The 268,831-nt window shown below is 42.3% G+C and overlaps 4 protein-coding genes across 8 annotated transcripts; 3 read left to right on the plus strand and 1 right to left on the minus strand.

Annotated features, from left to right (window-relative positions):
* The first annotated feature begins 74,199 nt into the window (after positions 1–74,199).
* On the plus strand, positions 74,200–123,800 carry BACE2 (beta-secretase 2). The gene is made up of 9 exons (XM_086739905.1): positions 74,200–74,570; positions 95,490–95,578; positions 105,339–105,555; positions 107,130–107,258; positions 108,494–108,628; positions 111,569–111,670; positions 114,998–115,147; positions 116,942–117,110; positions 123,083–123,800. The coding sequence occupies exons 1-9, from the start codon at positions 74,259–74,261 to the stop codon at positions 123,334–123,336; spliced, it is 1,557 nt and encodes a 518-aa protein (XP_086596031.1). The 5' UTR covers positions 74,200–74,258; the 3' UTR covers positions 123,337–123,800.
* Positions 123,801–136,171: 12,371 nt separating this feature from the next.
* On the plus strand, positions 136,172–148,219 carry FAM3B (FAM3 metabolism regulating signaling molecule B). 2 transcript variants are annotated; one of them, XM_086739914.1, is made up of 8 exons: positions 136,172–136,289; positions 139,629–139,772; positions 140,561–140,684; positions 141,368–141,426; positions 143,700–143,750; positions 144,913–145,000; positions 146,532–146,664; positions 147,614–148,219. In XM_086739914.1, the coding sequence occupies exons 1-8, from the start codon at positions 136,271–136,273 to the stop codon at positions 147,701–147,703; spliced, it is 708 nt and encodes a 235-aa protein (XP_086596040.1). In that variant the 5' UTR covers positions 136,172–136,270; the 3' UTR covers positions 147,704–148,219. The 2 variants fall into 2 exon arrangements, with proteins under 2 accessions (XP_086596040.1, XP_086596045.1); XM_086739919.1 differs by lacking the exon at positions 143,700–143,750.
* Positions 148,220–167,531: 19,312 nt separating this feature from the next.
* LOC104485235 (interferon-induced GTP-binding protein Mx) lies at positions 167,532–188,346 on the plus strand. 2 transcript variants are annotated; one of them, XM_086765641.1, is made up of 15 exons: positions 167,532–167,570; positions 168,514–168,579; positions 170,494–170,816; positions 172,331–172,526; positions 173,484–173,621; positions 174,879–175,033; positions 176,651–176,789; positions 177,248–177,446; positions 178,209–178,287; positions 179,261–179,383; positions 180,153–180,294; positions 182,342–182,500; positions 183,381–183,457; positions 184,917–185,162; positions 187,827–188,346. In XM_086765641.1, exons 3-15 carry the CDS (start codon positions 170,550–170,552, stop codon positions 188,058–188,060), a joined length of 2,154 nt encoding a protein of 717 aa, XP_086621767.1. In that variant the 5' UTR covers positions 167,532–167,570; positions 168,514–168,579; positions 170,494–170,549; the 3' UTR covers positions 188,061–188,346. The 2 variants fall into 2 exon arrangements, with proteins under 2 accessions (XP_086621767.1, XP_086621776.1); XM_086765650.1 differs by having other exon boundaries at positions 172,334–172,526.
* A 2,890-nt stretch (positions 188,347–191,236) lies between these two features.
* TMPRSS2 (transmembrane serine protease 2) lies at positions 191,237–213,164 on the minus strand. Of its 3 annotated transcripts, none has more exons than XM_086739950.1 (16): positions 212,838–213,164; positions 208,900–208,939; positions 205,873–206,030; positions 204,566–204,636; positions 203,501–203,699; positions 203,083–203,166; positions 201,495–201,614; positions 200,039–200,168; positions 198,862–198,972; positions 197,985–198,028; positions 197,112–197,286; positions 195,286–195,461; positions 194,144–194,239; positions 193,133–193,275; positions 192,392–192,544; positions 191,237–192,201 (listed from the first exon to the last, which is right to left on the minus strand). In XM_086739950.1, exons 4-16 carry the CDS (start codon positions 204,578–204,580, stop codon positions 192,190–192,192), a joined length of 1,458 nt encoding a protein of 485 aa, XP_086596076.1. In that variant the 5' UTR covers positions 204,581–204,636; positions 205,873–206,030; positions 208,900–208,939; positions 212,838–213,164; the 3' UTR covers positions 191,237–192,189. The 3 variants fall into 3 exon arrangements, with proteins under 3 accessions (XP_086596076.1, XP_086596068.1, XP_086596082.1); XM_086739942.1 differs by lacking the exon at positions 212,838–213,164 and adding an exon at positions 212,415–212,507; XM_086739956.1 differs by lacking the exon at positions 212,838–213,164 and adding an exon at positions 211,568–211,646.
* Positions 213,165–268,831: the final 55,667 nt, after the last annotated feature.

Genomic DNA, 268,831 nt, shown 5'->3' on the forward strand with positions numbered 1-268,831 from the left:
TGAGTTATAAAATTATGTATACATTCCATACAGAGAGATCCCTGATGTGAAATAACCATTTCTGTGTATTGGCACACCTACAAAAAGATTGGCTTTTCTCATGAAATTTGTTGACTCTTTTTAAAGTTAATTTAGTGCTCGTGGAAAGCACAGGCCAATGTGATGGCAGTGACTGAAGCTGTGAATCCATCAACACGAGAGAGCTTTCTCTTCTCATTAGAAAAGGCAGGACTCCTAAAAAAAAGACCAAAAGCCCGAGGGTCACAGACTGAGCAGTAACTGGGTTGTGGGGTCAAGAGAGACCTAAGGGAAGGAGACGCACTACTGAAAACAACCATCAAAGCCCTGGTGAATGACGGCAGGCAGCCAGGGGTACTGCCCGGCAGCCATACAGAAGCTAAAGGCAGCCTCTGGAGTGATTTTGAACCATCAGCTCCAGGCTCGGGCCCTCACATACTCCTTCCTTTTCACCCCACCAAGCCAACACTGCAGCACCGATAGCAGTAGAGAATTATACCTCGCTTCTCGCCCCAGACAGCTCTAGCCCAGGTAGCAGGTTAAGCAGCTCCTCTGCCACACCTGCCAAATGATCTTTCCTCCATCAGCCAAGGAGGAAAGCAAGTGATCTTTCCTCCATCAGCCACTTTCCAAGGCCACCTTCAGTGACAAGCGCAGGGATGGGGCTGCAGTAGGACATACAACCTGGTAGGCATCAGTCGTGTCTTACAGAGTCCCAGCTTGACTGTGACAGGGCTTGGGAAGGTCAGCTCAGGGCTCTACCCTCAACCTCTCTGTTCCTTCTGCATGGCTCAGCTTGACTCATTATGCTGAGGTGAGAAACAGAGCTTTATTTCAGAAATCTCTCACAAATTGAGTTATTTGTATTTATTTACCTTCTGTAAACAATATTCTTTTTTTGGCAGAGAAAGTGTATCCTGAAGATGAGAAGGCATCACCACGAGCTCACTAAACTACTTTTTCTCTTGCTCTCCATGCAACAAAAGAATGCTCTTCATGTGCAACAGAGATATTTTAAGCTCACAACAACCCTGTGAACCACCAGCAAAGCACCAGAGCTGACTCAAACTTTATCTTACTGCAACAACAGACAAATCTCTAGGTTTACACATAGGAACATCAACTCCTTCTGCTCTAGCACTGACAGCCACTTGCCATTACCCCCACCTAGAAAGGCAAGTTATGGACTGACTTGGGCTAGCAGGTGATTCTTGATCTGAGCCAGGACAAGAGTAACAGAGGTATCCTTCCCAAGCAGTGCAGGGAAGGGATCCAAAGCAACGGAAGGTCTTCAGTGGAAACTGTATGAACAGTGAAGTTTTAGGAGAAAGCTTAGGCTGATTTAATATTTAACTGTTTGAGTGATGGGTGAGTGAAACTTCTTTAAATGTTGTAGGCATTTTGTTTGGTTGAATTTGTTTTGTTTTGTGTCCCAATATTTTAAAGAGGGCTGAAAGGGAATAAAAAGTTCATCTCATCTGTTTCCTTGCACCAATACTAGAGCAGCTCAGTCTGAATAATTCTGATTGGCATCAGTTTGACCTTGTATATCTTGGTGTCCCTTCCATGCGAAGGTGATGATTTTCCCTTTCCTCGACCTTTCATTACTTAGCATATAATGTCTCTGAGTTAGAGCTGGCCTCCAACTGCACATTCACATAATGAGCAGTACCCCAGAAGGGTATAGATTTCAACCTCTGGGTGCTACTGAAACAATAAGAGGTAATATTTTAATTACAGTGATTTGCACTACTTCAATAACTCATGATGGTTATAAAATTATCATATGTCATTATCTGCAGACAACAAGACTTTTGCTCCATATTGTGAAAGGCTTTTTAGATCTCCTCATTGCAAGGCTGAATTTTTATTTCCATGCCCATGGATATGGGATGAGGGTCCCAGATGAGGGTGGTCAGGGCCATTCAGGCCTCTCAGTGCCCTCAGGACCCTGATGCCTGCCCTTGAAAGGAGCAGTCAAGTTACATAGCAATAGAATCTGGTTCATATCAAATAGTTGTAGTCCACTTTCTCAGATGTGTTCTTGCAACACAAAGGCTTTCAGACCAGTTATACTCACATTTTATCTACATTATTTCTGGCATAAGAAAAAAAAATTGTATAAAGCAGTACAAACTGGGAAAATGTGAATGTGATCATGCATTGCCCTTCAGATGGGATACGCTCATTATCAAGTAAAACACATTGTAGGCATATCTGATTTAAATTTTTGCAGTGAGTAGAGCTGTTGAGAATGCTACTTCATCTATAATTTGAGGAAAAGAACAGACACGGCAGGCTTCCAATGTTTGAGTTAGTTTTGAACTACTTTGTTCAGTGTACCTCTCTTTAATTTGAAGATAAATGCAAGTGAAGGGAAGATTAAGAAATGGAAAAATAATACTACAAAGTTTAGCAGACAGTTTGATTGGTTCTGTTGTTTTAATTTTGCGGATAGATACACAAGCAGACGAAACTGAGGCCTTAGACACATAAACATAAAGTTTGGACAAGTTTGTTCCATTTTTATGTGTGGGATGCTTACTAGGACTGTATTTGATTAGTACTGAAGTGTATTTAATTAGTACACAAGTTGAACTTACAAGAATTATACGACATGGATTTTTTGGTACAGTAATAAGTGCTGCTAGACATTTGCAAAAAAAAAAAAAAATCTGTATAGTCTATAAGAATTGTCCAGTGGACTCCAGTCCATTAACCAATGTGATTAAAAGTGGCTTAAAATACAATAAAGTGAACTGGATAAAATAAGATATCAATGAAGCTCATTAAAAATGGCTCTTTGAGTCTTTCATCCTGCCAGACCAAACTCAAGATTTCTCTATAATATATGCAACATTTACATTTGCCATCATGAGAGTATGGGACAAATCAACTGTTTTTTTCCATTTCACTTGTGTTGACAAGACTCTGGTTTTGTAATGGTGGCAGAGAAAGATCCAATGGAGTGGAGACATTGAGGGGGAAGAGAGAACTTGGGTGACAGAGGAGAAGAAAGGTGAAAAGGACGCATGGAGAGGGAGCTATCCAGGTTTCCAAGGGCTATGCCTATCATTTTGCATTGTCCTCTTCTCACAAAATTCCTCTGCCTCCCTACAAATACCTCAGAAGCACTTCAGCCCAGAGATGCCCAGCCAGCTTGCACTGTCCACTGTCCACTTGCCATGGCTGAGCTCAGGAGAGACATGAGTGAGAATAGGGAGGAGAGTGGTCCAGATACAGGATCACCTTCGCAGGCTAGTCCTAGCAGTGGACACTAGGCAGAGGTAGCAGGGGACAATGCCCTCCTTGCCCCCTTCTCTTCCCATGCTCTCAGCATTGGCAGGATGAAGTGATGGGAGGACTGAAGAGTAGGGTCAGACACTTACTTCTCCCAGAAATCACATACTCTGCTAATTTGTCAGCACCTAGACCCACCTTCTGCCTCTGGCTTCTGCCCCGCCACGGGAAGAAAAAAAGAAACAACAGCTTTGATATTAGGAATAATATTGTCTCGGACCCTCTGCTTACATAAACCTGTTACTTTCTGTAATAATTTTGGTGTGAAACAAGCACAGGTGGCAAATGGTGATGGAGCCCTATCTCAGGCCCATATGGTGGCCACAGCCTTTGACCTTGACTTTGTTCCTGTCACTGACGAACACTTAAGTCTGTTTCTGAATGAACAAGACTGAGGTAAAATTACTGTCCTCCCTTCCTCGTTCCTCCCTGATATTTTATATATGTGTGTATGTAAACAGTCATATATATTATCTTCTTAGCAAAAGAAAACACAGCAGTGATTGATAAGGTGGGATAAAAGTTATAAGAATTTGATTAATTGTTTGCTTCTCAATTTGCTGAATTCCTATATTCCTCTGAAATACTTTTAATGCTCTTAGTATATATTCAGGTAAATGTTTTAAACTCTGTCTCTCCTAAGAAAGTTAGGAAAATAACTAAAACAAAGCCTGAGGTGCATGAATGGGGATAAGGATGATGGAGTCTTTTTTGTGTTTGTAGAAGTAAACAGTAAATGGAATCCATAGCCACTGGATACATAATAGGAAAATAGTGGAATTGTGAACTATTAGTGGAACTAGAAATTTCTGGTGAGTAGGCACAGCATCTTGAAATGAAGTTCTCTATAAAAACAATTACCAGCTAGAATTTTCAGTGTTCAATACACAGAGTAGCTGTTTTGCAGTCTACTGTGCAAAAAGTGAAAGCTGATGATTCGTACCATCACTGAATTGCAAATAGGAGGGTTGTTAGAAAGACAGAAAATGCTGTCACTTAAAATAATATCTACAGTCTAAGTAGCTTTTTTTTTTTTTTTTACACATACAAAACTGTAAGGAATTCCCAGAGGGATTGGGTAATGGGCAGAAATGTTCACCAAAAAATAGAAAATGTTCGCCATTTTTTATTATTTCAAACTTCTGTATTGCCCAGTAATCCTGAAAATATCAGCCACTTCACTTAACTGTAGTGATTTCATCACTGAATGAATGTATGCAGTTAAATATGCTTAAACTTGAAACTAATGGGAGGAGTTTCAGGATTTAAGTATTGAAAATCCAAGTATTTCATAATAAGGTATGAACAATGTTAAAAATTAAGAAGCAACACAGACATAATCAAGATTTAGGAAGAACTTGTCCCTATATGAAAAAAAAAGACAGAAAACTTGTTCCTTTGGATTTTTAAGGATCCCACGTACTACTGATTAGGAAGAGAAGAATATGGATGGCATAACAATAAAGCAAAGAAGACATCATCTTCACTATCATCAAAATGCAGTCATGATGTTAAATAAGGCTCTTGAACACTGTTTCACAAACATCACTATCCTCAAGACCTGCTGATTGTAGGAAGAAGAATTAATGCACTGGTTTCTCTATGAAAGGTAGTGGCAATCTCAGGAAAACTGTTGATATCTACATCTAAATACAAAAAGTATTTTGATAATTGCAGTCAGCTTCTTAGACACAACTAAATGACTCCATTAATCTTTGTTTAAGCATTTTCAGATTGGTCTGAAATTTAAGTCTAGACAATCTATTGAAACAGCAAAGGGCAGATGCAAAAGAACGAGAGGCTTCATGAGAGTTAGCAAACTGAGTGTGGTATTACACTCACAAATCACATTTGGAACAAAACATGCCATTTTATATTTTACGTATAAATATCCCATAAAGTCAATCATCAACTCTGATGTCAAACAGTCAACTCTGTTCTAAGTTTCACTTAAGGAACCTTCACAGGTATCTTCATCTTCTCTTTTACAGCCTTTGTTTCCCTAGAACTAAGATTTTAGGAAATCATGTCGGACATAGGTTTCTGTAACATATTATCTACACAGTCTTCATGGTACCCCCTAAATCAGACAAATCAGTTTTATTGTGGACCAGATTACCTAGTTCTCACTGAGGAAAAAATCCTTTGGTTTCACCAGCAGTTGCTCCTAAACAGAAATTACAGGATCAAGGCCCAATGCAGCAGCAGTAGTGAAAGACCAAACTCTGCCACCATATGACTTTCTTTTATCAGCTTGCATTTCTTCCTACAGCAGCATGAGGTCACTTCTCAAAATGTGACATGAGGACAGCTTCCCAAGGTGCAGGTATAGCAACTTGAAAGGTATTACACGAGTGCAGTGTTTCCAAATAGACTCCCATGGCTGTTCCTGCTTCAGAATGCGCACTAGCAGGGTTTTGCCAGGCTGTTTGTCACCACATGGATTTGCAGCCCTCTTGGATCTCCTGACATTATCAGAAATTGATCATGAGGCAGTGCTGTGAAAAAACAATCCCTGTTTTCTTCTGTGTTGGACCGCAACATTGCTACCCAGCATTTCTATGTAGAATAAGTGTATACAAAAGAGAGAAGCACGTATTTTACTCCACCCTTACCTATATTTTTAACAATATCTTAAGTACCATACCTTTGTACTCGTTATCTTTGGCATTTATTTTTTCATTTCTATTCACTCAGAAGGCTGAGTCATAGAAAAAAAAAATACATTTCTGTATTCTGATGCTGCTTTTTTTTTTTTGTAAGAGGACTTTGTATAGACACCACAGTGCAGGATATGTACCTCAGAGTATAGTTTTGTAGCCATACACAACTTTCACTCCACAAAACAATAAAGCCAGAATTGACTGTTTACATGAGATACAGAGAAAGAGTTGGGGATAGGAAGGAATTTGGACAGAAACCAAGAGTTTTAAACAGAGAGGAAAGCTTCTAGATGGGTGTGTTTGAGAAAACATTGATCAGCAGAAGAGTGGGAAAGTAGATTTCCAATACTGGAGGAAGACAAGAGAGTGGAGGGGATCACTCACACAGATTGGCTAAAGAAAGAAAAAGAGGGATCAAGAGGAGAGAGGTGCATACTACAATATTGGGGAAAGTTACAGAGCCTTTGGTAAGTGAGCCCCTTAAATTCTTAACAAAAGCTACCTGACTGATCTGTTTATTCATATAGCTCACTTTCTATAATTTCCGTATTCTCACAGGAATCACCAATAATATGGAAACCAGCAGAAATTACTGGCAGCTGACCCAGAAATAAACAACCGGTTTTAGCTTTATTATAAAACAGACTGCATCCAAAACAAAGGCTTCATTTAAAAAGCTGTTTGTTATTTTTTTCTAGAATCACAAAAAGACAAGAATCTCAAAAAATTTTGAAAGAGCTGCTATAAACTGTGTTGAGCCATCACAAGCACTGTAGATTTTCAGACTGCAGAAGGCATTTCAGTTCAATGTAGGAGGGGCTACAGGCACCAAGCACCTCACTCTCAGACATGCCATTAGACATTTTACCAATGCTTTAGTGAAGAAATCTGATCAATAGAGTCAGAACAATGGAGAAGTCACATTTTGCTTGCTAACAGCTTAATTTCCCAGAGCTATTGATAGTACTAACATGCTTTTCAATATGAGAAAATATTCAAAAATAAGGAAATATTTCCTTTTTAATTGTGTCCTTTCCTCTGTTCCTGCCCCACCAAGGAGATGACAAATGCCCCTTGAAAGCTGTGGGTGTTCTAACAAAGGTGCAGGAAGATAATGTATATACATCATGATGTACATGCTTAGGCACAACCTTCTCTTCTGAGCCAATCTATTCAACATCAGCCCATGGGTGTGTAAGTGCACTGTAGGAATAAACTTAATAGGGCAGCAGCGGGTTTCATATCCGAAAGTTTATCTTTCAAGGACCTTCTCTGAGAAAGCACATTGCATATGTACTTTACAGGGATTTCTAGCACAAGTGTTCTTTACTGTAGATATCAAGACAAACCAGACAAACACTACAATACTTTTACAGCCCTCAGTTTCCATATTAATTTTGAGAATGGCTTGAGGTGCAGTTAGTGTCATCTAGGACTGCTCCCCCCTTGCCTGACCTGTCTAGACCAGAGAGTCACTGGATCCTGAAAGCTGCAGCCAGCTTTCTCTGACCTTCTGCAGTGTTTCTGCTATGGAAATTCCTCTTGGTCTCCTCTCACTCTCTAGCATTTTAAACTTTAGCATCACCCTAGTTTCTCTGTTCTTGCTGAGGAAGTACCCCCAAGACAGAGATGTTTGGAAAAGTAGTTTCATATTGGAAGGAGCCTTACATGTGAAATGGAGCCATTTGTTTCCCTGAGGGAGGAGAGATGTGACGCCAGTCCTCACTTCATAAATGTAACATTTTTATTTCTAGTCACAATTTTTTTCAAACTTTCAATATTTGAGTAGCATCAAGGAGAAGGTGGATGTTTTCACTTATGTCTGGTTTTTCATATTGATTTTAATATTTTAGCCTTTAGAAAGGTACTGGCTTTGACTCACTTTTGAGGAAGAAAAAGAAGGATGAGAGAATGGAGGATCGATTTGACCTGACCATTTCATCCAGGACTAATTACAGTCCCTTACAGAAAGCAGTCAGGGGGATGATCATGCAGTGCTAACCTGCAGAAACCTAACTGACATGATACAGCTTGAAGAAACGTTTTGTCAGCTTATGCTCCTTATTGCAGCACGGTGTTCAGCAAAACTGATGGATGAATGTAATAACTACTACTGTTTCTTTTTACTTCCATGTCATTAATGTGTTGCTTCTTTCTGTTAATAAAATATGCACTAAACTTTACAATGTAATACTTCAGCATCGTAAAGGCCCTTTCTGTGTGAGTGGGTACTATAGGTACTTGTAAGTTTGGATGGAAAAAGAAGTTGTAATAAAACACCATGCCAAAAAAAAAGGATACGTGCTGAGAATGAAATGAGTAAAAGTTTCCCAAGAACTGATAAGCCCTGGAGACTAATAGTCCTCTTGAACCTGCAACAACTGATAAATCCAGGACCAAGAGTTTGCTGCATTTGTTCAAGGCCACATCGGGGTCAAACAGTGGGTTGTGTAAGTCAGACAACATCCAAGAGTGTGGCAGTCACTAAATGCAAGACTACAAGATTATGTACATGCCTGTTGAAAGAAAAGACCCTCTGAGCGACTTCCCAAAAAAAAAAAACCTGCCTAGAAGCCATCAGGACATCAGTATGATCCTTCGCTTATGAGTAAATGGCCTCAAAGCTGCTGCCCCAATTGGGAGCTGTGTGATAAGCCTTTGTGTGAGTAAATTGTTAGAGTGAATGTGCTGTGTGAATAGTTATTTCCCATTAATAATAACAGCTTGATTTTATTGCTAATAACAGCTTAATGAATAAAAAGTGTTCTAAGCAATATTGGCTGTGATCTATGTCTCCTCCAACTCACTTTCCTATCTGGAAAAAGGAAATTTACAGCATGAGACTGGTGGACATTTCACTTCAGTTGCTAAATAACTTTGCATAAATGATAACAAGGCAGAAAAAAAAATAAGGGGTTTTTTTGTTGTTGTGCACAAATCTGTTGCTGGAATCAGGGAGCTTTATACAAGGACAGTGTGATAGTTGGAAGTCATTTGAAGATGACAGGAGTGGAAAGGGAAGGGGAAGTGGGAAGGCTGCACTTCCTAAATAAAGGCAGATGGTGCCTGTGGTTTCTGTCGTAGGTGTGTTCTCGCTTCCTTGAGTGCATTTGCAATTGCACGCAGTTTGTTTACCATCTGACAGGTTTAGAAAAAACTTCTTATTGAATTGGTTTCTGTTGGTTTCCCTGAAGACTCCAGAACTACTGGGTAATAAAAGAAATTGAAAAAACAGAGTCCACATCAACAGCATGGCTTACTTCTGCAATGTAACTTTCTGAGATTTAGTAAAGAAATACATCTACTCCAACATTCCCACAGTCCCACCCTATTGTCTCCCATATAGCACTGTGGTGTGTTCCCATTTAGAGCTAAATATACTCTTTTGTTCCATGCAGTAAAGCCCAGAACATGGAAAAGCTGCCTAGCATCACAGTTTACCCCATCTGTAGCAGCTGGAAAACACAAAGGTCTGGAGAAGTGAGCATTAACAAGTAACTAGACAGAATGAGAGACACAGCTATGGTTATCTCTTGAGAGACAAGATACATCAGGTTGTTTTTTTACAGCAGCAAAATGATCAAAAACACATGACAACTTCTGCTTACAGGTATTCTGTGTCATGCCACCCTTCTCTTTGTACGAAGTGCCTTCATTCCCCAAAAATGGTTATGTCTGATAAAGATTAAAAGAGAGAATTTAAGGCTTGGAGTGCGTGCGCATACCATCCTGTCCTGTTCCTCTCTGATCATCCAAAGAGAGAACTCCCAGGCTGCAATCTTTGCAACACTTGCCTCATTCCGCATTGTGCTCTTCAGCCCTTCATTTCCTTTAGTTCTAGTCTGTCGCCGTAAAATGGGAGGACAGTAGACTTGTTTCTTCCCTTTAAAGTTCCCTTTAAAGCTATTTTACCAGGTTGAGAGGAAGGTGATGTCAATTCTTTCAAAATAAACATCTAGCAAATTAATTTTCTCTCTTTCTCTACCCACAACACTGAAAAAGCGTATGGAAGATAAATCCATACATGCTCATTGCTCTGCTCATACTCCAAAGGAATGGCAAAGGTCCTAGGAACGTGGCTAAACAAATCCTTTGTTTTGCAACAGCAATGCATCCAAAACGTCACGTATTCATATTAACTTCCGAGCTGTGAGTCACCACCTTTCTGCAGTGCAAGCCAAGATACCATCAGTTCAGTCTCACATGACTTGCCTGGTCAGCCGGTACAGTCACCCCACAACGGACAGACAGCTTGGTCCAGAACAGCTTATTCTTAATGCAATTTCTGCTGGACAGCTTCAGGACAAGAGAAGGTCTGGAGGTCCTACTCATATTACTTGCATTTGTCCACCAGCTGGGGCAGCCCCACTCATTCAGTACCTCAGATAAGGGAGATTTGTACGTTTCCATAAATGAATGGTAGAGAAAGGCTCGCATTCTCCCAGTTGCCTCTCAGCATCCAGACGACTGACCCAGACGCATTCAGTCACTGCCTCTCATGGAGACTTTCCTATATATATGAAATTTATCACCGCTCCTATCCTCAAACATATTTAGTCCATTTATAAGACTATAATCAAGGCTCTCCTGTAATTGTGTATGCCCAGCAAACCAGACTAGAAATCCAAAGAAAGACTGAAAAATACTATCTAGAAAATAATCAGATCATCTCAGTGGAGGGGTCTTTTTAGGCTTAAATATGAAAAGAAATAAAGTAATGCAGTATCCACTGCATTAAATTCAAATTATTTTACCCTCCTTTATATTGTTAGTGTTCTGCACGCTGCAGAGTTTTGTTCTGAAAATGCAGAACTGCACAGTCAAAGTTGAAAGTGAAGGGGAGAAAATCAGAGCTTTTAGCATCAAAGTGGAGCATATTGGAGGCCCTCGGGAAAGTCCAGGGAAATAATTTAGGATTAAGACATAACTATATTAACTGGACATTTCTGCTAAATTGATTAGCAGTGAAATTAGCCACATTAGCCTTTCCCAACTTTAGGTTTCAAATTAACCCAAAAGATTAATTTGGGCGATTCATACATCTCAGAGCTATTGCTACTGCTGCTGTCTGATTGCTGCCTACAGGAGCTGTCACCACACCGGTCAGATATTGTTCATATTTGGTTTGAGTTTTTTTAAAGCTCTCTGTACAGCCACAGAGGCTAGAAGCACTGCGCTTGATTCAGACTTGCAGATCTAAACAAAGTAGATGGTAAAAATCGCCTCTTGCTTATCTTGGGGGTGGCTGTCTCTGGCAGCGGGGGGAATACTTCATAACTGCACAGGAGGCAGCCACTCCTGACAGCTGTGATTTCCTGCCCTGCCATACATTTCGGCAGTGACTCACTGTGGATTGTGTGCTGCTGAATGCAGCCCCTGAATGATGAAGTAACTCCTTTTCCCTCTCCCAGAAAGGACCATTGTCCAGTATAAAATGTACCCAGCTGCACAGTCAGTGATGGAGCCAATGCAAACATTTTGAATTGCACGTGATCTTCCTTGACACAGTGCTGTCTGCCCATTTGAAGCTCAGATCGTCTAGGCAGCTCATTTCAAAGTTATGACCACTAATTAACAGTAATGACTATTTTTATTTATGATATTAAACACATCCTCACAAAATTGGCGACCATTAGATGTCTGTTCACGGAACATAGCAAGTAAAATGCATGAACTGACATGGATCAATATGAGTTTATCATATCAAACACTAATGCAAAGACACAAAGCTTCACGCAGGCACATCATACATCGGCCAGAGAGAGTTGCCTTGCTTTCCAGAGACCCTTAGTGGCCTGCTAGTGAGAAACTAAACAACTCTTTGGAGCTCCCTTGGGCTGGCAGCCACTGAGAGCTGATGAACCTGGGCAGGAAACCGGAGGTGCAAAGGCACAGAGCCAGCTCACAGTTCTGGGTGGGAACCCAATGTTATATGAACGCTCCATCCTCCACTGCTAACATCTACAGCCACAGTACTCAGTGTACACCCAGAAGAAATCAGTGGAACTTATCTCATAGCTCATGAGATGCCATCATGAATGATCAAGTTGGGAGGTCCTCATGTGAATTCCCAGTGATCCTCACTTCTGACCTCAGAACAGCAATAGCAGCTCATTTTGAATAATGACTCGCTGTACCTGTTCTGAGCAGCACCTTTTGCTGTGACTGATGAAAGTAAGTATCTCTTCTGTGTTCATTTGCATTAAACAAGGTACATAAACATCCCTCAGTATTTACAAGGGCAATGCTGGTACCTCCTTCCTGTAACTCTGTTCTCCGGTGAAAACATCCAAGCCCTAACAATCAGAAGTGTGAGTTTTTCCCACCTCTCCAATCACGATGTGAATGCTCTTATTAAATGTTTACTACAAAATGTTCATTGTCTTTTGAAGAACACTATTGTCCTTTCTGGAGAAAGAAGACTGAGATAACTCCTCAGTTCAGGTATTCCCAATAGCAGCACTTTGCTTACACTGCTAAATCAAAGAGTATTCTAATACAAAACAGCTGTGTCACATATTAGCTTCACAAGAAACATCACATAAGCTTGGAGCTAAGGTCAGTAGTCATGAAGTTTGGATATAAAACGTATTTCACAATATTGTTCAAATACAGTAAATACCTCAGGCAAGTTTTTCAAATCTGTCAACTGGCTGAAAAATGATGTCACATCAGAGGCTGCTGAAAATGTTACCCATCATCATTGCACCTTAGGAATAGTAATTGTTTCTCGAACTCAGAGGCGCAGGAAATGCAGCGACAAGCCATATCTACATTCATCACTATCCTCCTCATATAGGGTAACATCATCCATTCCCCTCCCACCTGGACAATTTTAATGGTGCTCTTCAGGAAATTCTGGGAAATAGAAAGCAATCCCTATCTCTCACACAGGACACAATACCAAAACCCGGAAGCAACAGAGCAAGAAGATTAGTAAAGCTCTATTAAAAGGAAAATTGTGACAAAATCTTAGCTGTGCTGCTACTATTTCTGTTTCATGTAGACATGTGTCCAGTTCAGCTGAAGTAATTTTAAAGAGACATTAGAATACAATACAGTTGTAGAAAATAATTCATTACAATGCGAGTTGTAGAACACTGGAACCGGTTGCCCAGAAAGGTGGTGGAGGCCCCATTCCTGGAAACGTTCAAGGCCAGGCTGGATGAGGCTCTGAGCAACCTGATCTGGTTGGAGATGTCCCTGCTCCTTGCAGGGGGGTTGGACTAGATGACCTTTGAAGGTCCCTTCCAACCCTAACCATTCTATGATTCTATGATTCTAAGATCAAAAAGCTGGTGGTGACAGATAGAGTTCAGATTGAGGCAGGCATGTGTCTCCATCTACTCTATTATCACGCATCAGCACAGCTCCTCTCAGAGTTGCTCAGCACCCGCTGGAATTTGATTCTTCATGTCGGGCTGAATTGTCTGGACGGCTGTTGCTGGGGATAATGGTGCTACTTGTTGGCTACTTTTGAAGTAGTGAATGGAAAAAGCCACCAATAACTGCCACATGATTTATCAGTCTTGTCCCTAAATTGCTCAGCTTAGCTCCCTTGCAAGCACACTGTCTTCAGTGGTACAGATAGGAGAGAAGATTATAATCTGTTATTATGAATTTTAATGTAATGCTTTATATTTATACCCAAGCTATATTCCATAAAATTGAAATGAATTTCTAATGTTGTAAGTATTATTTGCTGTTTTCCATTATGGCTGCCATTTCATTCAGATTTTCTTTAATAATGTATTTTTATAGGCCTGAACCTCTGCAACTTTCCTCTGCCAGCTCAACTCTTCTGCTAACAGTAGCAACGCTTCACAAAGCCCTGTGATTTCAAGTGACCTTGGGACTACTCTTTTCCCTGTTCTCCCCAGGCTGGTAAAAATCATAGCATTAGCTGAAAGCAGCCCTGAATTTCCTAGCTTTTGTTAGCTTATCTAGGATTCTCCTGACATGCATTTTTGATGTTCAATTTCTTTTGAATTTGGCCACCTCTTTAAACTAAAAGGGGAGCAAAGCACTTCTTCCCAAACAACAGCCAGGAGCATCAACAACCACCTGCACACCGATAGAAAGCGTCTGGTTGCTGAACCTCCCAATCAGTGTAACCGTCACCTCATCAGCATGGTCGTCACGTACCTCCCATCTCTGCAACGGTGCACAGATGAGGCTGCTAAAGGTTGCAAAGAGAGGCAGGTTTCTTGAAAGCACCCTGCTGCTGGCTCCCTGCCTCATGACTGGCATGCTGATGATACCGTGTGTCAAGCATCATTTCCTTGGCTCCCTCCCCGGCAGGTACCCTTCCAGCTCATGGAAGAGAGGCTTTCACAAATTAAGAGTAACAGGCCCTCCATGTCGTTGTCTCATCATCTTCCTGGGACCCACCACTTCAATTAAGCCCTGGAATTGTTCTTCCTGTTATTGCCTGGCATCCCTCCTTCTTTGGCGGTGCTCTTCCCCCATCCTTCCCTCCCACTCATCTCCTTCTTCTTCATTTTCCAACAGCAGAACTGCGTGCCAAAGAGGGAAAACTTCTTCCAGCCCCAGGTGCCTCACTCTGCCGACATCCCCGATTAGGAGGCCATGTTCATCTTGTACACTCACAAGGAGTGGAAAATGCTTTCGGCCAGGTGGGCCCTGCAGCTGCTTTGCCATATCAGCTAATACTGTTTAACATCTCCCCTTTGTAGTTGGTTGCTAAGTTAGCTTTTCCAAGCAGCATATGGACAAATGCTTCTTCAGGTTTGTATCACATACCCAGGATAACCAGCCTCTTTCCTTCAAGAGAAATGCACCTAATCTGGCCTGCTGTATCAATGGGGTCTATTCATTTACCAAAGGACTGGAGAAGATGACATCAAAATAAATTACTGAAATATGGTTTGATGTGCTATAAATTAAGGAAGGACCCTGTCTGTTTAGTGGTGACTAAGCAAGCAACCTAACCTTCCTGGCTTGACCTCACACAATTCTGAGCACATATAAGCAGTTTTAAAGCTAAACAAACAGTAAACAAACATACAGAGAACTTTCTGAAGCATTTCTAAAGCAGGCCTCAGGGCTTTGAAAACATCCTTTTCAAGGTATAATTTACCGTCTACTATCACAACAAAACAAATACCACAGATTAAAGTAAAATATGTTTATGAATCTACCAAATATGAAAATAATGCACATGGAAAATGAAAATCTTCCTAACCATCTGGAACCTAAGTATTTGCCATTAATATTAGATCCAGCAGCACTGTAGCTAGTTAGTGTTCTGTCACTGATTTCAATGAGGCCAGGAATCCTAGACAGCCACAAGCGTTTGGAAATGGAAGCACAGTGCTCGATTAACAGAAGAACTCACTTCCAGCAATCGTGAGGTTAGGGGTGTGCAACTGGCTGGGTCATTTTATTCCTTTGCATGCTAGATAGTAGGAGAGGGGAGGGAGAATTTTTTTAAAAAATATTTTTTTCCCTTGTTGTTTCTCTTTAATTTTTTTGGTTAATTCTAAAACTCCTAACAAAAAAAATTGTCATCATATGTTGGGTAGGATATATGCCTAAGCAAGCCAGACCAGGAGCTGAACGTTTGTAACTCACCACTTAAAATATATTATTTTTAACCCTTTCATGCAAAAATCTGCATTTCATGCAAAACACAAAATAAAATGTCTTCATTATGCAACATGCGAGCAGCACAAGCAGGTGCATTGTTCCCTTATGCTGCTCTGCCAGCGGGAATGGCCTGCATTTAACAAAGACTGTGAGTGTTACTGAACTGCAGGCTCGAAACTCATAGACTGTTAAAGTTTTGCTGGGAGGCAGGTGGCTATTTGTCATAGTTCAGCCCCGATCGGACCAGACTACGCAGTCTCTCTCTCACTCCCCCCACCCTCCGAGAGAACAGGGAGAGAAAATATAAGGAAAAACGGCTCGAGGTTTGAGATAAGGACAGGGAGAAATCCTTAAAGTTACCGTCACGGGCAAAACAGACTCAACTTGGGGAAAACTATTCATTTATTACTACAAACAGCAGGATAATGAGACAGAGAACAAGATAACCTCCATCCACCCCTCCCTCTTCCCAAGCTTAACATTATCTCTACTACCTTCCCCCCCTGAGCGGCGCAGGGGGGGAAGAGGGAATGGGGGTTGCAGTCAGTTCATCATACGTTGTTTCAGGCCGCTGATTCATGGTCGGGGGAAGAACTCATCACATTTCTCCCCTGCTCCATCGTGGGGTCCCTCCCACGGGCCACAGTCCTTCGTGGAACTGCTCCAGTGTGGGTCATCTCTTCCACGGGGTGCAGTCCCTCTAGAACAGCTGCCCCAGCGGGCCCTCCATGGGCCACAGCTGCCTTCAGGCATCCACCTCCCCCGGTACGGGGTCCTTCACGGGCTCCAAGTGGATCTCTGCTCCTCCGTGGACCTCCATGGGCTGCAGGGGGACAACCTGCTCCACCATGGTCGTCACCACAGGCTGCAGGGGAATCTTGGCCAGGAGCCGCATTACTCCTCCCCCTCACTCTGAACTGACCTTGGCGTCTGCAGCCGTTCCTCACAACAGGCTGGCAGACGTCTCTCAGGATCTTTTTTTACATCTTATTCACTTCTCATCTCCTCTCCACTTCTTGCAGCCAGGCTGGACTGAGTCGGGCCCAGTCGGCTGCCTGGCGAGAGGCCAGAGGGTGAGGCCTGCAAGGCCCATGAGGCCTGCGCCTCCCCCTCTGCGCCTCTGCCCCCGCTCAGCTTCTTCACATCTTCTCTCCTCTCTTTCCTGTTTTCCCCTACTTAAATACGTTATCGCAGAGGCTTTATCACAGAACATTCTGCTACCAATCGGCTCGGCCTTGGCCAGCAGCAGGTCCGCCCTAGGCCCGGCCGAGTCCACTGAACAAAGGGGAGCGACTTCTAGCAGTTTCCTAGAGAAGCTACCACCTTAGGCCCCCCCTCACTAACAAAACCACGACACTATTCTCCAGAGTTCCTCTAAATTCATCCGAAGTTTCTCAAAACATCTCAGAAGTTCCCTCCTTCTCATTCCCTTGGCTAGTAGACCAGTAGTTGCTCTTCTAAGGCTACATGGATGGTAACTGCAGGCTCTCACTGGTATGGGGAAATAAAGCAGCTGAAAAATCTAAAATAGCACCTTGCAAGTGAGTTTCTTACCAGGTGGGAAGGTGGTAGAGTGGAATGTGGGTATGTTCTCAGTACAGTCTATTTTTGACTCTTACTGCAGGATTCAACAGCAAGAGAGAGTAGAGATCATTCAGTCTCTGTCCCTGCCACTGTCTCAGCAGGAAGCTGCATGCCTCTTCTAGGGCCTGCATCAAATCTACCAGATCCAGGCTGGTGTTTTGGATGCCCTAGAGAGTCTCAGATGGCATTACCTGCCTCTGATTCACTCCTTGACCAGAGATGGCCACAAAGAGAACACAGGATAGTCTTTCCTCCAGGCCCTTTTTGCAAGTTCTCGACCGAAAGGAAATCTACATCACAAAAAAGGAGCACAAAATTTATTTGAAGATTATCTACTGGCCAGACACCAAAAAAACCCCACAACACTAAATTAAATGCTACCATAGATTAGTTTCCACTCTTAAATCACTTCATTAAAAGCAGCCTAAGTGTTTGCAATCAAGGAACACTATAGTGATATGAAGACACTTGAGTACTCAAATATAATCATATAGTCTTTTCAATATTTCTGCATCACACAGTCTTTTCAATACATATTGCAAGTGGTAGATGTGTGGTAGATGGCACACTGGCTCCAAAAATACACTGTGGGATGGGGAGGAGGGCCCCACAGTGGGGTTGCACATGTGCTTCAGGGAATATTTTCATGGTGGAGCTCAATAGCCAGAGAGACTAAAAAGGCATGGGAGAAGAGTCTGTGGGAGGGAGTCAAATACAGAGGGGAGAAACACTAGGCACTCTGAAAGGAGGGATGCGGGCACGTGCAGTGAGCATGACGGTGATGGAGAAAGACACGGTCTCCATGCAGCCTCTCTGCAAGCAGCTGCAGGCAGGCAGACCTAGTGCTCCTGCAAAGTGCTGCTGCAATCCATAAGCTCAGCGCAAATCCTGGGGTCCTCCCACCTGCCGCGAGCAGCCTGCAGCACTCAGGTGATGAGAATGCAAAGGGGGAGTGAGGGAGGGCTTAGGAAATGAAAGGGCAGAGATGGAGACAGGTGGGGTTTCACTAAGACAAGGTGTTTGAAATGGACGCGGCAGGTAGAAAAACATTGCTGGCAGGAATCCTGAAGTGGAGAGATGCAGTCTATGTTTAGGGAGGAGAGAGAGACACCATTTTGCGTTGCATTGCAATGACTCAGAGGGAGGGAAAGAAAGATCGAGGAAGCTGCATCTTGCAGGGGAGAACCAAAACATAGAGTAAGCAGCTAAGAAATAAAGAAAGAGAGGAAGGGTCAAATATTAGACATGGGGGTGACAGGAGAGGAACAGCATGAATTCTTGTAAAGAGTTGTAATAATCTAAATATTGGCAGGGCCTTAACAAGGCAGCCCTGCTGGGTGCCCAGATAATACAGCTGATTTTAATTGCTGATGTGTGCGTTTTATGTCATTTGCCTGATTCACAGCCCTTTTATGACCGTTGTGTTTGACCACAAATCAACAGTCAGTCATAAAGCATCACGCAAATGACCTCCTCCCCAAACAGGCTGTGTTATTTTTATTGATATTCAATATTTAGATTTTAATGGAGATAGATGGACAGGCATAAGGACAGGAGCAAGATGGGGCACAGAGAAACTGATTTGAATTAAACAGGTTGACAAAACATAAAGGCAGAAGGCAAGAGACAGATGAATAGTCAGGGAGGTGCCTGCCACCAAGGTAGGCACATATCATCTGGAGGCAGACTGCTTGGGAAAGGCTGAAAAATGACAAAACTGTCAGGCAACAGAGAAATATGAGTATGAAATGGAAAAAGAAGGACCAAAGAGACCAAAAAGAAAAATAATTTCTTATACAAATACCATTATTTCACATTCCCCCTTCCTTTACCCCACCGCTCTACTCCTTCCTACCTCTCCAAGTCTCCAGGTAGCACGATATAAGAGGTTTGATTTCAGCTAGCATGCCACATATTTTCAGATGTAGCATTGTTAGCTGGAGGTCTACCAGAGGATGCATATTGCTTCTCTCCCACCTGCTGTTCATTTCATAAACTGCAATCAGTGCACAGTCAGTCAACACCTCTCTTGTTTATTATGTGGTACAGCAGGAGATTTCGTTAGACCTTTGAAACACTGGACCAAGCACCGCACATTTCAAATCGTGCCAGTGGGTGAGACAGGAGTCTGTGCAGCACGTGCACCCTGTTTGTCCACAGATGTCACACACTGGTTTCTTTCTCGTGCATATACCTTTGAATTGCATTACTCCGAATTCTCTCACATTGCCTTGAATTTCTGCTCCCATACTCGCTCTTCATTCACTTGTTAGTGTATGCTCATCCAAGAAGTTATTATAGAGACCAAAACTAGCGTCCATTTCTGTAGAACAGGAACAAATGACTACTGCATTGTCAGATATTTATCATACTTATAGCATGACACAGGAAATAGATATTTGCTCTCATCAAGGAGGAGGAATCTCACGCACAGAGTAGACTGCTTTGGATATAGGGCCAAAGCTGAATAGCTGCCTACCACTGATACCAGCTAATGCTTCCAGCCTGGTCTAGAGGCATCTGCACCTTCATTTGCATGTGCACAGCTAAGTTACTTAGACTTCTACTCTTAAAAGCCTGGCAAACATCAGCTTTGTGGACCACAGGCATTTGCTCCACAGATCTTTCAGTATAGTCAACGTAAAGACGGAGGTCTGACAGGATATGGACTAGCTACCTCTCTGCTAGTCTGGGATATCCTGGATAGAGACAGTGTATGTGCATGGCCTAGGCTGTGTCATGCATTCGGCCTCCTGGAAAATCTCACTGTTCGTGCACATGCCTAGAAAAAGACATGGCTATGGTCTCCAGAATTCCCAATGAAGCATACAGGTTACACAGGTGCATCGGGCTTGCAAAGCTGTCTGAAGGCATGGTGAAAGGTTCAACATGTCATGTCATGTCAGCATATAGGACATGAGCAAATACAGTGGCCCCTCTTTGAAGAGGCTATGACTGACTAGAAATTCCAGACAAACACAGGAATTCCTTGTTATTTACTTGTGTATGATTTCCAGTCAAAGGACTAAGACTGTGTCTCAAACCTCATTCTTCATGAGAGGAGTAGGCCAATATAGTCTTTTGCCCATTTTAGAGATAGGATCATTTGCCAGCTGTATATTCCATACATTCCACTCCCTGTAAATGTGAAATTATGACTCCAGCTGTAAGGTGGCAGACTCAGGTCTCCATCAGTGACTCACACTGTCTTTCCACATGAATGTACGAAGTTTATGTTCTTGTCAGTGACATTTCTAAGTGACCACACTTCCCAAAGTCAGAAATAAAGTCTAAGAAATATCCTTCAAACATTTGTAGCTAGCGAATAGTATATCCCCCACTAGCAATGTCTGTGTTCCAGTCTTTTCTCATGGATAACAGACAGGAGAAAAGGCAGTTACTGCTCCCTGGCATTCATGGACTCATGTGGTTGAGACCTGAACTGGGAATCTAAATGAATACTAATACAAAGGACTCAGTAAGGCTTCATGCAATTTGATTTCAGTCTTCCAGGATTTTTTTTAAAGAATCACATTCAAAAAGTTGCATTGCCCAACCAAATACTTAAAAAAAAAAAAGTCAGAACAAAAGGGATCCATTAAATTATAATTCTGTCTAACCCCTTATTCATGCATAGCTTTTATCATGCCATCATATACTCTGATCTACGAGCTTTCTCTGTACATGAAAAGAAGACTAAGCACACACTACGGTGAAAGCAGGTTGCAAGAACTACCTTAAGTCAGACTTTTCCAGTCTTGGTACTCCTTTGACGTAGGATGATGTGCTCATACTGGACTGTGGGCAGGTTTGGAGCTTGCTGATAAAGACCATGCCTGCCTCTATTCCCACAGCATCCTGCATTCGCTTTTCTACTGCAAAGCGTGGCAGTGCGCTAACCTCTCCTGTTATGGGGAAAACAAGAATGAGTAAACATCACTTGGTTAGCATGAAATAGATCATCAGGAGCTGGATCAAACTACCTAGTTAATGCCTTTGCAAAGACAACACAGTATTGCTGACCCAACTTCAGCTTTGCATGGCAGGGAGTTAAATAGAGTGGAACCGAGATACCACGTGTAAGGGTGGTGAGGACTGATATAAGCATGGAAAGAGTAGCACGGACATGAAGAGGAAAATACCACTTACATTTTTTCACATGCAGAAGTTGTTGGTTCAGGCAGGATAGTGGACATTATCAGGGTGTTCATCTGAGGTCATAGGTCTCCATTCCCTTTCCCACTGAGGTGCATAAGTGTGAGGGGAAGGGGCAACAGGAAAATCTATGTACCAAATAAAGAGGCAACTAGAGCCAGACCTAAGTCAGAACAGCTATCCACTACTAGTACAGACCACAAGTAGACCATAACAGACTATACCCCTTCCTTCAGGAGAAAGAGCTGCTACAAAACCTCTTTTCTACAACATGTTTTCAGCTTCCACCAAGTCTAAGCATTTACAGATTTACCCTGAAAAAAGAAACCCATGTTGCTTCTGAAGAGGATCAGATTTGGCCTCATTCTTGTTTGTGAGCAAATAGGACAGTAAGTTGTATCAAATTTGTAAAATGAGATCCAGAAAGTGAACCTGTTTACCTCAAAAAACTATACTTTCACAGACGGCATCTTATTTAGAGGGACTTCCAGAAGACAGTGAAAAGGTCATTTAGAGGATCTTGCTTTCTGTTGGCAAAGCATTCCAGAGAAACCTCTGAGATGGAGATAACAGCTGAGAAAAACACCTGAAGAGTCATACTGAAGTGCTAAAAACTAATTTGTAGTGCCCAGGAGTTTGCAACCTGCTCACCCTGCAACAGCTTGCACTCTCCAAGAGCTTGTGCACAAAAATGGCATCCTGGAGCCTACTCAGCACTGAAGGTCACCTCTGTGGAACAGCAAGCTGTTACCCATGAAGGTACAAAGCAGATCTCCTCAGAATAATAAGCTACTGAAAAAGGGTCAACCTGTCCTACTTGCAAGGCCAGCTACTCTGCTTCCCAGGTGAGCTTGGAAACTGTGTGTGAGGAACTGACCTGCAAGGCTGAAGCCTGGTCTGCAACAAACACCCTGCAAATCCATTTTACAGAAAGGGATGCTGAGCCCACGCTGGGAATATCAATGGATGACTGGTAAGGATCTGAAATAGGAATGTAAAAGCTTCTCCATGGCAGTGAGGATAAATCCAGACAAAGTCAAAAAGCTGGTTCCTTAACTCTTTTCTCGTAGTGTTTTTCAGAAAAAAAAAAAAAAAAAGCCAAATAGAGCCACATCTGCCTGGGTAGAAAGAAGATCAGGAGGGAAAGGAAAGTCTCCTCAGTTTGAGATTTTCCCTCATTTTGTCTATGTTCCAGGGAGCTGGACTCTGAAGAGCCAGCCCCTTGGCTGCTAAAGCTGAAAATAATTTGAGCATGGAGACTTCATAGAAAGGTGCTCACCAAGACAAAAACCTTTCCCTCCATATTCATTCATCCTGGCTCAAAAGACAGTTTTCATTTTTAAAATAAAAGTGTTTCCATTAAATGATGTCAGTTAGCTTTTAAAGGCCAGTCTTCCCTTCATCACTGTGGTACCTATGTCACCACGAGACATGGAGACACCTGGGGTGATCAAAACCAAAAGAAGGACGAGTAGTTCATATTAAAGCTCCCCCTCCCAAAGAGAAATGGACCAGACAACTCCACAAAACCTCCCAGAGCCCAGCATAGTACTCAGCACACATCCCAGCTCTACAGAGCCATTCCAACGTGACGAGACTATAATGACGACCAGCTCCAGGGACAACCTCAGATCCACACACCTGAGCAGTTACTGAAGCAGCTGCGAGGACCACAGCCAGTCCCCTGCTGTCTCCGCCTCTCTGAAGCAGCTTTCAGACCCACTCACCCAAGAGCATATCTCGGGGAGCGGGTCTGTACGAGCCAGGCACAGACGTTACCCACATGAGCTGTGCACTCAGGAACTAGGACAAGCTACAGGATGATCTGTGGCAGGATCCAGCCTTCAGAGGGCCAAAAATGTGAACAATTTCTGGGTCAAACGGATGAAGATCAAACAGCAATCGGTGACAGCTGTATCTCTGCCACACTTCAGGCTAGATAGCAAGGCCCTTTCTTGCTGTGAAATAGTACTTAGTGTATTCAGGAGGAGGGGCTGACAGTGAAGTGGGAAATTCCTACAGCTTCTTGGGTTTTTAATATTACATAAGCATGGCAAGAACCAGTATGTCTTCCACTGACACTAGCCCCAAGGTGCAGGCAGCTCTGAGAGGAAGACTGAGCACACAAAAAAAATTAGGCAGAAATATGTTGTCGGTTACCATCAGGAGTGAGTTACTACTGTGTGCTATTTGCATAACAAACAAGTGCCAGAAGCCCCAGCCAGCACCTACATCTGACTCTACCGATGAATCTATGCTTGTAGTATTGTATGAAATTTATGAAAAAAAAAAATGAAATACAGTTATAGTTACACTCCACAACAGTTTTTAAGTTGTTTTTCCTGAGTCGCAGCACACTCACAGGGGTTGCTATTCAGTTGAGGTCCTCTGCAGCAATCATTTTTGCAAACTCATAATGCCTTCCATGAAAAATCCCAGAGCAGTTTTCTATTTCTGAGAGCTACAGAAGAAGTCTCCAGAAGGTGAGATGCTGAGAGCTGCTAGTCCAGAATCTGGAAGTGCCATCAATAGAAAGAACAGGAGATGGGAATTTAGGAATGACAGGTATTTTCATATCACCCTCTGCAGACAGCTCTAGATTTCCCCCTGAACACAGAAGAAACTGGGTCACCAGGTCAGGGCAATAGTCGAAGGTGCCAGATGTAGGAGACAGAGCTAGAAAGCTTCCCACATGGGTTTCAGCTGCAAAGGAGAGATAGGGCTGCCACATTTCTTTTTGAAAACAGTGTGAGGACAGAGTGAACCACTGTTCCCCTCTAAAAAGGAAGTGTTTAAATCTGCAGATAACTAAATGAAGAAAATGGAGGAAAGGGATAGAAGTTAGGTTTCCCCACCCTCTTTACTCCATAAGGAGACTTTTTTAAACTTTCAAAACGTGAAAGTATGCTATTATATCAGGGGTGTAAAAGGGATGTCAGTTTTCCTCACCTCATTTGCAGTCCCTGGAAGGTTTTGCATACAGACCTAGCTTATTTGCCAAGTGCTCTGGGAGCACATGGCTCCTTGCTTTGTGAGACATTTCAGTATGGAGGAACTTGCTCGTTTCCAAATGATGCACTTGTTGTTTCCCTCACATGCACCAGAAAAGGGAACTTGCAATCCTGCTCATTTCAGTGTCAGGCATAAGTATCCTACATAGCAATGTCCAGGGATATGAGCTGGGAGTGATTAAAGTTCAAATGAAAATCTTTCAGAGATTTTATCAAAGCTGGAATAACAGTGAAGAAAATTCACGGCAGATGGTTAGTATTCTGCTACGCAGTATAATGCTAACCACTGGAAAAAAAAAAGTAAATCAGAACTAAACATACCTTGGACTCCTTGCAGCATGCTTAGAGAAAGTACTGATTTAGACTTACAAAGCCTTTACATGTGCAAACAGTTTGGAGAGAACACATATGGATACACATATGGATGCGTGTGTCCTTTGGGCTGGGGAGAAGAATGAACAATGAAAATTGCATTCTTGATCTTCCCTTCACGTGCAATAGAAAACCCTTATTTTCTGGTCTGTATCTTTGCATCAACAAGAAAACAAAACTGCGCACAATTACTCTGAGAGCCACAGCATCTCTTTCTCCAGAGGGTACATATATCATGAGGGTACCTATGTATCATATTTTTCTCTCACTCTCTCACTTCCCTCACTGAAGTCAATAGCAAATTTACCATCAGGAATTTGCTTCAGCCTTCAGCAGTGCATTGCAAGAAATGCATGTGGATCTGAACCTTTCTTTTTTAAACCAAGCTGCCTACAAAGGCTTCTCATTCCTAGATAACAATATCTGTATAGCTTTCTCCTATCAAAAGGCTGAGACAACTATTGTTGATAGCAGTATATTACACAAAATACAGTAATGATGTGCTAGAAGTGAGGTTTGCTTCCACAATCATTCCAATAATGAGGAAGAATAAAACGTACATTAGGATGGGAACCTTTTTGCAGTCTTCCACTACAACTTTGCTTTCTTTATCTTATTCCCAATTGAAAACCTGGCTCATATAAAGGAGATTTGATATTTATGTCTTGATGTGTCTACCAAGAGATTAAATGCTGATTACACTGTTAAAATTTGAATTTATAATAATAGGAATGTGGGCAAGATTTAAGGGGTTAAAATAACTGCAAGAGGATACCACTTATATTTCCACACTAACAGCAAGAGTCAGCATAAATACGCTCCTAGGCACCCTACAGCAATGAAAATCTAAATTCAGCCAGAACTACTTGTGTTTTTCTAACATGTAGTTTCTAATGGAAGTTCTAATTCACAATATGATCAACTCTATCGAAAACAGGTTAACAAAACACAGGAAAAATAGCTTCATTTTAGGCACTAGGCAAGCACAATAATTCTCCCTTTCCTCTCATGCCTCTAGACTGTATGTCTCCAAACAATACCTACTTTTAGAATTGAAAACATTGCAGAAATATTCTTGAATTGTCAGAATATCGTTCCAAAGAAGTGCTTTCCAGATTGGAAATGATGGTACATTCCACTTACAGTTGTGAGACAAGTTAATTGGACAGATACAATAAACTACATAGTAATTTCGAAGTAACTCCACTGGAAATGATGGTAATTATACAGTCATTGAAGTAAAAATGTTCTAAATAGAAAAACACAACTCAAATGTCTATGTACATGTAGATAGTTTAACCTCAGCTTCTTTTTTTTTCCTCTCTTAACAGTTCAAAATACTGAGCACCCACCTACCCTGTGTGCACGTTTCTTGGCAATTCGTGGCTCGGTTTGAAGTATTGCGTCATTTGGTGAGACCCTCTGAAAGCAGTGAGATGCCTAAGGGCTTTGCTGGACTGGAGCTATAGCATTTGACAGAGTGCATGACTGAGCCCTTGGCCATTTTGCCTCCACTGTAAGATACCACTCCATTAAACCTCCTTTCTGGCTAGAGGACAGAAGCACAGCCAAAAGGGAAAAAAAAGAAAAAAATATTGGAGGCATAGCTCATGAGCAAGGTGCTTTCTTGCTCAGAATGCCACGCCAAGCTTCGAGTATGCCTTGCTGTGGGTCTTGGGCCAAAAAAATTGGCTTCTGGTCTCTATCTTCACTTATGCCAATCTATTAACTTCTGGAGATTGCTACAGCATTTGAGGACAATGGAAAAGCTCCAGGAAGGAGTGGCACGCAGTGTCCCAGATACGTCTTGCAAGGAGGGAACAGTTTGACTCCTCACATGCAGTTAGGTAGAAGCTGGAGGAAAAATAAAGAAATCCTTCAAGTACTCAGACATATATTCATGTATTCCCCCCCTTACCTCCCCATAGAGATTTCATTGTGTGACTCATGAAACATGTCATTTTAAAACCTTAGAGGATAAGTTGTCAGAATATATTGTGCCTTAAATCCTTTCTTTGGTGTCTCATTTAAATCTTTGAAAGACTTTGTAAGTTATTTTTTCACATTCACTTTGGTTTTAATGTTGCAGAAATGAATGTGCCTTCCCTCTTGCGAGTTAAGCGCTTAAAATATTCTAGATAAACAAAATGTGAGAGATGAATTGTGAAAATGACAATTGTTCCTTATGGCCCTATATGCAAAGCAGGTCCAAGTCTCACAGACCCTTCAGACTTCCATCTCTTCCTTTGGTGGTTACAGCTTAACACCACACTGATAATAAAAGGTAAATGAGTTCCCACAGCAGAATAAGTATCAAGTATATGAAGCTTTTGCAAACGTGGATGCTGCTCTTACCATTATGGGCAATTAGAGGGCTTTGAAAGTGTGTTGCCTGACTTTCTGTTGCTTGGTAACTGTGCACCTAATTCTTTTTCCAAGAGGTCACAGAAATGTCAGAAAATCCATTTGGGGGGGGACGAATGCCCCCATCAGAATAGCAGCATATAGATTTGTTAAAAGAACTCCATGTCTTCCATTAGCAGATAGAAAATAGTATTACGATTTGCCTAGCTCTACAGAGCTGTGCAATTTCCAAGTGGTGCCAACTATACAACATGCTTACTGTGCCAAAGAGCTTAGGAACTGCAAACACACTGATGAAATTTGGCGTGATACGGGTCAATATAATTCATGGATACACTGACAAATAGCCATTGTTGGCCTGATGCACAGCCTGGTGGAGTCCATATAAAAATACACTAAAACAGCTATGGTATGGTAAAGTTTTAAGGAGTTTTTGAGATTGGAAGCTTTGAAAACATTGCCTGGCATAGGAAAAAATATGAACTTAGAAGGAAGCTAATGAGACAGGAAATAAAATTCTCCTTTCCAAAGAGATGCAAGTTGCAGTTTCTGCAGCCTCTGAAATACTAAACAGCTTTCACTGAGGGAGAAAAAATTAAGTGATGTCTGTGAGAGAAGAGCTTGGCTATTTTAACCTGCATTTTAAGGAACAGGACTTTGGAAGTATATCTCATCTTCAGCAACTTCTCAGATCTTTCTACTCTCAGAAAGATTTAGTAATACACACTCCATGTTATACACTATTCCCCACAAATGGACACTGTCAAAAAAAAACCCTACTTCCCTTCAACTTGAGCAGCGTGCTCAAGTTTGCAAAATGCAGTTTAGATTAAATTAATGCCCCTGAGATTAAATGAATGCATTACAACAGAGATGCAATATGCAGGTGTTCACCACCGACCATCAATCATTTTCTTGCAGAGCTGGAGGCTTCCCACGGCTGTCACTATAATCGTTCTGTAAGAATTTGCAATCATTTTCTAAAAGCGTGTTTAGGAGGAAAGAAAGGCAGACAATACATTCTGCGCTTAAGAAACTAGGTCCATAACATCACAAAAAATAAAGCACATTTCCCTGTTGAAACAGCCTGCCTCATTTGTGTAATAATAGCACACCTACACAACTTTTAGACCCCTCCACAGGACAGTGTCGTGGTTCTGGGCAGCGTGGAAAGCCAGAACTCTGGATCTCAGTCTAGCTTTGGCTACAAACTCACTGCACAATATTAAATACATTGAACTTAGACTATCACCTAGTCAGGGCAGATATATTGATGAAAAACCAGAATTTCATTTTTAATGTGTTGCCAGGAGACAAACTTGATTTTTCCTTATGATCTTCAACTAGAAGCACTTCTTCAAGTTAGAATTATCAAAAGGATATGAGTAACTATATATCCATTACAGACAGTAAATGATTCTGTAATACAAACCACTATCACTAAAACAAGAAAATCACAAATCACTAAAAGAAGTAAGTCTCTAAAGTAAGTGCAAGAAGAAAATGCAATGAAGCTAAAATACTGCCTATTGTTCTTTAAGTATATATGTGTATTTCAGTCACCACACACAGGCTACTCTAAGAAACACATCTTGGCAAAATCCAGCAAAACTTTGCGAAGATGCTTGTACCATTATTCTGGTCCACAGACTAACATGGATTCTGAAGCACTTTAATGCATAATTAAGTTTTACTATGCTGTTTTTTCTGACATGATTTTACAAGGACATTGTAGGAGATGGAAAAATGTATTATACAACCCCTTAAAAATATATAAACTTACAGGAAAAACTCCTGAAATATTTTTGGGGCAATCAAAGGTATGTGTAATTTAGGTGGTTGGGAGACTTTGGGAAAAAATAGACCCGAGAAAGAAAAAGGAGTCCAAAAATGAATAACCAGAAAAGTATGAAAACAATAATGTTTCAATGAAAGAATCTTTTTTTTTCAGTATTGACTGTGGATGCAAGTTTAACATTGGCTGAGAATGAGCTATGCCAGCCACACAGAGAATCTTGCAGGTAATGAATGTGCTGCCTCTTAAACCTTCCCGTCTCTTCCTGTGGATGGTTTAAAAGCACTGCAAAGTTTATAAATGTAGTGAAATGAAACTAAATGGCCACTGGCATTTAGGCAGCACAAAAACAGCAGACGAACACACAAATCCACACACCCACACATTTTCTGTAAATAATCTGTCATCTTCAAGTTCAATGATTGCACTTTGCTGCTTCATATACCGTCTCACTGGAACCAGCAAAGTGATTCAAGCAAGAATTTCTCCACAGGCACAAGCCCATCTGGCCAGGGCCTCAAGTTCATGTTTTCAAAGAGACTGGTGTTTACCTCGGATGGAGGAAGCAGAACATTCAGCTCCATGAACATGGCTATTTTTCCATTTCAGTTTCTTCAAGCTTTGTAAGCAGACTGCTCAAGGAGAGGCACTGCTGGAGGTGGCTGTGCTGAGGTGAAGACTACATCCATGCCTGGAGAAAGAGGGAAGGGACGAGAAAAGTCTCCATGTGCTGAGCAAGCAGTAGCTCATTGCAACCACAAAAGCTGAGGAAGAAAAAGAGTAAGGTGAAGGTTTTACAACCCGCAAGTCAAGCAATGTGCACAGGCAAGGCCCATGGGAAGTCCTGACATTGTCTTTACCATGAAATTACCCATCACACTGGTTGCAGATGGATGGTCCTTTTACCACTTGCTGACGGCAGCGTGAGCCACTGCAGAGCTGGGAGGTCTCTAAGCAAAGGTGCCAGTCCACCACCCAAGGGTGAGAATGGCAAGCACAGAAAAGGCGCGGACATGGGAGGGCTTACAAAACTGGCAGGGATGGCTGCAGGTCACACCAAAGTCAAGGGGACTCCTTCCATTTGCTTTCAGCAAGACTTGAGTCTGGGCCTAGGTCTCTTCTATCTTTATTTGCTTTTTTCCAGGATTAAAGATATGCTAGGAGAGGGGGTGAAATGCAGTTAGACTGGGCAGAGGAAGCATTAAGGTAGAAACGGACATTATTTGTGATCATCTCTGAATACCCAACATTGTGCACTCCCTCATCCACATCAGTGTTATTAGTTTTACATCAAAAGCAGTTCTGAGGATTTTCAGGGCATAACTGTGTTTGTTTATATTTCAAATTAAACAAGTCAATATACATATGTCATTTTGAAATCCGGTGTCTCAGTAAATTTCTCTCAATAAATCCTTCTGAGTCCCAAAGCCTATTCTTAGGAAAATCAGTGGCATGCAGTTGTAAATTAATTTTCTTCAGAAAAAAAAAATATATATATTTCACAAATACTTGCAGTTTTATCCTAAAGAAAATTAGAGGAGATGAAATCTTCAGCATATAAGCTGTTATAAAAAAAAATTTTAAACTTTTGGAGTTTTAATAAAGACCAGAAGGAGGTACTGGAAAAAGTACAGAAGCTAACAGCACAAATGATTTAGAATGGTTTTGTATATATACTGGGCACATCTCATTGTGCATTGCTATTACTACCAGCAGTAAAATCAGTTTCTCCTCTCACATACAAAATGAGTGAAACAGTTTTCATTGACGTACAAGAACAGTTTTGTCAATCTCATACAACTTTGCACTCGCATCTTTCAAAAACTTCCAGGGGATGGAAAGTTCTTCCAGTTAATGAACAGACATAGTTTCTCATTCAACAGCTGAAGCCACACTCGCACCATCTCACGTGGCTGCCACGGGAAGGACACACACTGGCAGCCTACCCACAGTCAGCCCATGTGGGCAGGCACCCTGCCCAGAAAAATCAAGATGTACAAGTTCCCTAATGGGGGACTCCTTTAACGTGTCTCCACGGCTTCTGAAGTGATGTAAAACCTCCAGCTTCCCTCCTCTGAAGGAGCTGAATATCCTGACAGCATTGCTGTCAGAGCTCCCTCCTGTGTGTGAGCTGTGACAGTATTTTGGTGCACACCCAAATACCCAGAAATCACTCCGAGCACCACTCCACCAAGCTAGCACAGGTGACCTGTCAGCAGCCTCTCCAACAGGACATCCATGGGGCAAACTCCACGAGCGTGCTCCAGTTGTGTCCAACATGCATTTTCTCACTTTGGTGAGAAGTCACTGGAAGAGAAAGCTCCTGAGGCAAACACCACTGTGATCCTTCCCTCTCCCATTTCCTGCTTCTGCAATGTCATCTCTTGCTCCATATAGCACCCAGTTTTCCCTTCCAGTCCCTTCATAAAGCTCAATGTGTCAAATTAGCTCTTACATACACGTTTGTGTAAACACAATTGCAAAGGACATCGGCAACATTGCATTGCAGTAAGACAAAGCATACCGTGCCATCTTTATGCCTGCACAACTGTTGGTCTTCTGCCCTTCCCCTAATGCTTGCCTTCCCCTGTGCTTGCACCACAGTTTCTGCTTCTGGCTCTCCTATAAATGCATCTGAGTAGTCCCACTGGAAACTCTACAGTTCGATCTTGAGAAAAGGGAAAAATGTATCACGCTGTCCTTGCTAGTCTGATGTCCAGCACGTTCCATGGCTCAGGCAGAAAGCTGGAGGAAGGATTATGTTATCCATCTCAACAAGCTGCCACATCAAGCCCACATCAGCTCTGCTGATGCTAGCGGCGTTCTCCCCAAATGGCTGGTTCTCTCTTGGCAAAAATTACTCCCTATAAATATATGTTTTTACACAAGCAAAAGGAATACCACAAGGTACAATATTTTAATTGGGAAAAAAACAGAAATTGAGTCCTTCAGAGCATGCCCTATCACATGGGCCACATGAGGTCTAAGTGAATACACTCCCAGGTCCAAGCACAAGGACTATGGTAATTTCAGATAGAAACCAAACAAAGTCTTATCTATTGAGCAGGGATATGGGGAGAAGCAGATATACTATGAGTTGCTATAAGATTTCTCTAGTGTGTTATTCTTTTTAAGTGGAAACATGTGGTGGAAGATTAAGCGGCATCCTTTTAATCTCTGATTGTCCAGCTCCCCCTGCTGTAATTACATATTGGACACAAATGGCAACAGATGTTCAACGTCTAAGCTAAGAATTATATACTTATTCAATATCCCACTGATTCAAAACACTGATTGGGAGGCCAGAATTTAAATTTACATGGAATAACAAATGAAAGAGTTCCTAGACATGGGTGAGGCACAAAGAATATTAATGCACACTTGAAGATGTACCCTTAATGGAAGGAGACAGACAGACTCTGGATACTAGTTAGAGTGTTTTTAATTACAGTAATTTCTCCATGAATTATTTTAACCCAGCCTGATCCTTATAAAGATGAGCCTCCATTGTTATATTTCACGTAGCTTAATCAAATCTCTGCAACCCTGTGTATAGAGCTAGATAGGAGGTTCTACCTAATCACTTCGTTATACATCCAGTGGGCAGTCTAATTTCCCCGTATTAAACCTAATAAGAACAGATCTACCAATATGTATTTTATCTTGTTTATTTTCCTTGAGATACAGACTCATCCATAATCCAAGTACATAAAAGATTTTTGCCTGATTTGCTGAGAATTTTAAGCAAACAGTTACTACCTCCTTTCACTGGACTTCCTTTTCCTTGGATTATCACAGTACTAGAAAAGAAGATGTTTTAAATTGGAGAGAAGCTTTAGCCAACATAGACGTGAATCAATCTTCCCTAGAATTTAAGGGTATGAAAATCAGAGAGAGAAAGCAGTTCTGGGGGGACTCGGGCATGTCACCTTCCACAGATTGTAACTCAACTGCAATCAGTCTCCAACTTCCTAAAACAGCGGACTTGCTCCATTTTCTCCCAAACATACAACTGCTTCCACCCATACTTTGGATACCAGTTCAAACCCCATAATCTGAATCCTCCCACTGTAGTGGCTCAGGCACAAATGCACATTTGAATGTTCTGAACACTCAGAGAGTGCATACGCACACGAACAACAGTGTCTGTGTGACATAAATTCCTTTACTCATATGCACATCACAGTTGAGAGCAGACACTTGTTTACCAAAATATTTTCCAACAGATAACTGGAAACACTTTTAAGTCCATTAGTTCCACTGAATATTGCTGAAAACATTGTCTTCTTTAAGTGTATTGTATTATATATGATTTAATTTTTCTTGCAAGATCACAGGCTGGGATGCAAACCAATCTACTGTTTGCTGCCAGATGGCACGTTGGAAGGGTAAAAACTTATTTCACACAGAGCGCTATGTGGCATGAAGATGCTGTTCTTACACTTCTGAACAGTCGTGCTTCTTTGAATGGTTTAGATTTACATTATTCTTTCAGTAAGCTCATAAACTCTTCCCATTTTAGCTAAAGCCTTGTGAAGTTACTAGATAAATACCACAGAACCTTTGGTGAAATTGTTATGGACAACCATTACGCGCCCCTTAAATTTACTAGCCATGGAGATCCAAAGTGACAGCAGGGCAGCTGATCCAGGCGCTGGGCTGATGTGCATAGGGCTAAAAAAAAAAACCAAAAAAAAAACCCCCACCATTGCCAGGCATTAAAGTAGTTGAGAAAGTAATTCACAGACTCTAATGCACATATGCTCTGATAAACGAAGTAGCCCTGGTGCTACCCACTGTGCCTCCATCCTGCACCAGGTCCCCGTGAAGCCAGGGACAACCTGAAGCATATGCTCCACAGCCTGTAGCCCTGGTTTGCCATGGGAAAGAGCTGGTAACATCTTCAACAGCATCATGCTCTCCAAATAAGGCCATCTATGTATTTTACCTGAATTATGAGAACAAAGAGGAAATTCTTCAAAATGCTTTGGGAAGCATGCTGATGGGCACACACCATGTGTCAATACATAGCCATCGTGCAGACAGACAAATAGAGTTCAGTTAGCAATGGCAGCCTTTGTGCAGCAACCCTGCATGGCTACCATGTGCATTTCAATTTTCTACAGAATTGCTTTGGAAAAGGAGGTGGAAAACCTCTCTCTTTTCTCTTTCCTTCAGCAAAGCAACGCACAGTGTGCACCCGCTGCTAAAAATTGTATCAGTATCAATCTCCTCAGCATCACAAACACACCCACACGTGTCTGAATCCTGAAATGCTTATTTTGTGAAGAGTGTGCCAAAAGATTTACTTACTCTTTAGAACTGTTTAATGATGTTGTGGGGATCAAAGGAGCAAGCATTTTCATGACAAAAGGAATTTGTACTCCAGGCTCTGCAGCACAGACAGTGATTAGTGAGTCACACATAAGAAGTGTCTGGCTTCTCTCTTTTAAATAGCTGTTGTAGCATTTACCTAAACGTTACAGTGCTGAATCAGTAGTATCGCAAGACTTCTCGGTGATTGCCTGAACTGCTCACCTTTACCTGGTAATATCCTGATGATAGCTCCTCGCCTTTCAGCCCAGTTACTCGGCTGCTGGTGGCCAGGCAGGCATTAAGTATGCATCCAGGATTTCTTGGAGGGATTGGAGAGCGACCATTGTTATCTGAAGGAGATTTTTAAATGTCCATTCTGAAAAGTATTTTTATTCACAAACAAACAAAAAAAAAAGAATTAGAAAGCTTCTTACTGTGGAATTCAGCTAACACAAAGCAATATTTCAATTTAATTACTTAGTCTTAAAAAAAAAAAAATCTATCTCCATTGCGATACAACCCCCATCCTCCTCTTGACTTCTTCAAGTTCAAGCCCCACTGCTCTCTCCTCCCACACCACAGCCTCCACCTTGCTGCTTTTCTTCCTAAACAACTCTATTTCTCACTCCTCAACAGTGGTCAATTATGGGTCTGAGCAACCTGATCTGGTTGGAGATGTCCCTGCTCCTTGCAGGGGGGTTGGACTAGATGGCCTTTAAAGGTCCCTTCCAACCCAAACTGTTCTACGATTCTGTGATAAGAAGCCTTCCCCTGTCCTCGCTGCTCTCCCTGACCCTTTCCCTGGAGAGTGTCCCTGCAGTAGTGTTCCCTCTGCAGCTTCGTCAGATTCATGCTGCTCAGATGGTTTATCCCATGGTGGCACTGGTTTAGCTGTTGGAAACTGGAAGAGGGTAAGAGAGGAGAATGGATTTTCTTTTCTAAGTGCCTGGAATAAATGGTTGTTTTGTGGATGTTGTGGACACAGTTTGACACCTGAAAACTTTTAAGTTAAGGAGTTGGGCTTTTCCTCGTTCTGTATTCTCCCTTGCTAAACAAGGGAAGTTTTCACTGTTGAAAATGGAAAGCTTTGCAGAGAAGACTTTCCTTTAATTGGCGTTCTAGGAAAAGCCTTCAACTTCTTGAAGGAAATTTAAAACTGCATGAAAACAAGCTATTTTCCCCCAAAAAGCACTTATGAAGAAAAATATTAAAACCTTCCAAAATTACTGTCTAAGCTGGGATCACTTCTAATTTTTGATCTGCTAAGATTTCTTTTTCTCTTTTACAAATCCACCACTAAACATTCATTCCTTTATTGGCAATTCCTTTCATTCCCGTCAAGCAGTTCATCAGCAAACTCCCTGCATTTTTGTTGGTTTTCCTCAGTGTGTCTCAACTGGGGGGACCTTCAGGGACCAGATTTGACAATGTAGTGGCAGAGGCCCCAGTCGGTGGCAGACCCCACAGCCTCTGCTGCATCATGTGGCTTAGTTCCCTCATGCATGATAACCCCTGGAATGACCCTACTCTTGTGAGAAAGCAGCCGAGTAAGAGAGTAAGTCTGTCTTCTTTGGTGCTTGTCTTTCTTATAACCTCTGCTCTGTGGAGCAGGAAAACACGTTTCACCCCAGAGCATGGTCCCAGCCCCACCACTGTTCTTGCTTGCCTGCCCACGGTCCTGCCACTGAGCCCAGGTAGCTTCAGCACTGGTGCCACTGCTCACCTGTGTCCCGGGTGCATGGGAGAGCTTGGGGCGTACTTCTGTGAGATACACTATTTTAAGAGCAGACACTCTCTTACCAGGAACTCTGAAAAACATTAGGGTTCCAGATTGCAGGGAAAAAGCACTGTTCCAAAGAAAACGTCACTGGAGTGAATTATGCATGACTCATGGGTGGCACGATACCTGAAATATTTCTGTGGTGCATGTTCCTCAAAGAGCAGTGTTAAGATTTCAAGAGAACATGCCAATGTACCCACAGTACTTCTGTACAGCTCTTTGAGTAGATACTGGTAAATGTACCTGAAGGAAAGATTTTAAAGCTGTACTGAACTCCTGTGTCAAATACAGCCAAAAACTTGCCATTTTTCCTAGCCTGGTTGCTTAGTGCTAGGAGGGAACAAAACACACATTTATTTGTTATTCTGCCATTAAGAAAAATAATTTAATATCTTGACAAAGTACATCTCAGAGATGTTAACTTGGGATCTCTAGCCAAATAATCATTTCCCCAAATTGGGAATATTCAGATGAAAACTCCAGGCTTGGGCAGAGTAGAGAGAAAAGTCTGCAATACCATCAGTCAGATTAGATTGGAAGATTGGCATAGGAAGCAGATTGTTCTGCTGGAACCGGCACTTGGCTTTTTGAGAAAACAGGTCAGTTCTTCTGTCTAACAGGGCTAAAGGTGCACACAGCTAAGGCAATGATGGCTTGCAGGATGCCACGTGCCTAGGGAGATGCCTTCCCTTTAGCTGAGGAACAGAGGGAGATTCTCCCTGGGTTGGGAGGGAGAGATGGCTTTAAGTTGTGAGAAAAAAAACAGGTTGCTATTGATATTCCCTGATTCCAAATGAGAATTTCAGACCCAATCAGTAAAATTCATGTTTCTGGTTTCATGGCTAAGCTCCTTAGCAAGAATTCTCTGAGAGGCATGCAGCACCTGCAGATCTTATTTTCACAAACAGCAGTTGCGGGTATTCTGTGTCTTTGAAATTTCAGGTCATTTTATATAGCCACCTTTTTACAGATCAATGTAATATTTTAATGCCACTTTTTATTATCTTGACTGATATTTGAGAGCTGCAACTTCCTCCTTGATAAGGCAAATTGCGCAGCTCTCACATGGTTCATCACTTCTGCCTTGTCAACATTCTTTTGTCAAAGTGTTGACACCCGAACAGATGGTATTCCCAGAGCGATCTTGCTAATAATCAGAAGTACTGCCCCCTGCCTCCTTTTTTTCATTGCTATTTAGCTATGCCATTGCACTGGAGCTCATGCTTGATTGATTACCTACTATTGCCTCTTCCTCCTTTGCAGATCTACTGCCTCAGGAATGCACTGCCCTGTCTTACAAATGAGACCTCCTTTCTTTGTCCCTGGATGTGTGCCCTGGCATGTCACATCAGTAAAATGCATGTTGTTCAGATGAACCCACCTCCTCAAGAGATCAAGGTGAGTCTGTATCAGTAAGCGCTTCTCTTTCCTGTTTATTTATGTCTATGTCATCACCTGGGAATTATCATGATTAGCTCTGAAAATACTAAGCAGCACTGAACCAAGAACTGATTCCTGGAGAAACCTTATGTTAAAACCCTCATTTACATGCACTACTCCCATGGTCCATGAGCAAGGCTGATTTTAACCCACCTTTGTATTGTCCTAATTTTTTCTTTTATCAAAGGGACAGGTGGAAGCCATTCAGATACCTCTAAGAAATCAGAGTAAATCACATCAACAACGACTTCTTGGTTCATTAAAAACTATGAAGTTGGAGAATACTTATCCTACCTCGAAATAGTGTTGAATGACTTCATTATGCAACCGTATTTTAAATTTTGCCCCACTCAAAGTAAGGCAAAAGTTTTTCCAGGAGTCTTCTTGGAATCAATATCAAATGAATCAGTTTAAAGTTTCTGTGGTTAAACCAATTACTGTTTCTATAAGTTACCATATCATTAGCTTCCTCCAGTGGCATGCAACTTCCTTGCTAAAAGTCAACAGTGAATGTTCATTGAAAGTCTCAGCCAGCTGTTGTTTTGCCAGCAAAGCAGAAAACACTAGCATGCATCATATTTATCAGCTGTCTTCCCTCTTCCTTCATTAATTTTGCCTTTTTTTTCCACATGAGCAGGTTATGAAAAGTTGTCCTCCTTAAATCCCTCCCCCACACCAACCTTTCTTTCCTTCTCTGGCCTCTCCTCTGGTCTAGACTTTTCTATTCCAAGTTTTATTTACTCAAATGCCTTCGGGTTGGGGTCTTTTTTCCCTCTGGTAATTCTTTTACAAGAAAGAACTGCCATACTTTAAGAGATCCAAAGCCCTCCTGTTTCAGCCTCTTGGCTCTGACAATGGCTAACACCAACTGCTTCAGAGGTAGATATTGGCTAGGTTGCTGCCCAAGGAGTCTGTGATTTCTGATGCTTAAGGGTTGTTTTAAACGTCATACTTTCTACTTTCTCCTTTTCCAGAATCATATTTTTAAAGCACACTTCAATACAACTAGAGGCAGGATAATGAGAGTAAAATCCAATCACCTGTTTTTCACGGGGATCAACCATGAATCTTCTGAGCTAAGCCTTTGACAGAGAAACAGGCAGTTTCCATAATGGAACTGTGAATCAAAACATATCCCATTGATGGTGGGAGGGATTATTATTGAGCTACCATCCGATAAACTGGAAATGTATTTTTGAACTATTGCTTTTAGTACATATTACTTCACATTCACTGTACTTAAGCAGATAGTATTCCTTGGTTACAAGAGACAATTCATTATTGCTGTGTGAAATTTCAGTGCTTACTGTTAGTGCAATACTTAACGTATGTGACTTTAAAACTTTTGAAATATGTTATATTAAATGCATACAGTCAAAATGAATAGGATGTATTATATAGATAATGCAATATGCATAATGAATATCACACACGAATGATACACAGCAATAACATTTCATGCTCCTGAAAGCATTCCTGCATATTCATGCCAACCTCTGGCAGATGGAAGGGTTACACATCCTAAATACTGGACATTTTCTAATTAGTACTGACTGAAAATGTGGCATCAAGTTAGTTGTTCTAAATGTAGTAGAAAAACAATAACAGCACATTGTGTGAATGAACAAAAAATGCAAGTTAATTTTTGAGTCTTTTTCTTCATTCAGGAAGGGAATGAAAACCTCAGACCTCAAGAAATTACGGAGAAGACCCAGGAGAAGAACAGGTCATGCAGCTGAAATGGTGCCACTTTGCCCTGGCCATGGGCTGCCCTCCTTGTTAGAAGGCTGTTGAAAACGCCAGAGCTACTGCATAGAGCTGTCACTGACTTTTGGGGCACCCAGCGTCAGCAGTAGCTTTCAGCTTGTCCAGGTTAGCCTTGGTGTTTTCCACCACATCTCAAGTCCTGGGGCAAGCAACTGTATCACTGCCTTAACTTACTTGTGTTTTCAAAATTATTTCTAGCCTTCAAGTTTGCAGAGAAGTGCCTGACAAATGTGCTGTGAATAACTCAGAAGCTAGAAGGCAAATGTGAAAGATTTCAAACTTATTTTCCCAAGTCTTATGCATTACTCTTCGTGCCTATTTTAGCCTGACTCATCTTGACTAAAAGCTTGGCAATAGCAAAGGTTGCCAGTAACTCTAAACAACACTTGAGTGAGAAACTAGAAGGCTGGCAGAGGTAACAGGGTTTGCTGATAAAAAAAAAAAAAAAATCTCCCAGTTTATCTGCAAAGTTATGTACCTAGTAGCCTCACCACTTGAACCCCAGGCACGCTGGATGGCATGAGATGAAGTGGAGCAGCGCAGAGCAGGGTGGAGAAGCTGCTGGAGCAAGCCTATGCATCAGGCACCACGCTGCCGTGACAGCTCACCCAGCACAGCTCCAGGGAGCACACCACTGAAACCTGCAGTTCAGCACGCAAGAAGGGATCAGAGGTACAATTTTTCTTCACTCTGGCCCCAGTTTAGCAAAGCTGCTAAGTGCCTGCCCAATTGTTTGCAGGATCAGAAGCAAAAGTGAAATTACATTTTTCAGTGGCTAATATACTACATGTTAGAGGGAGTAATTTTAAAATTAAAAAAAAGACTCAACATTTTTTTTCTCTTGGTTATCAGAGCCTGTTCTAAAGCATTCCTCTTAAGGCAACATTCATAATATTTGAGTAACTAGTCATCTGTGATATGAATGTATTTTCAGGTTGTATTTTAGGGGCTCTTCACGGACCTGTTAGAGCATGAAAATAGCAAAACACTGGCACTGGACAACCAATGAGCCCAAAGGTGACCTTTTGTTTGCTAGCAGCTGATGAAGTTGCCTACAGGTGAGATAAACAACAGGAGAAACCATTTCTGCACTAACACATCTCTTTAAAGAAAAATATAAACATTACTAATTTCTCAGACAAGAACAAATGTATATTTAATGTCTCCCTAACATCTTCTCCCCACCACACTCCCAAAAACTAGCTTACCTTCCATGACATATTTCATATGCCCAAGTAACAGGTCAGGGCAAGCCTCAGCATTCCCCAGATCCATGCTCAGCCAGCGGCTAGCTCCCAGAGTCAGCACAACTGTGATGCTACAGTGGAAGTAAGCCAGTGCACAGTGATCCCAAAAGGCTGAAAAGTCTTCGAATCGGTGCTAATTCTCATGGCCTTTAAAAGCTGCTAGAAACACGTACCCAGTGCCAGCGAGTGGGACAGGACTGTTTGGCAGCCTGGACTTAGGTTGGCTTGAGTCACTCATGAAACCACTCTCAGAAGTATGAGTCATTCCAGAAGATTTTAGGCAATTATTCCTATTTTCACAGAATCACAGAATCATCTAGGTTGGAAGGGACCTCTTGAGAATATCTAGTCCGATCTCCCTGCACAAGCGTGGTTAGCTAGGCAAGGTTGCCCAGGACTGTGTCCATTCAGTTTTTTAACATCTCCAAGGAACTGCCACAGCTTCTCTGGGCAACAGTGACAGTGTTTGACTCCCCCACAGGAAAAAGTGTTTTATTGTGTCCAGATGGAATTTCATGTGTTTTCATTTGTGTCCATTGCCTCTTATCCTGTCACTGGGCACCACTGAGAAGAATCACAGAATCATGGAATCATAGAATAGTTTGGGTTGCAAGGGACCTTTAAAGGTCATCTAGACCAATCTCCCTGCAAGGAGCAGGGACGTCTTCAACCAGATCAGGTTGCTCAGGGCCCCCTCCAACCTGGCCTTGAATGTTTCCAGGGATGGGGCATCCACCACCTCTCTGGGCAACCTGTTCCAGTGTTCCACTACTCTCATTGTAAAAAATTTCTTCTATCCAATCTAAATCTACCTTCTTCTATTTTGAAATCATTACCCCTTGTTCTTTCACAACAGGCCTCGCTGAAGAGTTTCTCCCTGTCTTTCCTGTAGGCTCCCTTTAGGTATTAGAAGGCCACTATAAGGTCTCCCTAGAGCCTCCTTTTCTCCAGGCTGAACAGCCCCAACTCTCTCAGCCTGTCCTCATAAGAGAGGTGCTCCAGCCTTCTCGTCATCCTCGTGGCCCTCCTCTGGACTCGGTCAAACAATTCCTCACCACATTCTGGCAGGGAGGGCAGTGAAGGGCGAGACACACCCAGCTACTCTAGTAAGAGTAGAAGGTCACATGAGTTGCAGTAGATGAAGAGTACCATTGCACCCAAAATTAAATGGTCCCAGGAAATCCATCCCAATGTCAAAATCTTCTATAGAGAAAAATAAAGACTTAAAGTGTGTGGAACAGTGTGATCAATTAGCATCTTTTTTGCCTTGTGGATTTGTTTTAGTTTTGCATTCGTAATTACTTAAATGCAGTGTTCTTCACAACAGACATCATTCACAGGCCTTTAATGCCGTGCCTTTCAAAACAAACATGAGTCACAGCCCCTAGGTAAACTTCCTGGGCTGGCAGTGAATATCATTATTGTGTGATGGAGTGCAGCAAGCTGTTTGCCAGATTACTCAAGCTCCTAAAGCTAGCAAAATACATTGCCATTTATTTATTATGCTTGTGATAATTACAATTATCATCACCACAGTGCCAATCTGTTTGCTGCAGAATTAAAGCCTCTTCATGATGTCTCCAAGGATTCAATGTTAGGCCTGAGTAGTTAGCCAAATTATGGGGCCTTGCACGATTTTTTTTTTCTGCAAGAATAAGGACTTACTAAGAGGTATCAAGCACCATATTCCTACTCCTTTAACAACAATGTGCAAGAATGCCAGGAAACCCCTGCTGCAAACCTGCCCTTCTGTACAAAGTACTGTTTCGGTCTTTGCTTTGGGCACTAACCATCTTCCAATACAATATCCAAGCACAGGTTCCAGCTCAATATCTCGTGCACTGAACTTAAAAGATAATATATATTTCCATTTCCCCACAGATGTGTCTTTTTGTGTATATACAAGGATCCATAGAAATTACATAATGTCTGAGTATGTGTACAAAGTAAACATGAATCTGCTTCTGCCTTTATTTCTAGCCTGTGCCTCAGAACGTCTTGGCACTAAGAAGGAGGAGTCAGAACATACTGAGACATTAGGCCAGGGAGAGCAGCGAAACCCAGATTGTGAGCAGAGGGGGTGGAAACATAGAGTGTGGGCAGGTGAGAAATGTGAGATCATTTATCCAACCCTGCAGCAGTCTAAAAGAATACTTAGCCTCATATGGTGCTTTAAATCTTCAAAATCCTCAACGAACATTAGTCAAACTAATGAAATTAGTCATCTAAGGTTATATTCTTTTCATATTCATTTTAAAGGAATTTTTCTTGGATGAATTTGATGAGTTGCATTAATTTAAAACTGTACAAATGAGTTCTCTTAACTTGTCTTTCTTTTCCCTTCACATGTCTTCTGGCAGAATACCTCCAGGTTATCCAAGCATTGGTTTCTTGAAGGCTCTTGACATGATCAAACAGCATGTTTCCTGGTAACACATGTCACAATGTTAGGTGACATTTCTCGAGCAAGATATGACTACATCTTTGGGATTCACTTCAGCTAATTGGGTTTATAGAATTGTCTTGTCACTGTACCTTCCCTTTACTGATTTGCAAGTATGTTTAGCACATGAATCTCATGTATTTTCATATACAATGAGATGCTGAATTACAGCACTTAATATAAGCCACTATGATCACCTCAGTGGGAGTTGCAGGTGATCGTCACAGCATAAAACTATTGCAGATCATCTTACCACACTGAACCTTGGCAGTTCAAATATGGATCTAAAACTGACCTACAAACCAAAGTCAGCTCTTGGATTGCATTGGTGTTGTTATTAGTCATTTGCATTGTCTTAATTATGAACCACTGGACAGTAAGATACATGGTATAAATAGTACCTTTGGTCTCTCTTTGAACACAGAGCACTAGCAGGGGTGTATCTCTGCAGAAGAGTAGACTAAACCATAGGTTGCCCTACTTCTGAATGTTATCAAGGAACTTTTTGGTAGGCATCTGTTATTATTCTGCAATGAGAGGGAATGCGAGAGGAGAAGAGTGAGTGCTGAACATTCACCTTGTCAAATCTCCCAAAATGATGAATGATAAAGGTTTTCAGCAACTGACACTTATTGCATGGCAACAATTTAGGCAAAAATTATCAAGAGCTGAAATTGTTTATCCCTCATTTTGCTACCATGCATAATAGACCAATTAAGATATAACACAAGCTGCTCATTGATATCAGACACAAGATAGAGGAGCACAATAGAAGGAAATTAAATCAGATTACCAAGGACAAGTAAAAAAGAATAACATAAGCACACAAGGATAAAGGAGAAAGCAATGAGCAGGATACATAGAGGGTAACAAGAATCACTCCATAAATACATTAATAGTAAGAGAGAGGCCAAGAAACACTTTCCTCACTATAAACAAGAAAAGTGTTACTCTACTGTTTAACGGGAAGGGAAAGTGAATGACAGATGATGCCAAAAAGACCATGATGGTTAATGCCCTTTTTGCATCAAGTCTTCCCTAAAAAAAGTGTACCCTGTAAACTACCCTGCTACCATTAGTAATGAAAGGACATAATAAAAGAGAGAAACAATAATCCTTCCCTTATGAAGAATTGGCTTGGTCTGATGGACTTCATCCTAGGATTTCTACAGAACTGTCACAAGCAACCTCAAAAGAACCAGTGATCATCTTTCAGGACAGGAGGAGGACAGGTGAGGTGGCAGTAGAAATCTGCACAGCTGCAAAACAGTGCACATCATTAGAAAGGGAAAATCAGAAAAAAAAAACAGGGAACTGCAGATTGGTCTTTATAACTGCCACCCCTATAAACATTCTGGAGCAAACTAATATACTTGCAAGCTTCCAAAAGGTTTTTACTTCAAAACAGTTTAATTTTACCTATAATAGGATAAGGGGTCTTCTGAATATAGGAAAAGCAGATGTCCTCTGTTATGACTTTAATAATATTTTCGGTATGGTCTGACATACTATTTACACAAGCAAGTTGTAAAACCCAGTCTAGAAGGAACTGTACACATATGTATACCCTAGATTCAGTCCTGATCAGTGTTTTCATTAATAGCTATTATCATGGAATAAGGCTAGAAGAAACTAGAAGCACATGGGAATAGAATGCAAAATTACATGAGTGAACTAGCAAAATTATATTTGCAAACTAGCAAAATAGGGAAAAAAAATAAAGTTCAACAGATGCAATTGCAATATCCTACACTCAACAGACAGTGCAAATACAGGATGGGGAGAAACAGGTTAGGTAACAGCTCTGCAAAGGATGTAGGTGTTACAGTCAATGACAAACCGAGCATGAGTCAGCAGCATCACATTGTTGTGAAAATGGCAAGTGTCATACTGAGATACAGAAACAGAAATAAGGTTTTTGAGACATGAATTGATCCTTCTATTCTGTTCAGCACTGACAGGAACACAGCTGGGTTTTGGCACCACACTCCAGGAAAGTGTGGACTAGAAGAAAAGAGTCCAGAGGGGAGGAAACACTGAAAGAACTGGGATATTCAGCTGAAAGTAAAGAGTAAAGCGTACAGGGTAGCCATTTTCAAATAAATAGAAAGCTATCACAAAGAGGAAGGGAATAATCTGTTCTTCATTGAAATAGTAGCTGGGAGAGAAGGTTTAATTTGCAGCAAGAAAGATTAATCATTAGGAAAAACATTTCACTGGAAAGCTTAGTGAAGTAGATTTCTTGCTGAGGTTGTCTCTCCATCACTAGTAGTCTAGTAATATGTTAGAGAAACATCTGTCAGAAACCATAGAGGTCTGCTTGATCCTCTTTACAGGAATGTACTGGATGGCTTCTGGAGGTCCCTTAGACTCTATGACTATCCTTCAGTTGACACCTAAGTCATTTACATGACATATAAGCTGACCACAGCAAATGAATCCCAATCTTAACGAGTGAACTTGCTCCTACAATCACACTGCCTATTGTACATCCTTCTGCACCTCACCATCAATGTGTTTTCTGAACATAACCAAATTCTGCAGCACATGTTACAGCTCCCTCTTCTAAATAAGAAATGTTGATTTTTAATTCTGAGACTTTTTTAATCACTTCTCCTTCCATTGTTGGTAAAATCCTATCTTGTGTTTAAACAGTCTTGGATCAGAAAATGTATATGTATTTCTCTCTTAAACAATAAATAATCCTCTTTTTAAAATTAGTTACAAACAGATGTAATATTTTACTAGTACTTTCTGTCTTTTTATGGAACACCACAAAGATTAAAATTTACTACTAAGTAACTTTAATAGCAAAAAAAACAAGCAAGCAAATGCTGTATCATTTCATTCCAAACAAGGATTTATCTGTAAGCAATCTAAATCAATCGAACTAGAAAACCAAGTTACTTTACATCATGTGCAAGTTCTCGTGCAATGCTGACTCTCCTGTTCCTCTGGGAAAACTATGAACTGCGTTCTGCTCCAGATAACATTTACAACACAGCTCCTATAATCAGTACTTGCTTAGCGCCTTTCATTAGGGACCCTCAAACAACTGATCAAAACCTGTTGCTATTCTTGTTTTACCAATGGGAAAATACCAGCAGCTCTACCTTCATCAAAGATTGCAAGTGATTTCTCAAGGTCAAACAGGAAATCAGTGCCAAAGTCAGGAATTTTGTCCTTCAGCCCCTACACTTCTTTATGGGTCTGGCTCTATGTCATGGTTTGAGATGCCATATTTTTCTACACAACGCAGATGCCAAATGCCCACTTTTAGACTGGGTTCCCTTTTGTGCGTAACTACAGAATCACAATGAGCACCCCCATAGCTTTTTTTTTTTTTTCAGAATAAACTGTACAGTGTTAACCAGTGATGTTTTATTGTCATTGATTTAGTAGCTGCCAGAGAGTTACAGCAGGAGATAGATTGCTGTTATTTTAGCCTATAAAAGGTCTTATGCCTCTGTCAGCAAACACTTTGGTTCCTTAAAATAAATAAGCAATCTGAAAGAAAATACACAAGCAGGAGAAATCTTTTAGAAAAAAACATTCTTTTTTCTTTCTTTCTGGCTTTTTTTTTTAAGTGCTGCATTGACTATTTCTTTCTGGATAACAGAGCTGTGTAAAGCTTTCTGTGTTTTATAGGCGCCTGGAGGGCAAGCTAGGACATTCTTCATGCCCCACTGGGAAGACTTGTACTAGGCAGGGTTTGGGTAGCAGAGGACTGCAGGGGTGACTTGTGTGGGAGGAGGCCATGAACCTCCCTGGGCTGATCCCAGTCACATCCAGACAGCTCTGAAATATGAAAACAACCCATACCTCAAAATTTCAACCAAAGGAGCACATGGCTCCTCTGCTCAGATATATTTAAGAAATGGTGGCAAGCGTTGCGGGGAGGAGACACAGGATGACACACCAAAGACTACTCATTAATAGAAAGTAAAGAGATAGATTTGGAGGAATAGAAGGGGAGAGGACACATGGAAGATGCTGCTGAGGACACGGCTGGAGATGCACTCCTGGAAGGAGGCACTCCCTCCCAGAAGTTTCCATCTGACGGACTGCAGCCCATGGGTGACCCACACTGGGGCAGGGACACCTTGGAGAGACTGTGGCTATCGGTGAGCCATGCTGGAGCAGTGACACCTCAAAGAGCCTGTGGCTGTGGGTGACTCACACTACAGTGAGGACATCAAAGGGGGCCTGAGGCTGTGGGTGACCACACCAGGGTAGGGACACCCCTCAAGGCCTGCAGCCCATGGGTAACACACTGTGGCAGGGACAACTCCAATGCATGGCGCCTTGCAGATAATTCATGCCAGAGCAGGGGCATCCCTGAAGGAACGGTGGCTCATGGAAGATCCCAGCCAGAGCAGAGAGAAACAAGAAGCAGTAGAGGAGAAGAGCAAGAAGCAACTATTAGCAGAAAGAAACCATTACATGCTGACCCATTCTCCTGTGCTGCTCATCACCCACCCAAGGGAGTCACTGGGAACTTACTGTAGCACACAGGGACAGGGATGTGAAGACAAGGAAGAAGGGAGGAGAATTGCTGGACTGAAGTTTATCCTGGGGAAGGAGAAGAAAAGTGTTCCCCTAAGTGATTGTTTAATTGTTTGTCTTCCCACTTTTTCTCAATCTCTGAATCAGTAATTGATGGTCTATATTAAATGGCAATAAATTAAGTGAACTTTCTTGAGCAGAGATATTTTGCCTGTGACAATATTTTGTGCTTTCTCGGTATTCTGAAGAACAACTTTCCAGATACAGCCATGTAAGCAAATCTGCCCTCTGTTTCCTACTTTCTAACTCAGGTTTTAAATTCAGCCCTGCTACGGCATAGGCCAGGTCTGGCCTATGAATCCAAATTGGCCACTGACATCAGAAGGACACTCAAGAAAAAAATTCACCCATTCAGAGCACCAGCAAGAAACACTATTGTGTTGCAACTAGTTTTTCCAGCTGTGCTCAGAATGACAACATGCACTTACATACCTGTTCCTGTACCTTCAACAAATAAGAAAACTCACCAGCGGCAGGAATGTCTGCACAGCATAAGCACACGCAGAGTAGGAGAGTGTTATTGGTGCTTTCATGAGGCATCAACTTTGAAGAGATAGCATTTCGCCAAAAGCTAAGGACTTGGCCAACATTCTTCAATTATCTAATTTGTAGGGCTACATTTCATATATGTTTTAGATTGATTTAATTAGTGTTAATTAACATATCTTTATGTATTATGAGAGACAGTAGATACCCATAAAGATTTTTATATTGAGCCATATGACAGCCTGCAATACAGTAACCAAAAAAAAAAGTATAATGAGGTATATAAAAAAGTCTGCTGCGTAACACTCCGTGGTAATTTTGAAAAATGAATGTCAGAGTTTGCACAATACAAGAGATACTGTGTTGTACTTGCCTTACCCAGTCTGGCTATGGGAGATGGATCAAGATCCGGCTAGGGTTATGGAAGATATAGACTCCGTAGTACCAAGGCTGATCTGAAGTCAGTCAGTTCACATCCCTGGATTCTCCTTTTCACCACAAAGGAGAGTAGATGGAAGTGTTTCCTTTAAGGTTAGGTAGGGTTTAGATGGAAGATATGTGCTGAACTCTTCCCTAAGATCAGAAGGATATTGTCAGTTATTTCTGTTGATGTTTTTTGTGGCATCTCAAAATTTTGCATCGTTTGGCATTATCCAGTTGTTTGAGATGGTGGCCTTGAGATCCTGCCCAGTCCTTTCCAATCTCACCTTGCTACAACAGAGATAAATGGAGCTTGATGTGAAGGAGGTGACCAGTCTCCACCTTCATCCATGAGCTATGACCTGTCACAGGACAGTGAGAATCCCAAAGCATGGAGCTGTGGGAAAAGCAAAAGAGGCTGTGGAATGGCAGATACATACTCCCAGACAGCATGAGAAACAAACAAACGGTAAGCAGAGCGAAATGTCACCTTATCTCTCTCAGTAAATGTCTACCTGCCAATCCCAGGCACAGTCACCTCTGGATAGGAATCTTCTCTCATGCAGAAAAAAAAATAGGCCTTTAGTAGCACCTTCTTTTCATTGCATTGCTGTCACTCACACAGGCAGAATTCCGGACTCAATTTGCCAAGAAGGAGACAAGGAAGATGTAAAATAAACAAGCAAGCAAGTGGTTCCACAAGAAGTCCTCTTATTTCTTTCTCCCAGTGTTCAAAGCAGCACAGTTCTTACACAAAATGGGTGGCTTTCACATAGCTATATCTTCATTTTCAAGTTATTCTAAGTCCGATTTCAGAGATGAGGCAGGGGGAAGAGATGTTGGAATAATGTAGGAAAAACTGGAAAATGTGAGCACTGCAACGACAAAAGGTTCTAATTATCTGTCGTTACTGCTCTAGAGATATAAACTTCAAGAGGGTGCTGGAGAGATGAAGAAGAGGGGCTTTTTTCTCATATTTTAGCCCTAGAAATATATCATGACAAACAGTAAAACCGGAAAACTCAAGATACTCACAAACAAATGCAATCTCCTTCCTATCACTTGCCCTAATTACACCCCCACAATCCAGAGTGCCCCGAGTTCAAATCCAGACTCAATCTTGGCATTTTGGCATCCTGGGTGAGTGCCAGCTCCACCAAAGTAAGGGCTGTTCCTTAGGGACTCCATTATCCTGGACCTGAAGAGATGAATGTGCCTTACAAGACTGTCATGACTAATAAACTGTCAGGAAAGCGTTGCAGAGCTGGAATATTTCTTCTTGTGCTCTTTTTATCTATATTATACTGACATCTGGTGGGAACAGGCATGAATTGACCTACATGAGAGGGCTTTGGACTGTTCCTGCTTTAATGTAATGGCAGACAAGAACGCATCCTGAAATGTGAACAAGTTTCGTGAGCAGAAAGTGAAAATTATTCACAATTAGACTTCTTTTTAACAATTCAAAGACTTTTAAATGTCGCTTCTTTAGAGAAATCGATTAAATATATTTATCAGTTTTCTATTTGTATTTTTGGTGATTAAACAGGCACAGCTAAAAATGTAATGCACACAGTTGACACAGGATGTGTGGTTATTACTCAAATACATTTTTTATGATGCTTCATACTTCTTTGTGATGAATCAATGCCAAAATACAAACACTTTTCCACACAGAAGCTGATGCTCCCATCTTTGCAAAACTGAAGATTGGAAATAAGCTTAACAAAAGGTACTCTTACCTTGTTGGTTTGTTCAAATGTGCAAACAGAATTATATTTCTGTACAGATAAACAGAATTTTTGTTTCATATAGTATGCAAAATATAACCACAAAAATGCACAGTGCTTTGAAGTATTCTGTTCCAAAAGAGAAAGCATTCCAGTCACAAGGACAAGATTACACAGTGAGTGTCTGAGGTCTTTATCAGCTGCACCAGTTATCTCATTTATATGTCTCAGGACAATGTTGTTCAACTAGAAAGATAATTAGTGGTCAGAAAGACCAGAACTTGGAGAAGTCAACATTCCCAGGGAGAAGAGAGCTCTTTGCATTTACAGAGTAACTCCTGTATATCTGAATGTAACTAACTCAAGTCAAGATCAGAGGTATACTGTTCTCAATACACAACACTAAGTATTCTGGATTGAAAACTCTTGTATTTAAGGTGTTTGACAGTAGGATGCTGTCCTGGTTTTGGCAGGGATGGAGTTATTTTTTCCTCTCAGTAGCTGGTATGTTTTGGATTTCATGTGTGAAGAATGTTGATAAACACCCTGATGATATGAGTTGTTGTGAATGAGACCAAGGACACCGTCCTGCTTTCCAAGACTCGCTAATTTGCAGATGCTGGAAGCTGGGAGAAAGACAGACAGAATAATTGATCCAAACTGGCCAAAGAGAGTATTCCACGCCGTAAATGTCATGCTCAGTATACAACTGGGGGCAGGCCAGGGTGGGTATCTGCCTTCCTGGCATCTATCTTTCCTGCTTGTTTTGCTGGCATCGTTCCCTCTACCTTGCTGGCACCCTTTTGCTCCTTTGCTTGCCGCTTGGTTTTGTTTCTGTGATCGCTGCTCGGGAAGGGCTGTATCGGTCATTGGGACATTGGGTGGTGAGAAAACATATGTTGTTCACTTTGTATATTTTAATATCCTTATATTCTGTTATTATTGTAGTTTTCCCTTGCTATTTTAGTAAATTGTCTTCATCTCAACCCACGAGTTCTCCTTCCTTCCCAATTCTCTCCCCCATCCCACTGGGGAGGGGGAGGGTGAGCAAGAAACCGTGTGGTAATTCAGGCTAAACCGTCACAGATGCCCACGTTCACCATCTTGACCGAATTCCCAAGAGCAGACCACAAGTACATCAGGTTCCTCACTTGACCTGGTACCAATAACATCTCCAGTTTTCCTGGACCTCTGAGGACTTGAGCCACTGGCGCGAGGCTACCATCTGCGGGCTTATGACTGAACGCCTCTAAGTCAGAATCCCACCTAGACGTAGCGATCACCTGGAGTACTGCGTCCAGTTCTGGAGTCCCCAACACAAGAAGGACATGGACCAGTTGGAAAGGGTCCAGAGGAGGGCCACAAAGATGATCAGAGGGCTGGAGCACCTCTCCTATGAGGACAGGCTGAGAGAGTTGGGGCTGTTCAGCCTGGAGAAGAGGAGGCTCCGGGGAGACCTGATAGCGGTCTTTCAATACCTCAAGGGGGCCTACAGGAAAGATGGGGAGAAGCTGTTCAGTAGGGCCTGTTGTGATAGAACAAGGGGTAATGGGTTTAAATTAGAAGGAGGTAGGTTTAGATTAGATATTAGAAAAAAATTTTTTACAATGAGAGTTGTAGAGCACTGGAACAGGTTGCCCAGAGAGGTGGTGGATGCCCCATCCCTGGAATCGTTCAAGGCCAGGCTGGATGGGGCTCTGAGCAACCTGATCTAGTCAGGGATGTCCCTGCTTCTTGCAGGGGGGTTGGACTAGATGACCGTTGAAGGTCCCTTCCAACTCTAACTATTCTATGATTCTATGATTCTATGATTCTATGATTCTATGACTCACTAGCCTCAAAAGAAAAATGAAAGCTCTTTCCTCTTCAAAAGCAGAGAGTAATGTGAGTTGTTCCATATAGTTGCTCCTAGGTCTAATACTGTTGCTGGTCTGGGAGGTTTATGAGTGACACAATTAACGGTCCAGTCTTCTTGTTCTCTGCTACAACCATATTTTCATGAGGTTCTGTATCAAGACTTGGACATCTCATTGGGCTTAAACAAAATCTTTCTCCACAAATCATAGCATACAGCAAAATACTAACTGGAAAATATTCCAGATAGTACAGAAATGAAATCTTGCTTCACACACATAACACTATCTTCACCAAAGGAAAAGTACCGTTGTAAGTAGTTTCATGACTTGAATGAGAGACTGAGGTGGGTGACTCGATACATCAGCATGGAAGGAGCTTATGTTTCCTACACCATTTTTCACTGAGACCACTTTAAAATGCAAAGTTCTTCGTAACCTTCATCATTAGTCATTCCACTGGCTAGAACAGCTATCTTTCACTTTGTTCTCAGATCTGATTCACCCAGTAATACAAATATCTCTAAACTACGCATCATACATGACTGTTAACCCCTTGAAATTTCATGAGCGTACTTGGCACGAGCATGGACAAGCTGTCAGACTGAGGGACTCTCTCTCATAGATCACAGAGTTACCCCTGCACAAGTTCAAGCCCAGTTCTCAACAGCTTTCAGCTGCCCTAGTTCTACAATTTACAATCATCCTCTCAAAGTAGACCCTCCTCGCTTTAAACGTATTGTGATTCATTAAAGTGGTTAGTGATTTATTAATTTCTTTCCATGATCAAGAACAATGTTGCATATTTTGCAAAACAAAGTTTCGCAATGTTTCAAGCTGTTCTCTAAAAAACGTTGATAAAATTGTTCAAGGCTGAAGCTAGAGAAAACACTACCTTTCATCTAATTTAGTCTTTAACAGTAATGGCTCTGTAAGGTAATGTTATGTCTTTACGTGCTGGCCCCAACTAGGACTCTAAATATCACCCTTTAAGAGAGACCTGGTGACATCTGGCCTGTCACAATGGAGAATTTATAAAGCCAAGCCAGCACATGATCCAGACAGTTATGAACCACAACCACCCGAATGAGTGGTACCCCACACTGGATGTGGGGTACTGACCACCCTGTGGTCAGATGGCTGCACTGCCCCAGGGTGATTAGAGGTTACACCAGGCCTCTTTTCTCATTGCTTCACTTTTACAGCAACTGAACCAAATCAAAGTCCCCCAGCCCATATTTCTTTCCCCGTAACCGTTACTACTGTCCAATCATTGCTAATGTAACCTGTTTGGGCTTTCTGCCTAGTAACCTTTTTTACTTATATAAGAATGTATTTTAAATATGCTAAACATACTTTAGCTTCAGTCTAGCCATTGCAGTCTAACCCCCAAAAAGAAAGTTTTTTACTCATTTGCCTATTTTGTACTCAAATAGAAACAAACACTATCAAACTTTCCCTCCTGTGTATGTAGACATAACATCCTGCCAAGCTTCTAGATATCCAGAAGCCCTTTCTGCCCAGAAAGCTTACGGCTTAGGCCAGCACATGCAAAATGAAATATTATTTATAAAGTAATTTTGGTGTGTTACTGTAGAAATTGTTGGAATGTAAAAAGACTAGAGTCTAATATGCTCTGTCCTTTCCAATTTGACTTACAAGAGCTCAGTAGTTCGCATACAAGGGATCTAGGATATATCTATACAGTGTTAGTCTCAAGAAGTTGCTCAGACTAGGTTTAAATGACTTAAACAATTCTGCTTCATCCCATGACATCTTGCAATGAAAGGTTTCCCTGTTATCTGCCCTAAACCTTCATCTTCATATATCTAATTACACAATAATTCTCTTCCTAGCCTGATATTTAAGTTGTTTAAAAACATGCTAGAAGTGTTTTTAGACAAGATCGATAACCTATTGCAAAGTAATGTTTCTCTGATAAGAGGAGAAAAAATGTTGCATAAAATTTCAGTTCCCATTACTTCAGAGAAGGCTGAATAAAGAAACTCTGCAAGGCTCCCAGCGCAGAGACAAGACTCCAGCTATTATGCTCTTTGGAATTCTGCCCTGCAGCCCAAATAGGAAATGGACATTAACCTCATGCCTTATGCCCTCTGCTTTTCCCCTGCAGACACCTCTTTCAGTACACTGCAATCATAGAAAGATTTGGATTAGATGGGACTTCTGGTCCACACTGCTTCTCGGGGCATGGCCAACTTCACAGTGAGATTAGGTTGCTCCAGGCTCCATCCAAAAGAGTTTGGTAATCTCTGAGGATGGAAACATCACCACCCTCCCCAGACACCAGTTCCAGTACTGAACCACTCTTCTGCATGCGATATTCCTTCCCAATTCCAGTATTTTCTTCTTCGCCAAAGAATCGCGAGATGAGTAATAAGTTGTCTGTATCAAAAAACTACACCGTGCTCCAAGTGTGGCATTCACAGTCCAAACTACCCAGTTTGGCCAGTGGCCAGCTTCAAATTACCTTCTGTTCTTCTCAGTCTCTCCACGGCTGTCTGGTGCAACTTCAGAAATTCCATGTAGACAAACCAAAAATCAGCACATACTTCTTCTCAGCCTTCATTTGGAGTCCCTCAACAGTCAATAGGTGGCAATTTACTCAGAGTCTCCCTGATCCCAGGATCATTCACTCAGACAAACAGTTCCAAGACAGGTTTCATGAAAAGAGAATAAAGAAATAAAGAAAAAAGTTTTGTCTCTTATGAAGGATGGCAGTCATTTTTAATACCTTTACTCCCTTTCCCAGTTGCCTGCAGTTCTGAGCAGTCCCCCCCAGTTGACATAAATATTTTAAGAAAAACAGAAACTTAGAACACTTTGCCATCCCAAATGTTCAGTGTATATATCACCAGAATACTAAATAGTAAGCAGAGAGACAGCATCAACAATTGGCCTAAGGCTGGCACAGCCAAGTGATGTTTAAGAATGTCTCTTTGAATTCTCAAGCACTCTTATGCTCTTTTCTATTCATGTACCCCTGCTTTGAAGTTCATAAACATTCCAGTGAATAGCTTTTTGATTCATGTGAATGCTTGTAAAATATCTATTCGCTGCAAAATGCCTGCACATAATTGAGTTTTTCAATGTAGCAGCACAAATATTTACTATTCTACTGCCTAAAAAGCTGTCCTTCAGTCCAGGAACAACTACGTAGTCATGCAATCAGCCATATATCAGAGGGAACAAATAGTCAAACTAAATAGTTTGCACATGTCAGTTGAAAATTGTTCATCTATATGATCCACTGAACAGATTTGCAGAATCCAGATACAGTTTATAAACAGTTCATGAACAGGGAAAAATATTTCCACAGTAATCAGTATTTTCTGAGTTTGGACCATTATTCTTTATTAGCTTTTGCTTAAAGGTGTGAAAACTACCAGATATGTAATTGTAATTTTTTTTCATGTGCATTGATGACAATGAATAATGAGGGTCTGCTGCATTTCTCACCTGCAGATGAGATCATTTGGTACTGCAAATCCTCACAACATTGGAGCAAATACCCCAGCACATTAATTGCCCCACATAAGACTTGCTGGACATTTACTTAGTCAGGAAAGTTTTAATCATTAAAGTGCTGGAAGTGTTTTGCAATCCTCACACACTAGACTTACACAGACAAAACAAGAATTGTGACACAAGGTCCTGCATTTATGACAACTACTAAGCTTCAGATATTCCCGAGGAAAAAAAAAAAATGAAATCTATAGCATACCCGACTGTACTCCTTGCAAATATTCCTTGTGAGCTTCATTCTGCATGTTAAATTTGTGTCCTGAAATATTAGCTATATTCCCAGCTGTATTTTTACAATGGATACAAACCTTACCGTTTGATGTTGTGGAAGGGCAGAAATAGCACAAGGCAACATGAGGCTTTACACACAAGGCTCATTTTCCACCAGGAAAAGCTAACACAATGGCCTTTTGTTGGTATGTCTCCTGATTCCTGCTAAAGGAGGGTCCATTGAGGTGATGCTGGCACGTGGGACACAAAAGGGAGTAGCGTGGCTTGTAGAACCAGCCTCTTTCTCCTTTACACAGCTAAAAGGGGTCCAGGGACTTACTTAGCAGGTAACTAAAGCTTCCTTGAAACCACTTCAACTTATGCCAGGCATTGCATGGATGTTTGCCAGGCTCTGAGCTCAGAAGGCGCATGGACTGCTGCAGCTTCTCCAACAGTTCTCAGTTTCCACGCTATGAGGAAATAAGCACTTCATCTCTGTTGCCTGCAGCAGGCCTCTATTACACAAAGCACTTGTGGTTTGACTTGTTTGTTATGAATTCACCGCCTTTCATTCTTGTAAGGAAACTTCTTGTCCTTTGAAGTGGGAAAGAGTTTCAGGAGAGAAAAAAAAAAAAAAGGGCTTGTTTCATAATCTTTTAATCTGAACTCTTTACCAAGTTATACAAGCACTCTGTTTAAGGTTCCCATTGTGTGGAAAGCATGCCTTCGTGCTGCAATTCTGGTCCACCTTTCCCAAATGCTTCTGATCTCTCAGATAATTTGATTATCTTTTCTTTCAAATTATAGAAGACTGGCCCAGTAAACTCTTCTTTGGATCATTACCTATCAGTAGAAGTAAAACAAGGGAGGATTTCAGTCTCACATGGTTCCATTGACCTTGCCCAGGTGGGAACACAAATACCCTAAACATAACAGAAGTCCTGAGTATGAAGACTAATCTGTCTCACTCCACATTACTTTTGTCCAGCTCCCTCCAAAGCACTCTGAGGACTACGTCACATTGCAATTTAACAAATTACCATGTACCAGCTGAGCCACGGTCCTTAGATCAGTGTTATGGTGCTCTGAAACCATATAAAACCTCAAGGAAAGCATTTAAACTGCTGCACATTCTTTTGCATTAGATGCAGTTGTAAAGCATGATTGTTTCATCAAAATGAAGACTGCCTGAGACATTTTCAACAGATATTTTCAGACAGAACACGCTACACCTCAGCTAAGACACAGTTTTGGGTACAAAAAAAAACCAGGGCAAATCTGTCACAATGCAAAACCATTGGTTTTTAAATCAGCATTGGTAGTTTAGACTAACTCTCTGAGAACATCCTAACAATATGCGCACAGACAGTGTGTACTTCAGTGCAGGCACAGAGTTGGACAATGCAAAAAGTGACAATATATTCCATGCTTATTTTTTCCCTTAGTCTTCAAAGTTAAAGCCTTGTCCAATTCCTTTGTGCTTACCACAGAGTTTGGGAAGGAGAACAGCCAACAGGGGGAGAGCAACTGGTTGAAGATTATACACAAAAGCTAAACCAGATCCGCAGAATTTACCAAAGAGTGCTGAAAGTGCTGGGTGATGTGATAGCAAGGCCCCTGTCTACCAGCTACACAAAACCATGAAATCGGGGAAGGTGGCTTGACTACCAGGAAAAGAGAAGTAGTTGACATGCTGAATGTCAGTGCTTGAATTCAAAGGAACCTTGTCGAACAGGAGTATTGGGCCAGCAGAAACCTCCTGGGATTCAACAAGGAGAAGCTCAAAGTTTTGTAGCTGAGAGGAAACAACTCCAGGACAGACTGAGAAGCAACTGAAAAGGACTGAAGGATTTGGGGTTATGGTGGACACTAGGCTGAAAAAGAGCTAACAGCATACTTGTCCTGTGCAAAGAGCAAGCTCCACACCAGGCCACATTTGGAGGGCCATGGACAACATATCCAAGGAAGATGCTCTCATTCTCTGGTCAGCACTCTTGAGACCACACCTGGAATAGACTGTGGCCAGCTGTGGGAACCCAGTTCAGCAGGGATCTGGAGAAAGAGAAGAGGAACTGGCAAAGAGCTACCATTTAGGTCAGGATCCATGAACATGGGACCTGAGATGAGAAGCTGAGACAAGCTAGTCTTCAGTTTTGCAGACAAGAGGCTAAGGGGAGATCTCACAGCAGCTTACAACAGCTTGAAAGACAGTTACAAAGATGACACAGCCAAACTTTTCTCTGCAGTGCCAGACAATAACATAAAGGGCAATATCCACGAGTTACATTTTGTGAGGTTCAGGTTGGGTGCTAGGAAATATTTCCTTCACAGGAGAGTGTGGCACAGCACTGATACACTCTGCCCAGAGAGGGTATGAATTCTCCATTCTCAGACGTTTACAGAAGGAATTGGCTGGGCAGAGCCACAGCTCACATAGGGTCAAGGATATTATTATTCTAAGTGGGAGCCTGACATCCATAACTTCCAGAAGTCCTTTCCAACCAGCTTTTTCCATTATTCTATGATATTGAAGTGATTGTGTCTCTATGTATGCAGAGACATCCCTTCAGGTGTATTTCAGGAGAGCAAAATGCCAGAGAAGAGGAGGAGAGAAGACAAATAACGAGGAAAATAAGAATCCCCTGCTGACACAGCAGAATGCCATATTGTGCCTTTTGTCCAAAGAGATGTGCAAGTACCTCAAAACAAATATAACCTTGCTATTGCAGCCAGGTGGGAAGCACATGCAAATCTCTTCCCTCCCATCTTAGTCCCAAACTAGCCCAACTAGACCACCTGCCACTTCCTATAATTTATGGCTAATGCAGCCCAGCTGTGAGTCTGCATTAAACTCTTTCAGGGCATGGAAGAAACTATACTTCAGAGAGGTTTTTCTCCTGGAGAAAAATTCCTTCCAGAGCTATTTTGGGCATCCAGACAATAGAACGCCCTGCAGTGCAGGAGACAGAAAAAGGTCCACATGTTGAGTGCAGCATGCAGACCAGTTTCATCAGTCTACATCTTACAGTTTCAGGTCTGTCTGTCTCTTTCAGGGGACCACAGGATGGATGTTCCCCAGGCCAACAAATCTGTCTGGTTCAGCATAGCAGCACCCACACATACTGGTCGAGCTCCAAAAGCACTGTAGCACTGTAGCAGTGTTCTGCAATCTGACATTCAATCTAAAGAATTCCTCTACATGGGCTGACCCACTTCTGCATCTAGGCGGTCTCCTGAGGTGTTAAGGAAGTGGCAGTAAATTGGCTATCAGTGCCTCTGAACTAAGCCCATTGTTTTAATAACATACTGCAAGAGGCCACAGGCTGGTCTCACCTTCCAGGCTAATGAGCATTGTGACACCCTAGTGAGAAATTGCCCAACTAGCCCTTATTATTTGACTCCCCTATCTGTCCCTTCCTCCCCCGATAAACAGCCCAGGGCAGCTCTATACAATCAAGACCAAGACCCTTCAGGCTTCCCTTACCCAAAGCATATTCTCGCCGCTTCTGAGAAGCACTATCATTCTCCCCTCCTCTTCCTATGCCGGTTCCTACAAAACAGACAGGAAATCACATGCTTGGTCTAACTCCCTGCAGCTGTGCATCACTGAATTGCACAGCGGAGCCAGCCATCCTTCCAGGTCTTTAAAGAGCCTGTGTGCCCTAGTACAGGTCTCCAAGCTTGACACGTCTGAACCAGAGGTGTAAGCCCACTCCAGACTTAGCTACAACTAAGAGCATTTTAAGAGATCTTTATCCTCTCTGGCATGCCTTCACATGAAACAGTTGGTCACAATTCTCCCAGTTTCCTCAGTTTGTACATGACTGGGCCTTTCCCCTAGTAATTGTATAAATCCAGCTCCTTCAGTGATTTTTCCCATGGAAACAGTCCTCTCCCCATTGTCCCTCCTACTACAAAGGCCAATCAAAAGAAGTGATGCTTCTACATCTCCTCACCTCTCATAGGAATGGGAGGTATTAGCATTCAGTATTGTCAAACTCTGAATGGGATGGCAAACGACAAATCACTTCTCCCTCCAATCAAGAAGATTAATTTAAAAATTATAAGAGGACATTTGAAAATATTTTAAAAGCCAAAAATAACTTTGTACAACAACCACATTCTGGTTTATGAACCTTTCAGACATAGTCACATCAAATGTTCTTTCCTCTGGAGGTGCCAAGGATAGAAAAATGGGGGGAGGTAGTGGAAGGTGAGACTTGCACCAAAAGTATCTGCCTGAAAGAACTGAGTGTCACATCAAATGCAGAAAGACTTAAGATTAAATCAGAACCCTAAACAATATGGTGCATCCCTAAACCAGAAGTATTTTACTTGGATTTTCACAGTTAGGTTCTGCCTCCAGACTTCCAGGCACCCATGAAGCACTGTTTTGTAGCCTTTTTCTTGCTCCTTGTGGCTCATTCAGCACTTCTGAAATCTATGACCAGCTGTATTTGGCACATGGGATGAAAATCTACAGGATAAAAAAAGGCCAAGAAATTGTCTTCAGCCCAAGACGTTACATTTAGCTGGGCCTTGAACATTCTCCAAAGTTTTCCTCTTCCACAGTTGGATTGCCCAGTGCAATATTTTTTCAGGTACTAAGAAGACACTTGTGAGTTCTTATATCTTTAATCCCTTTCAAAATTCTTCTTAAATTTTTGTCTTTCTGGGGAATGTAATCTTAAAATTACCCTGGTTCTGAGCAGAAACAGAATAGTGATGAATCTGGAAATAAAAGGCCTATACCCCTTGTAATGGTTTCTAATATGACACTTGGAGGAGGATTATATAAAGAAATAAACAACAATAAAAACATTAAAACATCAGGCAAACTATCTTCCAGGGTAGTATAGCCTAGTAAAAAAAAAAACCAAGAAATGCTGATCCATGAGAAACAATATACTTGGGATTAAGTAATAAAACACAGAAACTCCTTTTAAGAATTGATTTAAACCATGGAAACAAACAAGAAGCAAAAGGAGTTAATGAAAAAATTCCAAAGGACAAGATCAGAAAAGTATGACATAGAAAAAGCAAGGAATGAGAAAAGTTGATAAAATTAAAATTTGGATCGGCAGGTGGTGAGGAAGCTGAGAAGAAAAAACAGAACAGCCAAAATAAGAATAAGGTAAGAATATTAGACTAACAATAGGTAGCCTTCAGAAAAGACGGGGATCACGAGGAACAGAGAAAAGTGAAAAATCACGCTGATTTGCACGAGCTTTAAGAGACTGCAGAGGGCAGGTAGGGAAATGAAGAAATAGACATAGACAACATGGTTGATGTTGAGGCACAAACCAAGAGACACATGGAAGGGCTTATCCACTGAACCAAAGTTAAAAATCACAGTGAACTGTGCTTAAAAATATACATGCTTGTTTTGATAGTGTGGGAGAGAAGGGTCCAGAGCAGAGCACCATTTTTTAAAAGGCATTTTCTTGGCAATAACAACAAAAATGACACAAATGTTGCTAGTGAGAAAAGAAAGATGAATAGTGAGAATCAGAAGGGACGAAAAGAATTTCTGCTTTTGTTAGATTAAAAGCAGTTGTGTCTCTCCAAGAGGGAGATAAGGGAGGTAGAAACGGAATTATTGATGAGTACGTGAGCAGACAAGAAAGAAGGAACATACCTGAGTGCTATGAGCATAGCAATATCACTGGCCAGGAGCAAAAATGCTGCTCATAGGGTAAATATAAAGATAACACAGAGACCAAAACCCTGGGCATGCTGCTAAGAGAAGCTCCTCAAAACTGCTAAAAACTTGAGCAGAGTCAGTCAGTCAGGTTGGAAGAAAGGTGAACTGAAACCCTAGTACCGTGATAATGAAGAAGAAGGAAACAAACTGTGTGTGTCAAACACAGCTCTGGCAATTTGATTCCTGAGCAAAGCAAGGATGTCTGGTAGTAGAATGACACGGAGCAAGAGCATTGAAGGGCGAAGTGCTAGAAAGTGGCTCATCCCTCAATGCTTGATGATTATCATTAAGGTTACATTTTTTTCCTGCGGAATCTCTTTCAGCACGTTCCTAACTTGGTGAATTCTACTGACTTGTGTCTGAGGTTTCTCTTCCCAGAAGGGGCAAAGCAGTCATATAACAGGCCGAAGGAACAAAGTCTGAGGTGCAGGGAAGTATAGCACCACCAGTTTTCTCTGCTACAATAGGTATACCATCACTGCATACTCAAGAAAATGGATATTTTGACCTTACAGACTTTAGCTGTAGCACAAACAGCTCTATAAAAGACTTCAGAAACAAGAAAATGGAAGTGTTGAGTGACTACAGCCAAAATAAGTTACAGGGCAAGGATGAGAACAAGACACAAAGACTCCTCTAGTCTGTTGTCCATAGAACAGAAAGATGCTTTAGAAAGCAATGTTATTCCCTTTCCAAAAAAAAAAAAATGTTGATGCCAGCTCATACAGTAGGAATCCATTTTAAATTTACAAAGAAATACATGGAGAAAGAGGACTCAGAGCTAAGGAAGGGAAAGCACTGATAAACCCTCTATGAGACTAAAGAAAAAACAAAACAATATCACTGAACAAATGAACTTGAAAGAGTTAAAGTAACATTGGTTATGTCCTTGCACGTGTCTTAGAGAAATAATCTCTGTGGATGGAAGAAAAGAATAGGCAAGTACATCATAGATACCTTGATAGTTTCAGTAGCAACATACCTAAATCCATGTTTGCTGCGGTTTTAAATAAATAAAGCATTCTTTATTTGTGCTTTAAGCTGACCTATAGGATCCCTGGACAATGTTCAGCAGTCACTCAGAAGTGGTTGCTCTTTAGTCATTACCGAATTCCAGTACACCAATACTTCCAAGACTCAAAACTACATGGAAGAGACATTCCACTATAATCCCATATTTTCACTGACTCAGACCTCCCTAGGGGGAAAAAACTGGCAGAATCACTTCATGTTCCTAAGTACAAAGGGAGCTTCCCCACCCCCTCCCTCAGCTAAAACTTGAGAATTATGGTTTGGGCTATAGGGATTTGCAAAGAGGGTGTGTGTACATAGATAATCATGGGCATGTATATACTAGCGCTACTTTAAAAGAATATTAAGGATACATAGTCAAGCACTAAGTTAAAGTCAGAATTAAGGTTTTCAGTTGTGGTGGCTGGATGCCAGGTGCCCACCAAGCCACTCTATCACTACCCTCCCCAACAGGACAGGGGAAGGACAGCAAATAAGATGGAAAAAACTAAAGGGTCAAAAAAAAAGGCAGTTCAATAAAGCAAAAGCAAAGGCCACATACAAAAGCAAAGGAAAACAAAAGATTTATTGTCTACTTCCCATCAACAGACTTTGTCCAGCTACTTCCCAGGAAGTAGGGCTTCAGTTCACTTAGCCGTTGCTGCAGAAGACAAATATCGTAACAATAAATGCCCACCCTCCTCTTCCTTTCTCTTAGCTTTTATTGCTGAGCAGACATCATACGGTATGGAATATCCTTTTGGTCAGTTTGGGTCAGCTGTTCTGACTATGTCACCTCCCAAGATCTTGCCCACTCCCAGCCTACTGGTAAGGAGTAAATGTTGGAGAGACAGCGTTGATGCTGTCCAAGCACTGCTCAGCATCATCCAAAACAATGATATGTTATCAACATCTTTCTAGCTAATACAAAGCACAGCACTCTATGAGGGCTGCTATGGGGAAAATCACCCCCACCTCAGCCGGACGCAATACATCAGTATAGCTTTCTCTCAGGCTCCCTCCCTTTTTATTAATTGTCATTTAGCATCACTATCACAGTCTTCTTTCTTCTGCAAGACCTCTTCCTCATTGAGCTCACAAGGTAGGCAGCAATCACTAAATGGACAGCTATTCAAGATTACCTTCTATCCTCACTATTCAGTGGGTGTTCCATGAGTTAATTATCACGTCACCCAAATCCTGCCTTGAGTGTTTCTATCATGCTGTTATTGTAGTTTACTAGTTCTTCACAAACAGTAGAGAATACATTTTTGCCAAGTTCCTCATGTGACTAACAGGTATTATACATTATCACTTGAAAAGCTTAACCACAAAGGCATTTAATACTCTATACCGCTTAATATGTATGCCCATAATATCCTAGGAAATGTCATCCTGAAGGCCGGATTCACTATCCGTCCAGACAGCAAGCCTGTAAGCACAAACCTAGGCATGGCCAGAGGGTATCTCCACATCGCGCAGAAAACCACTGGGGTGTCAGGACTCTCTGAAGCAGACTACTTAAATAGACCTCCAAGGGACTACTGAACAATTTCACCAGAGTTTTTCACAAAAGGGAAAAAAAAGACATATTATAATATTCCAAGGACAAAAAATCAATGATATTTTAGGAGGGGGTGTGTCTCTCTTTCTAATAAGAAAGACCTGCTCTATGAGGCTTCATCTATCTCAAGTTGACGCGAGGACCCTATGGCTTCCTATGAATCACAGCCCTTCCTTCAGACACCACTTCCCTTCGGTATTCACAGAACCACAAAGACCTGGCAACACTGATGTGGAAGTAAGGAGAAAATGGTTTCCATCCATTCTTCTTTCTCTCCACTTCTGTTATGTAGAGGAAACACTGCCTAAATTTTACAGCAGAAGCTGGGAGTCAGAGAACGTATGCAGCAGTGTAGAAGAGCACCACAGTACCACACTAACAGGAATAATAATTTGCACACCCTCAGAATCATGGTAAGGCTGGCATGTGCACATCACCCATTACCACAGCAATGATGACAGCATTGATTTCTGTATCACCATGTAATAGTGTACCAATTTGGTCTACACTTTTTCTGGCACTTATCCTGCAATTCTTTTGGAAGAAGAATAATGCAAGATGAAATGTAACTTTTACATAGTTTTCCTAAAGCCGCTTTACTTCTAACTGGGAAGAAACGGGAGTATGGAGAGAGAAAATATATCAGATTGTCCTTCATTCCACATACATCTACAGCAAGGAGTGGAGAGAATGTTCTTTAAAACAGGTAATGGGATTCTTCAGCAAGCAAAGAACAGCACAAGTCTCCCCTTCTCCACATGCTTCTCTCTTGGAAAAACTGGTATTGTAAGTTTAAAACTCTCCTTTCGGCTTGCGTGAGCTGCATTTCCTCAGCAGATTATCCCTGATCTCACTGCCCTTGGCAGCATTAGAGGGGTCACATTTTTACATGGCTGAACTACTTGAACAATTTCTTCAAAGTATGAAATAAAAACATTCTTTCCTTCAAAGCAGCCATGCATGCTTTCTTCTTTATTCTGTTTGTTCAGTTTTTCTTTTTAAGTCAATAAACTCTTTATACCTTGTATTCATTGCAAGAAAAACAAATTCCATTCTATTACTAGTATCTACATTCTGTTTACAGCATCAGCTGCTGAAAATGAAGTATTTCACATGTATCTTAAATTCCCCTCTAAGATTTAAGTGCAACCCTTTAAACTATTTTCTCCCCAGCAAAAGTTCTAATTGTATTTGGCAGGAATGGAGTGGAGAGTGACATCTCTGATTATCTTCTGCCAAGTCTCAAATAGCTGCTGTGCCCTCTTTCCCAGCTCCCAGGAGAGAACCAGTGCAGTAAACACCATCTTCTCAGGTACTACAAGCAACAGCAGCAGACACATTTGCAAAGGTCACCTAGCAGAAGGCATTCCTGCCAACTTTCTTACAAATCCAAATGGTTATTACAAACTATTTCAAGCAGAGTCTGCTTATACATGGTGGAGTGAACCCAAACTGCACGTTATAGCCCTCTTTTGTTATAAATGGATAAGATTTATCCAGGTGTTAAGAGAGTACAGGAGACGGATAAAGGTATTGCTAATATAAGGTGCCCAAAAACTTACCCAGACCTTTTACACAGTCAAAATATGGCACTCCAACCTATATGAGACCCTAGAAAGATGAAACAGCCATTCTTGAATGCTTTTTCTCTTTGAAACATGTATTCTCATACAAGTCTAATAAAGGAGATTACCTCCAACATTGAGTCAACTTCTATTTCTTATTTTTTTGTTTCCTAGACAGACTAATAGGATTATCAGTACTATATCCTGACATTCATATTCAAAAGCAATAGCAGCTGAACCTTTGCCATGGAGACCAGAGTACCGTGAAGGTTTTTTTGTGTGTGGTTCTTCAGAAGGTATTAAAATGCAGTCAATAAACCCATCCAGCAGAGAGACACTACGAAGGAAAAAGCAATGACACACTGGTAAGAATCCAGAAAGTCTAGTTGTTCTCAAAAAAAAATACAGAACGGATTTCTTTATGGGAATTCTTAATTAGTTAACAAACCACTTCATCTGAGGCTTATTGCACTCATGGTCTCATATCCTCATTTGGTAAGAAGTGTTTTAAAGTTGCTATGGGCTCTTCTGCTCTGTGCCCATAGCCTGTTTCTGTCATTCCAACATATTTACACTTTTTTCCCCTCCAAGTCACGCCACTGTGCAGGTCCATTTCTCTTTGTGCTGTCACAGCTCTTCTGCCCACACCCCTGTGCATGCCAGGCCAAATCCTACTCCCTTTCAGTGCGGAAGCTGTCTTCTCTTCCTGCACTCTCCCAAGAGGTCTATTGTCACTTCCACGGTCTCTGTCCCTGTATCCAGCACTGCAGTGCCCAAGAGCAGCAACTCCAAAGAAACTCTTTACCAAGCCCCACACCAGGACCAAACAGCACTCCCCAGCCTGAATGTGAAGACCAACAAAGAGACGGAATGTGTTCAGTGTAAAAGGGGCCCTTGGAAGAAATTAGCTGCCAGATGGGTTGCACTGAGCACATGTAAACTGATTTTTAATAGGATAATAATTATGACTACGCTCAGATTTGGTTTTATGAAAATAATAGAAGAGATCTATCTCATAGATAGGCAACTTTTCTTTGAGACTTTTTTTTTCTAGTACCCGGAAATTCTAGATCTACTTCTCACATAGAAATACCTCCAAATGGACTGATTTTTTTAAGCTGCAGAACAATATGCTTTTCTCCAGTGTGTTTCTCAGGAACAGAAAGGCCAGGAACAAACTTGCAGAAAATAGGATGAGTCTCTGGCAGACCTGCAGCCCAAAAAACTGCAGCCTCTAGGTTTAGCAAAGTAATAAGCTTCTCTAATTTGAGGTTCTGCACATTACTAACTGGAAGGCATGCAACCAGCTCCAAGTAATGTATTTCTGATGTCCAATATAAGAAGCAGAATAAACTATTAAGAAGGAAAGAAAAATTGAAGTTAAATGGCTAGATCTTGCCCTTACAAGCAGCAAATCAATCTAGCTTACTTCATTGGGCTCTACAATTACAAATGAGGGAAGAATCACCTGAAGTTTTCTAAGCTCTGTGTTCAGACTTCTGCCTGTGTTGGCTGGCTGCCTGAGGGAGTCTGCATCTCTGAAACAGCCTCCCTGATGCATTGTTTCCTGATAACAAAGAATCCCAAAAGGCAAGCGTAATTATTCTCATTGTTGGATACTTGAAACAAATGGCAGGAGACATAAATTATGAGAAGACCTATAAGCCTGTATCTGTTGAGGAATAATGAACTATTGTAAAGACGGAGAAAAATTGAAATGCAAAGGTATGTAACATTTTACACATCAATAATGTAATCAAACGTTCTAAGACCACAGACCTCTCATTTTTTTTAGAAAGGGATCAGAGTGATTTGCCTTAGGACATATTTTATCTAGACCATTTCATCTACTGTCATTGCCAGGCGACTGTAGGATAACAGTCCTTTCACTAATTGACTTATTTAACCTTAAAGCACTTAAATAATTTGTTAGCTCTATCCTGCAGAAAGAGTCCAACATTCACAGTTGAAAACACTTCATTATCAGATTTTTTTTAAGTATGTGTGAGTTTTAAGCAGCATTTGGGCCTTATCATTAGCACAGACACTCAAAAAGATAAATATACCCTGGTACATCATGAACTAGCATTACATTTGCCACTGGAGTTCATTCTGTAAAACATTATTCCATTTCACCTTTCTCTAGCCCCAGTAAGGCATTTCAGAGGTTTCCAGAGGCCCAGAAGGATAGACCTTATTTTACAAAGCTGATAGCTGCAAACCTCTCTTAGATGCACTGGGTTTTCCCCATGGCTTAGATGCCAAGAATATTTCAGTGCTTGTGGACTACTTTGCTAGCAACATATTAATTTCTCAGGCAAATGTTTATCTTCATGTGCATGAACAGAAACACTTCAATCTTTCTAAGAATTTTGGAAGAATAGAGCTCAAGTTTTGGGTTGTTTTTTTATCAGAAAGAAATGGGATACAGAATAGGTTATTTAGATCAAGGTCACTGAGACCAGTGTAATAATTTTGTGGGAAGTGGGAAGAAGACTTGACTCACATCCCTGTTATTCTTTTGGAAAAAAAAAAAAAGGCAAAATCGATAAACAAAGTATTATTTCAAGACTAAAAAGCCAAAAATAAAAAATAAAGAGCTCATTGCCAAACTGCAAGTAATCTTTTATCAAAACAAACAAACAAAAATTTTAAAGATCTTTAATTAATCCTACTAATTGCTTGTATCTAGGTTGTCATTCCAAATTCTCCTTCATCCAAGCGTCACTCAAACGTTTGGTCTGAAGTCTGTGGTTCACGCTCAGCCTTCAGCATTTCAGATTTTATTTACTAAAGTGGCATATTTAAGCTAGAATCCAGTAATTTACTGCTCCAGGAAGAGGGGAGAGGAAGGAAGCTCTATATCCAGCAGGCAGTCGCTGAGTTGAGGAACCCAAATTAAGGAAACTGCAGATCTTTATAGATTATGGTAAAACATACCTGCTGCATCCAGTCTTCAGAGGCTTTGCCATGGTCAGCATCAGGGTAAGAAAGAAAGGTGGACCAAAAAAAAAAAAAGCAGGTTATAAAGACAGACTGCAGGAACTGATTTTGCCATGCGTGAGATCATTTAGTGCTTGAACTTCCCAGACTGCAGTGGTTATGCAGACTGCCACAAAGAAAACTAAGACAGCCAGCAATCTCCCAACTCAAGACTGGCTGTTCAAACAACATGATCCATCACAAAATTCCTCCGTCTCTCCAAGAATGGCCATAAATATAGACCCACAGCTCTATTAAATGAGAAACTTATTTTAAAAACATTCCTTATTGCAGATTTTAAGTGGGATGCAGCCAGGAGCACCCCTGTAATCTCCTCATTAAACATCTGGCACACAGGTGGATTGGAACAAAACCATATCCCACTCATTTACCTCCCCAAAGCAACCAGTGCCCAAACCTCCAGGAGGACACTCTATCCCACGTCCTCCACTTCCCAGTAAACATTGTAGATGTCTAAGCACTTCTGAAAAATCTTGACCAAGCTGACTGGTTTCCTGAACACTCAGTAACAAGCAATTCCTTACTGTTAACAATAAATGGAGGTCTACCAGTGCTGTACCAGCCCCATACGCTTATGGAAATATCTGAGTAATCTCAGCAGTACGTGCCAACTCTCAATGTGCCGTTTTTAAAGTGCTGTTATAGTTCACTGCATGTTTAATTTTTCATAGTTTATAAATTTATAACCGTTGCTGTTTGTGGTGTAGGAAGACCTGGAATCAGAAGGTCGATACTGGATCATTTTAAGGTTTAACCCATAAACTGTTTCTTCTGTGGTGCCAGCTACAGAATAGAGTTGAGGAAGTCTGAAGAGCTTTCTGAGGAAAAACAACACTTCTCTGAGAGTGGCCAATGCATTCATGAAGAATTCTGCAGGCTGCCTCAGATGTGGGACAGAAGCTCAAATGGCCACTCTCCCAGATAGCAATGAGCTACACTAGGCCCACTGCTAGCAAGATTCAAAATAAAGGTGATAAAAATCAGACAAATCAAACAAATACCAAATGTATTGACAGCACTGTACCATCAGGATGTCCATGACCCTAATCTTGACCTCTGCTCTGTGCTGCCCTTTCGCTCTACAGGGCCTGAGCGAGCCTTACTTTGAGCCACTTGGACCAGCAGCTGTGTATCTGCCTCCCCTTCCTTTGCTCCTACTAATTTCCAGAAACAAGGGATGGTGGCTTCCGCACAGCCCCTCTGCTCTAGCGCTGGGATCAGCCAAAAACAAGCTGGTTTTCACATCTTTTCCCTTTGATTGGTGACACATCACTTTGAGATAAAGGGATGAGGTGGGACAGAGGAGAAAGTGCGGTGTATGTGGGCTTGAGAACCCAGGGGAGAAAGATGACATTCTGGGGCATGGAGATTTCTGTGGAGAAAAGACCCTCATGCTCTAAGTTCAGAGAAGCTCACATCCTGTGAAATCCTACTGGGGTGGAGGATCTTGCTCCAGGGAAAAAGATGCAAAATATGGATCTCAGCACCCAACTGGGTGACAGATTCTATCACACAACAAAGTCTTTGAGATCAGCTCAGCCAGGCTCCACCAGTGGTTACATGCCTTCAACAGCAACTAAGGAGGATGCTTTGCTTGTTTTTTAATGGAAGTTTGACAGAAGACAACTGGATCTTCAACATCTCACCTGTTCAACTGTAGCCAAAGGGATATATCACCATTCAGAAAACTAATTGCATAGACAGTGATCAAAGAAGATGCCCCTACTGAGATTCTCTACTCACAGTAAAGACATGAAGGGAGCTAAACATTTCCACCTACACCGCCAACCACGGATTCTCCAGCCACAAGATTCATTTTGGATGGGCTTTATACATGGTGCATACGCTCTGTCCTTAAACAAGCCCCTGAACTGTCTGTGCCCTCACTTTGGCACAAGAGATGTTACTGGACCCCTAGCAGTACCACTGGAATAGCTCTTCTGGGTGGCACGTCTCTCACCCCACAGGGCTCCTGGTTTGCTTGTTGCCTTTAAAGACATACTGCCTTGGCAGACAGAGCCAAATCTTGCAGTCTCTGTTGCTGCTTGACTCTTCACTGCTCTGTCATTTACCAGCAACATTTCACTGGATTAGGCCCAAAACATGAAAAAGCTGATTGCAAGATGATCACAGACAGAGAAGACCATTTCCCAGACAGGTTCAGGAAGCAAAAAATCTCCCCTCTCCTAAGGCTCCCATACTCTGCAAATTAACCCTTTGTACACTGCAGGTCCAGATGGGTTTCCTTCAGTACCAGTGTGCAATTAGTGGTAAAGACCAATCAGTCTTCTAAAAACTGAAATATTGATTAGGCTAAGGGTAGGAACACAGAAAGCAGACAAAGCAATTTTAGAATAGACATCTTTATTTTGTGTTCATCTGCCTTTATCATTGCATAATAATAGCACAGGTCAGCCTGACTTCTTCAGATGCACAGCAGAGAACTGCTTTGGTCTGAGCAGTCACCTAATAGCTTCCTCTTTTGGAAGGCGAGGATCTCTTTTTAGCCATCCAGAGCTCCTCTGCTCTGATCAGCTCCAGCACTTCCTCTGCATCTTCAGCCGCCTTCTCCACTCCAACTTGTTTTCTCCACAGTCCTGATTTAACATCTCCATATAGCAACTGTCCTTCTGACTTAGTTAATACGTACTCTGTCCGTAACACAGAGCAGTTGCATTTTTATGATGCGCTGTATTCTGTAAATACTGGGAGAAGGTTATGCTATAGAGACATATGTTAATTCACTGTCAAGTGGCTCAAGGTTTAAAGCAGCACAATACCATCAAATTAAATTAATGCAGAGTTGGATCAAAGTCAACATATGCCTGCAAATTTATATGTGGACAAACAAATTTTTAAAAATACCTATTCACAAGGGCTGATGATTAAAGATTTTATTATTATTATTTACTTAAATAATACACATTTGGAATAACAAAAATACAGAAAGCAAGATTCTCCAAATATTCCAGAAAACAAGGAGCACAGACACCTAAACTTGTGTCTATTTCTAGCATTTCATTTATTTTCTGTATGTGATACACAAAGAAATAAATGTGCATATTGATGGTAGTGGCATTCATTGCATACAGATGATTTGCCCTCCGAGGAACGTTTTGGATATAGTTATGTTCAGCTCTCTAGGAGGACTTCATAATGTCTTCTTTCAAAAGCAGTTGTTTGCATTGCTCTTTTAAGGCCCATTCCTGCCACTGTTCATAAACGCACCAGGACGACTCACCTGCACACGGCACAGCCTAAGCCTTATCAGATACGTAGGTAAATAAAGGAGCAGACCAGGCAAGGCAGAAACCTCACAACAGGCTACTGCATGAACACGAGCCCTGCTGTGATGATGCGATGGGAGGGCAGAAAGGTTACACATACACCACTTCATACATGGCAGCTGTCTGATATGCATTTACTACAAGACCTATCGAGGTCTGTGGAAAACAGGACAAGAAGAACTTTTAACAAACAGGGTGAAAAAAGACAAGTTTTCTCTTGAAAACTTGAAGGCTATGCTCTATCTTCTATACTTCGAAAACTATACACTCCTTTTGACTGGGATTGCTTTACACAGAAGTATGGTAAGGTATCTTAGCAACAGCAGCAAGGGGAAGACTTACTGTACTGTAAAAGAATTAAAACAAAATGTATATAGCGGCTGACTGTTATAAATACATCTCTACCACTCTGAGGGGGTGTTCAATTATACTCTTGATTACTTTTCACATTTCCTTTTTCAAAGGGGTGGGGGTATTTCTCCAGTTTTCAGCTCACCCATGAAGAGCCCCAAGCATTTCAATTCCCCTTCAGCTTCAGCTCCAAATAGAGAGGCCTTACAGTATAACCTGTCGCTATCCCAGCTACATTAGGAAAAGCCATTACTGTAGCACCCTGGAGATAACCTCTTCATATGAGCCACGCTGCCACTCCCTCAGGTGTTCAGCTGCCATCAGCCTAGAGCAGCATTTTCCATTTCTATCTAGAGCAGGTGAGACTTGACATACTGGGACTGCAATATTTCACATTCCTACCTGTCAGGCAAATAGAAAGCTCCCTGCAGCAGGCAAAGTTTGCACAATTTCACCTTTTACTAGGATATGTAGTTTCCTCGCAAGTAAAATAACCTCCTGAGCGCAAGCTTTGCCTATGCCCTTCACCCAAGTCCTCAGCCAGGCCAAGTCCCTTGCAGGCTTCTCAGCTCCCCAGCTGCGGCAAAGCAAGGTTAAGAGGGCTACAGCCCTTTCCTGCTCCCCGTGCAGAGCTCTGTGGGCAGCAGGGACAGGGACCGCATCCCCCTCCTGCTCCGGATGCCGGAGAAAGTGCTCAACCGCATCAGAGGCGCTAAACTGATACAAGGGAAGAGCTACGAAGTGCGAGCAAGGGCTCCAGATTTTAAGTGGCAGAGAGCCAGAGTACTGAAAAACGTCAGTGCAAAAAGTGAAAACACCTTCTTTTCCTTCAGCAAGGGCAGGTGGGATTTCTTTTTAAGGATTATCCTCTGGAAGCAACTCTGGCAAAGGCTATGGATAACAGCTTCACCTGGAGTAACCTTCCAGCAAATAGTTTGCTCAGCTTTCCTGGGAGTGAACAGTAGTACTGTCCACCTCCTAGGGAAACTTCATTTAATGCCTGTGAAACACTTGGAAATCGTGCACATGATTATCCCCTCTCAAGGAAGGGAGGGAAGGAGCCCTTGCTGTTTACTATGCAGAGGAGGGATCTCAGTTCACACAGCTCGGAGCAGATTTACACACCAGGTCAGACTGGGTGGCTGCCTAGGACAGCAAATTGGTCAGGGGATTCTGAGAGTATGCATGACTTAGACTGGATATTTTTCAACTTCATCTGCTAGAGGATGGGGGGGGGGGGGGTCAGAAACAAACACCAAGTGACTGCTTAGACTTGCCCTGTTATTTTTCAAGGCTTTGGGGCTATTTGCTCCATCCCATGATCTACCTGGCACTGTCGTTACTCCAGAGGTGCGGAGACTAATTCCCTCCTCAGTGTTCCCATCTTGCGAAAGGCCGCCCTTCGCTGCTGTTATTAATTCCGCGCATGATGAAGACATTTAAAAGCCTCACAGGCTTTCTCCCAAGCCTTTCATGCCTCACTCTTATCCATACAGCAGATGAATTTCCACACGCACGTACACACGCCCGCTCCTCGCACCAGCCGCCGCTGCCGTGAAACCCGGCTGCTGTCACCCACGCCGCAGGCACCCGCTTCCACGGACACCCGTGCGGGAGACGCACCCGCATCCCTGAGCGGCCCTGCACTCCCACCTCATCCTCATCATCCATGCCCGGCCACACCCTCACCTCCCGCCCCCCTGCCCTCCCTTTTCGCAAACTTTTTCTCCCCACGCTCCGTTAGCGGGGCTGCGAGCTGGGCTGAGCCGAGCCGAGCTGAGCCGAGCCGGGAAGGGAAGGGAAGGGAAGTTTCTCCCGTGGGCACCAGGCTGGAGCAACTTTTCCCGCACGGCCTCCGGGCAGCCGGAGCGGCCGGGGCCCCGGCCGCCCGGGGGCCGTGCGGGAAAAACGCGAGGAGGAGCTCGGTTCGGGGGAGGGGGGAGATGAAGCCGGGGCGTGGGGAAGCCGCTCCCTTCTTCTTCCTCCTCCTCCTCCTCCTCCCTCCGGCTGCTCCAAGCCTGGCAGCCAGGCGGCCGCTGTCTCTGGCCGGAGCCGCTACAATTGGGAAGAACCCCCCCTCCCTCCACCCCCAGCTGCCGGGATGGGGACGGCGCTGGCGGCTCCCGGCCTCCTGCTCCTCTTGGCCGGTACCGCCGGGATCTGCCGGGCTTTCTTCTCCCTCCCGCTCCGGGTGTCCCACCCGGCCGCCCCCGGTGGGTCGCCCCCCGCCCCGGTGGTGTTGCGGCCGGGGAACGGCAACCGGCAGCCGGATCCCTTGAGCGGCGGGGACGGCTTGGCCTTGGCCTCGGATCCTGGGGGGCCCCTCAACTTTTTAGCCATGGTGGAGAATCTACAAGGCGACTCCGGCCGCGGCTACTACCTGGAGATGCTGATCGGCACCCCCCCGCAGGCGGTAAGAGCGGGCCGGGGGCTGCGGGGGTGGGAAAACTTCTCGTCGGTGGGCAGGAGTCTGCCTCCTTCCCCCCCTCCTCCCCAGCCCAGACGCAACTTTTTCCCGGTGCTCAGTGCTGCCGCCCCCCCACCCCCCTGCACCTCGTGCTTTAGAGTCACAGGGTGCTTTTTTTCTTTTTTTTTCTTTTTCTTTTTAATTTTTTTTTTTTTTTAAGCTGCTTTGCATTGTGATTGGGCGCTTTGGTAGATCCTCCCGGCAGAATCGCTGCAAATCTTCCTGCTAAACTGAGCGGTGGGGAGGCAAAACCAGCTGCTGCTTTGGCCAGTTCGCCTGTTATTCACTAACAACGCGAAGGAGGTGCGCGGTTTGAATATTGTTTCCCAAAACCTCCTCCGCCTGCCTTCCACCGGCACTGCTGAAGTTTTGGGTTGGGTTGGTTTTTTTTTTGGTTTTTTGTTTTTTTTTTGTTTTTTGGTTGTTTTTTTTTTGCGATGCGGCCGCTCTCTCATCTGTGTCATGAGATCCCAGGAGGAGCGGTGCTGGGCTGCTGGTGGGGATGACCGGTCAGCTGAGTGGGGATTAATTTCCTGAAAGTCCTCGGGGCTTTCCCGCAGAACTTGGTCTTTGCTTGGTCTTTTTACACTTGGAATGTAAGAGGACTGGCCACATTGTCGCTTTAATTGAAATGTCGGACGGTAGGATCAATACCTGTATTGAGAAAGGGCAACGTTGTTCTATGATTTTATGATCAATAAATGGCGTTTTAAAAAAAAAAAAAAAAGGCAAGCGAACCAGATCTGACGTATCAAGGGGTGGCCTGATAGCCACAGAGGCTGTGAAATAATTTCTCCTTCGTGTTGTGCGCTGCATATTTGACTAGTTCTATTAGCGTGGCATTGTGCGTGCTTCATTACTCTAGGGAACTTTCAGTATTGGTTTCTGCCAGGATCAAGATACCAGGTTTGATTGGACTAATAATTCAATTCAGTATCTCTTAAATGAAAAAAAAATAATTTTAGGTAGAAAAAGTGGCTATCAAGCGTATAATCTCCCTACGTGTCTAGGGGGATTCTGAAACTGGAAGAAAAGGAGAGGGAAAAATATGACAGGCTTTTGATAATGTGACTGGAAGTCTAAGAGGGAGAAACGTGCTGCACCTGGAGGCTTCAGTTACGATTAAAAGCTAGTATTACTTTTATTACGTGTGACGTGAGGTTTCAGATAAACTTGCCCCAGTGACTTTTTTTTTTTTTCTTCCCCATCTGAAAAAATAAGCTCTGAATCTGGTTGCAAAGCTTTTACTATTTTGAACTAGTTCTGAGTCCTTGCAAAGTTCATTATTTAAAAGACCACCACTGGTGCTTAGAACATGTGCAGTTTTATTCACGAGTAGGCCGCCAAGGTAGTAAGTAAGGTTATAAATGCGCTCGTGTTTCCAAAATCAGATCTCAGTGTAGTGACTCAGTAGAGTGCAGTTACATTTTTTTTTTTCTCTACTTTTGATGGAAGCAAATTTGTTATCTCGATCCCTGCCTGAAACTGGAAGACTTAAAGATCCCAAATGTACTTGTTTTTTTGCTTTGCGATGAATAGTAGAAAGCTGCAAAGCCGCTACAGGCTAGCGCTACTTGAATCCTTCACAGTGCTGATACTAAAAGCAAGTATCTTGATACTGCCGAGCGTTGGGATCATGTTAAACTCCTTGGGCAAGTAGTCGCTGGAGTCAGAGTGGGCCACCAGCAGGTTAGAAAAGGAGAGATGTCTCCTACTGATTTAAATGCTCCTCCCAGCCTGACTTTGCATCATGTTAGAAGCTGCAGTGTGAAGTGATGCTTGAACACCTTTCTTTTCCTCTTGCACCACTCCAGCATGGGCCTTTCCCCCAAGCTCACTCCCTTCTTTGCCCAGGTCTCTCCCAGGACCACTGAGCCCGTGCAGGGGGTAACGCTGCCCTGAGGTTTTGCCAAGAGGGAAGAAGGCAATGAAGAAGAGCTGCAGAGGAGCACGACTTTGCTTCCGTGCTGTCAGAGCAGAAGGGTGGATGGCAGAGCCGCCACTCCAGGCGAGGGGATGGGTAAATGCAAACAAGGCAGTAGCGGACCGAAACCAAGTAGCAGGTTGTGAGAAGAGGCAGAAGATTTAATGTCGCGGTTATGGTAGTGCTGGTGCCTGGTAACTTTGGAAATGTGTGCGTTTACTGTTGAAAGCCTACGACTGTGCCAGGATGGGGAACAGGCATGTGTGAAAGACTTCAGCACTACTGAGCTTGCATTACTGCTCAGTTGCATTTTTAGAAATTTTAATTTCCATTCTTGGAAGGAATCTACTATGAAAGAATTTCATTTTTCAGGTCATTTAAGGTACACTGTTTCAGTTTCGTTCCAATTCTGATTTGTCATATAGCAGATAAACACAGCACAGAACTGAATTTCACAATAGCAGTTCTGAAATACATGTTCTGATGATATAAAAATAGAGCAGCTGTGTGAAGTCAAATTTATTTTATTTTCAAGACAGGAAACTTCAGTGCAGTCAATCCAGTTTTGCAAAGTGCTTGCAGCCAACGTATTGCTGACCATTTCCAGTTTCATAATACAGTATCCTAATCGTATCAGATCTCCAGACCAGCTAGCAGGTTGGTGTCAGCTGTCATTACCCCCATTAGATCTCCTTCATTCACATGCAGCTCTACTTAAGAATTCTGTGAAAGGTGTGAAAAAGAAGGTTTGTTGTATTGAAGAGTGTGATGTATTTGTCTCTTATTTCATGGACGTTTTATTATGTGTCCTACTTCTGATGGATTAGGTGCTTTACACCTGTCTATATAGGTGTGCTTCTTCCAATTCTGGATTTGAATATGAGATGGCAAGAGCCCAATATGAATTGTGTGCATGGTTCTTACCTCTTATTTCTTTAAATAATCTGGTGGAATTCCTTTCCTCTATCTTTTATTATTTTGTCTGCCCTGAGATTATAAGCACTGCGAGGAACTGAATCAAAGATCATTTAGGTTTATCTCGCTATCTTCATTGCAGTTCTGTTCATATTAATTTTGTTTCTCCTGCGAGCTTTTGACCAATAGGATAGTCAAACTTTTAAAGCACTCCATGTTCTTCACAGCTTTCTTGAAGTCCATCTGGACTGCATTAAATGTTTGCAAGGAAAGTACTGTTGCCTCATCATGCCTCTCTTATGCTAGTCTTTGTTGTATGAGGTAGAGGTATAAACACCTTTTGTGTTTATTTTTGAGCTCTTTAATAAGCTGAAAAAAGGAAGGGTTGAGGAGCAAAGATGAGTGCTGTGGTGTATTGGAGTATTTTGAGGTGGCAGCATCAAAATCCCTCCAGATCCCTCTAATGGAAGTACTATTGAAATGTAAAATATTCCTATTGTTAAATGATGAATTGGGTAAATCTTGGTTGTTGTTGTTGGATGTCTGCAAAATAAAAAGGAGAAGGACCCAAAAGTCGTAAGAGGCAGGACTAATATAGAGATGTACTGTGGTGCAGTGGGGTGTAATTTATTTTTGACCAAAGACAAAGCAAACAAACATACCAGGTTTGGGTTGGCAGAAGGGCCTCTGCCTTTACAAATTAGCATTCTGGCACCTCCTTCCATACAAAATTAGCCCTTGCAAAAGGAACTGCATGGAGGTAGTGGAGCCTGTACTGTAAAAATAACCCAAAACACGAGTATTCATTACAACACAGTTGGCCTGAGTAGAGTACAGCACTGTTCGTGTTTGGTAGCAAGGCTTTGCCTTGCTGTGTTCGTAAGCAGGCTGCAATGGCCTGCTGTGTCTCTGCACAGAGTGACACTGCGTGGAAGAGGCTCATCCAGGTCGTTCTTAGGAGGTTCCTCTCTCCCAGGGTAAATCAGTTGGATTAGAGCCCCACTAACTGCTCCCAGGAGTGCTCCTTCAAAGGTGCTTTCTCTCCTTCAGAGAAATGCTGGAAGCTTTATTATCCAGGGTCCCCAATCGTTGCAATCGTGCGTTTAAGATCCTGGTGGGTCGGGGCAGAAGGTCTGTTGGGAGGAACAAGAGTGGTGACAATAGGTGTCAGGTTCACACTTTTTACCGCTCCTTGCATTTCATCCCCTATCAGGGCAAAAGCATGAGTTAAATTTTGAAAGAGTAGAGAGTGAGTAAATAACTATTTTGCCTATTATTAAGGAGTGAATTAGTTGGAGTAGAAATTAGATGAAAATAAACCAGTGGACAAAAGAAAGCCCACGTGGAATTCCTGTATGTTTGGATGTTTGGGATTATTAAGGAAGGAATCTTTTTTTTTTTTTTTTTTTCTTTTTTCCCCCCCTCCTATAACCAGAAAGCAGTGAGCTCTAGGGATAGTGTCTGGCAAGACGGATTTGAAAACTACTACAGCTTGCAAGGGTCTTTATTTTTCTGAAGGGCACTTAGGATTTCAAGTCTGCGAGGACATGTAAGCTATTACATTGCCTCCACATTTTATTATTATCTTTGAAAATTTCTCACTTATTTTAGGTGAAGCGAGTCTGGCCTGAAACATTATCTGGTCATTGTCAAGTATAGCTACGTTGGAAAAAGGAAGCTGATACAATAGCATACCCTTGCACATATGAGTCTCCAGGATGAATTGGACGTACTTCTCTCCCTTTTCTCACTGGCTATGAAGTACAGATTTAATCATAATATGTGCAAATAAGTGAAGGTACTTGTTGCTCCTGTTTCTGCCCAGATTAGGACTTGAGATCAGATCTTCAAAGGAAAGGAGGCAGTGCTCGGCTGTCTCAGAAAAAGGAAGTGTTTTTTCCTGCCTTTGGTGGGGCTGTCATACATCTTGCTGCTTTCCAGCCTGGTTTTGCTACGTAGATCTGAGCTCGTGAAGCACATGCATGCAGTACGTGTTCTACAGGTGCCACACTGCTGTTAAATTTAAGAGTTTTTCATTCAAATTTGTGTCTGTTAGTTCAGTGTCCTTCAAAGCACTTGGAATAGCCCAGGACTAAAATAGATTTTATTTGCAGGTTTTTGCACAGGAGCTCCCTTAGTTTTAGAATAACAAGTTAGCTGTCTGTCTCCTCTTCTCCGTGCGTGCCTACGTCGCAACCACCCATAGCAATTGAATTGCAACATTAAAGAACCAAGCTAGTAGAAACCAGCCGACTCAGGTTGGTAACAGTCTAGTTGCAACAAGGGAGAGCTTCACGTGGGCAATCTCCTGTGCTTTTCCGGGTGGCTCCGCAACACGCTGGCAGCACCTGAAGTAGCTTGAGCACGTCTGCATCTGCGTCAACCATGTGTCTTTGTTTTGCTACAGCAGCGGCTGCATGCTCTGTGCAGCAAAGGCCACAGCAGCCCAGTACAACCCAAGAACTTCACCGAGGACCTTGCTAAACTTCTTCCTCTTGGGGTGAAAGTTTGGCTGCTGAACCTGCTACTGCCCATGCGCCCAGCCCTTTCGGCAGGCTACCTCCAGGCGTGGCTGTCTGATGGACTTTTGGCCACACTTGTGCGAGGGCGGTCACATAGCAAAGTCAGCTCTTGTGCCTTTAGAAAGCCTTGGGCCAGAGTCAACGTTTGCTCCCTCTTTTGCCAAAGGTTGATAAAATACTAGTCTCTTCCCCCCCTTCTCCCTCCTCCAGCAGAATTGTTCCCTCATTCATCCTTTTGCCTGCCTCTCCTTCTTCTGCTCTTGCTGCCTTTTTCTTTCTAAGAGTATTTTACAGGGAGGGCAATGGGGGACAGATGTTCTAGACTTTGGGTTTGGTTTTGTAAGGGTCCTCATCCTCAAATAGATGAAACCTGTGGGGTACGGCAGAATGGAATTTGAGGCAAATAAGCTAGATAGGAAAAAACCTTGCTTGAGTGAAAATTATCATTCATTGAACACAATTAATGTGGCATAATTACAAGACTTTTTTGAAGGGAATCTGTTAAGACAGTAATTGCACTCTACAATAATTTTTTTTCCCTCACCACTGTTTACTGATAATTTGAAATTGTGAAAAGTAAATTACTTGTAGATTTTTGTCGTCTTTGCTCAGCTTGTGAGTACTAAAATTAGGTGATTTTATTTAGTTTTATGGTTGGTTTATTTTTGTACCTACTTACTAGCAAAAACTGCTGTTAAGCTAGACTGCATGTGTTTAGGGAAAATGTTTGTCTCCAAGTCGTTGCTAGTCCCGTTTTATTTTAAAAGAGGAAAAGTATTAACACTGCAGTAACACTTGGTAAGCGTCTCCTCCTTAAAGACACAAATGAATCCTTTCCTGGGGGTCTAAAACTGCTTGATAGCACTACTTTGTCCAATTAAATTTTTTATTTTTTTAAGACAGAAGATGACAACTCAAGAACTGAGAGTCACCTCTCTGCTTGAGGGAGGGAGGGAGTGTAAGCCTTCTAACATTAAAGGCTAGCTCCTGCCATTTGACAAGGAAAAAGTAATCATAGAATCGCTTGGGTTGGAAGGGACCTTTTAAAGGTCATCTAGTCCAACCCCCCTGCAAGGAGCAGAGACATCTCCAAGTAGATCAGGTTGCTTGTCTCTTTTTGGTGGCCATCTCTCAGATAATTCCTTGATACTTGTTTGTGGATCTGCCTGAGACAGCGGTCTGTAGATGAGCACCTCGGAGCCTGCCACGGTGCTCTGGCTTGTGCTCAGGGTCACGTCAAGGCCAGAAGTGAGAATTTTCTCACCCACGCAGGCTCACTCTGTTTCTTACTTTGCTGCCATAGAAAGGTTCATACCAGAGAAGATCAGCCATTTGGAGCTTCTACAGAAACAAAAGGCTTACCTGATAAGGTAAGGTATGGAAGGTCGGGTCCTACGTGTCCCCCCTTGAAAATTTTATTGTGGTACTAGGGAAGAAAAAAATACATCGGATCAGCAGAAGGTAAATTTTGAAGATTGCCTTTGGCAGCAATAGTTTTGGCATAGAAAGTAAGATACTAGGGTGTCAATTTTAACTGCAGACTTCAGATCTATTTTTGAAATTGCGACTTTGCAAAATCTTGAGGGAGGTTTTTTTTCTCTTTTTTTTTTTTTTTTTTTTTTTTTTTTTTTACCTAATTGGAAACTTTACTTCTAAAATTCCATTATGATACCTGTTGATATAGAAACCTTGACTTGTCAGGGTTTGCGCCATAAGAAATTACTAGTTGTAGCGTCTTTTCAAGACAGAGCACGCTGTACTAATTTGGAAGGTCTTCAGGGCAATATGATCATGCCACTTCAGCGTGATATGGAAGGGCCTATGCTTTCATTCACTGTGCTGTCTAGTAGATGTCTGCGATGGGTAAGAGTGAAATGTGAGGCATATCAGAAAATGATTCATCAGTCCCTACTGATGCTTTTCTGTGACTAAAGAGATTTTTCTTTAATTCATTTGGCTTTTTCCTTGGTGACTTTCAGGTTGCAAATCAGACAGAGGAGTCCAAGGGTGGTCACACTTTCAAAAAGTCTGAGAAGTGCTGTAGCAAGATAACATCTGATGCAGTCACAGTGCTTCAGTTTATCTGTCACAGAATAATCTTCTCATTACTTCACGGATGCAAAGTCCTTCAGGGAATAACACAAACATTTCACATGATCCAAAGTGCCAGATTTTTGCATTTGGACTGCTGAAATAAATAATGTATGGGAAGAAAAAAAAAAAGTTCAGAAGAATTCTCAGCGGCTGTAGTTGCGAATGCTGGGGTGTGTTACATTTTCCAGCCAAAGTGAACTTTCATTTGCACTCTGCTGAGCCTTCAGGTTAACCTTTTCTTGGCAAGAGACCAAATACTAGTGATACTATCTGCACATTTTTGTTCAGGTTTGGAAACGATCCACGACAGGTGTGCATGACCATGTTTGCCATTGCTGATGGGTGAACTTCCACAATTCCAGAGGCCTGAGTACCATCAACTCTAGCGTGCAGGCAGCAACGTGGCTGCACTTGAATTGTAGCATGTAAATGTTGGACCCCTGGGCTGCTGTAGGACCTGAGGTACCATCATCACATGATGGGTTATAACCCCTGGCCAAAGTAGGAGATATCTTACTCCTGCATACAGGTTGGTATTTGAAGGAATGGGTAGTGGGAAGCTGTCTTCTGTGTGATGTTGCAGTGTGTAGTAGCAGACTTGGTCAACTTGAGAGCATAAAAAAAGTCTTTTAACTTCCTGCCTTACAAACTCAACCTGGTATCTGGAAATAAAGCTGTGTTCCTGCACGCCTCTGTGTAATAAAGATTTTTATAGTGGAACTTGGTTAACAATTGTGATGATGTATGAGCCACAGGCGAAGCTAGTTCATTTCCCAGAGCTGCTGCCTCTACAGCATTAGCCAGGGTAAAGAGTAAAGTGTGCATGTTTGAGAAGGAGAGAGAGAAATAAATGAGTCCAATAGCAGGGGGAGGAACACTGCTGCTTTAAAAAAAAAAAAAAAAAAAAGAATTTAAAAAAAATGATGTCTTCTTTCACTTGAGAATCAAATCTGCCTTTTAAATTGCCCTGTCAAATTTTTAAGTAAAAATATTAAAATAAATACGAATTTAAAAGATTGTTATTGTGACATTGCTTAACAGCCTTTTTTTTTTTTTTTTTTTTTTTTTTTTAACCTTTTTTCCCCCTGGTCAAGGGGTCCTTCCTGGTATTATGAAGTGGAAAGCTGCTTTCTGTGTGTGCCTTTGAACTCGCCTGTATAATTCCAAGAAATACCCGTGATGACAATCAAATTCTGCTCTGTGGTAATATCCTAAATAGGTCAGGTGGAATGGGGAGCAAAAGCCTTCTGTCTGTTGTATTCCCTTTATTAATTACCTGGGAAATAAAACCACAGGAGTTGCATCACCTTGTTTGTGCTCTGAGACCTGGGGCCGCCCACGTACGTTCCTGTGCTGCTTACGATGGCACGGACCAGCGGGCAGCTGCCTGACCCTGCGCCTTTCCCCAGAGACATGGCACAGCTTTTCTAGCAGGGAACACAATCAGAATAACCAGATTCTAGTCCTTGTACTTGACATAGCTGGACTTGGGTTGTTTGTTTGTTTGTTTGTTTTCCCCTGATCTCTTCCCTCCCTCCCCTTGCCTGCAGCAGCAGATCCAGTCACGTTCCTTTGCCATCCAGCAACCCAGTAGATGTGTGAAAGTACGCAATTGTGGCTGTTTCTGGGCACAAAGGGAGGAACGGAGGTGGGAGCTGCTATGGCAGGTGGAGAAGTAGTTGAAGGGAGTTAGAAGATGGGACCAGTCTTTTCAGCTCCCCAAGCTGAAACAACCCAGTTTGGCAATAGGAGATACTGTAGCAGCTCGCATATGTTAAATAAAATCGGATGGTGCTGCAAGTCCAATCCTGAAGAAAAAGTTGTGGCATTTTTATAGCAGAGGTCATGCCTTGAAGTACACGGAGTTCATAGTTGATTTTCCAAGGTGTGTGCTAATTTATTTACCTCCCTATGTACGACAATCTTGGCTAATCCAGGGATCCAAGTGAGTGATCGTAGGATTGTCAGTAGTTTCCTGGCCTCCAGGAGGGAGAGGCTGCTTTCACAACCATGAACTTGACTTAAGCAGCAGGTTAGGGGTTCCCATGTAATAATACCAATTGGCTTTCATGTTTTGGGAAGGTTGGTCATTTCACAGTTGCGGTGTATGGATGGAGAAAATTCAAGAAAAATTATGCTTATCCACTTTGATTTTGTTATAGTGTTTTAGGGGAACAGCTGGAAAATATCATATAAACATTCAGTGTCCTTCTTGAAGAAAAGCACTAAAAAAACAATAAGCAAGCCCTTTGTGAAAGCAGGCAGTAAGTGTGGCTAAAAGGACATTACAAGGAGCAGTCCCACCGTGTGGGTACAGCAGTGCCGCAGGGAACAGCCCGTTCTGGGGAGAACAGGTAGACCTGATGTGTCAGGAGTGTCCTGCCTTCACCTCTCCTTCTTGCAGCTCTCCAGGTTTTGAAAAACCTTTGCGAACAAACACCTGTCTCCAGAACTAACATCTTGACAGAGGAGGGGAAAAAAGCCTGAAAAGAATCGTGTCGCTACAAGAGCAAGTTGACAGGGGGAGGAGAGGGAAGAGATCAGACCTGGCGCGCAGCCTTCTCAAAACACTGATTTTTCTCACTGCTGTCCTGCAAACGTCTTTTTCTTCCTACCTGTCTCCAAAAATGTAGCCTTTTTCAAAGCTAATTGCTGCCTTCAAAAGCTTCTTAAATATTGCAGGAGCAGCTTTGGCACTTGGTTTAACATCTCCAGTGCAATTTGAAATCCAGGAGTTTATTTAAATTTGAGATTGAAGTTCAGATCTTTGGTGCAAAGGAGAGACCTTTTAATGGAGATAGAAATACAGGAGTGAGACTGAATCTCTCCTGAGAGGCTTCTGCCTGTTGCTGAAGGGCAAAGATACTGTGGTGTCTCTTAAAAAGGGAGATTTTTAAAAAAACAACAGCACTGGTGAGGTTAGAGATACCTCCTCGCCTGCACTCAAGAGTGTTAGGAATGGGCTTCATGGGCTGTGTTGAAGTTTGAAATGTGGCCCTTGATTAATTCTGTTATTTCCAAATGGCACAGCAAACACCAGCAGTGACTCATGGTGTAGAAGCTTGTACAGCACGAGGAAGGTTTAAAGATTAGTCAGTTCAAGCCTTCTTGAGTTTACTTAGTACAGCTTGGCTCTCTGCAAATGTGTAAAACTGTTTCAGTCTTACAGATACTGCATTTGGAGGGTTGTTGCTTTAGTTTCAAAACTAACTTTTGGGTTTTTATAGTGTCAGACTTCTGAAGCTAGGTAGAGAAGAAGAACTAAAAATGCCTTTTTTTTTTTTTTTTTTTTTTTTTTCCCAGACAGCAGTTTCTTGGAGTCTCATGAACAACAGAGGTAAAGAAAAGAGTGACCTGACAAACAAATTGGAAGCTAAGTTTGAAGAGCAAAGGCCTCAGAAAATTGAAATTCTGAATTATATGTAGCTTCTAGCTGTAATCATTCACTGGGTATAATACATTAACATAGGCTTACTAATTTCATTTCCTTAAAAGAGAAAAAAAAAGGCAAAAAGCCCTCCTTGGATATCATATTCTGAAAGGCAGCATATTAGCATGATGAGTCCCTTTCTCCACTTCTTTTTTCTTTTTTTTTTTTCCCCTAAAAATACCTTCTAAAATTGTTTAACATAAGACTATGATTTTTAGAAGAATCATGCCCTAAGTAGTACTGGTAAACAAAACAGACGTAGCAGACATTTAACCTAAGACAGTTGAGGTGGATGGTTTGTTGTTTTTCAGTGAGGTAGTTGTCTTTTTTTTTTACAGAGAAAGTTTAGCTTCAGGTCAACTGAAAAAAATTTGACAGTGGTTTTCTTCAGGAATGAAGCAAGACAGGCTGTGGTTAAGTGCAAGTGTACAAGTGCAGAGAGGCTTGTGGAGGGAGCTGTTGAGGCCCAGCAGACCCCTTTTCCAATGGCTGGTGGTGCATGTGCCCCTGCATTGTGAAATAGAGCTGCGCGGCCCTTCGCCCACCTCCGCTGCCCTCCTCTTTGCTGCGCAGCTAGTAGCTGTCCCTCTCCTCAGGTCCTCCTACAGTGCCCGTAGCTCCATGGACTAGCAGCCATCCGATATGGCTGGCCATGGCTCCAAAGAGTTCAAGATCTTGCTGGGCAGTGCCCAGCAGTGCTGGCTTGGTGGTTTCAAAGCAAGAAAGAGGTTTAGTTTGACAAGGTGACTCTGAAATATGTAACGATATTCACGAGTGTATCTCTGAGAGTCAGGCTGGTGGCTGAGACGGCCTTCAGATTCTTCAGAATCTTTTTAGCTATTGAATTAATAGCTGTCTCTCCAACACCTTTGGCCACCATGTTCTCTGGGGATGGAGAAGTGAGCTCTGGGTGAGATGCTTACTAATTTAGATGCGGCACACAGCGTAGAGGTAGCCCGTCTCTAAACCAAGGCTGTGTGGGTGTGGGGATTCCTTGTGAGTCTTGCAGTTAGACGTGAGCATTGGTCCCAGTGGCATTCGGCTTAGTCTCCCTAGTCTTGTCAGTGCTGTACTGTAATTAGCAGAAAATTGATGGATTTAATTCCTATACACCTACTAACAGGTGGAAACATGCTCTCAGATTTAACAAGAGCTCTGTCTGCACTGAAGTGCAAATAGCTCATGTCTCCTGCATTCATTCTTGAACCTCAGGGTGTGTTTGTGGGGTTTTTTTAATCTTCCATTTATCTAGATACTCATTAATCTTTCAATTCAAGAACATGTTTGGTATAAATATAGAAAATATAGATTTTCCTCACTCAATTTTTGAGCACTTTGGTGCCTTACTGCTTTAGTAAGAACGAACAGTCCACCTGATGTTAATGTGTGTTACTGACTACAGTGGGAAAGGCTGGTAAAAATACTAGTTGGCTCACATGCAATTCTTTTTTCTTCTGGAAGATCTGGCTCCCTGGGAATCTCTGTGGCAACCGCATGTCTTTTAACAGGCTCTCTCAGTTTTCCTCAGTCTTCTCAAACCAGTCCAAGCCTTCCAATGGTTATTTACAGGTGACATTTTTCTAGACCTCTAGATTACTGTTGTTACTTTCTCAAACTAGCCCACATTTTCCTTAAAACCCAATGCCTAGAACAGGGCGTGACTTCAGCTGTAGCTGGTTTAAGTGAACAAGAAGGTTGCTTCACACAACTATGTTCTCTGTCAGCTGTAAGGTGTGATATGGGAGAGTGATTTGTATCTGGGAAAGAAGAAAAAAAAAGAGGAATAAAGGTTAATCTTTTCTGGAAAGGCAATGAGACAAAATTGCTACGATTCACACAGCTCTAAGATAAGCAAGTAATAGCTCATGTTCAACAGCAAAGCATGTTCATATAGCATGAATAGGATGGATGTGTTGTATGATAAATCTAGACACAGCAAATAAATTTCAGCCTGAAAAATAAGATACCACAAGAGACAGCATGTGCAGAACGAATGCTAATGTTTAGGGAACCAACGGCATTGGCAGAAAGGGGAGTGCAGAAATGAATAGATATTTTGTTTTGTTACCAGGATTGATTGGCTGACTATTTTTTTTTGTCTTTAAACCATAATAGCCTTCCCTTATTGTCAAAATGATAATATATATAAAGCACTTCCTGTAATATTTCTCTTCAAAATGACTATTCATCAGTCCCAGAGTCAGATGCTCGTATTTCAATTCACAATTTAGTTTAGCAAGTTTATACTTCAGACCAATCAGTCATTTTAGCATTTGTGTTTTTAATACAAATCTCAACTACAGAAACATGCAGTGCTCTTAAACGCGACTAGATTGGCTAATCCAGATAGTACTTTGTAATCTTCCGGTAAAGGAAGGGATTATTGCTTTTCAGAGAGGAAAAAAAAAAAGTATTCCTCCCAAGTCTAGTAGTGCAGATCATGAAAAGATTCTTTGTCTTCTGCTGGGCCCAGTGAGGGTGTGAGAGTATCTGGGGATCAATGAGTGTTTTAGGTGTCTAGGGAAGAGAGTGAATGTAAAGGTAGTATAGATATGAGGTCAAATCCCAGGTCCTGACAGCAGCTGGGAATGTGGTGCCGGGAATGACAGCAAACACCAACCAGGCTCTGGTGGGCTTGATCTGCCGCAGCTCTGAAGAGCCTCCATTTGCCATTTGTTCTCCTGCTTACTCCACAACCTACAAACACACCATAGTTTCTGTGACAAATTTCTGCCGTTACAAAAGCAAGAATTATCTTTAGCGATATACTTGACTGGTTTGGCCAAGTTTTCATGCTGCAATAAATCACCTTCCTCTGTGTCCCCGGTGTTTACTGCGTTGCAGTGAAATGTAGGCACCACCTGCTGAACAAACGGCATTAGAAAGTCATTAACCTCCACTCCATTTTTCTTTCTCACACCACCTCTCTTATCTTGGCTGCATGGTTAAATTCTTCTTACAGCTACAGGAGGATTTTTTTTTTTTGGAGGTGGTAGCAGATAGGTCTGTTTTTACTGTGATGCACTGAAGGAGGTCACCTTACCAAGGAATACTTCTCCAGGACTCAGCTTAACATGTGGGCTTGACCCCCTCCTCCTCAAAAGTGAAGTTTTCATACAGTCCAAGCTGCAGAGTCGTTTGGCTCTGAGTGGGGTGTTTCTCCATCATCACCAGTGGCCATGCAGCTGCCAGCCAAAAAGCTGAGCTGGTTTCTGGATTCCTCTGTTTGGCGCTGGTGAGGCCACACCTGGAGTGCCGTGTCCAGCTATGGGCTACCCAGCACAAGAGAGACATGGATGTAGTGGAGAGAGTCCAGCAAAGGGCCATGGAGACACTTAAGGGACTGGAGCATCTCTCACATTAAGAAAGGCTGAGAGAGCTGGGACTGCTGAGGCAGGAGAAGAGAAGGCTCAGGGTGGATCTCATCAGTGTATACAAATACCTGAAGGAGAGTGTGAAGAGAACAGAGCCAGGCTCTTTTCAGACGTGCCCAGTGACAGGACCAGAGGCAGTGGGCACAAACTGAAACGCAGGAGGTCCCCTCTAAACATAAGGAAAACCACTTTTTTTTTTTACTGTGAGAGTGACCAAGCACTAGCACAGGTTGCTGAGGGAGGTTGTGGAGTCTCCCATCTTTAGAGATATTCAAAAGCTGTCTGGGTATAATCCTGGGTAGCCTGGTCTAGGTGGCCCTGCTTGAGCAGGGGGTTGGACCAGAAGACCTCCAGAGGTGCCTTCCGACCTCAACCCTTCTGTGAAGTGATGCAGAGCAATGGGGACTGGGCTGCTGCAGGCCAGGGACCACTTATGAGCAATGAAAAACGGGAGACTCTCATCCCTACCCCAGTGTTGAGGGGCAGTGTGCCGGTCTGTTGTACGATCAACAGACTTACCCCTTTTTTGTTTCAGTTTTACCTATTCAGCAAAATATGTATTACCCTGCCAGCATAAGTGTGTCGTTGTGGAGGATTTTTCAGTTTGTGTCTAACTTTTCAGGCCTCTACATCTAGACGTGCATCCAAAGATTCTTCTAACTCATCTTTTAATTAGGTTTTATTTCTGTATCTTAAGAGGAACAGATGAAGAATCTATATTAAAGCCTAATCTGAATTTATTTATTAGAAAGTAGGCTGGAAATGCTAATTCCAAGTAACACAGCAAAAAAGCGTACAGTAACTCTGTGCTTAAAAAGACGCTGTGTATTGTAACATTATTAATTTGTAGAAACAAATTGCTGAAATAACCTGACTGACAGTCTGTGCCAATAATAACACGTAATAACTGTGGGCAAACACAGCATATAGCTGCTAGTGTGTTTTCTTTTTTTGCGTGATGGTTGTAAGCAATTCTTGCCAGATGGGCTGATAATGTAATTAGGAATCGTTGTGTTAAATGAGGCTGTATTTAAATTGGCAACTGATTTTCCTATCCTATTAACCAGCCTGAAGAAGAAGAGCTGTTACCCAAATGATTTCTAGCTGCTAATCCCTAAGAAGAAATGTAGCACTTCTTTGCACCTTTTTTTTAAGCCCTGTCTAGCAAATTATTTTCTCTACGGTTTATTATGTGTGGGACAAAATAAGAAAGAGAAGGGGTTAAGAGATGTTATAAGTTCAGGGGTTGTTAGATGGGGTGGACTTCTGCTAAGCCAGTACATCATGATTTGTGGTAACAGCTCATGAGCCAGTAATGGGATGCTTCCTATTTATAGTCTCTGTATGTGGACAAAAAACATTTTTACTTTGTGATAGTTCACTGTGTGGCATACTCCATCAAGCAGAGTAGGACTATAAGCCCTATTTTAAGTGTGTGCGTGGGAGAACTCATGAAAGCACAGCAGGACAAGATTTTGAACGGCATATGAATGTTACTAGTGTGGAATGGTCGCTGTCTTTATTGGGGATGGGAGAGAAGGGAAAAGAAACTATTTAGTAAGGTCTGTTGTTTTAAAATAGAAGGAAGCAGATTCAGACTTGATATAAGGAAGAAATTTTTTACAATGAGTGTGGTAGAACACTGGCACAGGTTGCCCAGAGAGGTGGTGGATGCCCCATCCCTGGAAACATTCAAGGCCAGGTTGGATGAGGCTCTGAGCAACCTGATCTGGTTGGACATGTCCCTGCTCCTTGCTGAGGGGTTGGACTAGATGACCTTTGAAGGTCCCTTCCAACCCAAACCATTCTATGATTCTATGATTTTTGCAGTCTGTTTTATTCTTTCCAGTGGTGAAACTCTATTACTTGGCATAAAAGGTTCAGACCTGTTAACTTGAAAAAAAAAAACTACACTGGATTTTTCCATGGGCCAGACTTTAATGGGGATGAAGATTGTCACTAGCGCAGTGTGGGCTACCCAGGGAATTACATCAAAAGCAACAGCGCAACAGGGTTGCATGCGAGCCCTAGGATTCCACACCTGGAAAAGGCTGTGTATGCTAAATCATGCAGAGAGCTGCTTCAAATAAATGCATTATGCACTTGTAGCCCGTGGGATTTGTTTTGTATATTTTTCTGAAAGTTACCAAAAACTCCCAACCTCAAACTAAAGCAGGAAAGAGACACCTTATGCGAAGTCTGAGTAGGGTATAGATCAGAACAGAGGCAAGGTCTGTCGCTGCTAGAAGAAGCTAGCAACCCCTATGCACCAGAAATTGAATTATTGCTACAGTTTATCACTTTTCCTTGAAAATGTGAAGTAAGTCACTTTGAATGCAGGGTGGGAGAACTGCAATTTGCTGTTGACCAGGTTGTTAAATGAGGCATAGATAATGCCTGGTGTTGATGACGTCGTGTTGACGCCACTCACTGCAATAGCTAGGGCAGGTGCCTGAACCACAGACAAATGAAGCTCTGGTGAATGGAAAAAAGATGACAGATCAATAGGCATTTTTTTTTTCCCTGATATCAAATTACAACAATATCTAGCAATTGAAAGCTTAAAAATATTAAAGACATAGTGGTAAGTTAAACTATTGAAGCAGGAGAGCATACAGTGAGTGCTATTTGATGTTGGCGCTAATTTGAGCACTGGAAAGTTTGAGGGATCCTTGAAATATTGACAATGTGTTTGTCTTCCAGTTAAAAAAAATCATTACAACTGAGGGTTTTTTTCAGTTTCTCTACCTTTTCAGAGTTGAAAATATATAAAATGCATGGCCTAAGGAGGCTTCTCCTTTCAATGTTCTTGACTTTCAGTAAACAGTTTTGGATTTGTTTCTTTTTCAAGCGCAACTTTACAGCGTATAGATAGGGTGTCAGATTTCCTCTGTAAGTTTGTCGTGGCAGGGGTGGATGTTACTATCTTGCTTACGCTCTAGCTAGGGATCTTTATGAACCTCTTATTAATACTCATGCTATTTCCGTATAGGAAATGCATCCAGCAAAATAATCTCCAGGTGTGGCACTAGGTGCGGATTTTACGTCCCACACGTGTGGTAAAGGTGACCTTCAGGGGAAAAAAAAAAAATTACCCTTTACATTTGCTGTCTGCTTTCTGCTATGTAGGTCTGAAATTGAACTTGGAAGACAAGATTAAAAACAAACAAACAAACAAACAAAAAACCGCAAGGCTTTCCTTTTGTGCCTGCAAAAGTGAATGGAAAGTAGTCTTGCATTGTTTTTAATGCTGGGCACGTGATCCGTCAGCAGCCTTTGGGCAGTTTTTCCTTCATAGCCTCGTTCAGCCGTGTCTCTCTGACCATGGCTTTCGCAAAATCTGTCTTCATCTGACATTTTCTGACAACACAAGGTGATCACTACATAACCAGCTCTCTGTGATAGCAAGTGATTCACTCAAGGTGGCCGTAATAAACCCAAGGAACCTGCTCGACGTGCCCATGAGAGTCCTGGTTCGCCATCTCTGGGGCTTCACAAGGAGGCAGCTGAGAGGATGCTACCACCACTGTTGGCTCTGCCTCACCATCAGGGCCTTCTGTCCCTGTGGCAGAAAGGTAAAGGCACAGAGAGGTATAACCACTCTCCTGCTAACACAGTGAATCAAGCTGAGGTGCTGTCAATTTGAGTTTTCGTTAGTAAGCTGGGCAGTGCAATGCAGTGGCAGGGGAGTGGGCGAAGTGAGGAAGTTTGGCTTCATCTTTTGGGAGAGGGCAGGGCTGACCTCTGGAAATGGAGCAGGGCCGGCAGTCCTGGAGACCATAGCTCACGGGGTTGCCACCCTGTGACTCACCAGAGCTTGCCTGAAGCTCCCCCAGCAGCACCATTAAACCGGCAGCAGGCAGTATGGAATAAAGTAGGCTCCAGTGGTGACAACATGAAAGTGGTTCTTAATGAGATGTGAAGGCACTAAAGAAAATCCAGACCCAAAGGGCAGCCAGGAGAGAAAGAGAACTCAGTAAGTTATACCCACCCCAAAATGAGCTGCTAATCACTGGCGCTATTGTGAGGACTACAATAAATCAGTGTCTGCCCTGGCCGCCTGCATCTCATTACGCACAAACATGCAGATAGAGAATGTCAGCCTCAATAGTGATCTGTCATGTGAACGCTGCTGTGTCCGAGTGGGCTGGCGCTTGCATGGTTAGCCAGCTTTGTATTATTTTTTTTTTTAATTGTGGGCAATTTCTGTTTTCTTTTGGAAATGTTGATTTGCTCTGTGCTCTGTGGGTAGTAAATTTGCCCTTTTCTTCAGTGATTTGTGAATTCTGTGATGATAACATTGTATTTAAGGTGTGGGGGTAAAATATCTTTCATATATGTCATATTTAGTGATTGGGTTTTTGTTTGGGCCTGGTTTTGTTTTTTTTTCCAAATCCTCCACTGTGTATGGTGTCACGCATATTACTGAAGCTAGGGCATCACCTACATGTATTTATGCAGCTGATATATAGTGCCGATTACTCAAACGTCACAGACTGCCTCTGAAAGGCTAATTAATTTAAGCCCTGCAGCACCCCTTTGAGGCAACTTTGTTAGTCCTATAGATGCACACATTGTAGCTGCTCTTTATTATTTATTTTTAATATCATTTTTATCCCAGAGAGTGCGGGAAATGAATAGTTCTTACTTTGTTAGGTAGCTGAAAAAATGTTAGACTTTTGATATTGTCAAATAAAGTATGTAGCAAACTTTGGATTTTATTGCAAGTCATGCCTCAGAGGTTCTTTTTTTTTCTGTTAAAGCCTCAGCTCCTGGAGCCACGTGAACTTGTAGATGTCCTTTTGTTTTTAAATGTCTATGTCTACCTCCTGTGGTTGCAAAATAAATTTTAATGTATTGTCTCAGCTTAATCTAAAATGTGGGATGCAGTGAGGCAGGTAAGTAACTTGACTAAGGCAGTGAGTTTGTTTCTTTTTCATCTTAAAATTTTTGCACGATTAAGACTGGAAATACCAATGACAAAGCATGCATGCAGTTCAAAAGAGAGTCCCATGGATTACTAGTTGGTTTTGTGTCCATATTTTAATTTCAGAGCTCCTCTGTCCCATACTATATTAACAAAACACGGGCAACCACTTCCTCCCTCCCCCTCCATGTGCAAAGCAAAGGTGTTTTTGAACATCGGCTCATACTTCTTTTGTCTATGCTCAGTCTTAAATCTATTAAGGAAGGATTCAGCATATCTTCTCCAAATCTTTATCCTCCTTTGTCTTTACTCTCCTTTCTGAGTTTGGCCCTGTTGCTCCACTTCGTCTGTCAAGACTAAACTCATTTCCCCTGTTGTTCTCTCTTACCCTTCCCACATCCACTTTCGGTGCTAGATCTCTACCTACCTCGCGTCTTAAGGAGTGATGAGGACTACTAAAGTAGCTGGTTCGAGCTAGAGTCAAACCATGGGCAACCCAGTCCTGATGTCTCACTCCTTCCTACAGGAAAATTCTTAATTCCTTAATATTTTTCTGGGGAGTAGGCACCCTCTACTGCCTAGGGCATAATTTCACAATCATTTTAGGCCCATCTGAGACCACACTGTCACCAAAAGCGACCATCATCCTTTTCTAGTATCTGCTCCTACCATCTCTTTTCAAGTAGCTGTCTGAAATTTTTTTGTAACTGTAGACTGTAGGTGAGGAACCTGATCTGATTTGCAGCACAGCCCCATGGGTGCTACCGCTTATGTCAAGAAGCCATGGGAAGCATCCAGCCAAGAGCAGGAAAAAAGCGTAACTGCTGCTTTTGATCGTAGTACAGTCTTTGACTGGCTTAAATCATAATTTAATGACACCTGTAGTTTCAAGGTCTTGCTGAAAGAGGTGAAAGAACATCATCTGGCTGCTTACTCACATGCTGTTACCTTCTGATTTGTGCTAGCACAAGCTGTCATGCAGCTGTGGTGAACCAGCCTGCTAACTTGAGCCAAATGGGGAAAGGAGGTGGTTTGTTTTATCCGTATGTTTTTTTAGGCAATTTTTGGCCTAAATCGTCCTCCCGACTAACCGAGCAAGTGCCCCACTCTTAGGCCACCTTTCAGTCCATGCCTTTCACAGTGTTTATAAAACTACTGTCCTCCTATTTGAAGTCAATGAAAGCTGTGGTAGGTTGCCGCTGCTTGGGACGAACTGGGCGATGTTCCCATGCTCTCTAAGCCACGAGGCAGCTTCATGCTTCTGCTTATTTCTGCTCAGCCTCGTACTCAGCCCCTGCCTAGAAACCTCATAAGCTTTAACGCAAATAGTGCTTTAAACAGTACACAATTCAGCCTGTATCCTGGACGAGCCAGGTTGGGCTGGGCCAAAAAGAAACTTGAGATGGTCGTGAATTCATCTGCTGTGTGAATACAGGCTTGGTGGGTTTTCGCCCTTCCAGGAACACGACTATTTTAAAGCATGTCAGCATGATCAGCTGTTTTGAGGGGGCTGCAGCAGCCTATCTTTCCCAAAAGCGACACTTTGTCTTTATTTTTCAGGGCCACTTTCATCATAATTTTCAAAATGAAGGTAGTTTAGACAAATACTTCAATTGTTTGGTTGGTTTTTTTGTCTGTTTGGTTATGAAAACCACCTCTCCTTTCTTCTGTTTCGGCAGTTAAATATTCTGGTTGACACTGGGAGCAGTAATTTTGCTGTAGCAGGTGTGCCTGATCCTGATGTCACCTCCTACTTCAATACTGAGCTGTAAGTACCTGTTCTACATGCTGTGATGGGTTAGGATGTCTTGTAGATTGTGACTCTTCTTCCATGCAAAAGAGGACGATAAGGCAGTTCATGGGGTTCCTGTGACAGACAACCCATAAGAGTGGGATGTTTGTTGCCTGAATGGGAAGATTGGCCTGATAGCATGAACAGTTCCTCTGAGGCAGCACAACTGAGGTCTGAGCATAGCGCTGATTAGAGCTGGGGAAAAGGGAAGAAGATTACAGGGAAAAAATAATTTCATTTAATTTAATCCAATTTCGTATTTGAATAGTCGTGGAAGAAATTAAAAGTTTAAATAAACTTTCCTTTTGTTTAAAAACAAAAATTAAACCCTAGTAATTGTATCTGTTACTTGACAGTTCATCCAAAACCAAAATTAGTTAGTCAGAAACTAATATGTTGTTTAGTTTGGCCAAGGGCGTTGATCAGTTAGTGATCTAGACCTTGCAGAATCTGGTTGCTTTTAAGATACAACTTCATGGTTTTGGTGTTTGTTATGCACTAAATTTGCTGTGTTTAGCATGACCTGACATCAGTCACAGCGAAGCACAGCTTTGTCTATCTGAATCACCCTTCCTCCCTTCTTCCTTCCTTTCTGCCCTTCTCTAGTTTCAATTATTTCAGGTAAACTTATCCAAAATACAGTGTCTATCTTTAGCTGAAGCATAGGGATACTTAGAGGACTGGAAGGCTGGAGAGTATCACAATTCTCATTACCTCTTTATGTATTTTAACATGGGATTTTGCACTTTTTTTTTCCAATAAGATACACTGGTAATGGAGGTAATTCCATGCTACTTACTAGAATAGCTTTATGTTCTGTCACATATTCAGATGTTAATGGAGATATTTCACATCTCACTCGGACATGACACAGGTCTGTAAAGTCCAGAATTTGCACTTGAAAGCTGTTTCTGAACTACTGCACAGTTTTACATGGTAGCTATCCCTTTCCATAGGTAGTGGCTAGAGGAAACTTAGTTGCAAGGAACTAAAAGCACAAGCATTCCTTCTCCTTTTTCGTTTAAGTGATGTTATTTTGTCTAGAAGGGCAAAGAACCATCTCCTAAGAACCATAAACCATTAGAAACAGCAACAACAGTAGAGGTTGTGTGTTGAGAAAGGCTGTGATATCACTTGGTGGTCTCTTATCAGCGTTCTCAGTGTACACTGTGTTTTGAGAACTTTGATATAAAGCTAATCATAAAGCCTTGAAATTTAGGCCGTGAAGAGTTAAGACTGCTTTGTAAAATGATTCAAACTCAAGTCACTAGAGTCCAGAGCAATTGCAATAGCAATTTCTGGTTTGGGTTGAATTGATGGAGTATTGCAGTATGCTCAGAATAAAGTGCAACCATTAGCATACTTGAAAGAAGCATGGTGTAGCCAGGTTCATTTTAAGTACTTTAAATACATTTAAATGAATATCATCTGGGAGGGATCCTGGCCCCACTGAAGTTAGTTAGATGTTTAAAAAATGCTGTTTGCAAAAAAAACCTCTGTAGGTCACTTAGTACATATCCCAAATGAGGCAGGGTTGTCACCAGATCAGGTCAGCCATGACTGAGGCCAGCCAAGTCCTGTAAACCTTTAAGGACGGAGAATCCATGATCTCGCTGGGTAGTGTCTTCCAGTGCTGTGCCATGCTCTCCCATGGAGAAAATATTTCCTAATGTCCAACTTGAACCTCACAAAATGTAACTTGTGGGGGTTGCCCCTTGTGTTATTACCATAGAACTGTAGAATACTTCAGATTGGAAGGGACCTTCAAAGGTCATCTAGTCCAACCCCCCTGCAAGGGACAGGGACATCTCCAACCAGATCAGATTTCTCAGAGCCCTGCCCAACCTGGCCTGGAATGTTTCCAGGGATGGAGCATCCACCACCTCTCTGGGCAACCTGTTCCAGTGTTCCACCACCCTGATTATAAAAAAATTCTTCCTTATATCTAATCTAAATCTACCTTCTTTTAGTTAAAACCATTAGCCCTCGTCCTATCATAACAGGCCCTGCTGAAGAGTTTCTCCCCGTCTTTGTTATAAGCCTCCTTTAAGTACTGAAAGACCCCCATAAGGTCTCCCTGGACCCTTCTCTTCTCCAGGCTGAACAGCCCCAACTCTCTCAGCCTGTCCTCATAGGAGAGGTGCTCCAGCCCTCTGATCATTTTCATGGCCCTCCTCTGGACCCTCTCCAACTGGTGCATGTCCTTCTTATACTGGGGGCTCCAGAACTGGACACAGTACTCCAGGTAGGGTCTCACAAGAGCAGAGCAGAGGGGCAGAATCTCCTCCCTTGACCTGCTGACCATGCTGCTTTTGATGCAGCCCAGGATGCGGTTGGCTTTCTGGGCTGCAAGCACCCATTGCCGGCTCATGTTGAGCTTCTCATCCACTGGTACCCCCAAGTCCTTCTGCTCAGGGCTGCTCGCAATCCGTTCTCCACCCAGCCTGTATTTGTGCTTGGGATTGCCCCGGCCCATGTGCAGGACCTTATGCTTGTCTTGTTCAACTTCATGAGGTTTGCACAGGCTCATCTCTCCAGCCTGTCAAGGTCCTTCTGGATGGCATCCCTTCCCTCCAGCCTGTTGACTGCACCACACAGCTTGATGTTGTTGGCAAACTTGCTGAGGGTGCACTCTATCCCACTGTCCGTGCCTCCAACAAAGATGTTAAACAGCACCAGTCCCAATACCAACACCTGAGGAATGCCACTTGTCACTGGTCTCAACTTGGACATCAAACCACTGACCATAACTCTTTGAATGCAACCATTCAGCCAGTCCCTTATTCAGTGAGTGGTCCATTCGTCAAATCCATGTCTTTCCAGTTTAGAGAGAAGGATGTCGTGCAGGACAGTCTCAAATACTTTGCACAAGTCCAGTAGATAATGTTTGTTGCTCTTCATCCACCAACACTGTAACCCTGCCGTAGAAGTCCACCAAATTTATCAGACATTATTTGCTCTTAGTGAAGCCATGTTGGCTGTCAACAATCACCTCATTATTTAACATGTGCCTTAGCATGGTTTCCAGGAGAATCTGCTCCATGGTCTTGCCGGGCACAGAGGTGAGACTAACTGGCCTGTAGTTCCCCAGGCCTTCCTTATTTCCCTTTTTAAAAAGGGAGGTTTTGTTTCCTCTTTTCCAGTCAGTGGAAACCTCACCAGACTACCACGACTTCTCAAATATAATGGATAGTGGCCTAGCAACTTCTGCCAGTTCATCTCATCAGGGCCCATGGACTTGTGCACCTTCAGGTTCCTTGATGGTCTTCTCCTACAGTGGGTGGCACCACAGAAAGAAGTTTGTCTGTGTCATCTTTATAATTGTCTTTCAAGTTGTTGTAAAGTACTATGAGATCTCCCCTTAGCCTCTTGTCTGCAAAACTGAAACCTAGCTCGTCTCAGCTTCTCATCTCAGGTCCTATGTTCTTGGCCCTTGACCTATCTGGTAGACCTCTGTCAGTCCCTCTTCTGTTTCTCCAGATCCCTGCTGAACTGGGTTCCCACAGCGGGCCACAGTCTGTTCCAGGTGTGGTCTCACCAGTGCTGACCAGAAGATGAGAGCGTCTTCTGTGGACATGTTGTCCATGGCGCTCCAAATGTGGCCTGGTGTGGAGTTTGCTGTATGTACAGGGCAAGTATGTTGTTGGCTCTTATTCAGCTTTGTGTCCACCATCACCCCAAATCCTATTCAGTCCTTTTCAGTTGCTTCTCAGTCTGTCCTGATGTATGGAGTTGTCTCCTTTCAGCTACAAAACTTTGGGCTTCTCCATGTTGAATGCTGGTTCAATCTTCTAATTTTTCAAGGTTCCTTTGGATTCAGGCTCTGACATTCAGCATGTCAACTACTCCCCTTTATGTAGAGTCCTGTGCAAATCTGCTGAGGGTGCAGTCTGACCATCGTGTAGGTTCTTGATGAAGATGTTGAACAATTTTTCCTCCACTCACAACCCCTGGGGCACTAGTATTTCTTGCAAGTGCAAGCCTGATGTTGAGCCAATGGTCGCTGCCCTTTGGGCCCAGTGGCCTAGCCCATATTCAACCCACACAGTGATCTGTTTGTTCAGCCCCAGGTCCTCAGCTTCCAAATGGGAATGCCGTGGGTGATGGTGTCAAAAGCCTAACTGAAGTCAAGATGTGCTGCAGCCACTGTGCTGTCCTCATCTGCGTAGCCAGTCATCTTGTCATAGAAGGCAGTGAGGCTGGTCAGGAATGATATGCCCATGAAATTCCTCGTTGAGTGTCCATTATTACCTTCTTGGCCTTTGTTTGCTTGGGAATAGATTCCAGGAGGTTATTCTCTGACACTTTTCATGACTTGAGGTGAAACCCAGTAGCCTATAGTTCCTTGGGCACTGCTGCTCGTCACTTTTTGAGACTGGCCTTATGATAGCCTTTTCCCAGTAGTCATGATTTTGCACAGATTGTAGACCGGGTCCTTGATATCACATCAGTCAGATCTGTAAAATTACCTAAGGGTGACCTTTACACGTGAGTCCCATGTGTAAATGAGATAAATGACCTATGGGGCACTTTTCTTCCACACTACATGGAACGCTTCGAAATTAGGTAAAGAGGTTTTCTCTCATCTAGTAATCATTCCTGCAGTTTTTCCCTATATTATCATGAAGTGCTTCCATATCAAAGTCATAAACTGCGAATTGAAGATGAGAGGAAAGAAGGATTAGTAATTTAAGTTAATGGGACTGAGTTATAGATGTGTGCTTATTAGAATATGAATATTGTGTTGGAAAAAGACAGTGATGGGTCTGAATTTCCTGATTGTCATGCTCTTAGTTTAATTTTATTCAAATGATCAAAATCTGAAATTAAATGCATGATTGTTTTTTGACTGAAATTGAGGAGCGTGCATAGGAAAGGCATTATCTTTGTTTCAAAAGACCTGGAGGGTGTGTTGTTCAGGAAGAGCCCTCCATGAGCAATTTCAGAACTAGCTTGTTAAAGAATGTTGTGTGTAATATAATCCATGTTGTGTAATTCTACTGTTTAATTATCTACATCTTTCTGTACAAAACGAATCAAGCTGTGTCATAGTTTAGCCCCACTCAGGACCAAGCTATGCAGTCTCTCCCTCACTCCTCCCCACCCTCCAAGGGAACAGGAGAGAAATAATATAACAAAAAGGCTCGAGGTTTGAGATAAGGACAGGGAGAGATCACTGAAGTTACCATTACAGGTAAAACAGAATCAACTTAAGGAAAACTATTTGTTATTATGAATAAAACCAAAGCAGGATAATGAGAAAGAGAACAAAACAATTTCCCCCCACCCCTCCCTCTTCCCGGGCTTAACTTCATTTCAATTATCTCTACCTTTTTTCCCCCCACCCCAAGCAGCACAGTGGGGAAGAGGGAACAGGGGTTGCGGTCAGTTCATCATGTCACTTTACATCGCTCCTTCCTCCTCGGGGGAAGAACTCCTCACATTCCTCCCCTGCTCCAGCGTGGGGTCCCTCCCATGGGCTGCAGTCCTTCACAAACCGCTCCAGCGCAGGGCCCTTTTCCATGGGGTGCAGTCCCTCAGGAATGGCTGCCCCAGCGTGGACCCTCCATGGGCCACAGCCTCCTTCAGGCATCCGCCTGCCCCGGCGTGGGGTCCTCCCCGGGCTGCAGGTGGATCTCTGCTCCTCCGTGGGCCTCCACGGGCTGCAGGGCGACAGCCTGCTCCACCATGGGCTGCACCACGGGCTGCAGGGGAATTCTGTCAGGAGCAACTTTACTCCTTGTCCTCCTTCTTCACTGACCTTGGTGTCAGCAGTTGTTTCTCTCACAAGAAATTCTTCACAATCGGCTCAGGCAGACGCCTCTCAGGTTCTCTTCACATCTCATCTCTTCATTTCTCTTGGCCGAGTCAGGCTCAGATGGCTGCCCAGCAGGAAGCCAGAGGGTGAGGGCCCAAAGGCCCACAAGACCAGTGCCTGCCCCTCTCTGCAGCGACTTCTGCTTCTTCTCTTCTTTTTTTTTTTTTTTAAAATTATTTTTCCTCTTCTTAAATACATTATCACAGAGGTGTTATCACTGAACATTTCATAACTAGTTGGCTCAGCCCTGGCCAGCAGCAGGTCCGCCGTAGGCCTGCCGAGTCCACTGGATGAAGGAGAGACTTCTAGCAGCTGCTTGCAGAAGCTTCCATTGTAGCCCCCCGCCCCAACTAAACAAAACTAACACAACATGTTATCATGAAGTTTTTCACAACTTGGGGCTTTTGAGTGGCTCTGACAAAACTTTGCTGTGGAAAGGTCTGAGTCTGCTGTGGTGATCATGCTTTATAAGTCACCATGATGTATAAAGTTTTGGGAAATGGCCTAATTTGTCCTGAACTGAAAAGAAATCTCGACGTTTGTTTCTCATGCTGTTCAAAATAACAAGTAGTTTTTGTGAGTATGCCACTTAAGATAAAAGTACTGCTTAAACAGATGTATAAATGGATTTTTTATGCTTGAAACTAAATTATCAGCCCTTTAGTGGTATGTGAAAGTTACATACTCAGGGCTGTCAGTATTCAGCAACAGTATTCAGTTTTACTTCAGTGTGAGTACTACTGCCTCACCATCAATAGTTTCAAGAGCAAACTGCTCAAGAGTTGATCATTCCAAGAGACAGGGAGGTAAGAAAATTATGGGCAATAAATTGAGACAATACAATAAGTGATATACCAACAAGCAAAAGTAAGCTGCTGCTTTGCAGTATGATCCTGCAAGTTTGATTGTGTATACTGCACAGTTTATGGTTTGAGGGAAATTAATAAACTTGTTTCAGAACCTCTGCAAATTAGATGGAATTTCTTGGTTAAAAATCAATAATTGATATTGTGGAATAGCCTTTAGACAACTAGGTTGATTATTAAGGTTTGCTTTGTCTTAAAGTCATTGTCCCTGAATCACTTATCTTGTGCCATCCGTCTTCACTAGAGAAGGCATCAAAACTTCTGTTCTGATTTTTTTTTGTCTATTGCTGTTTTTTTATCCCTTCTTTGCCATTGCTATTCAATGGTTGATCTGGTGCTTAGGAAAAAGTGAATAAGTAAGTGGTAAGTAGGAAAATCTGAAGTCCTGGTTTGTTGCAGAGTGGCAAGTGAGCTGGGAGATCATGAAATTAAGAAGGAATTGCGTGTGTTGGCAAGGCCAGTGTTAAGCAGGGCTTTCTGTCTAGTGGATTTGCTTTTACTATGTTGGGCTTATTTTGTCAATGTTTTGTTCAGTGCTGTAGGCTGATAATGAGGAGTAACTCTGTATGAGAAAATGAACCTGTTGCTAGTTTTCTAAGCTGATGTTTGAGCACCACGTTTCTGTTGGCTGCTTTGGAGAGAAGACACTAACCAGAAAGGAGAGGGAGAAGGGAGTAGTGGCACTACAGCACCATAGTATAGGAGGCTTTTTTTTCTTGTCTCTGGCAAAGATACACTCCATCCTGCCAGAAAAGTTCAATTTCTTACTTTCTCATCGTAGCCACAATGGCTGGCTTGGCATTTTTTTGTACTGTGCGTTTGTTTAAAACACTCAGCTCATTAATTAGAACAAGTGTGTAGTTTTCATCTCTCAAGAAGTTTTCTTCCTTTGGATGAGTGAGGTGGAAAAACACAGGCTGATTACAGCCAAGAAGATGGAGCAGGAAGTGGTTTTGCTGAACAGAATATAATTTACTGCCACAAGAATTATGTGACCTTCTCAGACTAGGTATTTTCCTTCTTGAAGGAAGTGATAAGGCCTCCTCTTCAATACAACATTTGTGCTCTTTACGAATGAAATGAGTATCCTCATACCCATTTCTACAGGTGGAGAAGCTGAGGCACAGAGGGCAAGGAGGTGACCTGTCCTGCCTTTCCACAGGAAAGTTTGCCAGCAGTGCTGGAAAACAAACCCAGTCTTTCTGTGTCCTGGTCCACGGCTCAAGCCATCGGGCTGTTACTGCTTAAGAAAGAAGAGCTATGTGCTGCTGCTGTTGCTAGTCATGCAGAGTCTGTATTTGCAGATTCACTTGGCTTTATTCTCCCAGCGCTCACTTTTCTCTCTGATTTCAGGTGTTTCCTCTTCTGTTGCACAGCCAGATGCTTTTCTATGTGAAAAGCCCTGTATTTTCCCTTCCTTTTCCTGCCCCCCTCCTAGTTTCTCTTATGTTGCTAATTATTCAGACTCTGTTTTGATTTATGAAATATTCTGCCAGTATCACAGTGGTGCTCTGAAGAACTGGCCTGAGCAGAGATATCCCTTTGTCTAAGTGTTACACAAACACAGAATTACACAGAAAGGTAAAAAGACAGTAGCAGTAAACCAGATACAGGTAGTAACATTATCCCTGGAATTTGTTATTTTGAAATATAATCTGTGGGGCCTATTCCCTCATTTATTTCTGCTGTCTTGGATGTTACAAGCTACTGGGCTGTGAAGCCCTGAAGGGTTAGGTGTTGGGAGTACCAAGAACTGCTTAGGGTTAGAGCCTGGCCTCTTATTGCTCCCCACCCTCCCTTAGCTAGGAAGAGGATCAGTTGCATGGTCTATATGGCCAAATTGTCCCTCAGAATAAAGTGTTTGCTGGAATGGGTGGCAGTTGCCTGCATTGCCATCTGAAAGTTGTTCCCCATAATAGGCAAAAAAATCACACTGACTTCATTCTGGTGAGCTCAGGAACAGAGGGCTGTGAAGCCACCTCATGTGGCTGTTTGTCAAAGCTGCTGTTAGATTAAAGCTGGTTTGATAAAACTGACAGCACTTGATAAATCACCTGTACTTTCTATTGTTTTACACACATGTAAAGCTGGTGTTATGACATATCTTACTCTTGTGGGTGTTTTTTTTATTTACTTTTTAAAAAGCTGTCGGATTAAAAGTCTGTTTGGATGAACCAAGCATGGTCATCTGCCTCTTCAGAAGGGGAAGCTGCATGCCAAGGAATGGGACTAAAAAAGATTGTAAGGAATCTAGGAGTTTCGTAGCTTCTCAGTAGTGATGAGGGTGGAAGATGATTATTATGTTTATAGTACAGGATTTTAAAATGAAAAGATCTATTTATTTTTTTCTCACATTTTTGTTAAGCGTTCTAAACAAGATTCTTTTCCTTTATTTGCTTGCCATACTTAACTGCTTATTTGCCTTTGCTGTCCTGGTCTAGAAGGAACTCCTTCCTTTCCTCCCCCAAGTCAGTGAATCATTTGTTAATAATATCCAAATCTACATACTGCAGATTTAGAAAACCTGTGTCTTACTGCTGATACTCACAATAATATTGCAATTTACCCAAAATGGATTTTTAATAGTATTGATAACGTATCAGTCTACAGCTATTCAGGTAGCCTGGCATTTCAATTTTAGATTTGCATTCAGAAGCTTTTTATTTCCTAGCACCACTTAATAACATTCTGTCTCCAGTTAAAGAGAGAGTATTGCTCCTATTGTGGTGGACCAGTCTGAGTCAGGGACATACTGCACTAGATAGCATAATGCCTTAGATTAAAAAAAAAAAAAAGACATCATAAAGATTTGAGTCATTGATGGCTTCAGGATGAAAACAGGACCTTAAGTTGTTTTTTTTTTTATTAATGCCTTTTTTTTCTTTATTTTTTTTAATTTCTTTTGCAATTCATCTCCTTTCTTCTCTGAGTATATGTGATTGACTTTGCAGACTTCACTTTTTTTCCTCTCTGGGAAAAATTAAGATTGTATTCTGTTGTCTTGCATTGTAAATGGACAGCTCATGCGTAAGTGTATCTTTTCCTTTTAAAGGTCAAGTACCTACAAATCTCAAGGGATTGATGTCACAGTTAAGTACAGTCAAGGAAGCTGGACTGGAGTTCTGGGTACAGATGTCATTACTATCCCAAAAGGAATCTATGGCACCTACACCATTAACATTGCTACCATTCTTGAATCAGAGAATTTCTTCTTACCAGGGGTTAAATGGCATGGGATTCTTGGTCTTGCCTACGATGCTTTAGCCAAGGTAAGTCACCCTTTCCCCAGTTATTAAAATAAATAGGGCAGATGATTTGTCAGCGTTAGATTCCTCCCTTTCACCCACTCTTTTCTGTGGATCCTTTGTGTTTGTTAAATTCCAGAAAGAATAAACTGGGTTGTGATGGTACCACAGTCCTGCATGAGGATTTAGGCTATTCTGGTGATGAAGGCTCTGATTTTAGCTCCTCTGGAAAGAATAAGCTTTTACAGAGTTTATAGTATGAGAGGATGGGAGTAAAGGCTTCTGGTATGCGTGTGGAGGGCATTTATGAAGGTTGGATGATCTCCCTCAACACTTCTCAATGGGCTGATGGACTTACTTGGCAAAGCCCTTGGCAGTTCTTTCAAAGACATTCTCTATTCATCAAGTAAAAGTTGAGATGGAGGACATATATGGGTAATTTCAGAACAAATATTAGCTACAGTGGTTTTATGAACATATAACTAAGCCCATCCTGTTCTTATGGAGGTAGGAAATTCAGGTAGAAGTTTAAATTAGAACCTAAACTTTATAGACTGAAATTTTTAACCTTATAATCTAAAACTGAAAACACAATTGGAATACTACATGGTCATAGTTTTCAACCCACACATAACCGCCTAAGAAATGCGCAAACTGAGATGTATACCATTAAAACAAATGATTCAATACTGCCTGCTGAGTCTGGAGTTAAAATGCTTTATTCAAGAGCTGTGGGATTGTTGTACTGACTTCTGCCATACTTGCTGTCATACACTGTCAACAGACAGACAGAGAAGAGCTATTTCTCAAACTCTGGTTTGGGCAAATAGTGTATTCAGGACATTTGTTTTTCCCTTCTTCCAAAGACTTAAGTGTTGCTTTGTGCTTTGTGTAGTAAGAGCACTTGGCATCTTGCAAGGTCTCATGACAGGGTCTCTGCCTGTCATGAGATGTACCTGCACAGAAATTTGAATTACAGTGAAACTGCAGAATTCTAATAACTGCAAAGACGAGCATGATATGCAGTGTAGGAAAGAACCTGTTGACCAGTAATCAGTTGAAGTGAGTGGGCTTGGATATGAAGCTCTTTAAAAGAAAAAGAGGAAGTAAGGGCCATTGAATTCGAAGTTCCTTGAATTCATTAGAATTAAACTATGCTTAAACACAGAAAGTCCTCACTTTAAAATTCTGCCTTTTAACTGTGGAAAGGTGAAAAGAGCAAGTTACATTTGACTGTTCTAATAACCAAAAGCCTTTTCCAAACAGAAAGCATCAGCGAGACTTTCTGCCTGAAACTGAAACTAGTATTTGAGTTTGAAAACTGCAATTGAAAAATACTCTCATGCTTTAGGGATTTCTGTCACAGTGGTCAAGAGTAAAAATGTTTTCAAAAACAACAGAAACAGAAAAATGACAGATGTTGGGTTCTTAATGACTTATTATATCTACAATTTTCATCACCTGGTTGTCAGAAATTGAGTTTACTTGTGAAAAGTGGTCTTGTTTGAATGATTGTCTCATTTCTGCAAAGAAACTTTTTAATGAATATTTCTGCAATTATTTTGGTTTTTTTTGTTTTGTTTTTCAACATCTTCAAGCCTTCAAGTTCTGTGGAGACGTTCTTTGATTCTCTTGTGAGGCAGGCAAAGATCCCCAACATTTTCTCCTTGCAGATGTGTGGTGCTGGACTGCCTGTTTCTGGAAGTGGTACCAACGGAGGTAGTCTTGTGGGTATCTGTCAATCTGAGAGGGATGATGTACCTTTGTTAATCTCTCTCCCTCTTTTCTATGACTATCCTACTTCTAAATTTCGTGTTTAAATATATGAAATGTGGGGGTTTTTTGTTGTTTGGTTTTTTTTTCCAGAAAAGCTAAGCATTTAGGCAAAACTCAAGCTTCTATTTAGTTTTATTCTCCATTCTTTTTTTCTCTCTCAATTTTACTCAAACTTCTGCATTTCAAGTTTAATTTTAATACAGAAAAATGTAAATGTTGTGGTGTTTCCTCAGGACACATTCTGCTACCTTTCTCAAACCAACTAGTTCCTTATTCAGCTGCTAAGCTTGTTCAGTCTCATCAAAATGCTACAGTATTTTTTTTTACATGATGTGAAAAGGGGGAGAGGAATCAAGGCTCTTTTGCCTTTTCGAAGACAAAATATTAAAGGAAAAAGTCCTTTAATATGTTGTCCAGATCTTCGATGTGTTGTTACTCTTTCCATCAGTTTTAGTGGGACCAAGAATTGGCCATTATTTATCTGGAATCAGGGGTTGGACTGACTGTTCCCAAATTATGCTGAAATAAGGATATCAGCACAGCAGTTGCTCACAAATAGTTACTTTACTGTGAATTCACGTACTGTAAATATTAATACACCTGAGATAGATGAAGCCCAAGGGAGAACTTGCTTATGTTAGTTCAGTTCAAAGTCTGGTGGTCTAGTATGCTCCCAGTCAGCTTCAACATAAGTTTTGATGGAATAATGGTGATAGCAATGCTAGGATGGTCATATTCCATTTTGGATGTGTGTAAGAAAAATGAAATATTCTTGAGCAGTATTAAGGCTTTTCTGATCTGATAAAGTGAATTTATGATGTGCAAGTTTAATATTCTTTCCCATTTTTATACATTGCCTAGATTAAACCACTGAAGATACTGTTTTGATTTCAAACAGTGGAGCTTTCTTAAGAGAATCAGTGTGAGCTTGTAGATGAAGATGCTGGCAATTTGGCCTAGTAGGGGAATTCTTGTTGACTGAAGCATGATCTGCTTAACATCTAGATGTTTCATACTGCTTTATTATTGACAGAGAACTTGTCAGTAAAATCCTTACAAGTGGTGCTAAATTAATATTTTGGTGCCCTGTATATCATAATTAAATATTCCTTTTTCCCCTGTACTTGCCCCAGAACTAAACATCTGGGATTTTAAAACATGTGAATTCCTTTCTCTTTTCCCTCAGGTTATGGGTGGAATTGAACCAAGCCTGTACAAGGGTGATATTTGGTACACACCTATCAAAGAGGAGTGGTATTACCAGGTTGAAATACTCAAGCTGGAGGTCGGAGGACAGAACCTTGAACTGGACTGCAGAGAGGTATTTGCGATAATGTGTTTCTGTCTGTATAAAACACAAGTTTGGTTAAGAAAACCCCTCAATTGATCAGTTTTGTCATTACAAGCAGATCTGTATTGTGGTTTCGTTTGAGAAATAAGGCTGCATGGTAACTTTGAAAAGAAATGAACAAGCCATGTGAAGTGTAGCATGTACATCAAGAATGCTAAAATTGCTTCAAAGAGGACTTTAAAGTCGTTGCTAGTATTTTCAATAAATTAGGGACTAAGCTACAATTATTCAGTTATCAGTCCACTGAAAATATGGCTGATGTGGTTTGGAAGGCCTCAACCTCTTGACTAGTTTCAGTTGTAACAAAGGTGTTTAAACACTAAAGATTCAAGGAGACAACAGTCTTTAAACAACTACAGTTTGTAGTTTTCTTTTATACAGTAAAATAAAACCTAAAGATTTTAAGACAATTATGGTCAAAGAAAAGGGAAGACCCCTGTGGAGATGTCTAAGCATATAATTCATTATGACAGTGGGCAGGTGTCATCCTAGGAAGCTTCCCAAAGTAACTCATCCTATTCCTCCTTTTTTTTATTTTTGTAATCCACTTTTGCCTGCTTTGGCCTTGACAGTTATTATTCCTGATGGATATGTTTTCTGTTTTTATTAGGAATAATGTTCTGCTATCTCTGGATCAGTCTAATGAGACCGTGTTGTTGCCATTTTTGTTCCAAAGCTGTTTCATTTTTTTTTCTGGAGTATATGTGTGCATGTGTGTGTTTCGTTTGTTTCTTGCTGTAGCTTGTTGCTATTGATGTTTTGGTTTTAGTTCTATAATTTTCATGTGCTGTTTTTATTAGACATCTTGATTTTATCTTATGCTTCTTCTCATAGTTGGAAATTATTTGGAATGTGATAATTCTAAAGTTTTTATAGTTCATAAAAATTAAGTGAAATTCATGATAAAAATCTTACACATGCATAAATATACATTTCCATACAAAATATGGAAATCATATTGCTATATAAAATATTTAAAATTAGTCATATTGTCTTTCAACTTAATAGGCAAAACAAGGTCTGTTTAAATGCCTCTCTCTATTACATTGTTAGGAAAGCAAAACCTCTCGTCCTCTAACATAACTGTTTGTGTTTGCTTTTCTTTCTTGCCTTAAAAAGCAGTCAACATAGAAGAGCCCTTGTGCTAATGGTTTAATACAAGTTGTTTCCAGAAAATAACTCACTCAAAAATCTAGCGGTGTTACGAAAGTTTCCTGTTATTGTCGCTGTTTTCTGAGCCAGGGTTTGCTTTCACATTGTACATATTAGCATGGTATGCTAGTCATTGTTACAGAAGGCATCATTCCTTTCTTGATCAAAGCTGGTCTTCTCACAGAAATTTAGGGTAAGAACAGTAAATTAGAGCTAGTATGATTAAAGTTTTGCTAGTTAGGGGCTTGCAGAGGATGCATAATTCACTGTATAAGACGATGAACTATCTGCCCTCTCTCCTCTTAGTTGTTTTCTAGGAAATGGAACTTTTTTTTTTAACTTTCACCAGAGCCTACTCCTTTCCTTGCCAGGGAAGAGTGATCCCCTCGCTTCAATGCTGGGAATCCGTCCAATGTTACACTGCAGCTGTGGCCTTGAGCCTGGCAAACCGGGGCTGAGAGAAGTACTGAGCTGCCAGCAGTGCATAGGGTGTAACGTTAAATATTAACTGGGAAGACCAAGAAGGCAAGAAGTTGCTGCCTGCTGCAAGTGCACTGTAAACAGCATGAAAGTCCAGGTGCTTAGTAGCTGGTTGAGCGATTCAGCTACTCCAGGCATTTTGCATGGTTTTGTTAGTGATTGACCCTCTTGGCTGAGCCTCCTACCTACTTTTTTCCAAGGGTGGCTCTTGAGGATGCTGATGATTGTGTATTTGTGGTAGAAATCTGTTAAAATGGACTCCACAATGCCTTGATATTTCTCTCCACTCTTTAGAAGTATTTCTGAGCCCATAATAAATGGTTTCCTGTTTGATTTTCTTTCAGCTCTGCTTGGCAGCCTATAGCATCTCTTATTTCAAACAGAAAATAACTAAGTCAGTTACATTGTTACTTTTTGTTGAGTTTTATTTTGTCACTGCACTAAAGATATTTTGTGTGACTTGATAACATCTAAACCAATGTATTTTAAATTCACTTGCTGTTTGACTTATTCCTAAAAAGCTTATGCTGCATATTACCTTTTGTCTTATGATTATGCTATAAACATAGAATCATAGAATGGTTTGGGTTGGAAGGGACCTTCAAAGGTCATCTAGTCCAACCCCCATAAACATGTCACTGTTCAGTTATATTGATCTTGCTGCATAAGCTGGGAACAAAAGTAGTTAATTTAAACAGCTGCCACAGCTCTTGAGCCAGTACTAAACATATGTAATGAGGCCTAATATTTCCTCACTATTCTTAAATTAGATACACCAGTTATTGAAAGTAGGCTCCTCTATTGTGTTTAAACTAGAGGGAGTTGTCTCCATGATAGCAGAGACCTTGATCCAGAGCTTGGACATATATGTAAGCTACATCAGCGTGCTTAGCATCTGTCTGCACTGACAATGAGAGTGTTTTTGCCCAAAGCACATGGGAGGTAGAGTGGATTAGCTCACACCTCTGAGAGAGGCCAGACTTTACTTCTTTTTACAGTGGCTTGGCCATTTGCAACAGCTGTGATGACATGCAGCAATTTGTTGCGTGTTGCAGAGAAACTCACTCTTGTGTCTAGGCAGTCCATATCTTGCTTTTGCTCTCAGGCTTCATTTGAGTTCAAGTTACCAACAAGAGCGAGCTGCTTGACAGGTATGACATGCAGGTTTGGGAAGACAGCTACCAAAAAGAAACAGCTTTGTTATTGTTATGAAACAGTGAAATCTGCATTATATTAACTACAGTGTGTAACTTCTCTCCTTTCTTCCTCCCTCCTTAGTATAATGCCGATAAAGCAATAGTAGATAGTGGGACCACACTCCTCCGTCTGCCCCAGAAGGTCTTCAGTGCTGTTGTGCAAGCAATAGCTCGCACGTCCCTGGTAAGCTAATGTCATTAACTCTGCTCAAAATATTAAATTCCTATTAAATGATCTCTGTAAGGAGTGTCATCTTTGCTGTCTACCTTGTAAGTCATAGGGTTTTAACCTGAGTGGAGCAGAATCTTTCCTGGTCTACTCCTCTTAATAAGTGAGAAATGACCAATAGTCTTTGATGGAAACGGAAAAGGGGAAGGAACAGGTGAAAAGGGAAAGGGAGGAGGGAAAAGGGGAGGGCAAGTACAGACAATGAGTGCGTGCATGGAAATGTGTCAGAAATAGTGCAGAGACGGAATATTTTGTTCTAAGCATTTCAGAAACATAGACATAATCCCTGTTGCCCTGATTTAAAGTATTAAGAGTGCAAAAATCAGTCCTTTCATTCAAAACTGAGTGTTTATAAAGTAGAAGAACCTGCTACTGCAAGCAGTTCCTTTCCTAAGTATAATGCTTATTGTTGTATAGAATGGATGCCATTCATTAGGATTATTCATATCAATAAAGCTGCTTTTGACCTTCATTATTGAATTATTTATGTTTAAAAGTGTTTTTCTTTGGAAATAGAGTGGGCTTTAGAAGTAGGGCATGGAGATGGTGGATTTCTCTGAGTGTAGAGTAACTGAAGCAGCATTTTCTGTTTGATAAAACCTATTCATAAATTTTGCTTGGATACAATGAACAGCGCCAAGAAGGTTAAAGATGAAGAATAAATCACAGATATTTCAATGTGAACAATTTTAATATTTTTATCATGGATTCACAATCAGACGGCGGTAGTCATTGCAAATCACAGTAACCGGACTATTGGCCAGCCGCCCAAAAGATGGAGTACTTGCCTGTATGCTGATAATTCAAGACTGAGATCCTTTTCCTACCTGATTGAGAGCAGAGATTTGGCATGAAGTGTTCTTTACTACCTGCCAATGTTCAGTATATGAAATAAATGTACCAGTTATCTTGTGTATCTCTATTTCCCTAGTTGCAAAGTTAATTTCTTTGCAAAGCACTTAAGTATTGACTGGAACAATTTCAGTTGATGGGGGGAGAATTGAAAGAAGCCTACCCAAGAGCTCTTGTAATGGCACCTTGTGGACAGGGCATCCTCCTGTGAAGTGGGTCACAGTGGTCCATACTCCTCTCTGATGTTGGTCAGAAGGACATTTGAAATAAGACCTTCCACATGACAAGTAAAAATCAGTCAGCTGATCAATAAGGTATTAGAGGGGAACCACTCCCTCTGGTTAATGGTTTTTGTTCTTCCTATTAAAAATGCATAAACTAACTCTTCTCTTTTAGAGTCTCTTTTAATCTCTTGCTGCTGCACCCCTTTCCCTCCACATACACTAAATTTACTTTCACAGCTCTAAACAAATGAGAGAGTCTGTTAAATAAGAAAGTAGTTACAAGATATAAGGATCAGATTCCAGCTATGTAGGAGCGATGTTAGGAAAATGGGTATTTTCAGCAATTGTACCATGGCATCACAACTGTACACTTAGCACTTTCTGCTTCTGGCAGGCTATATTTCACTGAAACATAAAATCATCTGCTGTAGTCAGACATACTTCTTTGACCACAGGTAGACCACAGGTGACAGGTTAACAGGTTCCAGCTCCTGGCTGCTTGCTGTGAGCTTCCCCGCAAGATGTTATTGCCCCCTCAGGAATACTGGGATAACTCTGTGTGAAGTGTTCCTTTATTTAAGCATTCCTTACTGAGCTGAAGTCAGAACAGCATTTCTACTCACAGCATTAATATAATGCTAAGTTAATAAGTTGGAGAAAGGAAGGCTCAAATAAACCTGAAATCTTTATTTTAATAACCTTTTAGATATCATACAGCCAAATCCACCCCAATGCATTCTTTCAGCATACAGAAGTAAGGCAAGGAAATGCAATGTAATAAGCAGGCTTTCTGGGAAATGAAAGTAGGCACTTAAAATAGAACACTTCATAGACTTCATCTGTCCAGTCTGGGTGCTATCTTGCAGTTTTTCTCAGATCCCAAGTTCCGCTTTCCAAGAGAAAATGGAAAGAAAGGAGAAAGATGGTTTTTAGCATGTGTGACCTGGCACATAGCTGTGAGGGACAGAGCATTCTGTCCTGTGCCAAGAGCTGTACTTAAGTGCGCATTGAGAGTTAAGGGTAAAAGCAGTCTGTTTGTGACGGTAAGTCTCATTGTGCATTTACATAAGTGTACCCTTGTTGACCCAAGAACAGAGATGAGCACCTGGAGGTATTAAGTCTCTAATACTGTACAGCCCTGACAAATATTTAATTGGCAGGTATGTGGGTGTGTCTGAATATTTGTTACCTGTAAAATGCCACATAACTAATATATAAGCTGGTGTTTACAAAATAATTTATATCACAGATAAATACAGTGCAGAGGCTGGATTCCATCTTTCTTCTTCACCCAAATGGGAGGCTTTGGCTGTGCAGTGTCAGAACAAGATATTGCCTTGGATGTTGCTTCACATGGGAATAAGAACCAGTGCAAAGTAATGCACTCAAATAAGGAAGGGCTTTCCTCTGATCTGGCAGCAGATCAGCTTCCTATGTTTCAGGGAGCATGAACATTAGACAAGATGTTTGTCTTAGGCAAAGAAGCTCTGTAGGGGTTTACTTTTTGCTTTGGTAATGCCATGGGTATATTAAAAAGCACTGTTAGTCAAACTTATTTCAAAAGCAGCACATCAAGTTACATTGGTAGTGAGTGACAGGGCAGCAACAGAGATAGGAGGATGTGTTTCTTTTTGTTGACTGTAGCAGACCTTGATTCCCTTAGATGCCGAGGGATTTTGGCTTAACCATTGGCTTCAAAACCCTAGAGTCAAGTAAGAAGCTGTGGGTATGTGAGGAAGAGAGGTAAATCCATCAAATATTCATGTGGTTTGTACGTTGGTTTGTGTTTTTAAAAAATGCCTGCTCCTTCAGAATGTTGATGTTTGGTAGAGCTGTTCAGAAGAGAGGAAGATACACAGTAAAAGCCCGTTGATGCTTTACCTCTTTGCGGTAGTGATTTCCCAGGGAGGTCATACATGTTTTACAGAAGTGGAAGTAGTGAGACACAGGTGGGGAGGGAAAGGAAAATTAACCTTGCTTTTGCCTCTTCCCCCTTCTTCCAAGTCATAATGGGTTATGATGAGCCTCAATTTGTGTGTTGGATTTTTGCTTTGATCCCTAAAGAAGCAGCTCTTTGTCAGACTTGTGTTCGTGCTTTAATTTCTCCATGGGAATGGAAGAGGGATCAAATAGCAGTAGTGATTATTTATAAAAATCTAACAAAATACATGCAATCTATTATAACTTTTTTTTTTTTTTAATATAGATACAAGAATTCTCTTCTGGTTTCTGGACTGGTTCACAGCTTGCGTGCTGGGATAAAACTGAAAGACCCTGGTCCTTATTTCCCAAACTGTCCATTTACCTGAGAGATGAAAACTCCAGTAGGTCATTTCGGATCTCCATCCTACCACAGGTCTCAACTTTCTTTGTTTATTCAGTTATGTGTTTATTCTTACTACTATAAAGCACATGCTTTTAAAAAATAGGAGCTATTTTAGCAGTAGTAGAGAACTGGCTTATTGCATGCAAGGGAAATATTTTTAAATGAAATTTTTAACTCAGTTTTTAAACGGGGAAAATAACAAATTTGTCAAACCTAAAACCAAGAAAGAAAAACACAGTTTCCCTTTAAGTGCAGTCCATATAGTTGGGAATTATTTTTTCAAATTGTCAGGAAAAATAGGCAGGTTTTTGTTTTGTTTTCACGAGCTTTAGCCACATTAGATGTCAATGCAGAATGTCTTCTCATTTTGGCCAGCAAATTCATTTGTTTTTCATGGCATTCTGAGTTGGAGGACTTCTGAATATGACAGTCTTGGCGATGAGCCTATGTGATCTCTTCACCCGTTTCTGTAACTTGGTTGGTTTATTTTTCATTAATATTCCATCCCAGCTTTTGTAATATAGAATCATAGAATGGTTAGGGTTGGAAGGGACCTTCAAAGGTCATCTAGTCCAACCCCCCTGCAAGGAGCAGGGACATCCCCGACTAGATCAGGTTGCTCAGAGCCCTGCCCAACCTGGCCTTGAATGTTTCCAGGGATGGGACATCCACCACCTCTCTGGGCAACCTGTTCCAGTGTTCTAGAACTCTCATTGTAAAAAATTTTTTCCTAATATCCAATCTAAATCTACCTCCCTCTATTTTAAAACCATTACCCCTCATCCTATCACAACAGGCCCTGCTGAAGAGTTTTTCCCCATCTTCCTTATAAGCCCCCTTATGGTACTGCAAGGTGGCAATAAGGTCTCCCTGGAGCCTTCTCTTTTCTCCAGGCTGAACAGCCTCAACTCTCTCAGCCTATCCTCATAGGAGAGGTGCTCCAGCCCTCTGATCATCTTTGTGGCCCTCCTCTGGACCCTCTCCAACTGGTGCATGTCCTTCTTATGTTGGGGTCTCCAGAACTGGACACAGTACTCCAGGTGGGGTCTCACAAGAGCAGAGTAGAGGGGGAGAATCACCTCCCTCGACCTGCTGGCCACGCTCCTCTTGATGCAGCCCAGGATGCGGTTGGCCTTCTGGGCTGCAAGGGAGCTAATCTTTTTTCATCTCTGGCTCCACTCTGCCCCCCCAGTATAGGTTGCAGTACAGGCTAGTATTCTCAGACATTACTAATACAGTCTTTTACCTTAGGGGATGGTCAGGAGCAAAGGGGAGAACGAACCTTTTAAGTATGTTTTAACTTGAAGTGTATAGTAAAGCCTTATGATAAGCTTTTGCTGTATTGATCATGTAGCTTGGCAATCTTTCATCTTCCCTGAGGAGACAAGGGGTACAATGTGACTTGAATTTATGAATCTAGAGCCTTGAAGCTGATGGTGAATACTCTCGGAACAAATTCCATCCTGATAATTTTTTAAATAATAAAATGATTCTCTAATTTGAGTTTATATCCCAAGTTCTTTCTCAGCTATCCTTCCCTTATGGAAAATACAATAAAAAGTGGCTGTCGTGAATTTGGTGTTGACCTTCACATAGTGTTTGACTGTGTTCAAATTTAAGCTTAGAATCCAAGAGCTTTACCTCTTACCTGCATGTAAGCTTTGACGAGTTTTAAATTGTGTACAGAAATCTGTTTGCCCCTATTCACACTCTATTTCCAGTGGAATTTGACTGCCTGAATATAAAAATCAAAAGGTCTGAACTTCTAAGTACTATGTGGTGGTGTTTCTTACACTCTCGCTTTTTTTTTTTTTTTTTTAATAGCTTTATATTCAACCCATCCTTGGAATAGGAGAGAATTTACAATGCTACCGATTTGGTATCTCTTCCTCCACGAACGCTCTAGTTATTGGTGCTACAGTCATGGAAGGCTTCTATGTAATATTTGACAGAGCCCAGAAGAGAGTGGGCTTTGCAGTGAGTCCGTGTGCAGGTAAGAGAAATACTGTCCAGGACTTGGTAAGTGAGGAAACATCTCCTGGTCTCAGAGAAACACCTTTGCCACTTGTCTGATGGAGGAAAAGCATGGTTATTCTGTAAGTTTTAAGGGTATATTTTTGAGCAATACCAAGCTATTCAGATTTCAAGAGGAGGGAAAAAAAAAAAGCTGTATTGCACACAGCAGTCTTCTGGCATGAACTAAATCAGCCTTGGCTCTGGGTATCTTAGCTGCGTTCTTCCCTCTGAGAGAAGATCTTCTTTCTGAGACATCTCTCTCTGTATGCGGTTTCCCAAACAGCTACATGAGACTTGTCCCTGTTTCTATTGCAGCTTCATTTTTGTGTAGTTCCTGTTCTAATTTGGAGATAAATGGATTCTTCACCTAACTTTTGCAATGTGCAGTGAAGTACCTTACTCACACTCTTCTCTTAATGTAAATTTTGCCTTTTCAGCCTCTCAGAAATAGTCAAAGAAAGAGCTAAGATTAAAACGGAACTCAAATTAAGACTTGCAGGTGTTTGTGTTTGTTCTAAACAAATAGGTTTCTCAGTGTAAGTAGAAAACCATTAATTATTTTTAATTAGCTGCTGAGAAAATGTGAAAAAGCTGATAATTTTTTTCTGATTTTACCATGCTGGTTAACTGTCTTGCTTTTTCATTATTTCTTTTCTCTCACCAAGAGTAGCTAAAACCAAGTGTTTTGAGGCTTCCTCCCCTTGTTGATGAGACATTGCTTTGGCACAACAAGAACATACAAGTGGGAGAGGAGGGGAGGAAAGAAAGTGCACCCATATGCAAGTCTCTGTCCCAAACAGAAGTGATCTATGCCCTAAAAAGCATTGTATCATCTGAGATTTGCATGAGAAAAGGACTATGACTGACAGTGCTTCTCTAATCCCCAGTACTTATGTTAGAGAGGGTAAGGGCAGTAATTACTTGAGTGCTTAATGCAACCAGGTAATTGAGGGGAAAAAAGAGAGATACTAGCTAGCCAAGTTGTAGCTCCAGGGCATTTTAAAAGCTTCTTTTTTTTTTTTTTTTTTTATCTCCCCATTGTTAGTGGGTTCAAAATTGCAGTCTTTTGAGCTTACTGTGAAAGAAAATCTGGATATTGATGTGGGTTGCTTAATGAAGACCTCTATTAGGTACCACCCAGTGATGAAAGACACATTTTGAATGCATCTGGAAGGAGAGTGTTACTAGACAAATACTGTAGACCAGGTTTTCCTGCCTTTCATTCTTCCTTGTGCTTCCTGACTGCAATTTTAGCCGGCATAGAGCTGCCTCCTGTCCCTGCCACGCTGCAGCCATTAATGGAGAGAGGAGGGGGCATTTTGACAGAACATATTGACCAACATGGTCAGCAGGGGATGCGAGCCAGCTGGTGTTCATAAGAACTGCTTTGACAGCATGTCTTTGTTGAGAAAAAGTGTCAGGGAACCATAATAACACCTTAATGTTAATATTGCTACATAGAAGCATAGGGTTTGGCCACTTCAAGTAGTTCTGCCCACCTTGTCTAGGGAGGAAGAACTGAGCTTGCTGAATAGAAAAGAAATCTGAATTTATATGAGCTTGGACACATGATGGTAACCGGCTGATACTAGAAGGCGTTTCCTCCTTATTTCTTTGTCTATGTTTCATGCAAATGTCTAATCTAGCATCATGGGAACTTAGCTTTTTGAGAAATCAGATGATACAAGCCACTGACTGAGACAAGATATACTGATTTGTCAGACTCCAGTCACATGGGGCAGATGACATTTTGCTGCATGTGCCAATTATTCTGAATTCACTTCTTCACAGCTTGTGGTTTCCATATTTAACACTACTTTCATCAGAAAACCACAACTGTAAGTGGTTAGCAGTGAGTGCAGTGCGAGGGATTAAGCTGCCTAACTGGCTTCCTATGGAGGCCAGCCATGTCCTCCATAGCAATTATGTTAATATAATTTATTTGGAGCTTTTTAGTCTGTTCGTGGGCATAAATTAAATTGAATTACTGGTAGCACAAATCTTCAGAAATAGAGAAATGTAAAAGACCATTTGGTGTGACTTTGCAATGACCTGTGTTTTCTTGTTTACAATAGAGTGTTAACACTAAATTTAAGGCCATGTTTTTTTAAGATGTTAAACAGTATGTGCTGAATACAATAATGGTGGGAACAGGACTAAAAGTCTTCACTTCATTGAACTCCCAAGTTTCTGTTGAGAAACAGAAGAGATGAGAACTGGCTTATCCCTCAATATTCCTTGCACCATTTTCTTTCTCCAGGATGCACCAAGAGTGTGGAGAGTTAGATAGATGGCTGCAGGAAGCTATTGCTTTGTAGCAGGAGAAGAAATTTTCTTCTTTCTCAATATGTGAAACCATCTAAGACTTATTCCGCCTGTTACTAATTTCAAATTGTTTCAAGTTGCCTGTTGATAATTTCAGGGATAACTTACTGTTTGCAAGATGACTAGGAAAGGTTTTGGATCAGGTCTCTTCTTGAGACGTTCAGATCAGCTAGTTAGTATTAGTGAAGCAACCTGATGGCTCCTCAGCATTGAGCAGAATTATACCTTTAGTATTTCTGTAGTAAGTGAGAAGATCATAGGAGCAAGACCTTGGGTATTTTTTAGGGAAGAAATGCACCAAACACTGTAATCATAAATGACTTCTGCACTAAACTGTGATGAGACAGAATGCACTCAGATTTGTGGGCACTAAACTCAGGAGAATGGATGGCATGATGAATAGCAGAGCTTCAGTCCAGAAGGACCTTGGTAACCTGGAGGACTGGGCAGCAGAAACCTGAAGAGTTTCAATGAAGAGAAGTCCAAAGTTCCACACCTCGAGCAGAAAACCACTGTGCACAGCTACAGTCTGGGAAAGGACTAGCTGAATAGCAGCCTTGCAGAAAAATAACTGGGAATTATGGTGGGCCCCAAGTTGAATGCAAGCCAATGATGAATGCAAGTAAAACTACATAACAAAAGGCAACATCCACCCTTACATTCAGGAAGGTTCAAGTTGGACATGAGGAATTTCTTCTTCACCAGGAGGGTGGTACAGCAGTGAAACAGATTGCCCAGAGAGATAACAGAGTCTCCATCCTCAGGGTTTTACGAGACTTGGCTGGATAAAGCCACAGCTGGCCTGTTCTATTGATGGTGACAGTCCTGCTCTGAGTAGGAGGCTGGACTAGGTGACTTCCAGGGGCCCCTTCCAAGCAGCACTTCACAATTTTATCATAAATTTGATATAACTTCAGGTTTGCCTCCTTTCCAAACCTATGTGAGTGAGAGGTGCCATATTTGTCCTGCAGTCATCAATAATTAAGAAAATCCCATTTATTTAAGGTCAAGAATTTATTGTAGGTAGCTACCACTAGATGTTTTAATAAAAATATGCCAAAATATCCTAATTCAGTTAATGTGTAATATGCTGTGTGCATTACTGTTAGTTTATGTTAATGGCTTGGTTGAACAATTTAGGCAAATTTCTTCTCTTTGGTTTCCTCTAAGTTTCCCTGGGGGTGGAAGAGGCTGAGAGAAAACTCTTCTTTTTGGAGGGAAGAAAGCAGAGGCTGTGCTGCTATCAAGCATTCTCAAAATGTAATTTAAAATGTCAGCCAGTATGGCAACAGTTTTGTGTTGCCTTTTTTAATAGGAGTAATTATTGTACTCAAGCCAAATAATGAGTAATTAGGGACTGTTTATTTTCAAAGCTATCTCCAAGGTGGAAAATTGTGCTCCTTTTTTTTTTTCCCCCCACTTCTTCAAAATAATGAATTCCTAAGTAGTAATACTTACACCTTGCATTTTATATTAGCATTATATGTGGTTTAGTTTGGTTTTGCTACAGGACTTCATAGAGACAGATGAAATGGTGTGAGGGGGTGAGAAGAAGAAGAAACAATTGCATGGTAGACAAAGCGCGATACTCGGACTGGGAACAAAACGGATCTCTGCCACGGGCCTTCTAGGTAGTCTTTTACAAGTCTGTCCGCTACTGCGCAGCTCCCTTACCATATCTATGTCACAGCAGTGGCTTGGCAAAGATATGCTGGCCATACAGGGTGCGTGGGCCAGTTTATTACCATCTGCTGAGTTGAGAGAGTAAGCGTTTGGTATTCACCAGTGTTAGGGTGCTTGTAGGTGCAGCCTCAGGTTTCACCCAGTCCGCTCTAACAGTGTATTGCTGCTGAAGGAGTCTTCCCACACTTGCAGCTGAAGAAGGGGTTGGTTCAGTTGAGCAATCCTACAGAAAATTCCTCATTTGGGCATTCTGTTTGTTACGACAGATTGGTCTTCCATCAGATCAGCAGGTTGCAGCCTACCAGTCACTAGCACCATACAAAAGAGGCAGCGAGGGACAGGAGTGAGGGCGAGCAGGACTGTCTCTTGCAGCAGCAGCCCACGATTAAGTTGAATTAAGTCTAAAGAGACTTAAACCTCAAAATAATATGAGGTGTTGGGAGGCCAGGGACTGAATACCAACTAAAATCTCTCCCAATAAATTGCAGGTAAAGCAGCCCATCTGTCCTGCATTTGTTTCTCCACAAAGCACTTTAAAGGCCGCCTTCTTGCCCCTCCAAAACCCAGGCTCCCTTCTTCCTTCCAAAGAGTATTTTAACATGCTTTCAGGAGTCATGTCTAAGATATGTGTAAATAAGCAATATCATTTTCAGTAGGATCACTTACAATTTGGCAAGAGTGTGTCTGTGTGTAACATGAACAAGAAATAAAGCAAAAGGTTTAAAACTGAGGCCTTTATAAGAAATACACAGATGTGTCTTGAAGTGTCTGACTAGAGAAGTCAATTACAGCAGTTTGGAAGACTTGTTAAAATGCACAGACAGTACTAACTGCAGGCTCTTAGTTGCCCCAAGCAAGCTAAAAGGTATCCATCCTTCCCTGGCTGGACCCGCAGATAGGAAATGCTCTGAATATTTTGTTGCTCTAGGCAACTCACTTGCTCTGCCTTTACAATTCATGTAGCCCTGTCCACAACTCAGGGGAACTTTATTGTGCTTGCCATGGTTACTGTGACAACCACGGGCAGCATAACCCTTTTAAACAAATGCTGGTTTAACAAGTAAGGGTTTGTGATGGTAATGGAACAAGTCACACAGTCTGTGATGTTACCGAGATGGATGGCTGTTCCAAAACAGAGCTGCCGAGGCACCCCTTCATGCTTCTTGCCTTAGCTTTGTCATCTCCATTTTTTGAGCAGCTTGGTTAGCGTCTCCCTCCTTGCCCAACAGCACTGCTCCTTCAGGTTGCAGCTCCTTACTCCTGACATTGACCTTCCTCTCCATCATTCCCCTTTTCTGTACAGCTGTCAACCAGCTCTCCTGCCTCACCTCCTCTTCTTTCTGAATTTTCACCTCCACTCACAAGAGTGTCTGTGCTGCTTTCCGCCCTGCACCTTGTGCTTAGGATACAGTCCTTTAAGGTACCTGTGAAGCTATTGAACTTGCATGCTGCTCCCTAAGACCCTGGAAGATAGCAAACACAGAAGATGTAAGAATTGTCTGAGGTACTCTTCCAGTCATTATGAATGCCAGAAACAAACAAAAATTGCCCAGGCCCTGACCTAATTCCATTGTAGGTGGTGTGGGATTTTTAAGCTTTGTTAAATTGACATTTCTGAAACATTAGTCCGGAGAGAAAAGGTAATGCAGTGGCTTATGCTTTAACTTGGGCTGTGGGAGACCTGATCTAAATTTCTGCTCTCTCGTTGACAGCCTGTGTAGATGTGGGAGTATTGTGGTCTCCTTATGCTTCAGATTCCCATTTTATAAACATGGCATACTACAATTTTTATTGCAATGAGAAATACAATAAAACATGAGTATGCTGAGGTCTATGGTGATGGAAAGAAAGGGATATACAGGTATTTAAGTGAGAACTTTTGTTATTTGCTTTCAAATGGTGTCCATAGACTTAATGTTTTTTCTTTTTGTAATTTCTCAGAAGTTGATGGCTCTCCAGTATCTGAGATTGAAGGCCCTTTCACAACAGCAGATGTTGCAAGCAACTGTGTTTCTAGCGTTTCTTTCCATGAACCAGTCCTGTGGATTGCCTCCTATGCTCTCATGAGCCTCTGTGGAATTATCCTCCTTGTACTGATCATCCTGCTGCTTATTCCACCACGGTGCCAGCATCGCTACACCGACAATGACGTGGTCAATGACGAATCCTCCCTAGTGCGTCATCGATGGAAATGAGAAACTTGATCGTGAAACCTGGGACTTAAACAGAATCAAGAACAAAGTACTTTGCCAAGGGGAAGAAGCCAATGCCTCAGTCCTTTTTACGTTCATTACAAATTGCTGTTGAAATCCCGCCAAATACCCTGCATCGTAACTTTTTAAGCTTTATTTTCTAACTCTGATTCTGAACCAAAGCACTGTTAACCACCTCCTAAGTGCTACGGTACTGGATTTGCTACTACAGTACAATGAGCCTTTATGCTCTCAACAGTACCTGCTTTAAAAAAAAAAAAAAAGGAAAAAAAAGATAAACACACCGTGATGTTCTTCCAGTGTCTGAACAAAATTGTCCATCCTTCTTTCATAAAAAAAGGAGCTGTCAGTATTTTCTAACTAATCGAGCCCTGACTGTAGAAAAAGAGAAAAAATAGTCTTTCTTATTAATTGCATTAAATTAATACTGCTTTCTGTTTACATCATTTCATTTTGAAACTGTGCTTGTGGTGCGGGGGAGGGAGAAAAGCCAGAGTTAAGCAGCAGAGAAAAGAAAATGAGGTCAAGAAGAAATGTTTGTTTGTGTTTTTTTTTTCCCTCAAGATCACTGCTGCCACTTGAGAGGGTCACCCTTCCTGAGTGTCATTACAAAATAGTTTGAGGGGGTGAAAACTGGGAAAGAAACTTGTCCAGCCTTAGTGTAAACCAAGACTACCTCTCTTAATTTACAAGGATGCTACCACTGGTAAGCATGTGGCTTAGAACTGATCTTGAAACACAAGACGCTCCATACAACCAAATGCAACTCCTTGGCTTCTAAATAGTGGATTTTATAAAAATTAATACTTCATGACTTTCCACTTTGGTGCACAAAAAAAGCCTTTCAGTTTCCCCCCTAATGTGGGTTTTGTGAGGCTTGTTGTTTCTTTTGCATTGAGGATGACCGATATTTAGTACAGGCTGGTCTGCATATGTGTGGACAGATGATAAAGCTAAGGTCTGCATTCTGCCATCTCTTTTGGTACCCCTAGTGAGCGTGTAACAAAAAGAACAACAAAATAAAAAAGATAGTCCTTTTTTTTTGGCTGAGCTCAGCAACCTGGAAGTTCAAGGGAAAAGTATCTGTCTTCATGGACAGGCTGTGAAGAGAAAGTCTTAATGCTGGCTTGTTTTTCAACTTTAACAGCAGTTGGAGGTGTTTAGTTTGGCTTTATCAGTGTGTCAATCAAATGAAAAGTGTGTGTACTGACTGGCTGAAAACAAACGTGGTAAGATCAAAAACAATAGTGGGAGAGAACAGGAAAGAATGTATTTGACCAGACCTCCATTGTGCAAGCATAGATCTTAATGCTGAGGTCAGAACATGGTATTTTCTTTACAGATACGACATTTTTTTTTCTTGTATCTAGTCAGTGAGCATTGCAGGAGCTCCATTGCTTTTCTGTAACACTGGCGTCATGGGTTTGAAAGATAAACAACGCAAGGTTGAGGAGTCCTGTCATCACTATTAGTTATCTGTTTTTTAAAGGAAAAAAAAAAAAAAGGAAAAAAAAATCCTTTGCATTTCAATAGCAGAGCTGTTTCCGTATCTGTGTGGGGAAACAAAGAAGAAAAAAAAGGAAGCTCAGCTCTGAATCTCCCAGTCCTTGGCCTAGGAAGTTTTCTGCCTGTATTCCCTTCATTTAGCTTTCTGATTCACACTGCCTCTGCATCCGACTCTGCATGGATTAAGCAAAGATTTATTTTTTTCAGGAATGGTGCTTTTACAGAGGTGCGTGTACTGTGTGTGAAAATAAAGCACTGGTGTGTTTTTTTTTTTAAACTAACTAGTGCATTTCACTTCATAACTGGAAGTGCCTGTGGTTTTCTTTCCTTTTTAATTCTTGCACTTTCAGATTGTTTGGCTGAATAGAGTGAAATAATTGGTGTTGTGATCCAATGTCCGAAAATTATTTCTCTAGGAATTAGGAGTTGGAAACAGGAGGAAATTTTGAGTTTGCCTCCTTCTTCCTCTGCCTCTTAGTTTTTAAGAGGAGAAAAATTATGATTATAAGGAATGTAAGAAACTATAGAGCTTAGGTGTTTTCTCTATTGTTTTCCATATGTCTCTTTCTTAATATCTTAGAATTAGAATTTTTAGTAGAATTTTTAGTACGTGTTATAACAAGAAGTTCCCTTTTCGTAAAGCAAGGCTTTGCTCTGAAAAAGAAAGAGAGTGATGTTTCCAATTCTGTTATTTGGTTCCATATCATCCTCCTGGGTTTGGTGTGACACATAACAAATATTTCCAAGTTGTATTCCTTCTTCTACAGTATGATAATATAAGTAATGCTTCTGTCACCTGTTTCAAAAAGAAACGCATTGTGAATGTTTCTGTTGATACAGTGGTAAACAGTGAGCCCATTTTCAAGTCAGAAAGTAACAACACTTGTATACTCTTAAAATGTTTCTTAGCTGCTTCCCTCTCCCCAGCCCCTCCTATCTCCTTACCACAAAGCGTTTTAGGAAGGAAATTATTGGGAAAGGTTCCTACTATGCTTTCTAATGACAAGCAAGATTTCTTCTGAGCTGCTTAATGAAGTATTTTTAGTGTGCTAGATTTCATATAAAAGCCTTTCAGTTTTACCCTTTCACTTTGAATGTCATTGGTCAAGACATTGTAATAGAAACACTCGAATTAGATGAGCAATAATCAAGTAGCACAAATGAAATAGTAATATATTCTTGAGTTTTCATGGCATCCCTTGCCACTGAAATTGGGCTTATAGTAAAAATGCTGTTAGCGACATCTGCGAGCATCACAAACTTTATCTCAGCTTGTAAATTGATACTTACACTGGCAGATATTCAGGTGAGTATTGCTTTGTTGCTCTGGCAACAAGAAGAGCAATAGAAATCCTTGAGGGTTCATTTTTAGCCTACAGCACATTAAGAAAAATAATACTTTTGAGCATTTTTCTATGAAAGATGAAATACAATGATAGACTACAGTATTACCAAGTGTGTCTTACTAGTGATCTCTTTCCCTGATATATATATTTTTAAAGGAGAGTGCTGTGAGGGATTTTATGCTCCTGTTAACTAACTTCAGAGAAAAGATTAAACGATGTCTAAAAAAAAAAAGGGGGGGGGCAAAAAAACAGAGCTTTGAGTAAAGATAGTGCTGGAAAATATTCTCTATTTATTATGGAAGACAGGATGCTCCAAATCACAGCACTCCAAATCATTCCTTGTACACATATCAATATTTCTTGCAGAACCACCCTTCTCCTAATGTGAATGTAATATCATGTACCATGGAAATGTCAAAAAGCCATGTTTCATTGGATGCAGCCTTTTAGATAACTGATGCTATCAGTTCAATCATTAGGGATTTGAGGATGTGTGATTTGAGTTCAAGCAGTTAAACCTGAGTTCAGGCATGGGAATATGTTAGTTCTATCCCACTGCCTTCACAAGTTTTAGAAATATTACCGTGGGCTTTTTGGCTCAGTTTAAATGCTGAAGAAAATAGATGAAGAATTTTAATAAGCCTTTTTTTCAGGTTCTGTAAAACCAGTTAGGTAGAGGGGATTGTTCTGTTTTTAAGTTGAAAGAGCTTGTATTTAGGATTTGTTAGACCAACCTAAAAGCAATATATTAAGGCAGTGTACCATTTCAGTTCTCAGCTTTGATGCTGTGCAGGTTAACTGTTGGTAATCACAGAGCTATAGGTATCTCTTGTTAACATATCAATTACTTAACAACAGTTAACTCTTTCTCAGCTAAAGTCAACCGAAGAGTATTCTACCCAGTTACTTGCTCTGTGTCAGCCGGCTGTGTTTCACTGAAGGATAAGCCATTTGTATACTAACCTTTTCCTTTTAAATATGAAAAGGCTTATGAGAGTTGCTTAACTCAGCATATTTTCAGAGAGAGAGTGGTCCTTAAGTTTTCTGATAATCCAGAATGATTGTGCTCCTGAAAGCTGCTTTGATTTCTGTAGAGGTTTCCAACAACTAGGCTGGTTGGTTGTCATATCTCAGATGTGGGCTTCATATATATCTAAGTAGTAATATAAGCTGCATGATGAAGGGGGAGGAGGTACAACCACCCATGGAGGTGAAAGTAAGGGAAATTACAGAAAGAAAGAAGTAAGCTACCTTCACTTCATTAAACATTGTAAGAGCATAGCGGATTGATCCTTTTCAGAAAGGTCTGTACAATTTACCAAGACGTTAGTTCCTGTCAAACTTGACTCTCAGGTTGATAAATTGTGCATTTCTGGCTGCTGAAGTTCTTGCTGCTGTTCAGAGAAGTGAAGACAGATTGGTAATTGGGATACAAGCAATCTTCTGAGCCAGTCAGATTTTCTGGCTTCTGGGGGGTAATTGGATGTTAGGCCAGGCTTGTGAGTAATCCACAGTTCTGGTAATGGCTCCTCAGGAATGTTATCTGAAATATAGCTGTTGTCTTCAACCAAACCCCTGGATGAGATGGATCCATACTGCTAAAGCCACTTCTACGACTTACTCTAGCTGACAGAGGGGCTACAGTGAGCTGAAGCTGGCTGGTGGTCTGAAATGTGGAGATGCCAATAGTTTAATCTTCTGCCAGACTTCCAGATCAAGGCTGAGGCACCTTGGTAGAACAGAACGGGAGAGCAACTGCAGTTGCTGACAAGCTGCTGTAAGTTCAATGTCAGTCAGTCACCTGGCTTCTTTGGTAAGGGTTCACTTCTCTGAATATTTGGAAAGCCAGTGTACTCTAAGGTGCCTATTGCTGCTACTGGCAATCATCCACTCACAGGTGAATAGGAGGCACGATCATCGTTAAGCGGAACCATTGGCCAGTTACTGAACACCTCCCCTCCCTGTATAACCAAGTGCATAGTGGTATGTCTCACCTCTAGCAGTAGTCTGTAAGTAACAAAAGAGGTTATTTTAAAACATGTTGACTCAGTGATTGTACAGTAGTAATGTAAGAATATTTTGTGTTTCCTTTTTTTTTTTTCTCCTTTTCACTGTATCTAGGCTTTGGCTGGGTCTTTGTGGTTAGGTAGTTCTTGAAATACTGGGAATTTTAGGTTAGACTATGAAGGGACACGTAAAATTTCTTTTAAGCTAGCCAAAAAGTAAAACACAGAAGGTAATTTTCAGCATTTAAAAGGAAGTAGCCTTCAACAAGTGTTCTCTCCTTTTTTTCAGTAGAGCTGCTGTCCTACTAATTCACTGGCTGTAAATCTTCTGATTTTTCTCATTGTCTTCTGGCTCCCTCATTTCCCTCCACCCCACCCTAACCCCGCCAAAAAAAAAACAAAAAAAAAAAAAAAAACAACTACCTAGAAGCTGAAGACCTCTGTATCCAAAATTCAGCCTTTCAACAAAAGATAGTTTTTCTGTGGCCATTCACAGGCCTGCTTTAAAGTAGTTTGTAAGGCTTTAGAAATTAACTCTAGGTTGAAAATACTTGCATTAGTATTAGGAGGAGAATTAGAGCCAAAAGTTCATCTAAGTGAGTGGTCACTCAATCTGTCTCTATGCAAAGAGCTCCTTTATGCATTTGACTGCATTTCCTAGATGTCTTTCACTTCCCACTTGGAAATACTTAACCGCTTGATCTTCCTCATTGGTTCTGTACATTTTCCTTTTTCTCTGTCCTTATGAAATACAGAGGTGGAGGGGAGGACCACAAGGAGCTGTGAGAGCACCATTCCTTAAGCAGATGATGGCCCCTTCCTGGAAGGCCTTGCCTTTTTTGGTCCTACCACCAACTGTAGTGGACCCTTACTGTCTGTTGACTCTTTTTGCTGTCCAAGACACTTCTGCTTTTTCCAGTTAGGCAACTCAGGCTGCTCAGATTTTACAGCAATGTGTACTTAGGCAAAATACTTGAATAAAGTACATTGTTTGTAACAATCCTCTCATCACCTCTCTCTTTGAAGAGGAAAAGTTTCAAAGAGCCATGTCAAACCTGCAAAGAGTATGTTTATTCCTGTGTTGTTAGAGAGAAATTACATAGTTTAATGTTGAAATGGCTGTATTTGCAACATAGCTGTCCTTTGGAAAATTCGAGGGAAAAAAACGGACTCAAGAAAGTCATGTTGAAGTGGCAGTGAAAAGACAACTCACTTGATAGCATCAAGGCATGGATTATTGCAATATGTCCTAGAAGAATTGCTTTGCTAGCCAATACTTTGTGTGTGCATACAATATACAAGGTTGACTGTTTAAATAACATTTATCTGAAACAGGCAGTTCACATTTTTTATTGAAAATTTTATATGGAGATGAAGAAATCTTTTAAGACTTTTAACACTACGTCAACTGTTATTTTATAGTTCTTTAGGAAGCATGGAAAGGATTTCAACTTTAAGAAAATTATTGTAGAGGCATTTGTTCACCCGATTATTTTTTTTTAATAGAGGAAATGTAACATTGATTGAAAGGAAAAATGGGATCAAAACTTTGAAAAAAGTGGTACAGTCTTTTTAATTCAGTCTTCAGGTGATGCTAGGATGTTTAACTTACTATCCACTTACTATCAAGCCTCATTATTGAATTTTCCAAGAGGTGGTATTTTGTACTTTCAGGTCTTGCCATTTTCAGATAAACACTATGTAAAAACCAAATTTTCTGCTGCTTAAAATAAATGATTAATTCTTTCAACCTATTCAGTGTGTCTCTTTAAATCCTGTTAAGATTAACTTCAAAGCTGATCAATTCTATCCATCCAAATTCTTTCTAGTACTTTGGGACTTCAACAGAACTTTGCAGGGAAGGAGGAGGCAGGCAAGTTTAGCTCCCAGGTGATTTTTCCTGCTTATGCCCAAATAACTGAAACATTCTTGCTTCAACTTTTCATGAGTGCGTTTCAGTATCGGATAGAAATTGGGCAGAGAAAACATTTACTTGAGAAGGCAAAATTTCTGATCATCTGGAATGGATTCAAGTAATATTTTGAACTGTTGCTGCCTACATCCCTAAACTATAAATCAAGGCGGCATATAAATTGAACGTCCCTAAAACAGCCACCCAGGCTGACAGCGCTGGTTTCCTGCGCTCGGGGAGCCCGGCGGAGGGCGGTTGCTGGGCTCTGTGTTCTGTACCCCGGGAGGTGGCGCGCACGCTTTGTTTTTCAGCTGCGAGAGTTTTGAGCCCTTTTCCAGCAAGGGAACAGAATTTGCTGGGAATTCTCTTAAAAGTACTTTCCATTTTTCTCTTTTTAAAATATCCTACCTAAAAAAAAAAAGTCCTTAGCTTGAGGTCTCCTGATCATTTAGTAATATCCCTCTTCCCTCCCCCTAAAAGTTTAAGAAGTTCGTTATTTTTAAGCCCTGAACTTTTATCTTTAAAGGTAGCATGGTACATGCATGGTGACAAATTCAGGGGATTGGTCAAGCAAGATATATTTAGGGCTAACTGTTTAATGTGGTGGGTTTGTTTCACACTTTGGAAAGCTGGCTGGTTTTGCTTATTACTGTCGTGATAGTGAAGCCTATCTATTATTCCACAGCTCTGCTCACAGAGGTTACTGTACAAGTTTTCAAATTTTTTCTTGTGGTTAAACTTCTCCTTTGCTTCTGAAATTGCCATCATCTTCAGAGCCCCCTCTGTGCTTCAGGCTTATTGCATCCTCAACTATAGAACTGCCTGTTGATTCACACTTCTCTTGCTCATCTTTCCCCATTAAAGTTGGCCCATCGACAAAACGCCTTTTAAGTTTGCGTATGAAACACAAAAGTAAGAATTTATTGCAAGAATATAGGTTTTTTGGTAACCACAGTGCAGTACAGACAAATACATGAAAGTTTACAATTCAAGTGCTCAACGTAATTTTTCAGGACAACATGTAATTCTGATGGCCACTTAAACTGTACACATTAACTAGTCTTCTGTTTCTGCACAAAACCAAGCTCTTTTTAAAAATAAATGGTTAGGGTCTTGTTGCGTTTTTTTTTTTTCCTTCTAGAGGCTTACAAGTAGCATCTGCCTATACCTTGACTTATCATTTGTTTTTGCAGGAAATTCAATAGCATTTCCGAAGAAATACATGTTGTTGTAAAGACCACAAGACTCTATGTTGCCAGTGTATACACAAATATTAGCATATTGGATTTTTATATTTGTTACTGAGATAAAACTACTTTTTATGAATAAACAAGGTATTGTGATTCTTCAACGTCTTTCTTTTCATAACCCAGCACTGTTCTGAAGTACTATGCGGAAGAATGCTATTTACTTTTCCTTTGGTTAAGGTTTTTTTTAATTGGAAGTTTAACATCAACTTCAGCTTTTTGTATTCTTACTGTGTAAGGTTTTTTTTATTATTATTATTATTATTATTATTGTGCATCCTGAACATTCTCTAGCCTGGTGTTTTATACTGATTTTTAACTGCTGATGTATTTTTACAGCCTTCTGGTTTGCACCTACATTCCCTTTCATTGGCTGACTTATACCCACTTTTTTCTCACGCTGTCCTGCAATATTGACCCACTGTGACTGCCCACGTCTGTGGCCATCCTGGCTGACAGGTGAGGTGATTACTTTTTTTCTCTCTTCCCCCTTTCTAGAAGACGGGTCTGAAAGAAATCCAGCTCTTTCACTGAGTGTGTGAACTGGGCTTCAAAAGTGGATTTACTGTGGGTTTTCCGCTCCTTTACAACTCCAGCATCACCTTCAGGTGCCCTGAGCCCATCACGGTGGCATCAGCCTGCGTCCCTGTTGAGAAACCTTGTGTTGGCAGAATGGATCAGGAAAGAGCTCCAGGATGTCATCAAGCTACAAGTGCTTTGGGACTGCTGACAGCGGGGACCTTGCCAATTTAGCTCCCTCTGGTAAATCTCTACTTGACTGAGTAGGCTTACAGACCTGTTTACATCCAGTCTTGGCTGGAGACTATGTGGGATTGCACAGGGTCTGTGCTAATAGGGACTTGTAGGCCTAATGACTGTGCTGACAGCAGCACTTCAAGAAAACAAACAACAGAGATCTTGTAGGATTGTGCAAATCCTTATCAAAGTATCCAGCATTTAATAGAAGGGGTTTTCTCTCCCTCTCATTTTGCCCTTCTCCCTACTCTTGCCTTCCTCTTCTAAAAAGTTTGGGCTGCTCTGTATGAAGGCTGACTTGATTTGGGCCCATAATGTATTAAGCTATTGCTGCTAGTGCTGAGGAAACATTGACCGTCAACATCTTCTATCTGGATGAAGTGCAATTGAATGTATTTTCTTTGTGTATCTCTGAATTAACAGAGCATAAGAAAAACACAGAAATATGCCCCACCTTTGAGTTGTTTAACAGACCAGCAACGTCCTGGGACCTAGACCCACTAGCTTTACAGGTTTTCTAGCTTATCAGCTGTAAGTAATCATTGCTTCCTGTTTGCCTTTTGTTATATGATCCATTTTTGCATATCTGGGGGAAGGTGTTAACATTTTAATATATTCACAAAAGAAGTATCTAAAAGCTGTCATTTTGTTCTAAGCATTTACTCTTGGGTTTCATTAAAACATTCAAGGTATAATAGGGAAAAAAAAAGCCATGGTATTAAAATATACATTTAAATCCCTGTTTCTCCACATTACTCTTCATGCTACCACAATTCAAGATGCTGAGGTCCTACCTGAATTATGGGCACAGGCACATGGTGAAGCATGGCTGAGTTACGACATCTTAAAGAACTGCTATTCCACATGGCCACCCCTATTGTCCCTGAGTATGTTCTTATCTGCCCCAAGTCTTGGGTAAAATTAGATGCAAACACCAGTTGCACATTTTATGTAGATAGTCTAGTTTTTCTAGTAGCCCTTGAAGGCCTTGTGACCTCTACAAGCAAAGATTGGGTCAATATCCTTTCTCTGCCTCACAAGCTCTGCCTTTGTTTTAAAACATTAAATTATTTTTATCCTTCTAGGATGAGGTGAAGATACATTGTTGGCCATTTGTGGATGAGCAGAAAACATATAAATTCAATAGCTACAAGGACTGGAATGACGCTTTTGCTAATTTGTTAGCCAAGTGGGGTGGATGCGGAAAATACCTCTGGAGGTACAGCGGTTCAAAGGGCAAGCAGGATCTTGCCCTGTTATAATTTTACAGTGTTAGCAAATGCTCATAAACTCTCTCTAAGGACTGTGGCTATTGTGATGATAAGACAAGACTAGCACGTAAGCACTTGTGCGTACATTCACCTGCTCCATTTAGTGTCTGCAGGAGTCGTTTGTTTCCTGTGCTGTTTATCACCAAAGGGTCTTACAGCCTCACAAGCATCGAGAGTGAAGATTAATGTTTTGAAAGTTTTTCCTCAAAGCTTTCAAATTACACAATAAATGCTTACAGAATGAACAGAAATAATGATACTTCAAAAGTGTTCTGCATCCCACATCTTCGATTAATTACTAAAGAAAGAACATTATTGCATTTCTTTTGCAGACACAAAACTGAGATACCTGAAGTAAAACATTTTAAATTTCCTGGTCCTTTGATATTTAAAGCTCTCTCAGCTAGAGACCACTGGATCCACGGGCTTTGGCAGGCAAGGAAACCAATTACTGCGTTGCCTGGTTTTGTAGCAAATGCCTGGGAGTAGTTCAATGTAGCTTAGGCAGTAATGACAAAAAAAAAAAAAAAAGTAACCTGCTACATTTTTCTTGTGGGTAAAAGCAGGTAAACTGGCAGTTATCCAATAGACACTGATCGCTAATGACGAATTTTTTTTCACAGTAAGGTGTTGAGGTGGTGACAAAGCTCCTAGGGACTTAAAGGTTTTATCAGTGGACTCTGTGACCCACCAATGCTCATACAATAAATTTATTTCAAAATTAAATTATCTTGAGTTCTAGTTAATTTTTCTTGCTTTAGTAAAATCAGCAGAATTTTTCATTTGGCTATCGTGAACTGTAGCATTTCGGGCTTAAAGACACATTATTTTTACTTTAAAGGCTAGAAATGGTTTCAATTATTTATTAGCAGAGACATCATTTTCTGATGTGCCGTCTTGCAGGACAACAGTTCCTGCAAAAAGAACAGAATATTTGGAAAAGTTACCCAGAACAGTGTTGTCCTTAACTTTCTCTTGCCCACTCATTACTCCTTTTCCTTTTTGTCCTACACTTTTCATTTCTTAAGTTTATTTGTCCCATGCTGCCACGTTAATTATTCACATGCCTAGGTTTTATTGGATGGTGCTTTTCATTTGCAAGCTCCAGTACATTTGACAATAACCAGTAGCAATTACTCCCTCAGGTTTTACCTGCAATTTATAGGATACTATAATGTCACATTCACAGACAAGGACAATAAACATCTCGTCTCCAGGGACTGGAAACATCTGTGGCTTTCATGAGTGTCCTGGGAGTAACGTAAAAGCCCTAGTCTGGCTGGTGTCCTGCTATGTACCCTACTGCAGGATTTTATTCATCTATTTGCTGAACTAAACATAATTTCTGTGCATCATTAGAGGCAGAGGGAACTAAGAAGCCTAAGGGAAACGAAATCGGAGAGTTCTAAGAGCAAATACTAATTCACAGTGTAGTTTGAGAAATTTTCAAATAAAATTATTAGCTTCCTTGTTTGCATTTTGCCCAACTTGGAGGTCTTCAGCTCAGTTTCATGAACATGTTTGAGAGGCTATTTCAGTCCTTAGAAGTTGTCTTTGATGTGAGCTGTGATTTCCTCCATTCATGGTCAGAGCTGACTGATGCTGTTAGGACTCAACATCCATGCAGGCCCGCAAACATCCATCAAACACAGCATGTTGGAAACTGGAACTTCTAAAATCAGAAAAGCAACCCCATGATATGAGGCTCCTGATGGGCAATGCCTTTAAGTCACCCCTACAGTGCTATTATCTCATACCCTCACACTGCTACAGACTAGAAAAAGGGCACTGCCAGCTCTTTTTGCAGTTTCGTGCTCCTTACATCTGGCCTGCGAGGCTGGGGAGAGAGAGAGAAGCGGGGGTGCTGCTCCACATTACAAGCGGGGTGCCAGGTTTTCTGGCAGGTTGATGGGACCCAGGGGCTGACCAATCTACCCCAGCAGGAAGGAAACATCTAGGTGAGGGTGCGCTATGCCTTGCTCATAGCACCATCCAGGCCCACAGCAAAAGATGAACCAAGGGCTTGGCCAGGAGAGCTGGCAGGGCTTGTGTCATCCCAGTGCCATGGCAATGGTTGGAGGAAAGAGAAGGGAGCTCCAGTGGGATCCTGCCCCGACCCCGCCCCGGCCTCGACAGCTAAAACACCAGGCAGACGCTGGCCATCACCAGAGAAAAGCCCTTCATTGCTCGCTGCTTGCTTTCTGGGTTGGGTTCCACAGACTTAAAAATAACTGGTTCATTTTGAGATTTTGTGGCAAATAGCTTTTCGAGGGGGCTGCCAGATGGTGTGTGAGCCTTCCTCCTGATCTCACGAGCCAGCTGGTTTCTTTCTGTGGGTAATAAGGTTTAGCACTTCTGTTACGTTTCGAGTTTCCAGGTGGTGCCTACAGTGGTATCTCCTTGGCTCAAAACGGGGCTGGTTTGGCGGATGAATCCCCTGTCCCCTAACTCCGCATGCCCTCTCCTCCTCCAGAGCGGCCGTTACCGGCGCCGGGCCCGTCCTTCAACCGCCTTTGCTGAGGGGGCACCGCGAGGGCTCGACGCCGCCCAGTCCGCACCGACACCACCAAAAGGCCAAACCGCTCGGGAAGGGGAGGGGGGGAGTCGCCAACTCAGCTCCCCCGAGGCTCCCGCGGGCAATGGCGGCGGCAGGGCCCCTTCACGCACTCGGCAGGCAGCGCCTCGCCCGCCGGGGTGGCTGCAGCCGCGGGCGCGGCCTGGTCGCCAGGGGAACTCGCCCAGGGCAGCGGGGCGGTGCGGCGCTGACAACTGACCGCTCCCTTTCCCGCACCGTCCCGCAGGGCGGGTCGGGGGGTGTCGGCCCTAACCGTCCCGAGAGGAGGAGGAGGAAGGGCCGCCCTCATCCTGAATAATGTGGCTGAAACGGCAGAGTGAGTAGCAGTCCCGCGGTGGGGAAGGGGCGGGAGGGTTGTTCGCGGAGGCGTCGGTTGGGAACGGGTGGACACCCAGCTTTTTAGGTTGGAATAATTTCAGTTCGAGTCCTAAATCGATTCTTCCTCTCTGCCCCCTTACGTGTCTGGTAATACCGTGGGTACTGCTGAGCGGCCCCTCGTGGCAGTAACGGAACGGGGGAGGTTTGCTGCGCCCGCCTGACCCCCCTCACCGGCCGGCCGCCCCCCCCCCCCTTCCCCCCCGCCCCGCCATGCCGCTGCCCGAGGCCGAGCCGAGTCGTGAGCTGAGGAGCCGCAACCTCTAAAACCAGCCAAAGCCCAGCCTGGCTTCCGTGAAATGCAGACCAGACTTTACCTCTTATAACTTCTAACTGCTGTGGAGAGCGTGATCTTAAATTCTCTTAAGTTTGTCTGAGCTTACGGCTTGGCCGGTGCTGGGTAGGGTTTTAGGCAGGTGCGCTAGGAAAGGGTGTAAGCGTGTGGGACTGTAACCTCAGCAAATGTAAGAGATGCAGGGGGGCCCAGCAGATCGCTTCAGCGCGGTCCCTCAGGGCCTTCAGAATCCAAGAAGGCGAAACTAGAAGTTGATCAGCAGTGAAAAAACATCCTCTGACTGTTTTGAGAACTACGAACTGTGCAGGAGAGTTGGTAAATGTATTTCTTAAACCTTAAAAGGCATCTTGTAGAATCATTTAAGAAGCCTGCTGTTTAAGTAAAATCTGGAATATAATAACAGAAGTTAGTCATTCTCTACTTTCTCCTCTCCTTAGGTAAAATACGTGCTTAGATGTGGCACTCCAGGACATAGTTTAGTGGACGTGGTGGTGTTGGGTTGACAGGTGGACTTGGTCATCTTGGAGGTCTCTTTAGCCTTAAGATTCTATGACAGCGCTGTGCTGTTGAGCCTGTTTTGAAACAGAGTTGCTCCACAGTTCTGATGAAAACCAGTGCAAAATCATTGTAAAGATAAACCTGCTAAGCCAACAACAGGAAAAGCAAAACAAAACCTGACTGATGGTCTCATAGATCTTTACAATGCACCCTACCCCTCTGAAAAAATAATCACTGAAATCTTTAAATAAACTTGTTGCAGTTTTCGCTTAATTCTTCCTGGATTTTGTCTTTGAAACTTGTGACTTGATCTCTTTTACAAATTAAATATATCCTTTTTTTGTGTGTGTGTTTATAAATCTGGTAATTTCTTTTAATATTCAAAAAGAGAAAAAGTGAGTAAGTTTCATTCTACATAGTTCTTGCAACTTCCTTTTTTGTGTGTGTGAACTTACTCAGTGTTCACATTCACATTCGCTGTATGAATTCAATGTTGGAGTAATTTTCAGTATTATTTCAGGGCAGGTTGGTACCACTACTAGTGGTAGAGTAACACAGTTTTCTCTTAGTCTGAGGTAATAATTGGGAAATTTGTAGTGTCTCTAAAGATTCATTATATTACTTTCTCAATCCTTTGAATATATAGCGTTTCTCACAGTATCTTCCTTACAGTCACAAATACACACACACTTAGGACTCCTAAATAAAATGACTCAGAACATTTTAAGAGGTCAGATCAATATCTTAAAAGGGTTTACTGTCCTCTCTTTCCTCTCTCCCCCTCCCTCTTTTTTTTTTTTTTTTTTTTTTCTTTTTTTTCTGATGCAGGAAATGAGAAACTGGGATTATTTACAGAAGAACCTTCAATGTTCATAAAGATCTGCATTCTTCCTCACTGAGGTTCAAGGGCTGGAGTACAGCTGTGCTTCAGTTGTTGAGGATGACTGTGCTACTTTTGTTGCTATTGTAAAGAAGAGGGAGTTCAGGTGATAGTACTGTTCGGTGTTAGCTTTACCAATCTGTGTTTTCTGCAGTGTTTTGTTAGGCTTTTTCCTTTTAAAGCTAGGTGGAATGCAGGAATAACCATACCCACAGATACAGGATAAGGGAGTAGCTTGAGAGGTAAAATATTTACAGGAATAAAGATCTGGTCTTTATAGTGAATTGTAAACAGAGCCTGAGTCAATAAAGTTTACTTTTAGGGGAAAAAAAAAGTCAAACTTCCTTCTGGTGTGAATAACCAGAAGTAGAACCTCCAGAATATGTGTGTTGGACTAGTGTGTCCATTCTGTGGTAAAAAATGCAGAACAATTGGGCAGAATTCATGGAGAGTGGTAGGACCTGCAAAACAGGACTTGAGGAGAACAAGTGAACAATTTGGCCTTATTCTAGAGAAGGGTAGGGCAAAAATCTTAACATTTATAAAAGGCAGTTCTGAGAAGGACAGGAATGCCTGCTTGAGTGTAAAGTGTTCTAAGGAAGATTTAGGCTAGATAATACGCAATGCTTTCTAGCAGGTTGGCAAAGGGAACATATTTGATATTTTTTGATATGGGTTCTGCTGAACTTGATTTTCAGGACTACAAAACAAAAAAAAAAATTCCTTTTTCACTTTAACGGACCACTGTGTTCAAGGACATGTTTCTTTATAGATGAGGAAGTATCTCGTGGCATCAAAACATCAGTGTTTCACACTTGCGGTGTGGTATTTCCTTGTTCAGCGTCATAAATTAAGTGGTGCATTTCTTGTAGGTCAGGAATGCATATTAGCATTTCTGATGAGGAGGAAAAGGAGATCCAATATGGAATTGATTTATATTTCTTCGTAGTCAGGAAAATTGTCAATCCTGGTGTTTTCATAGTGTGTAGATGCACTGCTAGTACAGTCCGTGGTAACTGTCATATAACTGAGAGAAGGTGAAACAGTCACTCTTTTCATGTTTGAATGCAGTCAGAGCTCATTGTCTGAATGAGATTATTTGGGTCTTCCTCAGTTATTTTTATCCAGCATGTCAAAAGAGTGGATGTAGGGAGTTCCCTGTATGGTCAGTGTTTTAAGCCATTCCTGTAGTGTCTGCCTGTTACAGAAAATCAATAGTAACTGCATGCTACCTGTATAGTCATGTGTGGTATCTAGTATTTACTTTTCGGAGTCAAAATCCTACTAGGATTAAGTTGGACTTCATGCTTCTTTGGGGTATTATGGGTGTGGATTGAGGGGAGTCTTGGGGGGAGTTTTCTGTTTGAAGATCAAGTTTTAGAAATGAAAGGGGTTGTCAGAGATGGGAATGCAACAAATACTTCATTGCTGCATCTCTGAAGATGGTGGTTAACAGAGTATATCAGAAATAAAATAGCCAGTTCATGTAGCAATGCCAGACAAAATATAAGAAGAAAATATAAGATTTTGTGTATTGCTGTGAAAACATCTTTGTCTCTCTGGTTTTCTTTTTTTCGTTTTTTTTTTTTTTTCTTTTCTCTTGGCAGACCTTGTGAAATTAGCAGGGTTCCTGTTAACATCGTTGGCTGCTTGGTACTTGGGATACTTTTTCGCTGCTCTTATTCCCAAAGAGATAATAACAGCTTCTATTGCTGATCTTCAAGACATTGGAAAGAAACCAGTGTTGAGGGGTGTGTAGTTGTATTTTTTTTCCTCATACTACATCTAATATTATGTATTTATATGGTAAATGACAAATGGCTTGTTAGCTAATAAATTATTTGGTATGTGCTATTGTAAGAGTGAAATTGGCAGTGTAAAGTTAATTAATTAGTGCAAGTCTGAACTATTTCTTAGATGTTATCTTTGAAGAAACACATCAGCCTATATTTGCCAGTATGCAAATATAATTAATAGTAATGTAAGAACACCTTATTTGTTTGCTGGTATATAAGCACAAGGCGGCAGGTGCAGCTTTGGTTCTATCACATCTTTTACAGTTATGGCAAACTGTTGAATCACTAACCAAACTCTGTAACTGAATTCTCATTATTTTTTCCCCTCTGTTCTGACTGGGTGGCTTAATGTGTATATTTTTCTCATTCTGTGACTATGCTATCATGTGAAAAAGGCTTAAAATTAGAATGATAACTATTAACTTTACGCTGTTGGTAGGAATCCTTCGTCCTTCTAGCCCTTGTTTCCTCTTATATGAAATAGCACAAAATAATTACTCTAAATTCAAATCCGATCATACCATATGGGGTGTTTTTCCCTGCTCTTGGTCCAAGCAGCTGTTTGAAAGTCAATGATAATTTAAAGCCCAGGCAAATCTGTGATAATGTTGCCATGATACTGGCGGGATTGGGTTCTGTGTATATATGTTTGAGCTTAGCATGTTGACATTAAGTGATTCTCTCCACATAGAAATTGTTTGTGCAGCATCCAAGAAAACATTTTCTCATCTTTGTTCTTGTAGCCCCAGTCCCAAAAAGGCAGAAGTGTGATCACTGGTCTCCCTGCTCACCTGGGAACTATGCCTATCGGATTCTTAGTGGTGGTGGCAGAGCAAAGCTGGCTAAAATTTGCTTTGAGGATGAGCTGTGAGTAGCAGTCTAACTTTAAGTGGGTGCTTTGTAGCGTGAAGATGAATGTTGCACTTTGGTTCAATAGCAGCAAGTAAGCTCCTGCCAGAGGGCTCCTATTCTGGTGATAAACTTCAGAATATATCTGACAGTATTTAAATCTTCCCCCTCCTCCTTTTTTTTTTTTTAAATACGTGATCTCAGGTTATTTTCTTTGTCCCTCTACCTAAGGTGCATTCAACTGTTAGTTTCAGGTATGATTTTTAATCTTTGTGGTTCGGGATAGCCAGTTTACAGTATGTTGGATGGTCAACACCTTCTGAAAGTCATGTTCTTTCATGGCTTTTCAAATTCAACAGGTAGAGTGCTTTCAAAACCTTGCAATGATCTTTTGTGTAGATACAGTCCACACAGAATACTGCCACAAAACCACATTTTATCTTGGTTTTTTTTCTGCTTTATCTTTCTGGCTGCATTTGTGCAAAGCACTTTCTTCATCTGGCTTGTTTTGAAAGACTCACTGTACATCATTGAAGGAAACTGATTTTTAAGCCAGAGCTCTTGTTTACTACAAAGTCTTGAATTAAATAACTGAAGAAAACGTGAATATCAGAAAGTGACTTAGCACTGGTAAATATAACTTTGGATCAGAGCTTCTGGATGGATGCATTCTACTAATACTGTGTTTATTTAAATTCCAGGCTTATAAGCGAAGAGAAGGGTAATGTTGGAAGAGGTATAAACATTGCCATTGTGAACTGTAAGTAAGATAAAAACTGTTAGAGAGAGACGTATCTTTGTACTGCAATAATTTACAAAAGTTATATGTTTTGGCTTATTTTTTAATAGCTAGTATGGAAAGAAAGGGAAAGGGAAAAATTGCAAACTTAAATGCAAGAAAAACAAATCTGTGTTTGAGAGAAGTAGTCTTCTGGATACACAAAATAAATGTGTCCATAATCACTATAAGAAAATAGAAAATGTGTACATAGAAGCAGTATTAGATAAAAGAACTGCTTTTCATGTAACATAGCAAAAATATCCATGATCTCCAGGAATAAGACTCAACTTTCAGTCCTTGATAAAAGATAGCTGCTGCCCCACTGATAAGGGGCAAGCAGAAACTGTGAATTGCAGTTCAAAGCACAAATTCCTTTTCCAGACTTGGTCAGTGGACAGAAAGACAAACTCAAAGCTTGATTAATATTAAACTGACATTGTATGTCTTTTGCTTATAGTAGGAGCTATTGAAAAGCAGAAGGTGCAGTTTATTCCAGAGGTGGAGGTACCATTTTGAATTAGATTAATAGGAATGGTGATGAAGTGCAGTGTATTCGATAATGGATCCTGACAGAAATTAATGCCTAAATGTGGTGGGGAAGGGGAAGAAAGAAAGTTCAGATGCACAGTTATATTGGCTTATGTTCCAGGTTTTTTTTTTGTCTCGGTATTGCTAAGCAAGATCTTGACCTTGTCTAAACTTGCATGATTTTATTGAAGCCACTGGGTTAAATTACCATAGACAAGAATCTGTTCAAAGTTTTTTTTTTCTTGGTTAACTACTGCATTATTTTTTTCCAATAAAGAATCATAAAAACTTTACTGGTTGTAATAGGTAAACAATTAAAAACAATTTTTCAGCATAGAGCAGGAGAGTAAGAAGGCAAATACTCATCCTGAATGCGTAAGATTATAGCATATAGGAGTAGGGGAGCTAGCATTGTCTTTGCATCTGACATTAGTGAGGGAAAAGTGATATATCAGTCTTACACATTTTTAAACAGGCATCTCCTTCATCACACATATAATCATTTTAGCTACACTTTCATCCCCATCTGCAGGTAAATCTGTCCATTAGCTCGAACCAATTTGTAGTGAGGCGTATTTTCTACATGTCCCCTAATTAAATCAGTCAAGCTAATGACTGTACTCAGTAAGTTTCCTATGGGATCATACTTGTATTTTATTCCATAATGGTAACTCTTTCTTCTCTGAATGAATATGGCCTTTTGTAAGAAGGAAAACAGAACTAAATGAATATGGCCTTTCGTAAGAAGGAAAACAGAACTATTAAGCCCAAGCTATCAACACAAGGGGAGAGAGAAAGAATTCTGTGTATTTCTGTGGTCCTCGCTACAGCCTTTTCCTTTTTTTATTTCCTAATCTCTGCTCAGAAGAAGCCCAGTTCTGGAATGCTGTTTTACCACTGACAAATTTTTGCCATCTTTTCCCCTAATCGGCGTGATAAACCTACCATTTAGAATCCTATGTTCAGAAGAATTTACCTTCATAATTGTGCTGTGTGTGGATCAAAGATAAGCCAGAAACAAATCAGGAACTGCTGGATGTTCTAACTAGAAATGAGCTGACACATTCTAAATGGAAAAGGCCCTCTCATGTAGCAGTTATATGGGTCTTGGATAACAAAAATCAATTAACTCAGTTGGCATGGATTTAAAATTTAAAAAGTATTTCCAGTTATACATGTCTTGTTTAAACAAAAATAGATATCTGAACAGCAGCATAATTAAAGTATGGACCAAAATATTTTGGCATGGCTGATTGCATGCCCAGTTTCTGATATGGTAATGATGAGTGTTGAGTTTCTGTCCACTGATACTCAAATGGTATGAAAGCTTGCACATCTGAAACACTGTGCAGAATAGTGTTAAGCTCATTCAAATAGTCTTAGGCTTAACTAATTTTCCTATGTATGGTTGTGACCTAGTGTAGTATATGTATTAACATGGAAGTACACAGTAAACTGAATTCCTTCATTAAAATAAAAAGTAATAAAAAAGTTTTCATCTCATTTGGTGATTCAGAGACTACATGAAACAAAATATTCTCCCAAATCTTAAACTTAGGTTTTTCCATATTCCTTCCAATTTAAAAGCTTAACAAAAGAACACTTAGAAGCACAATGATACACAAAATTAGAGATGCTTAGCTTTAGCTGAAAACACTGTATATGCTGATTGAATTTAAGAAATTTTACTCACATTTACACAACTTTTTTTTTTTTAATTGCAGATAAAACAGGAAAAGTTAAGTCGACAGAATTTTTTGACATGTGGGGTGGAGGTATGGAAAAGAGCATGATACAGCTTTTGTTAGTGTTTCAGTGTTAAGAAAGGACTTCCGCTTATCTACTTATCCTACTCTTTCAAATGACTATGATCGCATTATTGAAGGGGATGAGCTAGAAAAAAGCAACTATTGTCTTCATAAAATATGCTCTCGTCAGATCTGATGACAAATTTTGCCTGAAAAACTGAATTTTTCCTATTGGTTGAGATAATTAATTGTCCTTTTTTTTTTAATTGTCTTTCTTTTTTTTTGTCTTCATTATTTCAGTCTGGTAGGAATAGCACTTAAGCAAGTACCACATCCAGATACTTCACCTATCAAAATTCCTTTTCCTGCCATATTTTGTTTTATTTTACTTGTAAAATCATCATAGGAAATATGCTAGACTGTCTCTTAACATCGCTTCATTTAGCTAGAAAGATGGTCTTCTTTAAGAATAGCTTTTAACACATTTTCCAGACTTTGAGCAACAACGATTTCCTTGCCTATTAGCAAGGAGAAACAGAATGCTATGAAGCACTAGAAGACAATTCTCTGACCACTTAAAAATGCTTGTGACCTTACGTGCCTGAATAGAAATCATATTGGGACTAATCATGGGGCTACAATTTTATATACCATATGTAGACAGTAATGTCTCCATGGCTCCTGTTACATTTTTTTTGGTTATGGAAAACAAGTGTCCTGTGTATCTATAGCAATTGCAAAACCAATAAATAGCTTAATGCTACAGATAGGCTGCCACATAACAAAAGCAGGTGAAAGTGGGGTGTGTAACTCAGCTCTGCAGTTAGCATGGTAGTGGGAATCTCACAGACTAGCTATTCCATGCTTTACTTACATGTATAATATTACGTGAAGTAAACATAGGAAACCATCTATATTCTTACCTTGGGCATAAGTGGCTTCTGTAGAAGTTCAGAAGTATCCTTGTTTACTACTTGGGAAATGCAGATCAATCCATGCTCTCCTAGCCTTCAGTGAGAGCTAGCAGCTTTCTGCATCTTTCAGGATTAGGCTGTCTGCTTGTAAACAGAAAAATTGCCTAAGTAGGTCTCATTTTGAATAGACAAGGCCAAAAAGTGAAAACAAGTTGCAAATAGGTGGAATGTGATATGTGTGTAATGAATAATCAGTTGTGACCTTGATTCAACAGACCACTCAGAAGAGATGATGACTTTCATTCAAAATGCACCAGAAGGGTCTCTCCTTTTGATGGTGACTCATGATGATGGAAGCAGCCGGTGAGTGAGTTATTCATGACAGACTGAGGAACAGAGCAGTGAATAGCTCGAAAATCACTGTTGCATAATGGTGTAAAGGAGTGGTAAATTTCACTCTGTAGTTGGGGTTGTTCTTTCATTTCCTGCCTAAAAGGGTTTGGTTACTTGTCCATTCAGTGGTTCCCCATATCATGTATGTTGGTGCTTCCAAAGATGGATAGAATCATAGAATCTTTAAGGTTGGAAAAGACCTCCAAGATCATCAAGTCCAACTGTCAACCTAACACCACTATGCCTACTAAACCATGTCCTGAAGTGCCACATCTACACATTCTTTGAACACCTCCAGGGATGGTGACTCCTACGCTTCCCTGGGCAGCCTGTTCCAGTGCCTGACCACTCTTTCAGTAAATAAATTTTTCCTAATATCCAATCTAAACCTCCCCTGACACAACTTGAGGCCATTTCCTATCATCCCATCACTAGTTACATGGGAGAGGAGACCAACCCCCACCTCCCTACAACCTCCTTTCAGGGAGCTGTAGAGAGCAATGGGGTCTCCCCTCAGCCTCCTCTTCTCCAGATTAAACAATCGCAGTTCCCTTAGTTGCTCCTTGTAAGACTTGTGCTCCAGACCCTTCAATAGCTTTGTTGCCCTTTTCAGGACACGCTTTGGCAATTCAACATCTTTCTTGTAGTGAGGGGCCCAAAACTGAACACAGTATTCAAGGTACGGCCGCACCAGTGTCAAGTACAGGGGCATGATCACTTCCCTACTCCTGCTGGCCACGCTGTTCTTGATACAAACCAGGATGCATTTGCGTTCTTGGCCACCTGGGCACACTGCTGGCTCATGTTCAGACGGCTGTTGGCCAACACTCCCAGGTCCTTCTCTGCCAGGCAGCTTTCCAGCCACTCTTCCGCAAGCCTGTAACATTGCATGGGGTTGTTGTGACCCAGGTGCAGGACCCAGCACTTGTTAAACCTCATACAGTTGACCTTGATCCATCAATCCAGCCTGTCCAGATCCCTGTGCAGAGCCTTCTTACCGTCAAGCCGATCGACACTCCCACTCAAATTGGTGTCATCTGCAAACTTACTGAGGGAGCACTCAATTCCCTCATCCAGTTCATTGATAAAGATATTAAACAAGACTGGCCCCGAGACTGAGCCCTGGGTAACAACGCTTGTGACCAGTCACCAACTGCATTTACCCCATTCACCACAACTCTCTGGGCTTGGCTATCCAGCCAGTTTTTTACCCAGCGAAGAGTACATCTATCTGAGCCATGAGTCACCAGCTTCTCCAGGAGAATGCTGTGGGAGACAGTGTCAAAGGCTTTGCTAAAGTCCAGGTAAATAACATCCACAGCCTCTCCCTCACCTACTAGGCAGATCACCTGGTCATAGAAGGACATCAGGTTGGTCAAGCAAGACCTGCCTTTCATGAACCCATACTGACTGGGCCTGATCCCATGGAATCAGCTGTATTCTTTTTCAGCATTTTTCACGTCCTGAATTTTTAACACGTTTTTTCACTAAATTTTCCTAGGTTGAAAAACGATGCCAAAAAATTAGTAGAAGAGCTGGGAAGTAAAGAAATATGGAATATGAAGTTCAGGTCAAGCTGGGCTTTTTTGGCTGCCAAAGGCTTCAAGCTGCCGGATAACATCCAAAAAGAAAAGGTCAGGTTCGTTTTATTTTTACTTTATATTTGTCTGTATATCAGATATAACCTTCAAGTGCAGATTTTGTGACTTAGCTATAACTAGTCTGTTCGGTAAGCCTCAGATGTAAAAAGCAAGTTCTCTAATGCATCGTCATTCTTTGCTTTGGATCTGGGCTGTGCACAGTACTGGCTTCCACCACACCAGCACTAAATCATCTGTAGACAGATCTCAGAGGTGACCAGCGATTCTAGAGAGTCACAGTCTTGAAACGTCCAACCTGACATGCTGTACAGAGACTTACATTTTCTTCTAAAAGGATAAAATCTAAGGACTTCATAAAAATAAATACTGTTTTTGTATGAAAATTGGACTGTCTCAAATTGGCCATGCACATACAGCAATGCTTGCATCGCGAAACTTTTGAGTAACTTGCCCTCAGGCTTCAGGAGGACTAAAGATGCCGTTTTTATATCAGATTTCTGTTTGCAGCTGTGACCTTGCTGTATTCGCTTTCTGTGAGCCCCGCAGTGCTCAGCTGTATGACAGAGAGGCAGACAGAAATGAGAAAATCCTGTGCAGAGGTCAGTTCCCTTGATGATACTGACTCCCTCCAAAGGCACATGAAACTTCCATAGGGTTTGTTTTTTGGTTTTTGGTTTGGTTTTTTTTTTTTTCCCAGAATATTGTTGCAATCTTCTTCACATTACAGAGCTTCTACAGGAAAAGGGTATTCAATTTAGTGTATACACTGGCATATTTGTGGGTAATAAATAATCTCTCTATGTAAGAGAGAAACTGGTGGAATCTTCACCCATTAAGTCAAATGTCAAGCAAGATGTGCAACATACTACTTAGCTTCCCAGTCCCACCTCATGGCTGCATTCTGTTGTGTGAGGTTTGACAAACTAGTTTCTAAATGGTGAAACAAATAGTGATTTTAATTTTTTTTTTTTTTTTTTAAAAGATAAACCACTCTGACAAGACGAAAAACAGATACAATGGCTGGCCAGCTGAAATCCAAATAGAAGGCTGTATCCCAAGAGACCTTATCTGAACAAATGCATACCTCATTAATAAAGATAATTCTATATTTTTATATCTAGGACACTAGTAAATTGCCTCCGGAACCCAACAAGCATGTGAACACTAACTGTAAAATCAGTCATATGTACAGTTTTTAATCTTCCTTTCTTCTGTGAGGTTTTACTCTAATCTGAAAACAAATACATATTTTGCTGACAAGTGGAAATAAAATACTCTGATTTGGAATTACAGTGTTCAGTAAGTCAGTCATAAAATACTAGGATTTTTTGAAAGTGATTATACATTGTCATTAGTAGTTTTAGTGATTTGGGGTTGGTTGGTTTTAGTGTGTGTTTTCTTTTGGTTCCCTTTAAAGACTAATATACAAATAGAACTTAGTCTAAGTTGTAATATAAAAACACTATCAATAAAGCAAATTATTTTGAAGTTTATTTATTAGTAACCACTTCTTTTCAGAAAAAGTATGGAAATAGAAGTTACATTTGTTGAGCTGGTTTTGGTGATGTTGACAACATGGAATAGCAATGTTAACATGTAAAGATGAAGTTAGTTAAATTATTTTACCAAATTTAAGCTGCAAATCTACATGGTTTGTTTTAATTATTTTTTTCTTCCTGTAAGTTTAACTTTAAAAAATGTCATGACTTCATGCAAGCTTAAGTGTTAGTCATGCTAAGTGTAAAATCAAACACATGATTGTGTAGAAGCCATTTATTCGGTTTCCGTTCTTCTGAAGCACATCGAGTATGTCTGGACCTTCCTTAACTGGTGCTCGTCCCACCTGTAGTTCAGAAGCCTCCTCCTATATGGCAGATTCCCCAGCTTAAGTTGTTTTCACTGTTATTCATACTGAATTAATGAAAAAGGACCAAGCCAATTATACGGACAGTAACTCATCACCATTCTTTTTATGCCAGTCTATTATGTATCTGAAGACTGTCCTCATCATCTCTGTCATGCCTAGACTGAACCTACCTCGTATATTTTAATCTTTCTTTACATTTTCTTCAATATTAAGATGTTCACTTAGCAGTAATTTTCTTCATGTGTTGTGTTTCAAATGGGTCACAGGACTCTGTACAGCTACTTAGGAGCATCCCGCACTCTGGACTCTGGGCAGGTGTCGTGGTTTTGTTTAGTGAGGGGGGGCCTAAGGTGGTAGCTTCTGTAGGAAACTGCTAGAAGTCGCTCCCCTTTGTTCAGTGGACTCGGCCGGGCCTAGGGCGGACCTGCTGCTGGCCAAGGCGGAGACGATTGGTAGCAGACTGTTCCATGATAACGCCTCTGCGATAACGTATTTAAGAAGGGGAAAACAGAAAAAAAAAAGAGAGAAGAGAAGATGTGAAGAAGCTGAGCGGGGGCAGAGGCGCAGAGGGGGAGGCGCAGGCCTCATGGGCCTTGCAGGCCTCACCCTCTGGCCTCTCGCCAGGCAGCCGACTGGGCCCGACTCGGTCCGGCCTGGCTGCAAGAAGTGGAGAGGAGATGAGAAGTGAATAAGATGTAAAAAAAGATCCTGAGAGGCGTCTGCCAGCCTGTTGTGAGGAACGGCTGCAGACGCCAAGGTCAGTTCAGAAGGAGGGGGAGGAGTAATGCGGCTCCTGGCCAAGATTCCCCTGCAGCCTGTGGTGACGACCATGGTGGAGCAGGTTGTCCCCCTGCAGCCCATGGAGGTCCACGGAGGAGCAGAGATCCACTTGGAGCCCGTGAAGGACCCCATACCGGGGGAGGTGGATGCCTGAAGGCAGCTGTGGCCCGTGGAGGGCCCGCTGGGGCAGCTGTTCTGGAGAGACTGCACCCGTGGAAGAGATGACCCACGCCGGAGCAGTTTCACGAAGGACTGTGGTGTATGGGTGGGCCCCCACAATGGAGCAGGGGAGGAGTGTGAGGAGTTCTTCCCCCGACCACGAAGCAGCGGCGTAAAACAACATGTGATGAACTGACTGCAACCCCCATTCCCTCTTCCCCCCTGTGCCACTCGGGGCGGGGGGAAGGTAGTAGAGATAATGTTAAGCCCGGGAAGAGGGAGGGGTGGGGGGAGGTTATCTTGTTCTCTGTCTCATTCTCCTGCTATTTGTAGTAATAAATGAACAGTTTTCCCCAAGTCGAGTCTGTTTTGCCCGTGACGGTAATTTTAAGGATTTCTCCCTGTCCTTATCTCAGACCTCGAGCCGTTTTTCCTTATATTTTCTCTCCCTGTTTTCTCGGAAGGTGGGGGCAGTGAGAGAGAGACTGCGTAGTCTGGTCCGATCGGGGCTGAACTACAACAGCAGGAGAAAATCAGAAGTGATGACCTGAGAGGGTGGCTGCCAACAGCCAAAGATTCAGTCTGTTCTTACTCTCTGTGCTGCCTGGTTGAATCCCTCTCAGCAGTGCTCCAAATCTCTACCCTTGTCACAGCTGCTGCTACCTACTTGTAGTCACTTCTGGGAGCTTTCTGGTATCACGTCCCCCACCAGTCCCTAGAGCTATGTTTCCTGCTATCAGTTTGTGAACTGCTCCGTAGCCCTGGGACGCTGCCAAAGAAAGCAGTTAAATTAGTTTGTCTCAATTTGACTTTGGCAGACTCACAATGGTTGCTCCTTACCTCTTTGCTACTGATGAGGTGGTTACAAGTTGAGTACTTAAATAGCTGTTTCAATATTTTTTCCAAGTCTAAGTCATTCTTCTTTTGTCCTTTTGGCTTGTTCATCCTACAAGTTGTGTAGGCTGGTATTTTACACATCTAATAGTAAATGCATGTGAACTGTTGTAACACATGCTGAACTTGGCCTCATTCTTGAAACCTAGGGATCTGGATGGAAGACTCGAGGTTTGCTAGCAGTTGCATGCTACTTGGCAGTTAAGAAAACTTCTCTGCATCTGCTGCTGTTCCTTACACACATGTTCTAGTGAGAGAGGAGAGCTATCATAGGCATCTAGAATCCATGTGAGCCTGTGGTGGGATAGAGCTTCTGTGAAGATACTTCAGTGCTTATTCCTTGGGAGCTTTGGAGCAGTGGGTTCCAGGTGCCTTGTGTGTGCTTCCTCGGGATGTTATTGCAGTGAAATCAAACCTCTCCTATGCTTTGGATAAAGTGACCTATCCAACTGTTCGTTAGCGTTCTGGCATCCAGATCAATGCCAAGATGTATGGCTTGTGCATGTTTATTTTCTTAAGTATACAGCTTCTTGTCACCAATAATTTATTCAGGCAGTGTTGATGTTACTAGCAGAACATTTATTTCTTTACATTGTAATCACCCTTTGTTACATGCTGGAATTATAAAAATAGCATAATTACAGTACTAACTGTCAGCAGTCCTCAGAGTGCCAAGCTCTGAGATGGTCCTCAAACTTTGTGCAGTCTGACAGTCATTGCCTTCTACTCCAGGCCACAATTAATCTTACATCAATTACAATTAAATTTTACATCTATTTCTGTTTAGCAATTACCGTGAATCATAGAATGGTTAGGGTTGGAAGGGACCTTTAAAGATCATCTAGTCCAACCCCCCTCCAGGGAGCAGGGACATCTCCAACCAGATCAGGTTGCTCAGAGCCTCATCCCATCTGGCCTTGAATGTTTCCCGGGATGGGGCATCCACCACCTCTCTGGGCAACCTGTTCCAGTGTTCTACCATCCTCATTGTAAAAATTTCTTTTCCTAATATCTAATCTAAATCTACTCCCTCTGTTTTGAAGCCATTACCCCTTGTCCTGTCACAACAGGCCCTACTGAAGAGTTTTTCCCCGTCTTCCCTGTAGGCCTCCTTGAGGTACTCGAAGGCCACTATAAGGTCTCCCCAGAGCCTACTCTTCTCCAGGCTGAACGACCCCAATTCCCTCAGCCTGTGCTCATAGGAGAGGTGCTCCAGCCCTCTGATCATCTTCGTGGCCCTCCTCTGGACCCTCTCCTCTGGTCCATGTCCTTCTTGTGTTGGGGGCTCCAGAACTGGACACAGTACTCCAGGTGGGGTCTCATGAGAGCAGAGTAGAGGGGAAGAATCACCTCCCTCAACCTGCTGGCGACCCTTCTTTTGATGCAGCCCAGGATGCAGTTGGTCTTCTGAGCTGCAACAGCGCATTGCTGGCACACTGTATGAAGTGTACAAGTACTCCATTCTTCACACGTGTTCTATTCTTTACGTTCTTTACATTTACTCCGTTCTTCACACTGTGCAAGTACTCTGTTCTTTACAAATGGTCAACAGTAAAAGGTGCATACTTTCTGAGTCACAGAGCAAACCATTCAGAACCTTCTACAGCACAAGCCCCTGCAAAATGGTCGTGTTTTCGTTTTTTCAGAGATGCAGTTGAGTCATCTAGACGAGAGCGTTAATAGCAGTGCTGAGTAGCTACCATCAGCTTTGTTTTTCTTTGCTCATACCGCAGTGTTTAAATATGATAGGCAGAGAAGCCTCAAGTACTCTGTGATCTCAAGAAATCATGGAAAAGTGGTCACTTGAGAAAAAAAAGGTGCCACTTTTCTAATCACTTTTCAGGTTAGAAGCAATCTTACAGCAGATTGGTTTGAAAGTGGAATTTTTGACTTTGCACACACAACTTGAGCACTTTTAAATGAACTGCCTTCTAAGGAGGAGTGAAAAGCTTTTTCAGGGAACTGTAATTCTGAAAATTAATCTGAGGAAATGTTAAATAGCTTTAGATTTTAAAATAAACAAAAGATCATGAAGTTAAACATTCGATTTTATTTGAGGGTGAGGCCATAGGGTGTAGGATCCCTAATGCAGTTGTCCTTCCTTACCTTCTCTGTCATGCGCTCTAGACCACAGGCAAAACCCAGCGGTGGGGGTCAGTGCTGACAATGCCAGGCAACACTGCCAACTGCAAGCAGCAGGTCGGAAGCGATTTGCTGTGCTCCCCTGGGCTGGGTGGGTGCTGTGGTCTTCACCTCACCTTGTGAAATACTTCTGGATGGTTAGTGCACCATGTGGGATCACCACCACGAAATGGGGCTAACCCCTGCAGAGCAATTCATCTTTTTCTAAACCCTAGTAAGTAAACCCAATGGGAAAACATGAGCTTTAGGCAGTAGCATTACTCAGGGCTTGGGTTTGTGTATTTAAAAGCAGAATGGCACCTCAGGCGTCAGCAGTGTCTTTCCAGAACCTCTGCATCTGTAGAAGTACTCGACCTCTCTGCGCTTACCTGTCCTGGACGGACACTGAAAGCGACAGACACTGGTGGAGGTCACCCTGCCATTCACTCGCAGCTGGGAGGCAAGCCAGCGGCTTTGCCTCTAAGGCACCAGACCTTCCTTTCCTGCGCTTTGCCAGCAGCAGGCTCCCATTTCAAATATCGCCACCAGCACCGGCCTGCTGGTCGGCATTCCTCACAGGAAGGTCCCTTATACCCCCTGACCATTTAGGTAGACATTTTAGATAGAAGCAATTAGCAAAAGTTGCGATCATCCCCACTTTTCCCTCCAGTGTGAACCAGTCCCATAAAGAATGAAGTACCTGGACAGAGGACCTTTTTTATGTCTCAATTTAAGAGAATGAGAAGCATTTCAGGGTCTTGGCATGCCTCTTAAAAATCCCTGGATGCCTCGCAGTCCAATTTGATGGCAGCTGTAGGAAATATTCATCAAATAATAGGTAACATTTTCAGTTTCTCAGTGGTAACTGTTTCTTTAGGTTCTTTGTGTAATGCTATCTACCTCAAAGTGGGAAGTTTCCACTGTATTTAAAAGGAAAATACAAGAAAGGAAAAGTTCTTCAGTGAAAGATGCCCCTTCGCAGGCAGGCTGTGCTTAAAGCAAAACTCCCACTGACTGCAATCCACTCAAAAGAGCAAAGAGAAGCTGATACTTTTACTTAGACAAATGCCTGGTGGGAAGTAATATATGCATGCAATATCTCTGATCTCTTCTTAGCTGCAAGTGAAATGCTGAGCGATGACTGGAATTCAGAGGATTAAGATGGGTGATTTTAATAATGTTTGAGCGACAGCAATTTCTTATTTCCTGGGACTCTGAAGTTTTGATTTCACTTCTCTGCTGCTTTTCTTGCGCTGTTTTTTTTTTCTTTCCAGGGGACGTTTTCAGCAGCATCGAAATTGTAGATTTTCCTCCTTCAAATACAAACTTTACACTAACAGCTCTAACATGACTTTTTCCATCTACGAAAGAGAAGAGCATAGAGATAGATGCTTTAGGCTGGCCCGGTCTCCACTGCAGGTCTCATTAAAAATAAAAAAATTAAAAAAAAAACAAACCCAAACTTTTAAAATGGTTACATTTCATCCAAAAGCAATATGCATTTCAACCTTATACTTCTGATATAAATCTTACATGGTTATGCTTATGCTTTATATAGCTGCTTTCTATCTCCTGGGAATTCCCTACTAGAGTTTTCAGGGATGAGACTGAACTTCTACCTTCTTCCTTAGACCATGAGATCTATGACAACCTAGAGTTGGAAGAGAGGACTGAGGTCTTGAAGTAAGACTTTCCAAAGGGTTATTAGTGCTTTGAGGTCACACTTGACTCTAAATTCCAGGTTTGCTCCTGTCCTGGTTCATTGAATAGCATTGTGCCACCTGATCAGATTTTATTGCCTGCAAGGACTAGAAGTGGAAGAATTAGACCTTGTGTATTTCTGGATTTTGCAGCCAGAATAGAAAACACCATGTACAGCTAGTTTCTGATTTTACTTCTGATAACTCACAAGATAGAACTGCAGCCCAGGAGCAAGTCTCTGCTTGCTGTGAGACTTGTTCCATCATAGTGATCCATATCTGAATGTTAAGTTAATGGCTGAAGTCTCTGCTTGCCACATTGCCAATCTAGGACCAATCAAAAATTTTCAAGTAAAAGGAAGGGCACATATAAGAAAAGTGGTTCTACAGTTCACAAATTAATTTCCACTTAGAAACTTTCCAAGTCATTGAGTGGAGGTATAAAAGCATACTTAACAAAGACAAACTATTGCTGTCCCTTTAGTTTCAGCCCTAAGCTAGCTGATTTGGGTAGGTGGCAGAAACTAGCCATAGCAATATGGAGTTTGGCAGACTAACGTAGGCAGTGCTGAACCTCACACTCCTCCGGCTCAACTGCTGACAAAGTTGGTTTCAAGTCAGCCCCTGGACTTTCTCATCTGCTTGTGGCTTTCTGGCATTGCAGCACAGCAGAGCTCCCAGCAATAGCACTTGCCATGCACCATGCAATTAGCTCTGTGGTTTACTGAAGAACCTGAGCCTTAATCATTCCTGGAGAAGCATGATTATTGAGAACACAAAAAATAACAGGCTTTTCCCTCATTTATTTTACTAGTTCTTGGTAAGCATTGTCCTAGCAGTAAATAATGTCTTCTAGTTGGAAATGTTCATTGATCATAATTTTAGTCATTTCCTCTTGTTGTCTTTTTATGTCTATAATTATGCTTTGTCATTTTAAAAGAAGGAAAAATTGGAAATATACCAACCCTAATATTACTCCCTCTGAAAAAGCGTTAAAGCACAGAGAAGCACTGGTGTCCCAGCTGGTACAAGCATTAGCCATGATTATCATCTGTTGCAGGAAATGGTATAGTGATGTAAAAGATAAGATTTATCTAGATCCTCTGAGATCTGAATTGTGCTATTTTCTAAAGGCTATGGCATTTTATTTTATGTCTTCAGCTTTCCTGCTTTTTCCTACAGCTCTTCATGTGTTTCACTGTGCTCTGATTAACACAGTAATTCATTTTTTCCAGGTTGCTCACAAATAGTAGAGGATTTACCAAAAAGTGCTGAGAATCGCACTGTTTATAACCACTACTACCACTAGCTGTACTCTCTGCTGAGCGTGCCTGGCTCTGTAGCAGAGGCGGCAAACAGGAACATGTTCCCCAGCCAACTCACTAACGGTCAGTTAAAAAAAAAAAAAAAAGAAAAAGAAAAAAAAGCCCAATCTGCAGACCTGGAGCTGGACAGAACAGGTTTTAGGGGCAGCAAAGAGAGCAAAGAAATAGTATCTAACGTATCTAATGTGTAAATGGCACTGTATATAGCAAATGCAGATGTAACCTGGAGCTGCAGACCAATGAAGAAAGAGAAAAGTGTAAATATGTGTTAGCAAACATATATATGTTCCACCCTAAGTGGAAGGAAGAATAAAGGCAAAAAGAGAAGGAAAGAGAAGAGAAGGAGAAGAGAAGAGAAGGAGAAAGAAGAGAAGAGAAGAGAAGAGAAGAGAAGAGAAGAGAAGAGAAGAGAAGAGAAGAGAAGAGAAGAGAAGAGAAGAGAAGAGAAGAGAAGAGAAGAGAAGAGAAGAGAAGAGAGAAAAGAAAAGAAAAGAAGAAAAGAAAAGAAAAGGAAAAGAAAAGAAAAGAAAAGAAAAGAAAAGAAAAGAAAAGAAAAGAAAAGAAAAGAAAAGAAAAGAAAAGAAAAAGAAAAAGAAAATAGAAGAAGAGAAAAGAAAAAAAAAGAAAAGAGGAAGAAAAAAACCATCGACATGAACATCATATTCCTTCCTGTGAAGGACTCCAGGTGCTGACAACTCACTAATATCCCACCATCAGCAGCAGCATGAAACCACTGACCTTAGGACCCAGAGAGGCAGTGGAGTAGTGAGCCAAGTGTCTGTTGCAATTTTAATTGTATTATTGCTTATTATTGTGTCTTCTTCTGTATATAAGCACTCCACCTGCGTTATTGTTCTTTGTTTCTCTGTAATAATTAGATCATGTAATAATGATTCCTGAGTTAGACTGTTAAGATTTCCATTATGCTAACAATAAATCAGTCTATTTTAATATATATATTTGAGTAAACCAAGCCTCTTGCCTATGACAAAATCTTACCTGTTCTCCAGGTAAGCTGTAGGAGCAGAACATGAGGATGTACAAAATCCTTGGAAACATTCAAGGCCAGGTTGGACGAGGCTCTGAGCAACCAGAAGGGACTTTTAAAAGTCATCTAGTCCTACACCTCTGGAAGGAGCAAGGACATCAACCAGATCAAGTTGCTCAGAGCCTCGTCCAACCTGGCCTTGAATGTTTCCAGGGATGGGGCATCCACCACCTCTCTGGGCAACCTGTGCCAGTGTTCTACCACCCTTATTGTAAAAAATTTCTTCCTTATATCAAGTCTAAATCTACCTCCCTCTGTTTTAAAACCATTACCCCTCATCCTATCACAACAGGCCCTGCTAAAGAGTTTTCCCCCATCTTCCTTTTAAGCCCCCTTTAGGTACTGGAAGGTGGCAATAAGGTCTCCCTGGAGCCTTCTCTTCTCCAGGCTGAACAGCCCCAACTCTCTCAGCCTGTCCTCATAGGAAAGGTGCTCCAGCCCTCTGATCATCTTCGTGGCCCTCCTCTGGACCTTCTCCAACTGGTCCATGTCCTTCTCATGTTGGGGGCTCCAGAGCTGGACACAGAACTTTCTTTAAAGTCAGAGCCATTTCAGCTGATTTTTTTACAGGCTCAGAAGTACTCTATCTTATACAGCACATCTATGACTATATAAGTAATTACTCTCAGGATCATTGGTATATGTGCATACCCTAAGCACGCATCTTCTTCATGTCCAGATGGGGACATTACCCACTGGTTTATTTAGAGGCATTACTTGGCAAGTGCCATTGAGAGGCTGTTTGGAAACCCCTTTACTCCTCACTCCCCTCACAACCCTCTCCTTTCCTGGAGGAAAGAATAACAACAAGGCCCTGAGGGTAATTTTGCCAGGCCAGATGCCATCATTCTCAGTTTCCTATCTGTAGTAGTCTAGACTCTTCCTCACTCCTCCCCTAAATGCACGATATGGAGGATGGTCTGTAACTCTGTCCAAGCTCTTTAGTTCTGCAAGGATAACCAGCAAGGCCAGGGGATTTCCAACATTTTTTCAATGTGTGACTCATTTAGGACCAGCAAATAGGTTTACAGAGTCTTGCATGCAACTGAACCTCACTGATCATATTTGCATGGAAGAATGAGCTAATTGCCCTAGGGATTTTCCAAGCAGTGATGTGGAGGCAACGATGGGGAATAAGAACTCTATTGAGCAGGAGACAGAGAAGTGGCAGGAGGAAGAGAGAGCAGACTGCTGCTGACACGGGCAGGCCTTGTGGCTGGGGTCGTGTTTGCCCAGAGCTCGGCTTCGTCGTGAACCACCACTCTCTGTCAGGCAAGCCAGGCTCCCGCTCACTCTGTTGTACCCATGCACACGAATTCAGGACCCTCACAAGCTTTCACCTGACAACGGCAGCATCCCTGGGATACTATAAGCAAGAAAGCAATCTCTCCCGCTCCTTCTTTTGACAGTAAGAGAGGGAAAGGGAGTGAGAAAAGTTTGAGAAGTTAAATGGAGCAGAGAAAGAAAAAGCACAAAGCGAACCTTAAAATAAGAGCTTCCCGGGGCTACAAAGCCCAAGTCCGCTTTCTGATGAAAATCCTTTCACACAATCTTAATCAAAGTCTCCTTGTTCCCAGAATAACAGCCCTGTCTACAGAATTAAGTTGTTTCCCCCCACTCAGAGATGACTGCACACAGCGGTCTTTCTCCGCGCGAACCTCACAGCCCTCATTTTCTCTCTCTCCGCTGTTCTCCAGGGAACAAATTGCCACTTTGCAGGCACTGCCTCCCGTGCAGTGAAAATTTCTTCAAAAACCAGGACACTTCAACTTTTACTCTTATAAATACACCAGCTTCCCAGCTCTCTTTGGGTTCAGCATCTTGCAGTTGATCTCCCATAGCTGATCTCACGGCTCCTGGCATCTGGGAGTCAGAGGATCTGATTTCGGTGGCTATTCATGCTTGGCTAAATACACATTCCACTAACAGCCATTAAATCCAAGTCGAGAGTCAGGAGACCCAATACTCAGTGTATTTACAGGGATATCTATCTGAATAAATAATTCAGACTAGCTAGGAAAAAAAATCAGAATGGAAAATAACCTCTCACTCACTTTGCCGCTGTAGCTGGTGTGTTCAAAGCAAAACTAAAGCAACCTCCTTCCGCAGAAAGAATGAAAAGCAAATGTTCACCTCTCCTTTGGAGGCCATCACTGTGTGACTCTTCACGAGTCTGTCTTTCATAACTAAAGACACCAGCACGTAATTGCTCTGCAGCAGCCCAGAATTAAAGATCAAGGAACATTAATTGTGGTAAGTGCTTTCTCCTGACATGGAGGATTTTATGATCAGGCTTTTAATCTCCTTCACTTGAAACGCACAGTGCTCTTCACCATCATATATGTGCATGTGCAAGTACATTATAGTTAGACCTGTTTTATAAACTGGTAGCTCAGTTTGACAGACGGGGTTGGGGGACAAAGCTACTCATGGGCTGGCACAGCTGAGAACTCCGTCTGGGTTCACCTGTCCCTGGGATCGCAGAGGCTGCCCCGGTTCCCCTCCAGCTTGCTCGGGCCCTGTCTGGCTCCCTCAGCATGAACGAACAGGAGCAGGTCTGTGAGGCAAAATATTCCTTGGCTTCCCTGGACACAGCCCCTAGGAGAGGAGGAGGTGGCTTCAGGCAACCTTTTGTTTGCTCTCAGGGTCTGTACACCTGAGAGTGGCATGAGGTGCACTCCTGGCGCACATCTGCTGGCTTGCTGTTGTCCAAAAGCACTCCAATTTGGATGCACTGAGTCTTCCCGACATGAGGCAAAATGCTGGGGATGATCCTGAGATTTGCTTCAAAAGTGAGACAAAAGTCGTGGAGCTGAAGCAAAATGCACCCTTGGATGAAAAAGTGCTGCCTCTGCATGGCTCAGGACTGCAGGAGACTTGGAGTGGAAAGTTGGTCAAGTGAACCCTTCCTTTAGTCTCTAGGAAAAGCAATATAGACAGGGCTTTTAGGATTGAGCTTTCATCCAACAACCATCTCCAGTCCATGCAATTGCTGGCAAGGCCAGTCCCTCTTCTGCTCTGAGGGCTCTCAAGCTGCTGACGAGTTCAATGCAGGGCTAGGTCTTTTCCTCTCATTCACCGCCGCAGGTAATTTCTGCTTTCTGATATTAAAAAGAAAAATAATCCCTTACTGGTGAAAAACAGGAGCTTAACTGCTGCTTTTTGGTAGCTAGTCTCCCTATGTGCAGGGCTACCACCACCGTACACAATGCTGGCTGAGGAAGAGTTGTTTGGCAAACAACTATTACAGCCCAATACAACATTTGTAATTCTGTAGCAGGACAGCATCACTTGTATGGGGACTTGCTCTCAGGGACGCTCCTGTATAGCATAGAGGAAAAGATCAGGATACTCAATGCGCAGTGCTCAGACATGTGGAAGGAGCAGATGCCTCCAGCTGGGACAGAAAATGGTTAGGTCGCAGGGCTTTCTCTGAGGGCCACTTCTCTAGGCACTGCACACATGTGATCTAAAATTACAGATAATCTATTGACAGCACAGCTGTACTATTCTCTGGTCATCACAAGGGGGTTGCAAAAGCTCAGTTGGGCATGCGTGGTCCTTTCATCGTCTCAAAAGTCCTGTAAACTCAAAGCTTCTTCCACACAGATAAACTAGTGAAGATTTTTTAGAGACACTTGAAGTGTCTGGACCTCAACATTTACCAGGGCTCCACACATCCCTGTTCACTGCAGTGGCTGCAGCACTGGCCTGAGGGTACTTCTGTACACACCCAGCAACTGTTTTAGAGTGATCCCTTCTGCTCTACTGACAGTCTGACCTTCAATGGCTCATATGAACAAACTGTGAAGGCTTTTCATCCCTTTTCTTTAGGGTCCTGGGTTCCTATTTCATGTCATTTCACATAAATGGGCTAGGAGCACAGAAAGTTCGGGTCCTGACGGGCTTCCGTGCTGCAAAACCCATGTCCATGTACAGCTCCAGTTGATGCTGCTGAGAACCATCTCTGGAGGAGGTGCTGAGGGCTGGCAGAATAACCTTGTTCTGGGACACTGTACTTCCCTGAACTCCTGGGGTACTTTGACAAAGAAATGAAGGAAAATTCCCCTGCTGCTGCCCACAGCTCTCCCATTCTGGATCAAAGTGTAACAGTCCCCTGAGATGGGAGCCCAGACCAGCACCACATTGGACACCCTGGTCCTCCCCTCCCTTGGCTAACAACCAGGTTTTATTTTGTTGTTCTCTTAACACTTTCATAGCACTGTACTAAAAACGAGGGCTCAAGGGTTCTCTATGATATAATTTCCCACAGGGCAGGTGTGTGGTTTTGTTTAGTGAGGGGGGGCCTAAGGTGGTAGCTTCTGTAGGAAACTGCTAGAAGTCGCTCCCCTTTGTACAGTGGACTCGGCCAAGCCTAGGGCGGACCCGCTACTGGCCAAGGCCGAGCCAATTGGTAGCAGAATGTTCCATGATAACGCCTCTGTGATAATGTATTTAAGAAGAGGAAAACAGAAAAAAAAAAAAGATAAGAGAAGATGTGAAGAAAGCTGAGCAGAGGCAGAGGTGCAGAGGGGAAGGCGCAGGCCTCATGAGCCTTGCAGGCCTCACCCTCTGGCCTCTCGCCAGGCGGCCGACTGGGCCCGGCTCGGCCCAGCCCAGCTGCAAGAAATGGAGAGGAGATGAGCTGGATGATGTGAAGAGATTCTGAGAGGCGTCTGCCAGCCTGCTGTGAAGAACTTTTCGTGTGAGAGAAACAGTTGCAGGCGCCAAGGTCAGTTCAGAAGGAGGGAGAGGAGCTCCTGGCCAAGATTCCCCTGCAGCCTGTGGTGACGACCATGGTGGAGCAGGTTGTCCCCCTGCAGCCCATGGAGGTCCACGGAGGAGCAGAGATCGACTTGGAGCCCGTGAAGGACCCCACGTTGGGGGAGGTGGATGCCTGAAGGCGGCTGTGGCCTGTGGAGGGCCCGCTGGGACAGCTGTTCTGGAGAGACTGCACCCCGTGGAAGAGATGACCCACGCCGGAGCAGTTTCACGAAGGACTGTGGCGTATGGGTGGGACCCCACAATGGAGCAGGGGAGGAGTGTGAGGAGTTCTTCCCCCGACCACGAAGCAGTGGTGTGAAACAATGTGTGATGAACTGACCACAACCCCTATTCCCTCTTCCCCCCTGTGCTGCTTCTGGGGTGGAAGGTAGTAGAGATAATGTTAAGCTTGGGAAGAGGGAGGGGTGGGGGGAGGTTATCTTGTTCCCTGTCTCATTATCCTGCTGTTTGTAGTAATAAATGAATAGTTTTCCCCAAGTCGAGTCTGTTTTGCCTGTAACAGTAACTTTAAGGATTTTCTCCCTGTCCTTACCTCAAACCTTGAGCCGTTTTTCTTGTATTATTTCCCCCTATTCTCTCGGAGGGTGGGGGGGGGCGAGAGAGAGACTGCGTAGTCTGGTCCCGATCAGGGCTGAACTACGACAGCAGGGCACCTCGGCAGAGATGCAGCACATCCCTTGGCTATCAGGGCTGGCTCTAGCTCTACTAGGGATGCAGCAAAACTAAGGAAAGGGAGACTTCCCCACCCTGCTCAGCAGAGCATGAGAGACTCCTTATCTATGTCTAAATCACTGCAACAGTAATTTTCCATTGCTGGTGAAACTAATGTGTAATATCTCAGCAATTTTCCACAATTAGAATTAGGAATTAGAGGTTTACAAGGTAAGATATTGTTTCACATATATGTAATTTAGCCGCAAAACATCAGTAAAACATATATACGTCAGTCAGGGATCATGTCATTCCTTATAAAAAGGCTGTTTCTGAAGTACTTGAACATTTGCAAGACACAACTGATGCAACTCAAACATGAAACTGGCCTTGCAGATCTCCTTACGCAGTTGTCCCTGCGTTTATTCCCAAGATGTGGTGAAAGCATTCTTCTTCTTTCCCAGTCCCCTGCTTAGTGTTCGCACTTCTGTTTGTTTTGCTGGAATAAAGCTCAAACAGCTTCAGCTACAGACATATTTGGTCTCCATGAGACAGCATCAATTTAGTTCATAACCTGTTTTGCTAGTATGCCATGGAAGGGGAAGTTTAAATTGTAACTGTTCAGCAATGGTCATTTGTGACCAAGGAATGATCTGGCATGGAGGGCAAGAAGGGGTTACCCTGTCTGGAATCAGGGATGCCAGAGACAGGACTGCTCCCTGTAAGGGAGTGAAGGTTCCCTAGGTGATAAGAAATGCCACAGCAGCATTGTCTTGTAGGGATGGTGTGCTGGGAGGGCTCAGGGGCCACCTTTGGGCAGCAGAGCTGGTGCTGGGGGATGGACCATGGGGCTGAGGTGCCCTGTGCCGACGCTCACATGATGGGTACAGGTGCAAGTGCGTGCGAGGAGTTGATCTATGCCACATCTTTACATAGGCCTTGTAGAGCCGCTTATGGCAGTAGGACTCTCCTCAACACATTGTTCATGAAATCTTTCTGTATTTAAGCACAAACATGGGTTTAATTCGCCTCAAGGGGTACAGTAAAAATTCCCCAACACTATTCTGCCAGATCCTCCACTACCATTTAGTTACCTGTTGAAAGTGCTAATTTACATGAATCGAGGAGCTCATCTCAGTAATTTTTGATGTAGTAAGGTTAAAGGAACAGAAGCAGAGTAAGTGCATGCAAAGCTAGTTCCATCTAAACAGTTTGCAACAAGACATATACACTACATGCAGTATTTTACACTTTAGACTGCACCCCCCCACCCCAAATTGTAGCACTAAAGTGCTAAAAAGCTGTGACGAACTGATTTTATTTGCTTCATCTGTAACAGATAATGCTCTTCTATTCCTTTCTCATTGTCAGAAGCTCAGAAAGTAGAAAAAAGATTAGGGAAAAATATCACCACTTATAAATATCCAAATGTCAGGATCCGTTCTCTCCTGGCAACTGTTTAGATGCCATCATCATGATGATCGTCAACAGATTTCAATATCCCTTGAACAAATAGGCTTAATACTCTAGATAACACAGTTTCGATTCTTAGCCACACTGCCTCATATAAATTAAGGATATTTATAAATTTATTCCTCCTCTTCGAAGGCATTTACATAACCTAAAAAAAGTTTCCATATGCTTGATATGAATTACAAAGATTTTGAATGCACATTGTACGATCATTGCTCACCTCACCTCACCCAGTGGGAAATGACAGCACTTTCTACTCTAGTCTGGCACTGCTCAGACGAGGGATTCGTTGGACACCGAACCCCAAAACCAGACTCTTCTCTGGCAGCAGACGTCTGTGCTGTGCTGAGGTCACCCTTGCTGTGGATGCACAGCCAGCTCCGCTGCAGCGGCCAGAACTGCTGCAGCTCTCACAGCAGCGGAAGCACAGGCAGCTACGCAGTTTTTAAGGAGCTACGGGGTGGCTTTGCGGGATGGAAGTGCTTGCTTTCCTACTAGCCGTGTCTCACACTGAATCCACACCCCAGTCAACTTTTCTTTTTCATATAAAAACGCCATTACTACTTGCTTCTCCCAGCATCTGGGTGGTTGGAGCTCAAGAGACAGCAGAAGAGAGACTTGAAATGAGCATCCTTCTCTCGCCAATTTACCTTCAGCTTCCCACATCGAGTGATTTTGAATCAGTTTAAAGGTTTGGTTTTCCTTTTCATTTTACACCAGTTTGTATATTTTTCTTCATTTTCGCCCTTTCCTCTTATTTTTGGTGGCTTCTGTTTGTTGCAGTTATTTCATTTATTTTGGCAGGATCTTTTTTTTGTGGGGTTTTTTTTTGGGGGGGGGGGTGTTTTTCCTAGTAGATGTTTGTAGGATTTGTTTCTTTACTGCTGGCTTTGGTTTTGTTCTAGCTTGTTTGTGGGACTTTTATTTATTTACTTAGGCAGTGGTTGCTTTTGTAGTGATTTTTGGCTTTGTTTTTGGGGTGGTGTTTTTCTTAACAGTTGTCTGAGGATGTTGAATTTGAGGTTTGTTTTTTGTTTTTTTTTTTTTGAAGGTTGTTGTCCACTCAGCAAGGACAGATGGAAAATCCTGCTCCTGGGGCAGAATAAACCCCTGCGGTGCCATGAACTGGGGACTAGCCAACTGGGGAACACCTCTGCTGGAAAGGACCTTGGAGGTCGTGGTGGACCTTAGGCCAAACGTGAGCCCAGTGGCATGTCCTGGCAGCAACGAACACTGGCAGCACTCTACGCAGTGCAGTCAGGAGCAGACAGGAGATGGGGAGATGTGACTGTGTCCACCTTCTTGGCATTTGTTAGACCTCACCTGGATATGCCCTCCTGTTTAGAGGCCCCAGTATGGGAAAGACATGGGCAGAACGGCAAGTTTGAGGGAGGTGAGGGCAGGAGCAGAGGCCCCGGGGCTTGCTCAGCCCAGGGAAGGGGTGGGTGCAGGTGTGGGCTTGTAGGATCCCCCCAGCACCTACATCTGGGAGGATGGAGGGATGAGAGACAGGGGGCATAAACTGCAACAGAGGTGATATATCTGGCGGGTATGAAGAAGAAGAAAAATCACTCCAAGGCTATTTATTAATTTGAATGAATTTTGCGATGAGTCTGTTTAATCTCCATCCTTGGGAGCTTCCAAGACTCAATGGAATAAAGCCCAGGACAACATGGTTTGAATCACTTTGAGTTATAAGGTTTGACTAGAAAATATCTGGTGGTCCCTTCCTGCACAAGTAATTTTATAAATAAGAATTTTGCCTAACGGTTTATGACACATAATAATCCTGCCAACTACTGCATTTACATTGCATTTTTATATTGCATTTTAAAAGTATAATCCAAACTTGCTTTGACAGATGCTTGGTCTTTCATCTTTTGCATTGTGGTCCATTTTTTCTTTAATAATTAATAAATAAGAAACTAATATAAATAATAAATAGTATAAAATATAAAATAAAACCAGAAATAATTAATTAAAATTATTTCAAAATATACTCTGAACTTCTGAGTTTTTTATGAAATTCTGTTTAATCTGCTTTTAAATATCCTATATTGTGTTATCTTAATCTGCAGAACCATATTGCCAGTGAAACATGCTGTTACAAATCATTACGTAAACATGAAACCTGTTGTCAATGCATTCCACTAAAACATTTCCCAGTAACAGGATAAAGAGTTTATTTTGCTGATTCAGGAGAAAATAGGAGAACCAAAGTCTTGACACTGGGAGAAACGAAAACCCCGATTTCTCCCTTCAAAGCAAGGTGATAAGGCCCAGAGCTCCTCCTTTTCTTTGAAACATAGCCTTGTGATTAAGCAAAACCCCCTAACCGAGTCAACCACACAAGAAAGGCACTGTCAAAAATTAATAAGCTAATCAGGAAGGTGACTTAGAAGCCCATTCCCACACGGAGAGGTCTCCTGTATGCTTGAATGTAAGAGGAGGGCTGGTGGAGGGGGCCAGGAGGGCTTGCAGCTGGGGTCCCCTGCCGCAGCCCAGGCCTTGCTGCGGTGCTGCCCCTGCAGCACTGGCTCTGCGTTGTCCCCCGCTGCGTGCGTGCAGCTGGAGCTCAGAAGCGAGCCCTCTGAGTCACTGCTGGATGAGGAAGAAGGGCTGGGTCTAACGAGCTCTGTGACTGCCGTTTGGTCGGACCCACGGGCTAGAGTAAGGCCATTTGAAACCCACCAAAACCATCGGGAATTGAGAGTAGCTGATGGAGGCAGTAGTCAAAAACAGAGGGAGTAAGAAATAAGGGCTGATCCTGCACCGGACTTGTGAAGCCCCTGACTGGACAAAGCAAGTTGATTTTACTTAACAGCTGGCCTGGTTCTGCTTGGGACAGAGTTAATGTTCACAAGAAGCTGGGAGGGTACACAGCCAGGATAGCTGACCCAAACTGGCCAAAAGGATATTCAGTACCATAGGACATCATGCCCAGTACATAAAGTGGGAACCGTGCCAAACCAGGTGTGAGGATGCGGGGGGACGATTGAGTGGTCTGGGCATCAGGTTCCCGGAAGGGAGCAATTGTACGGTGAATCACATGCTTAGTATATACTTTTATTGTTGTTGGGGTTTTTTGCTTATTTTATCTTTCCTCGCTGTCCTCTTAAACCGTATTTATACAAATCCACAAGTTTGCCTTTTTTTTTTTTTCCTGAGTTTCCTCCCCATCCCACTGCATGGGGAGGAGTGAGCGAGCGGCTGCATGATACTTGGTTGCCAACTGGCACTAAACCATGACAACAGCTTGGAGCCTGTAAAAACACTGAAAAATGAGGACAGTAAAGTAAAGACAGCAGAAAAGTGAACATTCTGACCTGGTAACATCCAGAAAACAGTGCAAGGACCTGAGAAACAGCTTGAGACCTCAACTGCACTGGAGCAGCACATAACACTGATAAATCATAATGTGTCACTTTGTTTGCTTGTCGCCCACGTTCAGCAACTTCAGCCATGCCCTGCAGCCTCCAACAGGAAAGGTGCAGCCCGGGTGAGTGGTGGCATGGCTTGTCTCCCAGGCTGGGCTGGAAAGTCTCCCTGTGAGGTGGAAAAAGTACGCTCTCTCCTATGGAGGGGGCCTTCACACACTTGCTTTTTTCTGAAGGTATGAGGAGGCTGAGAGGGTCTCCCAGACAGTGCAAGACCACCATCCCCAGCAGGCAGCCCCGATGGGAATGGGGCAGAGCAGCTTGCCTGGTCTCCTCTCGACCTGGCTGTTTTCACCCCACATGTGAGCGAGCTGATTCAGTGAGCTGACTTTTTAGGGGGAGGAAAGGGAGGTTGTTGCTCGTGGGCAATGTTTCCAGGTACCCCTGCCATTTGCCCCCAGTCGCCCAGCTGCACAGTGCAGTCAAGCGAGGGATTGGCCAGCTGTGCTCCTGAGGAGTTTCGTTTCTGTCCTCTGCTGAACAGCAGGAGACTGGCATATAAGGAAATGAAAGCAAAAGAGCCAATGCACTGCATTATTGTTCCCAGAGCTATCACAAGGCAAGTCTCATTTCATGTCAGAAGTGGTTTCGTTTCTCCTGATTCTTGTCAGAGTGTGTAGGTGGAGCCTGTAAATAAAAAAGCGCCAGAAGAAACTGGAAAAAAAACATTGCTTCTCCTTGCTACAGGACACCACACAGGTAGCAGTTTCTCTTTTCCTTCTTTTAAAAATAGTCATGTAGTTTTTTATTGTTGTCTTCATTCCTTTTAATAGTTGCATGTGAGAAGGCTGCATAAGGGTCTAAAGTAAGTGCAGTTAAACAAGGTTGCCAGGAGTAGGATTTTTTGTTTTCTGGGGTGGGGAAAAATGCAAGGCATTAGTGTTATTTCCTCTTTAAAGGGAAACAACTGGGAGAAGGCTTTTAAATCGGAGCGTATTTTTTAAAGTATGTGTGGGGGCAGTGTTCAGGAACACGGTCTAGCCAGCAGCATGCATGTGCAGCATGCATAATGATGTAGCAGCATCATAAACTTTGCATTGCTTAATTATTTTCTGAGAAGACAGCTAGAATTATTAAATGTACAACCCAGAGACTGTGTCGTTTACCCACATATCCTGAAGTCACGGGACATGTCAAGCAGAAGTTCATGTCCTCCTCTGGCTGGACACACAGTGAATAAATGCAAGACCTGTGTGGGTTCAGCACTGCAACTTTGCACTTTGGGTTTGATAGTGGATTTTGTTATTACCCCTCAAGATGCAAAGCCAGGATCGTTAGAGAAAAACGAGGCAATTCCTCTTCAGGACCCATGAGCAGGCTGGTGCTTCATGGTGGTGTAGTGCAGTGCTTTGTGTTGTGCCAGGGGAGGTTTACAACACACAGGCAGGCAATGCATAAACATATTTCGGTTCAAGGAAACCAATATTGTCCCGATGACGGAGAGAGGGGCAGCTCTGGTGAGGGCGTCAGACTTTCAGTATCAGCACATCATCCAGGTGCCATGTTTCGCATGTGGGTTCTGGCCAGTTTCAGAAAGGCACTTTTTTTCCTCTCCTTTCTTTCTTTCTTTCATTCATGGCTCGGTACCGAAAGCATGTACACGGCACAGTAGAGTTGCACTGACCTGTCTAACCTTTTTCAGGTCCAGGTGGAGAACAGCCAGGTAGCCACAGAAATCCACGTGTGCTGATTTACTCTGCTGCTTACAGTAGGTATCTTTGTTAGCCTGTGTATCTGTGCGCAGTGCTCTGCACTGTAGATCTAGCTAAAATCTTTCTAGGTATGTTGTAAGATATAGCCTTTGCCCTAAAGCGTTTCAAAGTTGTCACTTTTTTTTTTGTCAGACTCTTTAAGTCTCAGTTTCCCAGATGTCACAAGCTTATCTTCCAAGATCTTTCTTTTTCTTTTGTCCTTACTACAGTATTTTTGTATTTCATCCTATTTATTATAAGGATGGCTAAAGCTTGTTGCATAACCTCTTTCTGAAGGAAGTAAATCCGTGTTTAGGAGGTCATATGCTAAAACCAGTACATGAATAACTCTGAACACAGCCCAATGAATATAAATAATAATATAAAAGGGATGGAAATTTGTTCCTTGGCAATATTGTCATTAAATTAAAAATTTATAGGAAGTGTTCATTCCACTAAATTGAAAGGCAGGGAGAGAACGGGAGAGGCAATAAAAGGCATTACTGTTAGAAATATTATTATTCAGTAAATTATTTCCTGTAGCATCAGAAAAATCACATATAAATCTGGTGGCCAGTGAATGAGGAATGTATGTTTGTTGTAGATGAGTCATCATTCAAGGTGAAAAAACCTTATAATTTGTTAATAGAAAGAGAAGAAAGTTCATCCCGAAATACTAAAGAAATGGGACATGGAGAAAGATGAGGAAACTGTAAAATTGATACCTATAAAAAAATTAAGTAGTTCAGTCATCTTTTATTGCTGGTCAAAATTGAGAAGTTTCCCTGTAGTCACTTATTTTTATTTTTATTTAGACAGGTATATATATTTTTTAAAATGTATTGCTTTGTTAAAAAGAAAGACTGAATAGCAAGTGTGCAATGAATCTGTTTTTTTCTAAACTTATTTTACACATGGAAAGTATAACTTAAGTTGTGCCTGACACATCTGTTTTCACATCTGCTCAAATTAGAAAACCTGTAAACTTAATTCAACCAAAGAATTAAAAGAACAGAAGTTATGTCAAGCAAAAATATGTTTCTCCTAATTAATTTTTCCAAATGTTTGAGTTAAGCAGGTGTTGGTTTTGACAGGGGGAGGTTAAAAAAGTCTAGCTTTGAAAAAATATTGTTTATGCTTTTTTCTTTAAATCATTCTCACTTGAAATCAGCTTCCTGGGAAAAGTCATATCAAAAGCCTCCAGCTTCTTCAGTCACTCTTAGAAAATATCTCAACAAAACTTTTACAGAAAGAAAAGCTGAACAAGAGTATAAAAAGTCTCATAGATCTCCCTTCTCTCACATAATTTCAAGCAAAATGCTTTTTTTGAGAGTTTTAAGCTACAGTGGAGAGACTGAGGTACTGTGCTTCTAAAATAGGTGCAAGCCTTGCCTCTGACAAGTGTTTCTACCACACAAGAGGCAAGTTGGCCACACAGCCAACTATGATTTGGTGTGTCCTACTCTTGTTGCTGGTGGCCCATCCTTATATGCCCTTCCTCCTTGTGCAGGCACACAGCCTTCTACTCCTGACTCCAGGTGACTGTAGTTCAGCATTTAAAAATTTTCTCCAACCCTGCCCAGGAGCTACCCTACTGACTAAGCTTCTCAAAACACCTTTCAGCAAAATGTTTCCTTGAGGAAAACTGGCTTGTCGCAAAATCTGGTGTAACATTTTAAATAAAAAAAAAAAAAAAACAACCTTGTTTATCCTGTAGCAACTTCTTTTTTTGAAAACACAAAGAAAGCGTAAGAGAGGTAGGGAGAAGTGTTTCAAGTCTGTCTTCCAGAGAGCAGTTTTAGTGATTTGAAAAGAGCTGTGGCTCTTGCTATCTACTGCGGGTTTGAATCAGTAAATAAAATTGGTGTTTGTTTTTCTCTGTTATGATGACTGTTGCACTATGTCACTCAGTGCCCCATGTTTTATTTCAGGAGCTGTACAAAAGTGTGGTTGGCCCAGACAGTAATCACTATTTAGTGAAGCACTTATGGACAACCTACATGGTAGGCGAAAAAAACAGCAGGCCATGAATAACAACAGTTTAGCGTTCAGACAACTTTCTGAAGGAACCAAACGCCCCCTGAAGAAAGATGTTTTTGCATCACCTTCCTTTCAACCATCTTTAGAAGCTTTTGCGATACCGCTCCCACCTTCCTTAGATGATGACGATCTGATGTCAGAGAATGTGATTGAGGGAAATCCTAACTGTGAGCAGAAGGCGTTGAAGAAACAGTATTATGGAGAACAGGATAAGGTAAGGCAGACACCAGAAGAGGGCATAGATCCTCCTCGCTCTTACTCCTGCGTTTCACTTTGTGCCCCAAAATGAATTCCCTTGTCTCTTTGGGCAATCTGTGCACTTGCTAGGTCTAAGCAGAGGATCAGGGCCAAGCAGTCATTTGTGTAACTAGGAAGATAGGTACCTGCAGTTAATCCGCAAGCATAAAAAATGCAGATGTAAAAAACAGGATGGCAGCAGCCTAGCAGCCAATTTAATGTGCAATGCACAACTGTTTCATTGGAAACAAATAATTAGCAAATGTTGAACAGAAATTCCAAAATCTGAGATATTTTTACTTTATTTCAACAGAAGTATAAGAAAGGTTAATAATAGCCTGCATTGAATATTGTGACACTGAAAACAGATTAGTTTTAAGTCTGTCATAGTTAATGAAATTCCTTGAGAATGGTTATGATTTACTAGCTAGTAAATGTTGTAATGAAGATAGCGAGGAGGAGTTATCAATGAGGTTTTAAAATACCTGCTTCCCGTAATGTGTGCTCTCTTCCTCATCTTGAAAGAAAATCCGTTCTGTTTGATTATGTCTGATTGATAGATATATTTTCAGAGGTGGCTTTCTCAGAAAAAGGTGATAGCGGTAAACTTTATTTTCAAAAAATCAGGTATGAATGTGCCTGGTCTGTTAGGGTCTGTAAAATATTGATGTTCTCAAATTTGCATTTCTAAATGCCGCAGTCAGACTGGAACGTGGAGAGAGGAACTGGGAGAAGAGGTCAAGCTGATCTTTATACACTTTATACACTGGGCTATTTAACAGCAGGTGGACTAGTTTTGTAAAGTGCTGGAAATTAGTCAGTTTGTTTTCATGAAAATGAAGAGCCTGTGTTAATACCTGGCACATGAATCAAAACAAAAAAAATTACAACAATCAGTCATTCGAAACAAACCACTCATATTCATTCCTTACCCCAGCCTAAAATGAGGCAAAGAAAGAAGAGCCATGATGATCTAAAATATTTTATCCACCTGTTAAGGATGCTACAGCAGAATGCTTTTAGTGTCAGCACACTAATCAAAATCTTCAGACTTCAAACCAAAGATTTAGTAAGCTGTTCTGTACTAAATTCTTATTGCTGGGACTCGTCTTCATTTGCGCACACATATTTCAGTACATCTGTAGATGAGTGGAAGAAAATGGCAGCTATTAAAAAAATAATTTAACAAACCACACTTAGTAATGAGGTCTCCTTTTACTCTTTACCTTCTCAGGATAGCTTACAAAGTTTGGTATTTTTATTAAGGATGGTCATTGAGCCAACCTCAATTGATTTTGTCATATTTACAAACACCTGTATATAACATGGAGACGCAAGGATGCACAGTGATATGAAGAACAGCCTGACACCAGTACATAAGGTTTACTAGAGAAGGATGAACTGGAAAAGATGCCTAAAAGGGGTGGGATTTTTTTGTGGAAAAACACTTATTTTAAAATTATGGAAAATTCATTATAAGTTTAACTCTAGCAGGCAGCAGAACATACCTTGAACAACCAATATGAGGAAAAGATCCGACCCTGCATTGATCTCATCGACAGCCTGAGAGCTCTCGGGATAGAAAAAGACCTGGCTCTGCCTGCGATTGCAGTGATTGGAGACCAGAGCTCTGGGAAAAGTTCCGTCCTAGAAGCCCTGTCTGGTGTTGCTCTGCCTAGGGGCAATGGTAAGAATTCACTTTCTCAGGTTTTCACTTGAATTTCACTTTGATGAGGTGGCAGGGCACTTTTTTTTTCTTTTCTTTTTTTTTTTTTTTTCTTTTCTTTTTTTTTGTTTTTGTCTAGGAGTGGATAACTCCATGACTGAGACTATATCTAAATTGTGAAACTCCAGGGGCCTTCTCAGCTCTGGTTTGCAGTAGAAGAAATGGATGTGCAGGTGGGGCACTGCAGGATAACTCCAACAAGGCATATGTTCTTGATGGTCAAGAGGCCAGGAGTAAGAAGGGTGTAGTGTAGTGTAGTGTGCTTGCCCTGAAGTGTGGATAGACTGAAAGGCAGCATCAGCTGAGTCTGCATTTCCCAGCAAAGAGCAGTGGAGCAGAGTATCGGTTTTACCCGGAACACTAGTTTTGAAATTTGCTTTTGGGGGTGGTTTGGGTTTTTTTTAACAAGATTTTCTTATAGATACCTTTTTTTTTTTTTTTTCAAAAACTGTACAAAGATGTTTAAATCAGAGAAGATCATTGTAAGACTTTGCAGCTCAAGAAGATTCACTTTCCAGCTCTGTATGTGTCTGTGTGTGTACACACACGTAAGTTCTTCAAGTTCTGTACGAGCTGACAATACTATCTAGTCTTTCAGGCTGGACTTGAGGAAAAGATTTTTGTAGGATGTAGGTGCAGCACTAGAATAGGTTACCCAGAGAGGTGCAAATGTCCATCCTTGGAGGTTTGCAGGACAAGATGTGGCCGGACAAAGCCATAGCTCACCTCATCTATTGCTGGTGACAGTCCTACTTAGAGCGGCAAGTCGGACGAGACCCCTTTGGCAATGCCTCTTGGAACATTTCTGTGTTTCTGTGCAAACTATTAGGCAACCCTGTGTACACCACACAGTCCATGTCTGTGTACCATGCATAACAACTGCTGAGACAATTACCTCTGTCTTTGGAACTTCTGCAGGTATTGTTACTCGATGTCCCCTGGAACTTAAACTGAAAAGAATACCTGCTACCCAGGCATGGAAAGGGAAAATTTCTTACCGCTGCATCAGCATGGAGCTCCAGAATGCCTCGGAGGTGGAGAGAGCAATAAGAGAAGGTGAGTTGTAACATATTCCCGTTTCATTTGGCTTGCTCACTCTGCCTTGAATCTTTTCTCCCCTTTTCTTAGGCTGAGCAGCAGTACCCAGACTAACACAGTGATTGTAGCCACGAGTAACACCAAGAGCTGAATTCAGGGCAGAGGAAGGTGGAGTAGCATAATATAGCTCTCTCAAAAGAGTTGTACTACTTACTGCTTCTGTGGTGAAAATGATCCATGATGTCCAATAAAAGCTCAGACCATGACCTCATCTGGATGCCACCTGCCCAGTTGAGGAGGTTGTCTGTCAAGTGGTAAACTTGCAAAGCACTAAATGGTGCCTGTCATCAGTTCAAAAGTTCGGGGAATGCTTGAGGTGTCTGTGGCTAGAAATCTTATTATTTTGGAGAAAATTGCAAGAAGGCAGCATGAGGGCATATAGAGTTCCTGCCAGCTAGTGAGACCACAGCCTCAAGCATTATCCTTCCCATGTCACAGCTTTACTTTTAGGGTATTTCATGCAGTGCAAGAAAACATTTTTCTCACTCAAAGGGTAGTAAACACTTGCCATAAATGTGAGAGTTGAATCATCCTTATTTCCTTGACTAGCTCTACAACATTGTTATTCATCCTAATGTTTTTTCATTTGCTTTTCTGTATATTATTTGGATATTTTCAATAGATCCTTCCAAAACTGGCAAGACAAGTGGTAGGAATGGATTCAGCTAATTACAGAGCTGAAAATCTCTCATGAGAATGACTATGGGGTTTCCTTGCTCCTTTGTGCTGTTCACAGCTCTAACATTATTGCCTTCTAAGATCTGGGATGAATTATTTGATCTCTCAACCTCACTATCAAAGTGTGAAGGATACAGAATAACACCTATTTGTCTTTCAAGGTAGACAATTAATACTTTAAAAGTGTCTTGATGTTGAGGAGGCATTTCTGCAACTGACCAGTATCTCATCTGATCACTTTCCTTGCTGTTTATTTACATGCATTTTGTCTGCATATAGGAGAGGTCGTAAATATATGCTCTGTAAAATATTACAGTTCACATTCCAAAAGGACTCCACATATCTACGTATTACATCATCATTTCCTTAGAGTTTCGCATAAATGGATTTACATATGTGGCTGGATCTGAAAAAAAAGTCAGGCCTAAAAGAACCTTAGGTGGTAGTATAGATACCTTTCAAAGTCATTGTGTTCAACTTTGTTTTGATGCATTGTTTGAAACTTGTATTCATTGCCTTGCTCTTTTCTCCTTGCAGCCCAGGATGTTGTGGCTGGTACTAAAGGTGCTATTAGCGGAGAACTAATTTCCCTAGAAATTCAGTCCCCAGATGTCCCAGATCTGACATTAATTGATCTTCCTGGAATTGCCAGAGTAGCTGTGGGAGATCAGCCAAAAGACATCGGGGAACAGGTAAAACTCAGTCTCATATTCCACCCTGTGCACAGGGCCACTTCTGTAATTGACCTCATATGCGAGCCTTTGCTGTAGGACACTGGAATTATTTTGCTGGGCTTCTGAGACAGCAGTAGAGCTACATTAATGAGCAGGCCTATTTTTCAGGCAAGAAATTGCTGATAGGAACAGTGAGGTCCAGGATCTCCTGTCTGCCCTGTCATGCAGGAGGGAACTGCCCATCAAGGAGCCACCTCGATTGCCTCACAGAGCCCACCCACCCCAGCACGGAATAACCTGGCCGTATGGACCCTGAACACAGTGCTGCACCCGTATCCCTTGGCTAGGCAGCAGTCTGGAAGACAGACACATCCCAAAAAGAGTTGTATTTTACCAGCTCTGTGGATGTATTTGGCAGAGGTGAATAGATCTGAGTTCTTGTAAGCTCTTCTGAAGCAAGGCAGCAAATTGACCCTCTTACAGGTTCGATGCTCTCTCATCCCTTACTTACAGAGCATGTCAGAATCGGACCCGTCCTGGTTTTTCTCATCCTTTAAGGGATCCCAGCAGACCCTTTTTGAAGTAAACAGAATATGCATTAAAGCGATGGGGATCTCTACTCTTCCTCTGGCTGCTTTTAGAAGAAATGCTGGGGAATGCAAATAGAACTCTAGCTGGACAAGGCCAGCTGTGAGGGTGATGTGCAGGAGCTGGGTGTACTGTTTCTCCTAAAATACCTTTAAATAGGAATTTGGAATAAGAGTACCACAAACCAAACTAGACATATCAACAAAAATGAGAGAAGATTGGATTGTCTGGGCTTTACTCTCTGGTGGAAGAGTAATTTCATTTCACAATTAGAAAGTAATCTTTCTGTTGTATTCAGAAGAAAGCAGCAGGTTTGACATGATCCACACATTTCCATCATCCCCAGCTGCCTGCATGCTTCAGAGACAGAGGCTATGGTATTTTAGCATGTCAGACATTGGGATGGATGGGAAGTAGAAAAGAAAGACATCTTTACCAAAACCCAGGAAAAAAGAAAACAACTTACTTCTACATAAGCACAGTAGAGCTGTGTGAACCTTTTGCAATACAACATAAACTATGAGAAACTCTTAGTTTGGCATTGAAACATAGAAACAATGCCAACTAGACATCATGCAATATTTCTTTTTTCACAAATCCTCCACTGAAATATAAGCCAAAGATATTTTCTCTCCTTTCAGAGATACAAACTTGAGATTTATCAGCATAATCTAGCTTGCTTTCTTTCTGTGTCTACCTAGGCATCAGAACTTGTTTTTCATACATGTGATTATTTATAAAATATCTTTGATATTTCCACAATGACAGATTATACTCATGAGAAGTTAAATTTTACAGAGCTTTCAGGACAGGCATATCAACAATCTTATCTCATTCACACTAGATGTTTGGATTAATCTTGACAGGAAAAGAGGCTGCATTCTTCTGCTGACCCATTTCAATGCCATCCTTTAGCACGTAATAGTATCCTCAGTACATGTGACATTTCATGTCATCAGACAGCGGCTCGTATTGCTAGAAATGGTGACATCCCACATGCAAGCATCTGCTTTCACTGAACTTCACTACTGCTGTATTGCATTGCAGATCAAAATGCTACTTAGAAAAACTATTGGCTGCAAAGAGACGCTCAATTTGGTAGTGGTGCCTTGTAATGTGGATATTGCAACAACAGAAGCACTGAAAATGGCTCAAGAGGTGGACCCCAGCGGAGAAAGGACACTAGGTGAGACATTTTTTAAGCTACAAGTTGAAATGAAGTGCAAATCTTCTTTTCCATGACGGCCTAATATTCTGTATTCCATGCCAAATCTGTGAAATTGCCTACTAGAAGAAGGGAACAAAAGAAAACGGCCTAAATAAACTATTTACAAAACTTGAGATGATCCGATAGCTTTAAGAATCCTTCAATTTTGAATCTTGTTGGCATTCATGTTATGAATAATTAGAAATTGAAAGGTTTGCAAGGCAAAAAGCATGCTGGGAGGCCAACTGTAAAGCAAGATTTGCAGCACAAAGCCCAGGAGCTGAGAGCTTTCTAGGAGAGAGAAAACTAAACAAAGAGAAGCTGCTTTATAAAACACGGTGCAGCGCATTCCCACTTTGGCAGTGAGGCATCCTACTGCACCTCTCCCACCTTTAACTTCTGCGCTCAACTAACTTGCTCTTTGGATAACTTCACAGGGATCCTCACAAAACCTGACCTGGTGGACAGAGGAACAGAAGAGTCTGTCATCAACATAATACGAAACCAGGTCATTCCCCTCAAAAAAGGTTACATGATCGTGAAGTGTCGCGGGCAGCAGGACATCCATAACAAATTGGCCTTGGCCTCTGCAATCCAGCAGGAGAGAAAATTCTTCGAGACTCACAAACATTTCAGGTACTTCTTGCAGAAAGGATCTAACTGAAAACATGAAAGTCACTTCAAAGCTTCCTGTTGACTTGCTGAGATTTAAATTAGGGTTACAAACAGGCATTTATTATACTCACTATTTCTCATTGCCCATGTAGTGTTTGTAGCATTGCATTCCAGTAAGCCAGAAAAATTTTACATGTCAAATAAACTTTTAAAAAATATTTTGGATGCAAGTTTGATGTATCTCTCCTTAACCCTGGGAGAAGTGCAATGAGCTTCAGAATTTCCAAAGAATTCACATTAAGCATCTAAGCACTTTCAGTCAAGCACTGAATTATTTCTCTTCACTGGAAAACACGGTGAAACTCAGCATGAGAAAGGATACTGCCTGTGTGCTGAGGGCATAGATTTCCCCAGAAGATGATTCAGCAGCAAGTAAATCATAATACAGAGAATGGCGGGTGAAAAGGGTTTTAAATCAGTGTATTTCCTGCTGCAGAACTAGTACAGCAGCACATTGGTCTGCTGTTAAGAGTTTGCTATTTTCAGATTCTTCTGTTTCCCTTTGCTTAGCCAGTAGCAGTAGCTGTCAAACAGCTGTTGCATAAAAGCCATGGTGCCCAGAGAGTCCCAGGCTGCTGCCACATCTGGACTAGCACTCCCCAGAAGGCCCTTTCTTTACGCCAATTTTGTAGTAGAACTAGTGAAAACAGAGCAGAGCATCAGTACAGCCTCCTTGCTCTGTACATGCGGCCTATCCAAAAACCCTTTTCCTCTTTTTTGCAGCATTCTTCTGGAAGAAAGAAGGGCTACTATCCCTCGTCTGGCAGAGAAGCTCACAAATGAACTTGTGAAACATATTATTGTAAGTAGCAGAGGTGCCATACTAAGCTGTTTGTATCAATTACTATCTAAAAATACATTCAGCCCTTCAACCTTGGATTGCAATTGACTGGATTGCATCTTTATATGCATAGACAGTACTTAATTATCCTTCAATCTGGCAATCTGAGAACAAATTGAACTGGAAATTAGAGATAAAGAAACCCGTGCTCTGTCCTCAGATTTGCCTTTAAGCTGAAGATTGACAATAGGCACATCATTTCATCTGCTTGTGACTCGTAACTCCTGCCTTTTCAATGGCAGCCACGTTGTGAAGAGTGTTGATCAGCTGGGTGGCAAGTTACTGCTATGAGCTTACTAAAACCCAATAATTTCTATTTAACTGAAAATGTATTCAAAATCTCAAGGAATATCTAATTTTTATTATATTACTATATTAATATAAAGTGTATTGGGGTTTTAATTTTATATACATATATCTGTAAGTGATGTATCCTATTTCATTAAGGAAAAATGGTAAAATACAGGCAACTGCTAAATTCAGTCCTGAAGGAGAAAAAAATACATGTTTATGTAACCTCACATAAAATAAGCAACTAAACAGCCATGTTCAATCAGATATTTATCTGGAATGGAGGGGTCAATACATTCCCTGCACCACCCCCTCCCTGGTGCAATCTATGAGGACATAGTTTTTGGCTCACTGCAGGTGAAATATTGCCCTAGACTGGAGCTACTCTGCCCACCTCGCAGTGAAGTCCGGCCTGATTTCTCAGGGCAATCCTAGCCCCTTGCCTTGTCTCAATGAAGGCCATATTGGCACTGCTATGCTATCCCGCTAGCACGCATGGGATGCAAGGACAGCAAGCTCTTGGACACCTAAGAGCAGCAAAGATCACGTGCAGGTGTAGGTCACTGTTAGAGGGATTTTGTTTTCCTTACAAAACCAGGCGTGTTCAGCCTACCTAAATGTCCTTCTTTACTCTACCTCCCAGAAAACTTTGCCAGTACTGGAGAACCAAATACGTGAGGTGCTTCAAAAAACGCTACAGGATCTACAAAAGTATAGAAGAGGCACACCCAAAACAGAGTCTGAGAAATTGTTTTTCCTCACAGATGTAAGTATCAATATTGGTTTGGTCATGAAGGAGAGCAAGGAGGTAAATATGGGAGAAAAAGAAATCACCTAAAGTTAGCAAACCATCATCATGGACCACCAGGAAGCTTGTGGCATCTGTCACTGAAGTGTTTTGAGAGTAACATAGGGAAATCTCTGGCAGAAATACCTCATATCTGCAAAAATAATGGACCACGGGAGCTCCTGGCCACTTCTAGCAATTTTTTTCCTGTGATTATGTGACAAGAGAACTGAACAACAACTCGGTTCATTGGTTAAAATAAAGCATCTCAGAGAGGGAAAACTTACACTCTTGCCTGCCTGACATTTTGAAGGGTTTCCGTTGTTTACAGCACTCTTAAGATCAAATGCATTTCTGATATGAAAATATGGTTTGCAAGTCCATCTAAGTGTCTCATCTTGGGGAGCTAATCCCTGACAGGCCAGCAGAGGTGCTTATGAAGGCTCACCAGCCTTTAAAGACTTTGTACAAGTCTGGTCAATTAGAATTTAGTAAATTTGAAAACAAAAGAGTCTCAAGTTTGTTCTCCTCTAGCTGTGCTGGTTTTGGAAAAAAAAAAACAAAACAAAAAAAAAACCCAAAAAACAGAGCTGAGAGCATAAATGATATAAGGAATGGATGTTTTTAATCAACCATGTCCCTTCCCTGCTTTAACATCAAATGACTGCAGATTTACTTAACATATGCAAGTTAGTCAGAAGAAATGAAACTTTACTACACTGCTTGCTTGTTCTTTAATTCATTGCAGTTGATCAAAGTCTTTAATCAAGACATCTCTCAGACAATGCGTGGAGAGGAACAGTTGTTTGGAAATGAAATCAGACTGTTTTCAAAAATCCGCAGAGAGTTTCAAACATGGGAAGCGATTCTCCTAGAGTGTGCTGCAAAGGGTAAGCACAGAAAACCATCACTTGCAGCTGACCTGAGGTTCCATTCCCTTGCTTTTAAATCAGGACACAGCATCATCAGCAGGTTGCTTTCAAGAAAGTAAAAAAGAAGAAGCTAGGAGCATTCATCTGTTGTAGTGTTAGGCAAGTTATGCTTTGGCTCTTGGGAACAAAGAGCCAGCTTACATTAAATGCTGTCATTATGGAGAGATCAGTGGATGTCTCTTTTCTCCCAGCAAAGCAATAAAATTAAGACTGTAGACTTTGGCATAGAATTGGTTGGTGATTCTCTGAACCATTCTTCTAAATAAAAGCAACAAAACCAACACCAACATTAATTAATAACAATAACAACCACAATATATTTAAACTATATAATACATTTTTTTTATAATTCTATTGCTATTGTTGTTACTATTATTATTAGGAATGTTTGGGAATTTTGGTCTTTTTTGTTCTGGTTTAGCTCTAGTTTAAGATGTGGAGAAAGCAGTTCTGAGTCTGAAATAACCACAGTCTTGTAAAGAATACCTTTTTCTATGCATCACTCACCTTGCTAATTGCTTAACTGAACTCAGTTCTAAACTGAGGCCGAGGGGGATACATGCAGACTGAACTCTGCTGTACACTCAACATCTTTTGCGGAACGTTCTTCACATCCTCCAGAGACCCCGTTTTGCTTTTAGAGATGAAAGAGCATCACCTGCCAGTCAGGCCATAGCTCTTGAAACAAGTTCTTTTAGTCTTTGATGCACATCTATATTAGCATCACTGGTGACTCTAAAATAATAGGTACATATAGGCTGCAAAGGTGCCATCAGTCAGAGACAAATATATGTATATATATGCATCTATGTGAAGACAGACAGACAGACATTGGCATATGTCAATGTCTCTTATGTCCCATCCATGAAGTACCAAGCCAATCAACACGATTTTATGGAGAGGAATGAAAGTGTAAGACAATGAAGGAATGAAGAAATAGAAGTGAAAATGGCAGAAAGCACTAGCAGAGGATGCAGCTTCTTCAGAGAACAAAGAGTAACTGAGTTGGAGAAGATATGTGAGGCATCACATGGCAGCTGAACCACAATGGGGAATCCTCTGGACACTTTCGCATTGTCCCCATTGATTTAAACTAATACATCCAATAGGATCAGGGTAGCAGCATACAGCAGCTCTTAGAACAGCACAGCTCTTGCTGACAATATGCTACACCAAAATCATGTGTACATATGCTCAAGTGAACTATTTACATGTGCAGCAGGGTAAGTTCATTTACATAGCTTGAAAAATAGAGGTAACATTAGCAAGCCCTTCCTCAACGAAAAGCATTGCTATCAGCCACCACTATGATTTCTGAAGCTACATTGTTGCATGTCAGATCATTCTGTTTGATTTCAGCTTTCTTCAAAATATTAAAAACAGCAGATACTTTGGATACTTGAAGCCTTGAACTTTCTGTTGCAAAGCTGATAGATGTTCTTGTGGCCAAGGTAACAGCTTTGCAGTACCTTAAATATACAGGTTCGTTGCCAGACTCTGAGCCAGATACTCCACATGTAAACCAATTCAAATGGATATACCTCATTTAAGGTCGCAAATTCATATAATGTCAACAAAAAAAAAAACATTAACTGTGATATCTTAAATAAAAATAGCTAGTCAACAGTAGATTCTCTGGAATTAGACTGTTTAGTGAGTTCGGGTTTTTGTTTTGTTCTGGGTTTTTTAAAACTCAGAAGGGACTGATAATGGCCACTTCTGTGAGGGCAGCAATTCCAAGAAGAACCAGTATTGTTGAGCCCAATCATACTTTCTGGATTGCTTTCTGTGAGTTAGATACTTGATCCAGTGTCAGAGATGGCTCATTCGCTGAGCGGTGATGTGCATTAGCTCAGTTCTGTATTAACAGTACTGCTTGAAAGATTCTCTCAGTAGTTGTTCTTCTCAAGAACATTTCAAAGAGGAGAAATAGACTTCCTTCTTAAATCTGAAATTTATCAATTGAGTGATTTAGTAGTAAAGCAATGTTATTTTAATATTACAGTTAAAAAAAATGTACCCGGTAAAGTGTGGAAATACGAAGACCAGTATCGTGGACGGGAGTTCCCAGGTTTTACCAGTTACAGGACATTTGAGGACATTATAAAAGAGCAAATCATAGAACTGGAGGAGCCAGCCATTCAGATACTGAACAACGTGACTGGTACGTCTCACAGGCCACATGAGGCTGTCGCGTGGGAGACACTCATGTGCCTGACAATTTTTTTTCCAGGATAAGCTGACCTTCTCCCTGCTGGAGCAAGAGCCAGGATACTTCAGAGTGGGGAAGTGAATCTGTTCCAGTCTTGGGGCTTGCTTCTTCTCTAGAGCATCCAATTATTTGTTAATACTTTTCTCAGCAGCTGAAGGGAGTTAGAAAGTAACTACAATAAATAACACAGTAAAGAAGTAATACAGCAGAGGTACCTGGTGCCAGCCAAGCAGCTTGGTATTCCCAAGCCTGGGGAGTGGCATTCACAAACCTGAACTGGGAACTCAGCTTCTTTGCCAATTCTTTGCATGACATTTTATGTCTTATACAGTGACTGCTGGGGCTGGGGGAAAAGTTACATAGCTCATCCAGTAAAAAGGAATAAGTATGTCATGATCCTCTCTCTCCTTAGAAGGCAGCCATGGCATCTGTGCCAGAGTCAGTGCTCTGTACTGTATGCGCTCAGCCCTCCTCCTGGGAAAGCCACCCAGGGGTGAGATGCAGATGTGCTTACAGGACCAAGTGATGGCACATCTGGTCAGACACAGCTGTAAGCACAGAAATTGCTTTATCAGAGAAATCTCAGTGATATTCAATCTCTCAAGTGTTAAGTCATTACAGGAGGTCTTAATGGCTCACACTCTCGGACCTAGAAATCTAAATTCCTACTTGCTTGTATTGCTGATAAAGGCATAGCACATCAGTACAAGCTGCTCAGCTATTTCTGGATGAATAGAGAAAATGAGTAGTTTTCCCAAGTCTCATACTAACAATAGCTTAAAAACCTCACTTGCTTACCTGACTTTATTTTATCTATCTGTTCTTCCCTTAGGACTGGTTGAAGAGAGATTTATGGACCTCACTAAAAGGCATTTTGCCAATTTTCACAATCTAAGCAGAGCTGCTAAGGTAAGACACTACCGGTAACTTGAGGGAAGACAAGAGCAAGACAGAATGGCATTTGTAAATACAGCCATGCTTACGGTACCTATCCCATTGCATTACCCTTATGCAAGTGTGGAATTTCTCACAGGCCTACGATTTTTATAAAATAAGGAAGAGCTTGAAAATAATAGCATGTTTATAATGGCACTAATGAAAGTTCATTTTGCCTTTTGGTACAAATTTGACAAGACTTAAAACATACATTCCTCATTCATTCTGGGTACATTCTTGATGCATACAACGCAATGCAAAGCAAACCTGTTACAGCTGCCCTGAAGAGTTTATAATTAATCTCAAATTTAAGTCCTGCCATGATTTGTAAGCATATGGGTAGCCTCAGAGTACTACACAGTGCTTTTCCCTCTCTGAAAAGCAAGCCAGGGTGTTAGCCAACGCAGGAAACTCATATTTGATAAAATAGAGCAGCAGCAGACAAGCAGACAATCATTCAACTATGAGAGAATTCGGATGGATTGCATGTTTTGGGGTGGAGTTAAATGATATCGCCATCATTGAAGGCTTTTTCTCAGAAAGAGCTTTGAGGAAGAGATGAGAAGCAATGCTGGACAGCCAGGAAGCAGAGGCCACCCACAGGGTACTGCTTCAACAGGAAACTCAAAGGCAAATACGAGTGAAACAGACGGTTTGCTATTTGACTTGCATGGCCAAACCCTACTAAGCTCCCAGCCCAACCAGACAGGGAGCAAATAAGCTACTTCAGCCAAACAGAGAAGTGTTTAGGGAAGGTCTTTAGGCATAACACAGTGAGAGAATAAAAATAAGGGGAAAAAAAATGGGATGCTTTCTTAGGGATGCTAGGAAAGCATTTTAAGAGAATTTGAAGATAACTGAGGGAACTTTGCTACCACCACAGACTTTTAGGTGGCAGTATCAAAAAAGCCAGAAAGCATCAGATTACTGCAATAAAAGCATCAAATAGTGAGGGGTTAGACAGGGTTGGTTTGCTGATAACAGATAGGAGACTGGTTTTTGAGAAGGGCAGGAGAGGCAATGGAATTCATATCAGTGCCTGCTGTCACTGCGTACTGTGAGAGGCAGACGCAAACAAAATGCATCCAAAAACCAGGGACAGGCTGCAGGCTGAACTCATGCCTGACCATTGCTGCTTGTTCCCGTCAACTTTGTGTTTTCCTCTGGGGTCCAAGCACGTGGTTTTGACTGATCCCACTCGTGTTTAAGGAGGGGACAAAGCTGCCATGTTTCCCTACTCTTTCACAAGAGAGCAACCAGAACCTAAAGCATTATTCCATGTTCCGAAGAGCTGGTCTGGGATTAGATGGTGCTGCAGCAAGGCCTGTTGAATACTGTTTCCACCTTGCTGTTCCCTGGGGACACTGCTAAGCACCAGCGCCTTTGCAAAAGAAGCAAATGTCTGAGAACTTGTTCTTCTTTTCTTTCCTAGGTCAGAATTGAAGACATCAGAGAGAAACAAGCAGCAGAGGCTGAAAGACGTATCCGGATCCAGTTTAAAATGGAGAGAATTGTATACTGCCAGGATGACCTTTACATGACTGATTTCAACTCTGTCAAGGCAGAAAACACTAACAAAGTTGCCAATGGGAAAGAGTTGTCGCTGTTTGGATGTGCTTTGACTCAAGAGCCCGCCTTTGTCCAGGAAATGGTTTCTCACACGAAGGCCTACTTCAATGTGAGTTTACAGCCTACGATACAGTATGAACCTGTATGCATCTGAATGCTATAGCATATACTCCCCATCCAGGTCTTGCTGTTGTCGGTACGACTCTTTCATGCAATACTACTACTATGCAGGGAATAGCAGCCAGAGGGTACAAGTGTCTCCTCTCTCACAGCTTCCGTATGAATTCTTTGGAGCTTCTGACCAGTGATGAAAATGCCAGGACAAAGCTGGTCTGACGGGCTGTGTCTGCACAGTCGCTGGGGAGAAGTTGTTGCACACTGCAGGATATGGTGATCAGAAAAGCCTGCAGGTTGTTAAAATGACAGCTGGCTCCTAAACCACTTGTTAGCTCCCCTCCAGCTTGGCACGGCTCCCTGCCGTGGCTGCCTCTCGCTCGGGGAATACGCCATCGGCAAGTGAGTCCTCTTCTCACCCTCCTCCGGCCTTTCACGGAGAAGGGGGTGACTCCCTGCGGCCTACACAGCCCCACACCAGTACAATGCTCTCTTGCTGTCTTTCCTACGGGCACAAGTGTCGGGGGAAGGAAAGGACAGTCACTTGCCAGCATGGAGGAGAGGACAGGATGGGGAAGAGCTCTTGGCCTTGTAATTAGAAGGTCTTGATATTCAGTTGATGGCAGGCCCCTCTCTCCAGCAAAGGAAGCAACAGTCCCAGGATTGCTTTCCCCACTGCAAGTTTATCTCACATTTTTCAGGTAACACTAGTTTACACAAGCTTAACGACGTTATGTACAGCACTGGCATTTGGCACAGCGACTGCAAGCTCAGGTCAGCCTCAAAGGCCCTCTGCATATTCCTGCTGCCAGTGGCTTGCAGTCAGATCCCAAACTAATGTGGCAGGAGGAGTGACAATAAAACCTTAAGTTAAAATGGATTCAACTATCTGTAGAGATCAGAGCGTGTGTGCTGTATTGCAGATAGCTCCACTGAAGTCAAGTCTCTGAAGACAAAAGGGATTTTTTTTAACAAAGGATCATGTTAAAGAAAGATAGCAAAGCGAACACGCAGTATCAGGGTTTGCTTTTGATCTTTGCTTCGTAAAACGCCTTCAGAAAGCCACAAGTTCAATATTAATAATGGAGTAACGTAGGTAGCAGCTCACCTTGCATTTCAATAGCAAAGTTTGACAAATTCTTGCAATTAAATGTTCAGGCTGCTCAGGCTGATGGAGAGAAAACCACCAGCTTTCAGAAAACAAAAGCCAAGGGCAGAACTGCATAAGCTCTTCCCTCTCACCTCGCTATACTTTCTGCTTTAACAACTATCTTAGATGCTAGTTTACATTTTTGTAAATGCCCTAAATGCCATTTTCAGCATTAACAAATGCCAGGGCATCATATCTCCATGGGATTTAAGCAAGGCCAGATATACTTTGAATGAGATAGAAGCTCTTAAGTGTCTTCAGCCTTTGAAAATGGCATGCATGAATCTGTGTCACCTATGGCAGGACTGTCAAGGTCCTGGGTCCAGAAGAACACCCATATTTAAAGCAGCTAGGCTTCCTCCCACCTCAATCAGTAGTGCCTAGAGAATACATAGGCCCAGTAAGTACTTTAGCTGACTCAGCTGAATTGCTTGCTATTGACCAGATCCCCGCAAACCAGAAAGAAAAACTAAACTTCTAGTCTAGGTATTTTTCAGCTTGAGTTCAACCCTATCCTTGTATACGAAAGATTTGCAGCCACTGAGCTCCAGAGGTATCTAAAGCCAGAAACACCTCAGACTTTTCTGGAAACCCTATAGGACCTAGAAATCAAATGTGCCTCTACCTGGTCTTCACACTGCCATTTTCAAGTCAGGTGCCACAAAAAGAAAGGAAGACAGTAGCTCTCTCAATTGCAGCCAGTCGCTCAGGAGTTAAGTGCTCACCTGGCATCAGGAGAGCTGGAGGCAGCTCCCTCCAAGCTTTGAGAGGCTTTGATCCTCCTATTGTCCAAGAGCACCAGCTAAGCCCCCAAACCCTGAGGATGCCTCTAGGGAAGGGGCCCCACAACCTCTTCTAGGTCAATCTGTTCCAATTTGATAAATAACTAGACCAGACAGTTTGTCAGGTTAAGCAGAAAATCATCTCATTGAGATACCAACAGATGTAATGTAGGCACATTATAGTCTCACCACTGCTGAAGGCATTTTTCCTTAAGGCTAAAGCTTACTCCAAAGCTGTCTTACACCTAAATGGACAACCATGTCAAAAATATCATCTAAATATAGGAATTTACCACCTCTGGGGAAAAAAAAACAAAACAAAACACTGTTTGATTCCCTATACCATAACAGATTGTTAGTGTTCAGAGAAGACAGGTTTGGTGCCAGAAATTGTTCACGAGTACTGTTCATGAGGTATGTCCTCATATAACTTACCAACGATAGCTGGCAGAGCTAAGCAGGGAACAGCCAGCCTTGGGTTTAGTTTGCTGAGGGAAAAAAATCAACAGCTGACATTCCCACAACTCTTAATTTTTAGATCTTTAGGCACAAAAGAGACTAATGGCAAACATTTTTTTAGTTCCTAGAAGCACCACTTCTTGAACAGTAACTCAATATATCACTTTTAAAATGTGCTGTCACTTCTTACCAGATTACCTATAGCCCCTTCCTTTTTTAGTTCTTTTTGGGAAACAAGTCTTCTGCCTTTTTTTTCCCCTTCTTCCAGGGAGCAAGTAAACGCCTCTCCAATCAGATACCTCTGATCATCCTGTCTTCTGCCCTTCATGACTTCGGCGACAACTTACAGACCACAATGTTGCATCTTTTACAAGAAAAAGACAAGTTAAACCATCTCCTAGAGGAGGATGGTGAAGCTGCTAAACATAGGAACTACCTCAGTCAACGAGTTGATCGTCTCACCAAAGCATGCCAGCACCTGAGAGACTTCACCTCGCTGTAGATACTTTCATTTTTCAAAGTCTTTTTCTACTCTTGGTTCCTAGCATTATTGAAGAACCTTGCTAAATCCCCTAAAAATGTAATGTTATCACACACTTTTAACACTCATTTCTCATGTTCAGTTCTGCTTTATTTTCCGTAACCTGTTATATGCAAACACCTACCCTTATGTGAAGTGCTCCATTGAGGGAATTCTGATTAAATAAATGTTATCCCATTTTTTAACATTTGCTTTATTAACTCTGTACAATCATGGAAATAATTATTAAAAAGCTAGAGCTCTGAGAGTCATGTTTTGTTGTGGAGTTTTTTTAATGAGGATGAGAGCTTTCAGCTGTGTAACTCACAAACCGTAGAAATCAAATTATCTAACTGTCTCAGATGAAGCTTACTGCACAACCCTAGTGATCTCCTGCTTTCCTTTGTGTTTTTGCCTCCTGTCATCACTTGAAAGAGAAATGTCATCTGCCTGGACCTGTACAAAGCATTTGACATTGTCCCACACGACATCCTTGGCTCTAAACTGGAGAGACATCAATTTGATGGATGTACCAATTGGTGAATAAGGAATTGGTTGGATGGTTGCACTCAAAGGACCTGTGGTCAACGGCTCAGTGTTCAAGCGGAGATCAGTGACAAGTGGCATTCCTCAGGGGTTGCTATTGAGACTGGTGCTGTTTAACATCTTTGTTGGAGGCATGGACAGTGGGATAGAGTGCACCCTCAGCAAGTTTGCCAATGACACCAAGCTGTGTGGTGCAGTCAACTCGCTGGAGGGAAGAGATGCCATCCAGAGGGACCTTGACAGGCTTTGAGAAGTGGACTTGCGTGAACCTCATGAAGTTCAACAAGGCCAAGTGCAAGGTCCTGAAAGTGGGCCAGGACAATCCCAAGCACAAATACAGGCTGAGTGGAAAATAAATTGACAGCCCCGTGAGGAGAAGGACTGGGGTGTGTTGGTCAATGAGAAGCTCAACATGAGCCAGCAATGCATGCTTGCAGCCCAGAAAATCAACTGTATCCTGGGCTGTATCAAAAGCAGCATGGCCAGCAGGTCGAGGGAGGTGATTCTGCCCGTCTACTCTGCTCTTGTGAGACCCCACCTGGAGTACTGCATGCAGTTTTGGAGCCCCCAGCATAAGAAGGACATGGACCTGTTGGAGAGGGCCCAGAGGAGGGCCACAAAGATGATCAGAGGGCTGGAGCACCTCTCCTATGAGGACAGGCTGAGCTGAGGAGAACAGAAGGCTCTGGGGAGACCTTTTAACAGCTTCCCAGGACCTAAAAGGGGCCTACCAGAAAACGGGGAAGGGGCTTTTGACAGCAGCATGTAGTGATAGGACAAAGGATAATGGCTTTAAACTGGAAAAGGGTAGGTTTAGATTAGACATAAGGAAGATACTGTTCACTGCGAGGGTGGTGAGGCACAGGAACAGGTTGCCCGGAGAAGTTGTGGATGCCCCATCCCTGGAAGTGTTCAAGGCCAGGCTGGACAGGGCTCTGAGCAACTCGGTCTAGTGGAAGGTGTCCCTGCCCACGGCAGGGGAGTTGGAACCAGATGATCTTTAACGTCCCTTCCAACCTAAACCATTCTTTGATTCTATGATGATTCTAGGAAAGATGACTCTGCAAGGTGTTGCCACAGTTAAGTCCCAGTCCAGTAGGTAGAGAGGGTGCACACGGTGGGCCTGAAAACAGTTCTAGTCTAGTGGGAAAAGAAAGTTAACTTCATCTGATCAGTACATCCCCAGGATGCCATTGACTCTGTTTCACCTTTTTCAGTTCTCTGAGTTGTAGAGAAAGGCTGAGTCTCTTTCTTTTGGACGCCTGGAGTATTGCCTGAAATTTTGGGACTGATGGGCAAGTCAACAGATCGCAGGATTTGCATGTCCAAAAGGGATTAAACCACCCAGGATGTTAAAACATTAGAGGGGTGTCCCAGCCTGCGGCTTGCTGCCTCTCTCCTTCCTCTCCTCAGGGCAAGGAGAACCTTTCCAAAAGCTCTCTCATTTGATAGAAATCAGTGCAAAATATAACACTGCACACTGTTTCACAACATCTTTCATATAGAGGATTTATTTTAATAGGCAAAGCTGAGCTTTGTGTAGCGAGAGTAATGTCTGCATTCAGCTAAAAAACCCTGTGCTTTTACCAGCATGCCACGTAGTAATTTCAGAGATGCTTACAAGAGGAGCCTTCTTTTCAGGCTAGAAATTATAGAAAGTGTTTGATCCTCTGACACGAAACTGCAGCAGCAGCTGGTCGATTCTGTGGCACAGCAGTCACCCCAGTACAGCACACAGCTTTCTTAACCCCGTCTAGCACTACAGCCAGGCTTCCACATTTCAGTATACTGTTTGACTACTCTTGACGTGCAGTGCTGCAGGTCAGAAGCCATAGAAAAGCCTGATACCATAACCACTTAATTTAATTTCTATATTTAAAGTACTTTAAACTTGTTGACTGCTTCATGGTATCCCCCCAAGGCACACTTGATGCTCACGTGCTATTGAAAACACCCTGCCTCACATCTAGAGAAGAGAAGCAGGTACACATTGCTTCAGGCAGCATGAAACGTAATAATAAAATAGGGTGCGACTCCTTCGACCCACTGCCTTCAGGCTAGACTTCCTTATTCAATTCAATTGCACAGTGATTTCATCAGACCCAGCCATTAAAGACATCCAACACTCCTGGCTATTCAGCTTTCTTTCCCTAGGTTTGTTCAAGAACTTGAAATATTGGAATGAAAATGACCTCTTGGATCACCTTCTTGTGTTGTTTTTCTTTAGCTTTGTGATTGGTTGTTTGGTTTTTTTAAAATCATATTCTCAAAGCACTTCATACACTGAATCCAGCAACTGCTTCCAAAATAATCCAAGCAAACAGATATAAACCACTACTACAGAAAATTATTTGTAAAAAAAAAAAAAACACGTATTTATTTGGTGCAGTGTTTACATGCAAGATAATTGCATTTCAGTACCAAAAGAAAAAACAAGACTAGTAAAGTAATTTCATTCAAAAGATTTATCCTTCTTAATAAAAGTGACTTGGTATGGCTTTTTGATCCTCTGTACTATGATTATAAATTACTTTCAAAATCCTAGTTGAGGTGGCACTCTGATATTAATTACACTTTGCTAAAAACACACATGCAGATACATAAAGGAGAGCTCCAAGGAATTAAAGGCCAAATTTAATAAATGAGGTAGTTCATCTGGTTATGCAGAAACGCAGATTCGTGTTTCTTTGTATAAAACATCCAGCCTCTGTACGCGTGTCTGCAATCAGAGATCTATCACTTGCAACACTGCCTTACTAAGAAACGTTGCCCTTTGCCTTTCACAGCAGGGAGAGTTCAAGAGTCAACCTCGACGTGCGCAGCCAGGGACCTCACCATCGGGACAGTTAACTCACTGCTTCCTGCGCTCCACAGCCTACAGGGAGAGTGATGGCAGGTCCTGCCCTTTCTGGGTTCAGAGCAGCTTAAGGGAGAACAGCACTTTTAATTACTGAGACAGTCAGACTGGTCTCACTTCGAGTAATCCGACGTGGATGACTGCTGTGTCGAGATCCTGAGGATTTTTAACTACCTGAATATACAGTATTTTTTTCTGTGCCTCTGCCATAGTGCATGAAAACTTCCCTTCATATATACCAAAACACATTCATTTCATTTTAAATTGCCAACCAGCAGCACAGAGATTCGACGTTCACATTACTTAAGATTTAATTTAAAACACTACTAAACCAACTGTCTCAGCATTCTGCTATGAAAATCTTAAATTAAATTGTGATTAAAATTGCCATTATAAGCCTGTACCTGATTATCAAGTGAAAGTTACTCAACTAAAGAGAGACATTTCAGCAAGCAGTTGACAGAATGACTTTCTGCCAGGCACCACAAGAAGAAGAAAGGTGCTCATTGTGATAATCCTTCACTGATTAAGATCAGTCACTGCAGCCAGCACAGAACCGAGTGTGCAATCCTTCATGTTATTTTTCAAAAGAAGATTCAAAGGAGGAACAAAAATCATTTGCAAAGCTAATAAATACCCCAGGCACCCATGGTTTCAGTTATTCTTGTTCTCAGAAACATCCATCAGTAAGAAGGACAGACAGCATTGTTATCTGTTTGCCTGTTTAAAAAACAAAACAAAAAACAAAGGTTCAAGTTCTGCTGACAGGCTGACAAACTATCTTATCAATTACTTGGATGCTTCTCAACAGAACAGCTTCATTTGCAGACAACTCACATTTATTTTTTTGTTTTTATAAGATAAAGTTTCATTAAATTAAAATTATTACAAACACTAATCAATATTTTACCTGCATATTTTTATAAATCCAGTCTGTGAACACGGTCATATTCCCGTACACTCCAGGTCTATTTGGACTAGCACAGCCAGTTCCCCAGCTGGTATCTCCAACGAGCCACCACACGGAGTTTTTGTTAGTTACTAGCGGACCTCCACTGTCACCCTGCACAAAATACAAGCATATTATTAGTGACCTGGCCACCAGGAAAGACACAATCCATTTCCCTTCAGGAATACAGGCTAAGTTTCAAAAAAAGCTAACTACTATTTCAAGGAAGTCATTAAAACAAAATGGGATGGCAATTACAGTATTAAGTGATGACTGCTTGCAATAGAGATTAAAATTGTTTGCCCAAAGCACTAAATGAGATAGGCATTGTTGATTTTCTTGTTCACAAGCATAATGCTAGGGTATCATCATGACTGTGAAGAGTATTTGTTCCCTTTCAAGTACCAGATAATAAAACATCCTTGAAGAATAAATAAATTTTTAAAAAAGTAAAATAAAAACCTGCCTCACCTTCTTTAGGTATCTAGTGAGAACTGGCACTGCCAGCCATTCAGAAGATGAAATAAAAAACTCTCCCTTTTAAAGTGATGCACCACAAAAGGAACTAGAAGCACAACCAAATGTTACTTTTTTTTTTTTGCATGTAGGATCTGTTTGTAATTAACAGATGATTTCAAAAAGCCTACTAGTAAGACCACAAAATAATCAGATAGCTATTAGGTGTTACTTAGGAATAATTACCTGACAGGAATCCATTCCTCCTCCTAGATACCCGGCACAGATCATTGTAGGCAAAATCATGCCATTATAGATATAGACAGAATTACACCTAGAACGTTCTATTAAGGGCACCGTAACATAATTCAAGTTATTTGATGTTTTACCTACAAATGAAACGTGCACAAAAATACAAAGGCAAAATTAGAACAAGCATCATATTATGCTGGTATTACAAATCCCAGCAGCTAGTACTGTTCAAGATGAAATAAACTTACTAGAAACACAGGGATGGACACTTAAAATGTACGATCGATCACACAGAGATAACTGTGACATTAGAACTCCCTTTCAAGAGTTGCCCTGCATTACTGTCAGTGTACTGGAAAGCAAGAGAACACGGCACCTATTTGCCTACTGTAGCCCCACATCAACTGTGTTATCTACAGGGCTATTAAAAACATATGAAGTCTGCAAGAGGTGAAGAGGACCTCCCCACAACTGCATGGTCCAGCAGAAGCAGCCAGCAATCCCCATACTCAGCTTCCTCAATATCCCCCTCCCCACCTAGTACCTCCTCATACCGAAATAAACCTTCCCTGCCTTTCCTTCTCACTTCTTACAAATGTACGTGCGTCATGGTATTTTTGTTGGAGGTGGTGGAAAGGACAGGCTCCTGCTCTTTCCCATGCCCACAAAGGACTGGCTTGGCATACAGCTACCCTTGTTACAGGAGAGGGTGTATGGGCACTGAAGTGGCTCTGCTAGCAGGGGCACAGGTTTGTTTCCTGCATGAATATTTCTGGGCCCCAGTACCGATCTGAGGCTAACTTTGCAGTCTGCCGAACACGACAGGTGACAACTTGCTTTGAGACAGAATGTCCTGTGTAAATTTTAGTGGCTGTAAAATGAGTGAAAAAATAGCTTATCAACAAATCTGGCTCAAACTGCCCAATCAGCCCATGCAACGGTTATTCGTAGACTGAAGAAGACTGGTTTATGTAGAAGACCAAAATATTCCAAAGCCACACTTACCTCCTTGGTACTCTGCTCCCCACCCAGATATCCAGCACTGCTGATTAGGCTCGAACATCATTCCTGGATTAGGCAGACAAACTGGCCGTATAGTATCTACAAAACACAGTAACATCTGTAATCCCAGATGTCCAGACATAATTCAAAATAAATGCACATGAAATATCTCAGCATGACCACCACTTAAATGCATACACACCATACATTTTCTCTGTGCTTTAGCTTCCTTGCAGACAAGCAACGTGCTGTGCAATGCAGGCAGCAGCAGAAAGCTTACCAGCTGCCCTTTCCCAGACAGCTACCTGATCTTGACCTCAAAGCGAGCAAGAAGCACAGTTAATGGTTCTAGCTCAATTCTTGAGGCTAACTAGAACAATTAACACCAGCTCTTCTGATCAGCGGAGGACAAAGAAGAAAAACTTCCAACAACTACCCCTCTGCATTCTCTTTGCAAAACCCTGCTGAAAATAATCACAATGCCAGGAGGATTCTATGTCTGTATACAAGAAGTGTGTAACACAAAACCAGCTACTCTCAGCAGCAGAAGAGCCCCTCCAGATTACTTCCAGTAGCTTTAAACTGATGCACTGAAATTTAAAGGACCCGTACAGATAGCATCTGTAGACACAAAGCACTTCAAGTTTAAATAATGCTTTGTCTGCTAGTTTTTACTGCTTGCTTCCAAACAACCTACATCTACTTTTAAGAAATTAACTTCTTGTAATGTTTGGGTTTTGGGTTTGTTGGGTTGCTTGCTTGTTTTTTTCCCCCACCCCCAAACTGCTATTTGACATAACTTGGCTTAGGGTTTAGTCAGCTGCTCCACCACTACATCCTGGCTCTGCACATATACGAGTGCTTATATACATATAAGCATTGTACAGCATTCTGGGGTATATTAATGATATGAACCTGAACTCCCCTACCACCTACTAGATTTAAATAAATCCTACCCAGAAAAATCAGAGGAGGGTGTGCCCTCTTTCTCTGCCTCTACCCTGTCTCTGTCTCTCAGGTGTCACTATCCACATTCTGCATTCTTCCTGTAAGAATCTACAAGAATTTCTTGATGAACTTCAGAAGTTTTAAAAGATGTGCTCATTGCCCTTGGGTTTTTGCCTTAAGAAGAACAGAACACATACCAGTAAAACTCAGCGGTGTCTCTAACTTCATAAGGGCAACATCATTGTCTTTAGAATCTGTATCATAATCTGGATGGGAAATGATCTGTTGCACTCTGTATCCATTTCTGAAAAGCATCTCATTCTGATTCAGAATCCCAGCATAAACCCTCCAGCCGTACGGGTCAGAAAATTGTCTACAGCAAAAACAAAGGTTAGAATGTAATGTGTCACGGATTATGATCTTAAAAAATTCTCTTCAGAAATGGTACTCAAATGTACGTGCAACCAAGAATGTTCAGGCTTTTGACTGCCATTTCTGAAGAATAAGGTAAAGAAATTGCAAGACATCTAACTTTGGGAAAGCTCAACTCCTATTTCATAAATATATCCAAGAAATCTTTGAAACGGGTTAAGTATCACTGTCTGTCCCCTCAGTCACTCAGCACAGCAAATTACAGTCTGAGACTGCAATACTGAAGTCTATTGATTTCCGTGGCTGAGGGATCAAGAAGTTATTTCTGAGGTCTCACATGTCAGCGGGATCACTTGCATGCACTATACAAAGCACGCGCTGGCAGCAAAAGTCAGAATTAGTAAAAACATGATCTAGTGAAGGGCATTTTCACAATAGTGAAATCCAGGGGGGTTTTTTTTGTTCTGTTTTGGATTTTGGTGGGTTTTTTAAAATGTTAAGCACGCTCGCTAGATGTAATTTAAGTAGTCTCTTGTGTTCCAGCACAGTTTACAAATGCTCAATAGAAAACGACCCAAAAGTGTTAAAACTCCCTCCATGAGAAGTGCCAAGGCAGTAGTGCTTGCCAGTCATCCCCTCTCAAAAACAAAACAAAATGAAAAAAAACATACAAAAAAAACACACCACCAAAACCACACCACATCGAGACTCAAAACCAGTTTTGTGCCAGCTATAGCTTGGTTACCTTTCCTAAAGCTTTTGCTCAAATCAGAAAATAAAGGAGGGATAAGATCATCACATAAAAATAAACACTTGCATTCCTTTCTCAAGCTTAGGACAAAGTTATTTTTCCTTGGCTTAGCCTGAAACTGTGATCCAGACAACTAGCCATTAAAATGTTTCTACTTAATGGGTTTTCCCTCCAATAGGAGCGGCCACCTTGTAAACATATTCTGCCACTGTACACAAGGTACCACAACACCCTCAACTCTCCTTTATAGGTTAAAAACGTACAAAGCACCAACTATTTTTTTTGTTAATGTCTATGTAAAGTGCTCCTTAGATAGGTATAAATCTACCCTTAATATTGACTTGGGCTTTACTGCCCTGTGGTATGAAGATCCAAGGAAATAAATGGTACAGGCATCTGTAAATTGATCATATCTACAGTTGTGCAATACTTAAGGGTTTGGATTTTTTTTTCTTTTCTTTGTTTTTCCTTACTGTGTAATTCAACATCTTAATGAAAATACCGTACTGTCTGGCATTAGGTTTGGTGCCTTGAGTTTCTCTCTTCAGTTGGGTGTGTATCTGTGTCCAACACCGTTGTCCAACTTAATTTTGACTTTTAACAAGTAAAATAAGATTATTTTTTTTTTCCCCTGTAGAAAGCAGACAGATGATCTGCACCTGGCTTCCTCCAGAACAAACTTTCCCTTCATATTTTAAAACCAAACTGCTACATACCCAAAATACTGTGCCTAGTACCTGCATTCAAGAGGGTGGAAGGAATAGTATTTCATTCAGTTTCAAAGCAGAAAGTCAGAGACTTCGGTAAATTTGTGCATTTCAACCTGAAGCAACAAAAATCACCATTCAAGAGAGGAATGAGTGAGCCAGTGGCTCCAGTGCCCACATGGGTGAAACTCACCCTTCCACGCAGTGCGCGGCCGTCACTATCCACTGGCGGGTAATGATGGAGCCCCCGCAGACGTGGATGTCCAGCACGTGGAGGCTGACCTGCCATGGCCATTGCCCCAGCACAGCCCCGCTGCCACCCACTATTCTGTTCATCGTGTTCCCCATCTTAGTGGGCAGGCCGCACGCTAAGGAGTCAGTCACACACACAGAGAAGGTTAGTTAAAGAGCAAGCTGATCTGGAAGATGGCTTCTGCAGCTCAGGCTTCGCTAGCAGAGGGGAGAAGAGATCACGTCCAACCTCTGTGCTGCTGCCTTCGACTTGCCACAGCCTGGGCCCCCACCCTGGACACCAAGATCCCGAGTTTCCCACAACCTAGATTCCCTTCACATTGCCAACATCAAGATGAGTATTTGGTAGCTGCTGCCCTTGGTTCAGTACAAACTATAAAGCTTTGAGTGTAGCATTCAAGCACCGCTGGCAAGCCACACAGATACATGCCTTTGGGCTGTGTAAGGAAACAGACAACAGCCAGGAGTCGTCTCACGACAGCCATCACCATCAGGAAGGCACTGCACACCTGATGGCCGCACGTCGGAGAGTGGACATGCCACAGACTTCCCACCATGGCTGCGTGGTGATGGCTATAGAGCTTCACCACAGGCAAGTCATTTAAAGGAATCAGTGGCAGCAAAGACAAATGCAACTAGGGATCCAATATACTCCGTCTCCTCTCCCACCCTGCTCCTTAAATTGCCCCGTTTGAAACTTGGGAACCACAGTTAAATCATGTGCCCATCAAAAGATGGCAATTATTTACACAGATTCAAAAGGGAGTATTTCAAAGCGTGAACAAGCAGAAGTTTGAGAAACACAGTCACTCACCTATGCAGCGCAGAGAAACCACATTTCCTGATGCACAGGAATCACTGCAATAGAAATAAAAAAAACAAACAGGATTTTAGGCAGACAGCAAAGCAAATGTTGGCAAAGTTCACTCTCCAGTTGCTGCCTACCCTTTCCAGCTACGTGCTCCACCTTCACCTTCCTCATCCTGCTGAGGCTTCCCCTCCTTTCTTCACTTCCTCCAGCTACCCTACCAGCACCCATCTGGCCTCCACCACTTCTTGCATTCACCAAAACCGTCATGTGGAATGGAAGACTACAGTCACCAGTACAAAAGGTTTGTAAGCCTACTAAGGAGCAAGATGAAGAACAGCATGGCAAAAAGTTGAGCTGATCTATGAAGCAGTTGTAGAAGAACCTAAACAAGTGAGCTATGGGAACTTTGCAGGTACAGTGGTCTACTCATTTAGAAACTAGACAATTCAGAATTGTTTAATGAGAACAAAAATGACACTTTCCACAGTGAAACATCCATTTTGCATACTGTGTGTTCACGTGACTGAAAAAAAGGACCTGTATCAGTTGCTGCAAATGTGTTGCAGCTGGCAGCTATTATGACCATACAGAAACTCCTGTTGATGGTCAAAGAGCCTTAGAAAAGTATCTTTGATATGGCAACCTTCTAGACAGCATGGAGGGAACAGGATAGGATATCTCTTCTAAAAGAGGAGAGGAAGGATGGAAAAGTGACAATTGTATTTTTAAAACAGAAGGTAGTGCAGTTGCTGCAAGTCTTATTCCCTCTAACAATCCCCATTTAAAGATTTGCTTTCATTATGATATAGGCAGAAGCTACACCTCTTACAACATCTAAAAAGATCCCTGATAAAAGGAAAGACATTTGTATTACAGATACCTGCTATACAGCTTTTTGTACAAGTCTATATTCCCAGCACTTGTATTCAGCTTCATGTAGCTTTTAAAGTTGACTTCAGGTGCTACTCCTCGACTGTAGTAATATGTATCTCTGCAAAACAGAAAGTCTATTATGAAACCCAGCAGTTTCAGTTTTCAAACATGCAACAAACTGTGCCATGTTAGAGCTTCTGACATGAACAACACTAAAAATGAATTTATTTTTATTTTTTTTTAACTAAACGTCAGTGTTGTAGTACGGTGCCAGACTTTGATTCTTTAAACACTTGTCAGGTACCATTTCCCATCAAACAGTTATAGATTAAAGTAATATTTTTATCTAATATGCATACATAGTAGGAATCTTCAACCTCAGGAAATAGTGCATGACAGAGATGGTTTTGCTGGTACATTTACACAGCATAGCAGAGTTCAGGTCCAGTAAGTCGTGACAGTCACACTTCTGTGGGACAACAACAGGGGTAGGATGTGCTGCTGTTCTGCCGGGCTTTCTAGCTGAACAGCTCTGTGTAGTTGCTGCTGGGCTGTCTTACTGGAGCTGGAACTACTGAGATCACCGCTGATTCAGAGACCATAATTCAGAGCACCACGACATGGCGTGGGCACACGCAAGTTCTGCCTGCCTGGGCAACAAATTAACTCCATTACTCTAAGCATACCAGAAGACAGCATTTGCCAGCTGTATCAAAGAGAGGCAACATCAAGTATACGAACTGCAGAAGAATTTAAGCTATGGTGTTACGGGGGAGAACGTGGGCTGTGAATGCTTACGGTGATCTTCCACACAAGTTGGTGTTACTTGTGGCCTCAGAAAAATCAAGGCTTTCCTTGTAATACTGGCGATGACAAGTTAAGTCAGACGGGATGTTACTGAGCAATTATAATGATCTGAAGTGAGCTCTGGAAAAGGGCTGTGAGTGAATGTATTGGATACAAGCAACCCCACTGAGTAACCACTGCACGCATGCCAGACCTCATTACTTGTTGGAGCAATGTTTTGTTTCAATTCTGTAACATCATTAAAATCAGACCCATCTGGGTTCACAAGAACTAGACTGCCAACTGCTGTTTGTTTCAGATACACATCCTTAAAAAAAGCAAGAGGGAAATTTTAACCTGTCTCTGTATGCACAAAAGCTGATGATAGTTACACTTACACATTGTAGCCCATGTCTTTACATGCAATCTTCCCATAATCATCATTCCAGTCATCTTGACAAACAGGATACCAGGATTTGCTCACAGGTGAGTAAACTTCCAGGACAAAGTTTGGTCCAAAAAGTCTAACTGCCAGAAAAGGAAGAAGGAAGGAAAAAAAAAAAAAAGAAGCCAAGAACACCACATGCTATGTTACTGCTCTTTCTCTACTTAAAAGCATTGTTACCCATAATATTTGCTTGTATGTATGAATTCATGATAATTTAATGCTGCCTTCTACTCAAATTCTGAGTAAGTATCAAGTAGCTAGGAATATTGCAGTGACTTAATTGTTTTGTGTAAGGCAATTTAAAAGAACTATCAGTTTAAAAAACGCAAGTGTACAAGACTGTTCATATTTTCATCTCAGCTTTTATGTTCAAAATTCTTCCACATTCTACCACCGAGAAAGACTGCAATAACCAATCTTTTCTTATCTTTTATCTATACAAGCATATATTTAATAATATATCATATATTGTGTATAAATAAAATATAGAGTAAAACATATTACAATAGATTATATCTTAATACATCAAATTTCTTCCGAGAAGCGCTCGTAGAGCAAGAATGTAACAAGGAGCAATTACCTCTGACATTCTACGCCCCATTATGTATTTATTTGCACAAAAATTTAATATAAAATAGTTCAAGCAAAAGAACTGATTGAACAGGCTCCTTCAAAATCCCAGTATTCAACTAAATGGAGAGGAACAGCTTCAGAGCATACGCCAGTAAGTGCTAACCTCGCATGAGGCATGTTCAGAATAAAAGCTCCCAAAGAGAAAGAACACAGCCAGAGTTTTCCAGAGTGGCACTGGCACAACACAGGCGTTAGAAACCAGATGCCACACCTTGGAAATGGAAAAATCTATGATGTCTCCACCTTCATCTCTAAACCAGTTTCCTTTGGCATCTTTTCAGTTGGAAACACCGATCAGACCAGGCTTTCTTACACAAAGGAGTTACGTAGTTGAAGCGTTATTGGGAGAACAAGGAATGCAAAATATGTGGAAAAAGACAAGCCCGACTGAAGACCGCTAGATTTCTACTAGACCTTAAGTTCTACTAAGAAGTCAATGATGACTGATGACTGCTCATTCCAGAAAAACTGTTACGCTCAGCTTTGCACAAACCCAGTTCAAATTAAAAGGTAATATTTTAAAAAATTATTCAAAGCTAAGCCAGCTCAAATCCTTGAGTCAGTCATTTTGTTTCAGCTTTTAAATCAGACTGGAAACAAACTGAATATCCAGATATAGGCTTCAAAGCACTCAAAACATCTTAAACCATTTTAGAGATGTAACTTCAGCTAAAACAGCCCTATTGTAACTTAGGCAAGCTTTGGACAACACAATTTGCTTAAAAACTCTTGCAGTTGTCTGAAGGTCCCACCCCTTAACTGCTGCCACTCACCACACCGGTTTTCATCCTCCCCATTGGGGCAGTCGCTCACTCCATCACACCACTGCGAGGGCGGCATGCACACTCCCGAAGATCCACACTCTATTAAGGAGCCGAGACAACGATTCTCCACTGCAGGGAGAGAGCAACACAGCTGTTAGGCTGAACATTAGCTTAGCCTCCGGCGACTCCTGCCAACTCTCACCCTAAGGAGTATTCCGCTTTGATAGAGCAAAACATCAGAAAGAGCTCTTAAACTCAGAGACGGGAGGAGACCTAGCCTGACACAACCACAGGTGCACTGCTCTGTCTTTTACATCGCTTGTCAGATTAAGATACTGATGTAGCCAATCAGATTTTGTTCGCTCCCTCCCCTGAATAGGCAAGCACCATTAAGTTGTCTAAAAGGAGTCAGCTTTACACTGACAAAACATAACACTTCTAAACAGAAAAGGAGGAAGAAAGTGATTACTCCAATTACACCCGTTTGCTCTCGCTGCCATTTAAAACAAGATTACATCCACCTTGTATAAATCAAAGGAAGTAAAAAAAACACCCTAAGAACACAAAGTGTCATCCTAACAATTTTAAATGAAGTCCCTTCTGTCTTTCTTTCCTTTCTTGCACAGGACAGAAAGGAGAAGCTCCTAGAAAGAGCAAATTGTTTTTTAATTTCCTTTGAAAAGTGGCTTTCATTGAAAGGGAAATTAAAATAGCACAAGACAAACTTCACCTAAGCCAAACAGAATTGCTCTAGCCCAGCTTCAGAGCTCAGTCACTCTAGCTGAGGATGACTTCCAAGGCAAACGTATTGTCTGTGTAACAACTTACAGTGGTGAGACAGGCTGAGCTCACACAACTTTAACACACTTTCAGAGCAAAAGCCTCACAGAAACAAACAAATGGATGTGATTTGCTTCTGCTCCAAGAGAGATCCCATTTTACCAAAATAAAACTTATCTTGACCATTTACACTCTCGCAGTTAAGGCATACAAATTCACTTCCCTTCCTTCCTTCACTTGAAATTAAGTGAAGTTCAAATTTGGAACAGTTCCATTTCAGAGAAGACGCACAGCAGTGACTTCTCTAATGAAATGCACCGCAGAATGTGTTGTCCACACACAGTCACGTGCCAGCTATCCCCCAACGCAAAAACCCTTGCAAGAGGTCAGAATTACTCTTTACTAACAGCAACGGCGCTGTACAGTTGTACTGCACCAGCTTTTGCCAGATTGGAGCTTTCCAGAGAAGGCAGCTGAATAAGCCACTCCAGAAAAGTCAAAAAACTGATGATATCACTTCACATCAAAAACATATTTAGTTGATTAAGGGGAAGGAAAGTGATAGCAGCATTGTTCATTAAAAAGAAAGAAAAAAAAAAAAAAACACCCACAAAAAAAAACCCCCCACAGTACAAAACTGAGCCATTAGGAAGCAATATTAGTTCACCTCTCAGGAGACAGGTAGCAAAGACTTTCCTGTCTTTAATTCAGCCTAAAATGGAAGATAAGAATGCATATAAACTTCAGAAGTTTAACAAATCTTTTCTTTCAGAACCACACAAAAAAAAAAAAAAAAAAAAAAAAAAAAGCTTCTTACCAAAATACCAAATGAAGAAAGCAGCAATTGCACAACAAATTACTAGTAAAATGGATAATATAATGATTATGGCTTTCTTTACACCTGAAATAAAAGCAAGGAGAAAAAGAGAAATTAGGTTCACAAATGAGGTAGCTTCCAGCCACCAGCACTATTTCCTTGACGTTAAAAAAAAAAAAAAAAAAAAAAAAAAAAAGGCATTTTTTGCCAGATAGACTTTTCTCCATTCCACCACCCTTGCTCCAAATTGCCTAGGTTCCTGTCCAGTCACACTGGCATCCCAGTCAGCCATTACCACTTCATCCATGGGGAGGTGGCTCCTTCAAAACAGTTGTTGGAAGGAAAGATCCATTTTACTTGTTATGTTACTTTGGAAGACCTTAAGTCTAAAATTGGAGGAAATCCCGACAAAACTTACCTGATGCACATGTTCTCCCAGACGGACGTGCTACTGGCGTACTCGATTGATAGGTAGTAACCCTTGGGACATAGCTTGGCACTGATGGAGGAGCATTTGTTGAGAAGTACGGTGGATACGGGTTAGCACCTACTGGCTGCCTGGGAGGACAGACGTGTTCTTGCTGAAAGCCATGATTTTCATAGTATGGTGGTGGACTCTAAATGATAATGTTGAGGGGAAGGAAACAGGAGAAAAATGAAAAACAAGACGCAAGACTGCAATTAGGACAAAGCAAGATTCATATGCCATTTACATTCAGTACGCTACTAAGTAATTCTGGCAATGCAGAAATTCACCATGCATGCATGCGTACACATACCGGTGTCTCCAATTTACCAGATAAAGAGATTTATAGTATATGCCTAATACCTCACACTTCAAATAAGAAAAATAACAGAGAGCAAAGCAGGAAGGCGTACAAAGAGATCAGTTTCCTGACCCAAAGTAACTCAACCTAAGAACGAGTCTTGAGCCCAGCCCTCCAGCTGGCCGCATAAACCATTGCACTGTAACATCTGACAGGGCAGAAATAAGCAGCAAGGACAGTTTTAGGCGGTACCATCATCAAAATAAATGCTGACAAGTAACAGCCTTTGTGTACTCAGTTGTTCGAGTCTAGGATAAATGCTTTACTGCTCCATTTGGTCCTCTGGCAACACCAGGTACACCTAAGCTATTTCTGAAACACACTGGTCTACAACAGGTTGTGGAATATCCTGGAAAAGCTTTAAAAACTAGTTAGAAGCCATTCCAGTCTGTCCCTCCAAAATAAGCTTTACAAGCATAAATCTCTCCCAGGAATATCTGAGCACTTGAAATGCCAGTCAATTAAATTCTCTTACACCTGCCTCACAATACATCTTTCCCTTTTTTGCAGAAAAGAAGACACAACAAATACTTATATCCACATTTTAAAATACTTGTTAACCAGTCCATCACTCAATAGGCTGCTATCTGTAAAGAAATAAAACTCCATAAAAAAAAAAGTCTAAGAGGAATATTTTGAATATTTTATTTACTTACTACAGTAGAGGTCATCTTTCCTTTGTCAGCAGTACCAAAACAATTCAAGTGTTTGGAAGGAAAGCACGAACCTATATTAAAATAAATAAATAAATAAATAAACACATAAACAGAAAACAGTCACAACCAGAAGCTTTGTTCACCTTACTTATAGTTTTTTTTTTGTTTGTTTGGAAAAATGCCAAATCTGGAGGGAAAAAAAAAAAATACAGAAGTATTTCAAGAGAGGGTACAAATCAAGGTGCAGCATGAAATTGGATCTCAATAGTCTCTCAATACAACCCTGAGGATTATGCAGTGGCAACTATTCATTAACACGAGCGCCACATAAACCAGGAAGATTAAGTTAGTGCTCACTCTCGCTGACAGAATGAGAGTTAAAAGAATATCCTGGCAACAACCCACACGGTGTCAGTACCAAGTTCAGGTCCTGCTGCCTCTCTCAACACTTACTCATGTATCGCTTTGAGGTTTATGACACAGAAACGAGAACACGAACAAAGCCTCAGGAAACACAAATTCAACTAACTCATTTGATAATGCCATAGCTAGTAGCCTCACAAGCCACATTTTTTTCACTCCTCCATGTTGCAAGCACGTCTTTTCTTAGTTGTGTGTTGTAGCCACCACATCAAAAACAGGGAGAGAAGCACAGCAGGGAAATAATGTGCCACACCAATACGAAAGTTTTTCAAATAGAGTAAAAGAGAGGAGCTACATCCAATGTTTCGAGCATGTAACAGTTTATTTTAAAGTTAAACATTAACATTAAGTAAAACCACAGATTAGCAAAGACACGAGAAACACGAAATGTTTGCTGTCACAGTTCTAACACGGGCAGTTATACACCTTCACAAGCAATCATTTTAATAAATAATTTAATCTCTTGAGTCCTCTCATAATGTTACTCCACATGAAAAAAAGCCTAGGAAATGCCGCAGTCATGCACTGAGAAATACCTTTCTCAAGCTCCCAGAGCACACAGACACATTGGTATGATCCCTGCTGAAAGTCACGACTACGAAGAGCAGCCGCACTAAGACGCAGCATAACTCAGCCTGAAGTATAAGGTTATCTTTTAGAACCTGTACCTAGAAGTTCTCACTGAAAACTGAGCTGCAAATTTTTTTGAAGCAGATTTTGACGGCAGCTTAGCACCTCAAGCGGACCAATACTTCATGACACGTTAGGAAGGTTGATTCTGGTATTTGTGTATCAGGGCTAGCAAAAGAGAGTAAATAATAATGCACTGTTGAACTCTTATTTGCATGTCAGACAGGGGAAAAACAAGTCTTTCTCCTACTTACTGTAAGTCCATCAGATTGGTGACTAAGGCTTCAGGACTTCTATTCTATGTCGCATCCATTCTTACTCAGCTCTTCATAGCAGAGTCAGGAAGCGCAGCTCTGCCCAGACTTAGAGGACAAGTAACAAGTCACGGGAAGGTATTTTTGCCCCTTGTTCTCTGAAAAGGAGGAGTAAAAACAGGATTAGGAAGTTTATTGATAGAAGACAGAAGAATACACTACGTGATTCTGAGGTAAGCCAGCAGGTACTACAACCAAAGAAAAAAAAAAAAGAAAAAAAAAAAAAAGCAGTATTTTTTACATGACAACTTGAAAGGCTTTGCCAATTGGCATATGACAGTCTTCCTCACTCTTTTTTGTTTGCTTTAAATGAATTGAGGAAAAAAAAAGATCCCTGTTGCTTCACTGCCTTTCAACCACCACTCGCAACTTAGGTCTTTTTAATCTATTTTTCATCCAGCTTCTGATTAGTAACAGTTTTTACATTATCACACCACAAAACACAGGGAAGTCATAGGTATTTACAGATTTCCATAGTACTGCACAAACACATTTGCCAGTGTATTAAAAACAGATTAAACCAAAACCACTGGGCTCCTTTTAGTTTGCAAATGTTCAAGGCAAAAATCAATGGGTAGCATCCAGCAATGATACAATCTAGGTTTCTTAAACACGCATCACTGACACACTTCAAAACATTCTACAAAGACATCAAGAGTACGGCAACAACTTCACAGATAAGGAAGCTGGGTCGTGGAGAAACAAACTAACCTGTCAAATACTCTTCATCCCAACAACTATAGTGCCAGAAGAGACTGGTCCATCTTATCACAGTTCAATACTTTGGCCTCTAACTCACCTCACGTATCAGAGAGCTTTAAATAGATCCCACATAAAAGTATCATAAACCCACTCTGATACAGAAGAGTTCAGTGGAACGCACAACCGTCCTTCCCTCCCACCGCCAGTCATTTCTCCTCTGGAGGTCTGTCGAGCTATAACGGCACTTTACTGAGTATATCTGAAGAAACAAATCTCAAAAGTCCTTTAAAGTGAGCTGGTGGAGTTCAAGTGTACAGAAATCCCCAGGCAAGGAAACAGGGATGGAGCTCACCTCCAGAGCGAGCCTGAAGGAACAAGAGACGGGGCCCAGGGAGCCAGAGCCTTGCAGGTCAGCTTGCTAACACCTTCTAGCTTTGGAAAAAGTATACCCAAGTAATGAAAGGAACCCATCACTCATACGCAGTCAAGCCTTTGAATTTCAAAAACTCCAGTTTGCTCCAATATGGAGCAGAATCAGCACATGGACCTTCAGCAACACAGAAGGTCCAAAATCAAGTGTGCTTTTGTTTCACAGCTCTGAAAGTAAAGAAATAACGCTACTGTTTCTAATGGCAGGCAATAATAAGAGTATAAAACATACAGCCATCACTGACATAGTACACTGACAAATTCAGTGACACTTACTGCCTCCCAGCTCACAGCTATTACTTGAAATACCTTAGCTTCTTCGCACATATACCTCAGGAGTGTTATAACTAAAGTTCTGTCGTGGGTCATTAAGATTAAAAAGAAATACATCATTTTTTATGACAAAAGTTGTGAGAATGAAAACAAACAAACAACAATTTTAAAAAAATCAAAATATTACATGCTCCCAAAACAAATTTAATCCAACAGCTTTTTTACTTTTTCTATGGATTTCTGCAAATCAATTATTTAAATTTAAGCAAAAGTTGCAGTAGAGTTGGTGTCTACTTCATTTGACAACATACTACTTAATTTAATATGGACTTCCTAGACTATTAGTCCTCCAAAGGCTTGTCCTCCTCCCTACCCCAGTGACAGCCACTCTCTCCCTTGGACAGGAAAAGCACGGAGCACAAAGTCATGCTGCTCAGCTGTAAGTTGTCCTCACCATCAAGTCCTCCTAAGCCCCTCGCCTTGCTATTGCTGGGCGAAGGTGACCCTCTTCTTTTACTCCTTACAGCAGCATGAGCTCATGGCTCCCTTACACTGCACGTGTCCTTCGCTAGCCAGGAGCCAGCATCTCCAAAAGACAACAGAAAGAACGAAAGATGAAGAAACTCTAAAGATTTAACCACAATTTTGTAAATGAAAACAGACTTAGCTTCTACTCCAGTTCTCCACGCAAGAAATAATAACAGTACTTCCTTATGACACACCATAAAGTAATTATTAATTAAAAGCAGTACTATGCCTTGGAGGCCTGGAGTTCCGCAAGTACCACTAACTATATTAGTTTCCACAAACTTTATATAGAGATGACTACATGTTGTTTCCACGCCTAGACGCCCAAGTCAATAGGATGGAATTACCCTCAGATACTCTAATAACACTGTGAACTCAACTTGGCCAATGAAGCCAGGGTTATATTAGCAACAGTATACTTCCTGCATTTACGTATTACTTCAATACATATTTTGTGTTTCCTGAAACAGAAAAATCATTAGCTGTTTGCTAAACTCTATGATCAACAACTGGAAAAACAACTGCCAAAAAACCCAAACTAGTTCTTCACAATTAGACCTATGTAAAAGCAACCACCTGCAGACAAGAAAGGAGAGGACAGAACAGTAAAAAGCCAAATGCGTGAAGTCTAGTTTAGCTTCTACGAGGAAAAGCATAAAAGCATCCAAACACTCTACACGAACACTTACTAACACAGTGTCACATCCGAAAAATCCGTAGTTCCATTTATCCAGATAAAGAAATACAGCACATGCAAATGAACAAGCTGACAAAACTCATTAAGATAGCAAAGGAGTCATTCCAGTGCAAAGCTCAACCTTAACAAAGAGCAAGCCAACAAATGAGGGCTTTTGCTGATGATGCTAGAGAGGAAGCATGCTTTCGGTTTTTTTTAATCCCAACTGTTTTATGACCACCTAGAAGTTTCGGTAGTGCAACCTTAAACACAATATAACCATGGTATAAAGGTAGGGAGGAAAGGGAGGAGGGGCAATAAAAAAAAAAAAAATCAATAAGGATTCCAGATTCACTTACATGGTCTTTTCACACGCTGGGCAATTCCCACCTCTGCTACCTGGACAAGAGAAAAGACACATGGTCAAGATTCCTGTTTAACAAGCAGCACTAAAAATTATCATGACTTGCAAACGAAGTATAGAAACGTTAAAAAACACCACCCCAGTAATGTATAAAAAAGGAAAGGAACTAAATAAGAATTTTCTCCTCATTTCATTATCAAGATTTCCTTGATACTTCTTCAGCAAGTAGTACTGAATATTTTATTGTGATTATTAAAAAAAGTGAACGTGATTTACTCCATAGGCTAAAATTTATCCTCTGGAAGGCGTCAAAGACAAATTGACAAGTAATTGAATGTCTCAAAGTCATCAAAATCGGTTCCTTCCGATGTCCTGGCCTTTCAGCTAACCTTCTCAACAGGGGTAAGCTCTACTCAGCGTGCCTATGCAGTAACATTAGACATCTTGTAGAGAACTATAAGAGACTATGTAAATATTTATATGAAAGGTTGCCACAAACAGAGCCTCAGCATTCTTAGATCTCCTAAGAAATAGCCTTGAAGTATTCTAGATTAGCCCCTAAAATATCATTAAACTGTAGAACTATTTATCAACAGGTGTCAAAAAACAGTGCCTCTTGATAAGCACTACCAGCAACTCAAATAAAATCCAGAGCAGTATTCCCAAGGCCGGCAAATCAGATGAATACTACTTCCACATGTGAAAAAAAAGGCACTAAAAAGCTCTGAGGGTAGCACTCTCATTTTAAACAGTTGTAGGAAGCTGTATGCATACTATGAAAACCACCTATTTGTCTTCTCTGAAAACAAACGTTACCGTGAAACTCAGCCCATCCCAAGTACATCACATGCCTTTTTTAGGAAAGGTGGGGTGGGAAAGCAAGCTGGAAAGCTGTTGCCTAGCTAAGTCGATGATGAGTGGCAGAAGACTCTACCAAAAAAAAAAAAGTAATTCCTGAAATAGAAAGGGCGAAGAGCCCAGAAGAACCACATTTGCTGGAGTGCTAGGAGATGGACCTATTGGCCAGGCAATAACTGTGGAGGCAGCTATCGCCCACAGCACCCCATGCACACAGATCACTGTGTTGCTAGAGGATGCAGCAACGGCCAGCCTGGCACTTGGATGCTTTCTTCCCCTGCACTACAACCTTGGTTCTGCTTCTGCCCTGCTCCTTCCATGGCAGAAGCAAATAACATCTTCTGGCAGCAAAATTCACGTCTCTGCCTACAGCACTGAGAGCCTCTGGCAGGAAAAAAAGCTCTCAAGAATAGTTGCTTACCATATTCAAGTTGCAAAGGAATATTGTATGAATATGGTACCAGCAGGTACCCACTCCGCAGAAGAATAAAGACTAGCAATGTTAACAAATCAGACTTCTTTAGATATAAAGATATTTCGACCTGTGAACTACACATCCTGAGGAGCTGTAAACCACTTCCAAGGGGTCTCCGGCAGATAAGAGAGAAAAGCAAGCCTGCTGGCAGAAGGTCTGAATTCACTCTACAGGGAGGCTCGTATTGCCAGAGACAGGCTTCGGGGTCCATGCATCAATGACATGGGAGATGCACTGATGCAGCAGCACAGACACAGCTGAGCTACCCTCGCGGCACTGGAACTACTCAGCACGGACCAACCCTTGACTGACACGGACTGCACATACAGAAGGAAGAGCCCATATATCCAGGAGCAGCAGCTCCCAGAGAAATATTTTGAGCAGCATCCTAGAATACTGTTTTGCTTTGTTTTTCCATCAACATCCAGGAGCACAGTTTCAAGTTATTTCCATTTTCAGGCTAGACTGCCATGATAGATTTGCTCTATGTTGACTTTCCTATGTACCCACATAACTGTTAACAGTTTAAGAATGAAAGAAAAACGGAAAAAAGACACTCCCAGCCCTACTTTGACATCAACTTTGTTCTTAGTCCACCTGTCTTTTGACTTTACATTTACGTTGACACCTGTAGGTAGCAGCCACAACCGCAACCATTTCCCAGTTTCATTCATCTATGTCACACACACCATGTCCACCTCTTCCCTCACATTAGTTGATGCAAATCATCCTTTAGAGGTGCAGCCCCTTTCTTTGGCTCTTTCCAAAGCACCGAAGCAGGTTGCCCAGAGAAGTGGTGGATGCCTCATCCATGGAAACATTCAAGGCCAGGTTGGATGGGGCTCTGAGCAACCTGATCCAGTTGGAGAAGTCCCTGCTCCTTACAGGGGTGTTGGACTAGATGACCTTTAAAGGTCCCTTCCAACTCAAACCGTTCTATGATTCTATAAAGGCATTAGTGTCACTTTATTCGGGGCAAACAGAGAAACTTGGGACAAAGGCATGACAGGGCAACAGCCTCTCAGATTTACTGACATCCACCCACCCAGGAACCTGAGGTGAAATTCAAGGTCCAGGTAAGCTATGAAAAACAAGGTAAACTAAAAAAATTTTTTACAATGAGGGTAGTGAAACACTGGCACAGATTGCCCAGAGAGGTGGTGGATGCCCCATCCCTGGAAATATTCAAGGCCAGGTTGGATGAGGCTCTGAGCAACCTGATCTAGTCAGGGATGTCCCTGCTCCTTGCAGGGGGGTTGGACTAGATGACCTTTGAAGGTCCCTTCCAACTCAAACTGTTCTGTGATTCCCTGATCATCTGTAAAGCCACCTGAGGGGAGGCCGGGGGTGGGGTTGATCCCAGCATTCAAAGCTTTTGGCCTGCAAGTTTCAGTGATAAGGCTCCTGCGGGAAGACTCTCTACCAACAAAGTTACTCTTCCAAAATCACTTAACAAAGTTGGGACACCTGTAGCCAAAAAAAAAAAAAAAAAAATCAGCACTTTCACAAGAAACCAAACCAGCAGTGACGTTAACACACAAACGAAGAGGCCCCAGAACTAAAGGCCGCTCTCGCGTATCCGTCCGTGTGAGCAACTACGCGCTCCGTGACCTTGAAGAAAAAAACCGCCCCTGTTCTCCTTTCCCTTCATCACCGGGGCAAGAACCGGACCAACCTCCACCCCGAGAAGCACCGGGCTGGACCGGCGCTGGCGAGCCAGGAGCCCCTCACCTTCCCGCCGGTGACCCCCTCGGACGGCGTTATCCCCCCACCCACAGCACCCACTCACCCCGGGCCCCGCCGGGAAGCGCCACTTTCTCGCCCTGCTCCTACCGGTAGAGAAACCGGCGGCGGAAAAGCGGGCGAGCGGGGGTAACGCGGCTGAGAGGGGCCAGCCCTTGGTTTGATCAGTCGGCGCCTCCGCTCCCGGGAGCCCCCGCCGCTGCCCCCAGCCCCGGGGGATACCCGACCCCCTTACCCCCGCGGAACGGGGATTTTCAGATGCTGCCCGGGTCCCTCTGTACTCCCCAAAAGCCGAAGCTCCTGAACTAAAAGCCTAATGCGGCAGAGAGCAACTCGGAGCGGCCGGGACGGGCCCCCCGCGGCAGCCGCTCTACCGCCTCAGCGAAGCGCCAGGCGGCGTGGGGCGAAGGGGCGGCGGGAAGCGCCGCGCTTACCTGGGGGCTGCTACCACCGGAGCGGAACCGAAGCGGGCCGGGACGCGGCGCACTGAGCCGGGAGCAACCGCTGCCCGCCGGGGAGGAGCCACCGGGCGAGGCGGGGAGCGGCGGGGCAGGGGCAGGGGCAGGTGCCGCCAGGTGGATGCGACGCCCGGCCCCTTCCCGCCGCGGGGGAGGAGGGCGCTGCTCGGCGCCGCGGGTCTGGGCTGGGGGCGGCGCCCACCAACCCTTCCGGGGGGCCGTGTCCCCTGCCGTGCCCTACCGCTGCCGTGCAGTGGAGGGACAGGCAACCCAGGCCCCCGGTTCCCCCAGCGCTCCTCCTCCCACGGACGTTTGCAGAACAAACAAGGCGGAGGGAGTCCCGGGGCGCGCCGGTGGCACTGCCTCCTGGTGTAAGGATCGCCTCCCACCCAGCCCCACCGGGAGGCCGAGGGCCGCGGCTCCTCCGGGCGGCTTGTCCCAGGTTTTGCTCCTGCTGCTCCAGCTCCGTTGTGCTGTGGTGAGGTGAGGGGCCCCTGCCCTTTTGGGGTTTACACCTCAGTCTTCCTTAACCTGCGATTCAGGGTGTTGTACGCAAATAAGAAGTCACAAAGCTTCGCTGAACAGGGCAGGTCAGGAGCTGATAAAGGTTGCTCATAAAATACCCGCCTGGAGAAACTATTTCCTTTTCCTTTTGCCTTGTAGGGCCATTTAATAAAGGGGCACTCTGAAAAATTACTGCAGTCTCAATTGTGATGTTACTTATAATGCTCCAGTAGCTTCTGGTCGCTCTCCTTTGTAAAGCACATCTACAAATGAGCGAGGTTTTTCTCTGCCAAAGCTGAGTGCCACTGCAAAAAAAAATCCACTTATACCCCAGAGCCTCAAGAGTATGACTGGAAAAGTTCATAGGTGTTTGAAGAAATTCCACTCACTTTTAATCACAGCCCAAAATTAGCTACAGTGCTGCTGCCTGCTACGCTTAAGATCTCTGTAGGGAGACTACAGATAAGGCAAAGTACACAGGTTTGGTATGATGAGTGTTTGGGTTTTGTTTATATTTTCAAATGCGTATCAAGAAATTACATCAAGTGCACCAAGAAGCTGGGATCATACTTTCAGTATTTTTCCAGTTGTATGTATTTGTTCAAAGAAAACTATGTATCTTCAGGCCCATTAGTAGAAAAACAGAAGGAGCATTGGCTGAAGCACCGTTAAACTTTAGCTGAGCCTTTCTGTAGGCCTATTTCTGCTCATGTTCTCCCAAAACGAATTGGTGAGGTTCAGTAGTTTTCCAGTGTGGATTCAGTTACAGGAACTGGACCTTGAATTTCACCTGAATTAAGTCAAAAGATTGTCCCAAGTCACACTTACAACCAAAATACACCGCTTTGTCACCTTCTGTGGTTCTCTAAAGTGTCCACCTGTGGGGCATGTCCCTGCCTTTTAATATAGAGTAACTCTGTCAGTGGCCTTCAGACCTTACAGATATTTTAGATTTGAGGCAGGTACCTGGTTGTAAGGTTTCCCCGTTAAGTTTCCTTACTAAGACGGAGAGAAATGGCCCTGAAAATTATCACTTGGCATCATGGCCACACAGAGAGATGGGCACATGACCATCAAGGAGAGATCCCTTAAGATCTATGCTGCTCTGCAGGAACATCTGAACATTTCTCTACTTCAGAAATTCACAACTTTTTTTTTCTTTGAAAGTCATTTGGAGGCTAGGTACTCCTGTACTGATGATGTCCAGGTCCTCCCTCCGGACAGAGCTCACTTAACAATTTATGTTTCTAAAGGTATTTCTTTTGAGCTTAAGAATATCCTGGATCTCACTTTGTATTTGTTCAAATGTCTTTTACAGTGACTACAGATAAGGAGAAAGGGAGATGTAAAATAAACAGCCTGGTTCCCCTATAAGTTGATGTTGTCTAAATGTAGCCACCTCTGAGGTATTACATCAATTCAGGTGTTATAAACAAAACTGGGAAGAAGGACATGCTGTGCTGAAGAGTCATGTGCTCCTCTGCCAGAGAAGCTTAAAACTCTTTCATGAGGACCCACGTTGCTTTGCGCAGTAGGAAACAATGCCAGACTTGCGGTGGCGGGGTTCAGTGCAGCTCCATTAAACTGAACATCCCTCCGCTTAGGTACAGACTGGAAGATCTCGGCATAAGCCAGCAGCTCCTCGATTACCCCTGTTAACACCTTTTCTTCTCAGAGAAAGCTGAGCTGGTCAGTGAACAGGCTGGTATCTGGCTCACTGAAGGGTTGGCCTTTCAGATCCCTAATGTGGTTAAAGCTTGCTTTTTTTTTTTAGACTGGGTTAATATTGCCCAAGGTTAACTCAGCCTGCTGACAAAGGTCAAAGGAACAGGAGAGCTGAAGCAGGGGAGGTGGGGAGGGGGACATTGCTGCCTCTTAGCAGCAGAAGCTGTCAGGTCTGTTCAGCTCCTGTCCCTGCAATCTCTTCCAAAATACTTGTATATATGTATTACTATGTTTTAATTATGCAAGCTGGCTTTTGCAGAGCAGGACGCTGAGTATTCAGGGAGGAGAGATGAGGGCAGGGGTTGGTTTTTCAGAGTGGCTGCACGCTTTGGGGAGGGGGGCAGGTGAGCCCTTTGCTGGAGAGGGAGCCCAGAATTTGCTGCCTGGAATTCCAGGTGTCCGAAAGCCCTAAAACCTGCTTGTCTCAACACTTACTCCAAACACCTTTCCCTCACTTAATAGTTAAATGTTTCGTGAACCACTTCCTCCTCCATAGTGACGCATGCGTGCGGGGCAGGGGGAGGATGTTTGGATATTTTCATTAGTTTTTCCTGGCCTACAAGCTAACGTTTCTATAGACTGGTGCTAAGCACCTGAATTCCAGCATGTAAAATAAACTGACCTTTTAAAGTGTCTGGCATCACCTACCATTGTATATCCTACCACGATACCTTTGGCTTCCTATGACACCTCCTTTACTCTTTAAGAACAGAGCCCACGCATTACTCGTAACTCACTTTGTTTCTGCAGCACTTTGTCGTCGCCATTCATTTCCTACTCTGTTAATACCCAACATGTCGTTGGCACCACTGCCTTTCGTACTTCTGAATTTCTACCCGAGTTTCTAGTGTCTAATCAAAAATCCAGGGGAGTGGGAAATAAGGTCTCTCGAAAGGCAAACGGTAGAGGATTTACTCAGAGCATGTCAGGATGAGCTTGCGCTTGCCACTTTGGAGCTACAGCCCAACACATCCCCACCAATAGAACCGGAATTAGAGGTCTCTCCAGATAAATTTGGTGCTAATGCTCACAATTTAAAAAAAAAAAAAAAAAACAAAACATTCAGATGAGGAACTGGCTCACCCAACTCAACACCTCCTTCGTTTTCACAACCCAGCTTTAAGCACCGGGAATCTTGTTATGCCTTTCTGGGGTGGAGTTCTCTATGCATTTTTTTTTCATCGGTATCACAAGAGCGAGCTCGGTGGTTGATGCTTTACAACAGACGCTAGGGTTATCCACTCACCCATAAAACTAGATAAAACCTGGGAACTTAATTAGTCATTTAATAAGTAAGCTTAAACTAAATGTATGTTGACTTTAGAAGTACATTTGCATCTGCTGGTATTACCAAGAACACACACGCATAAATTTACCTACTGCAGGTATACCTTAAAATCAAAATAAATGGACAGACATCTCCAAAAATAATCATTTTTTCTAACTGTTGAATACCTGTGAAACAGGAGGTAGTCCTTTGTTAGAGCATTAACTAAATATGCTGGAAAACCACAACTCCTTAAACCAATTACGCTCTTATCTGGGAACTAGGCGAGGGTCTCATGCGCCTGCAGATTAGAAAGGTGTGTCCCTGTGAACATTCTCACTTCTTGCCCAGCCTTTCAAAAGCTTTTTTTTTAGGATTTTCAAGCCCTACACAGATGGAAAAACAGAAAAATTGCCCTGGCTTTTCTTGGTTCTTCTTGATTCTCTTTTTTTTTTTTTTTTTTTTTTCACCCGGTTTAGCTTCCTAGTGTAGAGACAAAGAAAGTCTCAGAGTTATGAAATCGTTTCCTCTCTCCCAGAGGGAAGAAATTGTCGGGAATAATAAGTGACCTTAACTTTCCTTTAGGTATATGTTGTTTCAATGGGTTTCTTGTCTGTTACTGTAAAACAAGAGAATAAAAATTCAAACACTGCTCTTTGTTGGACTTTTCTGGCTGTACCATGTAAATACAGCTGCATTTTCCTACATTAGAATAGAGTTTGACCCACAAATTTGACCTGCTATCCACATTAAAATAATGCTACTCTTATGGCACAGAAATTGAATCACAACTTTAATTTACTGTATGATTTTTTCCTGATACTCGGGATTTTATTTTATTTTTTTCACCACTCTGGCAGTTAGCTTTGTCTTGCGTTGTAACAGAAAACAGCCATAAATCCAAACTACTCAGCCAGTTAAACCAGGTTTATAGTTAGTTACTCTTGTGCCAGCAAACAGGCGTGAAGCAACTACAATACGTCAGTGAATACAAGTTTCGATGCACACCAGTCTCACTGTTCTTATAAAAAGAAATTTCACAAATACATTTTGACTTACATTTTTAAATATTTTATTTAATATGAATTTGCAAAAGGAAAATTACTCTTTTTTTTTGCAATTGTCTTTAAACAATTAGTGACAGAGCTATGTTTCAGTAGAAATTACAATAAAATATATTTAGTTTTGCTGATACAGAGAAATACCGATTGGGAAAATTAAAAGAAACAAACCATAATAAATCTTAAATTAAGTTTGGTTTTTTTTTTTTTCAATTAGAAACCAAAAGTGATGTTCTGGATCCAAGTGTAATCTTGGACAAAATTTACACGGATTTAGTGGAGCCAGATCTTCCCAATGAATCATTTAATTATAATTTGTTTTTAAAATGTTGAATGTTACTCATGACATCTTTTATCAACTAATAACTTTTTATAGATCCAGGAAGACCACTGATTTTCATTTCTTTGGTAGTAATTCTATGCAGCAGAAGTAGAAAAAAATGAAAAAGACCTTTTGAACAACTGAATTTTCTGAATACCTGCATGAGATAACCAGAGATAAATTGTATGCAAAAAGAATTGCCTTTTGTTTGTCTGAATAATAGAGTTTGGGTTTTTTTCACTTTCAATCCTAGTTCAGCTCCAGATTTGCTGTGTAACTTCCGCAAACTTCCATCTGCCTCCATTTCCTGCTCTGTAAAAGGGAATTAATAGTATGCATTATCAGGAGAAGTATAGCTATTTTCACATTTAACCAAATATTTGTAAAAGTGCTTGGAGGATTAACCTGTTATAAAAGGGTAACAATAAAGTGTCCTCTTTATATTTACCTGCAGCTAGGCAAGCATTTATGGTCTGTTCCTGCAGCAGGAATAAGTACTTGGTTTTTTATCAACAATTGGGCATTGTTTTAATTCCGTGATAAACTGTGCAGATGAAGTCAGAAAACTGTAAGTCACTGATTGCTCGCAAACAAAATACTGATCCAGTTCACTGCATCAGGCATGCCACAAATTCAGTTTCACCTGTTTATATTCTTCAGCAAGCCAGCAGTTAACTCAGGAAAAAATATATTTCATTTCGATTATGAGAAAGTGCTCTTTGCATATGCAAATACAAGATTTCAGTTTCTGTTGTTGTACTTCTGAACAAATGCTCCTGATGAGGGGATTTCTGCAGATCCTTGACATTCAGGAAGTTGTGCTTTCCGTGGAAGCAGCTAGATGTTGTGTCCACAGCTTTTCCCAGGATAATTTTATGTCTTTTAGTAAGGCAAGATTTTACAGTTTGACTCCAATATGTTCAGTTAATTTTCTTGACTTTTTAAAATTTTTACTTCAGTGGCTCAATGAAGCCCTGTTTGCAATATGAATATATTTTGAAGTGGAGGAAAAAATGGTCATTTCTGAAATTATTACTGAATCACAGTTACCACGATTCCACACCTCCGTATAAAAATTATTAGCCTGTAGCAGAATATCACACACTTGGCTGTCTTACAGCTTGCTACATTTTCCTCGTTAAAGACTAAAATATGTTTACATTTCTTCATCTTACTTCATTGTTCTTAATTTAAGTCGGACTCTCTCCATTGGTTTATTCTGGTTCGGTGGCTACATTCATTCCTTAAGAAAGAACTGTGTTTGCTTACCCGCTGCCTATGTAAAGAAGTCTTGTGTTTGAAGGTGCAAATAAAACAAAGCCAAAATACTTCTTATCTTTAGAGAAGGCGGCAGGAGAAAACAGGTCACTTCTGGTGAATAATGAGCAATGTGGCATTACTATTTCCCTCTAAGAGGTGAAAGATTGACGCTTTAATTCTACCTTTATTTAATTGTCAACACCTCAGCATTAAGCAAGTACATTTTTGACCAGGACATTCTTATGCTGGTTTAACTGCTTGTTTACCAAGCTTTTTCTTGCTAGTTTATAACTCCTTTGGGATCAAATCCCAACCACATTGAAACACACCAAAGCTTCACATGAGGCTAAAAGAAGCTATCTGACAGTATTTGATTTCTCTGGGATTGACTGGACATCAGTCACCAAACTCCTGGACAACCACCCGACGAGTAATTTTCAGAAGGTAATTTAAATTCAACCTGAGAAAGGAGTACAAGCTGGCCAATACGAGTTTCAGCTGGTGATGGACCCGTTTTCCTAAATACTTCTGTGTTAAGAATAGCAACAGTCCTCATAAAACAAATACCAACTAGGGCTGGCATCTTCACTGCACTTTTGCTTAAAACTATTCAAAGTATAGGTACAATGAAAAACATTTAGACAACATTGCATGTACACTGTAGAAAATGGCCTTGGGAAATGAGTATTTCCATAAATATCCAAAGCTGACAAAGCTTATGCTTTAGATATTAGCACTGTGCCACCATTGCTAATTGGCCAAGTGGGGCTTATAGAGTTTCTTTGCAAAATACTTTTGCTGTCTGTCTGCACAGGTTTTGAAGAAAACCACAGAATAGATAGCACAAATGGAAGTCAAGTAACAGAAGTAGATCAACAGATAGTTAATTTTATTGAGATGTTTTGTCTGTATTCAGGGTTTTTTTCCCCACCTTTAGCATCATCAGAGATACATGAATACTAAAAATGAAATAATAACATATAAAAAAATCACAGGAGGTAGATATTATTTTGGAAAGCTATACAAGCTGCAGGAACTGGAAATATTTGAGGTACTTGGAAATCTAACTTTCCTAGCCCGCTTTTTTTTTTTTTAAAGTATTAAGTAAGTATCTTTACAATAAATTACTAATAAAATTCAGGTTGCTTTGGAGTTGTTTGCACACAGTTATAGCTATTTGAAGGTTTAGTCACTTCCCAGCAATCCATATTTTGCTATAACATTTTTGTATTGAAAATTTTCAAAGTAAGCAGTTGTTTTGCTTTATAGTAACTCCTTATGCAGTTTTACTAAACAAGACGTCAGACTGCATATTCTTATATCCACAGGGAAGTTATGGAGGAAAAAGGCATGAAGAACTAGGTTACTCGGACCATTTCCCATGAAAAAAAAAATTCCCATCTGGGACAAACTGCCATGTTCCCAGACCTTTTTCTACCATTTTGCTTATGTGCCTGTTATGCTAGACAAAATTTCCCTTCCTTCCAGTCTTTTTCTATCATTCAAACAAGTATTTTCCACCTTTCTATATTTGCAGGCAGATTCCACTCTTCACATGATTCTGCTCAATTAGTCCTACCGTGTGCAAACCATCCCCTCTCTAATAGTGTTGATCTATTGCTCCAGCCTCCATAAAGCTTGGGTTGCTATTGACTGCAGAGCTGCCCATGCAGAGCTACAGGTACTGCCTGTACCTGGGAACGCACAGAACACTGCAAGAACATTTCCTTGAGGAGTAGGAAGATTGTTTGTGAGACAAGATGCTCCTGTATCTGGACTGGATTAATATTGCCACTTTTTTTTTGCTGTTATGTTGCTACCTAATCTCATAGATAATAAGTATCCGAACCAGCTGGGTTGTAATTGCCTTGGGGGAGTTGTATTTCCATGTCCTGTTTTATTTTTTAAAGTCTACTTCAAGACCATCCTCCCTTATTCAGATTTTGTGGGAGGCACATTGTAAATATCTAATGATAATTTTTTTTAATGTTCATTTATTTTGTCCCTTTATTAATGGCTCTGGTTTGTTTAATTTCTACTTGTGTCCATTTACATGCTGCAACTGTTAAAATATTAACACTACAGTAAGTGAAAACATAACCTTGTTTTATATTCTCTCCTTCTGTTGTTGCATTCTGTGTTTTATTTTCTCTCCTTCTGTTTTGTCAAGACAAAACAATCCCCTGCCCTGTTTCCAGTGAATTTAGTTCTACTGAGCTACCCCAGCCTGATAAAGAGGATTTTCACACCTTTCAACACAGCGGGGAATGCTGCAAGGTGCCTATTGTATGAAAATGGGGAGTTTTCCTAAACTGGCTGTGCTGAAGCGGGAGAGAGTTAGGACTTTAGATTGCTGCTCAGGAGGGAGCGAGTTCTCCAGGAGAGATGCAAGAGCTCGGTGCTTTCATGTCCTGCTGCTTCCTGAGCTCTCCAGGCCCGTTCCCAGGGAGACTGGCTTATCCCCAGAGCGCCAGGCCAGAAGCTGGGGCGGGGGTCAACTGGTAAACACATGAAGGTTCAGATCTTGGAAACTAATTCAGAGGGCAGTGGGTTGGATAGCCTGATAATCTCTCAGAGAGCAGGAGGAACAGCCAAGGTTGTTGTGCATGTCGTAGATGTTGGCAACACTTGGGTGGGCTAGGTAACATATAGAGGTTTTTAATATATTTTTTCCTGTGGCTTATAAATACAAAATAATCCTCTTAAAGTTATATAGTTATTCTGCTCTTCTTTGCGTGTCTTGATAGCAGTCAGAGTTAAAAAAGCCTAATTGAGACACAATCTTTTAACACCGGACTGCACTCAAAACAAGAACTGTGGGATTCCACCCAGAAAACATTATTTTCCTGGTATCCTTGCAGAGATTAGAGTTAAGATTCAGAGAGGAATTTACCTTGTAAGTGTCAGGAACTGTTAGACAACCTTAAGGCAAAGAATCCACAAAATAACCAGACCTTTAGCAGCCCATCGCATGCCCCAGAAGGGCAGGTATGGAGCTAGCGATTCAGGAGAGTACCCTTACTTCAGCAAAACATCACTTCTTTGAGCCCTATCTCCAAAGACTTGGAATTTTTGTCTTAGATATGTTAAAGATGACAAATTAGCCCAGATGCCTGTTTGTCATTCCATTCAGCACAAACTGATTGACCTTCAAATATTCAGTTAGTCATTTACAAAGAGACTTCAAGGAGGCCACAGGTCTCCCGCATCCTGTGCACCCAGAACAGGTCGATACTGTCTATTTTGAATGCAACCCGTCTGCCCTGATCCAGAATTTGTAGCACTATGTAATGGGGCTACAAAAAAAAAAAAACCAAAAAAAAAACCAAAAACCAAACAAACAAAAAACCCCAAACAAACAAAAAACAACCGGTAAGAGCAGGAAACAGTATAAAGACACACCTCCTGTCCCATGAGAGAGGGATAATCATGTCCCAGTAATCTCATGGGCAATAGGGCTCTTTGTCTGGACTGCTACCTAGATGGAATGCCCATCTCCCAGGCTCCAAATGGGGCAAGAACAGCAGGTTTTGTCTGTGGTGAGATTTCACGCATTTGCATGTGAACAGGGAAGCCTAGTGCCAGCGTTTCTGCGCGGAGGCACTTCACCATCACCCTCAAAGGGCTCCCAGAAAGACTAGCAATAATCCTTTAACAGCTTCTTCAGAGGCTCCCTTCTGGAGGAGGAAAATAGGCTAGCAAAAATTATTTCAGTTGGCTGAGGCTGGCCTGCTTGTCTTGTTAAGGAGGGGCAATACCAAGTCCCTTGAGAACATGAGGACACAAATCAGCCTTTACAGCCAGGAGGGACTTGTGGTGCAAGCCCAGTAAGTCAGGACTGTGTATCTGTCCATTTGCATAAGCAGACTACCCTGATAAGCCCAGGTGTAGGTTGTCCAGAGGTAAGTTAGTGGAAGATGTGGCCCATACCCAGAAGGCTGAGGGTGGAGGGCTTAGTCTGCTCCTCCTGGGGCAGAATAGGCCCCATATGGACTATGCTGCTGTGGGATGTAGTACAAGCTGAAATAGGGGTAGGTTAATGGTGCAAGTACTGTAGTGTCTCTTGACAGTGTGCCTCAGACACTGGTGTCTCAGACAGTGTATGTCTCTTGCCCTCAGACATGGTATGCAAGCACACAGTGATCCAGAAAGATTTGGTAATTCAGAGATGAAAACAACCTTGCAAAGCTCTGCAAAGGTCAGATCTCTCCCTCCTAGGAGCAACAGCTGTCTTCAGCTAGGAAAGTTTCATACCCTGTTGTCCTGGGGGCATCCAACGTCCCAGTGCAGAAGGTGAGCAGTCCTGTGAAACACCTCTGAAACTGGGTGTCCATTTTTGTAGATGCCACTGTGCTCATAGCTGTATACTCAAAGCTAAAACCACAAAGTGAAAGGCAGATAGCCTGTCACACCTGTTATGGGGTAACACACGTAACACTGGAATCCTTTTCAGAGTACTGTTGAAACTGAGAGATGCTCCAATTGCTCTCCCATCACCTGAATAAAAGGAAAGCGAGCACAAAGAGAGAAGACTAAAGAGAAAAACTGCGCACCTCTCTCAGAGGTGCTGGAAAGATTGAGTCTTCCTTAATATCAGGAGCCGTAGTGAGTATAAAAAAAACTCTGACAAATGGCTTATATGACCTACTGAAACTTTGCCTGGAAAAACAAAACAGACAAACTATCCAGGTTTATAAAACTATGCCGAATCAAGAAGGAGCTGGTTCTCCTTCCTGGTGCAGACACTGCACTTATGTGAAACCTTTGTCAATGTTTTTGTTACTGCACCCAGAAAACCTTTGAGCTAAGATGAGATGTAGACCGTAAAGCCCCCGAGGCTTTCTGAGAAGTATTTAAAGAAATTAAGAGCTATGTCCAGTCTGAGGACAAGTGAGGAGCTGACATCCCCATCCATCCTTGGGCTTGCTTCTCCATCTTCTTCAGGTATGTCATTACTATGTCTTAGTTTGATATTTACTCAGGCCTGTCTTAAGAAGTTACTAAAATGCCTGGGAAAGGTAAAGTACTCCTAATGAAGAGATTTTGTGAAATTCTTCTCCTCACAGGTGCTATTTGGTGTGTAGAGGTCCATAGCTAAGTCTAAGATCAATGCACCTCACCCTAACACCTTGTTCTTAGTATTCTTCCACTTATTTAAGTGATATGGTCACCTACGTCACTGTGAGTCCTACCTGTAGCTCCTGATGACTGTTCTGCATTCACTGCAAACAAGGGCTTCAGCCTGCTCAAGTGTGCCACTAACCAATGTCCCAGTTCTGCTGAAGGGAACAGTCAAGTACAACCTGGCATTTGTCAAAGTGGTTCCATTGTTTCAAAGCTGAGTTCCTCAGGATAAAGAGGCAGGTATGTTCCTCTTTTTCCTCGTGGGCATTTACAGATGGACCGTCTCATGTTGTGCTGCCTTCCACAGCTGCAGTGACAGACTCCACAAAAGATACCACTAAAAAAAAAAAAAAAGGCTTTCAGGATCTCCAAGGAAAAAATCTGTGCCTCTCCAGAAAATAATAATCCTGATACGAAGCAAAAATGAGTGCTTTGGAAGGAGGAATCTGTTATTCTCTCAGGAGGTGAGTGAGGCAGGCCATCCAGAATAGACCTCACACACATCATAAGGGCTGAATATAGCAATGATGTGCATGGGATTCAGACCTATAAATGGATCTTTAAACATACACAGCTGTATCTGAAGGTGCTATGACTAGGTTGGGAAGTTTCTAAGGCAGTAACCCTTTCTACTGTTGCTGACCTGAGCAGGGAAAGGTCCCTCAAGACACACTGGCTCAGATCTCAGCTAGTGGTAGGCTGTTTGCACCTCTGACAAACACCAGCAGACCACTCCCCTACATCCCACCCTGCAGCAAAGCAGCAGCAGCTTTCAATAAGAAGGGGTCTGAACGGGATTAGAGCAGATCTCTGCACTTCAGAGCTTGAAGGCTGTTCATCTTTCCTGCAATCTCTTTGAACTGCTCCATTAGAACCTCCTCAGGGGACTGATTTTGTCCTGGACTGCTGAATAATTTTTTTTTTTTTTTTTAACAGAAGAGCCCTGCTGACTCTGTGAGACTGCCTACATCAAATGTGTCATCTACTTGGCTTTGTCCCAGACCATCTGGACTCAAAGCAACATACAAGGGTGAAATTAGGGAATAGGGCTCCTGCAGGATGGTTTGAGAGATGGAAGACCAAAAGTTCACTACAAAAAATCTTCTACATTCTCCAGAGACAGACTGATGGACAGATATACTCTTGGGGAGGCAGCCTGGCTTTATCAGCCTGAAAGGGGCAGACAGTTGGAACAGGCTTTTCACACTAGGATTGCACTGACTTCAGAAAAAAAAACAGGATGTAGAAACGACCCTCATCCAAAAAACATCTAATGGAGTATTGCATAAAAGAGTCTGCCACAAGATGACTTGAAAGACTTGTTTCAGTAAAGCTGTCTGGGAAATAAACAGAAAGACAGCTATTTTGTGTCACAGGATAGATGTTTTTCAGCTTTTTTTTCATGTGGGTTAGTGAGTCTAAAGCTAGCATGTGCTCTTTTTTTGCTTCAGAAACTAGTGCAGGTCTTACCTATTCTGCTAAACGTGAGTCTGGGTTGCAACGCACACTTTTGTGTAGTTTTTCCTCAGACACTTTTGTCTGAGGTGTGAGACAACATGTACAACTGGCACCTGCACACATTTTTGTTCTTCAGATTTTTTAGTGTCACAGATCTCTTAGGAGGAACTAGCAGAACCAAGATCTAATCCAGCATTTCACACACCACGGTAGAGCAAATCTTGTTCATCCCCCACCGATGACTGCCTCTGTTACTTGAGTTTAAATAATACATGCATAAATATAGACTTGTTGGAGCGAGTCCAGAGGAGGGCCACAAAGATGATCAGGGGGCTGGAGCACCTCTCCTGTGAGGACAGGCTGAGAGAGCTGGGGCTGTTCAGCCTGAAGAAGAGAAGGCTCCGGGGAGACCTTATAGCAGCCTTCAGTACCTCAAGCGGGCCTGCAGGAAAGACAGGGGGAAACTCTTCAGAAGGGCCTGTTGTGATAGGATAAGAGGTAATGGTTTCAAGATAGAGTGAGGTAGATTCAGACTTGATATAAGGAAACAAAAATTACAGTGAAGGTGGTAGAACACTGGCACAGGTTGCTCAGAAAGGTGGTGGATGCCCCATCCCTGGAAACATTCAAGGCCAGGTTGGACGGGGCCCTGAGCAACCTGATCTGGTTGGAGATGTCCCTGCTCCTTGCAGGGCAAGACTTTTAAAGGTCCCTTCCAACTGTAACCTATGATTCTATGAAATATTTATCCCTAACATATACTGCACTGTAAGTGGTGTTCACTTATATCTAACTTAATTTAAGGAGATATGCCCAGGCTTTCCTGTGGAAGCCCATAGCAGAGGAGCAGACTGCATTGTTGGCTGTTCTCTTTTTGAAGACTGAAGCAGAAGAGGAAAAAGTTTGACCTACTTGTAGGCCTCTAGGCTTGAGAAGTTATGCCCTTGGGAAAAGTACTGATATATTGTAATAGTCCGCGAGTGCAAGGTACAGCTGTTCGTTCACCCAAGGATCTGACTTGGTTTGCTGTTGGAGGCCACCTTCCTGTCCTTCCCTTCCTTCTGTGCCCATCCTGGTTGGTTTCTTTAAAAAAAAAAGAAGCTTCCCTATTCATACCTTCTGTTTGTTAGCTGCTGCTTTCTACCCTCCGTTTTTCTTAACAGAATGTACCATGAGAACTGAGGCTTTGATAGCTTGCTATTTTATTATTTCCCCTCCCCATAAGGGTGAGAGCGAGTTTGTCTTCAAATTACTTGAGGCTTTGCTGAGGTAGATACTGGGAAGGTGCATATATAGAAACATCATGGCTCACCAAAATGTTAATGTCTATAAATTAAAAATAAATAAATAAATAAAGCCCCTGCAATTAAAAAAAAAAAATCCTTAAATAAATTCTGAAAAATTATTTCTGTGAAAGCTACAATAAAACCAGGATTTCACCCCTAATAAAGTGACACAGCCCTATGTGGTTTGCATATCATAAAAGGTACTGCAGCTCACATACTTCTAGCTCTTCTGTTCAGCTCCATGAATGTAAACTACTATTTAATTAATTTTTCTTTCCTTCAGGTTGTTCTTCCCACCCTGCAGGGTGATTGTAGAGGACCTGCTTTTTAACCTCATTTGTGTGAGATGGAGCTTGCTTGACTGAGTATCATTGTTAAGACCCAAGCAGCAAATAAGCACACAGGTGTCACCCCTGGCAGCTCTCTCTTCCTTCCTATACTGTTGAAGTGAGTAGTCCAGGGGCTGTTTCGGTCATATTAACAGAGGTTGAGATGTGCTGGCAGGAGTTATCTAGAGGTGGACACAAGCCATTCGCTGACCTGAACATCTGTCTCATTTTCACATGTGCATGGCTGTGTGATCCACATCCATCTTTTCCAGCAAAGCCAACTTAGATGACCTGTCCAGTTTCCCCCCATTTTGCCCCAGCTTTTTCTCTTCCTGCCATGTTTTCCTCGTCTTAAATTTGCAAGAACATCACATTGCTACTTTCAGGTCCTTCTCAAAATGTACTTCCATAATAAAAACTCACCAGTTAACACAAGAGAAAGGGGAAACGTTCTCTCTGCGTGTGTTGTCAGTTTGAGAGGGTTTCAGAACCCTCTTCACTTGCATTTTATTGTGAACTTCTGCCAAGTCCACTTTTATCACTGTATAAAAACATTTTAATATTTAATCCTAGGTATTATTTATGTGATCAGCTATATAACTCCAATGAGCACTCAGCTTCTCATAGACTGTGCTGAAATGACAAAAATTAATACATTGAAAGTAAACAACAATAGCTAGCTCCTTCAAAATGCAGTTTGTTTCTTCATGATACCCTAAGTAAGGTACCCCATTTTTAAAGGAATACAATGTACCTTCATCCTTATCAACAAAGCCTGACCTTACATAGCTCAATGCGGACAAGCATGCATAGCTTGTAACTCGACTATTTCCTCTTGCAGTTAATCTGGTGGAACATCTTGCTTAAAAGCACAAGTTTAAGATTGCAAAGCCACATTTTTGCCCTTGATTGCAACACAGGTGGCGTACAGTTAATACCTGCAACATGGCCCCGACTATCGGTTTTAAGAACCAAAATTTCTAAGAGCAAACAGAGGCTCCGAGCCGAGGGCCCCTTGCTGGGGGCACTGTCCCTGAGGCGCGCTCCACTTGGACAACCCTCCCTGCAGTGAGAGCTGCTTCTGTGGTGGGTGGGGAATGCAGAGGGGAATAAAGTGAGCCTGTCAAGACCTCTGCTTTCTAACCTCAGGCATTTTTTTTTTCACAGTGTAGATAAGGTCCCAGACATTCCTCTGACTGGAGCTAGGAGATCTTCCGAGCATGGTGGGATCTTACTGGCACTGCTCTGCTCCAGGTTACCTTACGCTTCGGAGAGGTGGTGTACAGAAGATGAGGTGGGCATTGTTTTTCATATCATGAACACGCAAGAATCCACAGGTGCTCAAACCAAAGTCACTGTTGGAAGACACAACGAATGGCTGTTAAAATACTTGATTCAAAGTGGAGCGGGGCATTTAAGGAGTTGGATTAATGATCTAGGGGAGGCAGGCAGCTTAATTAAAGCCATAACAAAAACTTCAGGCTATTTACAAGATTTAAGTATTCTTCAGAAAACAGTTTTGACTCAATTCCCAGAAGGAAGAACAAAATTTGCAAAATTAAGAACCTCAGTTTCACTCACCTTTTCCCACCTCCCATTTGTTTTCTGGCCAAAATCCTTAAGATTCTTTCAGGTCTCAGAAATGTGACTTTCAGGAAGTCAAATCTTCCCCCTTTAATCCAAAACTTAATCAAGTAATTGGGAAATGTAATCTTTTTAACACATTTTAGATAATTCCTAAATACTGAAATGAACATCATGGGATTTCCTCTATTTTTTCTCCCTAAAATTTATTTATTGGTTCATTGACTTATCAGTACCAAGATTAACCTAGGGTGAAAAAGGTTTTAAAAGTGACTAAAAGGGAGTAAAAACTGAAAATCTGTTAAAAAAGAAGTTAAGTGAAGTCAATTGTTTTTGTTGAATATAAAAGAAAATACTGTAGAGAGGACAAAAACTTGCATATTTGACTCCAAAATAGATAGGTACATCCATAAATAGTCACATACACAGATCCATATTTCTGAAGAAAAACGTGTGTTAGTTTAGTGCAAAAAATATTGCTATTCTAGTTGTTCGATACTAGCTAGTGAAAGAGCTTTCCTGCATAAAGGTGAAAAAATTATATATAATTGTACTGTATATCTTGTACTGTATAACTTGCACTGTGTACCTTGATAAAGCTGGTATTCTGCTAAAGAAAATTGAAAGAATGAAAGAATGTGGGTTTGCCTCCACCTAACTTCTGAGAGTAAATAGAAATTAATTATCAAAGTGACAGCAAAAGGTGTGAATTTTCTTATTAATTATTCAGTTTTAATTTCATTGTTATGTACACTATTTACGGTTGTTTGAAAATATAGTTGTATGCATAGAGAACAGTGCATATTACCATTCCTGTTGTTGTAGGTCCTTTGTTTGGCCGTAAGTCCTCAAATTATCAGGGAATAGTTTTTTTAAGATTAGTAGATTAGTACTAAGATTAGTAGATTTACATTTCAATTGCATGCAGGTGTTATTGCATGAGTAAACTGAATGAATCACAAGTATCAGAATAATAACAACTGTTGGTAGTATTGGAAAGCAAGTTTGCTTTGGTTTATGGGTGTGTGAGAGAACAGTGAAGTGGGATTTTGGGAGAAGGAGGTCTGACTTGGTCTTCCTGCTTGCCCCAAAACCTTCATTTGATCATCACCTGTAATGCTACTGGAAACTTTCTAGGATTATAAGGCCAAAATTGCAAACCTTGATATACAAGAGTAACTATGCTGAGTAATCCTGCTGAATTCGTCGGTGCAATTCAATTTTAAATTTGGAGGCAGTGTCAGCACAAATCAGGCTGGAGGTGATACTAGGAGGCTTAGAGAAAATGAAGACATGACTTAAAAATAATAGAACAAAATTAACATGGAAGGTAATCAGAAGTGAAATGGAAAAAAAATCAGAAAACTTTACTTCTAAAGGAGCTTAGGATGAAAAGGGCCTATTCACTGTACGAATTTGCAGTGGCATGCCTGTGTAAGACATTCTAAAGCCCTAAATATTAGTATAGTGGTCCCAATTCAAGGAGACACCAGAAACAAAAAGGGAGTACACAGAAAGAGAAAGCAGGGACGGGCTACCTGGGAGGTGTATAGAGGCATTGCCTGAGCACGCAGGGATGGGGTTAGGAAAACCAAAGCTCAGCTGGAGGTCAATCCAGCAAAGGATCTGAAGGACAACAAGAGAAGTTTCTGTAAGTACATTTGCAGCAAACTTAAGGCTAAGAAAAATGTTTGGTGGGGCTGGGGACTTCTGCCTAAGGATAAAAAAGGCTGAGGTGCTCAATGCCTTTTTTGCCCTATCACTGGTCAGATTTGCCCTCTGATCCCTGAGGTGCAGGGAAAAAATACTCACAGTAGAGACAGACAGAGTTAGAGAGTGCTCAGGTTAATCAGCCATAGACAAGTCCACGGGACCAGATGGGAGGCATCTAGGGAGCTAGGGAAGGTGTCTCATGTCACTGCAAGGCCACTCTCTGTTATTGCTCACAGCTGAGATTCCCAATGACTGGAGAAAGGCAAATGTCACACCCATCCTCAAGAAGGGCAAGAAGGAGGAGCTGGGGAGCTAGAGGCTGGTCAGTCCCAGCTCAGTTGCTGGAGAAGACATACAGCAAATCCTCTTCCAAGGCATCTGAAACTCAGGAAGGACAGGAAGTGGATTTTAACAGCCAACATGGATTTACCAAAGGCAAACAGTGCCCTTCCAGCCTGAATGCTTTCTGTGATGACAGGACTGGCTCTGTGGATGAAGGGAGAGAGAATTCCTAGACTCCAGCAAGGCCTTTGACACTGTTTTCTTCAATATCTTTATTGCCAAACTGGTGAGATATGGACTGGATAAGCAGATGATAAGATGGATAGGAAATTGGCTGGACTGCCGGGCAATGAGGGTTGTTTGTAATTTGTCTGTGGTACAAAGTCCAACTGGTGACCATTTACCAGTAGTGTGCCTCAGGGTTCAATACTAGGACCAGTAGTGTTTTATACCTTTTTTAATGACCTAGGCAATGGAACAGGGGCCACTGCAAGTTTCCACTGTGGGAGTAGTCGATACACTGGAGGGCAGGGCTGCTATTCAGAGGGACCGTGGCAAGGGTGTAGCTAGCAAGTCCAGGGACGTGATCCTTCCCCTCTGCTCTGCACTGGTGATGCCTCATCTTGCTTGCTGTGTTCAGTACTCCATGTGGAGTACCCCACCATGAAGCTGGTCAGACCTTGAAACTAAGGCCCAGAGAGGTTGTGGGATCTCCGTCCCTGGAGATACTGAAAACTCGGTTGCACAAGCCCCGAGCAGCTTCAGCTAACAGGCCCTCCTATGAGCAGCGGGTAACACCCAATGACCTCCCTTCCAACCTCAATTATTCTATGATCCTAATCATTCTTCCTATATTCTGGGATGTCCAAATATTGTCTTAGTTGTAGTCATTAACATAGCCAAGTGAGCATAAATTTGAAACAATTCTAAGACAAGAGAAAAGAGTACCAAAGGATCGGACAGGAGTTATTTGCATACCTTGGTGCAAGGACATATTTGTGGAGTGTAATAAGAGGAGGAAAACCTAACCTGAGTGTCAGGAAGAATATCAGGTCTATTTCTCCATGTTTCCTTTATTTGTCTTTTTTTTTTTTTTTAGGAACCAAACAGATCTTGTTTTAGCATACAGTCTCTCCAGAGCTTTTCTTCCTGTTCAGTTTTCTGTCCAGTTTTCTGTCCAAATTAATTTAACGAAGAAGGCAATTCACCTAAAAGTCTGGGTTTGGCACAAAGTTAAACAAAACCCCTAACTATAATAGAGTTATTTTGCATATTACCTTACACATGCAATACAGTCATTTTGTTTGAAGTTTGATGTTAGAGCATGTAATTTCACCATTAGTCATAAGGAAGGGAATATGTTTTTCACATCTGCCTGGTTACCTGAGGACTTACCATAACATGATAAAGGATATTACAGTTAAACATAAAGCTGAGTTGAAGGTGTCCTTTGGTGCCTCATAATATGAATAAGTCAAAACTTTGAATAGCAACATTTCCGTTGGACTGGTTTGCTACTACAGTGCTATTATTCTATAATCTTATAATTGGTAGTTGCACAACTCTGTTCCTCTCTGGCATCTAGCCAGTTGACTGTGCCTATTACGTGATGGGTTTTGGGACTCTCAGGAGTTCAAGTTACACAGAGCAAATTTAATGTACAACAAGCATTTTAAACAAAGGGCTCATGGAAATAGTTACTAGGAGGAAATAATGTATTCAAACGGACTGTACAAATATAAGTGGAAAACATGAGATTGTATATTTGAAGAAACTTAGAAGCAGGTGTGTGTACCGAGGTACTCCTTCATAGGAGGTGTAAGGTAGGGCCTGAGCTTTCTCTTCTCCTTTCCACTTATCTTTGTTTTCATAGGAAACCAGGAAGAAAGGTAGGTTCAGCTGGAGACTTCTGGACTCTGCAGCAGTCTAAAGGAAAGAAACACTGGGCATGAAAGTAAAGAGGTCCCCGAGGAAGGTCATTAATATGAGGATGGGCACCCTTCATAACTGTGGAGTAATCACCATCCTGGCATAGGGAAGAGCTGCATTCAAGTTATGGCCACAAATCATGTGAGAGAGGGACTGAAGTCTTGCTCCCCATCCATGTTCCATCTAGCGTTTCCCAACCTGTGGCCCACCTCACTGACTGGGGGCACCTGCTTGCTGGATCTGATTATCTGCAAGAGTGCAATCTGGCCCAGGGACCACATGTGCTGGGGTGTGCAAGACCGGCAGGGCACAGCCCCTGGGCACCTCTGCAGTTCGGCATGACCAAGGGCTCCAGGTGATACAGCTAAGAGGTACAGAGGGATAGATGGCAGCTGACAGGGGGCTGAAGGGGCATCAGTGGTATTAAAAAGTTGGATTTGAGTACTTAGCTCTACAACACTTGGCCTCATTTTTTGTTGGCTTCATTCTCTTAGTTGTTAAATGGGAGCAGACAGTAGTTGCCTGCCTGGTTTTGTGAGGATAAATGCAATAAATACAGCATCCAGACACCAAGATGGGGAAGGTAGATTATCTTTTATACAAATAAGAAAAAGGTAGGTCTTCTAGCAGAAAAAAAAAAAAAAAAAAAAAAAAAGGAAAGATAGGGAGTGAAGAAATTTGGCTTCACTTGGCCTGACAATGTACACAGCCAGCACTATCTGCGTGCTACACAAACCTGTGGGGTCTGCATGGCACCAACATGGCCAATCTGTCAACAAGAGTTATTGATCAACAGGACGTGTGGTGGCACCTCTCATCCAGAAATGCTGCACAGGCAGTGCTCTCTTTTAAGAGGATAGCATATCCATCAAGTGTTGCTTTCCCCCTGTGTTTTAATCTAAACTGATGTGTGGGACAATGGGTAAAAAAGCTTAGAGATATCCTGCTACAATTTATCACATGTATTTGTACTGTTGGCATCAGCCTCTTTGCATCTGTTTCATTTTTCTCCCTTCTGCGCTGCTCAATTTTCTGATCACAACTGGGAGAACAAGTAGCACGGTTATTAATGTCTGCAGCATAAGAATGAGCAAAACATGTTATCTTAACCTGCAGGTTAGCTGTAAAAGTAGCTGCAAATGTTATTTAAGAAACAGCTAAAAATTTTTATGTTATTTAAGAAACAGCTAAAAAATTTTCAAAATACCATTTTTTTTCCTCTCAGTTCTGCCCAGCTGTGTGTGAAGCCATACTCATGCACTTTGGAGACATAACTGTGTTGGGGCCCATGTTTTCCCTCTTTCTGTGACTCTGGAGAACTCCTATAGCCAAGGGAGGCACCTGGATTCTCCCCTTAGCTAATGATTAATGGAATTAAATTCTAGCTGAGGTGAAAAATCCTGATTCCTGCTTCAACCCATACAGCTTCTTCCCTCCCCCTTCCCAGTAACACTAATCATAGAAGAGGGTTAACTGGGGATTTACATTTCTCCAGCTTCTCCCCTGCCTTCACACTGCACCCCTTTGCATCTGCATTGAAGATTGCTCCAGATTTGAACAAAAGGAAGGGTCTTCAGGGAGAAGAATGGGGGTGGTATGTATATAAATAAAAGCACATCAGCTCGTGGGGTTTCTGTTGCTGGTTTTGTGCTTTTTTTTCGATCTCAGTGCTGACTTAGTTTGCTGGTATTCTGAGAGAATAGGATTGGATTTTAGGAAAGAATCCCACCCTTCAACTCAGCTGAGATCTTCTGCATGACAAATCAGTTTCATTTCCTTCTGTGACTGGGGAACAAGCTTTGTGGAGAGCAGGTAGACAGACATAGACAGACAGACATAGATAGATGGGTAGGACATGGTTCCAGACACAGATGCCTAAATTTAGGTTCCCAGAGTGTAGATGACTTCATGTGATCTAAGTTTCTACATTAGGATGACATGAATTGCCTCCCCAATACTGCTCGTTCTTTAGTGGAAACCTAGTCAATAATGTGCGCTTAAGACACCTGCATTTCGGGCTGATTCCTCCCTTTTGACATTCTGTCCTAACCCGAGTAAGGCTTTTGAAATCAGTTTTGAATGCTACAATTTTCTTCTTTTCTTGTTTTTTTTAAGGGTAATATCCTGCTTTAGGGTAACAGGCACAGATATAGCATTGGGGTTTTTTTGTGACAATTGTATTTCATTTTTGCGTTATTGTTAACCATTTCTTTGATTACATTTCTGTAGGCAAGTCAGTAAAATATTTTAATCTTGATAAAACTACTGTGGTAGAATGGCAGTGAAAACTGGCTTGGACAGCAATGCCCTAAAAGCAGTTTTCAGTGGTTCACTGTCAAAATGGTGGCATAAAAAGACTTCTAGGGCTAGAGGAGGTCAAAAGCTGAGCATCAGTCAGCAATGTCATGCTTTGGTGAAAAAAAAAAAAAAAACAACACAGTCTGGAAGTATATATGAACGGATTGCCTGCAAATGCGGGAAGGAATCCTTCCTCCCTGCTTTATCTTGATGAGGCTGAAGTTTGGGGTTCGACATCTCTGGAACTGATGTAGCACATTTAAAGAAAGCCCAGAGGAGAGCAACAGGAAAAGGTCAGTAGCAAAACCTCCCTCCCAGGACTTCCAAGGAAATACCATAGTATTGCTTACATTAAAGCAGATGAAGTTGAGAGGGAGTGTAAATTCTGCAAGTGCATAGAAGCTGGAGGGCATGTTCTCCATGCCAATGGATTTACAAGATAGCAGAAGTTTTAGGACAGACATTTCGGGAAATTGTGTTAGAGCAGAATAGGAGTAGATAGTCCAACCTGAGTTTACATACTTCAGTTATGGGAAGCTAATAATCCTCACCAGGCAAACATCTGTCAAGAGTGATTGAAGTACAGCTGATCCTGATTTGGAACAAGAATCGAGATTCTCCAGTACAAAAAGTATTTCACAGGCATCACTGAATTTACATGGGGTACCTTCTGGGGAAGTTACAAATTCTAACAACCACTTCCTGAACTGTATCGATGTATGTAGTTTTAACTAGGTTCATTTTTATTTCCTTGATGTACATACCCCGGAGACAATCTGCAGACCAAACAGCATTCAATCAATAATTGTTCTTCTGAAAGCACACAAGCTGCATAAATGTTTATAAACCCCAAATGATGGTGTAGGTAAATGACAGCAGAACAATGGCGAGGGCTGCACTCCTCTGAGCTCTGGAGTTGTTCCCTAGCAACTGCAGAGGCACTGGGCTGCCTTTGGAGCCATCGCCAGAGCAAACAGGCCACTACCTGCCAAATGGCTGAGAAATGACCTCAATACTGTATTTCACGGAGGAGATATTGTTAATCGATTGCCTATTCATAATTTACAGATACCACTTTCTGCCTTTGGGTAAACTATTAAGTAAAAATTCCTCTGATTAACAATTACATTGTTATTTCATTTCATATTTGTGCTAGTATTAATCATACACATTTTATATGTTAAGGCATTTGAATTCAAGGGGAATAGCATTCAGTAGCTGCTATTGTGTAAGAAAAAGCACGCTGAGATGAAGTTTGACATTAAGATAAACTGATCAAATGACTGATAAAAACTCGAGCACCGATTGCTTCCCTGGCTTGGGACTGACTTTTGAGGCACATGGCTAGGCATAAAGGCAAGAAGGAGAAAGGGGAAGAGTAAGGGCTTTATCTAAGAGGCCCAGCTATTTATTACATCAGCTAATCATGCCATATCAGCCCAATTAATAATTATTGGTGCAAGGAACACCATGGAATAAGCCACACTGATGCTCAGTGCTCCCAACAGGGGATGGAAAGCCGTGCTCTGCCCTTCCCGTGTGTCCGGCTGCAACAGAGAGCAGATCACCTCATTTTCTGCAACGCTGCTCCCCGCTCTGCCACAGAGTTCTGTGAACCTGCATCTGTCTCTTTCCTGTTCTGTAAAACAAAGTTAATAAGAGTTTTCCTGCCCTACCATTAATTACATTGTAGGGGATTGTGAAGTGCTCTGTGGGCATATCTGGAAGTAGAAGGGCAAAATATCTTCAATGTAGTCCCTAAGTTTCAAGACCTGTCTCCATATAGAATTGCCTAAATCATCTGCTTCCTAGAAAACTTGTGACTGTTCAAGATGTTTGGCAGTGATTTCGCTCAGTTACTGAAATGAGCATCAGGCCCTCTGCACTCCTGTGTGTGAAGATTGTGATTAGGGATCCCTCTCCCGCTTCTGGTAAAGCCTGACCTGTATAGGCCTCAGCCTACACACTCCAGATCATCCAAGCGATCCTTCTTCAGCTATGGCCCCTACTAATCCAACTTGTAGTCCAATGCCTGAAATGCTAGATGAATTTGAGCAGTCTCCTTATTCTGTATTCCAGTTACCCATTGTTTTGGCTGGGAGTTCTTAGAATTTTTTAGTTCGTTATCTGTAGAATAATCCACTTGAGAACCAGACTGGCAGAATTAAAGATCCTCAGCCAGAACAAACCAGGGAAAAAAGACTGTTTCCCATGCAATTAGCCGCAACATTTGTATTACCACCAGTGGGAAATTCAGAGCTTCTTCCCAGGGTACTGCACTGAAGATGAACCCTAAGTCATAAATGGACTTTAAAAAAAAAAATGCTCCTGAATATGCACATGACTTTACTTCTACCTTGGCAAAGACTGCTTTCAGTTAGATTTCATGAGGGCACTTTTCATTGACCTACTCCCTCTCCTCCCCAAGCAAGCTCATTAAATATTTTTTACGTTTACCGTATGCTACAGATTGACATTTACCTCTGTACCGAGGCAGGAATTGTCATCTTTGTCGCTTGCCTATTCAAACAAAGAAATTACCACTATATGGTAGGTCCAAGGGCTTGTGGCAACCAATCTGGCAGAAGCAAGGGAAAGGGACTAGAGAGTAAAATAAAAGAGTGATGTACGCACAAAGTAGCTCTAATGTGCAGTAGGGGCCAAATCAATCCAATTTCAAGTTTCAGGATTAAAAAGAAGTGCAGAGATCTTCAGCTGCAGCAACCTGTTGCCTTTGGCAGAGAAGTTCTGCTTGAGAAATTCCTCCTGTCCTTGCCTCACTCCCCTGCCAGAGAATTTGCTGCCTTCTCTGCAGAAATGTCCGTGTGACCCTGCTGTAAACTGAATCTCTGAAATTATTTGGTAAAAAGTCTCTCTTATTATTTTTTTTTTAGCTTATTACTTTTCAGCCTAGATCATTTCAGAACGCCAGCCTGAGACAGAAGTAGTTGTACTGGGAGGACAAGCAGTGAAATGTGGTGGTTGGAACCAACATGTTTTGTAACACTGCCCTCATCTGACTAAAATCTAATTATCTGATGTCTTAAACTGCGGAGTACCCTTCACCTCAGAAGTAACTACCGCCCCATGATGTACTTCAATTTGACAGGTACTGCAGAGAGAGTAGGAGAGGATGGGGATTGGAGACTGAGAGGCTTGAAACAACAGAGATGGTAGAGGGAGGCAGAGGGGTAAGTAGCAAGTTTGAAGGGGAGCAAAGTTGCGTGCGAGGTGGTTGTGTGGAGGGGCAGCACATGAATTGAAAGGGAGATGGTTTAAAGGACACAGAAGCTGGAAAAGGATGCATACACGTAACAGGGTGGCTGTGAAGCAATGCAGAGAAAAAGGAAAGACAGAACAAGAGACTGTAATGGCTCCATCTCGAGCAGGTCTGGAACAGAGGAATTAGGCCATTGTCCACAGCAGGGCTGTAACTTCTCAAGTGAGGGGGCTATTTGACCTATCTGTACTGAAAGGTTATGGACCAAATACTTTGTCAAGCATAATTGACCCCAGTCTTTAGCTAGACAAAAAAAAAAACCCCAAACTTCATTAAGTGACACTTTATGGGCCCTTACAATGCCTGGTTAGTTGCAGTCTGTTTTGAAATCATTACCTTTCACTGTCTCTCTAACTTTAGGCAATGTTTCAGCTCATCTGGAAGAAATCCAGTAGCCCTCCTGCTTTAAAAGATTTGCCTGGAAGCAGCAGAGCAGGTTGTGGTGCCATATCACATCAGTTGCTTGCTACAGAAAATTCCCAGGACCTGCTTTCTCTTTTTGTGCCAGGTAAGTCCCATTAACTGTTGTATCAAAAGAAATCCTGTACTGGAGCAGCATGCGTGGAAGGGATACACGTTGTATCTCCACATGTTGGTTTGGACAACCCTGAAAGCTGTCTTGACTTGTTCCCCTACTGCAAAAGGCCCACCCTGGTCACCGTAGAAGAACAAATTCACTATGCAGCAGCAATCCAGCACTATTCAAGCTTGTGACTTGCCCTAAAACACAGCTGAAAACATTTTCTTCTTCAGAGCCAGACCTTTATAGCTCAATCATGTGAGAAAGTTCCCTGCAGCTGTGATTTTTAAATGCTTCCCAGGTGCTTTGTATCTCCTTTTCAATGCTTGTAGAATACACCTAAAGTGAGAAAGTTTCTAGGAGTTCTTTTGCTGGTGTTTTCGTTTGGGGTTTTTTTGTTTGGTTGGTTGGTTTCATTTGTTTTTGGTGTGGTTTTTTTTTTTTTTTTTTTTTAATTGTGTATGTAGCTGTTTTTCAAAGGGCAATGTGCCTTCTTGGCCAAGAGATGTGATTACTGCAGTTTCCTTCTACCAGGTGAAGCCTCATCTCAGAGGGCTGGTCCCTGAGATAGCAGGTGAGGACGAAAGCATCTTATGGTTATTCTCTTTCTTGTTTGCTTGGTCTTGTTTTTTTTTTTTTTTTTCCTTTTGAACCTGCTTGCTGATGCTCTGCCTTCAAAACAAAAGCGTGGATGATGAGGACTGAGTTTTGCTTTAGTAAAAGAAAATTACATGTTTTCAATAATCTGATTTTGCCTGCCTGTTGGTAGCAGTGGGATGGAGGGAGCTGCAGCTGAAGGAAAGCGTGTGGACTTCAGGCGTTCTGTACGTGCTCTGGTGCAAAGCATTAGTTAACACAATGTGAGAGGCACAGGTGCAGAAGTTAATGAATTCTCTGGCTAGAGTAAATCGAGGGGAAGCACTACACAGAGTGCTTTGTGTGGATAGACCTGAGGGTCAACCTGTGAGCAGCTATTTTGGCGTTACTCCATTCACAAGGTGAGGCTCTGGCGGGGAGCCTGATGGGATTCCCTTAGGCCTGCTCCAAAGTACAGCTGTCCATGCCCCTCTGTGGCCGTGTTAGAAATCTCCATTTTCTTGGAATAACCTTACTCTGAACAGTTAGCGTGGGGCAAAATGGAGAAACCTCGCTTCCTTGTAGCGCCCGGCAAATGCCTTCTGCCTATGTCGATTTTTCAGAGTGGGGAAGATAGGGGTACCCCCACCCCCGGGCACCGCCCTATGAACCATCAGCTGCTCCCCGCCACCCTTCCGGGGCCTCTCTCTCCACCCAACCCGCAGCATGGCCGGCGGCACGGCCCGGGGAAGGCGGGGAGAGAGGGCGGGCGCGGCCGGCAGAGGGCGCCGCCGGCCCGGCCATGGCTCTGCGGCGGGAGCGGGGCTCAGGCCCGGGCCCGGCCCGGTGAGGGTCAGGGTGAGGCGGTTGGGAGGGAAAGCGGAGGTGCCGCTCCCCTCCCTGAGGAAGCGGCCGCTCCGTGAGGGCTTCGGGGCGGGCTGGTGGGCAGGGAAGGGTGAGCTCTGTCCCTTGGTGGGCCCTCCTCCCGAAGGGGTCTGGTCGAGGCAGGGGGACCAGAGAGGACAGGCGGGTGGGCCTTGGGTACCCGCTGCTGCGGGCGCTGCGCTTTCGGCTGCGGCTAGCTCTGCGCAGGCCGTGGGTGCTGTGGAAACCGCGAAACTGCAGGGCCCCCTAATAACCACGACACAAGCGTCGTTGCCTGCCGTTATTCCATATGGAGGAAATTCCTACCTCCTTTGGGGTTTTTTTTTTTTTTTGTTTGTTTTTGGTTTTGTTTTGTTTTTCTTCTTGAGTGGAACACATGAGTTCTTAGTCCGAATCCTGAGCTTCAAGAAAAGTGCCTTTGCTTTTGTGAAGACTTCATGGCTGTGTATGGCCTTTCCAGAGGTCATCCTGCGAGAGTGCGAGGGAGATGTTAGAAAAAGCGCTGGCCTCTGGGCACAGAAACTTTCCCAAAGGCTCCAGTGCTAACGGGTCAGGGTAGCCCCATTTGGGCCACTGGAGCAAACAGTGATCCAGGCTCTGGCTGCAAAGCATTTTTCTTTCACTTTAAAAAAAAAAATTGCAACAGGGATCATGGGAATGCAGATATCGCATGCCTTCCATGTACATTTGTCATTAAGTGTCTGGCATTCACGTATTAGTACGTGACTGCTTAATAGGGAAATAGAATACTGAAAGCACCCCACCCCCAGTAAATACAACACTGAGGTTGTAACTGTACATTATTGAGGGGTTTCTTGGGTGAGAATTCCCTTGACTGAGTCTCATTTTGAGAGCCTGATTCTGATCTGACCAGCTTTGTGTTTGCTTCTTTGGATATTATGCATTGAAATAGCGAATGGCATTGCCACAGAGCTGAAGGGCTTCAGGTCTTGTGGTAGTTTGCAAACGTGCTACTTCGGTGGATCTTATTAAAGAAATCCATAAGTAAATAAAATTCCAACTAACTTAGTGGCCACTATGTCTAGACCAGTGTGTGAACTTACTCTCTCCACCTAGTCCTGTTTGTCCACTTTCTCACCTGGGATATTGTTGCCCAAATTCGAGGCTTCAGGTCCTCTGTGGCAGGGCATGTCTTTGTGGTGCTTGTTTAGATGGTGCCTCATGTAGTGGTGTCCTCCCCTGAAGGTTCATAGTGCTCTTGTAGGGTCACAATAACCTCTTTGAAAGAGGTAACCTGAGCGATGCATTTGTGGGAGAGCTTATATGGCTGTAACAGAGCAAAGACACATGCAAGGAATTGGTGATATTTCAGCATTTTGCTAATGAAGACACTAGCTGTCCTGAACGAACAGGAAAGCCATTGTGGACCTGAATCTGCCTGTCTTCCTCTGGTGCCAGTGCTCCACAAAGCATGGATTTTGTATCTTTAATGCTATTCAGCTTAGCAAAAGGTACAGCCTGGGACCAGTCAGAGAACATAATTAAAGAACGCTCAGCTTCCATTCCTCATATGAGGGTTTTGTATTCATATTTCACTTATTTAAGTCAGCCTCCAGTGTTCATAAAATGTCTGATGTTCTCTTAGTGCTGTGTAAACAATAGCAAAAACAAAGCAGAATTAATTTTCAATTAATCTGAGACATTCATAACAGGGATTAGAACCATAAACAAGTTTCATACTCATCCTTCCTCCTTGCGTATGAGATTATTTGACCTCTTTAGACTAATCAGATTTTATTTGTCAAATTAACTGTAGACAGGCAAAATTTATTCAAGCTTCATCCCATCCTATTCTACTGCATCCAGGTGGGGGGGAAAATATTTAGGAAAAAAAAAAGTTTGGAATATGAACAGTCTTGATTTCATTTTTTTAAAAATGTAGAATAAGAGACAGAAACCTAAACTTTTAACCTTTAGAATTTTTTTTTTCATTTTCAAGCTTTTTTTCTTAGCATTTCTGAGGTCTGGAATATATATCATATATATATATATTTTAATGAAACATGAGATTCCTGCATAATTGCTTGCCTTTGGGAGTTCAAATTTTAATTAAAAAAACAACAACATGGGACAGTTGTGATAAAATCATAAGAACTGGCAACGCATTTTAAATTTTGAAGCCAGGTAGGGAAGCATTGCGAAGGAGAAGAAAACAGCCTGACTGTCAGGAGGCTTTCCTGATGATGAAACCCTGTGGGATTACAGATGGCCAGCCGTGGTGCCTGGAGGGCGCATAGGGAAGATTACAGGTCACCTATACCCATTGCAAGCGCAGGAAAATGTGAATCTTCAACCACCAAAGACTGCCTTGTATTCGTGGTCTTTACTAGGCTAATCTTCCCCCCTCCCCAGCTTATTATCCTTGATAATCTTTACTTATCATGGTACACATTTGGAGTGCGTGCACTTTTCGGGGCAGGGGTAGTCCCGGCACAGGCTCTGCCCTGTGCGCCAAGCCGGTGCTGAGGGAGAATACACAAGGCTCAGGGCAAAAGTTGAGACCGTGACTGTCTGTTTATCAGTTTGTATTGTTTAAATGATGATTCATTACTTGCTCAGAACAAGGAACCGGGCAAGGCTTGCTCCCTTTCCCCGAAAGACCCTAGTGCCTAACACCAAGAGTGGTGGAAAAGTCCTAATCTTCAAAGAGAGAGATAGTAAAAGTTCTTCTGTCAGAGGTGTTTTAGATAGCACTGAACAAAGTCTTGGAGAGCTATTGACTACACTAAACCTGAAAAGGAGATAGCCCAACAGATCTCTGCTTTTGCATTGTGGTATAATTATAGGTGAACTTTACTGTCACACAGCTGACCATGTTCCTGGGAGCTGGGAAGAAAACTGGTGATATGTTGCTGCTGTGACTCTTGTTTCAGCTCAAAAAAAACCCCACACATATCATGAACAGGCATGTCTAGTCAGAGAAACAGCATGATGCTTAGTGTTCATGGTATTCAGTACTGTTGAGAGGTATTAATTCCTGCTCTGATTAGCTTGTCTTGCCTCTGCTTTTCACACTGAAGTTCTGAATTTCATAGCTTGTTATTCTGAATGGATGGCCAGAGAGTGTTGTTCTCCCAGTATGAACTGTGTGCTCGGTTAACGTAGTGTGAATCCGTCAGTAAGAACTGAAGAACTGGGGTAACGATGGAGCCTGTATCCTGCTCTTATCAGTACCTGATAATGGAAGTTCATTCAGTAAGTCAGCACCAAACACAGCGTGGGCAGAAAGGAAATCTTCTGGCTCAGAAAGGCTGACCTAGCACACAAGTGAATGGAAAATGCGTCATCCTTCAACTCCCTAAAGAAGCATTGTCCTTATCTTGCGCTTGCCTTGTAGTCAGGGACATGACCCTGCTTTTTAGCCATAGGGCTTCAGTGTGCAAGCCATCCTGCTGGCTCATCCCATCGCCTCGCTCTCTTCCTCACACTGCTGTGTTCAGTATGTATGTATGCTCTTGTACCCTCCCTACACCCAGCACTTAAAATTAAGGCAATTTGATTTCACACAATAAAAAAAAAGCTAACAGTACTGTCTTGTACCAGTGAACTGTCCTGCACATTGGGGTGAATTCACAGAGAGAGACAGTTCAGTTCAGTTACCAATTTCCCATCGTTTTTCATACTAGGAAGACATCTGAAATTATCCTGGCTTTTCCACTGTGAATTCTGTCATTAGACTATATTAGAGCTGCTTCTCCATTCGTCTTTTCCCACTGGGTGCTCTGACCTGCTTCAGGCTGGTGCTTTCTTCTTTGGGGGGCTTTGTGTTACCAACAGGGAGAAAGGAGGAGCAATGGCCCTCTCCAGTTAATCCATTCCTAAACTAAAGCATGTTTCAGCAGTGTGTTTAGCTTTGACTGGGGAGGGGTGGGAAAAGGTTCTCCTGTCTCTGTTTGCCTCTGTTTTACTTTGAAGCCATCGAATACTTTCATTGCCTGGTTTTGTGTGCCTCTCAAACATGGGAACCAGCGGAGGGAATATGATGAAACAGGTATTTAAGGCAATTAAGGGGCAGGCTGGAGCACAGGCTGAGTTATCAATCATTGCATGATCTACTTGGAGAGGTGAAAGAACATTGTGGGTACTTGGCACACATCCGTCAGGTATTGAAGAGGGGCTGTCAGGTGATTATTTTTTTAATTTTTTTTTTTTTTTTTTTTTTAATCTGAAAGGAAGCAGATAAAGTTGTTAGTTTACCTGCTCATGTCTTATGGTTGCAGATAGTGCTCTAAATCAATACTCTGGAGGAGCTGAGAACAGGAAATGGATTAGCTCCAATCTAATAAAAGCTCAGTTCCAGGACTAAAGCAGAAGATGGACTGAGAATCCCGAAATGACACACAGTATTTAACGTTGGCTGTTTTGTTTTTTTTTTTTTAAAAAAAAACCCCCTCTCACAGAGCTGCAGTAATCCAAAACAAAAGTGCTCAGGTTAGAGAAACCCAAAGGACAGAAGTGCTTTAGCCCACAGAAGAAAAATCTGTCAAGGATGAGATTACATCCTAAAATTTCTTCATCCTGTTATTCCTGCTCAAAAAAAAATAGAAATTGCGAACTGATTTTTACAGTGTCTTCTGTAAAAACTGTCAACTGCATCAATAACCTGTTTGCGCTTAATATGTTAGTGATTCAACAATAAGAGACTTAGGCAAGAATTTATTTGTTTTACTGTTGACAGGATAATACTCCAGTAATTGCAAATGGGTAAAAATGAAAAGTTCTGCCTGCCCCCAGTTTAAATTATTGGTTGCCATCTTGCAGTTTGAAGCTCTGCTGGTAGTTTGAGGGCATGGAGCCCTTCTAACCAGTAATGCTCATCAGCTTGCTAGTGCTGATTGACTTCTCTGGTGGCTTTAGGTCCACAAAATGCTTTCAAATGCAGCAGTGACTTGTCAACCTCGAACAGTGAGAAACACCAGTCTAAGCAATGCATGTGGAAAGGGCAAGAAATTGAAGCAGTGTGTGGTGACATGAGCCTGCTTAAAAAACCTTAGGGAAAATAGACTCTGATTCTTTTTTTTTTTTTTCCCCATAGCATCAGTAACAGAATTAAAAAAAAAAAAAGTGTTGGTTTTTTTTTTTTTAAGATGATTTAATGGTAATAATGGTTTTAAATAAATAATTTTCTGATAGTAGAAACGTTTTGTGGTGTTGATATTTAAGCAAAACCCCACCAGGTGTCCTCAGTGTGTAATTTGACCTGAGAAGTTACAATTTCTCATAGGAGAGTTGAAGTCTGAGGTGTGGGAAACAAAGCCGGAGCAGCCTGTTACGGTTTGGAAGGCTGCGGGCTTCCTCCTCCTCCACATGCCCACAAAACAGCACTGAAAGTTGGTTCTGGTCCTGAGAGCATACCTGTGTCGGTAGCAAAGCACTCACCAGTGTTTCCAGGCTACGGTGAGATGCCTTTAAATGTAAGAAAGTAAACAGGTTCCTCTGAGTATGTCTTGACATGCACTGTAGATATGTTGTCTACTTGCAAGCACATGGATCACTGTGTCCATCTTAAGTACCAGATTAAATAACAGCTTTGAAGAATCTCATGTTCATTCGGAGCATAAGTAGGTCTGTTACAATCTGTGAACTTGAACAGTGAAGGAGCCTCAGGATTTATCAGCATTAGTTTGAAAATATCCAAGTACATGTGCATGCAACAAAAATTTACCTCTACTTGCAAATCTCTCAAGTCAGTGAGATCAGAAGGCTTTCGTCCGAGTCATTTTGGTACATTTTTTGCTGTAGGCTTAGGAATACCCCAAGCACTGCTTTCCTACTAATGTCTTGCGCCTCCCCCTTCTCTTTGCTGGAGATAGTGGTAAGTGTGGAGAACACCTCAGGTGCATCTCTGCTTCACTGAACCCATTTCATCCTGTTCATTGCCTTTTGGGTTGTGTTGATAGCAGAAGTTCAAAATCTCTGTAGAAAGCAAAGCTGTTTGAAGGTTTTCAGGCAGAAAATTAGCATGTTGACAAGGACTGTGGTTCAGAGTGTCTGAAATCCAAATTTAGCCTTACTAAATAAATTTAAAGAAAAAACTAAAAATGCCACTAGCTGTTTTCTGCATAGCTCCAGCAGGCTTGCGCTAGTGTTCCTAATGAGTTTTGTAAACAATCTTTAAAAGTACCTAAAATCTGGATCAAAGCTCTCTGAGGGACACGGTGACCTTATGACAGAGCTTGGAAGCGCACATCTGCGCTCAATGTTGTTTCTGGTCTACTGCATATCAGTGCCAAAGGTTCTTGAATTATAGGTTTGGATGGGGGGAAGGGGCGGTGCCAGGCCAAGAAGGCAAAACTCTTAGAAGGTAATGAAGGCACAAAGCCAGGTGCCTTTAGATATCTATCCCAGTGCTGTCTTTGTTTTTAATATTGAATACTGCTTCTGAAACACAACATCTGAATATTTCAGTAATCTTTTTAGTAAGTCTGAACACTAGTTCTCCATGGGACCTCGCATGTTGCTATTTCAAAATATTGAAACCATTCTGTACTTCTAGAAGAAAATTGTTTTTAATGAACAGAGACTGTGGTTCAAAATATACATTAACAAAAAACAGATTATTAAGCATGTTAAACTCTCATGAGACTTGCAAATTGACAACTTTGGAGGAGGAAGTTCTCCGTATAGCCCTGGGGCAAATAAAGCAAGGGCAGAAGAAATACAGGCCCTGACAAAGCGCTGTAACATTGGCCCCAGGTCGTCCCGTTTCCGGCTTGGTTGAATGCTCGGCCTCTTTTCCCGAAGGCTGAAGCAGTTGCTCTTTCTCCTTGTTTCAAGTCCTTCAGGGCACATCTGTTGCCCTGTAACCTCCTCTGGGTAATTTTTTTCCCCTCTTCCTAATGTTGACGATCTTAATACAACTCTGGAATATCCACTGGCTCCAGCGCCTTCGTGCTTATCTTGCTTTGAAATGTAAGGTTGGACCTCCCTTGAGTAGTCACAAGAGTTCTCTGAAGGAAACCAACCTTTTTGTGGGGGCATCAAAGAGGGGAACTTGACCCTTTCAGCAAGGCAGACCTCCTGTCCTAAAAGGCAGGAGTCGGCATGACTCACTGAAGGTTTTGAGTGGCGTGTTTCCTGATCCGACACTTCTTCCTGTGTGTTTCTCATCTCATCCTGATCTTAGTCATAAAGTTTTATGAGCACTTTTCTTCCTGGCCTTTTTACCCCAGCTCAATGCTGTTAAGCAGCCCTTTGTTCCTTTTAGTCATCCACCCACAGCTTTCCCAGTTTTATTAGTGCCAGAATGAATGTTCCTATTTCTCTAGGCCATTCAGCGCATATCGATTCACCTGACTTCTCATCAGCTGCTGCTCATTCCCAGTGTGGCACTGGGAGTTAGCTGAAATTTAAATAGAATCCTGCAGATTAGGATGTCTGCAGAAGCAGATCCTCTTTTGTATGGCACAGAAGATAAGCTGTAGGTTTCTAAACGCTACAACAATCTTTCTGGCATGATTAGCACTGCAGGGAGTGTTCCTGTTATCGAGAAAGGCTTCAATTCTGCCCTTGGGGTATTGTGAGGTGGGAGGGGAGACGACCTGTGTTAGGGAAAGATAAATCATTTATCGCATTTCTGGATGTCTTCAAAGTCCATGGCAAACATCAGGCTGGGGCAGAAAGCTCGGCAGTGATTCCCGCTGGGTGGCAGGCGGCCCCACAGCGGCTAACAGCTGATTGCGCTGGCAGAGGAGGTTGGCACATCTCCTACCTCCCAAACACGTGCTCTGCCCAAGGCGCTCGCTCTTTGGGAAGACAAGGCAGCTTTTTAGGAAGACAAGGTGTGCTGTGGCTGCTCTCCCTTAGCTGCAGTGCCTGAGGCTTGGAGGGGGTCTCGGCCTGGAGACTTCTCTTTGGCCTCATAGGCAGTAGATTGATTTGTAGCTCCTTTATAGGAATAACTAGCTCTAAGGTCAGGTCTTTGTTTTGTCTCTCCCTGCAGAAGAATACCTGCTGTCAAGAAGAAGCTTGCATCGAGGGAGCAAGGTTATAATTTTTCTCTGCTCTGTAATTAGTGTGTTTTTTAATGGTTTCTTCACAAGCTAGCCCTTTAGGTTGCTACTATTTCTGACTTGTCTCACTCTGCTGTCTCCTCCTTTCTCTCCCCCCCTCCCTCCATGCTGTGGCTCTCTCACTTCCATTTTTGTGTCTCTGCTTCCCCTCTTGTTGCATTTCCCTCCCTGCAGAGTTTCATACCCCTCTATGATCTTCACACCTACCACAGTCTTTGCTTAACCTATGGAAAAGATCAACTGCTGAAGAACTAATATTGACATTGAACTGTCATCGCTGTTACTCTGCCATGCCGAGGTTGCTGTGAGATGGCCAAGAGAGGTCCAGTTGCTGAGTCATTGTTTGGAGACCTCTGCAAGCTTGGGCATGTGTGACTATCTCTGCCTGGCTCTTTTTTGGCAGGCCTCCCCTGTGACAAATGAGGGCTAGAGTCTTGTCCATTTAAAAAAAAAAAAAAACAAAAAAAACAAAGCAACCCTCTAACACACACTTAGCATCGGAATTTCTATCCAGTGCAAACTAGGCTTACAAACTGCATGCTCAGCTGCCTTTCTGCAGAGGCATGTCCCAAATTTTGTGGAGCTTCTCTCCTACTCTTGTGAAGAGCAGGATGGATCTATAGTCAGGAGCAGCACTGAGACTGATATTTAGTTGGCCAGCTGAGTCTTGATATCCATGGAAAGGCTCTGTGCTTCCATAAAGTTTGGGATTGCTTGCATACTGGGTGGCTTCTAGAGCACAGAAAAGTCTGGTCACTGGTTTAGTTATGCAGAGTGGGGAGCATGAGCAAGAAGCTGAGTTATGTTTGTTTTGAGGATATTTCTAATGTAGCATTAAACTAACTTATTTAAGCAAATGGTGCACTTGAGTCTACTCCCACCAGAGTCAGCAGCACGATAAGGTTCCACAAAGATGACCGTGATGCTTAAATAATACTGGAACTTGTATGTGACCATTGGGCTTCTCATACAAAGGAAAAACAGAGAGCAGACCAGGTGTGTATTAAGCAAGCAGAGGAAGAGGTGGCTGCCCACAGGCCAAACCCTGGTTGCCCTCTGTTGCCCTCCCCCTGCATGCTCCAATAGTCAGGATGTCCTCTGCCCGGCTACCTGCCATGGGGTGGGTGGAGGGAGGAGGAGGAAGGGAGGAGAGCAGGAGCTTCCACTTTTGGTAGCAACAAGTTACTGAGCTTGACATGAACTTCAACCTTGGAGCAGAGCAGGGCAGGGAACGCAAGGGGCAGAGCAGGGGCGGCAGTCGCGGGTGGTGGCGGGGATGGAGCTGATGCAAAAGCTGGGGCATGACCCTGGACTGAGCAACAAGATCTGGGAGGAGAGGCTGGGCTTTGGCCTGGTGGAGCAGGTGACAGCCCTCCAGTCTGTGCTCAGAAAAATTCTATGACAGGCCTGTTTGCAGTGAGGAGAAGAGGAAGACTTGGGAGGGCAGCAGAGCAAAGGGGAAAAGTAAAGAAGTGAAGGTCGATTAAAAACTTATTTATTGAGTTAATGGGACAATAGAAATTATCTTCACAAACACTGACAATTAGAATTTTTAACTTGAAAGAATCTGAAATAGTTTGTGTTTTCTTCTTGAGGCTTGTTTTCTTTGGTTTCAGAGTATGATTTGAAATACCTTCATTAAAGAAATCATATTCCAACTACCAGGTTCTTGGGAGGGGGAACAGGACAATTATTTCAAAAACACTTTTTAGGGGAGGCGGAGGGAGGGAAGTGCTGCATGTGTATGTACACACATATAAAAGTTTGTCAAGAAGAACCTTCAGTAACTTGCGTGAAATACGTGTTTTTAAAGTGGTATCTTTCAACACAGAAATCTAATTAATAGACACAGCTTACTTTTTCTTCTTAAATGAAGTAATCCTCTCTAAGGCTGTCATACCAGCTGTCTGCTGGAGCTGAGATTCAGGTATTTGTAGACAAGTCACTAATGGGGTGCTGAAAGAAACGACCTCTTGTTTCTCATGACCAAGGATGGCTTCATAATGAACATCTGTCCCGTCGCCACGTGGTAGAACCTGGTATAGACAGATTTGCATCGTAATGATGATATATTATTGATACAAGCAGAAGTGTTTCACCCAGTTACAGCGCAGACCTCTCCCATAATATCTCCTTATGCAAGTGCATTGAAATCTCTGTTGACATTGATCGTGTCTGGCTGTGTCATTATGTTTCCAAACAAGCCACTCCTTCTCCTCATTGTTTCCTGAACCTCTCTCTGGAGAAATTATTTACTTCAGTGCTAACTGACAGTGAGGAAAAAAAAAAAGTGTGTGTGTGTATATATATATATATATAATGTAAAAAACATGCGTATATAATATGTACATGTATACATATATAGCAGCACATACATTTTTCTATATACGTATTTTTAAAGTGTGTATATATATGCCACTCTATATACATAAAGTAAGCCCAAGAAATCTGCAGTAGGACACTTTTGAACTAGTAAAGGAAGGAAATACTTTTGTAGGGCGTGGTTTTAGGACATCACTTCAATACATTCTACTACTTTTTTTTTTTTCTTCTGAAATTTTTTCAGGAGAGGAGACTACTCACACTAAGCAGATCCATCAGCTGACAAGTGTCTCGGCTTAATTTCAAGAATGAATTGCCCTCAAAAGGTTTTATTGCCACATGTGTTTTTCTGCCCTAAACATCAATGTTTTTGGAGGATAACTTGCCTGGGAAGCAGGAAGATAATGTGTTAACAGACAAAGTACTCATCCACACTTAAAATACTTGGGATTTTTCAGGGGAGGGGAGACTTTTTTTTTCTTTTTTTTTCCCCCTTGTAGTGTTTGAATATCAGTGATACTGTATTGTATAAAAGCATGAAATAAAAGGAGCCTTTCATATAAGCACAAGTTTATTGTCAGCACAGGAACATCTTGAAAAATTGCAGAGTCAATGCTGAGGGAAGGTGACTATTCTGTATTTCGACAGATATGAACAGATAAGTAGGGATTTACAGGTGAATGGAAACTTGGAATTCCTGTCTATTCAGAGGTTTATATGTTTTTTGTGCTGAATATAAAACCATTTTTTTAAAAATCGATCCAGAAATGCTTCAGATTAGAGCCCGTCAGCCCTTTCTTCTTTTAGGATCTAGCTTCTATATTGAAAAACATCTCAATTGAAGAAATATTGTATTACTTGGATGGGTAGAAAATACATTACAAAAATCTAACTGTTCTAAGAAGTTCAGCTCAGCAGAAGACAATAAGTGCATGGTAAACATGCATTTCTATACTGTGTAACTGATCTTAGAAAGGTGGTGTTAAGCTGTCCAGAAAAGCCTGAAGCTGCACCAAAAAAAAAAAAATAAATTAATTCTGAGGTCAGAGTAATTTTTCATCCAAAAATATTTTGTTTGGGAAACTCAAGCTTGTGTGTCTTTTTGTTATGTATGAAAATGGCAGAGGCTTTTTTTTTGTGGAACTATGCACGTACACTTGTTGCCTCCTGTATGTAGTCTGTAAAGCAGTCAAACAGTGACAAAATCTAAGTGAGTAATGGATTTTTTTCCTAAGAGTTTACGCATGCAGGGATTTATATATCCTGTTGCAATGTGGCTGAGTTACCCTGTGTAGTAACTTCAAAAATAGATTCAGTGTGAACCTTCTGGCCAGTTAAGCAAAGTTATACACATCTACATACTTATTCAGTACAATGCCAGATTACAGAGCAAGTTCTATGAGACAAATGGTGATGCCAAAAAATAAGTCCAGTGAGACTGGAGGGGTGTTAGTCACCCCACGCTCGAGCTAGGTAGGAAATCTGGCCACTGTTCAAAGTTACCGGGAGTCTTAAGCTCAACTGAATTTTGAAGTCTTGCATTCCTCCATGTTTCAGAAAGGAACCCCTCGGGTGTTACACACGAGTCCACTTTTGGGTGCTCACATCTCTATTTATGTCTTTATTTGAATACACTGCTAATTGTGCCAGTTAAACAGTAAAGTGAGGTTAAAAAATACATTCAGAGCAGAAATGCCCACGGTGGTTTAAGGGCAAACTGCCTCTTGGCAGCAGCAGTCTGCCTTTGGTGGCAGAGACATCGTGCACGCGTGCTTTTTCCATAACAGCTTGTCTGTGAGCTCGGCCCTGGCGAGGTTGAGATGCCAATGAGTGATCTGTTTTACAGCCTTGCTGGTGGCTGGCCACACAGTGCAAAGGCCTTGGTTACAAACAGCCTAACAGGTAGCAGCATCCTAAATTGCCGCTATTAGCCTTGGCATTGCATGCTTGACCCATGCCCTTAAAAGCTTTTTTGGAACTGCTCCCCTTTAAGAGGGTAACGAGACCTTTGCAATTGCTGAGCTTGTTTTAGTAAACTGATCTTATCTGAAGATCAAAATAGATTTTAAAGGTGCCAAATGCTTGCAGTATATCTCTTATAATAATACACTTGTCATGACAGGTGGAGTTCTCAGACTGAACAGCACATTGGGCTCAGCCGCTCTTCGTGCTCCTGTCAGCTTCAGTGAGGCTGTGGGAGGGATGCGAACCCTCCCATTGTGCAGAGCAATGTCATTTTTGGGGCTGCTTGGAGTACGCGTTGCACTCTGGTCTCCGATCTGTTGTTATCACCATGTTTCATAAGGACAATATTTAGTTTGACACACATGGTGTTTTTCTTTTCTGTATCTTACTATTAAATCCCTGACTGAAACCACATTGCTGCCTAATTACATACAGGCATCTTCCTTCGGGTTTAGAAATAAAATTGCAGGTGTCTGCAAGGGGAATCTCTTCTGGCTATTGTACGAAATAAGAGCCACCTTGTAAAACTTGCAATGGACTCTCGTTCTTTCAGCCTCAATCAGAATGAATTCTGCAATAACGTTTGGTGACAGATGTCTGTGGGGGTGATGGGGGTTTTATTTTTCATCCTCAGAAACGGTGTTTCTGTGAGGCTGAAATGCTTTACAGCATTAAAGGGTGTTCTATAATAACTTGAGTGTGTCCTCAGAGGAGCCAGAGAACTTTGACCAGGAAATGGGGCTGAGAACAGTCATCACGGGTTGGGCGTGCGTCAGGGTGCGTGGCTGCCTGCGGTGGGGAGGACGTCGGGCAGCCTCTGAGTTTTGGAGGAGAGCTGGATTGGAAATGCTGCCGCTTTGGGACTTCTTCCCAAAATGCGGTTGTGTGGTGGAGAAGTGTTAAACCACAAGCAGGATGAGGTGTCTGTCAGTCTGTGTGCAGTGCTGGGGGAGGATTGTCCTGAGAGATGAACAGAGAGGGGCTTAGTGACCTGCGCTCTAGATGGTAAAAGTCTGCTCGTGAGCAGAGCCGAAATCAGGGTGAGCAGATGGCATTGAAGTGCTTTCCTTGCCCCACAAACCCCAGCTGTCCCCGCAGTCTTCAGCAAAGGCAGCACAGGGGGACAGCTTTGCACTCGGTTGGCATAGCTGCAGCACATTTTATGGGACAGGAGATGGTGGATAAAGTCCAGCCATGCACAATGGTGCCTGTGCCTGGTGGAAAAGCTCCTCTCCATGCTGTAGGCCAAAGCCTAGTTGGGCTTTCCTTGCCACCATCTCTGAAGCATGCCCAGAGTCCACAGTGAGGTTGCACTCGGGCACCTTGCAGCTATGCTCGGGCTGCAGCATGAAGCTAGGTCCCCCCAGGTGTTTTCTAGGTGCATCACAGATGCTATTAAATACAGGCAGGAGTAGAAGAAAATAGGCTTGTCTAGTGCTGCTTTGTCAAAATACAGCCAGGACAAGTGCAAACTAATTAGAAATCTAGACAACTCCCATATAAAACGCAATGGTGTGTCATGTGTGTGCCAACACGCAAAGTCATTACTCAGTTGTTGTTCAGGCAAAATTCCCACTGAGTAAGGTCAGAGTAATCGCCTCAGGATCTGGCCCTCCTGTGTGCCCCTCCAGTTGCCATAGTGCTTTCCATGTGATGAGCACAAGGTACTTTCTGATTTCAGCTGGGTGCGTGTTTCAGGCTCACTGCTTTGCTGAGTCAAGGCAAGGCTTGGCACGGCACTTGGACATCACTCGTCCTCTCCAAGAGGAGACAAAACTTCGTGGACTTCTGCACATTGTCCTCCTGCAAGCTCCTCCATCCCTGTGCTGTGTTACTGAACTTGCCACAGCGATTAGGTAACGCTGCGTGGAGGTTGCTGCCTATCAGAGTGATCACGGTCAATTCGTCCTCATTATCCCTTCATTTCATCTTGCCTACTAGTGGGGAGGCTAACTGGAGGCAACCGGGGCCATGCCCTCCACCTGCTCTTCCCCAAATGCCCTGCTGGGTTTTTCCCCCTTCACCGGGCAGTGAGGAAGGAGTGGTGGGGCACTGGGGCACTTGCTGCCAGCCCTGGGGTAGCCATGTGCCGCTTCAGCCCCCAGCCTCACGTCACAGCTTCCTGGAGGCAGGTGCATGTCTTGATCCGTTTGTACAGGTTTGGGGCTTGTATGCACCTAGGGCTCCTCCTGTGCTCCCTCAAGATCAGTAATGGCAGAGCTATGTTATTTTTCATGCATTTCTTCGTGTGGAGAGATGCTTCTTTACTGCCCAGATGCCCCCCATCTCCAGCTCAAGGCCTCTCACCTCCATCTCATCTGCAGGGGTGTGTCAGACCCTTCCTGCACCTCTCCCCAAATCAGCACTGCTCTTCAAAGGCCACCTCCAGGGCCCGTCCTGAGCCTTGCTGGTCTCTCTGGAGGTCCACAGGGTTGGTCTGGTTCCATTATTGTGTGCCAGCTTTCAGGACCTGGAACAAAATGTTCAATATCCAAACAGAAGGAGAAGGTTGATGCTTTTTTTCTTAGAGTTAGGGCTCTGGTATGACCGCAGTCCTCTTAGTAGCCTGAGTAGTCCTTAACCTCAGTGCTTTGGGGATTTTCAGTTCACTGCATCCCTCTGCTTCAATTCTGCTGTCTCCCTGCAGAGATGGATGGCATGCCTAACTTAAAATACCAGGGGATCTCCTTATCCTTCCATGGCTCCCCATTCACCACACTGGGCAGGAAGCTATGGCATCTCGCGCCCTCCCATACTGTGTGTTTCTCTCCTGGGTCTTTCACGCCTGCCCCACACCAGCTCCTCTCTGCTCCCCTTTCCTCCCTGGGCTCCACCCAGCTTTATCTTACAGACAGATGGAGATACATGACACACAAGTGTGTTCAGACCTTACTTCACTTGGCTGATGATCTCTCTCCAATTAATTTAAATGCAAGCTAGCACAGCAAAAAGGAGAGGAGGTTTTGGGAGGGCTTGGGAGAAAATGTCATGCTTGGTGGCAATAGCAAAGCAAAAAGAGAAAGGATTTGATTTACAGCAAAAGCAGGCTGCAAGATGGACTTCTAGGCCAGTTTAGGAGGGAATTAATGATAAAAACATAAAGCATGCAAATTTTGGCCTTGATTCTTCTGTTGCTTGTGTGTAACAGGCATCTGACCAAGGATGGTGAGAGATGAGCTCTGGGAGATGTAGCTGTGGCCGTTTGTCCCTTTCTGTGCTCTGCTGGAGGTCGGTGTCTGTGCAGCAGGACAGCACCAAAGGCAGGAGGACCTACAGCCCAGCTGCTGCTCTTCGTTGTCCAGCCCAGTTCCTGAAATCAGTAACGATGGTGGCGTTGCACTAAGATGCTGTGAACCCAAGGGAGTGCAGGATGGGCATAAGTCTTCTCTTCTGAGAACAGAGACCCTTTGGAAAACTGTGTGTCAGGAAAGTGAGAATGGTCTTGTCCATGAGGGCTGCTCTGTCCACAGACAGGACAGTTCCCACTTTGACTTCGCTTTCTTGGGCTTGATATTGGTTTTCTTTTTACGTGCCCCTGGCTTGATGGAGATATACCTTTTGACATTGCATAACACCAACGCTTTGGAAGGAAATGTCTCCATTTATGCTTGTGTGGGTATTATGTATGGCTGCTGGGAAGGAAAAGGCCTGTCCTTTAGAAGAGCCTTATTAAGGGAAACCAGTTATTAACAAGTATATATGGAAAGGGTGGAGTTCCTCATTACTCCACTCATTTCAGCATCTCCTATCTGCCTCAGGAGTGCATCATGGTGATATCAGCCTTTATTAATATAAAACGCAGTATTACGCACCCAAGATTACACCACAGGTAGCTAATTCAGTGGGTCTCTGACACTGCAGCCTATCTGATTAAAGTGGCAGTGGAGCGATCAATGACAGCAAATTAAGGTGTCGGTGTCAAGGAGCTTTTGGTGTTATGGTGTAAACTTTAAATAATATTCAAGGATTAACACCTTGGGAGACTGATCTAATTAGTTGAAGTTTATCCTGTGAGTGGTTGGGATGTAATGACTTGGAGATGTGGAGATGAAAACACCCAACGGCCAATTTTCTCTGTGGGAAAGTGAGAAATTAATTGTTTTTTATATGTGCTACATGATTTTCTGTGTGCTTTTTCAATAGGTTCTGTCCAGTCTAGGGAATAAGCCACTGTGGAAAGATATATTGATGTTAACTATTTTCCAAGCAAATATGAGTTACTGAGATTCTCCCTCTGCTTGAGAAAAAAATATCTTTATCTGATTCCTGACTTTATTACAGGAGTTACCATGAAACTTAATCAGGGGAAGCATGTTTTTAGTGGTGGAGCTGCTAAGAAATTAGTACTTCTGTTCTGAAGTCCAATGTCAATATTTAAATCCTGTGTGGGAACAAAAAGTCCACATTTCTTCCAAAACAAAACTCAGTTATTTCTAATGAAAATTCTCCAGAAAGCTTTCCTTTTGATAGTACGGACACATTATACTTCAATGTTATAAAGGTAAACATATTTTAATAGAGAGAACATAGAATATAATAATATTAAAATTGCTCCATCAAAAAAATTTTGTTAATCTGAAAAATTGGTCTCTTCCTTTTTTGAAAACGCTTATATCAAACCATTTCTGCAAAACATCTTGCTTCTGTTTAAGTGTGGGGTTTTTTCTTCTTTTGATGGAAAACTCTTGCCTCGGATATTTCAATCAGTTTTATTTAGCATATGAGCTGCCGGTGTTTCAGACCTTGTGAGGCGCAGGGTGGCTTCAGATGAGTCTTAAGGGACTCAGCACTCCTCAGCATGAGTCCCACAATATTTACGCAGTGATGAGACAAGCAGGTGTAATTACATTGGCCTTTATCGTTTTCTCATAGCTGTCTTGCTGATAAGCTGTCCTTGGTGAGAACTCCTCATGCACATTCGATGACAAATTGGCATGTGTGTGTGGAGACATTGGGGCTGCTGGCTGGTACTGCTCCCACCCAGCCTTGGAGCGAGGGGGAGACTTGGAACTCTTGATTGTGGGTATTAAGGCTTTTTTTTGAGCTGCTGTTGGTCTTGTGGATTTCTGATGTGATTCAGTCGTGGCTCAGGACTCCTCTTCCTCCTTAATACTCCTCCCTCCCCCATACTTGACTCTGTGAAATGACGTTACTCAAAGCTCACCCTTGCTTCAGAGAGCTTGGCACTGAAGCTGACCCCATTCTGCAAAACTTTGAAATAAATCACCTTTTCCTCATGATAGCTGCTTTCTTTCTTCTCTTTCTCTCTCCCTCTTTCTTGCTTGCATCTGTTCCTTCCTTGTCCCATCCCTTCCTTTTTTCTCTGGAATGAAGACTGTCCCAGATCTAAATTCTTTCCTAGATGTCAATATTTAATTGTAAAATTTTATGGAGGGAACATCTTGGAATCAATACTTGTGTTTCTGATAGTGCATTTGGCCTACTTACGTGACAAGCTTATTACTCAGTGTCTAAATAAAACTTCTGATGATAAGTCAATGATGCTGTTTCCCAGTGGACTGTACAGGAAATGTGCAGGTCATTAGCTAACTGATTTTTCAGCTTGGGAGACACTGGAGTGAAAGCTGAGCACGAACTCACTCCTGTAAGCATCAAGCACCAGAAACATTCATTATTGCTCACAGGCTGTTAAGTCGGCTTTCCGTTCCCCAGTACTCTTCTATTCTTACTTTGTCAGGCTTTCTCTCTTAAGGGATATATTTTCCAGTCTTCTCACCTCTCTTATTCCTCTTTCCATCAGTACTGCACCTCCTATTGCACTTCCTTATGCCATTAAAGCACTGCCCATATCTCTTGTGGCAGGAAATTCACCATTCTCCTCCACATCATCGCTGGGGAGGAAGAGCAAAAGTATTGAGGAAGATGCGAGGAGCTGGGTTTACATTTTTTGTGTTGGCTTTGGGGTGGTTATTCTATGGACAAAACTCTTAATTTCCTCTGAATTTATATTCATGTCGGTATGTATTTCACAAAAATTAAATCCTCGTTCCCGTTTCATTTTTAATTGGCACTTTTAATATACCCTACATTGTGTCTTGGCAAAGAGAAACATTTTGTCTTAAATGCTTCCTCCCATTTCTTGACTCTTTCCTTTCATTCTGTTCATTTCCGACACCTGATCAACCAATTTGTTTACTGACGATTTTTCAACATGAAAATATGATTTGGCATATGTATCAAAACATGCTATTCATATGAATAAAAATAAGGACTACTGAGATTATTTTTAAGTCCTGAAATCTATCTATATTATATTAATTTTCATTACAGTTTCATGAATTATTTTTGGAGACGTTTCATGTAATGGAAACTTTTTCAGGCTTCCCCTCTTGATATATTTTTTTTTTTTCCTAACCAGAAATTCATGTTCTTTAAGAGCTGTTTGCCTGGTGCTGTTTTTATACTCCTACCATTATCTCCCATGCATACCTTTTACTTTAAGTATTTAATTGATGCTGGAGACTGTGCCATGTTTAAAAACAATTATATTAATTCCTGTATTTTTCACATAATGTGGTGTGTGTCTGCTGCAGTCTACAAAGGCTTAATAACACAGCTAAATACTGTATGTGGGTGCAGTGAAGATTAAGCTGGGCTGAGTATGGAAAGTGCAGAAGCTAAAGCAGAGGGAAAAGGCTTTTGTTCGACTAGAATGGGGTGAGAAACCTTTTTCTTACCTGGGGCCACAGAGGGCTCTCGGGTACCATATCAGGGGTTCTTGCAGTAGCACACTCCAGTCTCTATCTCCTTATTGCCCAGACCCTACACTGCCCACAGGCCTGTGATACGAACATGGCTGTGGCCGATGGACTCTGTGCCCCTTCTTGCCCACCTCTCCTTCTCGCCCAGCATCTCCCCCCACCACAACACCAGGTTTCTTCAGCTTGCCCAGTCCAGAGTTCTCAGGGCGTGCCATAGCCCCTGAGGTGCCCCAAGCCAGGCATCAACCTGTGTGGAGCGGGGAAGCAGGAGTCTCAGAGCATCCTTTGGGACAAAGAGGTGGAAATGGAGACTGGAGAAGGATCAAAAGAAGGGATGGGGAACAGAGGTGGGGGCTTTGCGGGGCACCAGGCTGTGCCCAGGGCAGTTGTCAGCCTCATGGGGTGAAGGTTTCCCACCTCTGTGCTATAGAGTCAGTTTTCAAAATCAACCTAGCAAGGAAACAGTTCAGCTCTAGCACTGTGCAGAGGGAGCTGCGCGTGCACAGGTATATTCCCTGGTGAAAAACAGCAGCCGTGGTTGTGGCACAGGGAGAAGCTCACCGGTTTGAGGAGGATAATGGCAGGAGAAGGAGGGAGGTCCACACTGGCCTGTGTACAGGCAACACGTTGCAAAATTATAGTTGTGTCATTCTGCCAGAGGGAACGTGACCCAGAGGAGATGATATAAAATATTAAGGAATACATTAACTCGGAGGGGCCTGTGTTCCCTGGCAGGACAGCAGCTGGCCAAGCCACGAGGGTGTAGTAGGGAGAACTTGTTGCCTTTAGCCTCACTCTGGGGGGCCAGATTGGGTAAAACACAGATTTGTTAACGCAGGATTTAATTCCTAATTTCTCCTGGAGCAGAAACTTCAGAGCTAGCCTTGTTCTTTGTTTCCCCCCTCCTCCTCTTTTGGCGCCCTAGAAAGGAAAAGTAACCAGCTGAGGTTTGAAGTGCCTGACACCAGTCCTGACGCAATGGCAGTACAGGGTAAAATAACAAGTTGCAAACCCTGCCTGGGAGCATGGAAGATTGCTGGTGCTGTGCTGAGGGACACAAGCTGCTGCCGGTGCCCGAGCCGTGGCTTCCCAGGCGGCAGTCGCACCCTTTTAGCCTGTGGTGTGGGCATCACCTTCAGGGTTACTGGCTCAGCATCAAGAAGTGCTGAGCCAGTCACTACCTGCTTAGGTAGGTTTGCCGACCCGTCTCCCAAGGAAATCGGAGTTGCGTAAGGGCACGAGTGGGAAGTCTTGCTGGAGTGCAGGGGAAGTGGAAGTTGTAATGGGGGAAGCATATGCAAGGGAAGATCCTGTGGTAGAAGAAAGGGTGAGAAACAGCTTTCTGTCTGCTAGTTGGGAAGCAGACCACCCACCCACCTGCTAATTTTTTTTTAACTTTCAATCTGTTCACGCTTCATAGTCTCTGACCTGATGTAAATTCCTGTTCTCTGCTCCCATCTCCATCCTCTCCCATCCAGCACGTCCCTGTGCCATCACTAACTTTTGCTGGAAATGAGAGACCTGGTCTCCAAAATTAGATGCCTCCCATTGAGTCTGATTTGTTCTGGAGACTTGTGTAGAAACGTGTCCTACACATGCACCTGGACTGGGTGGTAGGTGGCTGTGAAGAAATTATCTCACCAGGTTCCTTACGAGCACTCATGCAGTCATGCACACAAACCCTCCAATTATAAAAGGGAAAACCAAGGTAATACGATAGGAGGATCTGTAACAGGCTCCTATGGTATGGGAAGCGATTAATGTGATTTTTTTTTTTTTTTTTTTTAAGGCAGCTATCATGCCTTTCTGAGGGGTGGGACCCCGCACTAAAGAGAGATCTTGCTTTCCCAAAGGTCTGCCGGAGAAGCAGTCAAGCGGCCAGGTCCCTCCAAAGCAGTCGAAGAAACTCATCTCAGAAATGGGAGGCAGCTAATAATGGACTGGCTATTTCAGTATCTGTCCTGGTTAATAGAAACTGATTTAACAATCCAAAGGTGGGAGTTAATTGAATGATCATAAAATAAGCCAGGTCACTATGATAAGAATCGTGGATTTCAGGAAAGGTGTGGAGCTGATCGGTTGTTATCTGGAACAAAAGTCTAAGGGGTAAAGGATGACTGGCAATAAGATACTGTATCCAAAACACACTGGTAGACTTTCCTGATGTAGCAGCAGCCAGCTGGAAAGCTTTGTCTGGAATGCCCTCCAGTCCCTAGAGAGGAGCTGGGTACAGAGGGGTGCGCTCCTGCTTCAGGATGTGGCACAAACTCAAACGTGGGGAGCAGCTCCTGGGCAGCAGTGGCGCAGAAGGATCCGGTTGTGAACAGAGCACAAAGGATGTCCAGTTGTGATGTGAAGGTGGCCTTCAGCAAGACTGCCCGAAGTCTACACAGGCTTGTGCTCCTCTGCGGGCTGTCTGGGTTTGTTTGTGTTTTGGGATTCCAGCACATTGTATCTCGAGTGTTTCACATCCACAGGAATGCAAAAAGCATTAAAATTAAGATTAGGAGGATTGATATAGTGCTGTTTGTTTGCTAACTTGGTTACCAAAAGTATTCCGCTTTGTAGTGCGTTCTGAATGATAAATGGAAGTACCCTGAGTCTGCTCTGAAACACGTACAGTTCAGCCAAATGTTCACAGCACCCCTGAGCAGTGCTCGTGTGTTGGCCTTTGTGCAGTCTGGGATGTGAGGGAGTACTCACTTTTGCTGTAATACTAATAATGAAAAATAAGATATTTGAAAGAAATATCGTGTAATTGGCAAAGTCATCCAATTCAGCTACACTTTTGTTCTTTTGTAGCCCTTTTACACCCTAAGTACATTCTGCTAGCTGATGCTAGTGGTTCCTTTTACTGTTACAAAGCTAGATCACGAAGAGAAATATGCGCCGTGTCCAGCTTTTCCTGTTCAGGGAGTAATTTTTTCCATGACTTCTAATCTCTTTCTTTTGCTGAACTGTCAGTAAAGCCAGACCACTTTGGCTTGGCATTTCGCCCACATCCACCTACATATTTTTCTTACCAGCAAACAAACTAATTAAATGCCTCTATCTTATGAGGCATTCCTTTCTCTCAGGTAGTTACTGATTAAAAAAAAAAAAAGAAACTTCTCACTATTTTGAGAAAACAAGAGATGAGTCAGTGTGTTCACAGCCTGGTTTATTATTAAATAAGAAGGCAGGATCAAAAAATGAGCAGGGCGGAAAAAAAAATGTTAGTGCCATTCTATTGTGTTTGTGGCCAAAGAAAGGAGTCTGTTCTCACTCCAGTGAGCATTTCCAGTCTCTGTTAAAATTCATGAGCATTACACTTGCACATGAAGGTGGACAGGGGTACATAAACGAGGCAGAGGTACCTCTCATGTTAAAGATTACAGCAATAAAATGTTAATTTATAAACCATAGTTTGTATTGCTTCTTGTTAAGCATGTGCTTCAATAGCCTTTCCAATAACGCTAACCTGAAGCAGAAAGGCAATTATTCAGGGAGTCAACAGAGGTTCCCCAAATCTGATAGATAACAATAACCTTACTAATTGAAGCTTTGTCTTCCTTGAACTTAAAAAAAAAAAATGTAGAGTTATAAAATTAATTAATTGGAAATGGAAAAACTCGGAGATCATCTAGGTCAACATCTGCTATTGGGGGAGCGAGGGAGGGAATAACAGTGTATGTACTCTGAAAGTTTATAGCTCCCAAGCAATTTCTGATGATTTGTCTGTGTTCCCTGTCTATGATATATCTTGTCTAGTGGGTGTCAGGACATGTCTGGGCTACAGAATAGCATGGGGTAAAAAGGGAGCAGGAGCAAGGGCAAAAAGCCCATGTGCTCCTGCTAGGCCTGGGGATCAAAGGTGCTGCTGGGTCACCCAGTAAAGGCAAGTGGCTCTGCTGGTGTTCACCTGAACTAGCCCTCATGGACCTCCTGGGCCTGAGCAAAAAGGTGGATTGTTCAATGCCGCTGTCTGAGCACTGACCACAGCATCCTGATAAACCCAAGGCACCAGCCAGGCACTGGGTGCCGAACGCATCAGTAAGCTCCTGTGAGGGCAGCATCTGTTGTAATGCTCTAAGCTTAAGAGAAAAAATAATAAAGAAGTCTTCTGTCCCTGTTGTCTCTTTCCCTAACATTAAGCCCAGTTCTAGGCTTGCCCGTGTTTGCCTGAAGAACAATTTGTGCCTCGAGACAAACCAGGAGACGCTTGCTGCTATTACCAGAAGCCCTCATTCTGCCTTGGGAGGTGTTGCAAAACGTGTAAATCAGCTTAGCTCTTCATCCCTTGGTTTTCTTAATCAGGACTTCAACTCCAGCCTTTGAAGCAGGCTTTACTCACAACAGACCTATTAAGTTATTTGCTTCTGCTATTGTATATCCAGGAGATCCACACATGCCCCACAGTTACATAGAAGCCATCCAGACTGACACCAGTATTTATGCAAATCTGCAGGATTTATCATTTGGCGTAGAGTTTGGGCCAAAGTACCAGCCCTATATTTAAAAACTACCGTGCCATGAGGTAGCATCCTAGCAAACTGTTCCCTGCCCCAGAAAAAAAGCAGGAGCTATTGGCTTCCACTGGCACCATCTCTAATCCTGGCCTCCAAGCATTGAATGATTCAGCAGCAGACTGAGATCTTCCATGCATTGTTTTGATCTCTAATCCTCCCCAATCCTCCTCCTTTGATATGTAATGGAGGGCTGCTGGCAGCTCTGGTGAGTGGCTGCTTTTTGCCAAAGGGTGGCTAGGAGACACCAGATGCTGGAGCTGCTGAGGTACTTCAGCATTGGGCAGGGTAGAGTCAGCTAGAAAAAGGAGATTTGCTGCTGGAGCTGGGAAGGCCCCAGAGGTGGAGCTGATGGTGATAGGAGTGATGGCCAGATAGTGCTCAGGGAGATGGTGAGAAGTGCTAAATAACCCCGACAGCATGACACCAGCTCCCATTCTGTCTTCCCACTTGGCCAATTACAGCAGGAAACAGGCTCTTCCAACCCAAGCATTAAGTGTGTGCACATAGATACATATGTAGGAGTCCCTGCCTCATCCCAAAATAGTCCAAAAGTCATTTGTTCCTGTCAGCCCTCCTCCTGCTTATCTGAGCTTTGTGAATCACTTGGAACTGCAGGGTCTGAGGAGCCCTAATCCTGGTCCTCCACAGTATGTCCAAGACCTTACCCTTATGAAAAACAATGAAGCCCTTGAGGATGCTGCAGACTCTCATCCCAGGCCCTTGGATTTACTTCATGGTAAAACAGGAAACTCCTCAGCTCCTGTTGAATGAAGCCCTGGCCCTGCCCTTAAGCTTTCTGGGGCGTTTCCACTGCCTTTGGGCTTTGATTAGCATGGGTGCCACGTGGGTGGGGGTTTGTGTCTCCTGTGTCTGAGGGACCACGTGGAAAGGGAAGGGTCTAAAGAGCTGCCTGGGTCAATATGTCCATGTGCCCGCAAGGCTAAACAAGCAAAAGTGAGAGTGGCATCCTGAGGGAAAACATTGATCTTTGATTTGTTCAGGTGTGGGTTTTTTTTAAAAAAAAAAAAGACAGAAGGCATAATGAGTTTGGCTGAGCATGGGCTGAAGATCTCTTGGGCTTTGTGTTCTGTTCTGTTGGGTTCACACATTTACAAGTAGGATGGCTACCATGCGGGTGAGAGGGTCCTCATTCATTTTGTACTAACTCAGGGTCTATAAGCAAGGATATCAAGCCTATCATTAGGGCTCAAGCTGGCTCTCAGACCTGTAATTTCTGTTTGGTTCTTGTGGTTCTGTAAAAACCGAAGAGTTAGCATCACCTGGGACAAAAGTGCCCTCGTTCATTTAGGTTCAGCTCAGCGTTGCTGGACTGGAGTGTTAAGAGTTTGATATAATATAAGCATCTGCAGAGCCTGTGTAAGATAAGGATTGCATCGTGTGGAGGCAAATTGGCTTTGATTTGCCCAGAAGTGAGATGAGATTTTTCTGTAAGGCTAAAATGAGCTGGCATGAATCCAGTATTGATTATTCTGGGCCAGATTCAACTCATTGAACTGGCATTATGGTTTGCACCCAGTGTACAGGAAAATACAGCAGAAAAGCAGATAGGGTTGTGGCCTAGGCTTAAGACAAGGGGTAAGACGGGTGTTAGGTCTCAGAACAGCAAAGTAATCCTCATTGTGAAGAGAAGTGAGTGGGAAACTTGGCTGATCATTGAATGTGGGGCTGGTGCCAGGAGTGCTGAATGGAATAGCTTTGTTTAGGACAAATGGAAATGGTTGGGTGTTACTGGGAAGGCTGAGAGTTACTTGTTCCTACTACTATTATTGGCCTGCACTCACCTTCTAGGCAACACTGCTCAGGTTGTTACTTTTGATCCTATGGCTCTTAACCCTGACTTTGGCTTTAGCAGAACAGCCCAATGCAAAGCACATGCTCGTAATCCCTGCTGGTACCCTGCCTCATCCTCCATCTTTAGGCTGCGTTTGATTCAGTTCTGACCTTCCTCAGACCCATCTATACCACATGATCATCTGACCTACCCCTCCAGCCGTGACCTCCCTTACACTCAGGAATCTCAGCCAATTTCAGGAGTATCTACAGCCCTTCAGAAACTTGCCTGCATGCCCATGTACCCCAGGTCATCTTCTGTCAGGGTAGCCCTAAGCCCCAACCCTAACACAGGACACCACTGCTAGCTGAAGAGTTGATGACCCGATTTACCCCTAGAGACAGCAGCACTTACTGCAGGTCTTTAGTCCTTGCTTTTAACACAGTGGTAAACCCAGCTCTTCAGTTCCTTCTGTCCTTGTTCATAAACGTAACCCTAAACCTCGTGTTAGCCTGTATTAGCCTGGTCAGCTCAACCCAAACTATTAGTTGCAGCCTCTTGCAAATAGCACTCACCCTATGAGGATCCATCAGATGAGATACTTGGCTCTGCTACTGCTGCAGTCCTCTTCCTTCCTCAGGATACTCTACAACAGTCATGAGCCCAATTCTCCAGCTCCTAGGCCAAAAGCCTCTCATAAGTCCAGTGGTACCCTGAAGCATGTCACAGGAACTTCTTGTTGGCCTTTCCTGGGGCTATTCTAACAACAAAGGGTAGGCAGCCTTGGTGGGATTTGGCTCTCCTTACTTGGGCCAGCCCAATTCCCCAGGATTTGTCTGGGCGGTCTGCTCTCCCTTTCTGGTCGGTGCAGGGCACTCAGCTCACCCAGAAACACAGCTCAATGCCTGAGGAAGGTGGGATGAACAAATACACTGGGTTTTCATCTTTTTCTCTCCACCGACTGCTGAGAGAGCTTTTGCACGCTTGCAGCCTATTGGAGGCCTAAAGTTGGGTGTGCAGCATTCCACCTGGCTATAAAAATTTTATATTTAAAGAATAACCTAAACAACTGTGATTGAGTGCTGCTGACTATCCCTATTCCCCCTGTTTTATTAGCCTCTGACTTGGTCATGTATTTCCAGCACTTGCAAACGTGTCCTTTTGCTTCTTCGTTGGCGCTCACAATGATTCATTAGTAAGCACGTTACTGGCTGTGGTCCGCATGCAGCCCCCAGCACTGTGATCTGGGATGCACGGGAGGAGAGCGAAGGCAGCAGTGCCTGCCCAGTCCTGCTGCGGGAGGGCTGTAAGTGCAAGTCCCTGGTGATGCTTAGACAGCTGGTGCCATGGATTTCAGCTTCAGGGAGCTGAGATGCTGTGCTTAGGCAGTCGGCTGAGCCTTTCCTTGGGACACTTGCCACTTCTGGAAAAACTTCGGAGACTGTGCATCTGTGTTCATCCAGCATGTGTTGAGCAGGAAGGGATGGTAAGAGGAAGCTGTGGGGTGATGCAGCAGCTGGAGGAAAACAAAAACCCGCAGACTTTTTTTTTTTTTTTTTTAAGATTCTGTCAGAAAAACACCTGGTGCAGAGCTGATTTCAACTGCAGTGCTCTTACCTGATACCAGCTTGATATCATGGTACCATCTTGGGTGGGGTCTTTGCAGAGAACAACTCTGTTACAAGAACATCAAAGCTGTAATAGCTGGCTCAGACAATGCAAGTAAAGGGAAATAAAAGAGGAGGATAAGAAAGTAATTGTCATAATTAGGTAGGAGGAGAAAACTGAATAGGCTGTGTTGGGAGGAGGAGAGGCAGCAAAGCGCTGCTGGTCTACATGCTGCAGGTGTTGAGCTGTGATGGCCAAGACTCAAAATAATAATAAAAAAAAAAATTAAAGAGTTGTGTAATTAATACCCTATGAATAATGCAAGTAGATGCCCTCACAGGTAGTTGAATAACTGATTTTGTTACAGGGATGCTGCATAATTCCACAATTATGCTATTCCTTCCCAGCTGCACTACTCCCTCCCTCCCCCACCCTCCTCCTCCATGTTTCTGTTTCTGGAGTTGTGGGCTTTCTTTTCATTGAATCAATAAATTTCCCATGTCTCCCCCCATTCACTGCTGCTAGAGTCAAATCCTTAATAACCCAGCCCAGCCACAGCAGGAGCACATGAAGGAAGAATCTCTGGAGACCTTCATCATGGGTGGCAGAGATGAAAAGCAGAAAGTCCCTGCAGAGGAGGGAGAGAGGGGGGGAAAAAAATGCAGTGACTGGGCCAGGTTACAGGTAGGCTGAGTTACAGAACTTGTCAGCAGCTGTACTCCCACAAAACGTTGGAATAGCTTCTCCGGAGGAGCAGGCACCCGCTGCCTCCATCCCTCGGTGCACGCGGTACAGCCCTGCAGGATACTGAGGGGAGGAAAAACCTGCACCAGGGGCTGAAACAGCCCTTGGGGTCATTCCCCCCCCACTCCCCGTGAGCCATTGAGGCTTCACCCATCAACTCTGGATGCGTTCAATCGCTGACAATTCAAAGGGCAGGACCCAGAAGAGGAGCAGGAGGTGAAGACAGCAGGCTAGAGCACCCTTCCAGTGGCAGCTGGCACACGTAAGGAAGAGAAGGGCAGGCTGGGCCGTTGGCGTGTGCGGTGGCTATGGGCGCACCTCCGCACCCAGGAGGTACACAGCTGGGTCATCCTATGGTGACAGCACCCCTGGCACCTGTTGCTTTCAGGGATAAGCAAGTGTAGGCATCTCTGAGCTGTCTTTGAGGTCTGCTGGGTCAAGTTTGGAGTCAAGAGTGAGGTCAAAGTTAGACGGGACAGATAGGTTTGCAGCTTAATGGCCTTTTTAAGTCAAGGGAAGAGCATCTAACGTAACCTGGGCACACAGCAGGCACTAGCTTGGAGTAGCTATTCCTTGGAGAGCTTCATAACTTCTTATTTGCATATGTCAGAAAAATATCTCCACTGGATGTGAGCATTTCCGGTGAGGAACAAGGGCAGCTTCCTGGTCCGGGTCCTTTTAATGGCTTCAGTGAAGGCTGGGATGTCAAATAGTTCTAAATTTAATCTGTAATTAAAGGATTCCTTCTTGGCTCCTTAACAATTACATATTCAGTGGAAACATAGTGATCTTAAGTATGTCACAATATAATATTAATAACCTCATTACATATTAACCATGTCACAACTCAGATCCGCAGCCAAACTCTGCTGGCAACGGACGTGTTTGTACCGACATCTTAACTTTACTGCTGTCGGCCAAATGCCTTTTGGGCAAAATAGGAGAATTGCATTGGCTGTTCAGGAAGGTCATTAAGGAGTTAAAAGCACTGTGTGGGGGGGCTAAACCCAAAAACTGAGGCTGGTTCTGGCAGGTTTCTCCAGCAGCAGCAATGACTTCCCTCTTCTGGCTCTACCCACTTCCCATCCTCTTCTGGGGAGCAGCAGAGCTGCATCTTGCAAGAGCTGGCCTGCGCCTCTTCCCAAAACAGGCCCCTCCAGAAATTAAACTTTCTGGGGATCCCAGGTGCTGGGGCTTGCTCCTCCTGCGGGCAGCCTGGCCGGGGGGCTCAGTGGCAGCACCCTGCTGCAGCCTTGCCCAGGACCGCATCTTCTCCCTGTCCCATCGCTCGCTGTT

Source organism: Chlamydotis macqueenii, chromosome 1 (genome assembly GCF_036417535.1).
Source record: "Chlamydotis macqueenii isolate bChlMac1 chromosome 1, bChlMac1.mat, whole genome shotgun sequence".
NCBI lineage: Eukaryota > Metazoa > Chordata > Aves > Otidiformes > Otididae > Chlamydotis > Chlamydotis macqueenii.

Coding starts and splice junctions, on each gene's coding strand:
- BACE2 (XM_086739905.1), top strand. CDS start 74,259: ATGGGGACGGCGCTGGCGGCTCCCGGCCTCCTGCTCCTCTTGGCCGGT. Junction 74,571..95,489: donor TCGGCACCCCCCCGCAGGCG/GTAAGAGCGGGC, acceptor CTGTTTCGGCAG/TTAAATATTCTGGTTGACAC. Junction 107,259..108,493: donor GTACCAACGGAGGTAGTCTT/GTGGGTATCTGT, acceptor CTTTTCCCTCAG/GTTATGGGTGGAATTGAACC.
- FAM3B (XM_086739914.1), top strand. Junction 139,773..140,560: donor AAAGAAACCAGTGTTGAGGG/GTGTGTAGTTGT, acceptor TTGTTCTTGTAG/CCCCAGTCCCAAAAAGGCAG. Junction 141,427..143,699: donor AAACATTGCCATTGTGAACT/GTAAGTAAGATA, acceptor TTTTAATTGCAG/ATAAAACAGGAAAAGTTAAG.
- LOC104485235 (XM_086765641.1), top strand. CDS start 170,550: ATGGACAACCTACATGGTAGGCGAAAAAAACAGCAGGCCATGAATAAC. Junction 175,034..176,650: donor CAAAAGACATCGGGGAACAG/GTAAAACTCAGT, acceptor ATTGCATTGCAG/ATCAAAATGCTACTTAGAAA. Junction 185,163..187,826: donor ACACGAAGGCCTACTTCAAT/GTGAGTTTACAG, acceptor CCCTTCTTCCAG/GGAGCAAGTAAACGCCTCTC.
- TMPRSS2 (XM_086739950.1), bottom strand. Junction 198,973..200,038: donor AAAGACATGGGCTACAATGT/GTAAGTGTAACT, acceptor TCTGTTTTGCAG/AGATACATATTACTACAGTC. Junction 192,545..193,132: donor GAGGAATGGATTCCTGTCAG/GTAATTATTCCT, acceptor TATTTTGTGCAG/GGTGACAGTGGAGGTCCGCT.